General features: G+C 41.7%; 2 protein-coding genes across 6 annotated transcripts; both read right to left on the minus strand.

Annotated features, from left to right (window-relative positions):
* Nucleotides 1–29,454: 29,454 nt before the first annotated feature.
* LOC128834283 (uncharacterized) lies at nt 29,455–218,410 on the minus strand. The gene is made up of 3 exons (XM_054022892.1): nt 218,182–218,410; nt 216,886–217,186; nt 29,455–29,674 (listed from the first exon to the last, which is right to left on the minus strand). Exons 1-3 carry the CDS (start codon nt 218,351–218,353, stop codon nt 29,455–29,457), a joined length of 693 nt encoding a protein of 230 aa, XP_053878867.1. The 5' UTR covers nt 218,354–218,410.
* A 22,222-nt stretch (nt 218,411–240,632) lies between these two features.
* On the minus strand, nt 240,633–251,095 carry TMEM18 (transmembrane protein 18). Of its 5 annotated transcripts, none has more exons than XR_008444471.1 (7): nt 251,018–251,095; nt 249,884–250,004; nt 247,740–247,794; nt 245,985–246,078; nt 245,810–245,895; nt 245,097–245,220; nt 240,633–243,463 (listed from the first exon to the last, which is right to left on the minus strand). XR_008444471.1 is itself a non-coding variant. In XM_054023711.1 (6 exons), exons 1-6 carry the CDS (start codon nt 251,063–251,065, stop codon nt 245,217–245,219), a joined length of 408 nt encoding a protein of 135 aa, XP_053879686.1. In that variant the 5' UTR covers nt 251,066–251,095; the 3' UTR covers nt 240,633–245,216. The 5 variants fall into 5 exon arrangements, 3 of the variants coding, with proteins under 3 accessions (XP_053879686.1, XP_053879687.1, XP_053879685.1); XR_008444470.1 differs by having other exon boundaries at nt 240,633–240,706; nt 241,495–245,220; XM_054023711.1 differs by having other exon boundaries at nt 240,633–245,220.
* Nucleotides 251,096–288,358: the final 37,263 nt, after the last annotated feature.

Below are 288,358 nucleotides of genomic sequence, written 5' to 3' on the forward strand. Positions count from 1 at the left end.
AAAAGTAAGAAACCCCTCAGCTGTGGAATATACACTTCTTTCCATCCACTGTTTCAGAGAGGAAAAAAAATATTTTTCACTCTGGATTAAAGTGTAGGATTACTTTAAAGAGCAACCACACATATTCACTGGAACTAAATTATTTTCTCCTACCCCATGCATGAAGAGGCCATGGACAGTTGCAGTCCCTGAGGTTAGTATATTGCAGAGATTACTCCCTATGTGCACCCTTGGTGGTGCAGATCTTCTCAAAGGGAATAGGGAGGAAATGGGGCCATGCTTTTCCTTCCCTTGGCCTGCAGAACTGATCAGCTGCAGAGGTGGGAGCAGGTGGCACCATATGAAGGGCTAGTAGAGTATACATTACCCCTATGGTCCAGAGAGACAGTCCTTTCCCCAAATCCTCTGTGGGATGGCTCTGCACTGCCCCCAGTGTGTGCTAGAGGCTAATGACCACAACTTTCAGCTGCACTAGGGCTGGGAGGAAAACCATTTTTCCCAACCTGTGAAAATTATCAAACTTTCATAATGTTTTTCAATCATGATTCAGGTTGAAAAGACAAAATATTGAAAATTGCCATCTGACCATACATTTTTAAAATTCAATTCAATTCAGGTTCACTCAATTGACATGTTTTTTTTTTTTTGTATAATTTTACAATGTTTTGATAATTCCAAAACATTTCTTGAAAATTTGGACCTTTTCAGTAAAAAAATATTGTTTTTTCAATAATTAGCTTAAATTTAGAATTGAAAAGCCATTTCAAACTAAAAAAACAGATTTTTTTTTCAAATTAGGACATTTTAACAAATTCTAAACCTACTTGTTCAAAATGAGAAATTAGTTGAACCCAACCCTTTCCCATAAGCAGCTTTGGTTTTGATAAATCATCATTTTCTGATGAAAAAAGTTTTGTCAAAAAATTAGCTCTTGCCAGCATCCTTCCTACTTGGCCTCCTGCTGCAGTTTTAAAGATGCAGCACACCAATCCTCACATTTCTTTTTATCTCGAGGACAAATGAATCTCACCAGAGAAACAGAGAAATGAATTGGCATGGGAACTAAATTACTCTGTCACTCATAGGCCTGGTCTACACTACGGGTTTAGGTCGACTTTAGCAGCGTTAAATCGAATTAAGCCTGGACACGTTCACACGACGAAGCCATTTCTTTCGACTTAAAGGGCCCTTTAAGCCGGTTTCTTTACACCACCTTTGACGAGGGGATTAGCGATAAAATTGGCCTTTGCGGGTCGGAATTGGCGTAGTGTGGATGGAATTCGACGTTATTGGCCTCCGGGAGCTATCCCACAGTGCTTCATTGTGACCGCTCTGGACAGCACTCTCAACTCAGATGCACTGACCAGGTAGACAGGAAAAGACCCGCGAACGTTTGAATTTCATTTCCTTTTTGCCCAGCGTGGAGAGCACAGGTAACCACGCAGAGCTCATCAGCACAGGTAACCGTGATGGAGTCCCAGGATCGCAAAAGAGCTCCAGCATGGACCGAACGGGAGGTACGGGTTCTGCTCGCCATATGGGGAGATGAAGCAGTGATAGCTGAACTCCGTAGCAGTAAAAGAAATGGCAAAGTATTAGAAAAGGTCTCCAAAGCCATGAAGGACCGAGGCCATAACAGGGACACACAGCAGTGCCGCGTGAAAATTAAGGAGCTACGGCAAGCCTACCACAAAGCCAGAGAAGCAAATGGAAGGTCTGGGGCAGAGCCGCAAACTTGCCGCTTCTACGCGGAGCTGCATGCCATTCTAGGGGGTGCAGCCACCACTACCCCAACTGTGTGCTATGACTCCGTCAATGGAGAAACACACAGGGAAGAGGGTTCGGGGAACGAGGAAGATGAGGATGGAGGTAATGTAGGTAGCTCACAGCAGCAAGGAAGCGGAGAAACCGGTTTTCCCAACAGCCAGGATATGTTTGTCACCCTGGACCTGGAACCAGTAACCCCCGAACTCACCCAAGACCCTCAGGGCAACCCCCGAACTCACCCAAGACCCTCAGGGCACACAGGAGACCTCTGGTGAGTGTACCTTTGTAAATATTACACATGGTTTAAAAGCAAGCGTGTTTAATGATTAATGATTAATTTGCCCTGGCAATCGCGGCCAGTACAGCTACTGGAAAAGTCTGTTAACGTGTATGGGGATAGAGAGGAAATCCTTCAGGGACATCTCCAGAAAGCTCTCCTTCATGTACTTCCAAAGCCTTTGCAAAAGGTTTCTGGGGAAGGCTGCCTTATCCCGTCCGCCATGGTAGGACACTTTACCACGCCAGGCCAGTAGCACGTAATCTGGAATCATTGCATAACAAAGCATGGCAGCGTATGGTCCCGGTGTTTGCTGGCATGCAGACAACATCCATTCCTTATCTCTCTTTGTTATCCTCAGGAGAGTGATATCATTCACGGTCACCTGGTTGAAATGGGGTGATTTTATTAAGGGGACATTCAGAGGTGCCCGTTCCTGCTCTTCTGAACAGAAATGTTCCCCGCTGTTAACCATGCAGTGGGGGGGGGAGGGGTGAAGTGATCATCCCAGAGAATCGTGTGTGTGTGTGGGGGGGTGGTTTACTTGGGTTTGGGCCGCATGTTAACCCGGAAACCGCAGCCCCTCCTTTTACATTGAAAACCCATTTTAAATGGCCAACCCAATTCATCCTTGATATGGAAAATGAGGGCGCTGCTGTTTGAAACCATTCCCACATGTTAAGAAGGTTAAAAAAGCCAAAAGACTGTGGCTTACCATGGCTGCCTGCAAGCCAAAATCTGTTGCCTGGCACTGCGTGAGTGATCTCTCATACCAAACCAGCAGGCCCTCACTATAAGAGGAAAAATGCGACCTTGTAACGAAAGAGTGTACCCATTGTTCTCTAAAATGTGTCTTTTTTAACCACCTCTCCCTTCTCCTCCACCAGCTGCAAATGTTTCTCCTTCGCAGAGGCTAGTGAACATTAGAAAGAGAAAACAGAGGACGCGGGACGATATGTTCACGGAGCTCCAGATGTCCTCCCACGCTGATAGAGCACAGCAGAATGCATGGAGGCAGTCAATGTCAGACATGAGAAAAGCACAATATGAATGAGAGGAGAGGTGGCGGGCTGAATGGCGGGATGAAAAGAGCAAGTGGTGGGCTGAAGATGATAGGTGGCGTCAGCTTGCAGACAGAAGGCAAGAGTCAATGCTCCGTCTTCTGGAGCATCAAACTGATATGCTCCAGCGTATGGTTGAGCTGCAGGAAAGGCAGCAGGAGCAGAGACCGCCGCTACAGCCCCTATGTAACCAACAGCCCTCCTCCCCAAGTTCCATAGCCTCCTCACCCAGACGCCCAAGAACACGGTGGGGGGGCCTCCGGCCACCCAGTCACTCCACCCCAGACAATTGCCCAAGCATCAGAAGGCTGGCCTTCAATAAGAGTTAAAGTTTTTAAAATGCAGTGTGTCCTTTTCCATCCCTCCTCCCCCACCCATCCCGGGCTACCTTGGCAATTATCCCCCTACTTGTGTGAGGAATTAATAAAGAATGCATGAATGTGAAATAACAATGACTTTATTGCCTCTGCCATCGGTGCTCGAAGTGGGGAGGGGAAGGTGGGGTGGTTGGTTTACAGGGAAGTAGAGTGAACCGGGTGGGGGAGGTTGGAGGGTTCATCAAGGAGAAACAAACAGAAGTTTCACACCGTAGCCTGGCCAGTCACAAAACTCATTTTCAAAGCTTCTCTGATGCGCACCGCGCCCTTCTGTGTTCCTCTAACCGCCCTGGTGTCTGGCTGCGCGTAATCAGCGGCCAGGTGAGTTGCCTCAATCTCCCACCCCGCCATAAATGTCTCCCCCTTACTCTCACAGATATTGTGGAGCGCACAGCAAGCAGCAATAACAATGGGGATATTCTTTTCGCTGAGGTCTGAGTGAGTCAGTAAGCTGCACCGGCGCGCTTTTAAACGTCCAAATGCACATTCCACCACCATTCGGCACTTGCTCAGCCTGTAGTTGAACAGGTCCTGACTCCTGTCCAGGCTGCCTGTGTACGGCTTCATGAGCCATGGCATTAAGGGGTAGGCTGGGTCCCCAAGGATCACGATAGGCATTTCAACATCCCCAACGGTTACTTTCTGGTCCGGAAAGAAAGTCCCTTCCTCCAGCTTTCGAAACAGACCAGAGTGCCTGAAGACGCGAGCATCATGTACCTTTCCTGGCCATCCCACGTTGATGTTGGTGAAACATCCCTTGTGATCCACCAGGGCTTGCAGCAGCATTGAAAAGTACCCCTTGCGGTTTATGTACTCGGTGGCTTGGTGCTCCAGTGCCAAGATAGGGATATGGGTTCCGTCTATGGCCCCACCACAGTTTGGGAATCCCTTTTCAGCAAAACCATCCACTATTGCCTGCACGTTGCCCAGAGTCACTACCCTTGATATCACCAGGTCTTTCATTGCCCTGGCAACTTGGATCACAGCAGCCCCCACAGTAGATTTTGCCCACTCCAAATTGATTCCCGACTGACCGGTAGCTGTCTGGCATTGCAAACTTCCACAGGGCTATCGCCACTCACTTCTCAACTGTGAGGGCTGCTCTCATCCTGGTATTCTGGCGCTTCAGGGCAGGGGAAAGCAAGTCACAAAGTTCCATGAAAGTGCCCTTACGCATGCAAAAGTTTCGCAGCCACTGGGAATCGTCCCACACCTGCAGCACGATGCGGTCCCACCAGTCTGTGCTTGTTTCCCGGGCCCAGAATCGGCATTCCACAGCATGAACCTGCCCCAGTAACACCATGATTTCCACATTGCTGGGGCCTGTGCCTTGTGAGAGGTCTATGTCCATGTCAATTTCCTCATCACTCTCTTCGCCACGCTGCAATCGCCTCCTCAGCTGGTCCGGGTTTCGCCTTGGCATGTCCTGGCTCTGCATATACTCCAGGACAATGCGCGTGGTGTTCATAGTGCTCATAATTGCCGCGGTGATCTGAGCGGGCTCCATGATCCCTGTGCTAGCTATGGCGCCTGGTCTGAAAAAAGGCGTGAAACTAGTATCTGACGGACCAGGAGAAGGAGGGAGGGCGGGAGGGAGGGAGGGGCGAGTGACGACATGGCGTACAGGTACAGGGAATTAAAATCAAGAAAGGTGGCTGTGCATCAGGGAGAAACACAAACAACTGTCACACAGAATGGTCCCCCCAAAGATTAAACTGAAAACCCTGGGTTTAGCAGGCCGTTGATTTCACGGAGGGAGGGGAAGCAAATGAATACAGAACAAATCTATTTTTTACATCTTAAGACGACAGTGCAACATGACTGATAGCCCTTGGCATCTTCTGGGCGCTTGGCAGTTAGTGTACTACGATGGCCTTCAGGCCTATTGCACGATCTGCTGCTCGGGGAAGACTCTGCTAATGTGCAATGATCCAACTTGTAATAGGACGGTTACCAGTCGTAATACACCATCTACTGTCAAAAGGCAAAAGGCAAGGGGCTGGTGCAATGCAGCTCTACGGCTGCCAGCCCCACAGCTGCCAGCACTCAGATCGCGGATGAAGGCTACCAGTCATGCTGCACTGTCTACCGCCAAAAGGCAGTTAGCTGCTGCTGCTGTGTAGCAATGCAGTCCCACGTCTGCCGGCACCCAGATGACATATGGTGACAGTGAGCTGAGCGGGCTCCATGCTTGCCATGGTATGTTGTCTGCACAGGTAACCCAGGTAAAAAGGCGCGAATCTATTGTCTGCCGTTGCTCTGACGGAGGGGGAGGGGCCTGACGACGTGTACCCAGAACCTCCCGCGACACTGTTTTGCATCATCCGGGCATTGGGATCTCAACCCAGAATTCCAATGGGCGGTGGAGACTGCGGGAACTGTGGGATAGCTACCCATAGTGCAATGCTCCGGAAGTCGACGCTAGCCTCGGTACTGTGGACGCGGTCCGCCGACTAGAGCACTTAGAGCATTTTATGTGAGGACACACACAATCGGCTGTATACAAACGATTTCTATAAAACTGGCTTCTATTAATTAGACCTAATTTCGTAGTGTAGACATACCCATAGTTTTGGTTCTTTGGCTTCAACACAAAGTTGCCACAAGGCAACATGTTGATGGGCAGGGGGAAAGAAACTTTGTCCGCACTATAGCTGTTCTGCAGAAATTGAAAGATATCCAATGCTGCCAGTAAGAACGAGGAGTACTTGTGGCACCTTAGAGACTAACAAATTTATCTGAGCATAAGCTTTCGTGGTAAAAAGTATAAAGTGGTCTCCATTTTCCAAATTGACCAGTGAATTTGAGTGATTCAGTTTTTGTGTTTGGAACTTGAGGGCCTTTAAACAAGCTGATTTTCAGAAGGTAAAATAAGTGCTCAAAGGTTTCTGAAAAATAGGCTTCTTTCAGATGTCTCAGGTTGGGCAGACTTAGTTCTAATTATTTAAAATTTGGTACCAGTAAGGACAGCAAAAAGTTGAGAAGCTCTAATGGGCCACTTACAACATTAAATAATCATCCTTGATACTGTGCACAGAAGTAAGTTAAGGAAAGGACAATAGTGAGATACCCAAAGGGGCATGTTGCAAGCTTGTTAGATAAAACAGTTATCTCATAAGACATGTGGATCCCACCCCTTGACAACTATGTCCTTCAATTTCACAGTTGTAGCTGCTACATAATGGGAGTTTTATGCTGGGTACTGACACTAACTCTGCCAGCAGGGCTGTTTAATGCTGATTCCATAACTGTGCATATTTAATCTACTCATTATTGTTGCCTTTAGGACAACATCATGTGCTGCTATTTGTGTGACTGTGTTCAGGAAACATCTTTGAAGTGTTGTGTGGGAAGATATAGATTAAAATAGGTTTTGGAATCCCTGGAATGGAAATCAGGAGAAAAGAGATATCCTAAGGGTGGTGGGTGGCTATTCTTAATTGGTAATGTCAAGATAGGTTGATCACATTTTTGCTTTGAACTCCTAATTAAAGTGTCTGCTTCTTCCTTTTCATCTTTTTACCTTGGAGTTAATACAAGAAGCTATACCCAATTTGACATAAAATCAAATACCTGGAATTGGCACTTACCCAAAGTCAAATCCGCTGCAGATTTGTTGAAAAACTATAAATGATGCAGTTACATTTATTGTATTTGATAATTTTGTTAGTAGCAAGAACCCATACCAATAGTTAACCAACTCCATAACCATAGAACTGATAGTTATTTCATATTATATCTGCCTCATATATTAACTGCCTACTGTTGTAACACAATTATGAAAAAGCACTGCAGATAGATCTAATTTAAAGTCACCAATTTTCTTAAAAATGAAAATTATTTAGCGGCTTATAATGACTTTATGCCTCTTTATTCCCTTCCTTTCCTTCAATAATAAATAGTAATAGCAAATGTTCTTTTCCAATGGTTTCACTGTGGATGATGGTGTACAGTGGGACCCACTGGAGAAAGTCAACTTACTTTCTTATTTAGATTTACGGCAAGGTACAAAAAGTGCTTATCCCTGGCTCTAGGCACTTTCCCCTGAATTAGAAAAATACAATCAGATAAAAGTAAAGGCAGCAGCTACTTTATACTCGCATGCTGTCAATAGCATATACAGTAAAACTCAAGCTCAACAATACTTCTCCCACCGTCATACAAACATCAAGCCCCTACCCTAACCCTCCTCCAACCCCAGGGCCTAGGTAAATAGACTATGCCCCGAAGGTCAACATATTCAAGCTGTTTTGGACCAAGTAGAAAGTAAATTCAAAAGCTCGAGGCTCCCTCCAGAAGCCCTTTTATATCAAGGAGACTCTGGCTTAAGTTCCTGTGCTGAATGCACTGTGGGAGTATGAGGAAGGTGGTTTGTCAACTAAGCAGATCCCAAGCCATACATAATATATCAAGACCAATACCTTATATTCTAGTAGGCAGCTAGTTCTGATCCCAGAGACACTCCTACTGAGCTAAATTACTTAATAAGTGGGCTACTGTAGTCTGTGCCAGCTTCACTGTAAGGTGTAGCCCCCAGTAGAGCATATTGCAAAGTCTAAGCCTGAGGTGACAGAGGCATGGATAACATTGGCAACCTCTTCATTCCAAAGAAATATTTACAGTCTCTTAGAGAGATAAGGTGGGTGAGGTAATATCTTTTATTGGACCAACTTCTGATTACCTCACCCACCTTGGGTCTCTAATTTCCTGGGACTGACATAGCTACAACTAAACTTAGGGCAACCAGACAGCAAGTGTGAAAAATCAGGACAGAGGATGGGGGGTAATAGGAGCCTATATAAGAAAAAGCCCCAAATATCGGGACTGTTCCTATAAAATTGGGACATCTGGTCACCCTAACTAAATTGCATGCTGTCCCCTACACAGATAAACATGGAAATCAGGGTGGAGTGCTCTTAATTGGAGTGATGTAAATCAGGAAGCAGGAAATGTTGACTTAAATAACAATGATCTTTTTACCTTTGTACTTTTTAGTTATTTTCCTAAAGACAGAGTCATCCTCATTAATTGGTGTAGTCATTAAAGCATATTGATTTGCAACTAAAAATAGCCTTTGATATTATGGTTAGCAAAAGTAATATATTTGGTATTACTTTTGCTAACCATAAGGATACACTATATATAGACACATGTATATAAGCAATTATATACCTTAACATACATTTATTCAGATTATTTATTTTATTGTTAGAAAATGTGAATGATCAGGAAAAATAAAAAGTTTCCTGTTTCCTCAGCTCCCAATCAGTTTCTAAAGGTTGAATGAACTACTCCAAATGAAGAGAATACTCTTTGCACCTGCTAGCTAAACTGAAATCAAAAGTAATTAAGAGAAAAACTTTTCAGCACATCACAAACTGAGAGTCTTAAAATGTGGACAAGTGTAAATACCAGCATTCCTCCGGTGTAGAGACAGTAAATAATGTAGCTATTTAATGCAGTACATGACACTGACATATGGTTGCCCCATTTTGACCAGAGCAGCTAGTCAAAGTTCAGGACCCTGGGGATGTTCTAGTTAGAAGGAGAAATTGGTGATGGTCAGGTATTTCTTTGAGGCAATATAATTTATTTACAAGGAATGTATTCAGGAGGAATCAAGAACAAAAAGAGCAGTTTCTTAGCTGACAGCCAAAGTCTCTTTAGCTAACACCAGACCCAAAAGCTCTCTAGCTTTTTCTGAGGTTACACTGAACTCACCAGCTACTGCTTGGCTTTCTTGCTTTTGGCATCTACCTCTCTCTCTATTCTTGTCTGTCCTGAGTTTCTGTATGTTTGCCCTTCTCACACATGCACGTGCATAGACTGATACACAAATCAATACTTGGCAAAAAAACCCTCCACTCATACAACTCAAAACTCCTGGGTAGCCTCTATTAGGCCTTGTTTTAAGTGTGGTCCCTTACCTGTCTTAAGTAAGGGACAAGTTCACACACATCAATTTCAATGAGGTTTTAACTCAACGGTTTACAAGGGTTAGCCCAGCTCATAATCACATTTATGAATCTTGAACTGACCTCAAATGTCAAAAATGTTTTCTCCCTGATTCTGTATATAATTATGAAAGCTGCACACTTTAACTCATTAAATGTTTCAGGAGGGCTCATTAATGCAATATATTATTTTGAAATTTATTTAAATGATTTTAATAGATTATAGTAAGCTTAGGCCTTAAAATAGGGTGTCTTAATTTCAAATTAAACTGTTTATTTTTAAAAAGAAAAATGTGTTTAAATAAAAAAAAATTATATTTTTTAAAAATCGGATTTTTTTTTTAAATAGTGGATTTTTTCCACCTTGCAGAAAATGCATTCCAGGCCATTACTGCTACATGACCATGTGGGGATCCAGCATGATGTCTAGATTGCAAATTCTTGTAAGAAATGGAGAGCGTCCACCTACAATAATAGAGGCAAATATTAGAAAGGGTGACATCTTTTGGTTGATTCCCCCCAACCTACTATTACCACCTTGGTCTTGTACAGAAATTTATGAGCCAGATCCTCAACAGATACAAACTGGCATAGTTTTATTGACTTAAATGGCATTATGCCAATTTAAACTGGCTGAAGATCTGGCTTTATTTATTCCTGTACAGAAGACTTTATACTGGCATTTTCCGACATTATGCAATAAGCTAGGGGCAACAGCTTCCCTCTCCCCCCACCCACATAAATTCTAGATAGTACAGAAGTAAATGAAAAAGCAGACTTTTCAAATGTGCTGTGCACTTGTATTGTGGTATAACACAGAAATGTAACATCAAGCTGTGACTCTGCATGAGATGTGGTGCGCCTGTTGTGGTCTGACAGACTGACTCATAATAGTGGGGTATCACAGACTTAAAGAGACACAGTACTTCTTTTATCTGAAAGAGGATAGAAGCAAGTAATTGCACAGAGAGTACAGTCATTTTCTTGCAACCAAGAAGGGTAGTGCAAATTAGACGGCTAGTTTTGCTTTAATAAAGACAGGCAACTTCAGTTGCTGGACTTCATTTGTGACAGAAGCGATGGCTATTTTAGTTTTTAACAGAAGTAGTTGCCCTATCATATGCACTGCAGAGTGAAGGGTGGAAAAAAATGGAGAACAGCATCAGAAGTAGAGAAAGCAAACTAAAAAAAAGTTATTCAGGGGTAAGAGGGAGGAAATGGAAATAAATGTCATACTAGGAAAGCAAAAGATAATAACCCAAGCCCTGAAAACACATATGGAAGTAGTGGGATAGAGAAGGGGAGAGGATATAATAATAAACAGAATCCTTTTTTCTCTCTAAAAATTTGAGGAAACTAATTTTATAGCGCTACTCGATTGACAATAACTTTCAGTAGAATGACTTGAATTTATTTTCATTCGGACATGGAGAACGTTTCGGATTGGAAACTTTAGAAGTATTGTTGAGTGAGCCCTAAAACAATGGCCATGCTTCTTCCTTACACAAAAGGCTGCTTAAACCCACGTTAAGGCTCCTTTACACTGCCAGAGTGGTGTGATTATGGAGATCTACCTGTCTCATAGAGATGGAAGGGACCTTGAAAGGTCATCAAATCAAATCAAATCCAGTCCAGTCCCCTGCCTTCACTAGGCAGGACCAATTTTTTTTGCCCCAGATCCCTAAATGGCCCCCTTAAGGATTGAACTCACAGCCCTGGGTTTAGCAGGCCAATGCTCAAACCACTGAGCTATCCTTTCCGCCTACTAAAGGAGTGTAAGTGTACATGAGAATCAAGCCCAAGAAGAACACGCTCGTATAGAACATTGCTTCTGAAAATATAAAAGTGCCTATTAAACCAGCTGTAGTATTTACATTCTGATAAAATAATCTATGCTAAAAAACCACGAAGGTAAATTTAAACACTCAAAAGTCAGGAATACTATGGTAAGATTTCTTGTGTAACCTTATCTCCATCTTTTTGTGCATATACATCATAATACAGTCTTTAATTACACAATCACATACTGTTTCTCAAACATCATACTGTTTTTGTACAATCATACAAGTGTAGTAGCCTGTAAGTGTAGTTCTCTGTTTATGCCACACAGACACCATGAAAGTCATCTGTATGCAAGATGAGACCAGAATTCCTGCACAACTACATCCCTGATGGCCTCCACTCCCAATTCTTATCACATCCAATCTCGTCCCTATGCTCTGCCAATGGTACCAGCCTCACTAGTCCCTTTGTTTCCTTCTCCCATTCTCATCTTTGGAGGAAAGTACAATCTTCATCTTTTTCTTTTTTCATGTTTAATAGGATCCCCACATTCTTACTAGTTCTACTCCCTCCACAGATGCACACACCAGTTCTAGATACTTCATATACTCCTTCTTCTGGCTGGACTGAACCCCCTGCAGCTGATATGACACTTTAAGTTTGGCACGCTTGGAGTAGGACAGGGAGGATGGAACTGAACACTGAGCATTACAACCGGGGAGGTCCTTGGATGAATGGCTTCAAAGTGCCCCTCAAATTTGTTTGAACTGGCCCTGAGAATAGAATTTTCAGTTACATTATCTAGAATAAAAATAACAAGAATGGTCAATCCTTATGCAGGACATAATCTGATCATGATCAGGAAGACATCTCTCCTGGATGATATATTGTTACACAGTTGGTAAGGTACACTATGATTTATTCACCTTCTTTTGAAGAATTCACTATAGACACATGTCAAAGGCAGGATCCTGGACTATATGGACCACTGGTCTGTTATGGTATGGCAGTTCTACTCCTAGTGAATCTTTAAATGCTGGACATAACTAACCATCCACCATATCACCAGTAGGTACTATGGCACTACAGTACCCATTAAATAACTGCACACACATCATAGGAATGCATAGTCATCTCCATACTCTCATTGTCATACAGAAATCTTTGTTTGAAAGCTCTCAGCTGCAAATATGAATAATGCTGCACATATTTTACAGAGAGGGACTGAAACTTTTACATCTGAATCTACTTTATCTCATGCTCTGCTTTCTCATGCCTTGTAATATAAGACTTTAAGAGGAACAGCACAGGGGTAAATTTAGGTTATGGTAGTCCTATCTTTAGGAATGAAGTAACTGCCAAAGGCTGAGCTACCCATTGGAGGAACTAGGGAAGAGAGAAAATTTACTGACTCATAATCAAAAGTGTCTCACCATAGGTTGCTTGCAACTCTTAACATTCTTACAGCTCTCTCATTGTGAACTTTTCACAATTTTTTTGGCCTGGTGTGGCAGCCTGACCTCTCTCCTGGATAGGTCAATCCACCATAGAATTTATACCTTTCTGGAGGAGTTTTATGGCACAGAGTGTTGCGAATATTTTCAGTTGGATCAAGCTATATGTTGTTGACATCTGAGTTACAATAAATTTAGGCCCCAATCTGGCAAAGCATTTAAAGATGTGCTTAACTTTAGTTAGAAATTGTTTGTGATTATACATTTTTTATATTGCATTATTTTAAGTCATATGAGACAGGTACATCTAATTCAATAAAACTTAAAAATTGGAAACGTGGGAAGATAAATTGAAAAAAATGTTTAATATAAGCAATGGTATGTAATAACGCTCAGGACTAAAATTAATGCAACATAGTATAAGCATTTCTAGGCATTTCATACTTTTTTGTACATTAATTTCATTTTTCTGAAGGAAGAAAGACCAGGTTAATTCCTTCATCATCTTGCCAAATAGTTTGTTATTGAGTCAACCAAAATATTATGGATTGTCTAAATTTTTAGTCTTAATTTTGTGCTTCCATCTTTCACAGTGTTCCTATCTTGCTACACTATGATATAAACCATTTTTAAGATGCTTTCTAGACATTATTACTTCAAAACTGTTCTAGTTTGCTACTTAATTTGTCAGTCCAAAACTAAATAGCACATACCTGATGCTAACATTTTAGCTTATCATATAATTATTTTATTTATATATTTAAATTATAGGTTTAGTGGAAGTCCGGTGCACTCTATAGGGAAGTCTGGGATTGAACGGGGGTGCCCAATTGAACATGGAATGTTTACCTTTTCAGTAAGAGGAGACATCTTGCTGATCAAATGCTTTCTAGGGAAATCTTGGTGGGCAGATTTTTGATTGGATTGCTGTTCACTTTTTTAAGACTGAATCAACTGAATCTTAAGATTCATAAAGACTCATATAGTCTTACCACAAATGTACCAATTTACCAAATTATTTTAGCCTTCTGGCTGAAAATTCTTCAGCAGCCTGTAGAAAAAGCCCCAAATGCCTTTTAAAATGTTATAATTCATAAATACACATTAAAATATTTAATCAGAAATTACTGTTATCTGAATAGCCAGAGGTAAATCATCAGAACAGCCTACTCAATATCTACCCCTGAAATGGGAAATTCAAGGCAGGGAAAGTTTGCTACCAAACAATCAATACATGGTAATGACTTCCATCCACTACTTACCAGTGATCCAGAGGTGAAAGGTTCTGTATTCTATTACAAAAAGAAAAATGTACCCTGCTGCTCCTTATTATTACACAAAGGCCTGGTCTACACTATGAGTTTAGGTCAAATTTAGCAGTGTTAAATCAAATTAACCCTGCACCCGTCCACACAACGAAGCCATTTACTTTGAAATAAAGGGCTCTTAAAATCGATTTCTGTACTCCTCCCCGATGAGGGGAGTAGCGCCAAAATCGACATTGCCATTTCGAATTAGGGTTACTTTGGCCGCAATTCGAAGGTATTGGCCTCCTAGAGCAATCCTACAGTGCACCATTGTGACCGCTCTGGAGAGCAATCTGAACTCAGATGCACTGGCCAGGTAGATAGGAAAAGCCCAGTGAACTTTTTAATTTCATTTCCTGTTTGCCCAGCGTGGAGAGCACAGGTGACCATGCAGCGCTCATCAGCACTGGTAACCAGGCAATCCGAGAATTGAAAAAGAGCACCAGCATGGACCGTACGGAAGGTACTGGATCTGATTGCTATATGGGGAGAGGATTCCATGCTAGCAGAACTACATTCCAAAAGACGAAATGCCAAACATTTGAAAAAATCTCCAAGGGCATGATGGAGAGAGGCCACAATAGGAACTCACTACAGTGCCGTGTGAAAGTTAAGGAGCTCAGACAAGCGTACCAGAAAACCAAAGAAGCAAACGGAAGGTCCGGGTCAGAGCTGCAGACATGCTGCTTCTATGCTGAGCTGCATGCAATTCTAGGGGGGGCCGCCACCATTACCCCACCTCTGACCGTGGATTCCGAGGAGTGGGTAATCTCAGCCATGCCTGAGGATTCTGTGGACAGGGAAGATGATGATGAGGAGGAGGACGATGAGCTTGCAGAGAGCACACAGCACTTCGTTCTCCCCAACAGCCAGGATCTTTTTCTCAGCCTGACTGAAGTACCCTCCCAAGGCGTTATCCCAGAAAATGAGGCCATTGAAGGGACCTCTGGTGAGTGTACCTTTGTAAATATAAAACATGGTTTAAAAGCAAGCGTTTTTTAATGATTAATTTGCCCTGATGGGATGCATTCACGGCCAGTACAGCTACTGGAAAAGTCTGTTAATGTGTCTGGGGATGGAGTGGAAATCCTCCTACATCTCCATGAAGCTCTCCTGGAGGTAGTCCAAAAGCCTTTCCAGAAGGTTTCTGGGCAGTGCAGCCTTATTCTGTCCTCCATGGTAGGACACTTGACCACGCCATGCTAGTAGCAAGTAATCTAGTATCATTGCATGACAAAGCCTGGCAGCGTATGGTCCCGGTGTTTGCTGGCATTCAAGCAACATCCGTTCTTTATCTCGCTGTGTTATCCTCAGGAGAGTGATATCGTTCATGGTAACCTAGTTGAAATACAGGAATTTAATTAAGTGGACAGAGTGTAGGGATATTAAAGAAGGTACTAACAGTGATTCCCCCAAGTGACAGTGACCTCCCCCATAATTTGTCCCCCACACTTTAAAATCCAACAGTTTCACCAAGTACAAAAATCTCTTGGGTCTTCTGTTAAAACTTTCAGAGTAACAGCCGTGTTAGTCTGTATCCGCAAAAAGAAGAACAGGAGTACTTGTGGCACCTTAGAGACTAACAAATTTATTAGAGCATAAGCTTTCGTGGACTGAAGTGGGCTATAGTCCACGAAAGCTTATGCTCTAATAAATTTGTTAGTCTCTAAGGTGCCACAAGTACTCCTGTTCTTCTTTCTGTTAAAACTTGTAAGCTACTGTCTGTAGAAACCATTGATTGTATCTGTCCTGTGAAAGATACTTTATTACTATGTAAAACTTACAAACAAGTTAATTGACTTTGTTCTTGAAGTGAACACTATGTTACCACCCCTGATACAAGGTAAACAAACACTATAAGCCGTTAAGTGACTTTCACTTCATTGTAACAGCAACGGCTCCTAGGAACAGACCCCCACCCTCTGTGATTAAAGGGCCGGGAGTCTCAAATGAATTAGCACACACCCCGAAAGTGGTGGAGACAGTAAATTAAAACATGGTTAAGATCTGGAATGTATGTTGATGAATGCTTGATGTACATGAATGGTTAGGGAGGTGCCAGCCTAGAAAGGGAGTATCCATCGGCCGAAGAATGTGTCAAGTGGACCACCAGACAATCCCTGGAGGGTAAACTGGGATCCATCCCATCACGTGGAAGGATAAGAAACACAAACTGTGGACAGTGTGGAGCCACCAGGAATGTGCCACTTTGGACAGTGTGGAGCCACCAGGAATGTGTCATCTGCTGATTGAGTCAGCAACAGCAGGATGAAACAGTTCCCATAGACTAACATAGGAATTAATTCCTATAAGAATGGACTCTAAAGACTGAGGACTTTGAGTCTCTGGTTCTGCTGCCAACCTCCAGGAGCATCAGGTGCACCTGACACGAACTTGGCTCCATCCTCATGACCAAGATACCTGACCAGTAACTTGGCATGAGCAACTTCTAGGCTGGTAACTATAACACCTATACAGAACTTGAATGAATGATTGTGTGAATGAATATATATATATATATATGTGTGTGTGTGTGTGTGTATGTATAAGGAATAAGTAGTGATAGGAATAAGTAGTCAAACAACGTTGTTTACTTTTATCTTTTGCTTTATTATTATATTTACAATAAATGTGGCATCTTTGCCTTATCCCTCTTAATAAGATCCTGCTGGTTTTAATTCTATTGGTATAACAAGAGGTGGCCATTCCTACTGGGCTGTTTGCCTGTGGCTGAAAAGAAATCCTTCCCTGCAGTTAGCCAAGCGGGGGGTGGAGGGGGAGATCATTGGTGCTGAGCTTTTCGCGTTTGGCTAGCAGGGATCTTCCCTGATACCAGCCACGTGGTGGGGGGAGGGATAAAGTGATCATTCCAGAGAATTGGATGGGGGGGAGGGTTAGTTTGGTTTCTGCTGCTGCACATTAACAGGAAAACCACAGCACTCAACGGGCTCTGCTTGGTATGTGGGAAAGGAGGGCGCTGCTTTTAGGAAGGCTGCAGAAGCCGAAAGACAATGGCTTACCATGGCCGCATGCAAGCCGAATTCTGTTGCCCGGACCTGCGTCTGTGAGCTCTAACATCAAAGCTGCAGGCACTCAATATTAAGATGCAAAATGCGACCTTGTACCGAAATCACATGTGCTATGTAATGTGAATAGTGTTGTTCACCGTGAAAGAGTATAAGCATTGTTCTGTAAAATGTATCTTTTTAAATACTTCTCTCCCCTTTTTTCCTCCCTCCCACAGCTGCAAATTTTTCAAGCCTCCCTCCTTCATCCCGAAGGCTATCTCAGATAAGGTGGCGAAAAAAAGGACACAAGACGAAATGTTCTCTGAAATCGTGGAATTGACCCGCAATGAAAGAGCTCATCTGAATGAGTGGAGGGACACAGTATCAAAGTACAGGAAAGATGCCAGTGAACATGAGGCCATGAGGGACGCTCGAGATGAGAGGTGACAGGCTGCAATGCTGGGGCTGCTGCGTGATCAAACGGATATGCTCCAGCGTCTGGTGGAGTTTCAGGAACGGCAGCAGGATCACAGAATGCCGCTGCAGCCCCTGTATAACTGCCCTCCCCCCTCACCATGTTCCATAGCCTCCTCACCAAGACGTGTAAGAATGGGGGTGGGGAGGAGGTGAGGGAGGCTCTGTGCACCCGCCCACTCCAGCCCAGTGTACAGCCCAAGCGAAAGGCTGTCATTATTTTGAACTTTTTAGTGGCCTTTTCCTTCCCTCCTATCATACTCCCAAACCCCACCTGGGCTACCTTGTCAGTTCTCTCCCTATGTTTATAATCAATTAATAAAGAATACATGATTTTTAAACAATAGTGACTTTATTTCATTTGAAAGCAAGCTGTGATCGAAGGGGGGAGGGTGGTTTGCTTACAGGGAATGAGTCAATCAAGGGGGTAGGTTTTCAACAAACAGAACTTTCACACCATAGCCTGGTCAGTCATGAAATGGTTTTCAAAGCTTCTCCAATGTGCAGTGCTTCCTGGTGTGCTCTTCTAATCGCCCTGGTGTCTGGCTGCGCATAATCAGCGGCCAGGCGATTTGCCTCAGCCTCCCACCCTGCCATAAAGGTCTCCCCCTTACTCTCATAGAGATTGTGGAACACACAGCAAGCAGCAATAACAATGGGAATATTGGTTTGGGTGAGGTCTGAGCGAGTCAGTAACGTGCGCCAGTGACCCTTTAAACGTCCAAATGCACATTCTACCACCATTCTGCACTTGCTCAGCCTGTAGCTGAACAGCTTCTGACTACTGTCCAGGCTGCCTGTGTATGGCTTCATGAGCCATGGCATTAAGGGGTTGGCTGGGTCCCCAAGGATAACTATAGGCATTTCAACATCCCAACTGTTATTTTCTAGTCTGGGAAGTAAGTCCCTTGCTGCAGCCGTTTAAACAGAGTAGTGTTCCTGAAGACGCGAGCGTCATGAACCCTTCCTGGCCATCCCACGTTAATGTTGGTGAAACATCCCTTGTGATCCACCAGTGCTTGCAGCACCATTGAAAAGTACCCCTTGCAGTTTATGTACTGGCTGCCCTGGTGCTCCGGTGCCAAGCTAGGGATAGTTCTATCTATCGCCCCACCACAGTTAGGGAATCCCATTGCAACAAAGCCATCCACTATGACCTGCACATTTCCCAGGGTCACTAGCTTTGGTAGCAGCAGCTCAGTAATTGCTTTGGCTACTTGCATCACAGCAGCCCCCACAGTAGATTTTCCCACTCCAAATTGATTCCCGACTGACGGGTAGCTGTCTGGCTTTGCAAGCTTCCACAGGCTATCGCCACTCGCTTCTCAACTGTGAGGGCTGCTCTCATCTTGGTATTCTGGCGCTTTAGGGCAGGGGAAAGCAAGTCACAAAGTTCCATGAAAGTTCCCTTACGCATGTGAAAGTTTCGCAGCCACTGGGAATCGTCCAACACGTGCAACATTATGTGGTCCCACCAGTCTGTGCTTGTTTCCCAGGCCCAGAATCGGCATTCCACGGCTATAACCTGCCCCATTAACAGCATGATCCTCAAAGCGCCGGGGCCCGTGGTTTGATAGAATTCTGTGTCCATGTCCTCATCACTCTCGTCATCGCGCTGCCATAGCCGACTCCTCCTCGCCTGATTTTGCAGGTTCTGGTTCAGCATAACGTGCGAGGTGTTTACAATTCATAGATTCATAGACACTAGGACTGGAAGGGACCTCGAGAGGTCATCGAGTCCAGTCCCCTGCCCTCATGGTGGGACCAAATACTGTCTAGACCATTCCTGATAAACATTTATCTAACCTACTCTTAAATATCTCCACAGATGGAGATTCCACAACCTCCCTAGGCAGTTTATTCCAATGTTTAACCATCCTGACAGTTAGGAACTTTTTCCTAATGTCCAACCTAAACCTCACTTGCTGCAGTTTAAGCCCATTGTTTCTTGTTCTATCCTTACAGGCTAAGATGAACAAGTTTTCTCCGACCTCCTTATAGATACCTAAAAACTGCTATCATGTCCCCTCTCAGTCTTCTCTTTTCCAAACTAAATAAACCCAATTCTTTCAGCCTTCCTTCATAGGTCATGTTCTCTAGACCTTTAATCATTCTTGTTGCTCTTCTCTGGACCCTCTCCAGTTTCTCCACATCTTTCTTGAAATGCGGTGCCCAGAACTGGACACAATACTCCAGCTGAGGCCTAACCAGTGCAGAGTAGAGCGGAAGAATGACTTCTTGTGTCTTGCTTACAACACACCTGTTAATGCATCCCAGATCACGTTTGCTTTTTTTGCAACAGCATCACACTGTTGACTCATATTTAGGTTGTGGTCCATTATAACCCCTAGATCCCTTTCTGCCCTACTCCTTCCTAGACAGTCTTTTCCCATTCTGTATGTGTGAAACTGATTGTTCCTTCCTAAGTGTAGCACTTTGCATTTGTCTTTATTAAACTTCTTCCTGTTCACCTCAGACCATTTCTCCAATTTGTCCAGATCATTTTGAAGTTTGACCCTATCCTCCAAAGCAGTTGCAATCCCTCCCAGTTTGGTATCATCTGCAAACTTAATAAGTGTACTTTCTATGCCAATATCTAAGTCATTGATGAAGATATTGAACAGAGCTGGTCCCAAAACAGACCCCTGCGGAACCCCACTCGTTATATCTTTCCAGGAGGATTGGGAACCATTAATAACTACCCTCTGAGTACGGTTATCCAGCCAGTTATGCACCCACCATATAGTAGCCCCATCTAAGTTGTATTTGCCTAGTTTATCGATAAGAATATCATGCGAGACCGTATCAAATGCCTTACTGAAGTCTAGGTATACCACATCCACCGCTTCTCCCTTATCCACAAAACTCGTTATCCTATCAAAGAAAGCTATCAGATTAGTTTGACATGATTTGTTCTTTACAAATCCATGCTGGCTATTCCCTATCACCTTACCACCTTCCAAGTGTTTGCAGATGATTTCCTTAATTACTTGCTCCATTATCTTCCCTGGCAAAGAAGTTAAACTAACTGGTCTGTAGTTTCCTGGGTTGTTTTTATTTCCCTTTTTGTAGATGGGCACTATGTTTGCCCTTTTCCAGTCTTCTGAAATCTCTTCTGTCTCCCATGATTTTCCAAAGATAATAGCTAGAGGCTCAGATACCTCCTCTGTTAGCTCCTTGAGTATTCTAGGATGCATTTCATCAGGCCCTGGTGACTTGCAGGCATCTAACTTTTCTAAAAGATTTTTAACTTGTTCTTTTTTTATTTTCTCTTCTAAACCTATCCCCTTCCCATTAGCATTCACTATGTTAGGCATTCCTTCAGACTTCTCGGTGAAGACCGAAACAAAGAAGTCAATTAGCATCTCTGCCATTTCCAAGTTTCCTGTTACTGTTTCTCCCACCTCACTGAGCAGTGGGCCTACTCTGTCTTTGGTCTTCCTCTTGCTTCTAATATATTGATAAAAAGTCTTCTTGTTTCCCTTTATTCCCGTAGCTAGTTTGAGCTCATTTTGTGCCTTTGCCTTTCTAATCTTGCCCCTGTGCTATTTGCCTATATTCATCCTTTGTAATTTGTCCTAGTTTCCATTTTTTATATGACTCCTTTTTATTTTTTAGATCATACAATGTTCATGACTGCTGTCTTGAGCTGAGCGGGCTCCATGCTTGCAGTGGTATGGCATCTGCACTGTTCACCCAGGAAAAAAAGCGTGAAATGGTTGTCTGCCATTGCTTTCCCGGAGGGCGCGGGAGGATGTACCCAGAACCACCCATGACAATGTTTTTGGCCTCATCAAGCACTGGGATCTCAACCCAGAATTTCAATTGGAGGAGGAGACTGCGGGAACTATGGGATAGCTATGGGGTAGCTACCCACAGTGCAATGCTCCAGAAGTCGACGCTAGCCTTGGTACATGGATGTACACTGCTGAATTAATGTGCTTAGTGTGGCCGCATACACTCGACTTTATACAATCGGTTGCCAAAAATTGAATTCTGCAAATTTGGATTAATCCTGTAGTGTAGACATACCTAAAGACTTGCACACGTGCATAACTTTACACCCTGAAAGCAGTCTGATTGAAGTCTATGGGATTACACAATAAGTAAAGTTAAGCTCATATGGTGCAAGTCTTCACAAGAGTGGGGCAATACATATTTCCAGATAGCAGCATTCTCATGCCACCACTCACCAACATACATGGGTTCAGCAACTGCAATTTCAGTTTTGCAACACTCAAGTAGTCTTGATCCACGAAAACATCCTCTTTTATTGCAAAAGCTCCCAAACCTACACTGCAGAAAATAACCTTTCTTTCCAATTTTAAATAAAGAAACAGAAACCTAGAGTGTCCTGGTCCAAAGCTGGTGCAAAATATCTCATCTCTAATTCTTCATTTCTTCTAAGAGATACATAAGTCCCTTTTAACACTTATAACTTGATTATGACACAAGAGCAACCATTCCTTTAGAGAAGCAGATAAAGTAATAAAATCATCTAGCTCTACTATAATATTTTTAAAACTTTAGATTCACATTGTCTTGATAGTGTGTGTACTGTTTTTATTAATAGAAATCTACTAGAATTTTTAGGGTATTACATTCCTTCTCCTGACTCAGTTGCTTAGTCACTGGCTTTTATAATTAATTTATGTGTAGTATTTATTGATTACTTTTCCTTGGCTCCTTCCTTATTAACCCAATCTATGGGTTAATTGTGCTTCTGAATTTATCTAACCCAGGCTAAGTCACATGTCCTTAGGGTTATTTCTTCTAGATGCCCTGTTACCCAGCCCAATGCACAAGAGCCTGAAGTTAACTGAGAATATGGGTCTGCGGCCCTTCTGAGTGCTGCATATTACATTACAAGTGGCCAGCCACAAAACAGGACATTTCAAGGATTGCGCTATTTCCCATTAATTTCGTAAGCCTAGTGCTGAGTTATCTGTGAATGTACACATATCATTTTACAGTCACTCTTCTTAATAAATGATTCACTTTTAATGGGAATAAGTGATGCTGCAATTGTTTCTTCTCTGTAATATGATTTCTGCTCTGCAATTTCCTTCCAATATTTTTTTCAAAACACTTAATCTTTTGTGCCAATAATTAGCGAATTCTTGTTAGCTGAAGGGAAATGCATACCTTAGAGTATTTTCGGGATAAACCAGATCCATTATAATTCATTTCCAATATTACATATCACTGGTCATAGGAAAGAATGGGACTATGCATAACTTTTTATTGGACCCCCAAATATGTGCCTCTCCCAATCATTAACTGCAAACATTTGTATTTGTCTTTGGTACTAGCACCCAAACTTAAATGGTAAAGAGAAGATGAAATATAAAAGCCGGTAAACTCCATAATTAATAATGTACGTTACTTGGGACAATTTCTGCCCACACCTTTGCATGCCCAATTCCCCCAACTTCTGAACGAGTTACGAACATATACCTGAAAGATGAAGTTAGCCCTGAATGTTTTAAACTACAAATCCCAGTGAAGGACTGCTGAAAATAATGTCCACCTGCCTCTAAAAATAATCTGCTTCTGGTGTACTTAGTATCTAACTAAAGATGTGCCTGCGGAGATACCATAATGGCTTTGGTCTTGAACCCAGGCCTAGGAGTTCTCTGACAACTGCCACATCCTGGCCTCCGCCAAATGACTATTAAAACTAGCAGGGCTAAGAAGATACTAGGGCTATAGCCTCAGAAGCTCTGATTGGAGGATTGCCCAGCTCCACTGATTGGTTCAACTATGCTATCTAAGGCAGAAGAAGGAATGGGAAGTTTGTCTGAGCCACAAGGTGGTTTCTTATTGCGGCTGCATTGGACCCTGCTTTTGCCTGCATCCACCCCTGTTCTTGATTCGTGCTCTGCTCATGGCTGCTGCCTTACCCCCAGCTTAGCTCCCTGTTCCCACCATGCTCCTGCTCCATGCTTGATCCTTGCTTTTCCTCCAGCCATTACTCCTTGCCTCCAATGCTCAGTGACCACTCCTGGCTCTGACCCTGGCCTGTGACTTCTGACCCTAACTTCAGATTGACTCTGGCATTTGGCATCTGTCCTTAGCTTTGATTCCTGGTTCTGACTCTGGCTTGACCCCTGGCTCTGGTAACTGGCAGTTGACTCTGCTGCTGACTTTGGGCTTTATTCCCCAATCTGGACACATGTTCTGCACACTACATCCGACTCCTGTCCTGACTATTAGGCCAGACCGCCTACATCTCAGTCCATAACAGCTACCAGGTAGCCTTTCCAAAACATGGTAACAGTTTATTAGTTACCCTGCAATACCGATTGTGCAAGTCCTTTGGTTAGCAAAGAGAGGCAAAAGGTAAGCTAGAGTTCAGCCTGGCAAACACCAGGCCTGGACTCCCTTGAGCCATGCTGCTTCCATCAAAGTCATCATGGCTTTTGTGTCCTAATTGCACTACACTATATCCCTCCATTCCCCAAAAAACTTTAAATTCACAACAATTAATACATTCATCACTTTGAAATACTTCCAGCTTATAAATAAAATACAACAAGCACAGAATAAATAAAACAATGTCAAAAGTTTGATGATTGATAAACACATCCACAGAAACACAGTTGCTTACGTTATATAGTCCTCCAAATGCACTGGAGGTTGACAGCTACTTGTTTTTGGGTAACAGGGACTTTCCACCTCTGGCATACAGAGGGTTGACTCACTTGCCTTGGAGAGAGTACAAAGGATTCAGTTTCTGTAAGGTTGCCCTCCTCCTCATCTTGCAAAGTGGGAACTCAATGAGTGCCGCAAGTGGTTTGATGAGAGATGCATTTTGTGTCACTTTCTGGGATCCTCTTCATGCAGTGATCTCACCTTTGATCATTGTGATCTTATAAGGCTCAGGATAAAAGTGCATACACAGTTTGTTGCGGGGCTGAAAATTTCTGACAAGAACAATATCTCCCACATGGAAAGATGTGGTTTCAGCCTGTCTGTACTAATCAGTATATTTTTTCATGAGGAGCTTCGCTTCCTTGTCATGTGACAAAGAGATTAATCATCTGCTCTTATCTTAACAGGTGGAAGTTTGTCCTTAGTTGTCTACTGAACATAGCATTTGCTGGCGCAGTACCAGTTAAGCAGTAGGGAGTGGTTCAATAATTATGGAGGAAACAAAGTAACTCCTGTTTCATGTCCAAACCATCAGCTGCAGCAATTTGCAGTTGTTTTTATTTGTTGCAACGAGACAACTTTAGGATTGGTGTGTGATAGCAGAACATGCGCTCAGCTTTTTCCATAGCATTCTAATTGTTAGCGGTTTCAGCAGTAAGTGCCGGGAAAAGAAGTCAGCAGGGTTATCCTTTCCAGGCCAATAGATAGCTTTGTAGTCATAATCTTGTAGTTTGATCATCCAGCTCAACGAAAGCTGGTGGGTGAAAAGAGAGATTGTTAAACATAGGTTCAAGAGATTTGCAATCAGTCAGAATGATGAAATAACATCCATAAATGTATGAATGAAAATGGGAACAACTCCATGCTACAGCAAGAGCTTCTCTTTCTGTCTGAGAATCTTGTAGCTCAGGGGGTGAAAGAGCCTTGCTGGAATAAGTAATGGCGTAAATTTGACCACCCTGGTCAACCTGTGCGAGGATTGTTCCTAATCCAACAGGACTGGCATCTACATAAAGTTCAGACCGCTTACCAGAATTAAAATATGACATGATGGCATTGCTGGTAAGGGATTTTTTTAGTTCCTCAAATGCATTTTGATGTTCATCTGCCCACACCCATATTTTATCTTTCTTGGTAAGATCTTCCAGAGGTTGTGTGACATTGGTTAACCTCAGAATGAATCTGCCACAGTAATCTGCAATCCCTACCAAGCTACAAATGTCAGTGGGGTTTATGGCCATGGTGGCACTCTGAATGTCCTTCACTTTCTTAGGATCCACTGAGACACCATCTTTGGAGAATGTATATCTAAAAATTCTAATGTGGGTTTATTGTAATCACATTTGTCTGGGTTAACATGAGATTCTGCTTCTGCAGTAATTCAAAAATAGCTGCTAGTCGAGTGTTGTATTCTTCAGATGTGGTACCAAGTACTAATATGTCACCACTCACATTAAGAACCCCAGGGATTCCAGCTAGTACCTCATGTATGATGGTTTGAAATATTTCTGCAGCTGAAGAAATGGCAAAAATGTCATTCATAGTGATGTAGACCCACATGTATTATGAAGATTGTTATGTACCTTGACTCAGTGTGGAGCTGAAGTGGATGGTATCCTGCTGTGAGGTCAAGTTTTGAGCAGAACTTTGCTCCATTCAGCTCTGCAGTATTTTCATCTAAAGTGGGAGTGATGTGTCACTCATGCTTGATAACCCAATTCTGTAAACACATATCCACACAAATTCGGATTTTGCCTAGTTGCTTTGTTTTTTGCAGGCCATCCACTTGCTCGATGATGTCTAGTGCTTCTATGTGTGCTGGTTCTTCTTCCACCAGCTTTCTGACACAGAAAGGAATGTATCGGTGTGGTAGAGCTATAGGCTGAACCATGTCATCAATGTGCAATTTTATTTGCCCTCCTTTCAACTTTCCTATTCCTCTGAACGCATTCCCATGAGACTGGAGGAGTTGATTTAGCTTGTTAGGCTGTACCATTTGTATCATCTGATTCAGTCCTAGTACACTTGCTGTAGTATAACTAATCAGCCTATCTGTGCCATTAGTCACTATGTATGTCAGACTGGCAACAGACAAGTCATTAAATACAAAATTAGCTGAGAACACATCACACATTGTCAGTAGCTCTGGATTTCCATAGGGATATAGTTTTACTGCCAGTGGTTGTAAAAGCAGTTTCTGTGGTATGGCATACACACATTAATCAATCACATTCACTGGTGCATCAGTTTCAGTTCAAACTTCAGTCTAGTATCTTTGTATGATGATGTGGCGTTGTGGTTGAACACTATGCCTGAAAGGTTTTGTTCTCTCTGGAAATATTATGAAGACATAAGAGTTGTCATCTTCTGAGGTGTCAGTTTGGAGGATGTTCACTCAATCCTAATGTCTTTGTTGGAAATTTTTCTTGACCTGTGGGGGAGTAGTAATCTACAGACTTTTGTGTAGTGGTTTCATTTAACACAGCTATAACAGAAAACCCCTTTTGCTGGTAACCACTGTGGCATAGATAAAGCCTCCATATCTGTAGCATTTTACATTTGTCATTTTTGGGGTCAGACCTAGAGTATTTGGGGGTTGGTTACCTTCTTGAGAATATTACACTTAATTTTGGAATGAGTTCTTACTGTGGGGTGCATGTGCTGTCTTTGTACTTCTTCCCAGGTTTCCTTGATTTATTTGTTGAGCAAGTGTTTCCGACATCTTATTCACTCGAGCCTCATCCACTATTATGACAAGAGTCATTGGGAGGGGTGGGAGGTTCAGAGAATGTCTTCTCAGCTTAACTGAGAAACAGCTTTGTATTATGTGCCCTTTTATCTCAGTGATCCATATTTGTGAACACACATGAACTTGCAAAGTGACGTAGGCTGGCATAATACTCATACATGTTTTCCCCTTCTCACTGACATGTTTGCTGGAATGTATATTGTTCATCTCAATGTTTTTATGCAGTTTAAAATATCCTGTGAGTGCTATTTTTGCTTTTTTATAGTCCTCACTATCCTCAATGTTAGGGAATGTTCCAAAAATATGATGCACCTCACTGCCTGCAAGTGTCGGAGCATAGCACCTTCTGTGATGGAGTCATCTTCTTTCATCGCAAGAAATAGATTTTCTAACCTGTCAAGCCAGTGTTCCCCTCTGGGTCCCAGAATGGAATGACATTCATGGACAGGAAATGCAGGGAAGTTCAGGAATTTTTTTTTTTAAGTTAAGACAGCAGTATTGCAAAGTGTGCTATGTGGCTGTGGGAAATTAAGTAAACCCTTGATAGATTTGTTGTCACGAGGCTTTGGTTAGCAGTGTTCTGTGTACATTATTGTGTTATTTTTTGTGTTAACTTCAAATGGACAAGTTCAGGCTTTCTGATGAAGTCCAGAGGATATTCCCCACTCAGAATGGCTGCCACAACACTTCCAGGCTGACAGAGCAAGCCAAAATTGCTGCAAAGTGCTGATTATAGCATGGCAGAAAGTGGCTTCTGCAACTGCACATAGGCAGACTATTGTTTCTATGGGCAGTATTGCACAATCTAAAAATTCAACACTTAGAAAGAGCTCATACCTTTCTTTTTTCTTTTTTGCGGCGTCTCTCTATTTTTAATTCTTGTGGTTCTTGTTGATCCTCATTGCCAGTGTTGAATCAAATTGAGTAGGATCTTCTGGAAAGAGTCACACAGATGTTGTATATAGTTTCAGATTAAGATTCCACAGACCACTAGTTTAATCCTGCAGCTCGCAGAACACAACATGTACCTTCTTTACCCCATAGCTAATTGAACTCCCCAATAAAACTCCAAAACCTGGGATGGACTAATGTGACCTGGGTGTGATATTCAATATTCTAAAAGAAAAACCCAGCATGAATCACGGAATTAATTCTCCACAAACACTCCAGATCTCTCTCTGTCCCTTTTCCTTAGTCCCAGGTGAGAGTTTCAGAGCCAACTCTTAACCTCTCCCCCCGACATTGACCCTTGCTGATTTCACATGTTTCACTTGCCAGAGACTCCTGAGGATAAGTGTCAGTTGTTCAGTCAATGGGGCTCCCATTGTCTTGGCGCATCTTCCATTGAAATGGGTCAATTTCAGCCAGTCCTGTAACGATCCATTCATTCCACCCCAGACAGTTACATGACACATCTTATGTCTCCTACTGTGCCCAAAGTGCCATTCCAGCCCCATCTCTAACTTCCCCATCTCCCCTACTCATTACCTCCACCTTCTGCCCATGCCTACCCCAACTTCTGCACCCACTACCTCACCCCTTCTACTCACCACTACCCCTTACACACCTGTCTGCCTTTCCCCCTGCTCCCCCTACTGCTCCTGCCTCTAGCTTGCCTCCCTGACCCTACCCCTACCTCTTCCTGGCCTTCTGCACCCACCAGCTCCCATAGCATAGTTTCTTTCAACTTTGGGCACTGATTTCTTAGATGCTCAGTGGTGTTACACTGATAACACCTTTTTGGGCACTCCCCTTTCACAGGAGGTTTGTGATGGGATTTCCAGGAGAGAAATGATTCTGGGGGAGTGAGTGCCTAGGCTCCCAACCACCCTCTTTTTCCATAGGGGTAAAACAGGATTCCCCATTTACACTGGGTTTGTACCCCTCCTTCTGTGGCTTGCACCCAAGCGACATCTGGGCTTGCTCAAAGGCATCAGCCAGTGTAGCCATCTCTTCTACAGATTTTACAGATTTATCCCACAGGCAATTTTTTACATCATCAGTGCATATACTCAAGAAATCTTCTTGAGCAATGAGATCAAGCAATAAGTTGTAACTCTCGGCCCTCTTTCCTTTTACCCATTTTCTTATTAGGGCACATGTCTTATAAACATATTCACTATGCCAGCACTCCTTTTAAGATTTCTGTATTTCACCCTATACACTTCAGGAATGACTCGGAACCTTTGTAAAACAGTTTCCTTACATTTAGAATATATCAGACCTTCCTGAATTGGCATTTCATTAAATACATTCAAAGCTTTACCAGACAGTTTTGCAATCAGTGTGTGGACTTTCTTGTCCTCAGGAACCTTATGAACTTCACATAACTTTTCAAAGATGGTGAAGTACTCCTCAATGCAGTCTGTCTCTTTGTATGTAGGACACAGCTGGTCCCAGCTGTGGATTCCTTGTGTGGAGGGAGATGTTGGTGACTCTAGGATCCTTCTCTGTTTTTCTAACAGTTCCAGATTGTTATTTCCTCTCCTTCTCCTTCTCCTCAGCTTCTCATTGTCTCAGCATCATGGCTGGCTTATGGGCCTCCACCTCCCTTTCCTTCAGCACCATGGCTCTTTTATGGGCAGCTCCTTCAGCCTCCCTGGCTCTTTTGTGGGCGACTTATTCTCTTTTTTTCGTTTTGCTTTTCAGCTTCCAATGCAGCAGCTGTTTCTTTTAGTCCCATCTCTGCTTGCCATGTCTGATACTGGCGATCTTTCTCTTTTTCTGCAGCTTCCAGCCTGGCCAGCTCTAACTTCGTAGTTTTGTCATTGCTGCTCATTTTTTTGCTTATTGTTTCTATTCCCCTTACCCTAAATAAGCAAACAGAAAATAACAAACTGTAACATTTCTTTGACTGTTTCCAGCCACCACACTTGAGTCTCCACTTAAAATTATGACACTAGTGCTTAAAGTGTAAACTTCACTCAAAATAACAAGCTGTGTATATACCTTGCTCACTGCACCATTGTGACAATACCCAGGGTACAATCTGGACTGTTGAGCAGCTCTCCAACATGGGCTGCTCTTTACATTGCTTCGTTGTGAAAGCTACCGCTCCTGGTTAGCTCACACACAGGTTCCAGCATGTAAATTACTCCCAGCTACACTGTATAAGTGCTATGGCCAGTCACCCTTGACTTATGCTACAGAGCAACACTAGCAAATTCCCAGTCCCAGATTTTCCCCCAGAAATTTGTGTCTTGTACTGCCCAGACTTTTCCTGGACAACACAAAGTCCATCATTTTATTAATAGAAAAGGATATGCACAAATCCTGTTATCTCAAATGGAGTTTCCCAAACACTTCAATCCAAACACACTGGTTTAGATAAAACAATAAAATAAGTTTATTAACTACTGAAAGATAGATTTTAAGTGATTACAAGTAATGAGGCATTAAAGTCAGACTTGGTTACAAAGAAATAAAAGGTAAAACATAACTAACACCTAACTTAACAAGCTAAGTGAATTCAAAATAAAAGGTTTCAGAGTGGTAGCCGTGTTAGTCTGTATCCGCAAAAAGAACAGGAGTACTTGTGGCACCTTAGAGACTAACAAATTTATTAGAGCATAAGCTTTCGTGGACTACAGCCCACTTCTTCGGATGCATATAGAATGGAACATATATTGAGGAGATATATATACACACATACAGAGAGCATAAACAGGCCATACATTTATAAGCACCCCCTCCCCATAAAGCCTTATGGGGTACACTGTCACACCCTCCCCCTGAACTTACTGCCAGAGACTTGGACACTGTCCATGGCGGAGGCAGTACCTGTAAAATTTCTGTTTGTTTCTGGTCACACTTCCTTTCAGTACCTTGAAACCATATGATGTCACTCCTGGGGGTTCTAGCCCGTTTTGGGGTTCCTGTTAGCAGTACTACATCCCTACCTGTTTGCAAGCATCCTGTTCCCCAGATGCTTGCAAACAGGTAGGGATGTAGTACTGCTAACAGAATGCAGGCAGCAATACTCGTTAACGTGGAGGTATCTTGGCATTTAGCCACCAATGCCATGAGGCGGTGTGCCTCAGTTTCCCCTTCTACACAGCAGCATAGGCCTGTTATGCTTTTGCTGCTTTTTACAGGTATGGGCTGTAAAGTAACATGCTGGTGGGGCTGTCCTGTCACCATCCCCAGCATGTATAACAGCTTATTCCACAAATCAGATATGTTCCACATCTTTAAAGGGTTTACCACTAGTGTGAATTCTTTTGTTTTAACCCATAGGTGAATTAGCAAAAGACACAAGGTTAACAGCAAATCTACAGTGGACAGGCTTCGTTCACTCAATTTGACTTGTTTAGCATCTATTGCATTTTCCCAGTTCTCTGTGCCCTCTGGTAGACCCTCTGATGCAGATTCCTCTGCCTCTTTGGGGAAGACGTCTAGTTCAGGCATGTGCTTGGGTCTTTGGCCAGGAATGGGTGTACTACAACCATACTTGTCCTCGGCCCCTCCCTTTGGAGTTTCTCTGGGCTGGGCCCCCCCTTCCTTGTGAAGTTCCTCCCATGAAGAGATTCCCCCCCCCCCATCTTGGAGAGAGAGTTTCCTCTCTTGCAAGTGTAGCAAGAACAGCAGCTTTCCCTGGGGTGCTCTGGACCCCTTTGGGCACCCCACTTTCTGTTTCCAATGGGTCAGCTGGATAGACCCCCTCATCCTGGAGACCTGACCCCCAGGTTTCCCTTAAAACCTGATCCACAGGAGAGGGGGCTGGCATTTCGAATGCATACTTTTCACCCTCCTCCTTGGAAAGCCCCTCCCCACAAAAGGTGGGTGGACTCTCTGGCCCCCCCCTGACCTTCCATTTGGGCTTCCCTCTTTGGGCTCCCCTCTGGGTCCGACACTCTTGTGTATATATATCTCCTCAATATATGTTCCATTCTATATGCATCCGAAGAAGTGGGCTGTAGTCCACGAAAGCTTATGCGCTAATAAATTGTTAGTCTCTAAGGTGCCACAAGTACTCCTGTTCTTCTTTTTTCAAAATAAAAGGTTTCCCTCACCACCAGCTCTAGCAGTCTTCCTGGCTGGAACCCTTTCAGAAAGGACCTCTCCCCCCAGGTCAGTGTTAATTTCCTTGTCCTTCAGGTATTGCTGATGCCGTGAGTAGAGAGAAAGGGAGGAGATGATTTGGAGTGTCCGTTCCCCATTTTTATACTTTTCCTTTTCTTTGAAAATCATCTCCAGCTGAGGTTCAGGAGATAGCAAGTCTGTGGGGATGGGAACGTCCAGCTATTTCTTTGCCAAAATGTAGATTTCTCGTTCGCATCCTTTTGCTGCCAAAGAATGGCTGCTTACCCAGGTGATAGTCCATTTGATTTTGTTGACACCCGGCTGAGATGCCAATTTGCTGTTTGCCTCTGAGGCACTGGTTTGTGCTTGCTTTTCTAACCATGTCTCAGCAATGTTATACAGTAGAATTTTATAACTAGATACAATGTTGCCACACATTTTACTAGGACAATAATGATCAACAAAGTATGAGTTTTAAAATGATACCTCACAAGGCATATGTCAAGGCTGAATCCCAACTCTGTCACTCCGAGTGCAGAAGTGGGACCCACCAGGATTTTAAAAATTAATACTTGCCACTCCAGGCTTGTATTAAACTCCCAAGGTTACAGCTTTTCTCTGACCTTGGCATAGTAAATGCTACCACCACTCAAATGCAACAAAACCCCCTCTGAACCCAGGAAGGAGCACTTGAGAATTCCTCCCTGTGGGGTGCCCTCAAACCCTTTCACCCCCCCTTCTGGGGAAGAGCTGAAAAAGGAAACAAAGGAAATTAGCTGTGGCTACCAGCTAATCAAACAACATGCACAAACCTCTTAGGACACCAAAAATCCAATTCTGGTCTTAAGAAAGGTAAATTTTATTAAAAACAAAAAGAAAGAAAATATATCTGGAATTTAGGCTTTTGCTAGATTTTAAAAGAGCAATTCCAAAAATCAAGCACCCAAAATTGCTTTCTTGGGGGTTCAGCTTAAGGTTTACAAGCAAACAAAAACATCTGGATTTAGCACAGAGGAGACTGCAAGCCAATAAGAAATAAAAGAAATAACCCTAATCGCATCTAGTTAAACATTCTGATCTACTTACACATTGGAGTTCAGATAGGTAGTTCTAGGCATGATCTGATGACTTATAATCTTACCCAGCTTAGCTGTTTATAGCATGGCTGCTCTGACCCTTCAGCCCAGAGAGAACAGACAAAGGGAAAGTTTCTTTCCCAATTTTAAAAAGTTCTCCCTGCCCATTGGCTCTTTGGGCAGGTGCCCACTTTTTTTCTTTATCTGGGGGACTTTTTAACCCTTTACAGGTAAAGCAAGTAAAGAACAGCTACCAAGAGGGATTTTACAGCTAAGTGGCTGGCTGGGTGTCCATCAAAGGGAGCTATCCCCCCACTTTATTTATCACAGCATACTTTGTACAAAATGTATCATAGTCTTGTAAAAAAAGGTGAACATAGGGATGTAGACTGTCATACACCCCCTCACCTTGGCTCCCCTGCTTCCTGTCCCCCCCATCCCTAACCAACCACCTCAACCCTAGGCTCACCAGACCCCTCCTCTCAGCTCTCCCTCTGCCCTCCTCCAGTTCGCCTAACACCACACACCTACCTTTCTGCCCCCTTTCCCCCATCTCACCCAATCCGCACTCCCAATTTCCCCTCTGCCCTCAGCTTGCCAAACTTCCCTCTGGCTCCCCGTCTGCTCCCAGCTAACCCAATCCCATTCAGCTAGTCCAATCCCTGACCTGCAATTCACCTGGGTGCTGATCCACTTTTCCCCACAGCTTGCTTTCTGCCAGGATGAAGGGGTTTCTCCAGAGTGGGGTGTCAGAGCCTGGGATCTGCCAGTGAAATGCTGAGCCTGGGCAGTAGGAACAGCTATGGTTGGGGAAAACTCCTATGGAGTGGAGGTGCTGGGCCCCTGTGGGATGTGGCAGCCTCCCCTTCTTTCTGTGGACCTTTCCTTCACTGCATCCCAGCTCTCCCCACCGTGTGGTGTCACCTGCACCTGTTGTTCCCCCAGCAGATCCTGGCCATGCTGCTGGCTGTGTAGGGAGAAGTAAGGAGGCCAAAACATGCCCTTACCCTGGTTCCTTTGAATAACTCAGAAGTGGAGTAGCCCCTAAAAGTAATAGGTGGGCCTAGCTTCCTGATCACCATAATTCAAGCCCTGGTGCTGCTCTTTATTTCTATTAATTTAGTTTCCTTTCCTTTGTTACCTTCAGAACTGGGACTAGGGGCTTGACCCTGGAGCAGATCCCTGCAGAGAAGGCGAGCCCCCTAAGGAGATGAGGGACCAGTCTAGGAAGTAGGCAAGGGAAAAAGCAAGAGGGCTGACTAGATAGACCAGGGATCGGCAACCTTTGGCATGTGGCCCATTAAGAAAATCTGCTGGTGGGCCAAGACGGCTTGTTTACCTGCAGCGTCCGCAGGTTCGGCTGATCGCAGCTCCCACTGGCCGCGGTTCGCCATTCCAGGCCAATGGGGGCTGCGGGAAGCAGCGGCCAGCGCATCCCACGGCCCGCGTCGCTTCCCGCAGCCCCCATTGGCATGGAGCAGCGAACTGCAGCCAGTGGGAGCCGCGATCGGCCGAACCTGTGGACGTGGTAGGTAAACAAACCAGCCCGGCCCACCAGAGTGCTTACCCTGGCAGGCCACATGCCAAAGGTTGCTGATCCCTGCCTTAACCAGTTATATTAGCAGAGATTAATAAAAGATATATTTTTAAAAATATGACAGCTGTTAGGGCATTTATATAATTTTATCCTAACTGTATCATAGTCTTTTATTTTTAAACCTTGGATTCCTGGGAGATAGCAGCATTAAAGAGGAAGCAAAAGGGAAGAAGCCAATAAATTCATTAACATATAATTAGGGTGGAACATTAATGATGTTGCATTTGGCTGCTGACAGGCCCTTAATATTAAACTGAAGAATTTGAAGCGCCAGTCCAATGGCTTGAAAATCAAAGGATGGCGATACATTGGGGTCGCAATCGGATGGCATGTGACCAGGATTTATCATTGAATTTGACCTGCCAGTTGGATCAGTAGCTTCCCTGCCCTGGGCCGGGTACTGATGGGGAGCACAATGTGAACACTGATCCATTGCCAAGCAATGCATATTGTTTCCTGGGACTTTATGGGCAACTCCTTTGCCATGGCTATCGATACTTAATAGCATAGCACTGCCCCATATTCACCATGAAAAGGCCTTTGTCACGCTGCTGCCTAAGATCCAGGAGAATAGCAACCTGCTGTTGTACGCAGACCTCTTCGACCAACCACCAGCTCACCTGTCTTCTAGACACCCTTTATGGTCATTTATGGCACCACACAGACACATTCCTTTCCATGTCAGAAAGCTGTTGGAAGAAGAACCAGCACACCTAGAAGAGCTAGCCATCATCAAGCAAGTGGAGGGACTGCAAAAAACAAAGCAACTAGGCAAAATCTGAATTTGTGTGGAATCTGCTTGGCACAACGAGTCATCAACAACAATGGTAGTTAATCACTCTCTTGTCACTGACCCAACCATCTGTCCACAAGATTTTGATCTGCCAAGGCAGCTGTGGTCATCTCAGAACAGGTTTCGAACAGTACAAGGCAACTGTGCAGCCAATCTCTTTAAATGGGGTTTTCCTAATGACCCGCGATGCAGCTGCAGTCAACTTCAAAGTATGGCACATATCATTGTCGAGTGCCCACTGACTTATTTTGATGGTGGGTTACTGGCTCTCCACCTGGCTGATGATGCCATTAAATGACTGGGCACAAGGCGCATACGCTGATGATGAGGATGGAACAGAACTCAAATAACCCCAGAACAATAGGATTTCATCATAATTGTCTTTTTGGTGAAAACATTTTTAAAAACTTTTTTCTGGTAATAGTATGTGTCCTTTATTCTTTCCCACGGATTATGCCTGTTGTGGCAGGAAGGCTTATGTGCCCCCATTACTCTAAAAGCTATGCTACTGGGATCATAATTCCTGGGAAGGTCACCCATCCCAGATAGCTAGAAAGGTAGCAGCCAGACTAAAGGCAGTCCACCAGTCCTCTTGGTAGTGTGTTGGGAGTGGGCTAATGAGTGTAATAAGTAATTACAGAAACCTACACTACTGCTCAGTTCAACAAACTCAGTGCAAAACAGCTCAAATCAAATAGAGCAAGAAGAGAGATGATGACATTAAGTGGCCAAACACACAAGGAAGCTATTCTGCTGATGAATTTGCTCTCTCCTAAATCCATAACCAAAACTGGTACATGCAATGAGTGGGCACTATGTGAGCCTGGTAAGATGGCTCAAGAAATAAAAGAAATAGACGGATGTAAAGTATATATACTAGGCCTAAGTAAAATGAGATGGGTAACTTCAGGACAAATAACTTTTTAAACAGGTTTCATCCTCCTAGATTCTGGGCCACCAAATGCCAGTGATATACACAGAGATGATATGGATCTGATATTATCTAGGAGGGCAGCCAAAAGCTTGGTAGAACAGGTAACAGTTTTGGAAAGTATAACAGTACAATTTACATCAAAGTTCAGAAAATGTTCATTATTCAGTGTTATGCTCCAACGAATTAAGCTAGTCAAGAGGAAAAAGAGAACTTCTATGAGCAGCTACAGAATATAATATACACGGTCTTGAACAGAGTGTCCTAGTAATTGGAGATATGATTGCTAAAGTAGGGTCCAACAACACTGGCAGGAAGGCCATGGTGAAAGGAATGAAAATCCTGACATGTTTGTTGACTTTTGTGGAATGAAAGCTCTGATCTTTGGATAAACTCTCTTCCCTCATCGTAATATTCATAAAATAACTTGGAGGTCACTAGATCACAGAGCAGGGAACCAAATTTATCACATTACAGTTTGGCACAAATGGAGAAGAACTTTAAAAGATGTATGTAGCAGGAATGGGGAAGATGTAGGAATAGACCACGCAGTAGTGATATCTAAATAGAGAATAAAAATAAAAACAAAGAAAAGATCTGAACAACAGAGATGTCCCATGCTAAAACAGATGACAACACAATAAGAGTTTAGAACTGGGCTAGCAAATAGATACCAGGTACTTGAAGAGTAAGACAACGAAACAGTAAAAGGCAAATGGAAATCGGTAAAGGAAGCTGTAGTAGGGTGGTCACCCACTCCTGCCTTACAAGGCTTAAATCAGCCCTGGGAGAGGGCTGAGGCTGTGAGAGGGCTACTGCTAGGAAAAGCAGCAAGCCTCGGGTGATTGGGGAACGGCCACAGATGTGGCCACGCCCCAATCAGGGCCCAGCTGGCCCTTATAAGAGGGCAGTGGGCCAGGAGCACACAGAGTCTCTCTCTCTCTCTCTCTTGATGTGGAGAGAGATGGGCCTGCCTGCTAGGAGCTAAGCAGGGTACCGAGACTGGAACAGGGCTGGGAGAAGGCAGAGGAGCTGGAGAGCTCCGACCTAGAAACCCCTCAAGGCTGCAGGCCTTGTTAAAGGCCAAAGAAAGGTACTGGGGTTGCAGAGGGAAGCCCAAGGATAGGTAGAGGCAGCAGGTCAAAACCCCCCTTGCCGGTGATGAGTGACACTTACACTGCTGTCTGCCCCAGGAAGCGGAGGCTAGTTGACGACTGGCAGTGGCCATAGACTGAGGCAAGGTGGGGATAGAGGGTGGGGGTTCCCCGGGGAGGGGAGACCCAGATCTGTGGGGGTACTGCCAGGGGGCGCTCCTGAGTGGAAAGAGCTAATTCCTTGGAAGGAAGCGCCTCATGGGTGAGTCCCGCCCTGTGACAGAAGCTTTCACTAAAAGTTGTGAAGAAGTGCCGAGATTCAGTAAGAAACAACCATTCTTTATGATATCTTAGGATACATGGCAGAAAATAGAAGAAAGTTTCAAAATTAAACTAAAACTAAATCAAGCAAGAGTACAAACACAGACACAGGAACTCCAGGAGGAATATGCCATAAATAGGCAAAGAGACCAAACAGTGTGCTAGGAAAGACAAACAAGACTTTATAGACAAAATGGCAACAGATGCACAAACCGCTGCAGCACAAAATGTGACATGAAGACACTTTATAACATCATTAAACAGTTGTCAAGAAGAAAAATAAATACCTACTGATCAGTTCAAGACAACGAGGGCAATTTTACAACAAATACATCAAAGCAATTAAATATATGGAGGCAAAACTTTAGTCAACTACTGCATGGTAAGTCAGTGGCCAACCCCCAGATATAGAGGAAGGAGAAGATCTGGAGGTCAAACTAGGACTTTTCACCCAAATGAAAGGAGAAAGGGCAGTCAATCAGCTAAAAAGTGGAAAGGCACCAGGTCAGGAAAACATTCCAGCAGAGGTTCTCAATGCTAACTTGAACACAGGAGACATTTTGATAGTCCTCTTACAAAAGATATGGGAAGAAGAAAACATACCAAATGAGTGGTGTTAGTATATAGGCTTGTTTGCCAGCCTGAGATAGAATTTTGGATATGACATTTTGATAATCTTATATCTTATACTAATATGTGTGAAGAATAATGAACAAAGAGGCTGTGTGTTGCATTTCCCACAACCAGATGGGGCTTTTAGTACAACGGGAAAAGATAAGGGATACAGCTAAAGTGTTACTGGACATGGTGGGAATGTAATATATGAGCACACACTTGAAGACTGCCTTAACTCCTTATCTCATGGCCAGGTCAAGCAACCAGTTAGGAGGGGCAATGGGGGTTGGGGAGGGAAGCATAGGAAACACTAAAAGCTGAAGAAAGGCCTGGCCTTGGCCAGAATACAACCTCACTCCTTACCCCTCCCGTGGGGTACAAAAGAGGTGGGATGAAGACCCCAACTCACAACCCGCCCAAACGGAACATGACCATAAATTGTAAGGGGTACACTCTAGGTATATTTGGGCCTGCTAAGGAGGAGGAGGTGGGAATAGGGAATGGGGACACGGTTCTACAGGGTCAGAGCTGGGAAGGGGGATACGGGGTAAACACTCTGCGGCATCAGAGCAGATATGGGGTAAATGCTCTGTGGCGTCAGAGCTAGGAACAGAACACTGGGGAACAGTGTTTGCTGGCGTGTAGAGCTATGGATATGTTTGTTTGGAACTAACCTCAATAAACATTGCATTGCCAGTACTTCAGACTACTGGTCTTCTGCTTTCTGTCTACATGACAAGAATCAGGGGAGAGGGTGAAGGGAAAGCCCTCTAACAAGTGGGAAAAGGGTCATTTAGTGAATCTGCTAAAAAAAGAAGTCCTTAGTCAATGTAAAAACTGGAGGGGCATTGAATTACTGTCTATCCTAAATAAGGTATTTACATGTATTATTCTAGGTAGAATAAAGAAAGCGGTAGATTCAAGGTTATGAAAAGAACAGGCAGGGTTCTGCTGGGAGAAATCACGAATCAATCAAACAGCACCAGTACAAATAATCATAGAACTGTTTATGGAATGTCAGTCACTGCTTTGTATGGATTTTATAGATTTCCAAAAAGCCTTTGATATAGTGGATAGAACAATTTTATGGATGTTATTACACCACTATGAAATCCCTCTGAAATGTATCAACATCATTCAGAGCTTCTATGAAAATATGACATGCCAAGTAATACATAACAGTGAATTGATAAATTCATTTGAGGTTCTACAGGCAGAGAGAAGGATATTGACTGTCACCCAGGATCTTTACTGGTGGTGGACTGGGTAATCATTACACAATAATGGGATACCATGGAACAAACCAGGGCCACCCAGAAGATTCAGGGCGCCTGGGGCAAAGCGGGGGAGCTGTGGCGCTTGCACTAACCCGGCGGCGGTCCGGGTCTTCGGTGGCATTTTGGCGGTGGGGGGGCCCTTCAGTCACTCCGGGTCTTTGGCAGCACTGAAGGACCCGCCGCCACCGAAATGCCGCAGAAAACCCGTACCGCTGCCGGGCCAGGGCTCACGGGGCCCCTGTGGGTCCCGGGGCCTGGGGCAAATTGCCCCACTTGCCCCCCCCTCTGGGAAGCCCCGGAACAAACAAGAGACATACAATGAACTTTCACAGAGAAGTTGCAGTATCTTGACTTTGCAGGTGACATCAAATTGCTATCCTATAACCAGAAAGACATGCAAGCCAAAACAAATGATCTCCAGGTCTATTCACCATTAACAGAGTTGAAAATCAACACTGAGAAAACTAAAATCATGATAATCAGCACACCACATGAAATACCAATAATATTTTCTGGGACTGACAGAGAAGCGATCTGATATTTCACATATCTTGGCAGCATTGTACGTACAAGAGGTGGAACTGACTAGGACATTAAAGGCGGAATAGCAAAAGTCAGAAATGCTTCAGCAACTCTAAAGCTGATCTGGAGAAACTGAAATCTTGCCTTTCAAACTAAACTTTGAATATTTAACACCACTGTAAAGTTCATCTTACTATATGGTGCTGAAACTTTGAGACTTATTAAGACCTTATATCTAAGCACCAAGTTTTCATAAACAGCTGCCTTAGTCAAATCCTCAATATCAGATGGCCATGAAAATCACAAATGCAGAACTCTGGAGGAGAACAAAAAAACTTAATAGGACAGGAAATTACGAACAAAAATGGAGATGTCTAGGACATACATAGAGAAAGATACAAATAACATAACAAGACAAGTATTGGATTGGAACACCCAGTAGATGTAGAACTGAAGACTATCAAAATGACCTAGGAAGAAGCTATGACTGCAACAGGGGACCAGCAAAGATGGAAGGTATGTTTTGTATGGCATAGAGGCGCATGAGAAAGAGAGAGAGGTGTCTTTTATACTCATTAATGATTTTGCATATATGATATCAGAATCATTAAGCACCAACATTTAGAATTATCATGGTCATATGTATGTTTCACATGAAATGTTGTCTTGTAAATTTATTAATGCAAAATATTATCCCACTATTTATCACAGTTATACTTCTGTCTTGCAGTAAGTCAGGACCTAGCTGTGTTTTATTGTGTTGCCCCCCCCCCAAAAAAGAGAGTCCCTCTCTGTGCAAGCACAGTTTAGGGGCATGGTTAAAACATGTCTAAGTCCCAGCTATAGTACAAAACAGAATTATGTTTCAGCTATGTCAAGATAATAATATACTTGTAACTGACAAGTTGTATGTACTTGACATATACTTGTACACTCACAAAAGGCCTTGAAGAAACTAACATGTCATGAGTTCTCTTTGAAAACATTATAGTCTTCCATATTTCTTGAGGCCTTGGACCCTTGATTTGGAAAATTCCACTGGTCCTAATTTAATCTACAGCATCCTGATTAGAGTAGGCCATTTATATGCTAGAACCATAAAGGATGAAATACAAGCTAAAAAAAATAAATAAAAAATAACCACTGAAGCTTCTGCTGGAAATAATTTTTATGTAAAATACAGATACTCATTTTCAAATACAGCATTAGGCAAATTATCAAAAAATAATTTTAACAGTCTAATAAAACCAATCCTCTAAAATGAAAATTATCCCTTGAGGTTTTTGTTTCCACTAAAGAAATGCCTCACAACAGCACTGTCACATTTTGTAATGTGGTATCATTGTAACACATCTCTACAGTACATTACCCATTAGAATTACTGTAAGCTTTCAGACAATATCAGTGCCTGAAATCTTTGCTACTGGTAAGTAAAACCATAGAAAAGGGGACATGTTGGGAAGTGACATAGTAATGGAAACTGTATTAAGGAGTCTAATCATCACTGCATAACTTTACAAAGAAACTATCAGAAGGAATTGAACCAATTCTAATAAATCAGTGTTCAGGATTTCAAACCCATAAACTGATGAATACTTAAAGTTACCGTGTTATTATTCTGAACACCAACAAATAATTAACTTATATCTTCCTTCCTTAGGATTCTTGTCCTTTTAACTATGATCCAGAGGGTAGCTTTTATGTTACTATTATCTCTATTATTCTTTGAATAGAAACTGCATTTAGGTTTGATACATAGTTCACATGCAATAGCTTGCTAGCTGCTTCTAAGATGTGACGTGAAAGGTAGTATTCTGATAAAATGGCCAGGCAGTAGGGGAGCAGAAATAATTGTGTCATTTTAAATGCTCAACCTTTCAGTTTTTCAATATGATATTTATCATTGAGATTCACCATTTGGGCTTAGTATATAATAGTTTTATATAAAGTTACTGATTTTCTTAGTAGGTAACTTCTTTCTTGCTTTTGTCCAAAATGTCACTGATTCAAGTTATATGCTAGGATACATATTGTTATCACAGTGGAGTATAACTGGGTAGTACACAGTTAAAATACTATTATTCATATATGATGTGAAACAAAAATCTCTTTTTCTTTATCTCTCTAATTTGTATCCATTTGAAAGCTGCTATTTTGTGTGTGTGTGCGTGCGTAACCCACACACCTTCTGGGTGTGGTGTTGTGTCCCACTTAGGGTATGTCCAGACTACCTGCCGTATCGTACTGATACATACTGAGACGTAGCGATTGATTTATCGGGGATCGATAAATCGCGATATATCGATCCCCGAACGCGCTCCCCGTTGACTCCGGAACTCCACCGGAGTGAGTGATGGTAGCGGAGTTGACGGGGGAGCCGTGGCCATCGATCCCGCGCCGTGAGGACCCAAGGTAAATCGATCTAAGATACTTTGACTTCAGCTACGCTATTCACATAGCTGAAGTTGAGTATCTTAGATTGATCTCCCACCCCCAGTGTTGACCAGCCCTAAGTGGCACTGAGACCACTTAGAGAAAGAGATGAATGTGGCTGCTCTACAGCCATAGCTAACAGCCACTTGGCTTTGGCTCGTGCTTTAAGCTCCAGAGGTCCCCAGTTCAATCCTGCCTGCTGACAACTAGAGTCTGTCAGTGTTACAAGTGGGAGCTCGTCCGGGATTTCAACTGGGAAGACTCTAAGCTTGGGATGCACTTCCTCAGCTAGGGGAAGTATGTAACCCAAACATCTCCTGGGTGTGGTGTTCTGTCCCATCTAGTGGCACCGAGACCACTTAGAGAGAAAGAGATTAATGAGTCTGCTCTGCAGCCTTAGCTGACAGCCTGTTGGCTTTTAGCTCATGCTGTAGAGGCTCATGCACTAAGCTCCCTGGTTCAATCTCGCCTGCCGATGACTGGGATCTGTCAGCATTACACGTGTGTCTGTGCATGAGCCCTGGCCAGAAAGGACCACTGTTCTAAGGCTGCATGTAATCAGATATGGCCTGATTTTTAGAGGTGGTAGACATTTTTTTTATTGAAAAGTTTGATTTTTTTTTCCTTTTTGGTAGAAAGAAAAATTTCTATAGCCATTTTTACAAAAATACAATAAAAATGTCCCAAGCATTGTGCTGAAGGAATGTGTAGTAAGGGGGATGACTACAGAGTGGGGGATGAAAAGATAGCTTTAAGCCATCTTCAGACTCCTCATACCCTTCATTCTCACCTGAGGGCTAATTGATACTGCTTGTCAATGCCGGCTAGGAATTAGTAGGGTGCAAAGGAGCTCCAGGCATATGCCATTTTCCCAGGCCAGGATCCGTACACCAGCTGTCATTAGGAGGCACAGCATAAGTGTCATTGTGATAACACTGCTCTACAGCCAAAATGCTTCTGAAATAAATGTAGTCAAACTTTACTAATTCTGGGTCACTGAGAACGAAAATGATGCTTAAAATTGTTGATTGGCTCTAGTTTTCAAGATAAGCTATTGGGTCAGTATATACGACCCTTGACTGGGGAATGGCAGAGGATAAGTGAGTTATAAAGGGAAGGGATCTCAATTTAAACCAGAAATGACTAAAATACATCTTTGACTGGATCTATGAATAAATCTATGACTGCGTTTGGACAGTACTTGCTTTTTAGGCAAAACAATGAATGATGCAATCTGAAGCTGGTATTGTGTCATACATGATATGAATTGCATCATGTTATTCCTGGAAGTCATGGATGATGCAATCATAACGAAGCTTACATCACTCTGCTGAACAAATTGCCCTAGATCAGCTCTAGAAATCATACAGTGTCATGCTCTCTTATTTGTCAGTGTTTGATTTTGCAAAGGGACACATTTCTGTTTAGCCAAAGTGAGCAGAGAGGCCTCGTACTTGTGTGAACAGTGCAGATAACTTCTGCTATGTTTGTGGTGAAGTGACTTTTGCATCACAAAAGCGCAGTATAACCACTATGGTTAAGAAAGCCTATCACCTTTATTTTAGCTGCAAAATTGGAGATCAGGACAAGAGGTGGGCCCCACACATATGCTGCAACACTTGTGCAACAAATCTTCGCCAGTGGTTGAACAGGAAAAGGAAATCTATGCCTTTTGCAGTGCCAATGATTTGGAGAGAGCCAACAGATCATCCCAGCAATTGTTACTTCTGCATGGTGCCTCCAGATGGGAAAGGTGTGTCAAAGAAGAAAAAGTGGACTGTGCATTATCCAAACATTCCATCAGCTATATGCCCAGTACCCCACAGAGAAGGACTGCTGGTTCCTGATGCACCAGGATCATTCTCACTTGAGTCAGATGAGGAAGAGAAAGAGGATGAAACTTCTGGTCCTGAACCATCAATGTCACAGGACCCACATTTTCTCTCATCCTCCTCCTCTGAACCATACCTCATAACACAAGGTGAACTGAATGACCTTGTCAGGGATTTGGAACTACCCAAGAGTAAGGCAGAGCTGTTGGGCTCCAGACTACAGCAGTGGAATCTCCTGGCAGGTGATGTTAGGGTTTCCATGTTCCGTGACCGTCAAAAGGATCTTGTCCCATTCTTCTTCATGGAAGGTGATCTTGTAGCATGCAACAACATCGATGGTGTGATGGCAGCCCTCAACATCGTTCACGATCCAGATGAGTGGAGACTGTTCATTGATTCATCGAAGACGAGTCTTAAAGCTGTTTTACTGCATAATGGCAATGTTTTGCCATCAATTCCAGTTGGTCATGCAGTCCATATGAAGGACCCTATGACAACATGAAACAACTTTTGAGGTGCATAAACTATGACCAACATCAGTGGCAGCTTTGTGGCGATTTGAAGGTTGTTGCTCTCTTGCTTGGTCTACAGACTGGATACACAAAGTACTGTTGTTTTCTCTGCGAATGGGATAGTCGTGCAAGAGATTCCCACTACATCAAGAAAGATTGGCCACTCCGACAGTCATTGGAGCCTGGGAGGAAAAGTGTTCAGCATCCACCACTTGTTGAATCAAGGAAGATTTTGTTACCACCCTTACACATCAAGCTGGGTCTGATGAAGAACTTTGTCAAGACCATTGACAAAACACAAGCAGCTTTCAAGTACCTCCATGGAAAATTTCCAAGGTTAAGTGAAGCTAAGATAAAGGAAGGTGTCTTTGTTGGTCCTCAGATTCGTGAACTTCTTCGAGATGATGCATTTGACCATGCACCGCGTGGCAAGGAAAAGACGGCATGGAAAGCCTTCCAGTTAGTGGCAATAAATTTTCTTGGAAACAACAAGGCAGACAACTATAGGTTGTTGGTGGAAAACCTCCTCAAGGCATACAAAAGCCTTGGTTGCAACATGTCACTAAAGAAACATTTTTTGCACTCTCATTTAGATTTTTTTCCACCGAACTGCGGAGCAGTGAGCAACAAGCACGGTGAGCGATTTCACCAGGATATTGCAACAATGGAGAAACGCTATCAGGGCAATTAGAGCCCATCAATGATTGCAGACTATTGCTGGACAGTGACAAGAGATGCTCCATTTAATGAATACAAGAGACAAGCCAAGAAGCGCCAAGTAGACACTGACTAGGACTAAACTATGTACATAATAGTTTTTTGCCTTTTGTTTCATAATAAATTTTATTTAGATATTTTGCTGATTTTTAAAGTGTTACATAAACAGGAGAGGTGAAATATTATCATGTAAAGCTACCATAAACACATGAAAAGACCTAGGTTTACAATTTATGATTAAAACTCTACTATCTACACAATATACATAGACAGAAAATGTTGTTTTAATTGTCATATTTGAATTCAGCACATTAAAATACATAATAAATAGCACATTTTATCTCTGAAGCAGATGACTTCTCAAAAATTGTAGCCCATTGTAACCTGCACAAACCAAGAATCCGCATCCGCACAAACCAAGAACCCCCAATATTGTGGCACTTGTGGCATGTTTTGCTGGCATTGGGGCTGCTTTCATTGAGGAGTTGTGCAAAACTTCCCTAATGTAGGAAAGGGCCTGCACCCTATTCTCTTCTTAGTTTGCATTCTTGGAATTTGTAAGATCCTCGTTATGTCCATGTTATTGGATGCTGAAGTTAGAGAGAGAGAGCAAGCAGCTTTTATGTAGGAAACCTTATGCCATTTCTTTATATCTGTTGGGTAAGATGCTCAGATAAATATTTAAATAGTTCTAGCAAAGGAAGCAGATTGCCAGGATATAAGTAGCTGTGTTTAATAAGTCATATTTAATATTGTATGCTGGCAAAACATTTTAAATTAAAACAAATATAATCTTGAGGAGTGTTTGAACAGTAGCTCTTTTACTTATACTGCGTTTGCAGGTGGGTGGATTAAATAATTGCAGAAATTTATGACTGCATTAGACCTCTTAAAATCTCTGTTAGTTTAGGGTCAAGTTTACTAAATTATTTAGCTCACTTCATAGATTTTGGCATTGCAGCAATGGCTAGCAGAACAAAATCAACACACTGGTAAACTAACAAGAATCGCAAACTAGAAGATTAAGGAACGAGTAAGGAATGTGGAAATCTTTAGAGGAGTGGGACAAAGAGCTTTGGAACTTTTAATTTCCACAGATCTTCAACTTTGGTACCTAAATAACCATGCAGAGAAGCCCATAGACATATGCATATTTACTTAGATATTGTTTTGCACTGCCATTAGACTACTAGGCTAGAGCAAATGCATTGATTATAAGAGTATGTTATGGCATTTCCATAGCACTCATCCCCATACTATATGAGAATCCTTTAACATAATTGTACATCTACATGGAACATTTTGTTGAAGACTTCTATGATGAACATATGGAGCTGAATATACACTATTACATAAAAGCACATATCCCAGCAGTTCAGGTAGAACTGTCTGCACAAATACTGGCTGGAAATTCATAGCAGCATGCTGACCATAGTTTTAAAAAGAGTATGAGTTCGCTGTTTTTTTGGGACCGGGCTCATGTGGAGCAGAAACTGTTCTGTTCAGTTACTAACTGAAGAGGGGTTGATATTAATTTATAATTTGAGGGATTCTTGATGGGAATGAAATAAGACAATACCTGCTATTTTTGTCTAATGTTTGCAGTGTTATAGGTGAGTTGGCTCCAGGATATTAGAGAGACAAAGAGGGTGAGGTAATATCTCTTATTGGACCAACTGCTCTTGGTGAAAGAGACAAGCTTTCAAACTTACATGAGGCTCTTCTTTAGGTCTGGGAATGGTACAGAGAGTGTCACAGCTAAACTCAAGGTAGAACAGATTGTTTACCATAAGAAGACAATACATATTGTAATAGACTATTCAAGGTGAAGTTGCAGGTAACACCACTGCAATCATGGTCAATACCCCCCACAACACACCTTTCAAGATCCATAGGTCCTTCACATGCCTATCACAATCTGTGGTGCACCTCACCCACAGCACTAAATGCCCCAGTAACAACTATATGAGTGAGCCCACACAGAAAAATGATAAGACAAAAATATCCTGTAACTTGAGCCCCACCACCCAGGGCTGAAACTGTAGCCTGAGCCTTGCCGCCTGGAGCAGTGGGGCTTCGGCTTCGGCCCCAGGCCCTAGCAGGTCTATCGCCAGCTCTTGCAACCCACTTTGGGGTCCTGACCCAGTTTGAGAACCGCTGCACTACAGTACTTGTATGAGGTAAATTGAAAAATACTATTTCTTTTGTTTATCTTTCTTTACAGTGCAAGTGTTTGTAATAAAAAAAATAATATAAAGTGAGTACTGTACACTTTGTATTCTGTGTTGTAATTGAAATCAATATATTTGAAAATGTTGAAAAACATCTAAAATATTTATAATAAATTTAAATTGGTATCTTATTATTGTTTAAAAGTGCAATGAAAATGGCTATTAATCATGACTACTTTTAAAAAATCTAGTTAATTTGTTTTGTGTTAATCGCTTGAGTTAACTGTGATTAATGACAGCCTTATTAACTACCTAATCAGTGGAGCTCCTTTGCTTTGCCTAGAGATAGATTTCTATATACTTATTTATTTAGGGATTGATTTTTCCAAAATGAGTGCTCAGCATCCTAAAAGTCAGGCTTATTTACATGCCTAAATATGAATGTAGACACCTATATCTAGGTACCCAAGACAGGCTGGTCAAATTTTTTTCCATTGAAACTTCTGACTAAGTGATATTTTTCTTTGACAAGTGTCTATAGAAAATTTTGATTCTGTCTAAAAATTGAGCACCTGAAACTTCAACATTCAATTTGGAAATGATTAAATATTTTGCTTTGACATTTGAAATAATACAAAATGTTTCAACATTTCCAAATCAAAACTATTCACTTTGGTTTGGTTCAACATTAAACCATGTCCTCCAATTTATTACCCCCACTCTACACCTAGGTTTGAAAATGTTAATGTTTGACCCCTTTGAGTTAAGCATTTAGTCCAACTAGCGTCATTTAAAATATTTTCTTTAAAATATTTCTGGAAGAAGTACGCCATTATTTCAGCACTAATGCTGTGGAATCTGATTTGTTTGGTATAGTATAGGAAGTTTTTCTGAAATCAAGATTCATGTGGTGTGTTGTTTTATCTCTGCTGCATTATTTCAGTACCATCAAGAATATTCATCAGGTATGATCCTCACTTAATTTATCTAATCAGCTTCCAGTATATGTGAGATCTGCAGTTGTCATCTTCCAGTCCTTTGGTACTTGTTGTTTCCTGAGTTCTTTCACTGTTTACCTTGCTACTTTCATGAGAATTCTTGGATTCATTGCCTATGGTTCTAGCCCCTCATGAACTTTTTATGATTCTAGCACCTTATAGCCTTAAGGCCTTCACATGATGCCAGAACTCTCATTCATTAGGAAAATGCATGCAGTTTTAAGCTTAAGTTGTTCTTCAGCTTCTTTTACAAACGAAAAGACAAATACAGTGATTTATTTTGTACAGTCCCGTTTTTTCACTTACTGCCCAGAATACCAGCAGGTATAAATCAGTATAGCTCCCTTGAAACAGTTTTAAAGAAAACAGCATTGAAGCATTTCTTTTGAGTGTGTGAGGAATACAGTGCACAATATTTATAAACTTTTTAGGGGACAAAAATGGAGATTGCATTTTTGAGCCTATGAAGCATGAGAGTGCCTGTTCACTGTTACAAAAGATATCTCAGATACCACTGTGTGGGCTTGTATTCACTACTGGGGTAAGTCAACATAAGTTACGCTACTCCAGCGACATGAATAACGTAGCTGGAGTCGACGTAGCTTAGGTCAACTTACCCCAGTGTCTTCACAGCGCTGTGCTGACAGATGTTCTCCAGTTGACTTACCTTACTCTTCTCGGAGAGGTGGAGTACTGGGGTTGACCGGAGAGAGTCTTCACTAGACCCGCTAAATTGACACCTGCTGCATCGATTCCAGCAGCATCGATCTCCCCAGTAGTAAAGACAAGCCCTGTGATAACCCTCTGCAAATTCTTACTTTTTGGTGGTGACCATTGTACTGTGGCAGAATATATTTAATAAAACAGCAGTGTCAGACAAGTTAGAAGAATACAATTCTGTTTTCTATGTAAACAACTCTAGTGGTATAAAATTACCTGTTTAAAAGATTTCAACTAAATCTGAAAACACACACACACACACATACACAGTTTCCACATCAATACCTTTCTTCACATATCCTGGAAAAAGCACACTAATGCCACTTCTATTCCAAATCTAAAAGTCATGAATCTTATGTATGTTTCCCTGTCATCACAGTCTCTTGACCACCTAAAGCCTTTTATTTTGGCTGTAGCTATAGCAATTTGATTTGCAGGAACACAAGAAGAAATATTGAAAACCACACTTCCTGTTCTCTCAATTGGGCAGAACAGACTGAAAAAAATTGTGCTAAAATCTAAACAGCTGAGAAAACAAGACAGACTCATCCCTTGGTAAAATCATATTTGTGTCCTTAGAAGAAGAAAACCATGGCTTAGCAGCTGCTGCTGGCTAGATATAATGCAAAGCATATGAATGGATTTCCTTACTGAAATCCACACTTCTGCCACCTTTATTTTGAATAATAGAGTGAACACACTTAAAAGTTCTACAATTTAATAAGGTGTGGGTTTTTTCCCCATTTTCAGCAATATTCTCTATCTAGAGAATGGGAAGTTCCACTAGCAATGGTAAACTTTTTCAAAATGGCACATTTTTAAAGATAATCAAATTTCCATTATTGTGTGGATAGTTATGCTACTTGAATAAGAGTGACAATGCATGGGGGGAAAAACAATATGATTGGATATATTATCTGCCTTAGATTATGAGATTTTTTTTCTCCCTAATACCAAACAACTTTGATTGACTTTGAGTGAAATTCAGGAAATATATCTATATCTATATCTCTATATATCTCAGACACATATAAGTGATGGGGAAACCATTCAGACTGTTTGTTCCTTTTAAATCCTAAATACGGGGTTCTAATCTCATTGCATTAATTTAAATATGATGTCATTCCACTGGAGTCAATTACTTGTAGAGGTCTCAATCAGGGACTGATTGTGCAAAGTATTGTACAGATATCAAGTCTAAAGACAGTTCCTGTCCCAAATAAATTACAATAACTCCTCACTTAATGTTGTAGTTATGTTCCTGAAAAATGCGACTTTAAGACAAACAATGTTAAGTGAATCCAATTTCCCCATAAGAATTAATGTAAACGGGGGAGGGGCGGGGGTTAGGTTCCAGGGAATTTTTTTTTGCCAGACAAAAGGCATTATATACATTTTAAACAAATTTAAACAAGCAATGTAATACAGGTATTAAACAGGCTGGCAGCCCCCCATCAGCTCCCCCTACGCCCCACCCCCCAGAGCCACCCGCCGGCGGACCCCACGGATCAGCGCCTTTCCCCTGCTCCCCCTGCCTCCTGCCCGTGGCAATCAGCTGTCTTGCGGCATTCAGAAGGCTGGGGGGAGGAGCAAGGATGTGGTGCGCGCCCTCCCCCAGCCTCCTGGACGCCACAAACCAGCTGATTGCCGTGGGCAGGAAGCAGGAGAAGGAGTGGGGAGGCTGCACGCTTCGTCCTTGCTCCTCCCCCCAACCTCCTGAATGCCGCAAAACAGCTGATTGCTGCGGGCAGGAGGCGGGAGGAGCGGGGGAAGGTGGGGTCCCTTGGGGTCCACCGGTGGGTGGGAGGCTCTGGGAGGGGGGACATAGGGGAGATGATATGGGGGCTGCTAGGTATGGACAAAGTAGGCAGTAAAACGACATTATAGGGGAGCATTGCACAACTTTAAACCAGCATATTCTGTAATGGAGCAGAGATGTAACATCGAAACAACGTTAAGTGAGAGGACGTTAAGTTGGGAGTTACTGTACTGTTTTGGTATATGACAAGATGCAACAGGTGGATGAAACAAAAAAGATGGAGGAGAAAGAGGTAGCAGAGAAATGAGCAAATTTTGCACAGTAAGGACTAGTTGCAGTTCACCACCTGCCTGCTCAGGATCAACTGCCATAATTCTGTAGGCAGTACAACAAAGGTGAATCAGAGAGATATGAAAGAGGATAAGGTATAAGGGCATAGTTTGGGTGGGGCATGGGGGACATTGCCCCCCAAACTGCAAGCCTTGGGCAGGTGTGGAATTTACCCCGCACATGCAGCCCTGTTGGCCTGGCTGGAGCTGTCCCCGTAAATATCAAACTATGCCTATGCAGTCAAACTATGCCTATGATAGGGTAGGGGTTTTATGGATTTTTTCCAAGGAGTTTTCCCCATACTTGTAGGGGAAACAGCCTTCTAATGTTACCATGATTGATAGCATTCCAAAGTATGCCAAGAAAAAGTCTAAATGCAATGGCAGATACCACTATCTTCTTTTGTTACTTTTTCCCGCTTTCTCTTTTTCCCCACAGGGAAGAAGAAATGGGTGGGAGGGAGTTTAAAAATGAAAAAAAGTGTTTTTCCCCCACCAAAATAAAGATTCAATATTAATTCATTTAAAAAAAATAAAGAATGTAATGGCAAAATTTTAAATCAAAACCCCCCAAAAAATTAATGAAAAACTTCAAATGAATTCATTTATTTTTTCAAAATCCAACTCTGTTTAAAACTCTTTTTAAAGACGTGAGGCCCCGGGTGTTGTCAGCATGTCCCTGTGTCAGTGAAGACACATTGCACTTGTGGAGAGGATTCTGCCTAAAGAAGGCAGATCATCTTTCCATTACCACCCTAGTTGGAGGTTATGTGGGGAGAAAGACAAGGTCTTGTTTCTGCCAGGAGTTTCATAGTAGTTGCACCAGTGATGAATGCTAATGGCTGTCTTGAATCAGGTAGCCACTGGCCATTCAGGCTATGCCCTTTCCCCACTTTTCAGGCTGTGCTGGCCTTTTGTGGGCACACTATCAGAAGGGAAGTTGTACCAAGACAGCCTTCATTCTTCCAGACTTTCCTCCTTTCGAGGCCCAATGCCAGGGGTTAATTCACCTCCTTATCTTATGGATAGTTTGGGGAATTTTGCCTGAGTACTAACTGCAATTTTAGGCCGCTGTGTTCTAGGAATATTGTAGGCTGGTAAGTTTGCTAAGGTACTCCAAATAATAAATTGTACCTGAGCTAGATGTTGAAGCAGGGATAATTATAGACACTAAGCCTTTTGCTTTCAACAGTGGTTTGTTAAAGGGGGGTTTGAACTCAGTGAGTTAAATGGTTCTGTGATGCCATAATGTCTAGCATAGGTTGACCCATACAACTGGGGCTTGCTTGTTTGGGTTTCAAGTGTCTTGGGAAGTGGACTGGGTCTGAACAACTGTTTTCATCTTTGATTGTATCTGAAAAATATTAATGACCCAGACATTTATTTGATATATTTAAATATGTTTATAGTTACTTGGGTCACATCCAGGATTCAGTGAAGATATGGCAAGCTTAATTAATTTCATATTTCCAGGCTTTCTCCTCTGTAGATACTAGATTTTGAGTATAATGAATTGTATTATTCTTTTAACCCAGGAGTAGACAGATATATAATATCTATTTGGACATTTCTTTTGTCTTTTCTCTGTCCTCACAAGTAAAAGCGGAGGCAGGCTAAGTCATCCAGAGGCATAAAGTCAAATCCAATCACAGTGTAAGTCCATTGACTTCAATGAAGAGCTGCCCACTCACACTGGGGCTGGGTTTGGCCCATATTGTCCTTTGGAATATTAAGATGAGAAAAATAGAATGGAATAGAGCTCTGTTTAGAGGTAACATGATTTATATAGTTGTAATTGTATATATGTTACACCCAAATCTCCTGTAATACTCAACTGTGCAATAAATAAATACAAAACCATCTCCTTCCTTCAACATGCTGTTCTCTTGTTGAGCTAGTTGAACAATAATCACAACTAGTTTTTTCTCCATCAATTATCAGATAATGTTTTCACAAATAATTTGTTTCCACTACTTAGCCAAATCTATAGGTAGATAAACAACATTCATCAAATTAATTATTTCCATTTTTTCCCCCATAATTTATTCAGAAATCCAGATCCTCAGTGTTTTTAATCACCCTAGCTCTACTGAAGTCTATAAAGCTATGCCAATTAGAACGAGCTGAGGATATGGCCCAATTGTTGCTAGTGTTGTTCTAGTGTTTAATATAGGCTTTAATTTGGCTATTTTATTGTGCACAAAGTAGGATCGCTCTAGTTTTTAACTTTTGTTAATATTTTAAGTGAAGATGCTTACACAATCTTAACAACGTCTTCATGCTATGTTGTCTATTTTAGTTAAAGTAACTAGCTAAACCTCATCAGGTAAGAAATCAGTTGTTCAAGAAAGCCATTGTTTCTAGTTGTCCAAGCACCAAGCAAAGCATGATGGATAATGATGTACTAAATACACCTCTAAAACAAATGCTTTTAAACTGATCAGCAATATAGAGTGTGAGTAGTAACTATTTAACTCAATATCTTAATTCCTGTCACCCTTCCTTTGCAGCCACCAGGGCAATTGTCAGGTCCACATCCAAAAGAAATGTTTATAATCTTCTGGCCAAACTAAGGGAACAATACAAAGGGCTCAAGTGAGGGAAGATTGAGGTAGAGGGAAAGTATCTGAGATTGAGGGTAGAGGCAGAATGTCTCTGAGAGAAGGGAAAGTGATCCAGATTATTTAGATGGGAAATCAGGAATATTTTTTGGGGGGGATGGGGTGAGATATAATTTTTTCAGGTATCTAATTCCCAACCCTATCCCCAAAACTTATTTTTGGCACCAGCTGCTACTGCCATCTAGTTCCTTTTCCATCTGAAATGTTTATGCAAACACTGGGCCAGATACAGGATTAATTATTTTAATATTGTTGACAAATAAAAGCCCAGCTGGCAAAGAAATCAGAAAGGATGTCCATATGCAATTGGAAAACTTGTTTCTTCTGTACTTTAGCTACTTATATAGTTATGGGATTGACTGACTGTTTTTTGTCCCTTGACATCCAATACAGTGGAAATTGTATCATTCCACTACAGACATATATCAATTAATTTTTGTTGCTGCTTGTAAAATTGGTTAGATATTTTTGAGGAGCTATTATTTACTACAGTATATAAAGAACTCTACTTGGAGTTAGTGGGTAACAGGGTTTTCTCTTACAGAGTATTTAAATAATGTGATAAAATCTTTTTTCTTGTGCTCATTGTTGGAACCAACTGTATACAATGTCCTTGCAAATCCATGTTTCTCATTCTGCAGCAGGAAGAAGATTGCTAATGACTTCAATGGGCTTTGGAACAGGCCCAATATGAATATAATGTTCAGCTGTTCACTGTTGTGCTGGAACAACATTTTCAGAATTTGTTTAATTTCCTTTGATAAATGATAATTTAGTCAATCTGGATTGTTAGCTCTTTGAGGCAAGGTTTTGCCACTTTTGTTTGTCTGCAAACAAACAATGCAAACATATGGCTCCCCAGGTGTAAGTAATAAATAACTGCCCACCTCTTCACATATGGAATTTAGCATTTTTGCCACACATTTATTTGAGATCTTTTACTAGGAGTAGTAAACACTTCTCACAGATCAGCTATGAAAGCCCATGTTTTCCTATTTTTACATCACTCACATTTTCTAAGTGTGTAGATTTATTTTTTCATTTTTATGGGACTGTATAGCTCAAGGGCTTGGTAAGGAGCTATGGAACCTTTCAGCTGAAGGTTCAAATCCAGTTACCATTTAAAATGCTTGTATTTGATTATGAAATTACTTGGTGGCCTCAGTCTAGTTCATATTGGCAGTCTCTACAGAGAAGCCAGGAACTGAATAATTAGTTTGGCTGGGTACTAGCTCTATAAAAATCTTTCCTTTTTCTCTTTTCCAGGCAAATGGAGCTTAGCCTCCCTCTACTATGTACACAAGTAATCCCTGAGAAACAGAGTTGAAACCTGAGAAAAATGCCTGCATTAGCAAGTTGCTGCTGTCTATGGACAGTGTGGTATTAGAGTTGTATGCAGTTTTGCTGTCCTCTACTTCTGGCTTAAATTCTTGGCCACAGGAAAATCCTTTTTACCAACCATCCAAAAGGAAATCCACATTTCCCGGTACCTGGCAAATCAGAGAAGCTATCACTAGTGGATGAATGGCCAAGAAACAACTTATCAAAGGGTCAGATTTTCAAAAGTGCTTTAAAGATTTAGGCACCCAACTCCCATTGACTTTGAAAGGGAGCTGGAGACCAAACTTCCTTAGGTGCTTACAAAAATCTCACCCATGGTCCATAGAATAAGGTAGAGGATCTAGGAAATCAAGTTAGATGTAACATAGTTTGTCCTTCAACTCTTAAACATCACAAAAGAATAACTTTCTTTCTTCGGCAAAGTTGTCATTGTCAAGATCTGGCAAGCAGTCCTCTGGTGCCATTGAATAGTTGATTGTCCAGAGTGAATCAAAAAATAAAAAGGTGCTGATATCTGTGTCATTTTTTCAATATAAAGATTTCAAAGTGGGCTAGACAAAGGAAGAAGCAATTCTCATCAGCAGTAATGTTGTATTTTGTCAGAAGCAAGCAAGAAGTAGTAATATAATAAGCAAGGAGGGTAATATAATTAATGCCAATCAACATGTGTTTATAGATTTTGTCAAACTAATTTGCTATCTTTTTTATGAGATTACAAGTTTGGTTGATAAAGATAATTGTGGGATGTAATATACTTAGAATTCTGTAAAGCCTTTGACTTGGTACGACATGATATTTTGATTAAAAAACCCTAGAATGATATAAAATCAACATGGTGCATATTAAGTGGATTAAAAGCTGGCTAACTGAAAGGTCTCAGTGTTGTCATAAATGAGGAATCATCAAATTGTTTTTTTTTCTAGTGAGGTCACACAGGATTGGTACTTGGCTCTATGCTATTTAATATTTTTATTGATGACTTGAAAGAGAACATAAAATCACTACTGACAAAGTTTGCAATTGACACAAAACTTGGGGAGTGGTAAATAATGAAGAGCTCTCATCACTGATACAGAGTGATCTGGATATCGTGGAAAGCTGGGCCCAGCAAACAAAATGTATTTTAATATGGCTAAATGCAAATGTATAATCTAGGAACAAATAATGTAGGCCCTACTTATAGAATGGGGGACTCCATCCTGGGAAGTGGTAACTCTGAAAAAGATTTGGGGGTCATGGTGGTTAATCAACTGAACTTGAGCTGGCCAAAAGGGCTAATACAATCCTGGGATGACAGGGAGACCTTGAGTAGTAGTATTGAAGTTATTTTATCCCTGCATTTGACACTGGTGCAACTATTGATGGAATATCATATCTAGTTCTGGTGTCCACAATTCAAGAAGGATGTTTATAAAGTGGAAAGGGTTCAGAGAAGAGCCATGAGAATGATTAAAGGATCAGAAAACATGAAATAGTGATAGACTAAAGAAGCTCAATCTATTTAGGTTAACAAAGAGATGGTTAAGGGTTGACTTCAGTTCACCCTTTAAGTATCTACATGGAGAATATTTAATAATGAGATCTTCCGGCTAGCAGAGAAAGGTACTACAGAATCCAGTGCCTGCAAATTGAAGCTACACCAACTGAGACTGGAAATAAGGCATAACATTTTAACAGGGAGAGTAATTAACCATTGGAACAACTTGTCAATGGTTGTGGTGGATTTTCCATCACAGACAATTTTTAAATTGAGATTACATCTTTTTCTAAAGCTATGCGCTAGGAATTATTTTGGGGAAGTTCTATGGCCTATGTTATACAGGTGGTCAGATGAGATAATCACAGTGGTTCCTGATGGCTTTGGAATCTACAAAGTTAGTAGGATTAAACCGGATTCTTTATCCAAGGTAACTCAAAGAGTAACAGTTCCCCACCATACTGTCCGTTCCTCCTCTCTCCTCATTTAAGCTGCCTCTAGTGTTTGAAGTATGTATTGCATTGCTTGTAAGTTCTGACAGAGTCAAATTTCATATTTTTAATGATAATAACTCCAATTACATATTCATTTGGAAGCATGTTCCATTTAAACCCCAATAGCCCTTTGAGTAGCTTAGATACCATTTAGCGTCTGTCTTACTTAGGACATACTCTATTGGCCTAGGACAGAGGTCCCCTTGCAATTCTGACAGTGGGAATTATGTCCCATGCCACTAAGAAGTAAAAAGGGATTTTAAGAATGCCTCTTTCAACATCCCATTTTTAAAAACATTTTTTAAACTCCAGTAGATAAATTACTTGTGACATATTTCATTCCCCTCCTAACAAAATACTTGTTAGTTTATTAAATACCCTTTTTCTCCTTCTTCCCTGATCTCAAATATTTGCCACCTATCCATTACAAGCATTGTCTCTTGGGATTCAACACCAGCTTACCTTGTGTTTCAGAGAACCTACATATTACAGTGCTAGGAATGGTAGAAACACTCTTGGCAGGCACAAAGACTCATTAATGAGAGATTACCAGGTGTTCATAAAAGATATTTTCCTTATGGGACAAAGAGAAAATGAGAAAAATCACAGTTTTCTTTGAAATGGCAACAGGTTCATTGTTTCTTTAATATGAATTTGGAGTGTAGCAAAGCCCAGTTCCACAGTCCTTCCTGTGAACAACAGGAGGCCATTTTCTGGCAAGGAAGAGAATCCTCTTTTGGGAAACAGGGCCTAGTTATTTTGTGATGCCTGTTTAAAATAAATAAAGTCTCTCCATAAAGATCTGCACTTCTTCGGGCCACTTAGTAAAAACAAGGTTCACAACACAATATAGGAAACAAAATTCCATATTATTGCAGTACTCTTTCTGGGAGTTTTCTCCACATACCAACAATCGCCTTCTTAGGAGATTGCCCTCATTATATGTACTTTTGAATATTGGGTGCAGCTGTCCTGCCTTCTGTCTTTGTGCTTCTGAGGGAACTCTTCTGGGCCCGGCCTACCAATTCTCAGACAGATGTTACTGCATTTTGTTATGGAAACCGGAAATTGATGAACCATGAAACAAGGACACGTTTTTGTGTCTCAAAGGGTCTGTACCACAGGTCAAGGGAAGACTGTTCCATTCAACAATGTTGCAAAAGGAAAAAAACAATTTTCCCAAACTGATTCTAAATTAGAAAGGAGAAAGATCCCAAATAGCCAGAGATCTGAAGATGTACATGGAATCTTATGAAATGTCTCCATCATAACTCATTCTTTAGGTCCTGGTAGGTGTTCTGTAAACAGAAACCTTATCTATCGTGGGAAAGAAAGTTTTGTGGCAATTCATTTTAAACAATTCAGAGTAAAGCTAGAAAACCACATTTGATTTCTCACTAATATATGTTGCACATAAATCCAGCTGTGTAAATGGTAGTGGAATAAAGTCATGAACCTTAGTTGAATATAATTGTTTCTATATTTTAATAGTTTCCCATCTTTTTAAGTATCTTGCATTTTCTCCTCTTTTTATTACAAATAACTAGGCTTGGAAAGATTAGATTTTTGTCAGTAAATATTGGTAAATGTTGATTTCACCAGACAAAGACATATTTTTTCATCAGTATTTCCATCAATAATAGTCAAAACTTACAGATAGGCACTGAGAATAGATAAGAAAAAATTCTGCTTGAGAACTAAAGTTTGAATTTAAGGATATTTACTTTATATATTTTGACATGTGATGTTAACAATTTATGTTTTAAGAAGTATAAAGCTCTAATATGAATCTCAGCATCTACTGTCATTAAATAATTATTATCTGATCCCTCCATTGTTTGACTCCATCCACCATAATTTTGTGCAATGGTGAAAATTTAAATAGATACAAATAAAAAAATGCTTAAAATAAATAGAAATCCATCAAAATTATTTAAAAATCCAAAAATCCAAACCTGACTTTTGCTGAAATGTTTACAGTAAGTTAAAACTAAATAATAGTGCACCAAAACGTTACAAATGGGATTCAAAATTCCAGCAACTACTCTGATATTGTAGCCTTCCACCTTACTGTAATCCTGAAGATATTGGATTGTCAGTTGTACAGAATACTGGGGATTCCTATGTGCTAAGGAGAGTATTCGTATCTGATTTACACCCATTTTACTTCAGTGTAATTCTATTACTTCAGTGGACTTACACCTGACTTACAACAGTTTAGATAAGATCAGAATTGGATCTCATTGCATGATTTAGGACTCCCAAGCTGCGCAAAATGCATAGCAAAGCAGTGATGCACAAGAACCCAATGTGCTGACTAATTATAAGGGGATTTAATGTGTCATTTTTTGACTGTATTAGTGAGTTTCTGATGAAGATGTGAGTTCTAATGAAGATTACTTTAATTGGCTGGTGAGGATGGCTGCCTGATCCTCACCCTAACTGTTGGTGATGAGATACATTTACTATCTTCCTCACTCATAGACAAATAGGTACACTGTGTAGGGATTTTTGCAATTTTAAAATGTACAATAGTCATTGATGGGTGTTCTGTGTGCTACTGGGAAATTAAATCAATAAGGTGAGATCACAGCCTGTTTGAGCTATAAAATATAGCACACAATGAAATTTGGACTGTAGGATTAGCCTTCAGTGACAGCTGATCAATATTTTTCAAAACTTGGACAGAAAATTTAAAAGGGAAAATATGATAATGGACTATTTACCTAAATAACTCAACTGTTATTGGAAGGCAAACAGCTGTATTGTTTCTGGTTTCTCGGTGAACTGTGGTATTTATTGACTGTGTCAAAAGGCAATAACTATATAAATGATAATGATCAGAATCAACTAATTAGAGGAATTTATATTTCCTTGTGAGAATGAGCACACATTCAATACCAAAATATAGCTATTCCTTCTTTAGTCTTTTTAAGTAAAATTGATGTAGTTCTTTCCATAGATAGATTGGTAAGTGTGGGAAGAATATAGAAAAGGTCAAGAGATACTACATGTTTATCAATATTTTATATTGTTCATCAAAATAAGAGAACCATTAAATAATACACTCAGTAAAATACATTACTTATCTAAAAATGGAATCATCAGTGAATCTTCAGCTTGATAAAGTGTTCTCAGAACCTTGACTTTCTGCTACATTTGGATAGACCTGAAATCAGTCTACTTTCTTGCCTTATTAAATTCAGAACTTAGCCATTTTAAAGAATTAACCTGAACCATCATGCTAGTGATATTTATTCCCCAAACACTGCAGTGTAAGCTTCTAATGAAATCTTAATGGCAGTGGACTTTCAAAGAGCTAGAGATTGAGAATATAAAACATTGTCTTACTTTATTACCTAAAAGTAGTTGAAAAAAATAGTCCTGTTGTATCTGAAAGATCTAACTTGAAAAAAAAATGTAGATTACGTCAGAGAAGAGTCAAACCAGTAATCTGACAAGTAGTTCATTATAATTTAAACAATATAATTTGCTGAGTCAAGAGACCCAAATTGCTGAAATTACAGTATGAATTTTCAGGGCTAGCCTTTTAAGGGTAGGAATGCATAACTATGTGTATATTTTGCACACATCCAACTAATGCGTGCAAATACCTAAAGTGTGTGCACATCAGGTATTTGTACATGCAAATGATAGGCAGTTAACCTATCTTTTTTTTTTTAAGTCAGATTTTGCTCTTCACCTTGGCTGAAGAGGTTAGTTCCCCACTATCAGTTTCTTAACCGAGTAGATTTTCACATTACACCAGTCATTTCAGTGGAGAAACATATTGATACCCTATTCCTAGCCTGCGTGCTGGAAAAGGTGGAGTTGTAACTCTTTGGATATACTCACAAGGAGCAGGAGCTCCTGAGGATCTGAGTGACTGCTAGAAGAGGAACCAAAGCCACACAAATGGGCAGAGAGCCCTGGAGTGGGGGAGGTGTTTTGTTATGATCAATGTTTATTATGGTAGTGCCTAAGGGCCAACCAAGAATAGGGTCCCATTGTGCTAGGCACTGTGCAAAGAGTAGCAGACAGTCCCAGCCCCCAATGAGCTTTATGATCTCAAGAGACAAGACAGGCACAGGCTGGGGAAAGGGGTAGAACACACAAGAAGAGTGAACAATATGAGAGGGCAAACATCATGGTAAATCCATTTTTTTTTAAAATGGGTGCATTTAGTTTCCGCTAAGTGGGAAAGGAAGGGGGATAAGAGAGCAGGGCAGGGGAGGAGAGGGGAGAAGTGGCAGGTGTAGTGTGAAGCTGAGGAGAAGAGACTGAGACGGGGGAGTAGGAGCAACTGGACTGGAGCCAAGAGGCAGTCAGCACAGTCAGAGAAAGCCCAGTCAAAACTGTAAAAAACTCTCTGAATGTCCAAAGGACTAAAGGTCCCAGCCGTTGCTGGCTCCTAACCCAGTAGCTTTCTCCTAAGACCATGCAGGGAAGAGGGGAGTCTTCACCTCGGTCCTGGTGCTCTCAAAGTGGCAAGGGTCTCCTCTGCGCACACTGACAGGGTAAAGTCCCCTGGAGAGGGGGAAGTGTTTGATTTGAACTTTGATTACATTGGATGAGGTGGGGGTATTGGTTTGGCCTAAAGTAAGAGCTACCCTAACCAATATGAGGTATTGCTGCATAATCATGGTTCTCCCTCCTTGAAGCTCCCACTGCTAACACACATAATGATGGCTTAGCTCCTCATCGCTGCCACAGTTAACTACCACATGAGGTAAATTAAAAGATTTTTTTAAATGGTGTCCATTGTATTCTGTTAAGAAAATCTTTCATGCATATGATGAGTATGTGAGAGTTGGCATCTGAATCAACTTATATTAAAACAATTTCTTGAGAACTTATATATGTTGTACACATACAACTGAAAATGTATGTAAAATACACAGCCTATTTAAATAATTATGTATAAAAATGTGTATTTCACAGTCATTAAAATTTCACATGGTAGATAATAGGTATCCTAAAATACAAAGGAGTTATAATAGTAATGTAGACTCTCCAGCACTCATTAAAGATGTGAAGCAGTATTCTTCACACAGTACCAACTAATGATTTAAGATTACAATGCAGTTTAAGCTTTCCATCACATCTCCCGCTTTTAATTTTTCTTTTCCTGCATTTTAAATTAAAAAAAGTTTAATTGTTTTAAAATTAACTTTAAATTTCAATCTGTGTCCATCTGTTACTCATACCTAAATCATACTGTTTTTTTAAACTATCGGGCCAGAACGGGTAAAAACTTGGTGATGAGGCTGTCTTTTATTTGCAATGACTGTCTCTGGCAGGTTCAGAATAAGTGGATCTTCTTTCCTGTTTGTACATCTGCCCTTCGTAGAGTTTGCTCATTTGATTGTTCAGTCCCTGGAATGAACTAAAGAGGTTGATGGTTTCTGTTGAACTCCCCACCATCTGTCTCAATGCCGTAGGATCTAGGCAATGCATTCTTTTTCTTTTCAAGAGCAAGAGTTCTCTGTCTTTTCCTTCACCCAGTCTGACACAAACATGGTCACCAGGTTCCAGATCTGGCAATTCTCTGATATAAGCTCTGTTCATAAGCTCTGTTTGCCTTTTGATCCAGTTTGGCTATTCTTCTCAGTTCTGGCCACTTTGGGCCTAGATTCTTTTCCAGGGTTAGAACAACAGTCCTGACTTGCCTTCCCATCAGGAGTTGGGCTGAGCCAGGAGCTACTAATAGAATAGAGCTAGTGTAACCTTGGGTAGGCTAGCATTTACTTCACAATCCCTCTCCTAGGGCTTTAACACATCTCCTATAGAAAAACACACGGAGACCCAGAATCAATCACTGAGGATTTTCAGCACTGGGTCAAATTCCCCACAATGAAGTTCATAAAAGAATAAAGGAATAAAACCTTATAATTATAAAGAAACATAATAATTAATAGCTTAACTCAGAGGTTCTCAAACTGTGGGTTGGGATCCCAAAGTCGGTCACAATCCCATTAAAATTTTAATGGGGTTGCCAGGGCTGGTGTTAGACTTGCTAGAACCTAGAGTTGAAGTCAAAGCCCAAGCCCCACTGCACAGAAGCCCAGGGCTGAAACCAAAGCCCAAGCCCCACTGCCCAGGGCTGAAGCCCAAAGGCTTTGACCTGGGGTAGTCGGGCTCAAGCTTGACTTCGGCCCCCCGACTGGGGTGGCGGGGCTCAGGCAGATGTAGGCTTCGGTCCCCTTCCTGGGATCGTGTAGTAATTTTTGTTGTCAGCAGGGAGTCATGGTGCATTTAAGTTTGAGAACCCCTGGCTTAACTTCTACAAAACAAGGCTAGTTCATAATTCATATATATTATATGTATGTGTAACTGCAAAGATAAATAAAAAAAAATAAATCTGAACAGGTCAGTCCTCGTGGCAACACAATGACTCAGAGTTCCAAAAGCTTAGGTTGAGTTCACCTGAGTCTCAGAGTCATCGTTCATCAACTCTATACAATCTGCTGAATCAAAAGCACTGCAATATCATCTTCCTTCCTCTTGCTTGCAGAAATCTCCGATTGGAACCCACGCACACTCTTTCTCCTTCTCTGCTGAAAACACTCAATTAGCTAGTCAGTTAATTAACCAATCAATATCAATTATACAAATTAATAACCCAGTTACAAGAAAAATACAAAACTGAAAATAGCAAACATAGATGGCTCTTTCCCTATCATCATATTTAAATAAGAAAAGATCTGGTGAACCTGCTAAGACTACATCAGTTCATCTAAAGTCAAACAGCATTCAAGATAGACAATTAAAATGAAAGAAATTAGTTTTTAACCCCAATTTCCTCTTTCTATAACTAACACTATCAGTGTCTCCCTGTGTTGGAAAGTTATTAATATCACTAACCTGCTACAAAATGCTTCCGTTAGGGGAAAGCAGCCCGCTTTGTGCACCTGTGTCTGTGCTTCTCCAAACCCATGCAGGTCACAAGTCCTTTTGTAAAGCAGCTGCCCCCTATCAACTTGCCCTCAATGGAGTCTACTAGTCCAGTTACAGGGAGTCTATTGAGCACACCCAGAACTACCACACCCAATTCCAGAAACTTCTGGGCATGGAATGCTAATTGTGCATGACCCAGACAACTCAATTCATTCCTCCCACACTTCTCCACTCTATATCTTTTAAAGAGATATCTCCCTATTAAGCATTGGGTTACGAAAGGAATGGATCTTCCTGCTTCAATATTTTCTTGGCAGTTTGTACAGCCCTCTCAGCCTTTCCTGTTTGTTTATGGGTAATGCGGGCTGCTAGTGATCTATTCACATCTTATTTTGTTTGGAATTACTTAAACTCAGCTATGGTGAATTGTGGTCTGTTGTCTGTCATTAATTGTTCTGGAATACCAAAATGGGCTCTTTAATTTCTCGATAACACTGACATATTGTATCTTTCAAATATATTATTTTAATATATCTAGAAAAATAAACTACCACAACTAGGTAATGATATCTTCTGAATGTGCATAAATCTGCTGCTAGCTTTTTCCAGGACCTATATAGTACAGGTGCTGTTATTAGAGATGTTTTGTATTGTGTTGGTCTGTTAGTTTTGCCATGTTTGCACGAAGAAACTTTAGTCTGTATGTTATTACGGATTCCAGGCCACCACACTGACTGATTGGCTCATTCATGCCATTTAGCTAGTCCTTGATGTCCTTCATAGATTAGGTCTAAATTTTTTCCTTTCAAAGTGCTTGGGATGACAATACAATCACCTTTAATCATTAGTCCATTGGAGTTGTTTAATTGTCTGTGTACAGCAAAGTAGTCTCTTACCATGGCCATAGTATTCTTTAGATACTTGAGCCATCATGCCCAAACATAAACAACTTCAAGTAGTTTCTAGTATCTGCCAAATTTGCTTTTTGTAGTAGGTATAGTCTCCTACCTGACATTGTCCTGTAAACTTCCACAGCATCCATGCGAGCCTTTACATCATGGGTCGGCAATGTTCGGCACGTGGCTCGCCAGGGTAAGCACCCTGGTGGGCTGGGCCAGTTTATTTACCTGCTGACGCGGCAGGTTCGGCCGATTCCGGCCCCCACTCGCCACGGTTCGCTGTCCTGGGCTAATGGGGGCGGCGGGAAGCGGCGCGGGCCGAGGGATGTGCTGGCCGCGGCTTCCCTTGCCAACCCCTGCTTTACATCTTCCTTTAGCCATCAGATGTTTGAGTGTGGTGGTGGTCTCCAGGATAGGGTGTCTGCTATTACCAGATTTTTTTTACTAGAAATATATTCAGCAATTGAGTTAAATTGCATTAGCCTAATCAAAAGACATGGTCATTTCAGCAGTGCTTGATCCATGTCTTTTCTGTTGATGAGAGATACAAGAGGCTTATGGTCAGTTATCAGTTTAGAGGAACCCAACCATCACAGATATCTGAAGAAGTTTTCGCATACCATACTTGCCAGGCACTTCTTTTCAATCTATGCATATTGTTTCTACTTCTGTAAGTGTACGAGAGCAGAATGCAACTGGCTTCCGCTCAGATCCATGTAACTGTAAGAATACACCACCAAGACCACAGCTACTGGCATCAGCACTGACCATTGTGAGTTTGTTTACATCATAGAACTTTAAAATTGGAGTAGAGGAGATAATTTATTTTACCCTTTTGAAGGTGGTCTCCTGATTTGGCCCCCTATAGTCAGGATGTATTGGACCTTAATAGTTCACTCTTTGGTTTCGTCACTGTAGAGAGGTCTTGCTGGTATCGTCCAAGATAATTTACCATCCCCAGTATGCATTTCAGTTCTGGTACATTTGTTGGTGCATTCAATTCTCTAATTGTTTTTACTTTCTTAGGCCCAGGACTAATTCCATCTTTGTTTATTATCTGTCCCAAAAATTCAATTTGGTGTTGGCAGAAAACACACTTTTCTTTATTTAACTTGAGACCAGACTCACTGATTAAGCTTAGAACTTCACTGAAAGTTTGTCATGTTCTTCCACTGATGACCTGTATACTAAAATATCAATCTGTAAAAACAACAACCCCATTTAGGTTCTTTAGCAGTTCTGCCATCTTTCTTAGGAAAAAATCAGGAGCACTGGTAATCAAGAAAGGTAATCTTTGAAAGCAAAATCTCCCAAAAACTGTAATGAATAAAGTTAGTTTAGAACTCTCTTTGGCTAAAGGAATTTGCAAGAAATCACTTGATGCATCTAGCTTGAAGGCTATGGTAGCTCCTAACACTTTAGGGAGGAAGTCCTCTCATGTTGGGAAGATATATTTTTCTCTGACTATTGCTTCATTAAGTCTTTTAAAATCCACAGATCCTATTTTCAAATTTTTCTTTGTAACAGACACCATCAGTGTGCACCATGGAGTTGGAATTTTTTTCCATTTCTCTTAACTCAGTTTCTATTTTATGAAGTAACGGGATTGGAATTCTGTGGGGCGTATGATTCAGCATTGTCTCTTAAGATTATTTCTACTGGATCTCCTTTCAAAAGTTCACTAGCACCAAATATTCCTTCAACTTCTTCCACCTTTTTCACTAGGTCCATTATGGCAACCACACTACGACTGAGGAGATTGACAGCCTCTGCTCCTCTAATGACATACACATTACAATTAAAGCTTTTGTCTTTGTAGATTGTTTCCTTGGAAAGTTGTCCAATGAAGTTCAAAATATTGCCTGGACTATTTAGGACAGTATTTGCTGTTTCAGCTCCAAGAGGGGCTGAAGGTGAGTAAAAGTCCCTTCTGATATGACTGTTATATCTACAACTAAATCTATTTTAAAATTAACAGTTTTTCCACAGATACAGTTCCACTCTCCAGACTGGGCCATTATACATGATCGATCCCACAAAAATGGCTCTAGATGCTCAGTGGGCATTTCCCATTCTGCCTTTGTGTGACAGCCAGTGGCAAAATGTCCAATTTTTTGCTCTACTTTAACTGGCATTTGACTCCTTCAGCTGGGCAATCACTCCTTTGACTGTGATTTATCCCACATCTTATGCATCTAGTCTGAGAAGTGTTGTATTTTTCCTGGGACTTACCCCATATTGCCTTTGAGGATTTATTACAATTTTTTTTTGTTTTGCAGCTGTGCTATCTCTAACATGATTCTAAGTCACTTCCTCTAATTTTTTTTCTGGTGGCCACTGGTTTCTATTTTGATTTTGATCCTCTCCAGTTATTTTGCCATTTCTGTTGATTTGTGAAGGATTTAATCTCTCTTTACTTACAGTTTCTCTGACAGTCCACTGTCTAAAATAGTCACTACTCTGTCTCTAAAGTCCTCTTCCTTTTTGTCTTCAAAATCAGTTTTCTACCGTCTTATGAAAGATTCCACAGACACCTCAGGATGGGATTACCAGTTAGCAAGTGTGAAAAATCAGGACAGAAGTTGGGGGGGGATAATAGGAGCCTATATAAGACAAAGCCTTGAATATTGGGATTATCCCTATAAAAATCAAGACATCCGATCACCCGACCTCAAGATTTTGGACACATTGGTAGAAACACACTCGCTCATAAACCAAGTTATGCTGAGGTATAAAAGGTTCAACAAACATAGCCAGTACCACAGCATAAATGTTCTTGGGGCTTTCCTCTCTAAAGACAAAGGGTTTAAAGATATGTTCAGCTTTCCTGCCCATGGCATAGAGTAGGGAAGTAACCAGCACCTCCCCACTCTCCTCATGGAGTTTAATTGTGATGTGAAAATGTGTCAACAGCTCTTTCCAATCAGGCCAGTCTGATGGTCTGCCGAAGTTAAAGCTATCTGGGGCATGAAACGGTCACATTTTGATGATATTCTGCAGTTTTATTATTTTTCTGATGTCACCATGTCAGGTTAGTCAAACTGCAACAGAGGTAAGATAGACACTAGAAACAACAACTTTATTGTAAACAAAAGAATACAGACTATCTCCAGCACTCGATAAAGAAGAGCTCCAGTATTTTTCATACAGCACTACCTAGTGATTAAACATTATAATGCAGTTTAACCTTTCCATCACACTGTTCCTCACTAGAAAGGTATGCTACCACTATCACCCACCCAGCAAATATAATGCTAATAATGGAGGGAATGTACTCTTGTGTTTTCAGCCGGGGGACTCATGGGGTGTAATCCTGGCCTGGGTGAAGTCAGTGACAGTTTTCATCCCATGGCCACTAGTGACAACTCTGTCTCTCTCTCCTTGTGTAATGTTTAGTATGTCATCAATTTGTAAACTAGTTACTAAATTCTTACCTATGTCACATGAGGGATATGAAGCTTACTTACATTTTTAGTTCCTGTGGTAAAGATGCTAAATCCAAATTGTTATTGTTAATATTAATATTTTATTAAAAGAAGTTGGCATTTTATTATGAGTTACAAAGCAGGTCCTAATGCTGACAGAGAAGAGAACAGGGTGATGGATGAAGTAGTCTTGGTGGATCAGGAACAAAATGAATTGAGTTTTGATGCTGTCTCCAAACATTTCTTGGGTGCACCAGTAAAAAAATTAAGCTTTATGAAATATATCTAATATCCTGAATCCATTGTGCCAAACCAAATTAGATCTTAAAACATGACTTGCCGTACATCCAACATGTATTTCTGTAACATATTGGCTTGGAAAACATACAGTAATTGGTCATTTATTACACTGACAAAAGCCTTTTACTGATGCCAGGAATAACTATGTTTTCAGAAGGAAGAAACAGGAATGTTTTGTTTTATAAATAATAGATAAGGGGGGAGGGGAAAGAGAAGAACCATACATAATCCAGCAATATTCTCCCTAGGGAAACATAAAACCCTATAAGCCTAATTTGTGTACAAAGATCCATTAGGCAGGAAGTTAGTAAGCCAGACTCTGTCCTATGACTCTGAAGGGAATATGTTAATGCTGGGGGTTCGGTGCCTCCAATAAGGAACTGCGGAAGGAAGGAAGGAAGAAACTTCAGTGTTTCATTATTTCTCATTAGTAGTATACTCTAAAAAGGCTGTGTCTACGAACACACATTTTGCAATACTAGAGTATAAGGTAGAAGAATAGTTTGTGCGCTTTGGTAATACTGAAGCAATTCAAGAAGCTATATTATGATTCTCTTAGCACCTTCATTCTAGACTCTGGGCCTGATTCCCAATTGCCTTGCACAAGTGTAAATGAATACACCAGATGAAAGGAGGATGAGGCCTAGAACATCCTTAAGGCTAGACTGTCATTTGGACTACACGCCTGTATGAATTATCTGATCCTTAGGTCCAGGCATGCTGCAGTTAGAGGGCATTGTGCCCCCCTTGGAGCAGCTAGGTAGGGAATAGGTGGAGCCAGCATGGGAGTGTTATTTGCTCCTGGGAAATTATTATTCCCTGCAGAGCAAGGGGAAGGAATTGTGCATTGCTAAGGCAAAATACCTCTTCTGGTGGTGCTGCTTACACACTGAAGGCACATTCTAACCTTCATTTTGGACAACACACAGCAAGTGAGAGTAACAAAAGTAGTAGGATAAGGATCACAATGCAACAGTAACAAGAGTGTGTGGTTACACTGATTTACTATATATGCAGGTTTTTGTTGGAGAGATGTGTTTTGTTGTATGTGCATGACTTGAAGGGTCATTATTTGTGAGAATATAAATGCTTATACAGTTGCGCACAAGACAAACGTGCATACAAACATGGAAGCACACAAAGACCTGATCTGGTTCTAACTGGAGTCAGTGGGAGTCCTTTCATTTACGTTAATGGTAACTGGATCAGTCCCATACACACACTTATCAGCATGCCTAAGAGATGTCTGGTCAACTGGTTTCCTTTTCCCTTTCCCCGAGTGAGGAGTGGAACCGGGGTGATAGCAGTGTGCCGGGAGAGAAAAGTGGGAATGGTGTGGTGAGACATGATGAAGAGGAGGTAGAGGAAGATGGATGAAAGAATTAGGAGTTAACGCAACATTTTAAATTCTGTGGAAAAAACCTATAGGCCACAGTTTCCTTCACTTTAATGTTGGGATTTTCAAAAGCGCTTAAGGGAGATAAGAGCAAAAGTCCCATTAAAAACAAAAATCAATGGGACTTATGCTACTAGCTCCCTTAGGCACTTTTGAAAAATTCTACTCAACCTATGTGTAACAATACTGCTTGAGGCTTAATTAAATGTTTGTGAAGGGCTTTGGAATCCTCACAAGGAAGTTGCAGGCTGCGTATTTTCTTTTTAAAATTCCCAAGTGCAGTCCTTCTGAAAATGCAGTGACAATCACAATGGTACACAATAAGCCTGAATCAACTCTCACTCCAGCCAGGTCAGGATGGACCAGTCCTTAAATGGACAATTGGTATGTCTGTTGGGCAAACAGCACTGCGTGTATTATAAACACACATGCCAACAGCACAAACTGCACTACTTGGACTTTCCCAGCATAAAGGCCAAACAAGCACACAAATGTTTTTGATGTTAATTAAGACTGGCGAGGAGGACATAGGTTTGAATTGCTTCATGATCCCCTATGCCTCATGTCAAGTTTTCAAATCCCTTCCTGGGGATTAGCTCCATGAAGGCAAGGCTCCTTCCTGCAGTTGCATGCCATCTCTCTGTCAGCCTGTGGCCTCCCTCTTGCTACAGGACCCACAGCGTCCTCTTTGTAACTCAGTTTTCTACCCAGGTCACTCAGCAGCCCCACCTGCTAGGTACAGTCCTTTAAAGTCTCTGTCACTCCCACAGTGATCCAGGCAGTCTTCCAGTTCACCGCTCTGGCAGTGCCACTTCCCAGTCCACCCTCTCCTATGGGTTCCAACCCAGGGACCCTACAACACACACCTACGGTTTGTTTAGTCTCCAACCTTGTTGCTTACTCCCTGGGCTGTTTCCTACTCTGCATCTCACAAGCTCTCTTCTCCACCCTGGTCTCTTCAGGGTACACCCTGCTTCTGGGCCAGCCCCCAGGGTCCTACTCTTCCCCTGGGTTCCCTCTTTCTCTTTCAACTAAGCAGAGACTGACCACAACCTTCCTTCCAGCTATCCTTGCTGCTACCAAATTCCTGGGTTTATACTAGCCCAGCACACCTCTGCTCAGGTGAGCTTCCTTCTAATCAAGACTGTCTGCCCAGCCTATATCTCCCTCCTTTGCTGCTTAATAGGTTAACTGGCCCACCTGTCCTCCCTCAGCCCCTTCAGGGAAAGTGTGGAGTGGACACCCCATCATACACGGATAGCAATAATTCATCGTATTGATTTCAATAATATCTTTACATTCAAATAGGGTATATTTTTAATGAGTCCTAGACAATATAGATTGTGAATATTTGGAATCTTAGGAGCTATAATTGCAGTGTTGTACATTGATGCGCACACAATTCTGGTGTCATGCTTCATGTATAACTCCTGGTGTGGACCTGCAGTAGATATCCTTTGTTTTCTTTGTGTGTGTGTGTAGGGCTGTAGTATGCACTGGCTCTGTGCTCACCCTGTTACAATGACGTTCAATAACTCCTTTACAGTTATTAATGGAGTTCTGATCATTTTTAATATCTTTTTTTGCCACAGGCTCCTATGTAGTTAAAATATATATTAAAAAGCAATATGGAGGATACGCTTAGAAAGTTAATGTTCTCATAGCAAGCATATATTGCTTGTTACGATTATTTATTGGAAAAATTGCTGCTAGAAAATAGCCCTCCCTTTTGTCTAAAGTGTCTAAAAATAAAGTAACACCTTTATTTTTGATGGGCTGAGAAAAGTGTGCTATAACGATGCTCATACTTTTGCATTTATATAGTATCTATCATCCAAGGGCTCTAAGCACTTTATAAACATCAACAATTTAAGTTCTGTTCTAGCTCTGTGAAGTAGGTAAAAGATATTTAGAGATCAAGTCACTCACCACTGGAATGCAGCTATCTATCTCTGGAGTGGAACATAGCATATGTTAACAGCTCACAACAATATTACACAACATTTTAGTATAGGAAACTGAAAGGAAAATTAAAGCAAGAAAATGTAAGCAACTGAGTGGCAGTTTGGCCAGAACACAACGGCTGATATCCTGGCACCATTGAAAGGTATTTCATCCAACACTCCTACTCTTAGGAAAAGTGCAATGGGCTCGCTAATGACCTTTGCTTTAACCTCTCCTGTATTCAGCTGCACAATATGGAGAGAAATAAAAATACTTTAATCACACATTGGTGCAATAGGTGGTTAAGTAGAATTCCCCTCTCAGATTAGCTGCCCCCAGCCCCACCACATAATTCCCACATGAAGGTAGCAACAATCTGGCTGCTGAGTCCAGTTTTTTTCATTAATACCCCACCCAACAGGGAACAGTTAATGGCAGTTAACCTCACCCATGGTGCAACTGCAAATACTGCCCTGAATCACACTGAAGCTTAAAATTATTGTATCTTGTGCCTGTATATTATGACTGATGCACTAAAATACATAGATCAGTAGACAGGGAAATGGCAGGTGGGGGTAGAGTGGATACAGCAGAAAGGAATCAGGACTACAGTGAGAGGAAAAACTAGCAAAGCAATAAGGCTGAGCCAGTGGTTAAGGTCTGAGTCTGGGAAGTAAGAGACCTGTGTTCAATTCCTTTCTCCACCACAGCTTTTTCTCTATGAACTTGGGCTCTCTGTGTTGCTATTCTTCATCTGTAAAATAGGAATAGCACTGCTCTACCTAAACAAGTCTGCAATATTCCATTGATTTAAAGCCCTGCAGTGCTCAGATCTCAGTCATTCCAGAAAGCTGTTTCCTGCATGTGGTGCAATGTGTTACTGGTGATGTTGAGAAAAAAAAATTGCCACATGAGAAGTAGCTCCTCTGGCAGGCTGCTTGGGTTTTTTAAATGATCACAGAGCCCCCCAGACTAGGTTAGGGGATTATCTCTATCTGCATTGCCCAGCATCAGTTGCTGATGAAGAGGTAACTGAAGCTGATGATATTCTAAATCAGTGGTGGACAACCTGCGGCCTGCATGCGGCCAACCAGGATAAGCCGCTGGTGGACCACCAGACTGTTTGTTTACATTTGCACGGCTGCCTGCAGCTCCCAGTGGCTGCAGTTCGCCATTCCCAGCCAATGGGAGCTGCGCGAAGCGGAGTGCGCCTGGCCGCCACTTCCTGCAACTCCCATTGGCCGGGAACAGCGAACTCTGGCCATTGGGAACTGTGGGCGACTGTGCAAATGTAAACAAACGGTCTGGCAGCCTGCCAGCAGCTTACCCTCATGGGCTGCAGGTTGCCTACCACTGTTCTAAATAGCTCAGATAATGCAAGGGACAGGAAGTCTGTTCTCCCTGTGGAAGCATGCAAGGGGAATGGCAGGGCACCTCACCTCTGGGCTTGGCAGGTCATCCTCCTATGGGGGCTGTGTGGAGGAACAAGGAACAATGACAGCAGGCACTTCGCTCCGTGACTTCAGGTCAGTTTCTCCACCAGGACCGTGGGTGGTGGGGAGGGGGTGTAGAGGTGAGGAGTCCAGGGGGGAGTGAAAGTGCTTTCCAGCCAGCTGCCCAGCTAGTGCTCAATTTTGCTGGGGCTGAGCTGTGGCACCTCTTGGCTTGACAGGTTTCCACCACTCCAACCGTTGCATGTCTTCATTCTTTGTCAGATTCAGGGTGATATACTTTGATACTTCATCATCATCACTTACACAACTCACCATCTGAATCTTCAGACTCTGTATCTGATTAGTTTGTGTCCTTGTGTCTGTGTAGCTGACGAAAGAAGCATAAGATTCATTGCAGGAATACTTTTCTCCGGCAATGAGAGAAGCTTCTTGGTCTCTTGATAAATTTCCTATCTCTCCTCTTCAGTGAAAACTTTCATCCCCTTCATTCGTGGTGCAGGAAAACCACTAGTCTATGCATAGACTTTATTTCAAACTTGAGATATTGCAAGGCTTTGGATTTGAGTTGACTTAGATTATCCACGTCAGTGGTAGAAGGATGGAGATGCAAGCCCTCATGCCCCAATCCATCTCCTGGGCAGGATCGCCGAGCAGGTGGGTGGAGTGGGACAATCGCCTGCACCCCGATCTTATTCCCTGGCAGAGGTGCTCGGTGGGTGAGGCACCCATTTTTCCAGGGCCCCCCAACACAGCTAATTGGCCACTATAGGGGTCCAGGGCTGGTCCCATCACTATTTACCAGCCTAAAGGGCTAGCAATGGGCAGGGGCATGGGGGTGGAGATGAGCGAGCGGGGAGGCTGAATCTTGCGGGGAAGAGGCGGTACAAGGGAGGAGACTGGGGGTAAGGGGTGGCACGGGGGCAGGGTCTCGAGCAGAAGGGGTGTCACAGGGGTGGGGGGGATGGGGCATCACATCACATGATGCTCTGGGGGCTTGTACCTCATTATTTTTTTGGTCTTCACAACATCCTCTGGCTACAAATTCCAGAGATTGACTGTGCGTTGTGTGAAGAAGTGCTTCCTTTTGTTTGTTTTAAACCTGCTACCTATTCATTTCATTGGATGACACCTAGTTCTTGTGTTATATGAAGGAGTAAATAAAACTTCCTTATTCACTTTCTCCACACCAGTCACGATTTTATAGACCTCCATCATATCTCCTCTTAGTCATCTCTTTTGCAAGCTGAAAAGTCCCAATCTTTTTAATCTCTCTTCATATGAAGCTGTTCCATACCTTTAATCATTTTTGTTGCCCTTCCCTGAACCTTTTCCAGTTCTAATATATCTTTCCGAGATGGGTGACCGGAACTGCACACAGTAGTCAAGGTGTAGGTGTACTATGGATTTACATAGTGGCATTATGATATTTTCAGTCTTATTATCTAACCCTTTCCTATTGCTTCCTAACATTCTGTTAGTTTTTTTTGACTGCCGCTGCACATTGAGTGGATGTTTTCAGAGAACTATTCACAACAACTCTAACATATCTTTCTTGAGTGGTAACAGCTAATTTAGTCACCATCATTTTGTATGTGTAAGTGGGGATATGTTTTCCAATGTGCATTACTTTTCATTTACTAATGCTGAATTTAATCTGCCATTTTACTGCCCAGTCACCCAGTTTGTGATATCACTTGGTAACTCTTTTCAGTCTGCTTTGGACTTAGCTATCTTGAGTAATTTTGTATCATCTTCAAATTTTGCCACCTCACTGTTTACATCTTTTCCCAGATCATTTATGAATATATTGAACAGCCCTGGTCTCAGAAGAGACCCCTGGGGACACCACTATTTACCTCTCTCTGTTTTGAAAACTGATAATTTATTCCTATCCTTTGTTTCCAGTTTTTAACCAGCTACTGATCCATCCCTCTTATCAAAAGAATCAAGAACAGACCAAATCTGGGATCAGCAAGGCGAAGACTGAGGAGAGAATCCTAGGTGTCTCCAACAGAGAGTGGAAGGGAGGGCATGAGGGGCACCAAAGGATTTGGTGAAGGAGTGATCAGTGAGAGAGGCGGAGAACTAGGACATCATGGAATCCAAAAGGGGGGGAAATCAGGGAAAATGGGAGTGATCAAAAATGTAAAAGACAGTCGTGAATGTGAAAGAGAAGAATAGAGAAGTGACCCTTAGATTATAGCAGGAAGTTAGTGACCTTACTATAGTTTTGGTGGATGAAGGAGAGGAAGCCAAACTAGAGAGTCGCAGTGGAGAGCGCAAGGATTTTGGACACAAAATGAAGGTGAGAAGAGAAATGGGAAACATTTTACTGCACAGCATACTAAGAGTTGATCTGTATCATATCTTTGGAGAACAGCAGAAGTGCAAATAGAAGCAGTATACACACAGGAATAACAATACAGTAGTGTCAAGAGGTAATGCCCAGTGGAATCCAGAACTATGTCAGATGCCTTTTAATCACATTTATATTATTTGTCTGAAAATAATAAATGACCTTGGAGGGTATTAGAAGAGATTAGAAATATCTAAGGTAACTTTTTTCCTCTGTGACTGTCCATGGATCTTGTCTTTCTATATCTGTTTCCTAGGCTGTAAACTCCCTATGGCAGGCCTAGTTTTTAGTATCTATATTCTGTATGGTCCTGAGCACATTGTTGACACTAGACAAATCAGCATCAGACACATCCCGATGTACTGCTCCGATGGGTGAAAAGGGGCTAGGAAATCAAACAACTTTCTTTGCTTAGCAAATTACTTCTGGATTCCTCTCTCAAATTTTAGGCATGAGAAACATTTTAAAAATCTCTTCTCATTTTTGTGGATTTGTCCAACATTGTTGGTAAGGGCATAACACGGGATACTGCCGATGGTTAATATATGTTTTTGTGTGCCCACACTTGGACCTTTTGCAGCAGCAACAATACTGTTCAAATGACTCAGCCACTGTGTACAATTTAAAAAGTTGGAATGCCTTCATAAGTGATAAATCAGCTCTCCACTAGTCCTGATCTGTCAGTAATTTGACAGTAAACATATTAATTTTCCTCTGTTGTGAAGGACGAGCATATGGTTTGAAGACAGTTTTGTTAGATAACAAGCACACTGTAATTCACATACTGAATGTACGTCTTTATGCTGCTCTTCTTTTCTCAACTGCATGTTTCAAAATATCCCACTTCCACTTTCACCAGAAGAGCAAAACATTTTGGGTGAAATCCTAACCCCATTGCAATCACTGGGATTTTGCACTGTCTTCAGTAAAGCCAAGATTTCACATTTATTTGTTAAAGGTACTCTCTACAACAGCAATATAACACAATACATGCATAATATAATATGAGATTAGTTACATGTTCCAAGCATAGCTTCAGATTGACACCCATATAAGGTATTGTTCCCTAAAAGCATTAATAGATGACAAGAGTTATAGGCCACTAGAAAAACAAATAAGTGAATGATGGCTGTGAGTGACAGTGAAGCAATCCAAGTAGACATTACTTTGAGGAGAGACTTGCTAAATGTTCCACTCAGACTGATCATCCATGAAAACTGGCAGGCCAGAGAGCTTTGCTTTTAACTTGAATAAGTCACACACATTTCATATTCTAATTTCTATTAAATCTCTTATATTAAGCTAAGAAGTCAGGGGCAAGGTATTGGGCAACATTTTCAAATGCACTCGTGTTGATTTATGAACCTAGTCCCATTGATTTTCAGTAAGAGTCACATACAAGTCTCATATAAGTAAATTTTGAAAATGGGATTTAGGTTCCTAAATCATATATATGATTTAAACATTTTACACACTAGTTTGGGAATATTAATAAAACATATACTTATAATTTGCTTTGTTTGCAATAATAATTGAAGTGTTAACTTTAAGTTATGGGAAACATTAGAATATATCACAATGAAGAGACAATTTTTCAAAATGTCAGTGTGTCTTGTGTTGAGTATGTTTCCAGTACTTGTAGTCTATCAACTTGGTTATAGATTTTTTTAACTATGTCTGAAATATTATGTATTTTAATTGTTGTAAAGGCCCAGAGTTTGGGATGGGTGCTGTAAAACCCCCATCAATCAATCTGCTTAACTGTGTGCTTAAGTGTAATACATGAGTAGTCTCAATGGGTCTATGCATGGGCTTAAAATTAAGCCCAAGCAAGTACTTTGCTGGATTGGGCCTAAATACCTGAATAAATAGAATAGATATTCTTTATTACATGTTGTATAATATTTCTACAAACAAAGCATATAAGAAAATGAAGAGTGCATCCATCACAAAAAATCTATAGATTTCATTAGTCAATTTTCATTTTCTTTTGGAATATATTGTATATACTGTAGGAATATGCCTCAGCTGTAGCTGAATGTGCCACCGTTTGGGAACTTCACATCCTTTGTTGTCATAGAATAGGTGTCACAGTTCTTAGTATAGCAGGAGTTGGGATGGTGTAAAATTGGTGTGGCTAAACTGAATGAATGGTGTGAGCATAATTTGACATGACTTAAACATGGCTGAATGGCTGCAGAGGATCCTGGGAGCAGGTTCCCCTTAAACAGAAGCAAATTTGATAAAGGACTGGCAAAATCTGTGTGTACGATCAATGTTGAACCTATTGATCGGAAAATATGGGCCCATGCAAAAGCAAATATACACATGAATAAAGTTCCAGCATGGAGCACAGGTTGACCTGGCTATAGTGACCTTACAGCAGGGAATGTTACGCAGAGAGACAGAGTGAATGATTGAGTGAGTAAACGTGAGGTGATCTTCATTTGGTACCACCCCCCAAAACCCTTCTAAAATACTAATTAGGTAAAAATTAGTAACCACACGCCCAGTGGACATGCTTTTAAGACATGACTCCTTTGAGTAAAAAAAATCAAGCAAAGTAAATGACTATACTTGGGATTCCTTAATTATGATGCTTGAAGAAGGGAGGAGGGATAGCTCACTAGTTTGAGCATTGGCCTGCTAAACCCCAGGTTGTGAGTTCAGTCCTTAAGGAGGCCACTTAGGGATCTGGGGCAAAATCAGAACTTGGTCCTACTAGTGAAGGCAGGGGGCTGGACTCCATGACCTTTCAGGGTCCCTTCCAGTTCTAGGAGATCTCCATTAATTTTTTTTTATGCACTCCACCAGTTGGCACCAAAGTGTCCCTGAGTAACAGGAATTTTCTTTCAACCCCCATTAATCTATGGGTAAATTATTCCCTGAAGCATGGTAAATTATTTTATCCTACCTAAGGTAACCACAGCTCTTTGAATTCAGATTTATACTTTTTAATATAATTTTTTGAATCCTACTACATTCTTGGCCTCAGTATCTTTTGGCAATTATTTTGCCTCTGTGTTGTTATGCTCCTTAGTCACTAGGTTTACTACCTGATATTCCAGCAGACCTTTGATTCTTCTGCACCCTTCCTCCTCCCGATATACTTAAAGAATTTCTTTGTCCTTGTTTTTATGTCTTTTGTTATTTGCTCTTCAAATTCCCTCAGCTCTCATAATTTCTGTCTTACTTTGCATCTACCACATTTTATGTTACTTTCTATTGATTTCATTTGGGCCCTTTAACCAATCTAGTAAAACTTTTTATATCATTAACCAGAGAAGTTGGGGCAAGCTATGGGTACTGGTAACATTTTGAACTATACCCATGTATAGGCTCCTAAGTCTCAATTTCAGAAGTAACTTAGGCATGTAGGAACCTTTCAACTTTCAGTGAAACATGAGAGTCCTATGTAGCTAAGTCCAGGGCATGGCTCATGTATTAATGTGCCCCAGTAATTTTTTGCCAGGGCCATATATCTTTGGGGGCTTTCACTGGCATAGATTAGAGCAGCCCAGAAGTAGACTGAAATTGAAACCCCAAACAAGTACACCTCTACCCCGATCTAACACTGTCCTTGGGAGCCAAAAAATCTTACTGTGTTATAGGTGAAACCATGTTATATCAAACTTGCTTTGATCCACCGGAGTGCGCAGCCCCGCCTCCCCCCCCCGGAGCTCTGCTTTACCACGTTATATCCGAATTCATGTTATATCGGGTCGCATTATATTGGGGTAGAGGTGTACATACAGGCGATAGTTGTCATTGACAATGTGCTTTACCATTTGCTCACAGATATCCTGCCATCAGAGACCAAAGAAGCTAATTATCTTTTTTCCAGCGATAGAGAACTTGAAAACAATCATCTGGATAAAACTTGGAAGAAAAAGATGAAGATCAATAAAGTGGGAGAAAACATTTATTAACAAACTGGAGAAATACAAAGAAGAATCTAATTTATAAAACACACACAGCTTTTCACAAGCAGAACTGTTTCTTTCTTCAAAGGAGACTGACAAGCTGCCAGCAGAAAATGCCAAAAGCTGACCTGACTTTCATATTGGAAGGAAAATTACTTCCAGCTTTTGAAAAAAGCCAATATGAGACATTTAATTTGTATTTATTTATGTTCAGATGTGTTTCTATTTATGGACACATAATATACACAACTGTTCTTTAAAATAACCAAATTGGGTTCACCAGACAGCTCAGTGGTTTGGTAATGCATACAAGAACATTTAGTCTCTGGGTCACTGAAATCAGGGCAAGTTGGTAGTGGATGAATCTCACTGGTTTCTGATTACTGTCTGGGGGCCTATGAGGAATGACCTGGAGGCCTCATTCCAGTTCTTAGCAGGGAGGTATCTGCATTACAAATCCACAGTTGGCACTTGGCATTTTAACTGGCCATCTTCACTTAGACACCAAAGGCTGCATGAACTATGGAGACTAAACCCTTCTCTCAGCTTTATTGATCCCTCCAGGTCAGGTTAAGGCACAACGGTGCTGTAGATTGAATAGACTTCCACTATAATTACGTATGCCACACCTGTGCAGTGGGTGAATTGAGGACTTCATTCTTCAAGGATATCAGCCAAGAACCTTTTAAAAGCACTAAATTTAAGTATTTATATTTTTAAAAAAACATTTCACATAGCTTTTTAAAACTGAAAACTTCCTCAGAAAAAAGTCAAGATAAAAAGCAAAATTATGCCCTAAGTTGTTCAAGTATAGGAGGCCAGAGTGTGTAATTGAGAGCAGAAGTTGCCAGAAGTGTTTCCAAAGCCTTATGTACACTAGGAAAATTACCCCTTGTCAGCTGAATCCGTGCAGAACACATTTAACTGCAGGTGTAGCCAAGTGTGCTCAGTTCATTTAAGGAACCTGGGTGAAGAAGCAATTCAGCACTGGTTCAGCTGCATCGTTTGCTGATATTTGTTATCAACAAGGAATAATTTTACTAGTGTACAAAAAGCTTACAAGAATATGCAAAATTGATCTTCTCCAGGATTAAGGATTTGTCCTATTCTTCAGGCTTTTTTTGCATATCTAAGAAAATCAGCCCCTGTAACTTAAATACAAATATCACAGTTTCAGTTTCAAAATACATATGCATTCACATTTTGGGTTGGAAAAGAGGCTAAGATTGTTGATTAAGCAGTTTTCTGGATAACAGAACAACATGAAAACACTCAGAAGACTTCCTCTTCTGTCTATTTTTCCTTCAGTTCTTAGGAATCAGTTTAAGTCAATGGCAAGAATTCCATTCAGTGGACTCTGGACCAGGCCTTTAGAAAGAGAGCTGAATAATAGCTCAGACCTTTTCAGGTGAGTATTGGAAGTGTTTGTTTCATTCTTGAACCAACAAACATTCCAAATTTCCCACTGGATGAAGTTTGCAAAAACAAGTGAAAAGTCATTAAGCTAAGTCAGATGTCAATAGAACAAACCATGGGACAAATTCCATCCCTGGGGTATCTCCATCAATGATTTTGTCCATTTATCTGTAAATACATCACTCTTAAAAATCTCTCATGTATATAGCTCAATAAAGTTCTTACTCAAACCTAAACAAGAAGGTTGAGATTACTTATGAGTTAATATTAGATCTGCTGCTAAGTGAGGATGAGATCACTTAAGAAACACGTTTCAGAGTAGCAGCCGTGTTAGTCTGTATCCGCAAAAAGAAGAACAGGAGTACTTGTGGCACCTTAGAGACCAACAAATTTATTAGAGCATAAGCTTTTGTGGACTACAGCCCAGTGGGCTGTAGTCCACGAAAGCTTATGCTCTAATAAATTTGTTGGTCTCTAAGGTGCCACAAGTACTCCTGTTCTTCTTTTTAAGAAACACAGAAGATGACTGCAGTTTCATGTAGAAAAACAAATCTTCCACTTGAATTGAGAAAGATGTTGTAATTCTCTCTGTATTGCGTGATTCTTTGCTTTGCTGTCCCCGAGGAAGGTGTGTACTGAAATGGACGTCATTGGTACAGGTGCTGAGCAGCTGCTTCCGGATATAGTAAGAATAGCTTGTGCTGCATTACTTTGTTTTATTGAATTACATGGTGGAATTTGGAGACCGAGGCAGTGTTTTTACACAAGATTCTATTTTGTCTTGAAAAACTGTTTCAAATTTATTCTATTTTTCTTTTGTTTTTCTCATTTTTTTCATAACTTTTGACACCTGCTGATCCAACTACAACTGTGAATTTACAGTGCCTTGCTTTGTAAAGTGTTCTCCTGATTCAGAAATAGGAATTTTTACCTCCTAGACATGATGGACAGCTTTACTTCAATTTAAATATTTAATCGGTTTGAGAATATTTGTCACCATACACACACAATATATATTGTTGATGACTTAATCAGTGATTGGCATTAATTTTTCTTCCCTATTAATACATCATTTCCATTAGTCTTTCCATTCAGAAATCTCTTTTCCTCACTATTAATTTAATGTATTTTCCCCCTTTTTTTCCTCTCACTATATTTTTTTCTGTTATGAAAGGAACCTCTTAATTAACTGGTTTTAAGACTAGCATTAAATATTGATTAGTTTCAACCTTTGTATATGATTAAGAATTATATATATATATTTTTAAAAGTGCCCAGGTAAGCAGGGAACTAAAATAAATAAAAGAAGACTTTCATAAGCAGTAACATTCCATTGGTGGAAGCATAGAAAAGAATAAGTAGTTCCCATACTGCCAGTTAAATAATGAGGCTTTAAGGAAAAGCCATTTTACTAGCAGCATGGGAGCCATTCATTGTGTATATACTCCAGCCAACAGTTTTACTATACAAGAATTTTTTTTAAACGTGAAAATATTTGATGGAGAATCATTATTGTTTGGCCATCTATCTGGTACATCAATATATAGAAATCTCTCACAGTATAAAAAGTACTTGGAATTTTATGACTGGAAGAATCTAATGAGCGGAAAACTAGTTAATGAATATGAGCTCACGGTGGACCCAATTCGGCTTCCATCAAGGTCAATGGGAGTTTTGCAATAATAGGCCCAATGTAATGTATCAGAATCTGATTGGCTGACTTTATGGATTAGCACATTCCTGCAGTGAAATAAAAAATATCACTGAGATCAATATTCAGGATTATAGAGCAGAGAAACAAATGTCTACCATATAGACACTCTATTATTTCAGTATCATTACAGTGACTTTGCATATCAGCTTATCAAACACAGAACAATTAATCAAAAGTTTGGTTTGATCAAATGTTTGGTTTGATTTCACTGTTGCTGAATCCATCAAGTCTCTTTAATCCATCCATTGCTTGGTGGAGGGCAAAAACAATCAACTATTGAATTGCATTTTAAGTGCAAATCCCAATATCTTGTTTAATTAACAAGCTGGCAATATTACCTTTATCATGGTACAATCAATTCCTGAAAAACAATGAATATCGAAAACTTCTGAAGTCTCAACAAACATAAAGTAGCAATTTACTTTGTAAACAAGTAACTAAGAGTCAGAACAGTATAACAAAATAAACATCAAGCCAGATTTGTAACTATGGGTTAAATAATTTTTTAAAGAAACGTTTGGATGCCTCAGATATATCATAGCTACAGATAGCTACATATTTAAATATGCAGTCAAGTACATGGATGGGAATATACTAAACAAGAAGTAACACAGCATTATTACTTGGCACACAAACAGCAGGCAGTCAGGACTTACCCAAATAAGGATGACATGAGTACGTACCTGAATGGTTTAGTGAACAGAGTAAGCTTTCTATATATTGAAAATATTTTGTGTGGGGGTTTAGTTTAGTTCAGGAGCAAAGATTATTACAGGAGTAGGTTCAGAACTGGTGTAGGGTTTGATTCTCATTTACACTACAGGCTCTTTACATTACTCTGGCAGTGTAAAGGGACCTTAAAGTCAGGGCTGGCCTTACCGTGAGGTGAACTGAGGCGGACATCTCAGTTGCCAGACTGTGGGGGGTGGGGGGCGCCACTAGGACCCAGAGTGTAGAAAATTGTGTCTGCTGCTGGTGCATATGTATTCTCTCTGCTCTAGATGCACAGAGATGGTGGAGTGCTGTGCTGTAGGAAGGAGGGCACAAGAGACATAACAGGCAGGCAGGAGAAAAGGTGAGAGGGAATAACAGAAAGCAGCAGGAGCTGCAGGGAGAGAGAGGAGGAGGAGCCTCTGATGAACCTCTCTAGCACCCCCAGGAGACTGGACTGATTAACACCAGCTTCTCAGGGAGCTTCCTGTTTCCTGCTGCTTCCCTGAACCCACTTGAGGAAAAAAGGCAGGGGGAAGGGAGAGCTCAGTGGTTTGAGCATTGGCCTGATAAATCTAGAGTTATGAGTTCAATCCTTGATGGGGCCACTTAGGGATCTGGGGCAAAATCAGTACTTGGTCCTGCTAGTAAAGGCAGGGGGCTGGACTTGATGACCTTTCAAGGTCCCTTCCAGTTCATGGAGATAGGATAGCTCCATTCATTATTATAACTGAAGTAGTAAGAGCCAGGTAGGCCCTTAAGATGCTGATATCTTCCCTCACTCAGGCCCTGCTACCCGCCTGCTTATTTGTCCCCTTCAATTGACCGTTGAGAGCCACTATGGCTGGCACAGAACAGCAGTCATGAGTGAAAGAAGAAAACGCCCCTCTGGGGCAGCATTCAGAAAAAGAAAGAAAGCAAAGGAAGCTTTTCTATCTAAGCAGGAAGGAGCTCTCCTGGGATACACAGACACAAATGTTCACAGTGAGCCTTCCAGCCCCAGTGAGGATGTGAGTGATGGGGAGATGCCTGATCTTCCAGTTAGTCAGAGTGCAGGTGACCTGGCAGCTACTGCAGCATCCATATCTCCATCTCAAATGGATGTAACCATGCACATTCCTGAAGAAAAGTGTAGATCAGAGAAGAGTGTAGTGGAGGCACAAGAAACAGCTGCTGCTGTGTTTAGTTCCTTAAGTCTAGAAGATCCTGGACTGTGGACCCACTTGAGCAGTAGCCTGAGGGACTTCCTTGTACTGCATGGGCCACAGCAAGTGAAAAACTTCATGTTCCCCAAAGACAATGAAAAGAGAAGTTTCCATCCAACACATTACTGGCTAGAAATCCCCAATGGTGACAAAGTGGAGAGGTCATGGCTTATGTACTCAAAAACCCAGAATATTGCATACTGTTTTTGTTGCATACTCTTCCAGTCTAATGTTCCAGCCACATTGGGTTCTATAGGAACAAAGGACTGGAAAAATCTGGCTAGAAATCTGGCATGCCATGAGAAGGCAGCAAATCACCAGAGGGCATTCCATAGGTGGAAAGAACTTGAGATTACACTAAGGTTAAAGGCCACCACAGATGATCAGCATCAAGAGAAGATTGCATCAGAGTCTTTACTGGCAAAATGTTCTGAAAAGGCTCATTGCCATTGGGAGAATGCTTGCTACCCAAAACCTAGCACTGTGTGGCACTTCAGATCAGCTGAATGTGCCAAACAATGGCACATAAAATCGTGGAGCTGATGGCTGAGTTTGATGCTGTACTCCAGGAGCATCTAAGAAGAGTCACCACCCAAGAAATGTACACATGCCACCTTGGAAAAAGAATTCAAAATGAGATCATACAGTTATTGGCACCAGAAGTCAAACAGAAGATTGTGGCAGATCTGAAGTCAGCAAGATATTACTCTATTTTTCTGGACTGCACACCTGACATCAGCCATACGGAACAAATTACTTTAATGGTACGTTTTGTAACAACAACAGAACTTAGTGAAAATGTCCCTGCAATGGTGACTGTCAGAGAGCATTTTCTAGAATGTATTGACATTGATGATACTACAGGAGCTGGTATGAAAAATGTGCTTCTTAAAAAGCTGGAAGATACTGGAATTGCAGTAGCTGGCATGAGAAGTCAGGGCTACGATAATGGTGCCAACATGAGAGGAAAGAACAGAAGAGTGCAGACACGGATCCGAGAGTTAAACGTTCGAGCTTTTTTTTGTCCCATGCAGTTCTCATTCATTGAACTTGGTGGTCAGTGATGCGGCCTCAGCTTCTAGTGAGGCTGCTGAATTTTTTAATGTAATTCAAAGCATCTATGTAGTTTTCTCTGCATCAACTCATCGATGGCAAATTTTGAAGCAATATCTGGGAACATCGTCTCTGACAATGAAACTACTGAGTGTCACACGATGGGAAAGTCGAGTGGAGACGATAAAGCTTATCAAACACCTAATTGGGAAGATTCATAGATTCATAGATTCTAGGACTGGAAGGGACCTCGAGAGGTCATCGAGTCCAGTCCCCTGCCCGCATGGCAGGACCAAATACTGTCTAGACCATCCCTGATAGACATTTATCTAACCTACTCTTAAATATCTCCAGAAATGGAGATTCCACAACCTCCGTAGGCAATTTATTCCAGTGTTTAACCACCCTGACAGTTAGGAACTTTTTCCTAATGTCCAACCTAGACCTCCCTTGCTGCAGTTTAAACCCATTGCTTCTGGTTCTATCCTTAGAGGCTAAGGTGAACAAGTTTTCTCCCTCCTCCTTATGACACCCTTTTAAATACCTGAAAACTGCTATCATGTTCCCTCTCAGTCTTCTCTTTTCCAAACTAAACAAACCCAATTCTTTTAGCCTTCCTTCATAGGTCATGTTCTCAAGACCTTTAATCATTCTTGTTGCTCTTCTCTGGACCCGCTCCAATTTCTCCACATCTTTTTTAAAATGCGGTGCCCAGAACTGGACACAATACTCCAGCTGAGGCCTAACCAGAGCAGAGTAGAGCGGAAGAATGACTTCTCATGTCTTGCTCACAACACACCTGTTAATACATCCCAGAATCATGTTTGCTTTTTTTGCAATAGCATCACACTGTTGACTCATATTTAGCTTGTGGTCCACTATAACCCCTAGATCCCTTTCTGCCGTACTCCTTCCTAGACAGTCTCTTCCCATTCTGTATGTGTGAAACTGATTTTTCCTTCCTAGGTGGAGCACTTTGCATTTGTCTTTGTTAAACTTCATCCTGTTTACCTCAGCCCATTTCTCCAATTTGTCCAGAACATTTTGAATTATGACCCTGTCCTCCAAAGCAGTTGCAATCCCTCCCAGTTTGGTATCATCCGCAAACTTAATAAGCGTACTTTTTATGCCAATATCTAAGTCGTTGATGAAGATATTGAACAGCGCCGGTCCCAAAAACAGACCCCTGCGGTACCCCACTTGTTATGCCTTTCCAGCAGGATTGGGAACCATTAATAACAACTCTCTGAGTACGGTTATCCAGCCAGTTATGCACCCACCTTATAGTAGCCCCATCTAAATTGTATTTGCCTAGTTTATCAATAAGAATGTCATGCGAGACTGTATCAAATGCCTTACTAAAGTCTAGGTATACCACATCCACAGCTTCACCCTTATCCACAAGGCTCGTTATCCTATCAAAGAAAGCTATCAGATTGGTTTGACATGATTTGTTCTTCACAAATCCATGCTGGCTGTTCTCTATCACCTTACCACCTTCCAAGTGTTTGCAGATGATTTCCTTAATTACTTGCTCCATTATCTTCCCTGGCACAGAAGTTAAACTAACTGGTCTGTAGTTTCCTGGGTTGTTTTTATTTCCCTTTTTATAGATGGGCACTATATTTGCCATTTTCCAGTCTTCTGGAATCTCTCCCGTCTCCCATGATTTTCCAAAGATAATAGCTAGAGGCTCAGATACCTCCTCTATTAGCTCCTTGAGTATTCTAGGATGCATTTCATCAGGCCCTGGTGACTTGCAGGCATCTAACTTTTCTAAGTGATTTTTAACTTGTTCTTTTTTTATTTTATCTGCTAAACCTACCCCCTTCCCATTAGCATTCACTATGTTAGGCATTCCTTCAGACTTCTCGGTGAAGACCGAAACAAAGAAGTCATTAAGCATCTGCCATTTCCAAGTTTCCTGTTACTGTTTCTCCCTCTTCACTAAGCAGTGGGCCTACCCTGTCTTTGGTCTTCCTCTTGCTTCTAATGTATTGATAAAAAGTCTTCTTGTTTCCCTTTAGTCCCGTAGCTAGTTTGAGCTCATTTTGTGCCTTTGCCTTTCTAATCTTGCCCCTGTATTCCTGTGTTGTTTGCCTATATTCATCCTTTGTAATCTGTCCTAGTTTCCATTTTTTATATGGCTCCTTTTTATTTTTTAGATCATGCAAGATCTCGTGGTTAAGCCAAGGTGGTCTTTTGCCACATTTTCTATCTTTCCTAACCAGCGGAATAGCTTGCTTTTGGGCCCTTAATAGTGTCCCTTTGAAAAACTGCCAACTCTCCTCAGTTGTTTTTCCCCTCAGTCTTGATTCCCATGGGACCTTACCTATCAGCTCTCTGAGCTTACCAAAATCTGCCTTCCTGAAATCCATTGTCTCTATTTTGCTGTTCTCCCTTCTACCCTTCCTTAGAATTGCAAACTCTATGATTTCATGATCACTTTCACCCAGGCTGCCTTCTACTTTCAAATTCTCAACGAGTTCCTCCCTATTTGTTAAAATCAAGTTTAGAACAGCTTCCCCCCTAGTAGCTTTTTCAACCTTCTGAAATAAAAAGTTGTCTCCAATGCAGTCCAAGAATTTGTTGGATAGTCTGTGCCCCGCTGTGTTAAATGATAAATGATGCCATAGTTGCCATTATGGAGGATAATGCTATGACAGGAATTGTTCATGGGAGAACAGTGGCAGAGGCAAATGGAATCAATGGAAACATACATAACTTCAAATTTCTGTGTGGCTTAGTGTTGTGGCATGACATACTGTTTGAAATAAATGTTGTAAGCAAGAGGCTTGTCATAACTATAAAGGGAAGGGTAACAGCTGTCCTGTGTACAGTACTATAAAATCCCTCCTGGCCAGATACTCCAAAATCCTTTTCCCTGTAAAGGGTTAAGAAGCTCAATGTATATAAATATAGTATATCTTACTGGTTAGCAAAATAATAATGATAAAAAGTGCACCAAATGTAATGTAATAGCTATATTTAGTTGCAAATCAACATGTTTTAATGGTTCCCAATCAATACAAATCAACCTTTTTTTAGGAAAATAACTACAAAGTACAAATACAAAACAAGATTAAAATTGATCAGTTAAATAAAATATTTCCGCTTGCTGATTTCAATTATGCTTGGTGATTTTAAAATTGGTGTTTTCCCTTGAATGATCCCTTAGAATATGTGCTATTTTATGCTAAATTATCTATTCAATCTTATATTTATCCATGATACTCTAAGTACCTTTCCCAGACCTGAGGAAGAGCTCTGTGTAGCTCAAAAGCTTGTCTCTTTCACCAACAGAAATTGGTCCAATAAAAGATATTACCTCACCCACTATGTCTCTGTAATGTCCCAGGATGTACATGGCTACTAGAACCCTTCATAGTATTGTTATGTTAGGTGTCACTAGATGGTGCTGTTCCATATTGTTTTTCTTAACAAGCAAGCAAATTTTAAGTCTTTGAAGAAGGTCTGTATTGTTCTTAGTTTGTGTAGAGGGCTGAGGCAGTTGAGGTTGGGAAAATGTTGGGTTGTGGTTTTGGGCTGGGTGATTAGATGAAGTGTGGTGTTGTTTGGTGGAGGTAGGGGAGTGTGGCTGCTTTGGACAATTTTTCCTTTGTGTCTCTTTAGATGGTGTTTGTTTCAATAATACAGTCAAAGATGTCCTGAGCTTTTGATGGGTGTCTTTTAATGTGAATTTTCTTTCAGTCCAAATAAGAGGGTCTGTGTTCACAGTGCAGGTATTCCCTGGGGTCTCTTCCTGGGTATTCCATATGAGGTACTTCCACACTCAAGGATATTTCTGGGAGCCACATATCAGGGGGTAGCCGTATTAGTCTATATCCACAAAAACAACAAGGAGTCCGGGGGCACCTTAAAGACTAACATAAGTAACTCCCTTCTCTTCATGTGTCATTATATAATGCCTGCATCTGTAATTTTCACTCCATGTATCTGAAGAAGTGAGGTTTTTTACCCAAGAAAGCTTATGCCCAAATAAATGTTAGTCTTTAAGGTGCCACCAGACTCCTTGTTGTATTTCTGGGAGCGTTTTCCCAAGGAATTCCACTATTAAATAAGAACATAAGAACGGCCATACTGGGTCAGACCAAAGGTCCATCTAGCCCAGTATCCTGTCTTCTGACAGTGGCCAAGGCCAGGTGCCCGAGCAGGAATGAGCAGAACAGGTAATTATCAAGTGAGCCATCCCCTGTGACCCATTCCCAGCTTCTGGTAAACAGAGGCTAGGACACCAACTCTGCCCATCCTGACTAATAGCCATTGATGGACCTATCCTCCATAAATGTACCTAGTTCTTTTTTGACCCCTGTTATAGGTCTTGGCCTTCACAACATCCTCTGACAAGAAGTTCCACAGGTTGACTATGCATTGTGTGAAAAAATACTTCCTTTAGTTTGTTTTAAACCTGCTGCCTATTAATTTCATTTGGTGATCCCTAGTTCATGTGTTATGAGAAGGAGTAAATAATGCTTCCATATTTACTTTCTCAAAACCAGTCATGCTTTTATAGACCTCTGTCATATCCAGCCTTAGTAGTCTCTTTTCCAAGCTGAAAAGTCCCACTCTTATTAATCTCTCCTCATATGGAAGCCATTCCATACCCCTAATAATTTTTGTTGCCCTTTTCTGAATCTTTTCCAATTTCAATATATTCTTTTTGAGATGGAGCGACCACATCTGCATGCAGTATACAAGATGTGGGCGTACCATGGATTTATATGGAGGCAATATGATATTTTCTGTCTTATTATCTATCCCTTTCTTAAATATTCTCAACATTCTGTTTGCTTTTTTTGACTGCTGCTGCACATTGAGTGGATGTTTTTAGAGAACTATCCACAGTAACTACAAGATCTCTTTCTTGAGCGGTAACAGCTAGTTTAGACCCCATCATTTTATATGTGTAGTTGGGATTATGTTTTCAATGTGCATTACTTTGCATTTATCAGCACTGAATTTCATCTGCCATTTTGTGGCCCAGTCACCCAGTTTTGTGAGATCCCTTTGTAGCTCTATGCAGTCTGCTTGGGATTTAACTATCTTGAGTAGTTTTGTATCATCTGCAAATTTTGCCACCTCACTGTTTATCCCTTTTTCCAGATCATTTATGAATATGTTGAATAGGACTGGTCCCAGGACAGGCCCCTGAGGGACACCTAGGGTTGCCAACTCTGACTGAAGCTATTCTGGGGGAATTTTTTTCCCAACATGACATAATGTCATTTTCTTAAAATGTCCTATTAAAATCTCCTGGATTATTTTCAATAGTCACTGGGAGATCAATGCCGATTCCAGGAGACTCCAGGCCAATTCTGGAGGATTGGCAACCGTAGGGACACCACTATTTACAAATAATTGCCATGTTTTTCAATTTGTTATGCTATAAACCATCCAGCCATTAAATGATTTCCTACTAACTCAGTGATGGCACAGTCTGATCTTTTTTTTTTTAGAGGACACAAAATCTGAGACCTTTATTGTGTCAGGCTCTTTCTGTGTGTTTTTAGAGTTTCTCCTCTCTTCATGGACATTGTGGGGATCCTTAAGGTTTGTCTACACATGGAGTTGTTACTGATTATCTGTTCCTGATTAACTCCATGTGTGGACAGTCTTATTCCAGTATGAGAGTTTCCACAAATGGAGTTAATCACAAACAATTAATCAAGAACAACTCCATTTGTCAACAAGCCCTTAATAAAGTCACATGTCAGGGAAGAGGTATATTCTGGTGGTAGCACATTATGCCACCTGCCATCCAGAAGCCGTGGCCCTGACCTCTTTAAAGGCAGACAAGATGGTAGATGTCTTGCTGGAAATATTCAGCATTTGCGTTTTCCCCACAAGGTTTGGACTGATCAGGGAACAAAGTCTGAGTCTATCCTATACAAAGGTTTGTGGAGAAATGGGGGGGTCCAACACTTCCAGTCATCCCCCTATCATTCTCAAACTAAGCAGCTGGTTGAGGTCAGACTTGAGGTCATAGTTCTCCTTTCTGGCCTTAGAATCTATGAATCTATGAGGGGGCAGAAAGAGCAAATAGAGGAAACAAGACTCAGACACAGGAGACCACTAGGGGTGCCTGGAGAAACAAGGCTATGGATAGCAGGACCTAGGTAAAATAGAATGCATGTAGACTGTTGTTTTAGTCCCTTTTTCTCTAATGTTTTTTTCCCCCCTACTGCTAAATAAACCACATTCTCTTGTTTTAAGAAGGCTGTTTTGTCACCATATACAACTGCTCTCCAGCTCCCAAAGGGAAGAACATAGGTGTCTGAATTCAGTTGGACCTGCGGGGTGGGCATTGTTGATTTGCATGGTACTGTACTGGGTGCTGTAGCCCAGGTCCTGGGCTATGAAGAAAAGAATTGCAGAATTCCACTTCTGGAGAGGTGAAGGATCAGGGCCTGGCATCTGAAGAGTGTGAATTCAGAAACACTAGGAAGGGATAGAGGTGCAGCTAGTCTTGTAACTATGACAGAGCCATTAAATTACTTTCTAGTGACTCTGTCATGGCACAGCTTGATCTTATTTTTTTTACAGACACTGCCTGCCAGACACCCATGCTGTGTTGGGCTCTTTTCACGTGTTTTTGGAGCTTTTGCTGTCTTTGGAAATGTATTTCCCACTTTCCTGAGTCTGTCTTCCATGCCATCCAATAACAGGAGTAGCCAATCAGACTTACAGTTCAGGTTTGAAATATTTCTATTTATTTTATTCAGCAAGATGGAAACAGAGTTCTTTCTGTCTGGACATTTAGATCAAGGAAACATTCTGGCATTTGATTTTCTGTGTATGATCTTGTGGATGAGTTTCACAATGGAAATAATAATTCGATGGTATTTTCACTGCTTTCATTTAGCTTTTTGACCTCTTCCTTCCCAATTTGTTTTCAACAGCCTGGGAGAAAGGAAGGCAAAGGAAATAAATATATTAACCTTCTTTAATTTGGAAACGAAACATAGACTTTCTCATAGCTCATCAAGGACTCTGATTTTCAATGGGGCTTGACTGTTTCCTGTTGTGGTTATTTAAATGTAACTCGTTGAAGATGCCCAGGATCAGATTGTGTTTAATATAAACCAAATACTGAGATTTGTAAGGCAAAGCAGAACTTTTTCTCTGTCAAACTAAAATCTAAACAGAAAATACCTGACTTTTCTTTTATGTGCATTGTTTATTTGGAAGGTTCTGTACTTCACAGCTGTTACTGACCAGTTTACTGTAGTTGTACAATGGTCTAATCTCAGTGGCAGAATATAATATAAAATGAAATGTTTGGACTTTTCATGCCTCATCCCATGTTACAGAAAACTAAAAACTACAGTCGAAAGAACAGTAATGATCATAGAATCATAGAAGAATCATAGAATATCAGGGTTGGAAGCGACCTCAGGAAGTCATCTAGTCCAACCCCCTGTTCAAAGCAGGACCAATCCCCAACTAAATCATCCCAGCCAGGGCTTTGTCAAGCCTGACCTTAAAAACCTCTAAGGAAGAAGATTCCACCACCTTCCTAGGTAACCCATTCCAGTGCTTTGCCACCCTCCTGGTGAAATAGTGTTCCTAATATCCAACCTAGACCTCCCCCACTGCAACTTGAGACCATTGCTCCTTGTTCTGTCATCTGGTAGCACTGAGAACAGTCTAGATCCATCCTCTTTGGAACCCCCTTTCAGGTAGTTGAAAGCAGCTATCAAATCCCCCCTCACTCTTCTCTTCTGCAGACTAAATAATCCCAGTTCCCTCAGCCTCTCCTCATAAATCATGTGCTCCAGCCCCCTATCAATGATAGAAGTTACTGATTTATTTTGGGCAGATTAAAATGGTAGACCCATGGTAAGCAACAATGGTCCACATTCTGCAGTTTTTGAACAAGCCAAAATGGGACTGTAGAATTTGGCCCAATCTGAAATGATTGGGTCACATTTTGGACCTTCAGTTTTGCTTCAGAAATTCAGATCATTTTAAATTTGGATGCGAAATTGAGCAGGAAATTAAAGCAGTAACTGCCAGACCATCCAAAAGTTCATACTGTGAATGAGAACAGCATGAATCACATAAGGGAATTCCAACAAATCACCTGTTTAATTGCATAACTGGGAGCCATTTGGCAACTAGTCCCAACCACTACCCTACTTCTGCAGTCACTCCAAACTGCTCAGTGGAGAGTTGTCTAGAGAATAATTCCTCTAACACACATTCAGCAGGACATCCTATTTTAAGGGCCCCCTATCCTGATATCCATATTGCAAAAAAATCCCATGGTGTGAGAATGCTACCCAACACAGCCCCCATGCTGCTGGGTTTTGTGAGTTTCCTCTGATAAACAGAGACAGTATGATAATGAAAAGCATTTTTTCTGTGTTTTGTACAAACGATCCCCTGATTTTAGTTCCCTTCTCACCACACAGGATTTTTTCCTTTGCAATCTCTTAAAAAACCATCAAGGAAAGGGGACGTACTTCCTGCACTGCCCACCCATCACAGACACAGGGTCCTTTCCTACGCCTCTAGAAATCAATAGCAAAAAACACTCATAGACTTCAATGAAGCAGGAGCAAGCCAAAGAAGGAGCAGAAAGCCAGTTAAAAGGATCATCAGGAATCTGACAGCATGGGAGATTCTAGAACAGCACTCCAACAGCAGGAGGAAAGGAAAGGGAAACAAAGAAAGCAAAGCGAGTGAAGAGGATAGAAGATGGTGAAAAGGAGAAGAAAACAAAAGGAAGGAAGTTTGTAGGGACAAGGGATTAAAACTGTAAGGATGGGGGCAGCACAAATGGGAAAGATAGAGAGCTGGCAGAAAAGAAAGGGTCAGAGAGAAGGAAGAAGGGGGCAAAGGGAGGAGAATAATAAAGAATGGGGGGAAATGAGGTGCCACATTTCAGTGTTGCATGTTGTACCTGTAGCTCTGGGAGGCTGAGATATAAGTGCAAATCAGGAATGAGTGAAGCAATTCGGTGGAAAAAAATAAGGACCAACACACAAGTATGCTCCAAATGTGAACCAAACCTGGTAGAAGCAGGAAGTTCTGGAAAATGTTCAACATCTCTTTTTAAGAGATTTCCACTCAATGTTTGCAATTTAGACGGTGGAATAAGGGACAAATAATCATTTTCACGTTGGGATATTTATCTGAAATAAAGTGAACTTCTAAACTACAGCAGGGTCAAATTGTACTTCTGATTGATATTTATTATAAACTTGCCCCTTCTTCTGTTAAAGGAATCCTTAGCGAACCAATGCCAATCTATTCCTTATTCAGAAGTATTTGCTGACTGTTTTCAACAAACAATTCTCAGGCTCTGGGTTGACTGTTCAGAGTCAGTTATTTGTGTTGCGTGGTTGGTCACTAAGGGCTTGTCTACACAGTCCTTTAGTCCTCACCAGAGAAGTGTAAATTCTAAAGCCCACTAGCGTGTCGTGCACTAACTGGCTCATGTGTACATGTCTTGTTCACACTAAAAGTTCCCTAGTGTGCGTTAATGTAGCACTGTTTGAAACATGACTATATTCATGCATATTACGGAACTTTTAATGCACATCAGCAGGTTCCACATTTCACATGGGCCAGTTAGTGCCTGGCATGCTAGTGTGCACTAGATTTTATACCTCTCTGGTGCAGACTAATGCACCATGTAAACAAGCTGTAAAAGTGCCTTTGTGAGCATTACCTTAATGCACCTTAGAAGTGCATTAAACTAAATTGCCTGAAGGCCCTGTTAGTGGACAGTAACAGTGTCCACACAGGGAGTGAGTGCAGAGTGCCCTTTAAATCCACACTCTAGCTTACTGCACACTAGCACCCCCCGTAGACAAACCTTAGGATAAAATTTTCACAAGTGCCCAAGGACCAGATTTTCTAAGGTTTTTAGTTGTAAAGAGGTGCCTAGTGGGATTTTCAAAAGTACCCAAGCAGGGTAGGTGCCTAAATCCCATTTATCTGGTACTTTTATTCATGTAAATATTTATGAATATCTAGCCCATCACTGAAGCAGATGACGTTGTTTCCTGAGTCAAAGAACTTGTCTACACAAATATTTAATTCTCAGCATGTTGGGATGTCAATCTATCCTGCACTAGCCTGCTGCAGACTAACTTTCCACATGGATATGACTTAACAATTCACTAATGCTCTTTGATTTAGTCCTCTTTGAATTAGGACTAGATCAAAGTGCTCTAATGAATGGACGTCAACAGGGTCCACACGAACAGTTAGTGCATGGCAGGCTTGTGCCAGGTGTGGTTACACGCCTGCTTGTTGCGAACTAAGTGTTTATATAGACAAGCTTAATTCCCAGGCTATTTTTGTTGTTTACTTTTGAAAATTGCAATTGTTATTTTACTGAAAAGTGGAACATATCTGTTTTTTATATTGATAATGTTTATGAAAGAATGTATTTAGCAACTGATCAATTTAGTGGCTTTCTAAACCTTATTGGAATTTTTTTTATAAAAGCTATAAAAATCAGCATTTTGCAGTGCTTTCCTGACAACACTGTGGAATATTATGATAACTGAGCTTTTCTTGATTATTTTTACTCTCAGTGTAAATCTCTATGGAGTATATCTCCTTTTTGTGTGGGAGCTTAGTCATAAATATAGAGAAGGAGGTGTCCTGGTAGAAGGGAACAGGGTGAAACCAGAACCAAAAGATAATTTTTATAAAACTGAAATGTATATTTCATATTCTATCTCAGTAAGATACCCTAAAAGAAAAAACAAACTTTTTAAATCAAAGTGTTACACATGCATATTCCATTTTTTGCTATTCTGAATTACTGTAAAATGAAATATGTATAAAACAAATGAACGCTAACATATATTTACCTCCAGAATCCTGACCAAGATCATGTGACTGGGCCCAGGCAATCAAATTTCAGTTTCTCACCAGTACTCCTTTGTTCTAGACCGGGAGGGCCAAATTTATTGATCCTCCAAGCCACATATGACAATCTTCAGAAGTTCGAGAGCCAGAGTGCACCTCCCGGGGCTCAGGGCTTCAACCCCACAGCAGGGTGGTGGGACTAGGGGCTTCTACCCTGTGGGGAGTGTGGTCTCAGGGCTTCAACTCCACTTCTGCTGAAGCCTCTAGTCCCAGCAGGTGTGCCTGGCAAGCCTGAAGTCTGAGATCCCCCTGCCCACTGGGCAGAAGAAGCCCATAGCCCTACCACCCCACCTCAGGGCAGAAGCCTTGAGCTCTTCCCCGCAGTCTGGTATGCAGAAATGAAATGGGTACGGGGGGCTCTGCAAGCTGCACTTTAACTGGAAAAAAGTTGCATGCAGCTTGTGAGCCTTGGTTTAGCCACCCCTGATCTAGACCACTAACACAGTGACCATCAGCTGTTGTGGCAGAACTGTCTGGCCCAGCCACAGTTATATATTGGCAGCATTATACCTCACAGACCTGCTGTGAAAAAGACTATAATTTTTATAATATGTGTTTTTAATATATGTTTTCAAGTTAAATTTCACTAGCCTTCTCATATAGCACAATTGTGAACTTTAACTGAGGCGTGAGTGGGTTTAGACTTCAGGAATAATGCAATACAGCAGCTTTCCAGGACAATCAGGTAGGAGGCTAGAGGAAAAGAAGTGTGCGGTCAAGATACTTCTAGAACAGGGGTTGGCAACATTCGGCACGCGGCTCGCCAGGGTAAGCACCCTAGCGGGCCGGGCCAGTTTATTTACCTGCTGACGCAGCAGGTTCGGCCGATTGCGGCCCCCACTGGCCGTGGTTCGCCATCCCGGGCCAATGGGGGTGGCGGGAAACGGTGCGGGCCAAGGGATGTGCTGGCCATGGCTTCCCGCCGCCCCCATTGGCCCGGGATGGCGAACTGCGGCGAGTGGGGGCCGCGATCAGCTGAGCCTGTTGCGTCAGCAGGTAAATAAACTGGCCCGGCCCGCTAGGGTGCTTACCCTGGCGAGCCGCGTGCCGAACGTTGCCAACCCCTGTTCTAGAGGAACAGGGTGTTCTCTGAAAAATCTGTATAAGTAGCCCTGAATTTTGACTTTGCTAAATAACCTCAGACTAACATGCAGATCACCTCTTCTACATGTGCTCTTCAACTTTATCATTATTAGGTACTATGGGACCAGGTACTTCTTCTATGAAATATATCACATCTTTCTTGCTGCACTGATTCTGCTACTAATTCAAAATTCGATACCTGGCAGCCACCAATCTTAGAAAAACAGAAAGCAGAAACACAATCCCTATGCATCCAAACCCCACTGGTTCATACACATTGGAATTGTGATGGGGTAGTCAGGTCCCACATTGGCAAGGAGGGGGCTAATGAGAGTCTGTGACCCCCGATTAACCCCTCCCTGCTACACCTGCAGCAGAAGTCAGGTATGGAAAGTGAAGACCTAGCCCTGTTCAGAGTTGAGTAGGCAGGAAATCAGAGCTCTGTTTCTCCTGATGTGAGAAAAACATGATTGCAGCCCAGAGACTGAGGTAGTTTGCTAGTTGGATGAGCTTCCCAATGGAAAGGATGACCAGAACCAGGGAGATTGACCAACATACTGGTTATTTGAAGACAGGTCCTAAACAGAAGGGCAGGGTCCTGCTGAAGGTTTGTTGGATGACCCTGTTTTCAGTTGTAGTTTTTCCTGACCTTTGGGACTTTAACACCTGGAAGTTGTGCCTTGGCCAGAGGGCCAAAGCATTGGAACATTGAACTGTGTGAGAGACAGTGGCCAATCAGTGGAGACCCTGTGACTGGGTGTGTTACCCCAATGTGCCATGATGGGGTGCTGCAGAGGCAAACCTGGTCACAGGAATACATGTACACACACTCTGATGAGTATAATTGACTAGACATAGATCTGTTTAGATTAGACAGTTGTGCAACTGACACCTGTAGTTTTGACAAGGGCATGTTTCATGGTTTGGGAATATTAGTGATGTAATAAACATACAGTAGGCACTGCTAATCTGAATGAAGGTCAAATGTACCATGGAAGGCCTCCTCCATAGAGGGGCACTTCTAACAGTATAACTTCAAAATAACACAAACAAGAGCCAATGAATTATTGCCTATTATAAATTTCATTAAATGAGAGAACCTAGCACTAATAAAGCATGAGCATTAATCCCCAGTTTTTAAACACTGGAAAGCTGTGCTTCCAAAAGTTACTGTACAGAGATTTAACTATTCCATTTAAAAATGCTCCATTATAAGACTTAAAGTGATGCTTCAAGCTATTAAAATCTGATGGTATTTTTCTTTCTCTCAGTTTTACAGGACTAGATTATACCTGAGCCGTGTAGAAGGGTTGACATACCAGGAATCTTTCTCAGAAGGGGGACAACAAGCAGGCTGTCCCTCATCATCAATAAGTTGCAGGAAACATAGTGATGAATCTCATGGAGAGATATGGCTCTGCATCACTTCCAATGTGAACCAGTTCCCATTCTGACGAGTGAGCCTACAATGGCCACTGATGGAAAAATGAGTACAGAATTATAGAAATGTATGGCAGGAAGAGACCTCGGGAGGTCTTAAAATCCAGCTCCCTGTAGTGAGGCAGGACCAAGTAAACCCAAATGATTCCTTACAGATGTTTGTCCAACCTGTTCTTAAAAGTCTCCAGTGATGGAGATTTCATAACTCCCTTGGAAGCTTATTCCAGAGCTTAGGTACCCTTATAGTAAAAATGTTTTTCCTAATATCTAACCTAAGTCTCCCTTGCTAGAGGTTAAACCACTACTTCTTATTCTTTCTTCAGTGGACATGAAGAAAAATTGATCAGTGTCCTCTCTATAACAATCCTTAATATATCTGAGGACTGTCATCAGATCTCCCCTCAGTCTTCTTTTCTCAAGACTGAACATGCCTGTTTTTTTTTATTTTTCCTCAAAGGTCAGGTTTTCTAAACCCTTTATCAGTTTTGTTGCTTTCCCCTGGACTCTCTCCAATTTGTCCACATCTTTCTGAAAGTGGGAAGTCCAGCATGGGACACAGAACTCCAGCTGAGGCCTCATCAGTGCTGAGTAGGGTGGGACAATTACCTCATGTATCTTATATATGACACACCTGTTAATACACCCCAGAATATTAGCCTTTCTCACAACTGCATCAAATTGTTGACTCACACTCAATTTGTGATCTGCTATAACCCCTAGATCCTTTTCAACAGTACTATCACCAAGCCAGTTATTCCCCATTTTTTAGTTGTGTATTTGATTTTTAACTCCTAAGGGTAGTACTTTGCATTTGCCTTTATTAAGTTATATAGTATTGATTTCAGACAAATTCTCTAATTTAACCATGTCATTTTAAATTCTAATCCTGTCCTCCAAAGTGTTTGTAATCCTTCTCCAGCTTGGTGTCCTGTGCAAATTTTATCAGCATATCAGCATTTTATTGCCACTCCATTATCCAATCATTAAAAAAAATACTGAATAGTACCGGACCTAGGACTGACCCCTGTGGGACCCCACTAGTGTGACAGCAGACCATTGATAACTACTCTTATAGTACAGTCTTTCAACCAGTTGTGCTCCCACCTTGTAGTAATTTAATCTAGAACACATTTCCCTAGTTTGCTTGTGAGAATGGTGTCATGTGGGACTGTGTCAAAAGCCTTCCTAAAATCAAAATATATCACATCTACTGCTTCCCGCATCTGCTAGGCCAGTAACCCAGTTAAAGAATGAAATTAGTTGCTTAGTGGAAATGTTGTTAAATTCAGATGTCTCTGTGAGAAGACTTCTTTTTTCACGGTCACTCAGGAGATATGCATCTGTGAAAATGCTGATTACATGAGAACACTTCCATTGCGTATTGCAAAGGGTCTGTAATAAATGTATTATTTGTTTATATTATTTATTATATATTATTATTTAATAAATTTAATAATTTTTAAGAATGTTTACTTATAGGTTTTGTGTGATGACTTTGTTCCATCCCTCTCCATTGTGACATGCTACTTTGATTTTCATCAGCCTGACTAGCTTCTCTTTTTTGCCATAAACAAGATTCCACATTTCATATTTCCAAGAGCAAAATGTCAATTGTTTGGTTTCTGACTGTAGTTCAGAATAAACGTACAGTAGTGACATGAGAAAACTTCTCTACTGACATGATCTGGGCCCCAATTCTGTGTAGGGCTGAACACCTTCAACTCCATGGGCTGCAATAGGAGTTGAGGATAGGCAACACCTCACCGGATCGGGCCCACAGCATTCAACAAATCATGGGACATCACAGATTCAGGATTTCAGACACCAATTATTGCAACTCAAAATAAATGCAAGTGAAGCTGACAGTCTGGAATGATTATAATGACATATTCAGTAGGTGTTAGTTCACTTTAACGGAAAAGTTGTCACGTGTGACAGCAGATATCAAATTGAAATAAAGCCAGATTACAACAACAATGAAAAATGGAGCAATATGAACTCTCACCTGCCTTCCTGTCTTTAACTGTATGCTAGGTAACATTTTTAGAGATCATTATCTATGTAAGAGGGTTTGAAGAAACCGTGCTGGAACTAGTGGAAGCAGAGGTGATACTATCCAGCTGTATGCACTTTCGGAATGGAAAAAATGGAGTCAGGCCCAGTAAGAAAAAGTTTTGTGCTAAATGACAGATATGTGAGTCACTGACAATGATTTAAAGCTTGATATGCAATGTTCCTCTTCAATCTCCTGCTTGAGATTTTAGTAACAAGAATCATCCATTCATTTAAAGAAATGGATCCACCTACCCAGGAACTGCCTATACACATCACAATGAAAGTAGGCAATGAAGGGGGAAGGAAGGGTCAGGGAGAGAATAGAAGGGTGAGATGGGACACAGGACTATAAAGGAAAGAAAGAGAAGAGTGGGAGGATGAGGGGAAGAACTGGATGAGAAAGAAGGATACCTGCAGCCTCTCTTGTCTCTCCATGTCCTCCTCCATCTTCTGTCCCTCCAATTCTACCTACTCACATCTTTCCTCCATTTCGTCATCTCTCTCCTACCAATCTAAAGGAATGTTTAAATCCAAACTTCTTAATGTTTAGGTTACTATTGAAGCATTTCCAAGGAGTGAGGCATGAAATTCTATAAAGTTCTAATCTTACACAGATTTATGGACAACTCATTTCTCAACTATCTTAGATACACGGGTGAAGGGACCTCTAAGAGAGGAGACAGAAGACTGGTGGCAAACAATGCAGAACAAGTACATGCAGTGTACACAGACGGGGCATCTATGCAATAGCTTAAATAAACTGTTATTACTGTCTATAAAATGTTAGCTGTTTTAATGCCTTGCATATGAATTCTGGAAAAGACTTTTTCCTTCTACTCTGTTGTATTCGTTCTTACACTGTGCTCTTCACTGTAGTATTTGAGTATTATCAAACACTTGGCATCTGCATCACACTTTGAATGTGTACTGTAATTAAAAGGGCCTGATTTTCATTCCACCCCCAGTCTGGCCTCATTTCCAATTATTTATGGACACGGTTGACCCTATTTAGATGTATAACCACCTGGCTCAACCTACAGTTAAAACCTGTCCAAAATTAAATAGATGTTGAAGGTTATTGAGATGGGATTAAAACACATACATTTATTTAAATAACACAAATTTTAGTGTGTGGGAAAGGAAGCAATATTCACTGCATTTAACTTTCTTTAATCCTCATTTTTTTAAGAATCCAGGAGAGACAGATGTGAAAAACCCAAACCAGTTGCATACAGCTTCCCATAAAGGTAAAAATGTCTTGCAACTAAAGCAACATATGAATGTCTCTCGAACTCTGTTGACTATTTTCCAGTGTATTTTAAAATAAAACCTCTCCTCTGCTATGTTGGGTGCCACTAAATAATTAAGTGCTTAACCAAGGAAATTGCAATACAGCAGAAACAATAAGCTCTTTCTTTCTTGACTTTTTTCATTTTTTTCTGTTCTACAATTTCATCATATAAACGTGTATGTGATGAGTCATCTCAGTCTGTTACCTCTGAGTCTGAGCCTGTTTAAGCCTGATGAGTCACCCCTGAGCCAGAGAGTGTGTCAATCATTAGAGGCAATTACCTGCAGGTCTTGTGATAGGCCCCATGCCATTCAATCAGGGTTCAGCCATCCATAGGTAAGGACCCACCCAGGTGAGTCCAAGGCAGGCATATAGGCTTCTAAGGGAAACATTCTTTCTAAGCTGCTCAGAGTTGCTATGTGGCTGGGAATGGTTCCATTGCCTAGTATTCTGGCAGACTGCCTCTGCTCATGCTCTAGCCAGAGGCGATGCATGAGGTGGCATGCAGGGTCAAGTGCCCCCCAAGTTTGGCCTGCCGGGGGTGGAAAAAGAGGGGCTCTGTCCTTCTCTCCCTGCGACTCTCCCCTGGCACGTTTGGCCACTCCCTGGCAGCTGGGCGGGGAGTGGGACAGAGCCGCTTCTGCCTGAGAAAGCTTGGCTGGCATGCAGCGGTGGCCTGCCTGGGCTCAGGAGTGCTGGAACAATTTGTATAGTGGGGATGCTAAGAGCCATTGAACCAAACTGTAAACCCTGTATATCATGGAAACCACTTCAATCCAGGGGGTGCTGCAGCCGCTCCCAGCACCCTTAGTTCCAGCACCTATGGGCTCAGCTGTTGGTGACAGGGGCTGAGTGAGCCGGAAACATGACTGGGGTGGGGGAGAGCGGCTGCTGCTGCCTCCCAGCCAGGCTATCTCAGGCAGAAGCAGCTCCATCCCACTCCCCACCCGGCTGCCAGAGAGAGCAGCTGAACGTGTCGGGGAGGAGAGGGGGAGAGAAGGACAGACCCTGCAGCCCGCAAGTAACATGGGGTGGGGACAGCATGATGGCCCTGGGCTGGGCACAGGGCGGGGTGGGGGGGGTCACTGGGCTGGGGAGACGTGGGGTGGTCACGTATCCTCCTCTTCAGATTGTGGCCTCCAAGTATAGCTCATGCCTGTTTCCACACTAGCCAGCCCTGTTCCAGTCTGCATCTGCTCCTACCTCAGATGGCCCCCAGTGATTCTGACAGCGTGTGTCTGTAGTTAGTTCACTATCTGTTAACTATTTTGCCACTGCTTAATATTCCAGGCATGTCATGCAAAACTTATTGCAATGTCACTCCATGTGCTAGGTACTAGTAGATTATGAATTTCAAAATAACACTTGTTCAAATATGGAACAATGTTGCGGCACACAAGTTCTGATGGAGAAGTTCTAAATGAAATATAAAATATAGTTTTCTATAAAAACGTGCCTCCTGTGTTTATACAATATTATTGTTGAAATTTTTAAAAGAAACAAAAATTAGGGAAGTCCAAGCTACATTTTCAACCTTAAATTGTCTCCTAGTGAAGCTGCAGTATTTTAATATAGATGTATGTTATGCTATCATCCTGCATACTTAAATATAAGCTTGATTTTCCATAGCTTTACAATTTATGTAGTCACATCGCTAGAAAGTAGGATGTAAAACGCTACCAAAGCAGAATGGTAGCATCTGAAACTCACTTTGCACAGGTTTAAATGAGTATAAAAGGTGCTGGGCAATATAGAAGAAAGGCCATATAATCATAATACCTAGCTCTTATGTACAGTAGAACCTCAGAATTGCAAACACCTCGGGAATGGAGGTTGTTCATAACTCTAAACAAAACGTTATGATTGTTCTTTTAAAAGTTTACAGCTGAACATTGACTTAATACAGCTTTGAAACTTTACTATGCAGAAGAAAAATGCTGCTTTTAACCATCGTAATTTAAATGAAACAAATTTGTTAGTCTCTAAGGTGCCACAAGTACTCCTGTTCTTTAAGCACAGAAACAGTTTCCTTACCATGTCAAATCTTTTTTTTAAAAAACCTTCCCTTTATTTTGTGAGTAGTTTACGTTTAACACAGTACTGTACTGTAGTTGCTTTTTTTTTGTCTCGCTGCCTGATTCGGTACTTCCTGTTCCAAATATGGTGGGTGGTTAACCAGTCAGTTCATAACTTTGGTGTTCGTAACTCTGAGGTTCTACTGTAAGTAAAACAGGACTGAATTTTACATTTATACTTTAAATTTCCTCACATTTGATCATTAGTATTCTCAACCATAACATCACATTGACTCCGTTTTTTGCATTGATTTCTCATTTGTTGGTGGTATTTGGGGTTTTGGGTTAATATTTCTTTATTTGAGGTATTATAAATTGGTAAGTGGCTTGATCAATGCTCCTTATTGGCTTGAATGGGCGTTTTGTCTGAGCAATGACTGCAGGACTAGATGCTAACAATGCAACCACAAATACAAATCTGTACATAGTGACGTCATGTCATCATCATACTTTCAGGAAGGTAAATGACAGTCATTTAAATAAAGTGGAAATAATATTTTTGTTAAAAGCTTGAATCCCTTTCAAGAACATTTTTGTAAATATAGTTTGATAGAGATGAATTCTTATGAAATGTAATTGCAACTACTTTGTTATTGTGAACAAGAACTCAGTAAGAAGAAATCTCGTCATGTTTTTAAAAACTATATCTGTTGCACTGAAGTAGATATGGCTTTCCTTCTGCTTTATTGAGTAAATCATCAATCTCCAATCAGAATCAGAAAATGTTTTTGTCCCTATTCTTCCAAAGTTCAGAATCCAGAGGCATTATCTTTCACTTCATAATAACCTTCAATCACCCTCCTTTATGCTGGACTTTAAAGTGTTATAAGTCTAAACGCTAATCCTACATAGGCAGATATTTATATAGGGTGGGGAGGAAGAATTTTATTGACTATTTTGCAATTGTTGTTTAGTTTTACTGTTAAGCAGAGCAGCTAATGCAGAATGTATGGTCCAGATTCAGTGGCTCATTACTTTGGCACTAGCCTTATTTTGAGCAGAGGCCAGTTACACATTTGCATCTAAATCACTGAAGGTGCCTTTTGACCTTAATAGTGGGGAAGTGCTGCTGTTTGCCTGTGCTAAATAGCTGCAGTGTGAGCAAGGCCGGCTCTAGCTTTTTTGCTGCCCCAAGAAGCAAAAAAAGCGCCGCCCCCCGAGACCCCCGCCAAGTGCTGCCGGACACCCCCCCCCAGAGCGCCGCCCTCCCGCACCGCCCCCCCGCCGAGCGCCGGAACCCCCCCCCGAGCGCCGAGCCCCGTGCTCCCCCCCCCACCTGCCGAGCTCTGTGCCGCCGGAACCCCCCCGAGCGCCGAGCCCCGTGCTGCCCCCCCCCGCCGAGCTCCGCGCCGCCGGAACCCGCCCCCACCCCCCGCCGAGCACCGCCGGAACCCCCCCCCAGAGCGCCGCCCCCCCGCCGAGCGCCGGGCCGCGCCGCGCTGCCGGAGCGCAGAATGCCGCGCCGCGCTCCCCCCGCCGCCCCTTACCAGGTGCCGCACCAAGCATGTGCTTGGGTGCCTAGTGCCTGGAGCCGGCCCTGAGTGTGAGCTGTTAGCTGTTAATTTCATGTTTCTCATGCCCTGCATGTGCAGGTGAAATATGGGGGAAATTGTAATTTAATTTTTTTAATGCCAAGCCCTCAGTGTGGATCGGAAGATCATGGTGAACCTGTCTTGCAACATTTAGTACATGGTGCAAGACTTGTCTGTTGCAAAACACTTATTCCTAACTAAATTGTAGCATTGTCATGGCTGTGTAACCTGAGAAACAGATTGTTTGGATTATTTCCTCTCGAGTAAGCAGCTTTATTATTCTGAAGGAAGAGCTGAGAGCAGGGTTCCTATTATATGAAGGACTGGATATACTTTTAAATAGAGGCAATGATAGCTAGAAATTTGCATAATGATCTTCTTTAATATTTTACTTTCGGTTTATTGCAAGTAGACCTGGACCCCCCAAACTGAAAAAAAATCAATTATTGTCTCGGCTTTAATTGTAAATTCCTTTGTATCGTTAATTTACTCAGTAAGACATGAAGTGACACTGGGTGTTCATCTGGAAATACGGTAGGAGATTCTGCTAACGTCACTCTGATTCCGATTTTGTAAAGTCACCTCCTCACAACAGGAAAGACTAGCTTTCTATGGGAGGTGACACAATGGTGTCTTCCTATATAAATCACTTTTGGAGGCATGAAAAAGCAGAGACTGGATCTTCTCCCCCAGGAGTAAACTACTAAAAGAGGCTTCAAGGCAATTGTCTTTATTGCATTACATGGTAACGAGAACTAAACGTGTTCTGGAAAAAGCACTTTTGGATTGATTGTGGCTAGGTCTAATGCTTCCATGCATATAAGTAAGGTGGAATAAACTCTGTCCCCCCATTCCCACCACAGTCACATTAGTCCTCCTCTGACTAGATCCAGGATAGGAAGGACATCAGAGGCTGCTAGCCCCATAAAAAACCATGGCTCTCCCCTACATGTTCTAGCAATTGTAGCTGGCTGGGCACACTGCCGGTAGCATGCTGTGCCTTGAAAATGGCTATAACAAAGTATTCTCCCCATGGAGCATGGAAGAAATAGTTGTACATCTCTGAGAACAGTTCCTTCTGGTGAATTCTCCACGCTACCTACTGCTGTGTACATAGGGCCCAGTCACAAGGCTCCATGTATTATTATTCATTTATTTGTATTATTATAGCACCTAGGATCCCAAGCCATGGACCAGGACCCCCTTGCACTAGGTGCTCTACAAACAACCCAAAGCACTTACTATCTAATATAAGACAAGAGACAACAGGTGGAGACAGACAGGGAATACAAGGAAACAGTGAGGACAGCACTGATCATATCCTCGTCTCTCCACACCAGCAGCCTAACCATTGTCAAATTTTTGTCAGCATCACGGCACTGGAGCGTTTGGAAGATGAATAATGAGATAGCTTTGCAGATGTTTATGGGGAGCTCCTCAAAGTGTGAGGGGAGGGGTAGGTTGGGAAAAAGCATAAAGGTGCTTGTTTGAAAATTTGACAAGTAAGCAATGGAGACTGGCATCATGTGCCAATCAGAAGTGGGAGTTAACATCTTGATAGTGAATGAGAGATGATAGGTAGGGTGGGGATAGGCTGTAAAGAGTCTTGAAAGTGAAGCCAAGCAGCTTATTCTTGATGTGATAGAGAAGGGGGAGTCATTGGATGGATGCAAAGAGAGGGGGACATGATCAAAGTGATGGGCTAGGAATATGATCTTTGCAGCAGCATTCTGAATGGACATGAGCAGGGCAAGATTGTGTTTGTCGAGACCAGAGATACGGATGTTGCACTCGTTGAAATGCAGGATGATGAGAGTTTTAGCTATGCATGGCTAGAGATCTTTTCTTAGAGATGTTATGCAGGAAGAATTGGCAAGATTTAGCCTGGATCTGAGGACCTAGAGAGAGGTCCTAGTTGAAAATCATGCCCAAGGTATAGGCTTGAGTGACAGGCAGGATGGTGGTGTTGTCCACAGAACGGAAGTAATGGGAAGAGTTTAGGGGTAGGGGAAGACTAAGAGCTCTGTTTTAGCCATGATGAGTATGAGCTGATGGCTAGACATCTAGGAAGAGTGTCAGAGACATGTAGCCTTCCGTGAATTTATATGCTGGGACATAACCTTAGCTGATGTAACTTAGCCGAGTTCCATTGATTTCAGTGGAACTGAATGTGTTTATACCAGCTCAGGATCTGGCCTATTCTGAATAATGGACAGAATCAAACCAGTATCAAATACTGAGTTGAAAACAGAATAGTAACCTGTGGGAGATGGGCTAGATATAATATAAGTTTTCTTTTTCATGGTCAGTCAAGCAATACACACTGTATAGTGTTCTGATGAGTTATTTCTGCTGTGATCTCTGGAGTCTTATAGTAAAAAAAAAAAGACTCCTTTTGGCAGGCGATTCAGTAAAATCATACTTTATCACAGCCTCTCTACATTTAATTCCCCAGGTTGTTTTATAATTACGCTTTTCTGCAATTCACTGTCTTACTTTTTGGCATATGGTAATGATAAGGTTTTTGATGGATGAGTAAATGGACTACAGTATTGGAAAATCACATTCATTGTCTCTCAGAAGAAAAGAAGTCTATAAACATATCAGTCACAATCAGGGATTCAGCATAAGATGGCCAATGTTAACAATTATCAAATGCTATAAAGCTAGTTTCACGCTTGAATACTTTTTATAACATGAAATCTATTCAGGATAAAAAACTGCATCAAACACTGAGCCCTTTGGTATGGTAATGTATTATACTTAAAACAGAGTTTGTGAATCAGGTTCCTTAGATGATACATTATTTTCCTCTATTAATATATATGTCAAAGTGTCTTGCAAATCTTACAGCAATATGTGCATAATACCTCTATTGGCTAGTCTAACAATAAACTTGAAAACTTTTTGACACCAGCCATGCCCCATTCCAGTCCAACCAAAAGAGTGTTGCCAAAATAATCTCTGTTCTCCGATTTAGCCCATGTCACTAAATTCCCATTTATGCTGCACATCCCATTTTCTTGTCCTTTCTTTAATCATACAGTCTCCTCCTATCTTTCAGTTCCTCTCCTGATCTACCACTGATACAAGTCTCAACAACATTTCATCTCCTTTTACCACAATAGCTTTATGCATTCTTAAATGTTTAGAATATCCTATGTAAAATTATATGACAGGATTACAGGGTATTAGAAGATTACAATACCCCCTCCCCCACCTTCTTACTTGCAGAAAGACAGGATTTGCCCCTATATTGCACCTTTTAATAAACTTTTTTAAAAAAAACCCATGCAAAATCATGCAATACAATCTAATAGGGACTTAGCCTGTTGAAAGTCTGTCTTTATCAGCAGACATTGAATTAAAGAACAAGGCATATTCTTATCTGAATATTTCATTTAGCTGTTGCTTTATTTTGTAGAGTCCAAAAACTTTCTGTATATCTATTCATTATTCAATCTCTGAACATCAGACATATACAGTGTCTCTGCTTGTAAAGTTAAGAACATTGAATTCTCAGAGCAATTGCTTCTGCATTCAAGTTTCAAATAAAATATAATCATCTTGTCCTCACTTTTTATTGGCTTTTTAGTTATGGTATTTCCTTATTCTGCAATGTCCCAGTGTAATAAAGTGGTGTATCGTGATCTAAGGCATTCCTTGTCATATCAAGTGAATTATTGCATTTCTGTCTGGTAATGGTCCTATCCTATTGCTTTTTTTGTTTCTAATATACTTAAAAAGCTCATTTTTAATATCCTAAGCTTTGCCAGGCATGGATTTTTCCCTGATGTTTTTAGCTTCCTCTATCAATTTTCTGCACTTCATAACTTCTAATTTATATATATTACTACCTATTCCCTCCTTTTCCCACTTATTATATGTTGCTTTTGTATTTCTTATTGCAGCCTTCACTTTGCCACTGAAACAGGATGGGATTTTAGCCAAAGTTGTCCTATTTCATGATTGTGGAATGGTGGCTTTTTGGTCATCTAATAAACTCTTCTTAAAGAACTGTCCAACCATGAGCGTACTACTTATGGGCAAGATTTTAATAAGTGACTAGTGATTTGGGGTGCCTCCATTTTTAGATCTTCAATTTAAGACTCCTTAATGGGGCATGATTTCCAGAGGCTCAGAGCCCAATACTTTCTGAAAATCAGGCCCTTCTGAAGTTGTCTCATGTTTGGCACCCAAAATCACTAGTCCCCTTTGAAAACACTGGTCAAGTTTTGCCACCTTTAACTCAAGTTGCATATTACCTTAACCAGAGGTAGTCCCATTTTCTTCACTAGACCTACTTGTGGAGTAAAGTACTACTAAACACTAGTCAGGGTGGCAGAATCTGACCCCAATATAGACTCTAAGGCAAAAAATCCACTGACTTAGTGGAGCTACTCCTAATTTACAACATTGTACATCAAAGTCAGGCCCAAAAAATAATAATAAACTTTCACTGAAACAAAATAGGACTGGTTAGCATAGCAACATACTTCCTCTTCTGTAATCCCTGTTCCCTCTGATAACCGCTTCGTGCCTCATATTGCAAAAAGGAATCAAATTATTTGATCTCATTGTAAATATCAGCTACTGGTCATTTCACAGTGGGCATCTTGTAGGTAGTTGGAATGGATTTTGTATTAAAAATAAAAAGCCTGATAATTGGAAATTGGGAGTGCGACCTGGATGGGAAACATTTTTCTCATCCTGCAACAATTTAAGATTTTGAAAAATTTTCTCATTCCAAATCAAGAAAAAAAATCAAAATCTTACAAATTTTTGCAAACTGAAAAACCAAATCAATTCAGACCAAGTCAAATAAAAATGTTTCATAACTTCCCAAAAAAAATTGAAATGAAAAATTTGTCAAAACTGACCCTATCCCACAGACAACTTTGGTTTCAATTAATCAACGTTTTCTATCAAAAATAGCTTCATCAAATTTCCTGACCAGCTCTAGAGTTAGCTCTTTAGGAAAGTAGGAAAATTTAGGTCTGAGCAGAAAAAAATTAAGTTCATTCATAATATGTTATTTGATGTCACTGTTAAAGGGAGTTCTGGACTTTCTCACTGTAATTAACTTGTTTACAGAAAAAATGAAAAGTCCACACATTGTCAGAAAAAGTCATTATTCTGCTTTCTGTTCATAGCAAAGATAATAATGGATTTCTGATTTTTGCACTTCCTATTTTCAAGGCGCGTACACACACTCTACATAGAGCTTGCTGCAGTAGGGAAAACATCAGACAGTAGACATTGAAATGTATTTCAGTAATCTCTATACTTAGCAATGCAATTATGTGTGCATTCACACAGTGACAATTTAAGGGAGAAAGCATCATTAAAAGACTTAAAGGATATGATACCAGAGCTGGGAGGGATTCTCCTAGTTTTATTCTTAGGAACTTCAACTACAACAGTTTGAGCTATATGAAAAGTACAAACATATTAAAAATAATTAACATTTGTGCTTCATCTTCATAGCTCTTTACAAATGAACATGCAGCAATTTCATTTCAACAGTAGTGTTAGATCACCCATGTGAAAAACCTGAAGACTTGAGAACAGTGTCTCGTAGCAGAATTTCATGATTCAGACTCTAAGCTACTGGATCCATCACATGATTAGCTCATAGTATTGCCACTATCCATCTAAAAGTAATTGGAAGAGACTACAGAAACAGAGTGTGGAAATCAATGTAGTCTTTAGCAGACTCAACTTATCAGAGGATCTTTGCAGTCAGACAAATTTTAAGTACAAACTACTGCTAATAATCTTAAAATCCATCATGCAAAATCATATAAATAAAAAACTTGTGTGCATTGCTTGTGTTTATAAACACATACAAGCAATACACACATTTTATATAAATATATGATTTTTGTGAGTATGTTTCTATGTGAGAGAGAGAGAGCATGAATCACTTAGTCACAATGGTGAGTAGTTACTCCCGAGAGTAGTTCCACTGAAGTAAATCAGGCGACTCTTGTGAGTAATTGCTCCCCAATTATTTATTCTAATTGTTCTGAGAGGCAAATAAGAAAAAATCCTCTCAAAATAGAATGAAGCTTTATATTGTCTAGTAACTTCTAATACAAGCTATTTCCAAATGTTGAATGCAATTAAATAATACAATTACAAGATTAGACAGTAGTTGAACTCCTCTTGCAACTGGTTGGCTATCTACATTTACAGCCATACATTTCCACAGTAGTGTTGCTATGTTCTAGAAACCTTAAAGGATAAATATACAAGCAATTATAAGAGAGCACCTTTTCTAATCACACAGTTGAGATGTAATAGGGGCAGCCTCTGGGATCTCAATGAAATATTAGGTTGCCCATCCAATTCTATTTATATAACCAACCCTGTAATGTATAAGAATGCTATCAGAAAAAAACAGGCTACTTTAATTGTACTCGCATGAGCAGCACAGTCTGATCTCAGAACAGTTTAGTGTCATAGACTTTGGATAATGAAAAACCCTAAAGGTTCTTTAGTTCCATTATGTAATAAAACTGAGGCATGTCACTCTTTAAGTCTTTAATACTCTTCAGAGCAATCCCATTTAGTAAAGTGGTTACACAAAGCACCCCATAAACTGAAGATAGGTTATGCGCCCCAGTTTTCACTGAGACGTTCCAGTGCTAGCTGGCTTGTCCAAGGCTGGTCAGTATTTCTGTTCACTGTGTTCTGGGTTCCTCAGCCCTGAAGCACATCCTTTCCAGTGCCTTCTGACTTTGCTAGTTGGGTGTATTTTGAAGGTCCAATAAAGAAGCCAGTCTTTAAAACCAGCTGGTACTTGCAAGACTGCCCTCTGGTCTTGGGGAATACTGAGTGTAGCAAAGTGTTCAAGCCATCTAGCAATCTCAGGAGAGTGACAGTAAGGTTACAACCAGTGTTGCATCACAAAGTCTATTTTAATTCCTTGTGGAGTATAGGTATGCAGCAAACAGGGTGCAGTACAAATACAAATATGACAAAGAAAATGTTCTATGCATTTAGATAGCATCTATTATTCTTTGTATTAGAAGCAAGGCAGAGTTCACATGCAACAGCAATTTAAATATATTTGGCAATAAAAATAGGGCCCAAGGCCCTTCTATTATGTGGCCTAATCCTGCTCACCTTATTCACATAAGCAGTTCCAATGAGCACAGCTGGAGCAGAATGGCTGCAATCCAATCCTTAGATCCTCTTAAATTGTGATTAAAACTTGAAAGCTTTTTTTTTTTTTTTTTTTTTTTTTTAAGAAACACTTTGAAATATGTTTGGTCATACACATAGGTTAGGTCTGGCTGCCTTTAATATCATTCTGTTCTAAGATCATTTCTATCCAAATGCTTAAAATAAAGCCAGAAATCTTCTTCTTAAAACGATCACATAAAAAAACATACACACTACAATTTCACCTCTCCCATACATCCAATGATTTTTTTTTCAATTCAATTTACTAGGGATCATAGCAGCTTTTGGAACCTTCCCTTTACTTCTGCTATGTAGGAAGATTTATAGTATCAGAGCAATGTTAAATTAATGATTTCTTGTTAAATCACACAACAAGTTTCAAGCCCTTTCTAGAGCTTAACTGTGCCATTAAAGGCAATGGTCCACACTGCCAGCACTCATAGAGCTGCACGCACCATCCCTAGGAGGAATTTGTGGAGGGACTGGCCCCACCGTCTCAGGTTGGGTCCGTGTATGACCCCAGGAACACCCGGAGGGAACATCTTTCATCAGGAAAGATTAATTCAAACTGGAATAGGTGCAGAGAAAGGCTACTGGGATAATCAGTGGCATGGAGATCCTAAGGGTATGTCTACACAGCAGCAGGGAGAGCGCTTCCCAGAGTGGGCAGACAGACACAGGCTAGCTCTGCTTGAGCTAGAGTGCTAAAAATAGCAGTGTGGTGGTGGCAGCTTTGGCGAGTGGCCCAAGTACACCCTTCTGGGTATCTACTTGAGCAGAGAGCAAGCTGCTGCCCATGTCACCATGGCCACACTGCTCTTTTTAGCACACTCAGTGAGCAGAACTAGCTCAGCTATGGCTGTGCACACTAGGAAGCACCCTCCTAGCTGCCATGTAGACATACCCTAAATGAGCTTGGGTTGTATAGCCAAGCAAAATGAAGGCTGAGAAGAGATATTGTTTTGTATAAATACACCAGGACAGAGGAAACACCAAAGGGAGAAGAGCTATTCAAGCTAAAGGAAATGTTGGCCCAAGAACAAATGAGTATAAACCTGCCAGGAGTAAATTTAGTCTGGAAATTAGAAGGCTTCTAATCATCAGAGGAGGTAGGTTCTGGAGCAGCCTTCCAATAAGAGTGCTGGAAGCAAACAACCTAACTAGTTTTAAGATGGAGGGAATGTTGTTTGTTTTTCTTGTTTTTGTTTCATGCATTAATTTTAATTTTCTTATGTGCTGTTTTGGGTAATTTTTCATATTCTGTAAAAGAAAAACTGTATTTTGCAATCTCTGTACCACAAAAGCTCACAAGAAAGAAGGAAATTACTAGAAAAATCAATTAATAAATAAAAATCCCTAATAAAATAGACATGAAAAGGGCAAAATAAAATTGTGCCATGGTTGTCTCTCTGTTTTTCAGGGACTTGATGCCAGTGCAATCTTTGTGGAAAGGACTCCAAGTCGATCCTCAGTTCTGCTGATTGTCATGACATTTTCCTGCCTGTTAATCACTGAGCCCCAGGGAATCTGGGTATTGTAATTCCTGGTCTCTACATCAGAGAAGAAACACAGAAAGAAAATATTGTTTTGGAGGTGTTCAGAAATCTGGGCCTGAAGCTAAACCACATTCTCTGAAAAGAAAAGAATTCCCGAGTGAGAAACCCCCCACATTCTCACAGGACTGCAAGTAAAGAATGCACAACCATCTTTTCACTCCTCCTTTAGGACCAAATCCAAAGGTCTATACTAAGTTCCTAATGAAGCCCAAGGAATTGAACTTTACCTGAGTAAGACCTGAATAGAGACAGAAGAGGAACCTCAGGGTTTGGCCCAGATAATTAAACCAGAAGTGTTTTAGAGAGAGGACCTACAGCATGACTAGCTCAATAAAAATAACACTTATGAGTGTTCTAAAATGCACTGGCAAGAGGAAGGCAAGCTGAACCAAACCTGTGCTGGGAGATTAGCTATAGTGTCCAGGAAGGCAAACTGGCTCGATCTAATCTTGCTCTATTGCTTTCTATTGGTCTGATCTGGGACCTGTTGAAGTCAATTGAAAGACTCTCATTGACTTGAAAGATACTGGATCAGGCCCATTATTTCTATGAAATGGAAAGTATAAATGGATGGGGGAAGGGCATAGGAGTACATATTAACAACTGGTGGAACCTTTTAAAACATGGCCCTCCTGCATGAGAGCTGCACTCTTGTAGCTCCTGTATACCCACATGTACTGGTGGTGATCATGAAGGAAATTTAGGCAACTGAAACCAAAATTAAAGGGCAAGGACAGTGGGAAATTTGGGTCCTTCTCAGGCTCTTGTATATAACTTTAATACAGTTAGATGTTCAGATGTCACTTGTGCTGTATTCACAAGCTATACCCTATTTTATTTATGTTTTTAACAGCAGCAACCTAACGTCATTGTGTAACTTCAGCCACAAAAACAATAGCTGAGAAGACCGAAGGGCAATTGGCAATGTCCATTATTTATGCCCCCCTTTCCCCTCCCGCAGAGACATGTTAAATCGTTTGCATGTGTTCCCTCTGGATATGAGTCATTGTCCTTGTGTGCTACTGTTGACAGATACTATTGGAGTCCCTTTCAGTATCATATATCAATGTCACTAAGTAAATTCTATTATTACATTGGTTACAATATTGTTAGATTTGCCTACAAAGGCTGATGCCTCATCATTTGACAAGCTACAAGCTAACGATAACTGTCTTGCACTATGTTCCCTGAAGCTTACCCGTCAGCTGCCAAAATCCCAGGAATGGATCTGGCCCCATGATCTAAATTAGTCTCTCCTTCCTATTATACACTACCAAGTAAAGTCCTGCAATAAGGCAGAATGCTATCATCCTGGGAGAAATATTTCTTTACTATGCTATGTAGGAAGGTGGACTAGATGATCATAATGGTCTCCTCTGGCCCTAAAATTTATGAAATCTTGCTACGTCTGCCATTGTTGTAGTAACAGCTTTATGTTCACTTCTGGCCTCATCAACTTCTCTTATTACAAAGAAATCTGGTTTAGTTTTCAAGATCTGGAGTCAGACCTAAGTGTGAGTCTAATTATATTGCAATAAGGAGTGGCACAGTTCCTCCAATTCAGTAGAGTCAGAAATAAATAATGCTGCTGCATTTTTTTATTGATTTTGGTTTTAATAGAGTTTGCCTAAACTGTTCCTTCCTTTCTCTCCCCCCTGCCCCAACTTTTTTTTCTTTTAGGGGAATAACTATCTTTGTTTTTTGAGGTGTTTTTTTTTTACCAGTTTCAGAGCTCTTTGTCTCCTGTATTACTCAACAAACTTAAAATTTTGAATACAAATTACCTACTGCACCACTGCTGCTCTTTATCTCGGTTAGCCTTCAGTATGATCCCCACAGCTCTGTCCTCCTGAGTGAAACTAACTAAATCTTGTAGTAACTTTTCATTCTGTGAGTCAGTTTTCCCATACACATTTTTAATGCTTAAGAAGGATCCCCCCACTTTTTTTTTTTTGCTTTGGTGACACAAGAGTCTAGGCACTGTACTATGAAAAATAAATCCATTTAAACAAGGAAAAAATTCTGCTTTATGAATATAAAATACTGAGGTTAATTAAATAACACAAACATTCCATCTGTGTGATCTGAGCTGATCTAATAGGCAAGGCACTAAGTGAATTATAACAACACCTACTGGAAAGGACTTTGACATTTTGTCATTGATTTATTACCTGTAGCCTTTATAAACTTCCCAGTATTGTAAATTCTCAGTATCAAGTATAATTATACAGATAGTCAGGTAACTCAGCTACCATACACACCCACTCTTCAGATATTATCTATCCTTCCTTTCCTAATCTAATCTTTCTTCTTGTTTTCATTTCAACAGAAAATTGGTACGTATAAAATGAATGAGGGAAGGGGAGGAGTAAGAGAATATTATTTAAAATGTATGGCCCAGGTCATCCCCTCCCTGTTGAAAAAGGGGTAAGGAGCTGGGAACTCTGTCAGATTCCAGTCATGGTGTTTCTATCAAATTTGTTTCTGTGGGGTGATACATGAGCTGGGTCTTCCACAGGACTGAGGAGGAAACAGGAAATTGGACTTACCAGGACCTGCGGGGCCTGAGTCCAGTCCCTTGCTATCGCAGGCAACCCTGTTATATGGTCCCATTCATAAACTTATCAAGCTCCATCTTAAAACTAGTTAGTGGCCCTGGGACTCTGGCTTGAGTGCATTATGTTTTTTGAGTTTTGCTTTCACCTCAGGTGTGAAAAGTTATCCATTTCTATACAGCGGGTGGTGGGGAGGAGAGGATGAGTATCTAACACTGAATGAGACTACTTGTGGAACAAAGTAATATTCACTGCCAGGGTAACAGAATCTGGCATTTAGGTAGGGAATCCCTGATGATTTGTTTCACAATCCAGTAAGCAAAAAGCACCTACCTGACCTCCCACAGCAAAGATTCCTAACCAAATGAAAGAGTTACTATGGGGTCTTGGGGAAGCAGAAATGGTGATACCTCCTGCTTCTGCACTACCTGGCAGAGATCCACTCATGATTGCAGAAGGAACAGTTTGGGCCTATGTCATTGTCTGAAAAATTCACTTAGTATTGTCAGATATTTGTCTAAGAACCCCCTGAATAGATTACAAAACCTGAAAAATCATAGAAATCATAGAAATGTAGGGCTGGAAGGGACCTCAACAGGTCATCTAGTCCATCCTCCTGTCCTGAGGAATGAACAAGTATACCTAGATCATTCTGGACAGGTTTTTGTCTAACCTGCTCTTAAAAACCACCAATAAGGGGGATTCCACAACCTCTCTAGGTAACCTATTCCAGTGCTTAACTACTCAGACATTTTTTCTGATATCTAAGCTAAGTCTCCCTTGCTGCAATTACTTCTTATCTACATATGCCTTTGTAAGTCACTAATGCAAGATGGGTTCTACAGAACTAAAGATTTCTGTGAAGTGCTAACTGTTTTAAAAGTGACATGCTCTGAATTATGCTGATGTCTGTATGTTTACATTTTATTAATTGTAAATGAAATCCAAGTTTTTGAGTCTCAATGCACATTTCCATATTGCTTGGTGATAATCTAGGAGGGATGATTCTCTGTGTTATTATTATGGCTAACACATAATTCATGTGTGGGGTAACATACAGAAAGACAGAAAAAATGGCTGCTTTAAAATAAAAGAGAAGGACACTTTTCTTCTTTTAATAAGTTTGTTCAGGAGAAACAGTCAAAATGTATCTTTGAACTATACTATAGTTTCAAGTAATGGCGACCCCTCCAACCTCTCCATGAAAGTTTTGGGAATTAAAGGAAATCACTCAGCTCTTTGGTCTCGTAAACTACATCATACATTCTTTGCACTATAACAATATTATAAGGTAATACAATATAGTCTAAACTATACTCATGCAAAATTAACAACTTCAGTCTCCAACCAAAAGGTAGAGGAATGCATATCTTTTACCCTCACCTAATTCCTGGGGAGATTCTCCTCTCCAGGTCAGCCAACCTCAAAGGTCTTAGACTCCAACCAGATTTAAGTTTACATTGTCTTGAAGAGAATTATTTAATCATGTGATGAATCTTCAGTTCAATGCCAAGAATGTCTAGACAGTCTAAACTACCCATACAAACCTTATAACATTAAAGTTGCCAGAAGTGCATTCAGAATTCCAGATCAGAAAAGGGAAAATCCACTCTAATGTCTAAAAACCTCCAAGAAATAATATTCACACAGTGTTCCTAGCTGGAAGGCAGGAGCAGATTCTTAACTTCAAATTAGTTGAAAGGGGTATAGCTAATAAAATCAAGGTTTGTTTATTTTATAATGAATGAAAATGAATTGTGAGGGCATGCGCAGAATGCTCTGGGCAGCCTGACAACATTTAAAATCCATAACATTTGACAATCAGCAACAATAAAGCCATCTCGATTTTCTCATGCCAACAGCATTTACCAAGAAATGAAAATAAATTACAGGGAATATTCCTGACTATGGGTATTACAGTAACACTTAAGGGCTCTAGCTGAGCACTGGGGCTCATTGTGCTAGCTGCTGTTACAAACATAATATGAGAAGGCAGACAAAGAACAGGAAGGGGAAGTGAGGTGCAGAGAGGGTATGTGATTTGCCCAAGGTCACATAGCAGGTCAGTGACAGAGCCAAGAACATAACCCCACTCTCTGGACTTTTAATCCAGTGCTTTATTCACTTGACCACACTGCCTTTTAAAGTGTTCTGAAGTTACCTTTTCATTCAGCTGAAAAATCCTGGCAGAACAAAGTTAAAAGCACTTTGTCATATTGAGAAGTTCTTATCTTTTCCAGTAAGAAGGTACAACAGAACTATTACTGTATCAAAAGAAAACTACATTTCAATTTTGCTTACTTTTAACCATGAGACAACATTTGATTTTGTCTGGCTATTGATTTTTATTATAGTATTTGATTAGTTACTATTTTTCTTTCCTGTAGATTCTCTTATTGCTTCATTCTAATAAAGCTTTGCATTTGCACAATGGCCCTAAATGGAAAAGGATCTAGCCCCTGTGCTCACAAAGCTGTAATATGGAAGAATCAAGAGGTTCAACCCAGCTGATCTCAAATGCCTTGGTGGGAATTAAGATACTAAACAGTCTGTTGCACAGGACCTGATTCAAAGCCTACTGAATAGAAAGATTCCCACTAACTTCGATGGCCTTTGGATCACACTATTAGACTGGTCCAGATTTTTTTCATATTGTGTATGTTGCTGAATAAAGATTTCTGTGCAATAAGTAGAGTAGTTGTGGTTCATCTACATCTATCTCATAATAAATACATTACAACCTTAGCTCTAGTCTAAATTCCTTACTCGTGATGAATATTGCTTTCTCACATGAATAAAGTCCCTCTGACAGACAGCTCTAGCTCATGCAAACTGTTTGAAACTGATGAAATATGCTGTGAAAATCAGCCTACAAAGGTTTCAAGTAACTGTTTTTTTGTTCTTTTTTTAAACACATATTAGATTGGGGATGGGGGAGTTACTTTTTAAAAATAGCCATTGTAAGTTCTGCTCTGGTTGCTATCTTTAAGGTCCTTATTATGCAAAAATAGGCTCCACAGCTGCATGTCTACAATTTAGAAGATAAGGTTTTAAAAATAGACCGTCTTTGGCAACCATAGAATTTATTAAGAGTTGTGTGATCTACCTCCTCCACAGCATGGAGTCCATGTTCTGCTTTTCCTGATTACCACAATCTGCAATGAGATGATTTTGGATTCTGTCTGGCAGGCTCTTCTGAGCATGCTCACAGAGTGCCCCTGAGTGTCTGCGCAAGTGGTTGAATTTCTTGGGTTGATTGGCATAAGTAATTTTTGCACTTAGAGAAAAAGAATTAACTCATTCCACCAACTCCCATTGTCTTATTTCCCCCCCCCCATTTCCCTCCCAGCCTTTCCATTTTGTTTTATGTCCTAATCTACCCCACAGTTTCATGTTCTCCAAGTAATCTTCAGTCATTCTGTACCCCAGATTTCATGCAGCTGCTCCTCAAAAAAAAAAAAAAATCTTCCTAACTGTAGATGTGTTGACTGAACTGGCGTGGTGTAGATTAGAGTTGTTCAAATTGTTCCACTGAATTCAAATTTGAACTAATCTGTGAACTAACAGTGGTTCATTCCAGTTTGATTTGTGTTCATGGATAACTACAATCTCTAACAGGCTTATGTTCATGGTATAATTTTTGCTGGGTTTCTTGGGATAGGTTACTTTCTGGAGTCACATGGTATTTCTCCTGTGTCCTTCATTGGTTGAATCTATCAGAAGAATTAACCTGGATTATCAGAAGCCATTTTCACCTGGTATCTCAGAGAGGAAGGTTGCCTTTCAGCTGATCCATCTGGAAAAGTCAGGAAAAAAGTTCCTACCAAATCCTGAGTCTGCCTATCTGACTTAGGACAGGTTAAGTAGCTTAGTCTATGTGGCACATGTTGTTACCTTTTGTGCATCTCACACTTACTAGGAATCGTCTCTGATTTTGTAGTTTTATTCACCTAATATAACCCAATATTCCCAGTATTGAACTATACACTCCTGTAGATCTCCCAAATTATTTGTGTCCATCTTGTTCTTTTACATTTGATTAGATAGCTATTATCTATCTCATTCTCCTCTCTCTAATCATTTTTATTTTATCATTCTCATCACTGTGTTATCAGAGTACCTAACAAAATGATATAAAATCTATTTCATAATAGCCAATGTAGTCTAGGTGCTTCCCTCTTTCCCCCAATGCAGTTATTTTCTTCTCCTCTTTTTTCATCACTTTGGTGTCATTACTCTGGGAAAGCAAGGTTAAAGTGAGCTTTGTTATTCAGAAATTGTTCAGATTTGTGGCCATTCACCTATCTACTTTGGATGTGAGTTCACAAGTCACTGGCCAGCTGCTGATAAAGCTCTAGGTGAAGAGTGTCCAGGCTTAGAATGGGACAAAAATTTGGGGCTGCAACTTCTTTTCAGTGAAAGATGGATATTTGATTACTTCAATGTGTTTCTAAATTTACATTAGTTTCACTGAATTGTTCATTTTGGGAAAAACAAACAAACAAAAAACCAGAAAGCCAGAAAAAATCAAAACATTTCATTTTGACATTTTCTAAATGCAACATGTAAACTTTTTTGTTTGATGTTACTTTTTGTTTCAATATTTCATTTCATTATATGTTAAAAATGCAAAAATGTTTTTAAATGGTCAAAATTGAAACAAAATTTTGATTTTGTCAAAATGAAATGTTTCATTCTACCTGAAATAATAATATTTATTATTTTATTTTAACTTTTCAATTTTCAGAAACATTTGAAAATTGTAATTTTAGATCAGACCCAAAATGATATCCCCCCCCCAATGTTTTGAATTTGTCAACAAACAAAGAGATCTATTATTCACACAGCTCTATCCAAGAGGACAAGTGTCACTGGAGGCAATAGCTGGCAAACTCTTTTATTACCATACTAAGAAATGGGGAGTTACTGACTTGGTTGTAGTTGTCTAGGTTCATTACATCAAGTGATGGCTTCTTGCAGTACCAGTCATATAGCAGTGTGTTTTATGGGGAGTGCCAGATTGCCTTCCTCAAGATAATATTAGCAATCTCTGGGGTAGATTGCTACTTTAGGCTCAGCCCTGAGTATTGGGTGGTGCAGCAAGTCACAAATACACCCACCCTTCTTGCCCTGGGGAGGAATTAAGTTGGAATGTTTCTTTCCAGGCTGCAGCTTATGCTTGGAGGGGTATGTGAGTTGAGCCAAAATTCCATCCCCCTCTCCACCTACTGATTCATGGAGAGCATTTTTATTGTGCAGGATCCAGACCCAAACTCTGGGAAGACTTTTATATAGCCATGCAAGAGGTTAGGGGAGTGGAGCTCACTTTTTCTTGCTCTTCTCAATAGTGGTAGAAGACAATGATACAATTTCTGCTGCTGCTAGTAGTGGTCCCAGGTACTCCTTATTGTCTTTTTACCACCCTGAAAGGGCACACATCTGAGTTGCATGTGGTGGTTTGGATTTACTTCAGTGCTTTTAGTATTTCTTGCTGCATGAATGAACCAAATTCCCAGGAAAAGCATTGCTCTTGGTGCAGGTATATAACAGGGCAGCATGGCTGTTTTAATGCTCCACCCTGCTAGCAGATGTTAGAACTCTGTAGGAAAATGTGTACATCTAAGACCTGCATCTGCAGATTCCCTGGGTGGCAACTTCCTCCATACTGCCACCTAACAGCTTTGGCAGTAGAAACAGCAAGTCATGAGCCTTCGTGGCCCACACATCCCATAGACTGTGCCAGCCATGGAGGGCCCAATTGACGGCCCATTTCCCATTCCTGCTTGGTCCTGACATCCTTCTTAAACCATTGGAGGATACAGGAAGTTAGTCTTTGCAACTAGGTAGAATCCTAGCTAGCTGCTGCTACAGACCCCGCTTCCTTGTGCTGCTCATGGTTCCTGGCCCTGACTTTTCCTCATGGTTCTGATACCCAGTTTCTCAGTTGGCCTTGTTTTCTATTTTTGGTTCCTGACCCTGAATTGACAAATGACTCCAATTCCTGATGTCTGGCTTTGGCTCTAGCCACCAGGCTAGCCACCTATGCTCTGGCCTTGAGAAAATGCCAATTAATTCCTACCATCTCATTGCTGCAGATGGCTTATTAACTCCATGCTGAATATAAAGGAAGCAGGGAGTGGCTCTTTGGTCAGATAGAACGGCCAAGCTTGGGAGAAAAGCTTTTACACTTTTATTGCTGTTTCCATTACCATTAAATCCAACCCAAGGAAGGGGATACATTTTGGACTAAAGACAGCATGTAGACTCTGTGGGAGCAGGGCAAGAACTCCACCTGCTTACATTAATTAATCCAGTATACACTATAGCATTGTGTGCAAATAATGAGCAGTGATGAATCATAAGAATGACTCATCCAGTCCAGCTTTGTCTACAGGAAAACGTGGGTAGTGTGCATTTTAGCATCCACAACAATTTGGATAACAATACATTAGATAAAAAAATAGTATAAAAATTTGGGAAGAAAATGCTGCTTCAATGGCAACAAATTAATAACCCTTTAAAAAAATACCATAATGGTACTAGTCAATGGCTGATGAGACTTGCTTATTTTTATAACAATATCAGGACTATTGTTTTATGTATAAAAGTGGTATCTCTGTCTCTTTAGAGGATGCATTCTTATAAGTTTTCAATATATAACAAAGATGGATAATTTTATTTAGCCAGTAAAAGAGGAGATAATATACTCCTTTCCTTAATGAAACATTCATCTGAGTGTGCGGATTTGGAAGGCGAGCAGGATTTTGAAGGTAGCAGTTTAAGTTGTTTGGAATAAGTTGTTCTCAACCCCTCACCACTCCCCAACAACTACAGGTCTGCAAGAGAAAAAACACACTGAATGGTTCTATTTAGAGCTTGTCTACACTGGCAAGTTTCTGCACAGTAAAGCAGCTTTTTGCGCTCAAACTGCAGACATGTGCACACTGCCAAGCCACTTTGTGTGCAGAAACTCCTCAGTTGAAGCGCTGCAAAAAAATCACCTTGATGAGAGTCTTAAGGCTATTTGGGCAGAGGATCCAGTGCTCTGTTGCCAGTGTAGACACCTGATTGCTTTCTGCGCTGTAATTGGCCTCCGGAGCTGTCCCATAATGCCTCAAGTGACTGCTCTGCTCATTGTTTTGAACTTGGCTGCCCTGGAGATATGCGCCCCTCCCCTTTCAAAGCACCATTTCTGACAGCCGTTGCGCGGAATGCTTGTGCTGTTGAACACAGAGGCAGGTGTGTGTGTGTGTGTGTGTGTGTGTGAGAGAGAGAGAGACAGAAAGAGAGAGAGACTGCTGTGCAGAGAGCCCAGGGAGGGAGGCGGGGGCTGATGTTGGGGTTTCCCCCTCCCCCTGCCTCAGGACTGGTTGCTTCCTGCCACTGTCTGAACTTACAAGACAGCATGCTGACACACTCTCTGTCCCCCAAAACACACTGTCTCGCTTCCCCTCCATACACACACACTCCCTGTCACACACTCCCCCTTCCCCAGTTGAAAAGCAGCTGGCAATATAGTATGCCCATGGAACAATGGGATTGGGAAACCTGCATCATGTGATGCTATGCCTTCCCCATGAGGCATTGCACCCTGTGGCCAGTTGCACAGTGGATAGCTACCACAATGCACAACTGTCTTTGCCGTTGCAAGAGCTGCTAATGTGGATGCGCTCCAGGGTCACAAGGAGCACAGTGTGGACACGCAACAGTGGTTAATTCCAGCGTTTTGATAAAAGTGGTATAACTTGTGGTGCAGAAACTTGCCAGTGGAGACAAACCCTTAGAACCCAAGATGCAGTATCCAAGCAGTGAAGTCCCTGTCAGATCATTGCCTCCTCATGTGATCCCAAAATGGGACAAAATAGTGTGGATTATCCAGTCCAGATTGATTAGCAGCTTCTATTGCGATTTTTGTTGCTACTATGGCAGAAGAAAAGAAGTTTCCCTTCTTCTTTCACTGTAGTGGTGTAATCCTGCAAGAACTTTTTGTCCTGATGGACTCTGAGTTGATTTTTCACTATTGGCAATTTAATACATAGCCTACATGCTGAATTTGCCGTATTTTGAACAATGATCTTGGTCAGTTCAGAGAGAGGCAGTGGCTTTGTGTCAACATATGTTGACTTGGCATTGTCTATGTCAAAGGTGAGATTGACAAGGAAGATGAGGTAATATCTTTTGAGATCAACTTCTGTCAGTGCAAGATACAAGTTTCTGAGGTACACAGAGCTCTCCTTTGGATCTGGGGAAGGAAGCAGAGTGTGTGCAAGCAAGTTGTGACAGATGGTTATGCAGTAGAGATAACACATGTTGAAGGCAGTCACTTGAAATAAAGTAGGCAATATGGGATTAGATTGTTATGCATAAAGGGTTTGAAGTGGGCAATTAAGGGTAGACGGCAGTGTGGTGTGTTACAAATTGTTGTAATGAGCTGTAAACCCAGTGTCCCAGTTAAGTCTGTGGCTTTTGATGTCTAGCAGAGATATGAATCTCACCCTCACCTTTTGAAGGTGTTATGCAATTTTCCTTTGGGAACAAGTATTGAAAGATCAGATATGGAGTGATACCTTCCACGAACAGAAGCTGTTCCAATAAAAGATGTTACCTCACCTATCTTGTCTCTCTCATATCCTGGGACCAACACGGCTACAACAACACTGCAAACAAAGTTGAGGTTGTGAAGAACAATGAGTTTGGGGGATTATAACACTAGGTTAGGCAGCTGGTGCATTATTTGCTCTAAGAAGCTGGTAGGCCCATACTTGTGTAAGCAGGGTCTGAATGAGCTCTCCCCTGACATCTAGTGATGAACTGGGGGAAAAGACTTCAGGAGCAGACTGTAATTGCATAGACATACCTGCTCTGCCTAGGTATTCAGCAGAAGGAGGGGCTTTGCCAAAGTGATCAATTTTAGCTGGTTTTGGGATATAAATCACTTTAGTAATGGAATGTTGTTCTTACTGTATAAGTAAAGGGCAGCAGAACAGTATGTAGCCTGCTCAGATTGAGGGAGTCAACCTAAACTAAACCCCACTTGCTAAGCAAGGGATAGGGATGCCAAATCCCAATGAAAATGAGAGGAGAAGGGGGTAGGCATTTCTATATGGTGGTGTGGACTTCGCTGAAATAGTCTGAGGCACCATTTGATTCTTTTCTCTCAAGTGATAAAGCTGTTTAGACTCAATTGAGAGTCCTATTTCTGTTCAGTGATTATTAGAACTGACGTCTGATGAGCAGGTCTAGGGGTTGCCTTAGACCTGATGTGGGGATAGAGTTGCTGTGAAAGACACTACAGAGACTGTAGTGAGTTTCCCCACTACCTACTGAAATCTCCAAGAGCTGTGTTACGTGGTGAAACCTCAGAATGTGGCATCACAGTGAGCAGAAAGCAGTGGCAGCGAGTGGCAGGTGGCGGTCAGCATCAGCAGAGTTAACAGCAGCAGTTGTGAGCCAGTTGCAGAGGCAGTGGCAGCAGTAGTGGCATTGCTTGATTGTCCCTCCCCCCGCACTTCACAGGTGGGAATGAACCCACAGGCACTTCTGAACTCTGGGTCTTTGCTAACCAAGGACAGCCAACTGTGAGTAGAGTGAAGCAGAGGGAGAGGGAAGTGGTGTGATAAAGGAACATTCATTCATTGGACTTTTGCACCACAAAATGGGTAACTGAGGCAAAGTCTGCTGTCCAACATACTGTGGGGTGGGTGTTTGCTTATGGTATGCTTTTGAATCATGGCTGTGGTATTTTCTGAAATTAATGCTGGGTTCTCTTTTCCCTTTGAATTAAAGTTTTATTTTGTTATAAACAGATTCAGTGCTCACAAGAGGGGAAGTATTTCCTCTTAGAAGCACCCAGATGTGGTTTTTTGTTTTCCCAGATTACTGGGTGGTGGCTAGTTCTGTTTTGCATTGAACCCAGCCCTTGTTGTTGTTGACTGCACCTGGCAGAAGAGTTACACTTGCAGTCATCAGTTGGAGTTTGATGCCTGTGTCTCTGTTTGTTGGTGTTTTGGGTGAAGAGCATGCTGATAGGAATAGTTCATGTTCTAGTTATATGGCTATTCTATGGCATTGGCTTAATCATCCCTGTGATAACTGGGATTTGGGAGCATAAGGAATGTTTGGGTGCCAACAGCAGCTGAAGTTCAAATTCTCCAAATACCAAGGGCCTGGCAGTGTTGTCTCATCCTTTTGTTAAGGGAATTTGCATGGTGGCCATTGTAGGTCAACAAAGGATCAAATATACATATAAATATTCATATTTATGAATATGAATATAATTGTTTGGCTTTAGTCATCCGAGAGTTGTGAAAATCCTCTTATTTTAGTTGAGGCCTTCTGCAGTATTGGATATGTGAAATATCTTAAGTAACACACCCACCTTCAAGCTTTATAGATTTAGAACTTCAATGTTACATAAATTAGTTGTTGCAAACCTCCTGATGTTACAGACAAATAATCTTTATTGCAGAAGTTATAGGGGAAAATGATATTACTTTGGTAGTGATCTGTCTGGATAGTTAATTCCTTGTCTTCCCACACAAAATCAATGGTAGATTTGAACTGTAGTTCTTAAATTATTTTTTAGTGCAAACTTTGGGATGATCTGCTAAGGTCATTGTTCTATAGGCTGGTAGAAAAGTGGGGAACCAACCACGCTGAATTTTTGCATGTCAGAACAAATGTCCCTCCAGCCAATTAGTAGCAGTTCGGGTAGGATAATGACGGGTCAATTTTGTGAGCAGGGAGAAAATGGAGGCCAATTGGGCAAAGAGATATTATGTTGTTACACTGTAAAGTTTAAGAAAGCTAGTGAGCATTTGTGATAGCAACACTTATTAGCAGACTTCACTTGTAAGATCATTGTCTTGAATTAAATAGTTGTGGATGTGAAGGGGGAGGCAGGAACAAGATATGGATGTAAGTACAAATTAATTGGCCTCCGGTCAATCCATTTCCTTCCCACTTGCAAAATCTTAATATATCCAGGGTCTTTCCCAATCCTTTCTTCTCCCACCGAAGAGCTCTACTTTTATCTGTAACTTTCCCTTGGGGTCTTTTACCATATTGGCCATTTAATCTTAATTTTTTCTGCATGCTAATTAATGCTGAACAGATATTGTATCCCTGATTTTTTTTCCATTGTATTGGTTTACTTGTCAGGACTACAGCAGTATTCATAGGACCTGAGACAAGATATAAAAGTCATCTACTCCATGTGAAGGCTCATGTACAGTAACTCCTCGCTTAACATTGTAGTTATGTTCCTGAAAAATGCGACTTTAAGTGAAATGATGTTAAGCAAATCCGATTTCCTCATAAGAATGAATGTAAATGGGGGAGGTTAGGTTCCAGGGAAATTTTTTTTCACCAGAAAAAAGACTATATATATATATATATAAAGACTCTATCTATCTATCTATCTATCTATCTATCTATCTATCTATCTATCTATCTATCTATCTATATACACACAGTATAAGTTTTAAACAAACAATTTAATACTGTACACAGTGATGATGACTGTGAAGCTTGGTTGAGGTGGTGGAATCAGATGGTGGAAGAGGGTGGGATATTTCCCAGGGAATGCCTTACTGCTAAATGATGAAACAGCTGAGCCTTCAAGGGTTAACACATTGTTGTTAATGTAGCCTCACACTTTACAAGGCAGCACGAATGGAGGGAGACAGAGACAGAAACACACACACTATGTGTGTGAGAGAGAGAGATGTGCATTGCCCATTTAAGTGCGCTGACCCCACTCTAAGTACACTGCCTTTTTAGATCAGGAAGTTGAGACACCAGCTGCTGCCTGCAAGCTCCTTCCCTCCTGAGCCCCGTCATGTACCTTCCCCCCTCCTCCTGCTCTATGGAAGATGGGGTAAGTGGTTGGCAGGCTCAGGGGGGAGGGAGACACTCTGATATAGCCCCCCTCTTCCCCGCCCCTCTCCCTGCACAGCAAGCAGGAGACTCTTGGGAGCAGCTCCAAGACATAGGGCAGGAGCAGCACATGACAGTGCCGGGAGGGACAGCTGAACTGCTGGCAATTGATAGCCTGCTGGGCAGCTGCCGCATAGGAATCTTAGGGGAGCAGGGAGCTGATAGGGGGGCTGCCGGTCCACCCTAGTTCAAAGCCCCCACCAGCTAGCTCCAAAGGCTGCTCTTTCTGCAAGCAGTGGACAAAGCAGATGGCTGCCAAACAACATTATAAAGGAGCATTGCGCAACTTTAAATGAGCATGTTCCCTAATTGATCAGCAACGAAACAACGTTAACCGGGACGACTCTAAGTGAGGAGTTACTGTATATATATGCTAGAAAGAGCTAATGTGAGTTTGGTCAGTATGTAAAAGTCTGAATAAAGAAATACAACCACAGAGTACATTACTACCAAGTATTTTTATTGATTTCTAACTGCTCTGGCAGCACTATATCTGGAATATTGCATTCAGCTAGGTACCTCAGTAAAAGATATATCGTGTTTTGGAGCAGAAACGGATAGCATCCCTGGAAAAAAGTCATCCCCCCCAGCAAATATTATGATGACAATAACCCTTTTTTAACAATATTGCTCAATTCAGCAGACCTCTCACCCACCTCAGGCTGTAGATTTGGCCTTTCTGTGGTTTTGTGTGGTGTCGGTGACTCATTCATCGTTCTTTTAGAGGCTGTACTTTCTCCACATCCATCCTCTGCTTTATGTTTGAACATTTTATTAATGTTTGTTGCATTGACACTGCGATCGACCCTTATTGACCACTTAAAAAACCCCTAACTTTATATATAGGCTCTGATAGATTTGCATTTTTAATACTCCAGGGAAAGGCACTCTTGCAATTCAAAAACAATACGGGCAGCAAAGGATTATTGTCAACTGATGATATCGTCATCCCTTCCAAGGGTAGTAGACAAGTTAGATTTATTGCCATAACTTAGCCAAGATTATGGCAACGCTTTGTATAGCCTATAAGGCGGTTCATGAAAAACAAAATAATCACCAGGCCATATCAAAATGTTGCTTGCCATAGACAGCTAAATAAACTAAAGAAAATTAAAAAAAAATGCAAATCAGATAAATAGAAAAAAGGTATGGCTTAAAAGAAATCAACATTTATAGGGGCATTCCCTCTCAAGAGCGCTATTTTGCATCATTTTTGTTTTCATCAGACAATGTTTGAAATAATAAAAGGATATTTAAAAAAAAAACAATTGAAGCAAAAATGAAAGAAAATGTAAAGAAAGGGGTTTTCTGGCTGGGGCAAAGACATAGGAGCATGGAAACAGCGGTGCAGAGAATAAGTTTTTATTGTACAACACACAAATTATATAGCCTTACAGTGAGGGGAAGGACTGCAGCACCAACATGTTCTGCTGTCTGCTCTCTCTCTCACCCTCAGTCCCAACTCCAAATATAAACTTAAAATGTGGCTGCAGCCTCCACTCCACACCTAAATATTCTAACCCCACATGGTAACTGCTGACCCAACCCCCTAGTCAGTTACTACCTATCCCCATAGCAACTCGCCCTAACTGACATCAGCACAACCCAATACACAACATGTACCAGGGACTTATTTTAGCAAGGGACACTCCCACAATTAGATAAATGTGCCAGCACACTCTTCCGATATCCTTATGAGGATAACAAGGGGAACTAGTCTGCGGGACTTGTCTCGCACAGCTGCCCTAAAACACTGCACGAAGTGCATACTGGGACATCTATGACACCTGGCACATTACACAAAACTAGTCCATGACAACAGTTAATTTACAAAAACAGTATTTATTATTCGTTCTTGAAAATGTGTCTTTCCGGTACAGCGTACCAGCAATAAATGTCTTAATGGTACAGCGCACCTGACCGTACTGGCTTACTTGCACCACTGGTGAGGCTAAATTAGTGAATATTTGTAATGTGGATTTTTTGGGATGGATGGCAATATTCAAGTGCAAAATACTCAAATACTACATCTGTCGCTTATGAAATAGCTTCACATGTTCCATTCCTAGGTTGCAACAGTATCCTCCAGGACATAATGAAATGTCTGTTGTCAGGGAGGCATCTGCTTTCCCCAATAAGTAGTGAATCTGATGCATGCATGGCAGAAGCTGGATGATCTATGGTGTAGTACTACGACCACATAAGAGCACTTAATAAAGACTATGGAACAAGTCTTCAGCCATTCACCAAACTCATGAACTGTGGAAAGATATTCCTCCAATCCACACGGCAGCCTATAAACAGCATGCAATAAATTTAATGCTGATCTTGCCCAAAAGTAGACTCTTCTTCGTCTTCTTCTTCTTCCGTTATTCATTTATTTATTTATTTTAGTAGCACCCAAAATGTGCTAGAGACTTTCCAAACACAGAGGAAAAGACAGTCTTTGCCTTAAAGAGTACATGGTACAGTGTGAGCCTTGACCCGAAATCCAATTTTATCTCTCTGGTTAAGAAAGAAGCTGCTCTAAAACAAGTTGGATTGAGTTAGCCTGAATTCCCTGTCCTAAATGATTAAGAATGACAGACTGATTGAAGAGACAAGGTGAGTGAAATAATATCTTTTAAATTTGTTAGTCTCTAAGGTGCTACAAGTACTCCTGTTCTTCTTTTTGATAATATCTTTTATTGGATCAATTTCTGTTGTTGAAAGAGACAAACTTTTGAGTTACACAGAGCTCTTCCTCTGAACAAGCGTTCTGGGTAGCTCGAAAGCTTGTCTTTTTCATCATAGAAGTCAATCCAATAAAAGATATTATCTCATCCTCCTTGCCTCTCTAATATTTTGAGGCCAACACAGCTACAACAACACTGCAAAGAACGATTGAACTAAGATTGATGTCTATGTGGTGGAAATTAACGGTAAAATAGAATAAACAGGGGACAGGATGAGGGGCAGTTCCCCTAGACTGGAATAAGAGGCACAGGTCTGTGCAACCCCTATCAGTCCAGCGGCCACAACCAAATCCCTCCCCGAGTGTTGCCAACTCTCTTTGCACTGGTCTGCACAGAATGGTACAGAGTCCAGTTCCAGCATACACAGATGAAATGGAGTGTCACTGTGTACTTTCTCCATGGCCACCCACGTATCATGCAGCAGAATAGCAGTGTCTCTGTTGTATTAGGCACCATCTGCAGCTGCTGTTACCATGGGTTAATTTTGCCCGTTATGAATCTATAAGCTGTTTGACCACCAGGTGGCATAAAAACTATGTTAAATACTACAAATGCATTGTAAATATTATGATGACAATAACCCTCTTTTAACAATATTGGTATTAAAATGTTTAGTGGTCATAAATATGAATTTGGATTATTATTATTGCATTTAAAAACAGGCACTAGGCTTGTAAAACTCTTGTCATTTGCAATATTATCCCCAGGGTAATCCATCTATTATATCAGAGTAATCCATATATTGTATGAAATTAATCTGTTGATTCATATAAAAGTGTTATATTTAATGCTTCTAATCACAAAGTGAATGACTCTTCAGCTACAAAGGATAACATACCTTAGACTTTTGCATATATTAGTTGCAAACACTGTAGAGCATTTTAAAAATAAATTCAAGCCAAAATAAAGTATTTTAATTATTAATCATAGATTTGTAAAACATTTTAGCTAAGATTCAAATTTTGAGCATATACTGCTAGACCATTGCCTTTTAATAATGGAAAGGGCATGAACAGCAACTTCTATCCCAAAATTTAACCTTAATCAAATCACAAACACAGTAGCATCTAGTCCAACACTGTGAAATCCATCTTGATTTATACTACAGACAAGATCACAGAATAATTTTTAGTACCAAAAGAAAACCTGGATAAGTGATGAACACTGGTATCAAAAGGACAAATTGGTGTTAGAAATGGCAGAGAGAAATTCTAAATTAGTATATAGAATGAAAGCTGTCTAGAAGAAATCTTACATAGATTTCCCTCACTTCATTCCCCTTGTCTCTCTCCCTTAGCTTGCAAATGCACATTCCATGACTTTACTTATCTCACCAACTACTGTCTCATTCTTCTTTTTTTTTGCTGCAAATTTCTTGAATCTGCCATTTCTGTTGCCTGCTTTTCCTCTCCTTTAACTCTCTTTTGTCCTCTCCTTTCTGGCTTCCTCCCTCTCCACCCCACAGCTCTCATTGGTCAATCTGTCTATATTTTTAAACCACGCTCATCAGAAATCAAAGGTTCTTTTCTGTGTAATTATCTTCAGCATTTCTGCTTCCTTTGACCTCATTGCTCACATCCTCCTTCACTCACTATAACTTCTGCAATTCCAGGACTCTGTGTTTTATTGGTCTTGTCCTGCCATATTAACCACAAGTTCAGCATCTCATTTGATATCTGCTTTTTTTCCCTTCCTCCTCCTCTTTGTTGTCATCCCTCAATTTCTGTCATGAGTTTCCTCCTCTTTTTCCTCAATATTCATTTTTATATATTTCTGGTCCCACAATTTCTGTTATCACCTCTGTGATGATGATTGTCAAATCTACCATCCAACTTTTGTCTTAATCTCACAATTCTGTATCACCAACAACGGAACTTCCCACCTTCCCTCCAAAACCCTCTCCTCTCCTTCCCTTTTCTATCATCATTAAGAACTTGTGACAGATTAGTCTAATCCATCCATGATTCGTATTTGATAGTCAAATTAATGTTAAGAATGTATTATGAGAATTCCATAATACTTGCAACTTTAAACACAGATTTCAGAGTAGTAGCCGTGTTAGTCTGGATCCGCAAAAAGAACAGGAGTACTTGTGGCACCTTAGAGACTAACAAATTTATTAGAGCTCTAATAAATTTGTTAGTCTATAAGGTGCCACAAGTACTCCTGTTCTTTTAAACACAGAGTGAACTGGTTTGAGGTTGACACATTTATCCAAGACCAATAGCAAAGAAAAGCAAGATATCTAGAGATAACCAAGGGCACACATCCCTTAGAGAGTGAAGTTTATCTGGGTGATGAGATGTGAAGAAGGATTGAGACACATAATGTGTATCCACCTTCAAAAGTACACTTTTAAATTGTGCTGGAAGAACAGGAATCAAAATGATTATTCAAAGCAATAAAGGGATTTGGAACATAGACAAGGTATATGGTACAAGAATCCCTGAGGAGAGCATTGTCATAGTAAGACAAGAACATTCAAAGATCCTGAAAAGTATAATGGGGAATACTGGGAATCAGGGAAAGAAAAAAAGACACCTGAAACCAGAGGGGGCCAGGGTTGTCTGTCGTGCCCTCTGCCAACAGGATGGAGAGAAAAAACAGGACAGGCTGGGGGAAGAGACTGGACTCTCTAGAAATGTAAGACTACATTTCTTTAATGTAACAGAATCCAGATGTACCTGTCTAGCTTAGTTTTGGCCAACTATAAGACTAGACTTGTTATGCAGACCATTTAATTTGTTTAAATCTTATTTTATTTCTCTTAATAAAACTTCTAAGAAGAGGCACGGAAGTAGATGTGTCTGGAGCCCACCCACACTGGGATTCTTGGTCAAAAGGACAAGGGATTCCTGTTCCATAAGTTCTGTCACCTGCAGAGCTATGATCCAATGGATTCATGGGAAATGTCTAGTGACTACTGGTGAGAACAGAGTTTAAGTAACTTATGGTAACACAACTCCACCATTCTCCATGTCTCTCAAAATCACAAATTTGAGGTTGTCTTCAACTCCTCTCTGTCTTTCTCACCTCAAATTGAGGCTCTTACTAAATCCTGTTGCATCTTCCTCTATAACTTCACTTGCTCCATCAAATATACCCCTTCATTTCCTTTTTCCAAGTTACTCCTGTAGTATTCTTGAGGAAACAGGGTATCTCAGTGAGATGCTTATATTTAATTATTACATTATCAACATAATGTGTGGATTAATGATGGAATGAATTCACTGAATGAATGGATTCAGTATCTGGACTCAGAGAACTCCTGAAATTTGTCTATCTCCGTGTCTCTTTCTAGCCTACCTCCAATGAGATACCTGCAGGGTCCATAAGATGGCACTGTGCTAGAACCCCTATGCATGGAATGTCCTCCCAATCTCCGTTTGCCAAGCCACTACACTCTTCTTATTCAAATCTCTTCTAAAGCTCCACCTGCATTGTCATTCTAAAAAGTAACTTTATTTACCAGCCCAACAAATAAACACAAAGCTTCTTTGGAATCTTTATAATGTTCATATGCCATGGTTGAATAACTGTCAGCTTATTTCTGCAACTCTTTCTTCCTTCTCCCTTCCCCGAATTGCTTTGTTTGTTGCTACCTTTCCTTGCATCTGGTATAAAATAAGATTATACATTTTTTGGAGCAGGGACTGCAATTATTTCATCAAGCTTTCAAGGCTTGATCTTCTCACTAATCATGCCTACACTCCTTAGTGTTTGCATTGTTACCTGATGCCGTCTGCTTAGATTGTAAACTCCTCATATTCAGTTGTGTTGTATAGGTTATAAATGAGGCAAGATTCTGACAACTTGTCATTTATGTTTGTAAAATACTGTGTACATTTCTGTCACTCTACAAATAATAATGTTGGTTTATCTAGTCCCTAGAAACACACTTCCAAATGACCCTTCTTTTTATTTGTTGGGAAATTTCCTTCTGTTGGATGGTTAGGATCAGTAAAAGAAAATACTCACTCAGAGCTAAGCACATGCAAAAAATGGCATCCGTTTGTTTCGCATTACAGATTATTAGAACTCAGCAATGAGTAACTATGGGAATTGTCATGTGAGTAAACTAGAACATGGAAACATTCAATGAGACACAGGGCCACCTTCCACTCACAGATTCATTTTCAATAATTCACCTCTCTCTATTGGCATGACAACTTATACATGTATTAGCAAAGCATTAGCAATCCATCCTGTAAATCCTACAAATGCTAGTTAACTCGTTCTTTTGTAATCACAATAATTAAAAATATAAACTAGTCAGGAATAGCAAGAAATATACAGAATTGTAATGTCTGTTTCAGTTATACAATATTATCTCAGTGTTCAAGTTAAATTTCCCAAGCTTATATATTCTTTTAAGCGAGTGTAGAGGATGTGGAAGCTGCCTGCGATATTTTATGAATGTTATATCTGTTTAATTGTTGTTGTGTTATTTGCTATATGATCACCAAGGGTTAATTCAGCAGGCGCTGACAGGCAGGTAAGCAGACAACCAGACAAATACTTCTGATAGCCAGCCATTCACTAATACTTAACAGGACAATGCAAGCATCATTCTCTTCAAAGTTTACCTCTGGGCTGTTTGGAAGTTAACTGTCTGGCTAGTCCCACCAGGAAAAAGTCACAGCTTGCAACATTAGAGGGTCTTCAGGTGGGAAACTGAAAGAAAGGTCTTTGCAGTGGATAAAAACCTGAGCCTCTGAAATTCAGGAAAGACAGAGGCTGCAGACTGTATCCCTAGCCCCAGAGGTGGGGATATCTGGGTTAAGATAGTTCTACCTAAGCCTTAGGTAAAACAAATGTGTGTAGACTGTTGTGCTGGAAATCCTCTTCCTGTTACGCTAGTTTCTGCTGTTGGGATTAAACAATACTTTGTTTTGAAAAGGTTGTTTTAGCCCACTATATTCAAGCCCTGGTCACAGCTTCCAAAGAAAAGTTGTACAGGGCAGCTGAACCCAGACAGGCCTCCTGAGTAATTAGGGTTTGTAAACAGGGTGCTGCATCCGGGGGGGGGGGGGGGGGGGGCTGATCTAAAAAGAGAGGGGAATCATGGGACTCCACCCCACAATTGGTGAAGGCAAGAGGCTTAACACCTCAGAGGATGATCTCAGAGAGACTAAGGGGTTTAAACTGAAGCTAGCTGTGAACTGTGACACTTAGTATTTGCTTTTATCATCCCATCTGGGAGCAACAAAGACTCGTTCTTCCCCATAACATTTTGTGAAGCAGTCATTCATTTTCATGAGACTCCATGCATCCTCTCTAATCGTGTTCTACAGAAAATGACTGTCTACTAGTCAGATAAATCAATAATGCTCTATTTAAAAGATAAGAAGGATCTGAGCAGGTATATTTTCTTTCCTCCACAATTTTCTGTGAAGTCTTCTTTTTGTCCCTCTCATTACATAGCCTACATGTTTCATCTTGTTAATGAAAGACTAATCCCTTTGCACAAAATGTTAATCTCAGATTTTTGCATTGGAGAAAAAATGTTCAAAAATATTTTGTAACACTTCTTTGCTTTTCATTATTTCCCCCCCTCATAAGCTGTAGCTTACTATAATATAACCTTTATTGGTAACACTTTGTCATGGGTTTTCAGTGAATGAGTTAACAAGCAAGCAGTGTTGTAAAATATGTAGGGTACAGTAATGTTTTAAGTTGTAATCAGATACATGACATTAGGACAAGCGTATTGACATCATGTGAGCTTTGAGTTACTTATATCATTAGAAATTGTAATGAAGCAACAGTTCATTTCTGTGAGGGGAGAACCATACAGAGATAAGGGTCTGCCAGGTGGATACATTTGCACTATTGGGTCCCCAAAAGCTAAAGCAACTATAACAGTAGTTAATGATGATAAAGAAGACTCCAAGGAATGGTAATGAGAGATACAGCCTTTATTAGCCTCCCACTATACACGCTCAGGTGGCCCATGTAGGCTGGGCAAAATTACAGTCACTGTACTCAGTGGGGTTTTCCCATATGAAGGGCATACAGGATCAGGCCCTTTGATTTGTAACCTTGGGCTAGATTCAGAAAGGGAAGGCAGTGGAATCCAGCTCATGGAGACAACAAACCCTGAGTTAGGTGCTCAGGCTCCCTCTACAGTGCACGGGGAGAGATGGGCACCTAAGAATGTGGTTCACAAAAGCCAGAATGCTGAGCAGGGAGCCACCTAAAACTGACTAATAGCTGATGCAGAGAAGAGTGTGTCCTAAGCCCTACTCCTCAAAGGCATCTGTCTCTGTATGGGGTTCACAACAGGAAACCCTCTCCTGGAATTAGGAACCTTAGCTTCTTGTAAGAATGGCAGTGGCACACACCTAATTCCACACAAAATGGAGTGGGAGGCTGTCCTTATAACCGCTGGGCACTCACCCAGGATGTAGGAGACCCCAGCTCTGTGGATGTCCTAACCACTGGACTAAGAGAGAGTCTTATGTGGGAATCTCTCCTGTTGAAGCCAGTCTTCTGTGTTAAATGATTAAATATGCATTGGGCCAGAAAAAATGTGACTTTATGGCTCCGTGGTTAGAGCAGGGATCGGCAACGTTTGGCAAGCGCCCACCAGAGTAAGCCCGTGGTGGGCCAGGCCAGTTTGTTTACCTGCCGCGTCCACAGGTTTAGTCCATTAATGATGATAAAGAAGACTCTCACTGGCCGCAGTTCGCTGCTGCAGGCCAACGGGGGCTGTGGAAAGCCACGGCCAGCACATCCTTCGGCCCACACCACTTCCCGCAGCCCCCATTGGCCTGCAGCAGCGAACCACGGCCAGTGGGAGCCATGATCGGCTGAACCTGTGGACGTAGCAGGTAAACAGCCCAGCCCGCTGGGGGGCTTACCTTGGCGGGCCGCGGACCAAACGTTGCCGATACCTGGGTTAGAGCATTCACTTGATAGGTAGGAGACTATGTTCAACTCTCCTTATGAGGCAGAGGAGGTGATTGAACTGGGGTTTTCAACATCCTGGCTGAGTGCCCTAAAGATTATAAGGGAAGCCACCCCTCTGTTTTGTTGTGGAGTCGGGGTGCTCAGCGTAAACCTAACAGATCCAACCCCAGAGGCAAGATGGACAGGGCACTTCCTATTCTCTTCTGGTTTTAGGATCCCCCCAGGGCTTACCTGAGAGGTAGGGATCTGGATGCATGCCTGAGGGAGCAGGGTGCAGGCCCAGCAGCCAAAACTTAGGTGCCTAGGGGATTTTCACAGCAAAAAGTTAGGTGCTTGGGGAATTTGGGTGCCTCCAAAGTTAGGCGGCAGCTGAGTGGGGATTTTCTGGACATAGGTGCCTAAAGTGGGAGTTAGGTATCTAAGTCCCTCTTTTAATCTGGCCTCTTATGCCTTTGTCAGTATTTCCTGATCTATTTTACCTCTATAGCTACCTTTTTTTCTCAATATACCATAGGAATGATTACCATATTGCAATGAAATCATCCATTTTTAATTCCATGTTAGTAAGAATCACTAATAATGACAGTCTCACACTCAGGGTTGTGTCTGTTTCAGTCAGTCTCTGAAGGCAGATTGACTTTGTGTAGCATGAGGAGACCAGGCTTTGAATTGGTAGTTAGCACATTAGAATTCCTCCTGTGTGTTAAGATTTGGCTAAGACAAAATGCTTCAATTATTCCACTTCATTGGATGCTGTTAGGGTCTACAGATAAGAACTACTGAACCCATAATCCAATCACCACAGAAAGGTTCTAAACTTCGATAAGGCTGACTCTGAAAAACTGGTAATATTTTTAATGAATTACAGCAACATTTCTAAATAATTCTATTAAAAATATAGTATTGATTAAAATTGAATACGTCATTGCAATGTTTATTTCTAATACATTATTACAACATTGTGGAGACATTATAAATAAACTAATTGATTTTTAAGGCCAGAATTGACCATTGATGATGATCTAGTTGACCTCCTGTGTAACACAGACCATATAACCTCACCCAATAATATGCGCATGAAGCCTATAACATCCTCTAGGAACATACTGAGGCTTGTCTTAAAGATGCCCAGTGATGGAGAATCCACCACATCTCTAGGTAAATTGTTCCAATAATTAAGTAACCTCATTGTTAAAAATTGTGCCTTATTTCTAGTCTGAATTTATTTAGCTTCAGCTTCCAACCATGGCATCTCATTATGCCTGTTTCTGTTAGGGTATGTCTACACTACCCGCCGGATCAGCGGGTAGTGATCGATCAATTGGGGATCGATTTATCGCATCTAGTGTAGACGCGATAAAATCGATCCCCGATCGCTTTGCCGTCGACTCTGGAACTCCATCGCAGTGAGAGGTGGAAGCGGAGTTGATGGGGAAGCAGCAGCGGTCGACTTGCCGCTGTTCTCACAGCCAGGTAAATCGACCTAAGATACGCCGACTTCAGCTACGCTATTCACGTAGCTGAGGTTGCGTATCTTAAGTCGACCTCCCTCTCTCCCCCCCCCCGAGTGTAGACCTAGCCTTAGATTAATGAGCTATTATAAAAAATCTCCTACCCATGTAGGTATTTGTAGATGAAGATTAAATCATCTCTTAACCTTCTCTTGGATTAACAAAATGGATTGAGCTTCTTATGTCTCTCACTATAAAAAATGTTTTGCAGACCTCAGATCATTCTTATAGCTCTATTGTGACTCCTTTCCAAGAAACCAGAGCTGGACATAGTATTCCAGGAATAATCACTCGATATTCCCTTGCTTATCCATCCCAGGACTGCATTAGCCCTCTTAGCTACAGTATCATACTAGGAGCTAATGTTCAATTGTTTATCTACCACGACTCAGTCAATTATTTTTACATGCTGGGGTGCAAGTTATCCCGCCTTGCCAATTTAAAAATGTTTAACCTTAATAATTCATGCTCCCTACTTCCTGATGGTATGGGAAGTATTTCCTTCCTAAAATATATCATCCTGCTTCTTTCCAAGTGCCAAACAGAAATACTTATTGAATACTTCTGCCTTTTTTGCATCACGATTGACAATTTTATCATTGTTATTTAGTATTGGACTCTATCATTGCTAGGATTTCATTTGTTCCTGATATATTTAAAGAACTTCTTGGTATTCTTAGCCCTACTGGACATAGATTTTTCATTGATACCTTTAGCTTCTCTTAACAACAGCAGTTAACTGCCAATTTGTACTAATTGCTGCCATCAACTACCCCATTTTTCCATTTGTTTTATCTTGTTTTTATTATTACTGCATTATTTTAATTGCCCAATTAAACCAGATCCTGCTTTTATTTGCTGAAATTTCTTTGAGTAATGTTTCCCACAAATAGATTTGATTTCTTTAATTATCTGAAGTATTCCTTACATTTTGTAATTTTCATTCTATCTAATCTGCATGTCTAAAGCACTTTTGCTTTTCAATTTCAGTTGCATTCTGAAATTCATCAGGGAAAAACCTGTACATGAAAAAAATATTAAGTAACATACCTCACTAACACAACAGTGCCCCCCAGAAAGAAGACAGGTGTTAGAGAATGAGCCGGGGGACCCAGAGGCAGATTGAGTAGACAGGCTTCTTTATTACGGTGCTTGTTCCCCTCGACCCAATTGTCGAGTAAGCACTGAGTTAATCACCTCACACTCTTTTATCTAAGTTAGTATGTAAATACCCACATTTACTACAACACCCCCAAAACTCTTATTGAGTAATATGAATGCCCATATAATGACTATTAATAGCTATAAGCTGAATATGATTATACCCACCCCTGTTTACTATTTACAGCATTAAGCATATCATACAGACATTTTTACCTTGAAGATACATTTCTTTGCAGTAATTGTAGTCACAAGTTCCCCTAATCAGCAGTTCGCGGGGAAGGGAAGAAGGGGCCATAACCCTGAGCTCGTTTATGTAGCTGGGAAAGGAAGGGAGGGGGAGATAACACTTCTTTACACAAAGAGTATCCCTTAGATCCCCACATTCCTTATGCAGCTGCAACGCTTATCAATCCTTAACAAGCAGAAGGAACTTTGTGGCAGGATGACACTTTATCTATCAAGTGAAGGAATAGTGTGTGCCTGTGCCGACTCCCTAACACCATGCCAGCACACCAGCAGTTTCCCAGGTCTCTTCTTAACCCTTACATACCCCAACAACAGGCTACAGAATTTTCTCTGATCAGTACATATGAAGTGCAAAACATCCATTTACCTTACTAGAAAATGTATATTAAAAGTATCAGGAATAAAATGGCTGCCTCACAGATTACAAACCCATTTTACTCCCCCACACACACACTTTTACATAGGAAGCTTTGAAAGATGGCAATTTTGAGGTCTTCTGGAGTGTCTCAGCTGTAACTCCATTATGTCTGAAGAACTCCCAACTACTATTAACAGGTCTAGCATAATTCAATTGCCTCATTGTTGGCATTTTCCAAAGGTTATACGTAAATTATAAAGTGCAATAAAAGTGTGTTTTTTTTAACAGTTATAAAGGCAGGGAGCTTACAGAAACTCTTTTGACCAGCCCAATCATCACATAAATAAAAAGGATAAATATTTAGCTGGTATAATCAGGAGGAGTGAAATATCCTGACTTCTGACTCCAGTAACTGATGAAGTGGGCCAGTGACATTTCACAGAGATGTGATCGGATTGGCCACTTGAGTATAAGTAGCATATAAACCTTTCCTGTCAGCTCTTTGGTAGCATAATATTGGCAATTCCAATTTAATATTTATGAATGAATGTGTTCCGGGCTGTGTAAAAACACAGCCCTTGCTGTTGTCTTTGTTTGGTGTTCTTTCCTGCAAGCATTATTTAATCCAACGAAAATCAGAGACCCCATCTGTCAAAATAATACATTTAAAGGTCTGAAGGAGCTTTCTCTTAACTTTATTTTTTGTTTTATGACATGCCAGTAAAAATATTGACTTTTAACAAAAATGCCTGTGCTAAGCACATCACAGAAATACTAGTATTTTGTCAGTTACTTGGCTAGATGGTTTCAGATGCATGTTAAGTGTTTGCAAATTCCATTAATTATTTACAGTGAAATGAAGTAATTTATTAATGCCATCTGAAATTGATGCACAGAATTAAAATGAAGTATTCCCAATTGTTTAAGTAAGCTATGGGGCATGGTTGGAGAAGGCAGGTATTTAAGGATAAGTTCTTCATTTATTTTTAAACATCTCATTTAGGCGTAAATGACAGGATGAAAGAATGTCACTATGAATATTTAATTTCTTGTACCAACTCCAAAATACTGTATGTAACTTTTATATACCACATATAATTATCTTTTAACTTGTACTGAAAGATCTAGGAGGTTACTTTGAAATGTTCATAAGTGTGTACAGATACAAATAAGCAGTTTCAACAGTTTCAGCAGTCTTTATTTGTACCTGCGTTAAACAACATTAGGGCCTTCTTGACACATGTACACTCATGCTATTTTAAGAGTTAAAGCTCAGATCTTCAAAGGTTCTGTACAAGTGCAACCCCACTGAAGTTAAAGGTTGTAAGTCAGTTCATTTTTGACCTTTGAATCTAACAAATCATCTTATTTAATGTGCTGCTTTTATGTCATCTTTTTAGCAGCTAGTTTACTGAGACCAACATACCAATTTTCATTATTGCCTGATTTTATCTGACTTCTAGCATGATAGATTATCTTTGCAATAAGTTATTGCATTTTAGTTGGTTTGTCAAAGCCAAGCAGCTCCACTTGTCTCTTGCAACAGCATTACAAAACAAGAAAGCAGGTGCACTGAGCTGTTTGGAAAATTGTGTGAGATTTTTGATTTGGGGCTTTTTGTTTGTTTGTTTTTTGGTTTGTTTTTTCCCCTGTGGAAAATTGCAATAAGAGTGAAAAGATTTTCAGACAAAATAAAATTCAACTTTGTGTTGAAAATCCAAACATTGGGAGGGGGGGTAAGTTTTCAGTAATAACCCCTCCAAAAGTTTCTACTGAAAATGACTAAAAATGAGTGTTTTTATCAAAAACATTTATTTTGATTTTTGCATTTTTAGTTTTCTGACAAGAATAAATATCTTTTTTGAAAATAGACACTTTCTACAAACATTTTAATTTTGTTTAAAACCTATTTTCTGTCAAAAAAAAGTACAGATGGAAATTTTTAAACAGCCCAGAGATAGTTGTAAAGTGCTTATTCAATTATCTGTGGCTTGCTCAATACTCAGTACAAGAAAACTCATCTTTATATATAACCTGTATGCTTGGAAAGAGGAATAAAAATACTAATTTTATAGTAGGGAAAATAGGTGACAAGATTATATTAACAAATAAATGTATTGGAGTTAACAGACATGCATTAGTGTATAAAATAGATGTAAAAACACAAAAGCAAAAATATACCAGTGAATCACTGAAAAACAGGTTTGCAGTGTTGTGGTAGCCATGCTGGTCCAAGAATATATGAGAGACAAGGTGGGTGAGGTAATATCTTGCATTGAACTAACTTCTGTTGAGGGGGGGGGACGAGCTTTTTCAGCTCTGTGAAACTTGAAAAAACTATCTGATACATTTACTCTTCAAGAGTTTTGTGCTCTGGCATCAGTAAACTCTGTTGGGGTTTGAATGACTGTGTCACAGGGTCTCTCATCACATTGGTGCCTCCTGCTGGCCATTTCAGGAATTAGTTCTGGTCAGCAGGTGTGCCCTCTTGTGGTGATGGCTCTCCTGTCCTTATCTCTGCCTGCAGACCCACTGCAGTTCCAGACTCACTGCCTCTGCTTCATGGCACAATCCATTGTGGCACAATCCACAATCCCCTTCCAGGGGACTCCTTCTGCAACAGTCTAGCCGCTCCTCGCAGCGGCTTGGTAGTCCACAGCCTGGCCGCCTCTTCAGTGGTGAGTGGGGTTGGGGACCCTGTAAACAACAGCTTCCCGCTGCCCCTCCTTTCTTTCTCAATTCCCTGGGCCACTTCTCTGCAACCCCAGCACCTTCAGCTCCTGCCTCTGGTTCCTTCACCCTCTTCCCAGGGCCTCGGGCCTGCAAGCCCTAGCAGCCCTGTTCATGGTGCTAGTCTCTGCAGCCCTCTAGGAAGCTGGTCCCCTCCCTTGGGCTTCCTGCAGCAGACTCCCTTGCTCTGACCTGCAGCTTCCTTTTATATGGGCTGTCTGGGTCCTGATTACCTGTCTAGCCGCTATCCTAATTGGCTGTAGCCACTGCCCTAATTGGCTGTTTCCTTACAGCCCTCCAGGCTGGGTTTTAACACTATCAGGGCCAGTGCGGGACAGACGCCCCGTCACAGACTGGAGTTAGTATTTATATAGCATTTTTCATCCAATAAGGAGCTTAAATCAATTTACAAACACTTCAGAGAAAAATCACTCTTCAATTACTGAAGTACAGCAACCACCTCTTGGGCAAAACTTGGCAGCTATTTTGTGTCAGTATGCTACAGAGCAGTTTCTGTAGGCTGTAGAGCCATCACACGATTAAAAAATTAATTGTGATTAATTGTGCTGTTAAACAATAATAGAATACCATTTATTTAAATATTTTTGGATGTTTTCTACATTTTCAAATATATTCATTTCAATTACAACACAGAAAACAAAGTGTATAGTGCTCACTTTATATTTATTTTAGATTACAAATATTTGCACTGTAAAAAAAAGAAATAATATTTTTCAATTCACCTAATACAAGTGCTGTAGTGCAATCTCTTTATCATGAAAGTTGAACTTACAAATATAGAACTATGTACAAAAAATAGCTGCTATCAAAAACAAAACAATGTAAAACTTTAGAGCCTACAAGTCCACTCAGTCCTATTTCTTGTTCAGCCAATTGCTCAGACAAACAAGTTTGTTTACATTTGCAGGAGACAATGCTGCATGCTTCTTGTTTACAATGTCACCTGAAAGTGAGAACAGGTGTTTGCATGACACTGTTGTAGCCAGTGTCGCAAGATATTTATGTGCCAGATGTACTAAAGATTCATACGTCCCTTCATGCTTCAACCACCATTCCAGAGGACATACGTCTATTCTGATGATGGGTTGTTCTCGATAACTATTCAAAACAGTGTGGACCAATGCATGTTCATTTTCACCATCTGAGTCAGATGCCACCAACAGAAGATTCATTTTGTTTTTTGGTGGTTTGGGTTCTGTAGTTTCTGCTTCGGTATGTTGCTCTTTTTAGACTTCTGAAAACATGCTCCAAACCTTGTCCCTCTCAGATTTTGGAAGTCACTTCAGATTCTTAAACTTTGGGTCGAGTACTGTACCTATCCTGAGAAATCTCACATTGGTACCTTCTTTGCGTTTTGTCAAATCTTCAATGAAAGTGTTCTTAAAATGAGCAACATGCACTGGGTCATCATCCGAGACTGCTATAACATGAAATATATGGCAGAATGCAGGTAAAACAGAGCAGGAGGCATACAAATCTTCCCAAGGATTTCAGTCACAAATTTAAGTAATGCATTATTTATTTAACAATCATCATCCACATGGAAGCATGTCCTCTGGTATGGTGGTGGCCAAAGCATGAAGGAGCATATCAATGTTTAGCATATCTGGCAAGTAAATACCTTGCAATGACGGCTACAAAAGTGCTATGGGAACTCCTGTTTTCACTTTTAGGTACCATTGTAAATAAGTAATGGGCAGCATTATCTCCCATAAATATAAACAAATGTGTTTGTCTTAGCTATTGTCTGAACAAAAAGTAGGACTGAGAGGACATGTAGGTGCTAAAGTTTTACATTGTTTTGTTTTTCAGTGCAGTTATGTAACAAAAAAAAATCTACATTTGTAAGTTGCACTTTCACAATAAAGAGATTGCACTACAGTACATGTCTGAGGTGAATTGAAAAATACAGTTTCTTTTGTTTGTCATTTTCACAGTGCAAATATTTGTAATAAAAATAATATAAAGTGAGCACTGTACACTTTGTATTCTGTATTGTAATTGAAATCAGTATATTTGAAAATGTAGAAAAATATCCAAAAATATTTAATATATTTCAATTGGTATTCTATTGTTTAACAGTGTGATTAAAAATTTGATTAATCGTGATTAATTTTTTAATCACGATTATTTTTTTTAATTAATTGCATGAGTTAACTGCGATTAATCGACAGCCCTACTAGGTTGGGAAATTTTCAGGCATTGCCATCCATAATTAGATGTACATAACAAAATAAGGCATGTGTTAGGAATGTACAAACAGATTGGAACATGGTCTACAGTTAGATAAATGGCTACTAACTTTGATATACTGGTTATCAGTCTGGTTGGACTAAACATTATATATACATACATACATCTAGTTTTGAACAAGCAAAACTTAGAGTTTTCTGATGTTTTTCAATTATCTTTTGCCATTCACTACAACACAATTTGCTTTAAAAATAACATTTTTACAGAAAAGTCATCCATAAAGTTTTATATATCGGGTGCAAAGTAGGTAAAGCTGAGCCGGCACAAGGAAGACGTATGCTACACCTAGTAAAGGACAGAAGTAGATTATTTCCTTCCTACAGCACAAAGTGAACAAGGGATGAATTGTCACAATCCTTCCCACACTTCTTCTGATGGCAGTGGAGCCCTGTACAACCTCTTACACAGAGGTACACCTAAAGGCATAGTCTAGCCCTTTGAGAAGTTCCAGTCGATCATGACAGAAAGAACTAGCATGGGGCAACTTTGTGAAAGTGATACCGTTGCAACAGCTGACTACAGAGAATGGTTTGGAGACTTATTCTTTCAGAAAGACTGACTTCAAGATCATGTCTGTTGTGATGACTGTCCTGATTTGAGATGGAAAACAACTTTAAAGTAGGCTCCGTTTGCTTAAAAGCTGGGGCCAGGTTTTTAAAACGAGAATCCCAAAATTAGGCTCCTAAATCCATATTTTGGTAGCTAAATAATAGCCTGATTTTCAAAAGTGGTGAGCAGTGAGAAGCTCTGATTGTCCAAGAGAGGAATATATCCAGTTTATAAATTGTAAACTGAATGTCTCTCAGAAACTTCGCCGTTAAACCTTAGAGAGTGAAATTAACCAAAACTACATTAGCGGAGATTTTGATTTTCTCTTCTCCAGACAGTTTTCCCCTAGGAAAGTAGCCAAGCTTACTCAGATCTGGTTTATTTTGTCTGCAAATTAGGCAGAAAAGATCCTGACAGCATGAGAAATGTGGCTCCATTTTCAGGCAGAAACAATCTGGATTCATCGATTAGGATTTACCATTTAGGAGAATGAAATAGAATTTTATATGTAAACTACTGTCTGCCTGCATGGATTTACAGTTTATGTAACACCAACAGACCCTGGTCGTCGGCAGGCGGGATCAAACCTGGGACCTCTGGAGCTAAATCACGAACCTTTATTGCATGAGCTAAAAGGTAGATGCTTCTTAGCTAAGGCAGTAGCAGCCTCATTAATCTCTAGGTGGTCTCCGTACCATTACTGGGGACAGAACACCACACTCAGCCAGTGTGTGGGTTACACTTACATATAATAATAATCTTACAAACTACACATTAAACCAGGAAAAATAACAAAACAACAAAAATCATAATATATATATTTTCATGTAAGATTATCAATAGTTGAGCATATTTTATTAAATACATATAAGAAAATGCATGGCTCATAGTTATTAGTAATGAGTTGTGGAGCCTTCAGATCATAAATATGAATAAAGATAAGGTTGATAATGGCTGAAAATTGTTGCCATCTGATGGCTCTTTGATGATCTATATGAAATTAGTTAGTGGCCTCTGTCATCTTCCTAATAGACACATGTTCAGATCTCAAAAAACAGCCATCAAAGTTAATACTAATGATTATGCTTTCTCGCTGTCTATCTCAGCAAAGAGGTCAAGGATTGAGGGGTCATGAGAACTGAACTGTCCTCTCACTTTTCAAGGTGTTTTCTCTAAAACAGGGTTGAGGGAGATGGGCAGAGTTGTATAGAAAGGAATGCTATTCTGTAGTTAAATTGAGGACTTTATTCTGGAAAGATGTCAAATTTCACCCATACTAAAATCAGTTCTTAAAAGAAGAAAAAAGAAGTATCAAAGTAAATATATAAACAGACTGAGTGTCTGTATAAGTGTCTATATAGTGGGTCCCAAGACATTCATTGGGATCAGATAATATATTTAACATATTTAAAGATCATTCCAACAGACAGAAAGAAGAAACGACTATGTCTACTTGATCAATACACATTTTAATCAATATATAGGAGTAAAATTTAGTTTTTTATTTCCAAAATTCTAAGCAAGAACTCAGGTTGCCATTTAAGAGTCCATATGTTTGTGAAGTTTACCAAGAACTGTTTCAACTGATTCCTATCGTATCTGCAACACATACCATGCGCTACAGAGCCCTTTAAGAGTCCTTTGAATGATGAATGTGTGTTTCTTTCACTATGTGATGAGCACAGTGATTTATTTGCTTTGTGCATCTCAGCTGTATTAGAAAGTTTAATTTATTTAAAATATAACAGTCAAACAACGAAGTACTATAAATGTTTAAGAGACCAAAGCCAGATTTGCTAACAAGATAATTTAGCAGAGAAAATTCTGAATGGTATTATTAGTTAAAAGGTTTGCATGGAATGCAAACAGAAATCATGTTTCTTTGACTAAACATGTAGCCCATACATTTCATTTCTTTTTCACACGAGAATGAATCATATACCACAATAGCATTTGTTAACTATTAATGCAATCACCTAATTGCTACTATAAAAAACAGAAATAGTTCTTCTGACGTATCAGAAAATTTGTCTCTAATCTTAATTAATTTTGAACAATGTTTCATGATCTGATCAGTTTATTTTAACTGGAAATTGGTTTTGTTTTCATGGAAGTTTCCACAGCATGTCATCTGAGTCTAGTGTATTGGACTTCAGCTGGAGAAAGTGGAAATAGGGGAGTTGTATCTCATTAGTTCCCAAGGCAAGAGGCAACAAAGTTTGATTTATTAACTGCCAATCCTGTGAATCACTCACACACCCACAGCAGCATAGATTAGATGTTTGCTACTCCAGGACCTATTTTAGAATGCAGTGAAACAGGATTTTGGAAGATGTGACCTCTTTAAAAATATTTTTTTCTTTTAAAATTAAAACTGATGGCTGCATTTATGAAAACAAAGGGGTTTCTTTCCAGCTCTGACCCTTGCTATTTTTCTTTCTAATGTTTTAGATGTTAAAAAGTAGGAAGAGACTAAAAGTAAAGAAATAAAAAGATATGGCAATGCTGATGTGTGAAAAATAAATTTATAAAGATTCCAGAAACAGATGTGACCAATTTGTATAGAAACTAAACATAAACTTTGTCTGTTTCCATTTGTTCAGTTTTGATGGAGCCATTGCTATCCACACTGAAAATTGAAGTTTTATATATTTTTACCTTTTTATATGTTCAGTAGTGCTTCATAATATGCTATTTTTTCACATTCAACAGCATGTCCCATAATGATATGATAACATTTGCCACATTATTTGTGGTATTTCAGTATTTCTATATTTGTAACATAATAACCCTTTGAAAATTGCTGTGATAGACCTTTATCCAAAGCCCTTTGAAGTCAATGGAAAGACTGCATTACTACATACACTTCCTAAGCTTTCATTTGACTGGCAATCTGGAGTGACAGTGTTCTCAGTGTTAAAACTAAAGAAAGAGGAAGACATTCAAAATACCTCTGTTACTGGCTGTATATTTCCACTCTCTGGCTCCTAAATTTTGAATATATCTATCTGGATTTCATGTAGTTTGCTGCAACTTTAGTATTAGATGCTGTACCATGAGGTGGGTGAAATCTTGTTATGGATTAAGTTAAAACTTCATTCAAAGTGATGTGTTAACAACTCTTCCATTTAAGATAGTTGTAAGAGACAGGTAAGGGGCCACACCTAAAACAAAGCCTAATAGAGTCTGCACAGAAACTAACACCATTTAAGCAGAGGGTGCGACCGCATATTATGACCTCTGTCTGCATGCCTCTGTGTGTGTCTTGGTATGAGAGAGAACACACAGAAACTGAGGACAGACAAAAATATAAAGAGAGATGTAAATGGAAAAGGCAAGAAAAGCTAGCAGAAATCTGTGAGCAGAATGTGACCCTGAAAAAAAAGTAGACAGTTTTTTGGTCTGTTGGCTAAAGAAGCTAAGAAATGGTTTGTTTTGTTCTTGGTTCCTTCTGCATTCAGGGACACAGGGCTTAGTACACTTTTTGTAAATAAACAAAGTTGCATTAAAGACATACCTGATGATCATCACCAATTTCTACTCCTAAGTGGAACAACCTACCAGGCTCCAAATTTATAGCTAGCCACTCAGGCAAAAAAAGTAAAACTAATGTCAGGGGTGCATCACAATTTCCAAGGAAAGAGGCTATGAGCTGGTATTTATGTTGAACCAAGATGACACAGATCATGAAGGTGATTGCAGAAATAAAAAATGGCCACCAGGATTTAAAACAGACCTTGAAGATAAAGATCAGTGAAAGGAGACCAAAAGACACTCCAAGAAGCTGTAGAATTTGCTACAGAACAGGAATCTTTTCTTGCAGCTGTGAACCAGATAGTGAAGAAGATAGAAGCTGACCACTGTTGACGTCACTAGGCATAGCTACCAGGTAACTCGGGAGAGTGGAAGACCATAAGTGTTGATGAAGCTCTCTTGCTCTGGGTCTAAGTGAGCCACAGTAACTTCATCTTGTGAACTTTAACCAGCCTAAAAAGCAAAAGCATAGCATGTAACGCAGACAGCTGCAGTTTTGCTCACATTAACAAACGCTGTAGTGATAAGAACGGGGGAAAGAGGAGGGGGAGTTCACATGCGTCTAAGCTTACAAGGCCACAGATAAACAGATGAACAAGAACTTTTCTCACATACCAATGTAGTGCCTATTGTAACTGTTGTCTGGAAGGCAGGGGTAGGGATGAAACCAAACAAAGGCTTGCACACAAACAGCTTGGAGTATAAAATGGGAAACTTGTTCGTATTTGTTGCGCTCCTGATTTCAGACATGCTGGTCTCCTGAGTGCCTTTTCGAGATCTCGAATAAACTTGGATTGCTTCTCCACCTCGGTGTGTTCATTGGTGCGAAGCACACCGGGCAACGAACCCCACTGTTGCCCCCCTCGGGCCTTTTGGGCCGGCAACACCACCATGGGCCCTGTAAGTACAGCTCTCTGTGTAATAAGTATGAAGACAGAAGGATTCTAATCTGGTTAATGATCATAGAATCATAGAATCATAGAATATCAGAGTTGGAAGGGACCTCAAGAGGTCATCTAGTCCAACCCCCTGCTCAAAGCAGGACCAATTCCCAGCTAAATCATCCCAGCCAGGGCTTTGTCAAGCTGGGCCTTAAAAACCTCCAAGGAAGGAGACTCCACCACCTCCCTAGGTAACGCATTCCAGTGTTTCACCACCCTCCTAGTGAAATAGTTTTTCCTGATATCCAACCTGGACCTCCCCCACTGCAACTTGAGACCATTGCTCCTTGTTCTGTCGTCTGCCACCACTGAGAACAGCCGAGCTCCATCCTCTTTGGAACCCCCCTTCAGGTAGTTGAAGGCTGCTATCAAATCCCCCCTCATTCTTCTCTTCTGGAGACTAAACAATCCCAGTTCCCTCAGCCTCTCCTCATAAGTCATGTGCTCCAGACCCCTAATCATTTTTGTTGCCCTCCGCTGAACTCTTTCCAATTTTTCCACATCCTTCTTGTAGTGTGGGGCCCAAAACTGGACACAGTATTCCAGATGAGGCCTCACCAATGTCGAATAAAGGGGAACGATCACGTCCCTCGATCTGCTGGCAATGCCCCTACTTATACAGCCCAAAATGCCGTTAGCCTTCTTGGCAACAAGAGCACACTGTTGACTCATATCCAGCTTCTCGTCCACTGTGACCCCTAGGTCCTTTTCTGCAGAACTGCTACCTAGCCATTCGGTCCCTAGTCTGTAGCAGTGCATGGGATTCTTCCGTCCTAAGTGCAGGACTCTGCACTTGTCCTTGTTGAACCTCATCAGGTTTTTTTCGGCCCAATCTTCTAATTTGTCTAGGTCCCTCTGTATCCGATCCCTACCCTCTAGTGTATCTACCACGCCTCCTAGTTTAGTGTCATCTGCAAACTTGCTGAGAGTGCAGTCCACACCATCCTTCAGATCATTAATAAAGATATTAAACAAAACCGGCCCCAGGACCGACCCTTGGGGCACTCCGCTTGAAACCGGCTGCCAACTAGACATGGAGCCATTGATCACTACCCGTTGAGCCCGATGATCTAGCCAGCTTTCTATCCACCTTACAGTCCATTCATCCAGCCCATACTTCTTTAACTTGGCGGCAAGAATACTGTGGAAGACCGTATCAAAAGCTTTGCTAAAGTCAAGGAATAACACATCCACTGCTTTCCCCTCATCCACAGAGCCAGTTATCTCATCATAGAAGGCAATTAGGTTAGTCAGGCACGACTTCCCCTTCGTGAATCCATGCTGACTGTTCCTGATCACTTTCCTCTCCTCTAAATGTTTCATAATTGATTCCTTGAGGACCTGCTCCATGGGGGGGAGGGATAGCTCAGTGGTTTGAGCATTGGCCTGCTAAACCCAGGGTTGTGAGTTCAATCCTTGAGGGGGCCACCTAGGGATCTGGGGCAAAATCAGTACTTGGTCCTCCTAGTGAAGGCAGGGGGCTGGACTTGATGACCTTTCAAGGTCCCTTCCAGTTCTAGGAGATAGGATATCTCCATTATTTATTTATTTATTTTATTTATTTATTTTATTTTTCCAGGGACTGAGGTGAGGCTGACTGGCCTGTAGTTCCCCAGATCCTCCTTCTTCCCTTTTTTAAAGATGGGCACTACATTAGCCTTTTTCCAGTCATCCGGGACCTCCCCTGATCACCATGAGTTTTCAAAAATAATGGCTAATGGCTCTGCAATCTCACCCGCCAACTCCTTTAGCACCCTCGGATGCAGCGCATCCGGCCCCATGGACTTGTGCACGTCCAGTTTTTCTAAATAGTCCCGAACCACTTCTTTCTCCACAGAGGGTTGGTCACCTTCTCCCCATGCTGTACTGCCCAGTGCAGCAGTCTGGGAGCTGACCTTGTTCGTGAAGACAGAGGCAAAAAAATCATTGAGTACATTAGCTTTTTCCACATCCTCGGTCACTAGGTTGCCTCCCTCATTCAGTAAGGGGCCCACACTTTCCTTGATTTTCTTCTTGTTGCTAACATACCTGAAGAAACCCTTCTTGTTACTCTTAACATCTCTTGCTAACTGCAACTCCAAGTGTGATTTGGCCTTCCTGATTTCACTCCTGCACGCCTGAGCAATATTTTTATACTCCTCCCTGGTCATTTGTCCAATCTTCCACTTCTTGTAAGCTTCTTTTTTGCGTTTAAGATCAGCAAGGATTTCGCTGTTTAGCCAAGCTGGTCGCCTGCCATATTTACTATTCTTTCTACACATTGGGATGGTTTGTTCCTGCAACCTCAATAAGGATTCTTTAAAATACAGCCAGCTCTCCTGGACCCCTTTGCCCTTCATGTTATTCTCCCAGGGGATCCTGCCCATCTGTTCCCTGAGGGAGTCAAAGTCTGCTTTTCTGAAGTCCAGGGTCCGTATTCTGCTGCTCTCCTTTCTTCCTTGTGTCAGGATCCTGAACTCGACCATCTCATGGTCACTGCCTCCCAGATTCCCATCCACTTTTGCTTCCCCTACTAGTTCTTCTCTGTTTGTGAGTAGCAGGTCAAGAAAAGCTTTGCCCCTAGTTGGTTCCTCCAGCACTTGCACCAGGAAATTGTCCCCTACACTATCCAAAAATTTCCTGGATTGCCTGTGCACCGCTGTATTGCTCTCCCAGCAGATATCAGGGTGATTAAAGTCTCCCATGAGAACCAGGGCCTGCGATCTAGCAACTTCTGCTAGTTGCCAGAAGAAAGCCTCGTCCACCTCACATTGAACAATTGGGACAAATGATCAATTTGGTTTGCAAAATAAGGGAAACTGACAATAATGCAAAAATTGACAGAAATAATTCAGTTAAATGCTGATACCGTGACAAAATTGGCCACAAAAAAAAAGGATTGCTATAAATTGAAGGCGGGCCAAGATAGACTGTCACAAGTGTCTAGTGAAAGCCTCTCTCCCTGCCCCAGAAAGGGGAACATGAAGTTGAAAGGGCAAACCTAGGAGGTATAAGGATCAGCCCCACAGTTTTTATTTCAGTCTGGGCAGTAAAACAACTGTAATGAGAGTTTGGCAATTGCATGTGTAATAGGATTGATGATCAGTATAGGGATAGTTGACAGAGGCTCCAACATATGCTATTATCTGACAGGATAAAAAGGCTGTGGAAGGGGGGATCCAAAACTAAGCCACCTAATTGGAGTCAAATGGAGACAGTGACTGGGGCAAGAGCACCTATCCAAAAATTGGGGTTGAAGATTGTACTGCTGTAATTCAAGCAAGAAGTCTGGGTGGCTGACATAGTGGATGCTATATGATGCAATAGCTTTCCAGGAAGGTAAGGATGGGGAGTGGTGGAAACCAGTTTTCCTCTTGTGGATCTGAAACAAGAACTGATCCCTATTCATTTGCTAAATGTTTCTGAGAAGCAGCAGCTACTGAAAAAGTGAACAGATGGATAGTAAATACTAGTATAAAGCAAAACTACAAGAGGGAAGGGGGTAAAGGTGAGTTCCCAGGATTTGTATTGGACCTGTTCAGGGACAGTGCTTGTACCTTTAAATGGCTCAGGCCAAAAGAGGTAACAGTATCAATATTCTAGAATTTTAACACTTTATGTAGTAGCCAATCTCGTTCTTGTTCTTCTCAGTGGGTGCAATCCATGTTCACCTCTTCTTGGTCTTCTTCTTAAACCAGGTGTTACCAATGATAATTTCTTTCATCTCCGCCAGAGTTGCCAATCACTCTCTTCATGGATTCCGTTTGCCAATGCCATACCTTCCAATGAACTTTTCACCTTCTTTCCCTCTTCCAATTTTAACGTTGAAATCTCCCATCGCAACTGTATATGTGGATTTTTGAGCGAGGGTTTCCTTGAGCCCCTGATAGAATTCTTCCACATCATCATCTTCATTTGTGCTTGTGGGAGCATAGATCTGAATAATCTTGAGAGTGCTGTTCTTGTTCAGTTGGAGGTGTAGCACTCCGATGAGAGATGACTTGAACTTGAACTTGAAATGATTTTTGAAGACAATTCCTTGTTTATGATGAAGCCAATTCCTCCAACGGTTCTCACACCTTCTCCTTTCCCCAACATGATGGTACTTTTGTCTCTCCACTTCACTTCCATCTCCTTTCGTCACGTTTCACAGAGACCAAGGATGTTGCAGGCTGTCCTTGCCTTTTCCTCCATTAGAGAGTTGAATCATCTCTCATCAGTGTCCTGCAGTTATAGGTGCACAATGAAAGGGAAATCCTTTTTCTGGCCCCTGAGATTCTTAACAGCCTCTCGTCAACTGAACCCTCCACTGCTGTCGTAGAATGGATCAAGGAGCGCACAAGGAGTTGGGGCCTCTTTATTCATGTTGTTTTAGCCATTTCTTCATCCACCCACTGGCTATGCTGTGAGTGGTGCATTTACCTGCTCAACTTAGCTAGCACCCAACCTCAAGAAGGAGAATAGCTGTTCTCTCCCTGGGTTGTTAGTCTGACACCTTAATAGCATGGTTGAACCTACTGAAGAATAACTCTGCTATCCTCGTTGTCAGACAAGCCAGGGTCACTGCTGCACCACTTTGAGGTGTTGAAGTAGGATTTTGCAGCAGAAGAACAAGAACGAGATTGACTATATTCTGATCGATAAGTGGCGCATTGTACAAGACATCTCAGTAGTACCATCATTTAACACCGGTAGTGACCATCACTTGCTGAGAGCATGGCTCAACTTCAACGAAAAGGTGGAGAAGAAAGTGCTACAGATGGCAAATCAGAGACAGTGGCCAAAAATATTCGATGAGGCAATCTTGAAAGCGAACATTTCCAAGTAAGACTGGAGTCTTATAGATAACTGTGATGAGGATTATAAAATCTTCACTAATAAATTGAGGCAACGTGTGAAATTAGCTGAGAAAGAAAGACTGAAAAGAGTGAAGAGAAGAATCTTGAAGGAAATGTGGAACTTGATAGAGAAGTGGAGGAATATGAAGCGAAATGATGGTGACAAACTTGAGTACTCCCTCCTCTGCAATTTGATTAGAAGAAGACTAAAGGAGGACTTCAAGAAGTACCAAAATGATCAGCTCTGAAAGATGGCTGAAGATCGCAGAAGCCTCAAAAAATGCAAAAGGAAATTGACACTGGACAGGTCAACAATAATGGTGCTGAACAACAGGGACGGAAAAACAATAATTGATAGAACAGGGATGGAAGCGGTCTGCAAAGACGTCTACACCAAACTGTTCATGTCTCAGATAAATGTCCCAATACCAACACTTCAACAGACCAATGAGCATGTACTCCCAGTCCTCGTCAGCAAAGTTTGACATGCAGTTCACCAAATGAAGGAAGGAAAAGCCCTAGGTAAAGATAGACTAACAATCGAAATGATAAGAGCTGGAGGCCAAGACCTCTGGGAAACCCTTGCTCAGAGGTTTAGCCGTTACTTGGAAATGCAGAAGATACCATCTGTCTGGGAGGAGTTCAACACCATTCTGCATACAAGAAGGGTGATCGTAAAGATCTTTAAAGAAATATCACCCAATATGCCTGCTCTCACATGTCTACAAGCTGTTAACCAAAATAATAACAAATTGACTCTCACAGAGTCTGGATGAGCAGGAGCCGAAAGAGCAGGCAGGCTTTCGAAGGAATTTCAGCACAATGGACCATATTTTCACTATAAACCAGCTATTGGAACACTCAAAGGCATACAAATTCCCTTTATGTATTGCCTTTGTCGACTATGAAAAAGCGTTTGACAGCATAGAGATCAATGAGGTGTTAAAAGCTCTTGCAGAACATGACATCGACACAAGCTATTAAAGGAAGCAAATTTTGACTGCACTACAGATATAACTTTAGTTGATACTCCCCTTCGGCTCCCAGTTAAGGTGTGAAACAAGGAGACACTGTTTCACTGAAACTCTTCACAACCTGCCTCGAAATGGTAATGAGGTGGAGTAATTGGAAGGGTGGAATCAACATCAATGGAAAGCAGTTAAACCATCTCAGATTCACGGATAATATTGTGTTGATTGCCGAAAATACTATCAAACTACAGAAAATTCCACGAGAACACAAGACAAAAAGCAGCCAAGTAGGATTGAAAATTAACCGCTCCAAAACTAAATTTATGCAGTCTGATACCTTGCCAAAAGCCCAAATAACAATCAAGGGAGAACAAATAGAAGAAATTGAGCAATATGTCTATTTGGGCCAAGAAATTAACATGCGCCATGATCAGGAAGGTGAATTCTCACCAGGAAAGAAAGCAGGTTGGTGTGCATTCAATTCTATCAAGGATGTCCTCTAAGGAAAAATCAACAAGGCCACATGCGCCAGCCTCTTCAACTCAACAGTACTGCTAGCAATGTTGTATGGCAGTGAAACATGGGCACTGATGAAGACAGAGGAGCCGCAGCCGTTTCTCATGGAGAAGGTGATGGAAAGAAGAATTCTGGGAATTTCAGTCCACGACCAAGTCACCAGTGAAGTGATCAGGCAGCAGAGTGGAGTGCAGGACATTGTTGTTGAGAGCAGGCATAGCATAATATGATGGCCAGGCATATAGCGAGGCTCACTGACAATCAATGCACTGCAGCTGTCATTGAGTGGTACCCACAGGAACTGAAATAACCACTCAGCCAACCTCCGAAGAGATGGGAAGATTTTATTGTGAAAAGATATGGCCACACATGGAGAAGGAAGGCCAGGATACGAAAAAAATGGAAGATGTGTTGTAATTGGTGCAATCTACACGAGGCTGAAGGACCAATTGATCAAGGTGATGTAGTAGCCAATAACACCTAGAAAGATTATTTAACAGAATGCCTTAATATACGCTGTAGTAATTCTTCAGGGCTTTGAGGGTGAAGTCAGAGACATGCCAAAGATAGGATCAGATCTGCAACTGAAAAGTATTGAAAACAAGAGGAATCTGGGCTCAGACAAAGCTGAGCATGTAAACTGGTTCAGGCTAAATTAAAAATTGATATTTTACCCAATATAAACTGCAAGTAACCTGAACCTTTTATAAGGTTCAAATATAAATTAAACTATTTTAAAATGTTCATATGTCTCTGCATTTCATGGTTTTTGCCAGGATCAGTAGAAGAATTATAACTGAAAATAATATTCTCACAGTAATTCCTCTAAAGCCACATCGAGGTCTGGGAAATTTGGCATGAAAACCAGTTCTCAATAACTTTCAAGAGTAAAGAGATTCGGGTTAATTTGCATACAATTGGGATGTTTACTCAAAATAAACTCTGCAAAAATTCTTCCTTTGCTTTGAGTATGGTGAGGAACAAAGAAGGACAGAAATCAGATAAGATACTTGGGTGTATAGAATAAAGTTGATGGGTTGAGAAGGGCAGCAATTGAAAGTCATGGATCATATCAGATCTTTTGATCCAACCTTATGATGATTAGATGTATCACACATCCATATTGTCGGTTTAACATGTATGAACAATGAGCTCTAATTTGCTTTACTGTTGCAACTTGGGCTGAGGTCCCCCTGGCAGAAAATTTGTCTAGAAGGGTGTCAACAGGATGCAAGATATCTCCAATCTCTGCTCTGCCCCAGAGCATGGAGCTGGGCGGTACGTCCCAGAAAGTAGTTATGACCAGACAGGGAGACGTGTGCCCAGGGCACCTGGGAGATTTACTGATTCCCATAGTCGTCTCTGCTGACATGGATCCTATGGAGTCCCCATCCTAACATAAATTTTCCTTCCATTAGTGGAACCCATTTGTACAAGCACTACCTGCCTCCCCATCCCAGGGTGAATCCCCCTGGGACGCAGAGGCCCTCACAGTTATACAGTCATGGAGTTTAAGGCCAGAAGGGCTCATAAGATCATCTATTCTAATCTACTGCATACCACAACCTACCAACATCACCCAGTACACACTAAACCTACAATCAAAATTAGGCCAGAGTATTACAGCTCACAGGAGACTAAACTATTATGTGCCACAGTCAGAGAATAGGAGGGACTGAGGTGCACCAATGCCTGAGGCCCCAGCAATGGCAGGAAATTGCTTAAGTGAGCTATACCCAGATGACCTCAGTAAGTGACCCACACTCCATGCTTCAGAGAAAGTTGAACCTCCCCCACCCCTAAGGTCACTGCCAATCTGACATGGAGGAAAATTCCTTCACGACTCCACCTATAGTGACCAGTTACATCCAGAGCCCATGAGCAAGAGCCAACCAGCTAATCACATGACAGAGAGAATGCTCTGTGCCAACACCGAGCACTGACCCACCCTCTCCAGTGTCCCATCTCCAGCCGTGGCCATCTCTCATGTTTCAGAGAAAAGAGACCAAAAAAAAACCCCCAAAAACTAAACCAGAATATATGGGGCTGGGAGGAGAAGGAGGAAGCAAATCCCTTCCTGACCCCAGCACGTGACCAGTTGAAGCTCTGAAGGATGAGCTTTAGGAACATAAGTGAACCACAAGGGACCCGCAGGGCTACTGAGCCCTGCCCCCCACCATCACAAGCAACCCAGCCATACAATCCCACTCATAAATTTGTCCAGCTCTCTCTTAAAACTAATTAAATTGTTTACATCCAAAAGTCCTATTTGCTCCCCCAAACTGCAAGCTTTGGGCAAGCACTGAGTGGCACCGGCAGGAGCTGTGCTTTAAGGCAGGGGAGCTTATAACGGTGATCAGCTCCCCCACTGCGAAGCACAGCCCCCACCGGTGCCGCTCCACTCCTGCCCGAGGCTTCCAGTTTGGGGGGGAAATGCAGTTTGGGGGGTAGTTTGCCTCCCAAACTACACCCATTTTAAAAGTGGGGGGCATGGTGCCCTGGATCCCCCAGCTCTGGCACTGTAGATTGGGAGGCTTCTCCAGAACCTCACTCCTCCTATAGTTAGAAACTTTCTTTTAATTTCCAGCCTGAATTTGTTCAATGCCAGTATATCTCCATTTGTTCTTGTGCCAGCATTCTCTCTTAGCTTACATAGCTCTTCAACTTCTCTGGTGTTTATCCTCTTGATGTATTTATAAAAAGCAATCATATCCCCTCTCAACCTTCTTTTTGCTAGACTAAACAAACCAAGCTCTTCCAGTCTGCCCTCATAAAATAGTCCCTCCATTTTCCTGATCATCTTGGTAGCTCTTCTCTGCACCTGTTCCAGTTTGAATTTATCTTGTTTGAACATGAGTCACTAGAATTGTACACAGTATTCCAAATGAGGTCTTACCAGTGCCCTGTACAATAGCATTAACACTAGGGCTGTCAAGCGATTAAAAAAATTAATCACACTGTTAAACAATAGTAGAATACCATTTATTTAAATATTTTTGGATGTTTTCTACATTTTCTAATATATTGATTTCAATTACAACACAGAATACAAAGTGTACAGTGCTCACTTTATATGTTTATTACAAATATTTGCACTGTAAAAAACAAAAGAAATAATATTTTTCATTTCACCTAATACAAGTGCTGTAGTGCAATCTCTTTATCATGAAAGTTGAACTTACAAATGTAGAATTATGTACAAAAAATAACTGCTATCAAAAATCAAACAATATAAAACTTTAGAACCTACAAGTCCACTCAGTCCTACTTCAGCCAATCACTCAGACAAACAAGTTTGGTTACAATTTGCAGGAAATAATGCTGCCCGTGTCTTGTTTACAATGTCACCTGATAGTGAGAACAGGCATTTACATGGTACGGTTGTAGCTGGTATCGCAAGATATTTATGTGCCAGATGTGCTAAAGATTCATATGTCCCTTTATGCTTCAACCACCATTCCAGAAGACATGCGTCCATGCTGTCTCGATAAAGATCCAAAGCAGAGCGGACTGAGATATGTTCATTTTCATCATCTGAGTCAGATGCCACCAGCAGAAGCTTGATTTTCTTTTTTGGAGGTTCGGGTTCTGTAGTTTCTACATCAGAGTGTTGCTCTTTTAAGACATCTGAAAGCATTCTCCACACCTTGTCGCTCTCAGATTTTGGAAGGCACTTCAGATTCTTAAACCTTGGGTCGAGTGCTGTATCTATTCTTAGAAATCTCACATTGGTACCTTCTTTGCATTTTGTCAAATCTGCTGTGAAAATGTTCTTAAAACAAACATGTGCTGGGTCATCATCTGAGACTGCTATAACATGAAATACATGGCAAAATGCAGGTGAAACAGAACAGGAGATATGCATTTCTCCCCCAAGGAGTTAAATCACAATTTTAATTAACACTTTTCTTTTAACAAGCATCATCAACATGGAAGCATGTCCTCTGGAATGGTGGTCGAAGCATGAAGGGGCATATGAATGTTTAGCATATCTGGCATGTAAATACCTTGCAACGCTGGCTACAAAACTGACATGTGAATGCCTGTTCTCATTTTCAGGTAACAATGTAAATAAAAAGCAGGCAGCAGAATCTCTCATAAATGTAAACAAACTTGTTGTCTTAGCAATTGGCTGAACAAGAAGTAGGACTGAGTGGACTTGTAGTCTCTAAAGTTTTACATTGTTTTGTTTTTGAGTGCAGTTATGTAACAAAAAAATGTACATTTGTAAGTTACACTTTCACGATAAAGAGGTTGCACTACAGTACTTGTAGGAGGTGAATTGAAAAATACTATTTCTTTTGTTTATCATTTTTACAGTATAAATATTTGTAATAAAAATAATAATATAAAGTGAGCACTGTATACTATATATTCTGTGTTGTAATAGAAATCAATATATTTGAAAATGTAGTAAAACATCCAAAAATATTTAATACATTTCAATTGGTATTCTATTATTTAACAATGAGATTAATCACAATTAATTTTTTTAATTGTAGTTAATTTTTTTGAGTTAATCGCGTGAGTTAACTGCAATTAATCAGCAGCCCTAATTAACACTTCTCTATCTCTACTGGAAATGCCTCACCTGATATGTCACATGATCACATGTGCCTTTTTTTCCAGCTGCATAACATTTGTGGCTCATTGTCATCCTGTGATCAACCCTCGCACCAGGGTCTCCCTCTTCCTCTGTCCCTTCCAACTGATTAGACCCCAGCTTTCAGCAGAAATTCTTATTATTAGACCCTAAATGCACGATCTTATAGATTCATAGATTCCAAGGCCAGAAGGAACCACTGTGATCATCTTAATCTGACCTCCTGTATAGTACAGGCCATAGAACTTCCTCAAAATAATTCCTAAAACAGACCTTTTTTGAAAAGCATCCAATCTTGGTTTAAAAATTTCCAGTGATGGAGAATCCACCATGGCCCTTGGTAAATTGTTCCAATGGTTGATTACTCTCCCTGTTAAAAATGTACACCTTATTTCAAGTCTGAAAAGGCAATCTTACACTTTGTCTACTGAATGTCATCCCATTTCTGTTACGCCAGTCTTCAAGGTCATTTAGATTTTCTTGTATAATATTCCAGTCCTTCTCTGTTTTGATGATGCCTCCCAACTTTGTATCACCAGCAAATGTCACACTCCATACAACTTTGTTATCTGGCCAAATCTATAATCTGGGAGGTGCTAACCAGCTATGTCGGCAGGCAGAGATCGCTGTATGTAGACATTAAACCTACCATGTGGATTTAATATTAAGAGCCAGACTTATTCATCCCCTCCTCTGTTTAAGGTTGAGTTTAGTCCAATACCTACAATGTGAGCCAGACTCTCAAATGGTGTAAATTACTATAGCCCCATTGACATCAATTGAGTCATGCTGATTGAAACCTGCTAAGGATCTGGCCCTATGAATATGATTGTGTGATATTCATGACAAAGTGTCTTGTTTTCTTCTAATTAAAATATAAATCTAGTAAGTACAATTAACATATATTTAAGCGGGAAGATGTTTATAATAGATATAGAAACCTTTAAAATTGTACAGCATTGTACAATTATAAGAGTTAAGTGGAAAATCCTGAAAACTAGTTTGTCTTAATTTAACTGGACCACATTAAAGGCTCAAGTGCAGGGGTTCTCAAACTGGGGGTCAGGACCCCTCAGGGGGTCATGAGGTTATTACATAGGGGGTCGTGAGCTGTCAGCCACCACCACAAACCCCACTTTTCCTCCAGCATTTATAATGGTGTTAAATATATAAAAATGTGTTTTTAATTTATAAGGGGGGCTTATACACTCAGAGGCTTGCTATGTGAAAGGGGTCACCAGTACAAAAGTTTGAGAACCACTGCTCAAGAGGAATATAAATTTCAGTGACTAGTTATATTGAATCTGTGTTTACTCTGATGATTTGTATGAGATACATAACTATTTAGCCAATGGACATTAAAAAATGGAACATATGAGGAGACTGCATGTGAGCAACACTGCCTTAAGGCAAGGTTTGAATGGTAGATATTTAAAAGGAGGAATTCCCTGCCCCTTTCTACTCTATTCTATTAGACGTCATGTGTCAACTTTATCACATAGTATCTGACCACTTTCTAGTCTTATCCTCTATTATACTATATTATTTTATCAATTTACCCAGGGATAAAGGATTTTATACCCTGCTTTCAGGCCATCCTGGCTAGAACTAGTGTAAGTTACACATATATACACATGTAATCACTGAATGACCTTCTGCTGACGTTGGTGGAGTTACGTCTGATGTCAGTGCAAGATCAGTTTGTCTTTGTCTTTCATAATAATAATTAATAAGAAGCACTCTACATCCTCCAAGTACTTGACAGATTTTACTATATCCTTGTGAGGTTGGTAAATAAATTATTATTGGTAGTAGTAGGTTCAGTATTATGTATACTCATTGAATAACTGGGAAAACTAATAATTAGGGAGCTTAAGAGAGTTGTCAGAGGTCACACCCCAAATCCATTTCATAGCTGTCTTTATAACTATGGCCTTACCAAATTTATGGCCATGAAAAACGCATCACAGACCATGAAATCTGGTCTCTCTCCCGTGAAATCTGGTCTTTTGTGTACCTTTACCTTATATTACACAGATTTCATGGGGGAGACCAGCGTTTCTCAAATTGAGGGTCCTGACCCAAAGGGGAATTGCTGGGGGAGCACAAGGTTATTTTTTGGGGGGGTTGTGGTATTGCCACCCTTAATTCTGTGCTGTCTTCAGAGCTAGGCAGCCTGAGATCGGTGGCTGTTGGCCAGGCGCCCAGCTCTGAAGGCAGCGTCCTGCCAGCAGCAGTGCAGAAGTAAGGATGGCAATACCATACCATGCCACCCTTACTTCTGCGCTGCTGCCTTCAGCGCTGGGCAGCTGGAGAGTGGTGGCTGCTGACTAACTGCCCAGTTCTTCAGGCAGCAGTGCAGAAGTAGGAGTGGTAATACCATACCATGCCATGCTTACTCTTACTCCTGCTCTGCTGTTGGCGGTGGCTCTGCCTTCAGAGCTGGGATCCCGTGCAGCAGCGGACACTTTCCAGCTGCCCAGCACTGAAGGCAGTGCCACCGCCAACAGCAGCGCAGAAGTAAAGGTAGCAGTACCGCATCCCCCCCTACAGTAACCTTACAACCCCTCCCTCTCCCCCCCCCCCCACACAACTTCTATTTAGATTGGGACCTCTACAATTACAAAACCGTGAAATTTCAGATTTAAATAGCTGAAATCATGAAATTTATTATTTTTTAAATCCTATATCCGTGAAATTGACCAAAATGGACCGTGAATTTGGTAGGGCCCTATTTATAACTCAGGTCACTGATTCCTAGTTCCTTACTCAGATCAAGAGAGTATGTTTTTTTTTATTCAAATAAGTGAGTGCAAACATATTTTCCAACCTAAAGTATCCAAAAAATAGTTACCAGGAGGCTTATTTGGTAATTATGGAATATCATATTGCAAAAATGTTAGCAGTCATGACAGGCCATTGGGTATTTTCTAACTATTTGGATAAAAAAAAGCAGGCATTTTCATGCACATCCATCTCTAATCATTTTCCTTTGTAATACAGTTGACTAAATTAGATATATTTCAATATTGATAAAAAGTTAAATATTCTCAGTACATTAATTCATTAAAAGAAAATAAATTTGCAACCATATACCAGTAATGGTCACAAAAGAAAGAAAATGGAAGATATTATGAAAGTATATGAAATCATTGCTTAATTAACTCACAAAGTCAGAGGACTTCACTTTTATTAAAATATTCTCAGTGATCACCTTTATAGTAGTTTTCATCCTTCTAAATATGCACTTAGCTTACTGCTATTTATTCATATTGAACCAGCAGATCTAGAGGCTTTGTCAAAACACTTGAGCATCTATATATATGTGTGTGTGTGTGTGTGTGTGTGTGCTCAAGTGTTTTGACAAAGCTTCTAGATCTGCTGGTTCAATATGAATAAATAGCAGTAAGCTAAATGTGTATATATATATATAGAGAGAGAGCTGACATTTCTAGATTTTGATTAAAAAAATAATAATAATGGAGATATCCTCTCTCCTAGAACTGGAAGGGACCTTGAAAGGTCATAGAGTCCAGCGCCCTGCCTTCACTAGCAGGACCAAGTACTGATTTTTGCCTCAGATCCCTAAGTGGCCCCCTCAAGGATTGAGCTTACAACCCTGGGTTTAGCTGGCCAATGCTCAAACCACTGAGCTATCCCTCCCCACATTGATGGTTTAGCTGCACACTGTATTTCATTGTCTTATGATTCCTATCTTTCCCACACACAGCAGGATATTCCACTGTACTAACTGTTAAACTGCCGCAGCAAATTATTTTTATGTTTACTGACTGAACCTCTGATATGTGCTAAAATTGTACCATTGCTTTGATTTTGAATGAAAGTATCCTGAACTACCCTGTGATTTGTTTTTATTCCTACTAGAAAAAATTCTGTTACATTAGACATCATTTTCCTTAAGGGTTTTAGCAAAGCCTTACAAAGAAAGGAAAAATATTTTTTGCAGCTATAAAATAGTATTCGCTTGACAGCGGATAGCTGGCACTACGAAATCCCACCATGAGACACTCCATTTACATGTACAGATTAGTTTCAGCCCATTAAAATTACTGTCATGACTTGAACAGTCTCACTCCATTTAATTTCAATCATGATCTGTTATTTTGCAGAAAAACTGAGAAAGAAAATAGTTACAGAATTCAACCCTCAGTGCCTCTGATCAGAAATTTAAAATATTAAACCTGATATAGCTCACAAGAAATGTGTGATGATAACACCTAATTGCTCATGTATATAAGGCCACATCCTTAACTGTTGCAAATAGACATAGCTCCATTGAAGCATATGACTCATAGTTTTTAAAACATGACATGAGGAAATACTGGAGCAGGCTATAATATTCAAGGTTAGATATTGATTAATTTCACTATTTGTGGCATTTTCTGCAAAACAGCATTAGAGGTTTTTGGTCTAAGAAGATGACCCCCCCCCCCCCCCCCCATACACAGTAATTTATTCAGTTGTATGGAATCTGTGCCCAGTATGCCTATACCTCCCAATAGCATGGAAGGATTTTCAGGAACACTTTGAAATACTGCAATATGTTTAATTTATTTATACACTTTCTCCACTTGGACAGAAAGTCTTCCATGGCAATGTTTTGAAATTACCTCAGGAATCACCATCTTCCTTTTTCACACTCTTTTGCTCCTGTTCATTCTCTCCCTTCTCTCTCAATAATTAAACATGAATGAAGTAAATTTTAGAAAAAGGGAACTAGCAAGATGTATGCCCATCATCACCTCAATCACATTGCTTGTATGCGCCACAAACCTCTCCTTCCATATTTGTCTTTCTCTTTTTCTCCTTAGGGCAAGTCTACTCTGCAATAAAAGACCTACAGTGCTGAGTCTCAGAGCCGTAGCTCAGTTGCTGCAAGCTCGTAGGGCTCAGGCTGAAGGGTTAAAAATAATAGTGTCAGTGTTCAGGCTGAGGCTGGAGCCTGGGCTCCAAAACCCGGCCTCAGAGTCCAGGCTCCAGCCCAAGAGGAATGTCTACACTGCTATTTTTAGCCTTGTAACCCAAGCCCTGTAAGCCTGAGTCAATAGACCCAGACTCTGAGGCTCGGTGCCACAGGTTTTTCTTTGCAGTGTAGACATAACATTAGAGTGTAAACACTTTGGGTTATATCCTGTGTCCTACTATACACTGATACAACACCTAGAAAAGTAGGGCCTCAGTTCTGAACATATTTTACAAGTATAGGTGCTTTGGTGTGCTACCACAATATAAATCATAATGGAAACAAGAATAACTGGAACCCTATTTTCCTGCTATAGGAAGAAGTAACTCCTCTTGACTTCAGGGATTTACTTGCGTCCTGTGGTAGGAGAAAAAGGCACAGTAAATTTTTCTTGTTAATTATCAGTATTAGTTTTGCAATGAAATATTATTTAGCCTAGTGCACAAAATATATAAAACATATTAGAAATGGAATTTTAAAAATGTGGAATTGGTTTTATGCTATACATCATTTTTTAATACTTAGTCTTGTCTTGGCTTATGATGTTAGCTTTCAGAAGACACAGAATAAAATAAACCCCACAATTCCCCTTCCCCAATTTATCTTGCTATAAGTGTTTTGAACTATGCAGTGCTCCATTTTAACAAGGTAGTGATATTCAGTATGGACTTGATCCTGCATTCACTAAAGTATCAAGTATCAAGGCAAAACTCCTAATGACCTCAGTAGTGCTAGAAAAGGCCTTACTAAGGTCTGGTCTATACTACCCGCCTGAATCGGCGGGTAGAAATCGACCTCTCGGGGATCGATTTATCGCGTCCCATCGGGACGCGACAATCGATCCCCGAATCGGCGCTCTAACTCCACCAGCGGAGGTGGTAGTAAGCGCCGCCGACAAAAAGCGGCAGAAGTCGATTTTGCCGCTGTCCTCACAACGGGGTAAGTCGGCTGCAATACGTCGAATTCAGCTACGCTATTCACGTAGCTGAATTTGCGTATCTTAAATCGACTCCCCGCTGTAGTGTAGATGTACCCTAAATAATATTATAGAAAGACAAAATTCCCTTCTCAGATCTGCATAGCAGATAACACCTCCAAATAGCTGCTTCACCTACATATGTGACATTTACATTGGTTGCAAGAGAATATTTATGCATTTAAGGCTTGACCAAGATCCCATTGAAATCAACTGGAGTTGTTCCATTGTGGATAAGATCTTAGGGACAGCCAAATACATTGGTCTGCAATTTTTGAGAAGTCGTCTGCTTCAGAGATAAAATGTGCTATTTATTATGTATTTTGATGTGCTGAATTCAAATATGACAATTAAAACAACTGATTGGCTACTGTTTCTAAGATATTTAAGTTTTTACATTTTATGTCTATGTATATTGTGTAGATAGTCGAGTTTTAATCATAAATTGTAAATCTAGGTCTTTTCATGTGTTTATGGTTGCTTTACATGATAATATTTCACCTGACCTGTTTATGTAACACTTTAAAAATCAGCAAAAGGGATATATAAATAAAATTTATTATGAAACAAAAGGCAAAAAAATATTCTGTACATAGTTTAGTCCTATTCAGTGTTTACTCGGCGCTTCTTGGCTTATCTCTTGTATTCATTAAATGGAGTATCTCTTGTCACTGTCCAGCAATAGTCTTCAAGCATTGATGGGCTCCAATTGCCCTGATAGCGTTTCTCCATTGTTGCAATGTCCTGGTGAAATCGCTCACCGTGCTCGTCGCTCACTGCTCCGCAGTTTGGTGGAAAAAAATCTAGATGAGAGTGCCAAAAATGTATCTTTAGTGACATGTTGCAACCTTTGTATGCCTTGAGGAGGTTTTCCACCAACAACCTGTAGTTGTCTGCCTTGTTGTTTCCGAGAAAATTTATTGCCACTAACTGGACGGCTTTCCATGCCGTCTTTTCCTTGCCACGCAGTGCATGTCAAATGCATCATCCGGAAGAAGTTCACGAATCTGAGGACCAACAAAGACACCTTCCTTTATCTTAGCTTCACTTAACCTTGGAAATTTTCCACGGAGGTACTTGAAAGCTGCTTGTGTTTTGTCAATGGCCTTGACAAAGTTCTTCATCAGACCCAGCTTGATGTGTAAGGGTGATAACAAAATCTTCCTTGATTCAACAAGTGGTGGATGCTGAACACTTTTCCTCCCAGGTTCCAATGACTGTCAGAGTGGCCAATCTTTCTTGATGTAGTGGGAATCTCTTGCACAACTATCCCATTCGCGAGAAAACAGCAGTACTTTGTGTATCCAGTCTGCAGACCAAGCAAGAGAGCAACAACCTTCAAATCGCCACAAAGCTGCCACTGATGTTGGTCATAGTTTATGCACCTCAAAAGTTGTTTCATGTTGTCATAGGTTTCCTTCATATGGACTGCATGACCAACTGGAATTGATGGCAAAACATTGCTATTATGCAGTAAAACAGCTTTAAGACTCGTCTTCGATGAATCAATGAACAGTCTCCACTCATCTGGATCGTGAACGATGTTGAGGGCTGCCATCACACCATCGATGTTGTTGCAGGCTACAAGATCACCTTCCATGAAGAAGAATGGGACAAGATCCTTTTGACGGTCACGGAACATGGAAACCCTAACATCACCTGCCAGGAGATTGCACTGCTGTAGTCTGGAGCCCAACAGCTCTGCCTTACTCTTGGGTAGTTCCAAATCCCTGACAAGGTCATTCAGTTCACCTTGAGTTATGAGGTGTGGTTCAGAGGAGGAGGATGGGAGAAAATGTGGGTCCTGTGATATTGATGGTTCAGGACCAGAAGTTTCATCCTCTTCCTCTTCCTCGTCTTACTCAAGTGAGAATGATTCTGGTGCATCAGGAACTGGCAGTCCTTCTCCGTGGGGTACTAGGCGTATAGCTGATGGAATATTTGGATAATGCACAGTCCACTTTTTCTTCTTTGACACACCTTTCCCAACTGGAGGCACCATGCAGAAGTAACAATTGCTGGTATGATCTGTTGGCTCTCTCCAAATCATTGGCACTGCAAAAGGCATAGATTTCCTTTTCCTGTTCAACCACTGGCGAAGACTTGTTGCACAAGTGTTGCAGCATATGTGTGGGGCCCACCTCTTGTCCTGATCTCCAATTTTGCAGCTAAAATAAAGGTGATAGGCTTTCTTAACCATAGTGGTTATACTGCGCTTTTGTGATGCAAAAGTCACTTCACCACAAACATAGCAGAAGTTATCTGCACTGTTCACACAAGTACGAGGCCTCTCTGCTCACTTTGGCTAAACAGAAATGTGTCCCTTTGCAAAATCAAACACTGACAAATAAGAGAGCATGACACTGTATGATTTCTAGAGCTGATATAGGGCAATTTGTTCAGCAGAGTGATGTAAGCTTCGTTATGATTGCATCATCCATGACTTCTAGGAATAACATGATGCAATTCATATCATGTATGATGCAATACCAGCTTCAGATTGCATCATTCATTGTTTTGCCTAAAAAGCAAGTACTGTCCAAACCCAGTCATAGATTTATTCATAGATCCAGTCAAAGATGTATTTTAGTCATTTCTGGTTTAAATTGAGATCCCTTCCCTTTATAACTCACTTATCCTCCGCCATTCCCAAGTCAAGGGTCGTATATACTGACCCAATAGCATATCTTGAAAACTAGAGCCAATCAACAATTTTAAGCATCATTTTTGTTCTCAGTGACCCAGAATTAGTAAAGTTTGACTACATTTATTTCAGAAGCATTTTGGCTGTAGAACAGTGATATCAAAGACAAGATTCTCTCTGTAGTTCTGAAAGGATATGAATAAATGCTATGAATAAACATAGCTAGATTGTTTTATTTCTAGCTAAACTCTATTGGGGATTTACAAATAATATATTTCCATAAATGGATGGATGGATGCATGGATGGATGAATGTTTGGATAAAAAGAAAGAATGCAACAAAAAGACCTCTGGGAGTATCTTTTAAATTATATACTTTTAGTATAGTATCAGAGGGGTAGTCGTGTTAGTCTGGATCTGTAAAAAGCAACAGAGAGTCCTGTGGCACCTTTAAGACTAACAGATGTATTGGAGCATAAGCTTATGCTCCAATACATCTGTTAGTCTTAAAGGTGCCACAGGACTCTGTGTTGCTTTATACTTTTAGTATGGGTTTATATTATTTTTATGAGAGAGCAAGTGATAAAGAGGCTTTAATCAGAACCATCAAGACAAAATTCAGATGTTAGGTCAGATTCTGATCTAATTTACGTCTGTGTAAATCTGGAACAACTATAGTGAATACCATGGAGTTACTCCAGATAGACACATAATAAATGAGAGCAGAATCAGGTAGTGTACAATAATACAAGAGTATATACATACTTATCTAATAGGTTAAAAGCACTGGTATTATTCACTTATAGTATCACTAATGGACAAATATTACAACACTCCCCTCTCCCCCCTTTTATCTTCAATACAGGGCAAAAAATCTAGATCTGTGAATTATCTGACCAAAGGTGGTTGCAAATAGAATGTGTATAACAGTAAAAGATTCCCAGGTCTAGACAATACATATTGCCATATTAGTCCTCTTTGTATGCTTGAATTTATCCATGTCTATACCCCCAGAACAGTTGTGGCTGAGATAAAATGGCTAAGGCTACTGTGATCCAGCTTAAGATACATTAGAGTAGGAATGTTTTCCTCAGGGTTCGCCCATTCATCTCCAGCAGGGCTGTTAACTTATTTAATGTTCCAAAATATTTTCTAATTAGTTTTAAGTGTGTTTCTACTATGTTCTAAAAGACTTTAACTTTCATAGATTCCTGTCACACAGTTGGAAAGACACAATAAGAGTTATTTACAATTTATCTGTGTCAATGAAAGATCTATCAAACTCCATTCTTTCTTTCTTTTTTTCGCACGATCCAGCGTAACGTGAACCTACTAGCATGTCACCAAACCAGCTTCTCTTATATTTTATGGGCAGTTCATAGGAAGTCATGATGGGTAACTCCTTGTTCTCAAAAGGTTTCAGAGGTGGACTTCTTCACAGATCCAGCCTCTCCTTTCTCTTTTTAAACACAGAGTGCCTGATTGTGCAGTCCTTGGACTACTCCTGAAGTGCACACCCATTGTTGGTTGCGGTATAACACACTCAGGCCAAGACATTCAGGTTGATTAATTTAAACTTTTATTTGAAGCAAAAACATACCTTTTGGTTACAATTACTATAGAAACAATGGACAGATAGGTAGAAAAAAGGCAACAGCCTGTTACCTTCTCCTGGGGCATAGGTGGGTCATGACGAATTTCTCCTACAATGCACCAAATATTCCCTTATATTCTAGCATATTTATACCTATCCAAATTACAACCAATATTTTCCTCCAATCAACATTAAGCATGTACTTTATATAACTCATACAATACTCATGTGCGAGCTTCAATTTACATAACTTTTGCTGTCTATGGTATTTTCATGTTATCATACCACTTTTCTAATTGGTTTATTTCCATTGATCATGCATTGATCATATATGCTGACAAGGCCATCTAGCCCTTACAGAATTTAGGGACTTTTCAGCTATTCCTTAAATGCCTTTGGGCAGTATATTCTGTATATCCATTGTACTGATAACTTCTTCTTGTTTATGAATATTTAGATACATTCTGTGGTCAAAACATCACCTTTGTCTACACAACAGCTATAAACATCATAGAGAAAACTTACATAATGACAAGTTGTTAGGCGAGATTTTGACAGCTCAGCAAAATGCCTAGGCCACGGCCAGTAACTGTATTATCAATTGTTACACTTATTGCCCAATGCAGCTAAGCTAGTAGGCCTTTGCAGCAACCTTAGCATAACGAGGCAGGCCAGGAGGGGGGGGAGGTAACCACGAGAAGTGAGCATGACCCTGTTCCATCCTGTTTTGCTTCTTTTAAACTGCTGAAGTATGCAGCTTTGAAACACAGGAAGTCTGTTTATTTTTGACTTATGGTGTGTGTTTGTCCATGAGACTGTGGACTCTGCAAAACACATCTGTTCAACTAATGGCTGGAAGCTTCTTGTTTAACTCTCACCTACTTTTTTTTCTTGATTGACAAGCTATGTAACACTAACATGCATAAAAGGGGACAAAAGGTCTGAGTTAGATAGACTCTTTGTGGACTCATTTTAAGATCCCCAGCAGCAGACAGAAGGCTGACCACCAGAAATCTGTCACTGAACACTCGAAGATCATTCCAGACATTTGGGGTAACTATTGATTTGGGGTGCTCTAAACCTGTTGCTTGTGTGTTTATGTGCTGGAGACTAAATAAAGTAAAAACTTTAAGTGAAAGCACAAGGTATGCTTCAACATTTAAACTAGTTATTTGTCATATGGTTTTACAAGTGACAAAACTCTCCGAATATCACTAAAATCCAACCCACCAGTTAATAACAGTTCCTTAACTTGTTGTTTTATTCTGTACTTTTTCTTGTCTCTGTTTTGGATACTACATTCCAAACCAGTTACCTGTGAAGGCACCTGCACTTGATTTTGACTGATTTTGTATTTACTCGTGCCAAAGCTTACATCAGTTTTGCAAAGTGTTATGGGATACTTAGCAACAGAGGTACTGGAACAATTTTTATAGTGGGGGTGCTGAAAGCAGAAGCCAAGTATTTGGTTGTTATTACTACTTCAAACCAGGGGGTGCTGCCACACCCCTAGTTCCAGCACCTCTGCTTAATATTAATAAACAAGAGTAAGCATAAAACCATTTGAATATAAAGCTTTTTTCTAACACATATAAAATGTGTAATACATTTTAATATGGTGTGCAATATGTGTAACATGCATATATTGACTAACAGCCAACTAGCCACCATCAGCCCATATCACATTATCTGAAAGATAGGGATATGGAGGAAAAGCAGTTGGTTCGAAAGGCAAAATTTAGATGATGCTGGTAGGAAGAAGAAGACACTTTGAAGTTCTTGCCAGAATATTAAGTTATTCAGATATTCCAAATCAATATGCATGTCAAATATGAATCAATCATTGCTTTTCTATTACATGCATCAAATAAAAAACACTTTCAGACAGGAATGGGGGAAACTTAAGAACATAAAAAGATAGAGCAGTGTTTTCTTAAAGGAAAACTTTCTTTGTGTTGTGCAAGAACTTCCTTTTATGGTTATATTCATATAATTATATTCATGAAATTACTTAGAATTAAATACAACACACAAAATGGAACAACAAGTATTAGCTGTTTTGGGAAGTGATTCAACCTTGCTTCACTTTGATCATTTGGCAAGTAGATGCCCCTATGCTGTTATGTACATTTTATTGTGTATGTCCATCAATGGAACATGGATATGATCATGTTTGGTACAGCAGGTTTATTTCTTTTAGAACTATAACATTACTTCATTTGAACATTTATTAGGGCTACAGAGCTGTAACTGCTATTGCTAAATGGCATAATATAAAATGAATGAAGTGAAAGAACCCTGGAGGCTTCTTGATGTTTATTCTATCAAGCTAGTCACAAAAGATAATAATACAGGGAACTGTGTGAACAATATTGCTTTGCACCTCTTGCAGCCACCCAGAATATAAAGCGTGTATTATACAATCCAAGTAATTACAGAAAACGGAAAAAGCTATGTTAAACTGTTCCCATTACAATGGCTTATAATGTTACAGTATTACAAATTGGAAACCGAGGTATTAAAGCAGTAGCATACTCTTGGATACTTGTACTGTATGCAAAATGTTTGTAATGTAGTAAAACAAAATTATCCAAGTAGGCTGATTATCAGTTAGCTATTTCAATTTTCTTCTGAAAATAAACATTTGCAATGACACGTCTCTTAATAATTTAAAGCTACCATTGACAATTGTGCTTGATGTTTTAACTCATAACTAATTCATAGTATTGTATGGTGCACATTATAAACCAGATACTTATGTGAGTAATACTTACTCATATAAGCAATCCCATTGAAGCTAATGAGACTATCTGCAAAAATATGGTAAATCCAGTCTGGAAACAAGGTATAAATTTTTAACAGTGAGGAAAATCATTCACTAGAACAATTTACTCAGGGTTGTGTGGTTCACCATCACTGGTAACTTTAAAATGAAGATTGGTTATTTTTTCTGAAAGATACGCTCTATTTTAAACAGGAATTATTTCAGGGAAGGTCTGTGGCCTGTGTTATGCAGAAGATTAGACTAAATGATCACAGTGGTCCCTTGTAGCTTTATAATCTATGAATCTAAGGATTATCTAATTAAGGCTTGTTCCTTTGAGCAAGAGTTATTGTTTTGTTGTGGAGCTTTTATCTTTTAAAATAATATCTGTATATTCTTATTTATAAATACAACACAGCAAAAATAAATGGAAATAAAATATAAAATACATTATTAAGTAGCAATTGGCCAAATCTTTCTTGACTTACATAGTCCAGTGGTCATACTGAAGTCAATGAAGCACTAACTACATTTACAAGAAATATTTTTCAAAATATTTTCTACACTGTAATGATCAAGCTTACAAAGCAGTTATAAGAGTCTGCCCATGTTGATCCATTTTCCGAAATGGGGTCCACATAAGAACTCCAAACTTCTTGAAAAATAAGTGGATACCCCAAAAGCCAATTTGTAATGTGCACTTAAGAAAATGACGTTAATAAATTCATTCCAATTTCCCATTCACCTAGAAATGATTCTGAAACTTTTATTCAGAGCCAAGTCTAGTGCAACCCAGGAACCTCAAGGCTATTCTAACTTTCTTCCAGCTGCCCATGGTCTGAAGGGGATGGTCGAGGAGCTGGGAGTCACTAGTGCATAGGGATGATCCTGCTGCTCCCTCTCCCATGTCCCTTATACTGGGAGTCAGGCAGGAGGGTAATATGCAGGGGCTGATACAGCATCTATGCTATTTTGGGATTCCCTCTCACCGGGGGAATCTTCAAGGTGCTAGTTCTCCTGGCATGAGGATGCCTTTCTGCGACTGGAGCAATGTAAAGCAGGATCTCATCCAGAGACTGTAAATCATGACTTAAATGGAATTATTCCAGACTTACATCATTGCAACTGAGATTCAAATCTGATTTAGAGTTTTCAAAGTATTTCCTAGTTTACTGGTTTATTCAGGACTGTAATAGCCTCCCTTTTCTCATAAACATAGGAGTAGAAGGGAAGTAATATGCTCTATATTTACATATACATACATATTATCTAGGGATGGTCTAGATCAGTGGTTCTTAACCTGGGGTGCATGCACCCCCTGGGGTGAGAGATGTCCTTTCTGAGGGTGCGAGACATGCCAGATTTTTTTAGAAGGTAAATCATCGAAAACACAAATTAAGCACAGTCACGTAAATACAACTACTTTGTTTAATCAAACCTATGTATTTATTAACATTATACATTTGTTAACGATTATACTATAATATACAAACAAAAATATATCTAGGTTTAAGGGGTGCAAGAACATATTTTTTAGGTTTAAGGGGTGCAAGAACATATTTTGATTTTTGATAAGGGGTGCGAGAACATATTTTGAGAACCAAAGGGGTGCAGGCTGCAGTAAAGGTTAAGAACTACTGGTCTAGATAATACTTAGTCCCTCCTCAGTGCAGGGGACCTGACTAGTTGAGGTCCTTTCCAGTTCTACATTTCTATGATTCTAACTAATTTTTTTTCCAGTTCCCTGAAGAGTTCACATTATTCATTTGGTGATAATTGCATTCAGATGTTACCCCAAGAACAGACCCAAGGGTTCCAGAGTAGCCCTTCTGTTGCTTACTTCCAGATTCCCTTAATGTTAACCCATTAAGCTGTTCTTGCAAAATGAAAGGAGGGGAACCTCCCTAGAGAAATTGCCAGGGTTTACCAAGGATATCCCTGTGCCCTTCCAGAAACTCCCCAGAACAGTCAAGAACTCTTCACTCCTGGGAGGACATGGATACAACCTTCCATTCAAGAGACTGCTTGCTCTGTCTTTTATACAATTTTTGGCCTGTTATGATTGACTTGTTTCCCAATCCTAGCATTAGCATACCCATCCTCCATTCATCTTTAAACCCTCTCTGATTGGTTTATAAGTATGGACCAATCACAACTGCTAAATCTAACTGTCAATCAAAGTTGTAACATAACAAGTTTTAGTATTATGGAATGTTATGTGCACCATTATGGAGGTGATGTGTGGACACATCACCTTCATATTGGTGTACATAAGAAAATTCATGTGGTGGTGGTGGGGCCAAGGGGTTCGGAGTGTGGGAGACGGCTCAGGGCTGGGGCAGAGGGTTAGGTGCAAGGGGTGAGGGTTCTGGAGTGGGGCCAGGGATGAGGGGGTTGGGGTGCAGACTGCTCTGGGGCTGCGGTGGGGAGAGAGGACTCCCCCCAGCCCTCTCTCACCGTAGCAGCTCAGGGCTGGGGGAGAGGCACCTCTCCCCAGCCATAGCAGCTTCAGCAGGGCTGGGCTGGCCCAAGGGGCCAGGCTCCTCTCCCCAGAAGCTCCGGCAGGCCTGGGCAAGGCCGGGATGGGGGAGGGGCTCCTCTCCCCCGGCCACGGCAAGTCCAGGGGTGGTCTGCACTGGGGCCAGCGGGGAGGGGCGCCTCTCCCCTCCATGGCACTGAGCCCCTGCACGGGGCTTAATAGGCAGCTGTGAGGCCACACAGCTTAGAGGAACTTAGATGGTGACCCTCACCTAATTTTGGACTGAGCATGAATGACTGACCCCTCCCTACAGGGTTGGAATGACTCTTACCTGACCTCAGTCCATATCTGCCTACCACCGCGCTAGCCATAGGCCAAACTGCTTTAAACTGCCAACTCACTGTCCTTTAAACTGCCAACTCACTGTGTGCCAACATTGTACGCACACTTAAATTACCAAACTTTTAAACCATAAACAATTACCTTATTTCTTTAATATATACTTATTTGTTAATTTATGCATCTTAATGTTAAGGTCTACTGTTGCCACCCCATATCTCTACAATTTAGTTAATTTTATTTCAGCTCTTTCCCTTGTGACACCAGGACAGAAAGGGTTACAAAACTAGCAGACTAATTGACCCAGATTCAACCTTTAGAGACATATTATGTGTATTTACATATATATTTTTAGAGGTTAACAATGTAAGTAAACGCTTCCTGTCTGTCGCTGTATTCTGTTAATTCAGAGATCAAAAGATGTTAACATTTAGATGAACTGTGAATGTAGTAATATCATTGTCTTTATTTCTTTTCGAAATATGTAGCAAACTACCTGTAAATGACAGGAGATAGGTAGTTACCTTATGCTAATCCATGCAGCTAATTACCCGTGGTGCTTAGGAAATAGGTGGTTTTACTTCAAAGCCACAATGCTTTACTCAAGGAATGCCTTTTGTCAGGAGGCTGCCAAAGAACTATAAAAAAAACCTCTAGGGCCCTGATCTTGTATCTCAAATCTGCTTAAGCTTTGTCAGGGGAAGTTTGAGTCCCAAGACTGAGGTCTCCAGTTCCAGTCTGGATCACCCTGATATTGAACATTGGACTATAATCACGGAACTAATTCTGAAAGAACTCTTTGCAATTCTAAATCTCACTGTCTCTCAATGAAACTGACCTAAGAACTTTATTCATGTCCACATGTATAATGATCCTTTAACCAATACTCTCTCTCTTTTAATAAATTTTATACAATGAACAAGATTTTCAGTAATCCTCATCATATTTGACTTGGCTGTCTGCGGGGAGCCCATGGGAGCTGTATTTTTGGCTTCTGGGCAACCAGTAAGGTATTGTGGAAACTGTTTTGTTGCTGGCTTGGTGAATCTAAGCATTAGAAATAACCACCCGTTCTGGGAATCATCTGCCCCATTCTTTGCAGTTTGCCCCCTATTTTCAGTTAATGGTGACAAGGCAGTGTTTTCAGTGCTGTGCTTGAGAAACAAAATAGAGCAGCTCAAAATCCTTTTGTATCACAGAGGCTGTGATTTTAATTGCACTGCAGCTCACCATGTGGATAACTGTTTCTTTAGTCTTGCTCAGGTGCTGCTGTAATTCTTTCATTTCACTTAGACCTTGATCCACTGATCTGTCTTAAAATACGCTGGTAATATACTTACATGCAGTAGAGCAGGGATTCCCAAACTTGGTTTGAGGCTTGTTCAGGGTAAGCCCCTGGCAGGCCGCGAGACGCTTTGTTTAGTTGAGCGTCCACAGGTATGGCCGTTCGCAGCTCCCAGTGGCTGCAGTTCGCTGTTCCCGGCCAATGGGAGCTGCGGGAAGTGGCACAGGCTGGACTACTGCTTCCCACACTCCCATTGGCTGGGAATGGCGAACTGCGGCCACTGGGAGCTGTGAGCGGCCGTACCTGCGGACTCTCAGGTAAACAAAGCGTCTCACGGCCCGCCAGGGACTTACCCTGAACAAGCTGCAAACCAAGTTTGGGAACCCCTGCTATAGATGAACAGACAACAAAGCTCCATTGTGGAACACTCAGCTTGCTAGATTATGTGACGCAATGGTGTGATTATTTATTATTTATAGCCATCTCATCACCATATTACAGGCAACAAGTGGATACGAGTATGAAGAATGTGTTCCACACCCATCCCCACAGAAAACCCAGTTGAATGGATATCCTGTCAGGTCTAGTCAAAGGTTAAAATATTAAACAAATATGCAACAAACATGAACAGTAAATGCTACCCCCAATCTTCTTTCCTTGAACTCATAGAAAGAATATATCGATACAAAACTTCCAAAGAAGTGGGTATTCACCCACAAAAGCTCATGCTCCTATAGGTCTGTTAGTCTATAAGGGGCCACAGGACTCTTTGCTTCTTTTACAGATCCAGACTAACATGGCTACCCCTTTGATACTTGACACAATGATTGAGTTTTTTCTTTGAAATGTTAGGCTGGAAAGAAGATAATCCAGCCACTTTACTTTTCCCATTATCTCAAAAGTGAAAATTTAAAAAGCATTTATTAATACTTAGCATATTGAGCCTGTTTTCTCAGAAACAGGAAGTTAAATATGTTTCCTTCATCTCTTTCTGATCCTTTCTTTGGCTCTATTTTCTCTGATGAGAGGACTCTTCTTTCCTTCCCCTCTCTTTCTGTACTTCACCATTCCCAATTCTCTGATGTTCCGCCTCACCTCTTGGCTCCATTAAATTGATGTATTTTTAGGACACCTGTGGCGGGGCAGCCCCGCCCCGCACTAGCCCGAGTGGCGTCAGACCAGTAGCTCTGACGGAGGAAGTCCTGCCCCATTTGTACTGAGCATGCTCCAAATGCTCAGGGAGTATAAAAGGAGAGAACTCAGCTCAGTCTAGGCTGGTGGCTGCAGGGGAAGGACCTAACTGGGAAGCTCCTGCAGACGACCAGCCAACACTCTTGAAGCTGCTGGGAACAGAGGCTTCTACGGATCGGTGTGAACTCCTACTGCGGGAGGAATCAGGGGAGGTGATGGACCTGGAGGCCTGCGGAGAGCCCTGGGACTTGTGGGAGACCCCAACTCCCAACCCAGTAGGAAGCAACCTGTGGGGGGGTGACAGACTAGTACCTTGCCCCGGTAAGCCTCAGCATGTTTTGGTAGGACACTGAGACAGTATTAAGGTCCTACGGCCTGTAACAAGGGCTTATCCTATGGACTCTGGCCACTAGGCCGTACTACCCTGCGACCAGGGCAATTCTGTGGACTCTGACCACTAGGCTGTGCTGCCCTATAACCAGGGGCAAGTCTATGGACTCTGGCCATTAGGCTGTGCTGCCCTATAGCCAGGGGCAATTCTGTGGACTCTGGCCACTAGGCCATGCTGCCCTGTAACAAGGGGTGTAAACCCTCACAACACCCCTTACTTAAGTATCTGATCACCTCACAATCTTTAATGTATTTATCCTTGCAACACCCCTGTGAGATAGGAAAGTATGATTAGCCCCATTTTATAGATGGGGAATTGAGGCACAAAGAAACTATGTGAGTTGTCCAACTGTGTGGGAGAGCAGGGAGTTGGACTGAGGTCTCTCAGTTAACAGACTGGCATCTTAATCACTGAACCATCCTTCTACTCTAAAAAACTACTACTCTAAAGGTATGGCATTACTACCAGCCTTTGCTAGGGCTTCTATGTACCTCTCCTCCCCCCTGGCTTTTCTCTTCCCTTCTTACTTCCTTGGTCCAGCCATCAATTTGCTTTTTCTCCTCCCTCTCCAAGCATTCAGTCATTGTCTCAGGGACCTCTATTCATCTTTCTGTCCTCAAAGGATTCCATTTCCTGTGCTGAGCCTTTCTTCTCCCCACACAAGAGACCCCATCTCTTTCCCCCACTTTTCTCCTGTTTGTTTTCCCATCCCCCAGTTTTCTAGCCTCACCTCAACTACTCAGGACTCTGAGCCCTGCTGCTTCTGCTTCGACCGAGTATTGAAATAACTTCTACCTCACCTTGTACGGGGAGATGTCAGCAAACCAGTAAAGTGCCTGAAACCACTATGACTTATTGCTAAAAACAGCCAAGTCAGCAGGCCATAAAATGGCCAGGCAGCAGCCCCATCTTGACCAAGGCAGGAAGGGAGGGGGTTTTGGGTGCAGAAAGGGCAGCTTGACCCCGTGTCCTTCCTGATAAGAATGCTGATACATGCATTTTTGAAGAGCAGGATGTGCCCCCAGGAATGTCTATTAGTGCCTCAAGGCTGAAAACTCTGGAAAAACCCACACCTGGTTAATCAATAATCAGGAGGAACCTCTTGCTTGACCATTGAAACTGCTTGCTTAACAAGTTTTCTGTAAGGGACATATCATTCTATTACTAATGTATAAATAAGAGGGGAAAGTTTGAGGTAGTTGGACTCTTCTGGACTCTCCCTCTGGATACATCTTGCGGTCCCCACTGGCAGACGGAAGATTTGGCCACCAAAAGCCTGCTGCTGTGCCACTTGAGAGCCACACTCGGCTTTGGTAATTATCAAGGGTTGGGGGTGTTTTACTAACCTGTTGCGGACATGTGTAAGTGCTTGAGACTAAGTAAAGTTAACTTTAAGTGAAAGCACTCCTGTGTTGTCCTGTTTGTGCCAGTCCTCTATCAGTCAGACAGCCGTGTCTCCCCTGATTTATTTCCTAACACCACCTCACACAGAGTAAAAGTTACTAAGAGCTTTGGGTTGAAAGAACCCCAGGTAACAACCTCCTGCTGCTATGTGTCTCTCTATTGTTATCTCATTGTTTCTCGGTGTTCCACATGTCTGTTTGTTGTGCCCACATGTTTTATCATCTTTTTTCTTTAGATGGTAATCTCTTTGGAGCAGAGACTGTCTCTTTGTTAGGTGATTGTATAATATCTAGCACAATGGGGTCTGGTCCATGATTGGGGCCCCTATGCATTTCCATAATATAAATTTATAATAAAATTAATTTGTCAGCTGTTTCTGTGCTGGTCCCGACCACCTTTACTCCATCTTCTGATTATGGAGTGTAGATATCCCCACTAGGTAGCGTAATTTCAAGAGGAGTAGGCCAGCCCTCAAATATGAGATTCCTATTCAAATCAAGAGGCACAGATTCCAAGAATCATGGTGATCATTTAGCCTAACCTCCTGTATAACACAGACCAGAGAACTTCCCAAAATAATTCTTAGATCATATCTTTTAGAAAAACATCCCATCTTGATTTTAAAAATTGCCAGTGATGAAGAATCCACCATAATCTTCGATAAATTGTTCTAAGAGTTAATTACCCCCACTATTAAGGTGTATGTTTTTATTTCCTATCTGAATTTGTCTAGTTTTAGTTTTCAGCCATTGGATCAATTTATACCTTTCTCTGCTAGACAGAAGAGCCCATTTTCAAATATCTGTTCCCCATGTAGGAACTGAGGGTATGTCTACAGTACGGGATTAATCCAAATTTATATAATTCAAATTTGGGAAACAGATTGTATAAAGTTGAATGTATGCAGCCACACTAAGCACATTAATTCGGCGGTCCTCACGTTCACTGGCTTCTTTCCTATACTTTGAAACCGTGTCCTTCCACTCATTCAGATGAGCTCTGTCACTGCGGGTGGATCCATGATTTCTGCAAACATCTCGTCTCGCCTCTTCTTTTTCCTACGCCTTATCTGTGATAGCCTTCGGGATGGAGGAGGGAGGCTTGAAGAATTTGCAGCTGCAGTAGGGAGGGAAAAAAAGAGAGAATTTTTTAAAAAGATACATTTTGCAGAACAATGCTTATACTCTTTCACGGTGACCAACACTATTCACATTACATAGCACATGTGATTTCTGTGCAAGGTCGCATTTTGCCTCTTAATATTGAGTGCCTGTGGCTTTGCTGCTAGAGATCACAGGTCCGGGCAACAGAATTCGGCTTGCATGCGGCCATGGTAAGCCATTGTCTTTCGGCTTCTGCGCCCTCCTTTCCCACATACCAAGCAAAGCCCGTTGAGTGCTGTGGTTTTCCTGTTAACATTCAGCAGCAGCAGAAAACAAACTAACCACCCCCCCATCCAATTCTCTGGATGATCGCTTTATCCCTCCCCCCACCGCGTGGCTGGTATCAGGGAAGATCCCTGCAGGAACCAAACTAACCCCCCCGCCTCTCCTGCCATGAATTCTCTGGGATGATCGCTGTACCCCTCCCCCCACCGCGTGGCTGGTAACAGGGAAGATCCCTGCTAGCCAAACGCGAAAAGCTCAGGGCCAATTCCCCCCCTGCGCTTGGCTAACTGCAGGGAAGGATTTCTTTTCAGCCACAGGCAAACAGCCCAGTAGGAACGGCCACCTCTGTCTCCTTAATTAAGTTCCCGTATTTCAACCAGGTTACCATGAGCGATATCACTCTCCTGAGGATTACACAGCAAGATAAAGAACGGATGTTGCTTGAATGCCAGCAAACACCGGGACCATACGCTGCCAGGCTTTGTCAGGCAATGATACCAGATTACTTGCTGCAAGCATGGCATGGTCAAGTGTCCTACCATGGAGGACGGAATAAGGCTGCACTGCCCAGAAACCTTGTGACAAGGCTTTTGGGGTACCTCCAGGAGAGCTTCATGGAGATGTCCCTGGAGGATTTCCGCTCCATCCCCAGACACGTTAACAGACTTTTCCAGTCGCTGTACTGGCCGCAAATGCATCCCAAGTCCTCAGGGCAAAGCAATCATTAAAAAATGCTTGCTTTTAAAACAGTTTTTATATTTTGAAAGGTAAACTCACCTGAAGTCCCTTCCATGGGGTCATGGTCTTGGATACTGGCTTGGGAGGGTTGGGAGGGTACTTCAGTCAGGCTGAGAAAAAGATCCTGGCTGTTGGGGAGAACAGAGTGCTGGGTGCTCTCTGCAAGCTCGTCCTCCTCCTCCTCCTCTTCCCCATCCGCAGAATCCTCAGGTGTAGCTGATGAGACTATCCCCGACCCGGAATCCACGGTCACAGGTGGGGTAGTGGTGGCGGCCTCCCCTATGCAGCTTGGCGTAGAAGCGGCATGTCCGCAGCTCTGACCCGGAGCGACCGTTTGCCTCCTTTGTTTTTTGATAGGCTAGTCTGAGCTCCTTGACTTTCACGCGGCACTGATCTGAGTCCCTATTGTGACCTCTCTCCATCATGCCCTTGGAGATTTTTTCAAAAGTTTTGGCATTTCGTCTTTTAGAACGAAGTTCTGCTAGCACTGAATCCTCTCCCCATATAGCGATCAGATCCAGTACCTCCCATACGGTCCACGCTGGTGCTCTTTTTTGATTATCGGCCTGCATGGTTACCCGTGCTGATGAGCTATCTGTGGTCATCTGTGCTGTCCACGCTGGGCAAACAGGAAATTAAATTCAAATGTTCGCGGGGCTTTTCCTGTCTACCTGGCCAGTGCATCCGAGTTCAGATTGCTGTCCAGAGCAGTCACAATGGTGCACTGTGGGATAGCTCCCGGAGGCCAATACCATTGAATTGCAGCCACACTAACCCTAATTCTAAATGCTAAAATTGATTTTGGCCCTACTCCGCTCGTCGCGGTGGAGTACAGAAATCGATTTAAAGAGCCCTTTATTTCGAATTAAATGATGTCGTTGTGTGGACGGGTGCAGGGTTAATTCAAATTAACGCTGCTAAATCCGAATTAAAGTCGTAGTGTAGACCAGGCCTTAGACTGTAATCAAGCCCTGCCCCCTTAACCTTCTTTTTCTTAATCTAAATAGACTCAAGGAGCTCAATTGCTACATCAGCATTTTTTCTAATATTTTTTATGAATCTTCAATGAACACTGTCCAGTTTATCAATAGCCTTCTTGAATTGCAGATTCCAGAACTTGACACAGTAGTCACATCAAATACAGAGGTAAAATAATCTCTCTGTTCCTATTGGAGATTCCCCTGTTTATGCATCCAAAGTCACATTAGCCCTTTTGGCCACAGCATTGTCTTAGGAGTTCCTATCCAACTGATTATCCACCATGACACCCAAATCTTTTTCAGAGACCCCGCTTCCCAAGATAGGCCATACTTACAGGATGGGGACTCTATGTTCTTTGGTCCTAGATGTATACAAATTGTTTGTGTGTGCCCAACTTATCAAACAATCTGGATTCCTCTAGATCAGTGATCTATCCTTTTCATTATTTACCACGCCACTAATTTTGTGTCATCTGCAAACTTTATCAGTGATGATTTAATGTTTATTACTGGCTATTGATAAAAATGTTAAATAATGCAGAATCAAGAACTGATCCCTGCACACTGTGTTTCCATGGGAAACAAACTAACTCAATAATTCCCTGTTTACTATTACACTTTGAGAACCTCTAACAAAAAATAATTGTTTTCTTTAGTAACCAAACTATAAGTAAAATGTGGTCTTAAGGAAAGTCTTGTCTTTTTTTCATTAATTTAATAGGTCAAATGCCAATGGTCTGTTTTCATAAATGACATTGAGATAATCATAATGGAAGCCCTTACACAGCTCTTACTCAAAAGACATTTGTTTCAGTGGCCAAGATAGCAAAAGTTTGGATTAAAGGACCATCTGTACTTTTTTCACTACTTTAAATAACTGTGGAACATTCCACCTTTCCATTTGAAAATAGGCTATGTTACCTACACCACCAGCTTAACAAATGGAAAATGGCACTATTCTGTTGTGCAGACTGGATTTGTGATCTATTGCAAAATCATATTTAATAAAAAGAAAATATAAATTTGAAAATATAAATGTATGAAAACAAGTGAAGCATGCTTTTATGTAGTTAAAACCACACCTATTCATAAGCAAGCAAATGCATGAAAATATCTCTAGCACCACCTACAGAAGTAATTCAGTATTGGGTTTTATGGCTTTGCTTTTTTTTTAAGCAAAAAGAAAAGAAATCAATAATACTCAAAGTTATTTGTTTGTAGGAACTTTGTGGGAATTCAATCATTTTCTCCTAAAGTTTTTTCGGCTTACATATTTTGGAGGTGGCTTGCTAGAAATGAAAAGTAACAAGATACAGAACAAGGTATGTGAAAATTGCGTTTAACCCAGGAGAATTGTACTTTCTGGTACTGATACTGTGTGGGGATGCATCACATTTTCACAGCTGGATTTTGAATAGGGCCTCATTAAACTGATATAAATATATACTATGTTGTTGTTTTCCAACATCAGCAGCAAGATTGCAGCCTCATTGTACACACTCCAGCTGTGTTCTGCATCCACAGTCCTATCATTTGCCAAATGTAAAACTTAACACTTGTCTCTTGACAGTGATAAAGCTGGTAAAGTTATTTGTATAAAGAAAAGAAAAAACTTGACTAGAATGGGGGAAATAAAGAAAAGTGGTTAAAAAGAATTTAATAGGAAAAATTATGGTTACAAATATTCCTTGTGCCTAATAATACTTACTCACCATTGTAACGCGCTATGAGATATTTAGACTAAAGAGGTTATTATTATTCTTTGTTAAAAACATCAGAGACAACAGGATACAACATAGAGCCCATCCTACTTCCACTGAAATTAATGGTAAAAATGCCTTTGACTTGAATGGCAGCAGTATCTGACCTTGTAACATGGCTTCACATATATTTATAAGAGTACAGAGATAACAATATAGGAATGATAGGAATATTGCTATAGTTCAGTAGATAAACTCGTATAAAAAAATGTAAGTCATGTTAACAATCACTTGAAATCCTCAGTAAGTCCTTGATTCAGGAAAGCACCTAAGCACATTTTTAAATGTCAGTGGGTGAAATCCAGGCTATACTGAAGTCAAAGACACAAATCCCATTGACTTCAGTAGGTCCAGGATTTCATTCATTGACTCAGAGGGACTTAAGCATGTGTTTAATTGCTTTCCTGAGTCAGAGCCTACCTAAATGAGTGTAATAGGAAGTGGATGTTTACTTTTCACAATACCTGATCCAAAATGCTCTGTTTTTCCATGATTTCCAATAACTTACCTCTTAGAGCTTGGAGTTCTGCCCCACCTGTCTCTGTCTTCTCTCTAGTTAGCTGTAACAAGCAACAGAATTACTGTACATACTTGTATTTGTGCACTTCATACTATTTTATGAATATATACATGCTTTATTGATGCTCTGTTGAAAATAGCTCCTTGATTAAACAATTTCTGTTGATTGCATTGATGTAGCCATCAGAGAAATTAGAGAGATTGATTCTACATCATTGCATTTCTTTAAATGTTTTTATTTTATACAAGACAATTATATACCCAATTGTTACATTTTGCATCTGATGAAGTGGATTTTAGCCCACAACAGCTTATGCCCAAATAAATTTGTTAGTCTCTAAGGTGCCACACGGACTCCTCATTGTTTTTGTTGATACAGACTAACACGGCTACCACTCTGAAACCTGAAGCACATGTGTAATTACTAAAATAGAGATTACTGTGCTATCACTGAAATAATCCTATTCCTCTAGTAATGGCAATGACTCACTGTTTACAGATGGGTTTTGCCTCACAATGGGCACTGATGTCAGGTACTAATCCTTCAACCAGATGAAAGCTAGCATTCAATTTTCTTGATTCCTAGTATAGAACTCCAGCAAACAATACACTAACTGGCAGAGGAGTCTGACAAGTACCAGTATGGCTTAATTATGGTGTGCCAGTTTGTTGTGCAGGCCCCCATAGCCACAGAAGGGCATAAGGGTATGTCTACACCTGAGTTGGAAGGTATAATTTCCAGCTTGAGTAGACATACCTGTGCTAGCTCTGATTGAGCAAATGCACTAAAAATAGCCATGTAGCTGCTGCAGCACAAGTGTCAGGAAAGGCTAGCTGCCTCAAGTATGAACTCATCTTAAACTCTAGATATGTACTTAATCAGAGTTCACATAGGTCTGTCTATCTGAACTGGAAATTATACCCCCAGCTCCAGTGTAGACTTTCCCTGGCCATGGGGAGTGCATAAACCACAGTGATGGCTTTGTCCCTGTCCACAGCAGGTCAAACCCCTTTAAGGGCCACACATTCTCCTCTGCAGGCATGGCGTAGGTAGAGCAGTGGCTGTCCACCCAGTACTTACTTCCCTGTCTACATGGGTGGAGAGGGCAACAAGGATCTATGAATGGAAAGAGCTTTGGCTCTAACCCTACAATGTACCAGGCAGCACAGCTAGGGCCAGTAGCAGATCACCTTCTCCCATAGCAAAGGGGGAGCAGGAAAGGAATTGAGTTCCTTCACTGAGCTCCTTCTGGGGAAATACGTATTTATCCAGGGTGAGATGCAAAGGGACAATATCTACCCATGTGTATGCATATTTAAAATGCCAGCATGACAGGATGTGAATAGCTTAAAGCTGATCCACCATTTTGTGCACTTGGTAAGCATACCCACATGAGCCAAAGTGACAAGGCAATTGATTAAGTACCAGGTGATTAACCAATCAACAAGGAGATTCAGCTCATCTGCTGAGGACAATTAAAAGAGAGACAGGAAGAAATAGGAGGATGCGGGGGGAAGGCTGGAAGGAAGGTCCTGAAAATGTGCAAGATCTCAGAGTGGTGAGAGATCTCTCTCCCCACCCCACCCCACATTTCTGTCCTTTGCCTTGGTAGTAGGTAAAGGCTTCAGGGAAAGCCTTATGATGTGGGAATAAATATTTATAAAGCACTTAATGCTGAAATTATCACTAGTGTGTGTGAGAGAACTGTTCGCAGTAGGAATCGAGGCTGAGAGAACCCTGCCCTGTGACAACCAACAACTTAAAAATTACACTTCTGTCTGAAGTTACTTTGTCTAATGTTCTTACAAGAAATCTACAAAATTACTATAACCGAAAAAGACTGGAGGAAAAAATGTTCTATTTTTAGTTTGTGCACTGTGTACATTTGATAGCACTTTCTATATTTTCAGTTTCACAATTTTCCCTGTATAATAAATCAGTTAATATGTTTCCCCAGTCTCAGGTGCAGAAACTACTTTTAAATAAATTTTATACAGCCTAGATTTCAAGTTGATTGCGTTCTTAAAACAACAACAACTACTACAACAAAAACAGTGCTAACACATTACAAACAAGAGTAGGGAAGAATGATGACATTTTATGACTGTGATATACTGAGGCCTAGATCCTGATCTCATTTCAGTGTATTATAATTTAGTATTTCCATGTCAGCTCTCACTGTATTTTACAAGTGCTGAAGTCAGTGGAGTTACTCCAGATTTACATCAGTTTCCTCTAGTGCAGCAGTCGGGATTTTGAAATGTGCTAGGTGAGTTCTGTTCAATTTCCTGTGAGATGGACCCATGTTTTTTATTGCTAGTGAATTCAGGGTTCATGGCAGGGTCCATTACTGAAGGGGTATATTAAAGCTTTCTTTTGGGGGTAAGTAGCCTTTAAACTTGAATACATCTTTGTTCAACAATCCATCACCTAGCATTAACTGCCTTGTGAATTACAATCCTGCCTCAAACCTTCCATCGTTTGGGAAAGTTATTGAGAAGGCCATGGTGAGACATCTCCATCTGAAATGGGTTTCCTCCAATTTCCTGAATATGCTTTTAAATCTTAGTACAGTAATTAACGTCACTTATCTTGTTGCTGGACTATCTGCTCTGGGCAAAGAGTAGAGGTTAGGTGTTCATGTTGTTTTCATTAGCTTTCTCAGCAAACTTAGATACCATCAATCACAAGGTGTTGTCTGTTAGCCCTGAACCTGGATGAGGCAGAAGTGGATAGAATACTCATAGACTCATAGACTCATAGACTTTGAGGTCAGAAGGGACCATTATGATCATCTGGTCTGACCCCCTGCATGCTGCAGGCCATAAAACCGTCCCTACCCCTTCCCTGGACTCTGCTGTTGAAGTCCCCAATCCTGTTTTTAGTGACTTCAATCAGCAGAGACCCTCCTGCTAGAGATCCCTGCCCCATGCTGCGGAGGAAGGCGAAAAACCTCCAGAGGCTCAGCCAATCTGCCCTGGAGGAAAATTCCTTCCCGACCCCAAATATGGCGATCAGTAAGACCCCGAGCATATAGACAAGAGTCTCCAGCCTGACCCCTGTTAGCCATTATACTATTTACCTACCATTTCTTGGTTTTCCTTGACTACTATGTTTTACCATTAAACCATTCCCTCCATAAACTTATCTAACTTAATCTTAAAACCAGACAGGTCCGTCGCCCCCACCGTTTCCCTCGGAAGGCCGTTCCAATATTTCACCCCTCTGACGGTCAGAAACCTACGTCTAATTTCAAGCCTGAACTTCCCCACGGCCAGTTTATATCCATTCGTTCTCGTGTCCACATTAGTACTAAGCTGGAATAATTCTTCTCCCTCCCTTGTATTAATCCCTCTAATATATTTAAAGATAGCAATCATATCCCCCCTCAGCCTTCGCTTTGTCAGACTAAACAACCCAAGCTCCTCTAGTCTCCTTTCATACGACAGGTTTTCCATTCCTCTGATCATCCTAGTGGCCCTTCTCTGCACCCGTTCCAGTTTGAGTTCATCTTTTTTAAACATGGGAGACCAGAACTGCACACAGTACTCCAAATGAGGTCTCACCAGCGCCTTGTACAACGGAAGCAGGACCTCCTTATCCCTACTAGATATACCTCGCCTAATGCATCCCAAGACAGCATTGGCTTTTTTCACCGCCACGTCACATTGTCAACTCATAGTCATCTTGCGGTCTACAAGGACCCCTAGGTCCTTCTCCTCTTCCGTTACTTCTAACCAATGCGTCCCCATCTTGTATTTAAAATTGTTATTAGTCATCCCCAAATGCATCACCTTGCACTTTTCACTATTAAATTTCATCCTATTTCTGATACTCCAATTCACAAGCTCATTCAAGTCTCCCTGCAGGATATCCCTGTCCTCCTCCGAATTTACAACACCTCCCACCTTCGTATCATCCGCAAACTTTATCAGCCCACTCCTGCAATCGGTTCCGAGGTCAGTTATAAATAGATTAAATAAAATGGGTCCCAAAACCGAACCTTGAGGCACTCCACTAGTAACCTCCCTCCAACCTGACAGTTCACCCTTTAATACGACCCGCTGCATTCTCCCCATTAACCAATTCCTTATCCACCTCTGGATTTTCATATCGATCCCCATGTTTTTCAGTTTAACCAATAATTCCTCATGGGGTACAGTATCAAACGCTTTACTGAAATCCAGGTATATTAGGTCCACCGCATTTCCCTTATCTAATAAATCCGTTACTCTCTCAAAGAAGGAGATCAGATTCGTTTGGCACGATCTGCCCTTCGTAAAACCATGTTGTAATTTATCGCAATTGCCACTAACCTCCAGGTCCTCAACTAGTTTCTCTTTCAGAATTTTCTCCAACACCTTGCACACTACAGATGTTAAACTAACAGGCCTGTAGTTACCCAGATCACTTTTTTTCCCTTTCTTGAAAATAGGAACCACATTAGCTATTCTCCAGTCTAACGGGACCACCCCCGAGTTTACAGATTCATTAAATATTATCGCTAATGGGCCTGCTATTTCCCGCGCCAATTCCTTCAATATTCTCGGATGAAGAATCTCCTCTCCGGCAATAGTCTTCAGTGGTCCCACTTCTTCTTTCTTTGCTTTTTTCCTATTTATGTGGCTGTAAAACCTCTTACTATTGCTTTTAATTCCCCTCGCTAGGTCCAACTCTACACGGCCTTTGGCCTTTCTCACTCTATCTCTACATTCTCTGACTTCACTTAGGTACATTTCCTTACTGATCCCTCCCCTCTTCCACTCTTTGTAGGCTTTCTGTTTTTTTCTGATCGCCCCTTTGAGTCGGTCGCTCATCCAGCTCGGTCTAAATCTCTTGCTTAGTAATCTTTTTCCCTTTTTTGGAATACAGGCCTCGGACAGCTCATGCATCTTTAACTTGAAGTAATCCCAGGCTTCTTCTGCCTTTAGATCCATTAATACGTTTGCCGAATCCACTTCCCTTACCAGTCCCCTTAATTTGTTAAAATTGGCCTTTTTAAAATTATAAACCCTAGTCTTTGACTTAATTCTGTTACTCCTTCCATGTATTTTAAACCGAATTAGCTCATGATCACTGGAGCCCAAATTGTCCCCTACTACCACTTCGTCAACGAGGTCCTCACTACTTACCAGAATCAAATCTAAAATGGCCTCCCCCCTCGTCGGTTCAGCTACCACTTGATGGAGGAATTGATCAGCAAGCACATCTAGGAACATCTGAGCCCTATTATTGCTACTAGCGTTTGTTCCCCAATCTATATCCGGGAAGTTAAAGTCCCCCATAATTACACAGTTTCTATTAGTAATTACTTCTCTAAACACATTAAATAGTTCCTTATCCATATCCTGGGTCGATCCCGGCGGTCTATAGCACACCCCAAGCACTATCCCTGGAGAGGCTCTAGTAGTCCTATTACCCAGTGTGAGTATTGCCCAGACGGACTCTGTGTTATCTAATCCATCAACTATTATTTCTTTACAGCTTATTTCACTATTGACATACAATGCCACCCCCCCACCTTTACCTTTGTTCCGGTCTTTCCTAAACAGTGCGTACCCCTCCATACCTGTGTTCCAGTCGTGACTGCCATTCCACCACGTTTCTGTTATTCCTACGATATCTGGTTTCAGCTCTTGGACCAAGAGCTCCAATTCCTCCATTTTATTACCTAGGCTTCTGGCATTGGTGTATAAACACCCTAATGTATGTCGTTTAGCCTGTCTCCCATTAGTAGCACTATATGTTGCGGGCCTCCTTGCGTCCGTCCCCCCTGTCCTTCCTATGTCCAATCTCATTTCCCCGGCTATGTCTCCTCTCATTTTACTCACCTTTTCCAGACTGGAATCTGGCGTGGAGATTAACTGTGCATCTCCCAACCATCTCCCCAAATTTCCTAGTTTAAAGCTATTTTGATAAGATGAGCCAGCCTCCCTCCCAGAAGTCTATTTCCTTCCCTACTCAGGTGAAGCCCATCCCGCGAGAACAGGTGTCTGTCCCCGAAAGCCTCCCAGTGGCCATACATCCCGAAGCCCTCCTTATAGCACCACTCCCTTAGCCAACTATTTATTCTCACAATCCTATCAGCCCTTTGCTGCCCTTCCCTTGGAACGGGCAGAATCCCACTAAAGATAATCTGAGCCTCTATCTCCTTGAGCGTCTTCCCCAGCCTGGCATAATCTCCCTTGATTCTCTCTAACGAGAACCTAGCCGTGTCATTCGTTCCTACATGAAGGATTATCAAGGGGTTCTTACCTGCTCCTTTTAGGATCCTTTTCAACCGCAGGTCCACATCGCGTATCTTTGCGCCCGGTAGACAGCACACCCTTCTGTTCTCCGGGTATGCCCTGGTTACAGGCCTGTCCAATCTCCTCAGTAAAGAGTCTCCAATTACATACACCTGCCGTCGCCTGGCAACAGTGCGATCTAGTAATCTAGTCTCTGATCCCTCTAGTCCTGACCTGTGCCTGTTCCTATCTTCCCTTATGCTCCCCCTTATGCATCCCTGAATCCTCCCGGGGCCCAGAATTGGTGCTGTCTCCATCAACTCCTCCCCTCTCTCTCTTGACTAGCTGCTCTTCTCTTCTTCCTCACCCTCCCACCTTCAGTCGCCACCTGCTGCCCCTCCACCTCGCTATCCAAACACTCGAACTATTCCTGAGTTCTATTTCCCCCTCACTAGCCCTCCTTTTCCTTGGCCTGCTTCTCACAGTCACATGCTTCCACCTCCCATGTTCTCCCCCTTCCATTCCCCTCTCACCATCCTCTACCTCTGCCTCTACCTGCACCACAGGGCAATCTCCTTCAGCCCCCCCTTGCCTGTCCTCCATCAGCTGCTCAAACCCCCGCCTAAACTCCACCAGGGTATCTACCTGCATCTCCAGCCCCTTAATACACCGAGATGGCTGCATTTGTTTCTTTCAAAGACACCCCCCAACAATCATGTTGGCAACTGCTCTGTTGTTCCAAGACCTCTAATGTGTAGAGTCCACTGCATTTCATGCTGCCACCTTTCCTGTTCAGACATACTGGGGCTTCAACATGTCTTCATGGCATTTTTAGACTTGGAAGCCAAAGCTTATGGTATGATCTACCAACAAAAATTATAAGTCTGACAAGTTTAACTGACATGTTTGAAAAACAAATAAATCAGAAGATTACAAGTCACCACATTCAGTGGAAATCATGAGTCATGTTCTGACTGAGAAATGGAATTTTAGTCATAATTTCAAGGCACTGACTCATTGCTTGCTTATACATGTCACATAACAGTGACAACTAATAGGACAAGGCAGTCTTCCAGGATAGATGGTAAGGCTGTCATTATCAAAGCTCTTTAATAAATCTCTGTAAGGTATTTTGCTTCTATCTGGCAACTCTCACGATCAATTCTACCTGACTTCCATTGGATGACGCATTGGTTATTACTGCAGCTTCCAAAAAATGTGTAGAAACTGCAGATGCATTAACAACACAAACTTAAACCAAGTCCTGATTGTGTTTAGGTTTGCAGGATTGCAATTTTTAGAAAAGATGAATGTATCAGACATGTCACTGAACCTCAAATTTATTCATGTGAATGTAAATCACCAAATATAAGGAGATGAGACGTAATTCAAGGTATTTCTGACCAATAGCAGAACACAAGTATCAGAAATCTAAATCTCAATAATATATTGGAATTTCAAAGTCAGATGGAGAAGTTTTTATTATCTTGATTTCTGAAATTCTAATAAGTTGTAATTCAGATTCTCAGGGGAGGCCTGGGCCCCTCCCAACTCCACCAGGCCCTGACCCAGGGCCCTAACGGTGGTGGAGTAGTCCACCACTGGGTCAGTGGGGAATCCAGCCACAACACGCTGACCATGCTTCAGGCAATGCTATCGCCAGACTGAAGTTGGCTGTTCCTGGACCACTTCTTCCCCTCCCCTCAGGATGTACCTGGACCAATGGGGCATCCTGTGTCTCTTTGGGCTAGGTCACTCACAGCAGTCCTAGTAGGTCAGCTGCAGACACAGGTTCCTCAGCGAGCAGGTCGTCTCTGGGCTTGGCAGCAGAGTCAGCAGCTTGAGTGAGCAGGATATGTCTGTCTCCCTCAGTGTCTCAGCACCAACTGAGCTTGAGGCTCCACCCTTTATACTTCCTGTTCTGCTTATCCACTTCCAGTGGGAACGGTGAGGCAGATCTGGCTCCACCCACCTGGGCACAGAGGATGGTTCCTCCCCCTCTGGGTCAGAGGGAGGCCACACCTCCTCACTACAAGCAAATAGTCTCATGGGACACAAGGAAGTTTAATGAAACAATGTTCAAAAACTCCTCAGGAGTGACATGACATGTCTATCTAATTTAGTTGACCTGATAAGCGCAAAGTACTCAGGACATTTTATCTCAGGAACTAAAATGCTGATGCATCTGAACCAAGGTCTGTAAGTAGCAATTGGAAGACCAAACTACTGCTTCTGGTATCCAAGAGGTCTCACCCAATGGCATCACTTCCAACAAAGGGAGAAGAATATCAAATATTACACAGTAAAATATGAGATAGAAAATATAAGGTAAAAGGGTAAGGGAATGAACCTATTGGATCTATTGGATCTATTGGATCTAACAAATCTTCTTGAAATACATATTGAAGTTCATGGACTAGCTGTTTCTCGTTATTTTAGCTGTAATTTTTCTGAAGTGTCTGACATACTAAGTATATTTCTGGCTACTTCAAAATGATTAAGACAAGCTTATCCTGCTGTCCTGGTCCTTGGACAGTTCAGTAAATGAGGATACTTGTGGGTGGAGAAGGAGAACTAGATGTTCTTAATCTTATAAAAATTGGATATAACAATTTTAATTTTTCAAGTGATATGCTATTATCAATAAAAGTTTATCAGAAGAGATCAAAGGTTTGAATCAACTATTCCTGGAAGTGTATGCAATCATTTGGTGATTATCCCTACTGTAAAGAGAGCTTAATAAAGTAGAGTGCTAATAAGAGAAGTCTTTATTTCCTAGTCCTAATTTTAGGAGGTAAATTAGGATTACAAAATGTTAATACGTTGGTCACATAGCCGGGTTTAATATCTGACTCCAATTCCTATAGCTAAGTGATCTTTTAGTGTTTCTGGTTGTTTTGGAAAATTATATGCAAACATAATGCCAACTAAAAATAATAATCACATACTGATGCAGCCAATAAGAAAGCACACAAAATAGAAACATATTAGTTGAGGGGAGGTCAGAATACCTGACTTGAACTGCCTGAAAGTTGAGAGGATTATTTTGCTTCTTGCTGGAAAACTCTGAATAACTACTATCTCTGAACTCAGCGTGTGATAGATTTTCGTTACCAATCTGCCTGGAGCGTCAGGTGATCAGGCTGATACTGATCACCTTGGATACCTGGATCATTTGGGGAGGAGATGACGAAACACATCAAGTGTCTAGATTTTAAAACTTTATTGATAAAATAATACAATAAGAGCAGAGAGTGCTGGGACTGTTCCCACGTCATTCAGGGGAAGAAAGAAAGCATTAATGCCCCCAGGCCCTAACCCACTTTCATACTCACACCCACACTACCCAGACTGGCCAAGTCTGGGTGTAACATCAGAAGAAGAAGAAAAGGGGAAAGGTGGACGGGAGTGCTGTCCTGGGCTCAGAGCGTCCAAGAATCTGTTGTGCTCTCCAAGTTGCCCCAGCTCTCAAGTGGGTTTTAAGTACTGGGCTTCTTTGGGGGTGGTTTCGTTCAGGTGTTCTTTGTACTAGTCCAAACAGGCTTGCTATGGTCTCTTTTCCTTTTCCAAAACTTCCCAGCTCCGGAGACTGTTTTCTTTTCTGTCTTGGCCTTCACTGGTCTTGCTGTTATCTTTGCAGTTCTGTGTCTCACTTAGTTCTTCTTTTCTCACAGCTGGTCGGGGGAGGGAGGGGGTTGGACTTCCCCCCTTCTGTCTTGGTGGGTAGCAGCTGGCCTTGGGCTGGAGTTCTCTTATCTTCAGACTGAGCTTGTTAATTGCAGTGTTGAGTTAACCCGTTCTCTGCTCTTTTCTTTTTCTTTCCCCCTCTCTTCCCCCGCCCCCTTTGGCCTCTCGTACTCCTATAAAGGAATCTTCCATTCCCCACTCACACACCTTTGACCCTCCCCAAAATGCTTTGCAATGCTTGCAACAGCGTTAGCCACATACAATGCTGATCTGCCTTCCCCGGGGACTCCCTGAGGGAGGGGGTCATTGGGGTGTGACAAGTGGCTCTTTGACATGAAATGGCCACTTCTTGATTTCTAAACAATACATTGCCACTGAGTTGGAATCACCACCTGCAGTTTTTATTGTCAGCAACTTGGGTGTGTGTGAGAGTTCTGATGAGCAGAATGTTTTTTGTTGTTGTTGTTTTTTAAACATAATTGTAGTGTTCTTGATTTTGTTTAGATGTCTTGAGTTCCTCTTGTAGTACTGACCCTCATTGATTCACAGCCAAAATAAGTGGCCCATTTCAACCAGTCCTCCCATTTGCAAGTTGTTCCTCAGCATGTTGTACAATGGTTCAATTTTTTTAATACAGTGAATAGAAGTTTATTAATGAGAAATAACCCTTCTCATTTAAACCAATGAGAACTTCACTAAGCTTGGACCAAAGCCAATCTCATGTGGTTCAGTCGTTCTTTTGGTTCCATTTCCTGTTTTAATTGCAAATTTCACACTTGGATACCTTATCTTCAGTCTTTGTTATTCATGTGCCTGTCAGCACACTTTACACAGGTATATTTAACTACATAGACCCAGGCAATAGAAAATCAGGCCCAGTAAGTTTTCAGCTACATACCTATTAAACTTTAAATCATATGTATTGGAAGAATTTCTCTGTGTTGGCTTTCACATCAAAAATGGCACAAACAATAACTTCTGTCTATTATTTTAATGTGTTGACAGCAAGAAAAGGAAACATTCTTATTTTCCAGTCTTGCCGATATAATACAGAATTGCAAGACTATAGTGTGTTTTCTGGGAATGGATCATTCTAAGAATCTCTTGTAATTAATTTAGATCAACTTTAGGAGAAATGGCTATTCCAGAAAACGAAACTATGGAACATTGGGTCTCTATCATAAACATTTCTGAGCTTCCTCCTATTTCAGCACAGAGGCAATTGCCACTGAGACACAAGGCAAAGATTGAAAAGCCTTATAAACAATAATCACCCTGAGTATTTTTTTTATCTGGAGTTTCCTTCCAGTAGGTGGGAAGGAAAATCTCCGAATAAACACTGTGAATACAAGTTATATTTCAGTATGGCAAGTATAGTTTGCACATAATTTATATTAAGTAGTTATCTTCCTCCAGGTGCTGCAAATGCTAGCTGTATTCTCAAATCCTGCTTGCTACCTGGCCTTGTTAACAGCAATGTATGCTCATCAGCATAGCTCCTCTTCAGACCTCTGAGGACAGCCACTCTCTTATTCCAAGCCACTGGATCCACTGAGCTTTGCTGTAGTATCTAATATGATTTACAAGCATTCAGGAAGTTGTCCCCCTATGATCATATTTATTTAAAGCACCCTGGACATTTTGGGTCTCTAGATAAATATGTAAGCAGAGTCTGAATGAGCTCCCCCCTGACATCTAGTGGTGAGCTGTGAAAAGACTTCAGAAGCTGATCTCGTTGGCATGGACACATGTTGGATCCCCAGTTTCCTTGTTATTGGGGCAGAAGTAATAAAGATTGTTATCCTTGTTGTGTGAACCGAGGGCAGCAGAACTGTACCTGGCATACCCCAATGGAGGAACTCACCCTCAACTAAACGGCACTCGCTAGGCAGGGGATATGGGTTCCAAAGCCCAATGAGTTGAGAGAGGGTGGGGACAGGTACTTGTACCTGGTGGTGTGGGCCCTGTTTAAGAGTCCTAGACACTAGTTGACTCTTCCTCTTCCCATGATATAATAAAAGAGCTAATTTAGATTCAATTGTTAAATGCTGCAGAGCTAAAATCACTGATACCTATGTCCAAGGGCATGTCTACACTATGAAATTAGGTTGATTTAATAGAAGTTGATTTTTTAGAAATGTATTTGATACAGTGAATTGTGTGTCCCCCCACTAAGCGCATCAAGTCAACGATGTGCGTCCACAGTACTGGGGCTAGCATCGACTTTTGGAGCGTTGCACTGTGGTAGCTATCCCACAGTTCCTGCAGTTTCCACCGCCCATTGGAGTTCTGGGTTGAGCTCCCAATGCCTGATGGGGCAAAAATATTGTTGCGGGTGGTTCTGGGTACATGTTGTTAGGCCCCCCTCTCACACTCCCTCCGTGAAAGCAACGGCAAAACATCGTTTCTCGCCTTTTTTCCTGGGTTACCCATGCAGACAACATGAAGCCCACTCAGCTCACTGTCACTGTATGTCTCCTGGATGCTTCTGGCAGATGTGGTACTGCAGTGCTACACAGCAGCATACCCTTGCCTTGCCTTGCCTTGCGGATGGTAGATGGTACAATACAACTGCTAGCCATCGTCGTTGTCCCACGGGTGCTCCTTGCTGACCTCAGTTAGGTTGGTTGGGGGCGCCTGGGCAGACATGAGTGCTCCTGACCGGCCTCGGTGAGGTTGGTCGGGGGCGCCTGGACAAAAATGGGAATGACTCCAGGTCATTCTCTTCCTTAAGTTTCGTCTAATGGAGATTCAGTCCTGCCTGGAATATCATGCCAGTTGGAGACTTCTGCCTCAGGCTGCTCTCCCAGTCGGCAGCACCATGTGGTCGCACCTACCCCAGCTTACCCCTTGCTCCCATGGCTCATGAAGCCTGGACAGTACTAAGGAGCAGTTCAACTATAGGCTGAGCAAGTGCAGAATGGTGGTAGAATGTCCATTTGGAAGTTTAAAAGCACGCTGGCGCAGTTTACTGACTCAGTTAGACCTCGGTGAAACCAATATTTCCATAGTTATTACTGCTTGTTGTGTGCTCCACAATATCTGTGAGAGTAAGGGGGATACGTTTATGGCGGGGTGGGAGGTTGAGGCAAATTGCCTGGCTGCTGATTATGCACAGCCAGACACCAGGGCGCTTAGAAGAGCACAGCAGGGCGTGCTGTGCATCAGAGAATCTTTGAAAACCAGTTTCATGACTGGCCAGGCTACGGTGTGAAAGTTCTGTTTGTTTCTCCTTGATGAAAACCTGCCCCCTTGGTTCACTCTACTTCCCTGTAAGCCAACAGCCCTCCCCTCCCCTCTTTGATCTCCACTTGCAGAGGCAATAAAGTCATTGTTGTTTCAAATTCATGCATTCTTTATTAATTTGTCACACAAATGGGGGGATAACTGCCATGGTAGCCCGGGAGGGGTGGGGGAGTAGGGAAGCAGGGGGTGGGGTAATTGTAGGGGCACCTCCTAGAATGGCATGCAGCTTATCATAGAAGCGGGATGTCTGAGGCTCTGACCCGGAATGGCTGTTTGCCTCTCTGGTTCTTTGGTAGGCTTCACGCGGCACTGCTGCGGGTCCCTGTTATAACCTCTGTCCTTCATGCCCTTGGAGATGTTTTCAAATATTCCGGCATTTCATTGTTTGGAATGGAGTTTGGATTACACAGATTCCTCTCCCCATTCAGCGATCAGATGCAGTACCTCCTGTTCGGTCCATGCTGGAGCTCTTTTGCGATTCTGGGACTCCATGGTCACCTGTGCTGATGAGCTCTGCATGGTCACCTGTGCTAATCAGGTTGCTACGCTGGCCAAATAGAAAATGAAATTCAAAATTTGGCGGGGCTTTTCCTGGGTACCTGGCCAGTGCATCTGTGTTGAGAGTGCTGTCCAGAGTGGTCACTATGGAGCACTCTGGGATAGCTTTAGGAGGCCAATACCATCGAATCACGTCCACACTACCCCAAATTCAGGAGTATAGAAATCGATTTTAAGAGCCCTTTAAGTCGACAAAAATGGCTTCGTCGTGTGGATGGGTGCAGGGTTAAATCAATCTAATGCTGCTAAATTCAATCTAAACTCGTAGTGTAGACCAGGGCCAAGTATTAGCCCTACTTTGGGACAATGTCTCTATTGCAAGAGACTGCACAGTGTGCATCAGCAGTGAGGCTCCTCCACTAACAACTGAAATCACTGACAGCTGTGTTAAGTGTGGGGGGGCCCTGAAGACATCTTGGTGAGTGGCCAGCCGGGCAGCTGGTGGAAAGGTGTGGCAAGCGGCTATCTGGGTGGCTGCCGGAGAGGTGTGGCAAGCAGCTGGCAGAGAGGTGTGGCCAGCAGGGTGGCTGGCGGAGAGCTGTGGCAAGCAATCAGCAGAGAAGCGGGTGGAGAGGGCCAGAACAGAGCCCCATAGAGGTGCAGCAATCGGCCGCTGGGCGATGAGCGAATGCCCGAGCACTGAAGCATGTAAGGTGCCTCCTTTACCCCCCCCCCCACGCCTTCCACACAGGGTGGGAGGAGAACTCTGCGGATGAACCTCTCAACTCTGGGGCTGCACTGGCCAAGGACAGCAACTGTGAGTGGGGTACAGAGAAGGGACGGGCACGTTAAAGGGACTTTTGGATTGCTGAACTTAAGACCCTGAGGGAAAAAGGAAGCTGCCCAACTTACTTGGGAGTGGGTCTTTTGCTCATAGTTTGTGTTTATGAACTCTAGTTGTGGTGTTTTCCCAAATTAATGCTGAGTTAAGTCCCTTCTTTTATTAAAAGATTTTTGCTACACTCAGACTCTGCTTGCGAGCAGGGAAGTATTTCCCCTTAGAGGCACCCAGGGGGTGGTGTGTAATTGTCCCAGATCACTGGGTGGGGGCTCGAGTCGATTTTGTGTTGTATTGTTGAAAAGGAACCCCTAGATACTGAACCCGGCCCTTATTGCTGTTGGCTCCACCTGGCAGAAGGGTTACAAATAGAATAGGAGAAATCCTAGCCCTATTTAAATCAATGGGAGTTTTGCCATTCCCTTCAATGAGGCCAAGATCTCACCCAATAATATGACAAATTAATAATTTTGTCCCACAATGCATAGAGAGATTACCAAAAAAAGAGTCACAGAATTCAAAAAATGTCCCCCTTCTTTCATGTGACTTCTGATAATCTTATAAAAGCAGCTGTCCCTTGAAGATCAGCAAACCGTTGTGCCATTCAATAAAGAGGAGACCAGCTGTCCAAGGAAGGGAATAGCCTCTTTGTTTACTGTCCATAAGTGAGACCTGGTAGATGTAGGATGGGAACTAAATACTTTTGCCAAGGGCAGCAAATGAGTAGGGGAAATTATGGCAAGATCTTGTGGCCCTCTGTGATTGTTTGGGCTATACATACAAACTTCACGTGTTGATCCAAAACTATACTCCAGAGGTGTGAAGGTTGGCTTAATACCAAGTAAATACAAATATGTCATTGTAATGGAGAAATAAATAAGCATGTGGTCATAAGAAAACAAGAAACTGATTTTGGAATAAGCAGAATTTCATTACATTTATTTATAGTCATGATAATGTCGCCTGTTTTGTTCAACGGATGAGCTACAGTCACTTATGAGGGTCCTGAAATAAGACCAAAGACCAGTTTGGACATGCAGCCCTGTCTGGAAGTGCCATAGACAGTGTCAGACAAATGTGTGCTGCTTTTAGCTTTATGCCTCACACATCTCTCCTTGATAGCAGTAATCTGCAGGCTCCTGAAGTCTTTCGTTCTGAGGTGGCAGAATGCCATCATATCTTATCCTGGGCTAAACTGTGCCCAGATGTTGAGGTCAACATTGTAAGATTGGAGGTTGGTCTTGAGTGTGTCTTTGTAACATTTTCTTGGTCTGCCCCTAGAGTGAGTTTCAGTCAGCAATTCTCCATAAAAGACGGCCTTCGGTATTCTACTGTCAGACATACTGTGTCATCTCAGCTGCGTTCTCACTATAAAAGCTTCAATGCCTGTGATGTTGCAGCAGACAGGGACCTGGGTGTTTGGAATAAAATCTTGCCATTTAATTCCTGTTATCTGCTGTAGACAACAGAGGTGGAATTGGTCCAAGAATTTTATTTGGATTTGATAAGTAGTCGGTGTATCACAGCCCTAGAGGAGTGTGGTGATGACAACAGCACAGTTAAATTTTAATTTTTGTCTGCAGTTTGACACAGTATTTGTTCCAGAGATGACGCTGAAGTTGTCCAAAGGTATCGTAGGCTGTATTAATGTGCTTTGTAATGTTGTCAATCATTGTATCTTGTGAAATGACACTGTCTCGGTAGCAAAGTTTTTCAATAGCTTTGAGTGGTACATCGTCAATGGACACAAACAAAGTAGGACTGTACTTACTGGTTGAGGCTGGACCATAACTTCTGTCTTCTTTAGGTTGATCGTTAAGCCAAAATGTTTTGCTACACATGCAAAACAATCAGTGAGCAACTGAATGTCCCTGAGTTTATGGGCCAATAAACCACAATCAGTGAATAGTAATTCACAAATAGTTGTCTTCATAAATTTGTCTTTCCAAGCAGGTGAGATAGATGTCTGAATAGCTAAGCTCACCCCTATAGACGCCTCTCTTCTGTGGACTTGCCTATCCAGAAGAACATGTATCCAGCACTGACCTCATCAAGACGGGACTTGCCTGGGAGACATGTTTCATTCAGTGCAGCTATATTGATGTTGTATTTGACAAGTTTGATTCTGATGAGTGCAGTGCACCTTTTGAGCCCACCAGCATCATCAGAAAGTGTCAAGTATCAGAGCGGTAGACGTGTTAGTCTGAATCTGTAAAAAGCAACAGAGGGTCCTGTGGCACCTTTAAGACTAACAGAAGTATTGAGAGCATAAGCTTTCGTGGGTAAGAACCTCACTTCTTCAGATGCAAGCCTTGCATCTGAAGAAGTGAGGTTCTTACCCATGAAAGCTTATGCTCCCAATATTTCTGTTAGTCTTAAAGGTGCCACAGGACCCTCTATCAGAAAATGTGACATTCCAGGATGCAGAGTTCAGTGTTCTTTGTGGGTGATGTTGATTTTTAACCACACAATTGGATTACCAGCTGGTTGTGGGACACTAGCAAATCAATAATGGAGTGAACAATGTTTAGGAATCCTTTTCTCGCCCTTTCCTGGATTGGGGAGAGCAGTGCTGTCCCCGAAAAGCATTGCTCTGTTGCACAAGAAGAATATGGATTCTTATATCACTCCAAGTCAATGCTGAATGACCATCACTCCCACACCACTTGTGTGCAAATTTGTGATTAGGAACCCCCAGCATCATCCTCTGCCTGTCCCCATCACCACTTGCCCATCACCGTAGGAATTTCCAAAAAAAGAAGTGAAGAAATAGCAAGGAATAAGGACTACACACCAGAATGGTCAAAAGTACAGGTATATAGAAGACAGAGTCGTGAGACTAAATCACAATATTTTTGTTTTCACTTTCCTCTGAGGTTAGTGAGTAATTTTTGTTTTCTTACAAGATCACTGTCAGCTGCAGCTCTATCAGCTTCCCAATTAGAGTACTATATATGAGAAGTAGTAATATGCTGGTTACAATTATGGTACAGTAATAGCTTCTTTAAAAGGTCAGGAAAGGAAGATTACTGGAATAGCAGGCAATGCTTGACAGGGAAATAGAAACAGAATCATAACCTTTTAGTAGACACAATCAGGAGTTGACTGATCAAATTACATGGATAGGAAACATTACAAAAGGAGTGAACATCTTTAACTGAATGCATAGAATGCTTTATAATTAGCAAGTGGCATTACCAGTACAATGTAACAATAAGGTTTCATTAAAAGAAGAAGTAAATAGGTAAAATCTAGTTTTGGTTTTACAACATTTATCTTCTAAATGTTTATTCTACTCCTCATCCATATTGGCTGTAGCAAAGCTGCTGCCAATTTACTCCTTTGAATGATTCTGTAGAGATATTCAGCACAGATCAGTGACTCAGTGTAGGAAGAAAAGGAGGTGGATTGACCCCATAAGCTATGAGATGTGTGCTTAATGGGAGAAGGATCTGCCCACTGCATCTGTTCTGGCTCTAGAAAGGAAATATTAGATTATTTGTTAGTAGAGATATTTATTTTCTCTTCCCTTTGTGAGTAGTTTATGCTTTTTGATTCAATTCTTTATTAGAAGGAGTAATTATGGCTAAGGCTATGATTTTTGTCAATGATATTTTTAGTAAAAGTAAAAAATAAAAATTCATGGAAGCTGTGACCTATCCTTGACTTTTACTAAAAACACCCCTGACAAAATGGGGAGGGAGGAGGGTCTATCACCCTGCCCCCTGCCTGCAGCAGCACAGGGACCCCATTGCCCAGTGCCTGGGAGCTGGGGGGGAGGAGGGGCACCGCCTTTGTGGTGCTGGGAGCTGGGGGGGCCCCTGCTAGCATCGGCAGCTGGGCAGCTCTGCAGTCCCTCCGCTGGCCTCCAGGAGCTGCGGGCTGGGCATCAGCTGCTCGCCTTGGCTGAGTAGCTGTGGGGGGCAGGAGGTGTTGCCTGCCAGCGGTGGTGGCTGAGCATCTCAGGGGTTCCTGCTGGCAGCAGGGGCTGGTCAGTTGCAGGGGGTCCCCACCGCCCGGGGAGGCTGGGCAACTGCAGGAGGGTCCACTGCTGCTGGCAGCAGCTGGTCAGCTGTGGGGGCCACCAAGGTCACAGAGGTCTCTGGAAGTCATGGATTCCATGATTTCCGCTATCTCTGTGACATAATCGTAGCCTTAATTATGGTCTGTTATGTAATCTCTCCTGCACTTCTATTAGAGATCATAGATTTAAATACTACTCTTACTGCTAATGCAGAGTTTGCTTTAGAATTCCAAGAGTCAGAATATTCAGAGATAAGGCTGCAAAATCTCTATCAAATAGATACACATTTGATGCTGAATATGTTTTTAGCTAAATAATCCAAACAGCCTCGAAACTTGTGTGCATCTAACAATACTAATAGGCTCTACAGTGGTCATATCAATTTGAAACTTTTGTATTTATGAATTGTACACAAACATGTAATTTTGTTTTTTGACCAGCTCTACTTTTCAATCAATTTTTAATTTACTCAACTTTTCATTTCCCATTAATTGTATGCCCCACAGGTGTATGCAATTCCAAGTTCCAGAAACTTAGAATAAGTCTCATGTGCCAGAACTTTACCCTCCTAACTACATAAACACAATGCAGTCAAAAATCATTTCCATTACTAAAAGAAACAAAACCATATATTGATAGAATTATAATAGAGATCTGGTACTGTGTAATCAAAACAAAACATTTTAAAAAATCAAATGATTCCTAAATCTGGTACAGAGTAGTCTGAATAATCTCCAGTAATAAAAAGGTTAAGCATAGAGCAATTATAATATAATTAATGCCATATGACACTAATCTATTGCCACTTTACCTAGCTCTGTTTTTAAAAGGATTTGACATAGTGAAGTTACCAAGACTGGCATGTTTTTCAAAGTTTAACGGTGGTATGTAGCATGAATGATAGCTTTTTAAAGAACACAACAATGGAACAAGACAATACCTTTTATGGAGGCTAGTAGAGGACTTAGATGAAAGATGGAGTGCGCTCATAACTTTCGTACTCTTAACTTTTAGCTAGTTGTTAATTTTTCAGTATACCTAGAAAACCCTGGGACCCTATGTCCAAAAACTTGCATAAAATGGAAAGAGTAAGCCGTAAATGATTTAAAGGTGTTAGCTAGGACAACAGTGTTTACATTACAGTGTAACTGTTACATGCAGTCTTTTACAATTAAGGTTGATTTTGGCAGAAAAATGATACTGGAAACTTTGAACATAAGATATTTCTCACAGCATTGTAATCAGGGTGTCTCCATGCAATGAAAATAAGTATGGTAAAGTCATTCTTTAATAATTACATGAATGAAATTAAATCAAATGAAAAACTGTTACATTATAATGCTAATCAATTTTTACAGAATAAGTAGCTGGAAATTCTAGACTAAATTGCATCTTTGAATTGCTTTGTATAGTTTTATATTCAAAGTTATAAATTAAATATGAAAGTAAGGAATGTGATGTATATTTTAAACATGCACATTTATGATTACAGTTTTAAGTAAAAGCATAACTAGCTAAGGAGAAAAAAATCCAGACTCATTTTCCCTGCAGCCATGGTTGAAATCATTCATATCTGTGTAATGACCTACATTTTGAGTCTTCTCTTGCTCCAAGAAAGGTTAATGCCAGCTAATACTGTCATTCAGGTTTAACTGCCTCTTTTCTCCCTGGCACTGATTAGCCCCATCATAGGTAGCAACACAGGGATGGGAAGCAGCCTCTGTAGAACCACTCCTCCTCCTCTAATATGGATAGATGGCAAGTGGGGAGGCAGGAAGTGGGCAGAGAATTGGCTCTACCCCATCAACATGGAGGGCCCAGGCATAGTTGTATCAGCATGCCAAAGGAAATAATTTAAGCCACTTATCCCAAGGAGGAAACTGGGAAGCAGATAGGGACTCTTTGGGCATTCTGAAAGTGAGGTTCTGTTCCTGACTCTGCCAATGACCCTCTGCAAAACTGGGCATGTCACTTAACCACTTTGTACTTCAATCTCCCAGTCTGTAAAATGGGGCTAATTCTTACCCATCTTTGTAAAGCATTTTAAGATCTCTGGATGAAAAGTGGCATATAAAAGAAAAGTATTATTACAGGTTTATAACATCAAGAAAGTTAATTGATCTAGCTATATTTTCCATGAAATCCGCTCTGAAGCATTATCAGTTGACTATCTTTGGCAGCCTGTTTTCCTGATCCTTTAAATCAGCTTCTGTACCAGATGACAGGAGGATAGCTAATGTGATGCTAATTTTTAAAAAGGGCTCCAGAGGTGATCCTGGCAATTACAGGCCTGTAAGCCTGACTTCAGTACTGGGAAAACTGGTTGAAACGATAATAAAGAACAATATTGTCAGACATATAGCTGAACATAATTTGTTGAGGAAGAGTCAACATGGTTTTAGTAAAGGGAAATCATGCCTCACCAATCTATTTTTTTTGAGAGGGTCAACAAACGGAGGGGATCCAGTGGATATAATGTATTTAGATTTTCAGAAAGCCTTTGACAAGGTCCCTCACCAAAGGCTCTTACGCAAAGTAAGCTGCCACGGGATAAGAGGGAAGGTGCTCTCATGGATTGGTAACTGGTTAAAAGATAGGAAACAAAGGGTAGGTATAAATTGTCAGTTTTCAGAATGGAGAGAGGTAAATAGTGGTGTCTCCCGGGGGTCTGTTCTGGAACCAGTCCAATTCAACATATTCATAAATGATCTGGAAAAAGGGGTAAACAGTGAGATGGCAAAATTTTCAGATCATAAAAAATTACTAAAGATAGTTAAGAGCCAGGCAGACTGCGAAGAGCTACAAAAAAAAATAATCTCAAAACGGTGTGACTGGGCAACAAAATGACAGATGAAATGTAATGTTGATAAATGCAAAGTAATGTACATTGGAAAGCATAATCCCTACTATACATATAAAATGATGGGGTCTAAATTAGCTGTTACCACTCAAGAAAGATCTTTGAGTCATTCTGGACAGTTCTCTGAAAACATCCACTCAATGTTCAGCAGCAGTCAAAAAAGCAAACAGAATGCTGGGAATAATTAAGAAAGGGATAGATACTAGGACAGAAAATATCATGTTGCCGCTATATAAATCCATGGTACGCCCACATCTTGAATACTGTGTGCAAATGTGATCACCCCATCTCAGAAAAGACATATTGGAATTGGAAAAGGTTCAGAAAAGGGCAACAAAAATTATTAAGGGTATGGAACAGCTTCCATATGAGGAAAGATTAATAAGATTGGGACTTTTCAGCTTGGAAAAGAGACGGCTAAGGAGAGAGATGATTGATCTATAAAATCATGACTGGTGTAAAGAAAGTAGATAAGGAAGTGTTGTTTACTACTTCTCATAACACAAGAACTAGGGGTCACCAAATGAAATTAATAGGCAGCAGGTTTAAAACAAATAAAAGGAAGTATTTCTTCATACAACACACAGTCAACCTGTGGAACTCCATGCCAGAGGATGTTGTGAAGGCCAAGACCATAACAGGGTTCAAAAAAGAACTAGATAAATTCATGGAGGATAAGTCCATCAATGTCTATTAGCCAGGATGGGCAGGAATGGTGTCCGTAGCCTCTGTTTGCCAGAAGTTGGGAATGAGCGACAGGGGATGGATCACTTGATGATTACTTGTTCTGTTCATTCCCTCTGGGGCACCTGGCACTGTCCACTGTCGGAAGACAGGATACTGGGCTAGATAGACCTTTAGTCTGACCCAGTAGGGCCATTCTTATGTTATTATATTGTTTTTTATAGTGTAAACGTTTGTAATCAAAGATATAAAGTGAGCACTGTACACTTTATATTCTGTTGTAATTAAAATCAATGTCTGAAAATGTAGAAAACCTCCAAAAATATTTAAGTAAATAGTATTCTATTAATACACATGATTAATTACTATTCATGTATTTAATTGTGCAATTAATCGTAATTAATTATTTTAATCACTGGACAACCCTATAGAAATAAATTATTGATCTATCTATCATAATGTTGCTCTTCTGTGTCTTTGGCAACTATACCAGTGTATTTTGTTTCTTTGAGGCAAAAATGCTAGGTGGAGTTCATGCAGGAAACAATCTTCTTTCCAGAGAAGTAATCTGGCTAGCTTCAGAACATGTGATGAAATATTTTGCCATAGGAAATGGTTCAGAAGGTTAGGACTCAAACTGTTAGGTGCTTATCCAAACCAAACTTCAAAAACTTTTCAAGTTCACCCATTTTTAACCCAGAAATGTTATAATAATCATTAGAGATTATTAGTGGTTTGTTAAAGTCTAAATAATGGAACGGACATTGAGATGGAAAGAGAGAAAGAATTACCTGTAAGCAAATAGCACAAAATCTTCATACAACATTGCTGGACATAAAGAATGTCTTATAATTACAATGATATTCTGTTTTCATAATACAAGTTTGATATCTCCAGATTTTCAAAATTGTCCAGCAATTAAACATGTTTTAACATGCAAAGTAAAGAATGCACCGGAGTATGGTGGCATTAATATTTCATACTCTGTATATTTCAAGCAGGTAGTTTCCCTGGTGTGTGAAACTAATCAATCCCAATTGCAATATAAATGTGAAATATCATACATAAAGGTGATTCTTTTCCTTATTACAAGTTGAGGACAATTGGAGGGAGGGTGCAGAAAAGCCATTATATACCACTGAAATATGCTCCGTGGTTAAACAGGAAAAAGCTGTCAACAACAGTAAGACTAATAGTCATTTAAACTGTAACAAACTGATTAGCAATGGCACAGCTGTGACATGTGTATGTGATTAAAAGTTAATGTCATTCTACATGATCCTGCAAACTCTTATGCATAAATAACTTTATGTATGGGAATAGAAAATTACTCAGATGCATAAGATTTGCATCACTGGAGACCTATTTACTAAGATTTTTATCAATCTAATAACATTCTTTACTAGATACATAGAGTTCTGGAACGCCAACCGTCAGTTTATAGTTAATGTGGCTTTAACAATAATTAGTTAGCATAGATGGTATATTGAATAAACTGAAATTACTACCACTGTGTCTCTTTATCTTACTTTTAAAAATATTTGTTATTAACCCACCTATTCTGAATATTTGCAATAAAGGATACTTTTTAAAATTTTGTAATATGATTTCTTTTAGATATTAGAGAACACATAGTATACTGCATTTTCTGGTATAAGACATAAAAATTTAAGTTATGATCTATTTACAAGTGTCAAAAAATTTCCAAAATATGCATACTTCTTTTTATTTTTAATTGTATCAGAAATATCAGTTAACCAAACTATTTCAAACCACATCCTCTCTCAACTTTTTTCTTTCCTCTTCTTTTAGATTTTCATTTTTAATATTTTATTTTAGTTTCCAAAGAAGTTGGATTCCAGTATTTTTGCAAGATTTGCATTAAGCAACAATGAAAAAGACATAGGTGTGATGGAATTCTCCACAGTGCAGTAGGAGGAAACACAGAGCTACTACTGATGGCTGTCATCAACTGCCAGGGTTCTGGAGTAGAGATATAACCCCATGTCAACAGTTTTCAAGCAATTACTAAGGAAGCTGCAAGGCTCTGGACTGTGAAAGCAGATATGCTATTTTTTCTGATTGGATTAGTGAAAGTACACAATAAGAAAATAAGTCAGAATGGCCTCTGCTGACCCTTCTGAACACATGGGTAGGGTCACCCAATCTGGTTACCAGAATATCATATCAGATACCATTGTGCTGAGTATCTGTCATTTGGCCTCCACCATGTGACTAATCACAATTTAAAAAAAATTGAAATGTACTGCAAAAAGCTGCTTCAAAATCAGTGCCCCAACTTTAACTACATTTTTGCTGACAAAAATCTTTGCACTAAATTCTTTATTTTCATGGAACCTTCACAAACTTGGAAATAGTCAAATTTTGAGTGTGTAATCTTTCACTCAGTTCTAGGTATGACACACTCACTGACGTAACACTGTATACTATATTTGATAAGACATTCATTATTCTTATGTCAAATTTTAAAATGGTAGGAAATGTAATTCATGTTATAAAGGAATTTCAGTAAAACCAGCAGTGTTCTAACACAGTTATATTATCTGCGTCTCATAGGGACTACCCACATTGATGTAAATCTCAAAAGGCACACATTATACTATGAATTACAGCTTTGGAACCAAGCTTTACGGGGGGAAATAGTCATAAAACCGTGACAATAGGAAAGGTAATTTTACCTAAAGATTCACAGGGGCAGGGCCCAAGACATTGGAGCTGATCCTAAGAAGTGCAGAGCATTGATTACAATAGTGACTTGGTAAATTGACACAGAGCCACTGATGTAAATGCTGGTATAGACCAGCTCAGACTCTGGCTGTAGGAGTTGCAGGTGTTCAGCATGTAGTTTACAGGAACTGATCAGCACCCCTTTGGATAACTTGTGAGCCCTCTAGTGGTGCTTTGTTTTAGAAATCACAGGCCTTACCTGGGTGGTGGCATTGGAGCTCAGTGCAAAGGGCTTGCATTTCCTTTCTTTGGCTAATAAGATCCACAGATCTATTACAATGAGTACTTTGGCCTGATTGTGTAACCCACACACCTCCTGGATATGGTGTTCTGTCCCATCTAATGGCACGGAGAGCACTTAGGCCTTGTCTACACTACGAGAGTAGTTCGATTTTACTTAAATCGAATTTTTGGAATCGATATTGCAAAGTCGAACGTGTGTGTCCACACTAAGGACAGTAATTCGACTTTGTGAGTCCACACTAACGGGGAAAGCGTCGACATTGGAAGCTGTGCACTGTGGGCAGCTATCCCACAGTTCCCGGAGTCCCCGCTGCCCATTGGAATTCTGGGTGGAGCTGCAAATGCCTTCTGGGTAAAAAAAATGTGTCCAGGGTGCTTTTGGGTAACTGTCGTCATCCGTCCATCACTCCCGCCCTCCCTCCCTGAAAGCGCCGGCGGGAAATCAGTTCGCGCACTTTTCTAGTCAGTGACAGCGCGGACGCCACAGCACTGCGAGCATGGAGCACACTGCGACCATCGCTGCAGTTGTGGCCGCTCTCAACGCCTCGCAGCTTATCATACACCTTTCCCTGAGGCAGATGCAGATAAGTCAGGCGAGGAGGCTACGTCACCGCGGTGATGGCCTGAAGTCTGAGAGTAGCACAGACCTCTCAGAAAGCAGGGGACCCAGCGCCGAGGACATCACGGTCGCAATGGGTCATGTTGATGCCGTGGAACGGCGATTCTGGGCACGGGAAACAAGCACTGAGTGGTGGGACCGCATAGTGCTGCAGGTCTGGGATGAATCCCAGTGGCTGCGAAACTTTCGCATGCGGAAGGGAACTTTCCTGGAACTTTGTGAGTTGCTGTCCCCTGCCCTGAAGCGCAATGACACCCGGATGCGAGTAGCCCTGACTGTCCAGAAGCGAGTGGCCATAGCCCTCTGGAAGCTTGCAACGCCAGACAGCTACCGGTCAGTCGCGAACCAGTTTGGGGTGGGCAAATCTACTGTGGGGGTTGTTGTGATGCAAGTAGCCAAGGCAATCGTTGATGTACTGCTGCCAAAGGTAGTGACCCTGGGAAACGTGGAGGTGATCATAGATGGCTTCGCAGCGATGGGATTCCCAAACTGCGGTGGGGCCATAGATGGAACTCACATCCCTATCCTGGCACCGGACCACCAGGCCAGCCAGTACATTAACAGAAAGGGCTACTTTTCCATGGTGCTGCAAGCACTGGTGGACCACAGGGGACGTTTTACCAACATCTACGTTGGATGGCCGGGCAAGGTTCATGACGCTCGTGTTTTCAGGAACTCTGGTCTGTTTAGACGGCTGCAGCAAGGTATTTACTTCCCGGACCACAAAATAACTGTTGGGGATGTGGAGATGCCTATAGTCATCCTCGGGGACCCAGCCTACCCGCTAATGCCCTGGCTCATGAAGCCCTATACTGGCGCCCTGGACAGTGAAAAAGAACTCTTCAACTACCGGCTGAGCAAGTGCAGAATGGTGGTGGAGTGTGCTTTTGGCCGTCTCAAGGGGAGATGGAGAAGCTTGCTGACTTGCTGTGATCTCAGCGAAACCAATATCCCCATTGTTATAGCAGCTTGCTGTGTGCTCCACAATCTCTGTGAGAGCAAGGGGGAGACCTTTATGGCGGGGTGGGAGGTTGAGGAAAATAGCCTGGCTTCTGATTACGCACAGCCAGATAGCCGGGCGATTAGAAGAGACCAGCGGGACGCGCTGTGCATCCGGGAGGCTTTGAAAGCTAGGTTCCTGAGTGAGCAGGGTAACCTGTGACTGTAAAGTTTGTGTACAGAGAAGCCGAACCTGCCCCCGTTTCTTTACCCAGTTAATGTTGACTATCCTCTCCAGTTACATACCCCCTTCTCCCCCCCTTCCAACACACGTTTCGAAATAAAATCAGTTCTACTTTGTTAATGAACACCGTTTTCTTTACTACTGTTTTCGCGGGAATTTTTTAAAACTGGGACGCGGATTGTGGTGCGGAGCGGGTGTAGTGTAGTGACGCAAAGAAAGCTTCTAAACTCAAGGATTGACAGGCTCCGCTGTGGTGGGCTGGTTCTTTCAACGGAGCCTGTCACCCCTCCTGATCGGGACTGTGTGTATGGGGGGGCTATGTGACTTTGTGGCAGGGGGAGGACGGTTACAGATCTCCTGCTGTGTGGCTCTGTGATCCTGCATAAGGACCGCCGCTTAAGATCTGTAACTGCCCTCCCCCGCCACAAAGTCACAGAGCAACCCACCCCCCACTACAGAACATGAAAACCACCTCCCAGACTGACCAGGGCAACTAGTCACTGCACTGTGTATGTGCCCTGCTGCTGTACCTGCCCCCGCCTATGTACCCTGCCAAAGGTGACTGTCCTGTCCAATTACCATCCCCCTTTCCCCCCCTCCTCCAAAAGAACATGATGGAAACATTAATTAACAGAAACATATTTTTTATTATCAACTACACATGGAACTGGGAGGTGAAACTTGGACGGGGGCTTGTGTCAGGCGGGAAGGAAAGAACTTTTCAAATTTTGGGGAATGAGAGCCTTCTGCTACTAGAGCTCTCTGCAGGGGTGGAGTGAGAGTTTGCGTGGACTCTGCCGCCTCTCCTTCTGTGCACTTTGGGTGAGGGGGGTATGGGACTTGGTGGCGGGGGAGGGCGGTTAGAGATGGACTGCAGTGGGGCTCTGTCCTCCTGCCTCCGTTCCTGCAGAACATCCACAAGGCGCCGGAGCGTGTCCGTTTGCTCCCTCAGTAGTCCAAGCAGGGTTTGAGTCGCCTGCTGGTCTTCCTGCCGCCACCTCTCCTCCCGATCCATGTTTGCTTGCTGCATTTGGGACAAGTTCTCCCGCCACTGGGTCTGCTGTGCTGCCTGGGCTCGGGAGCAGGCCATAAGCTCTGAGAACATGTCCTCCCGTGTCCTCTTCTTCCTATGCCTAATCCTCGCTAGCCTCTGGGAGTGTGATGCCAGGCTAGGTTGTGAGACAGTCGCAGATGGGGCTGTGGGAATGGGAAAAAGGGAGTGAATTCCTCAGAAAGATAAATGTAGTTGTGAACAAAGAACATAGTCTTTCTCTGTGAACAAGACCATGCACAGCACCTATCACATGCGCACTCAGCACAAGGTCGAATTCTCGGCCTTCGCATTCAGTGCCTGGGGTCTTGCACAGCACATTTGAGAAGCGTGTCAGGACAACGGAATTTCTGTTGCAGGCAGACATGGTAAGCCGTAGACTCGTGGCAGCTTAAAACTTTAATATTAGCAATGGCCTCATTTCACATTGAAATCAATGTCGGTCCCTGCTGCCAGCAATCCGGCAAGCAGGAACTCTGCTCCTGTCCCACACCCTCGCGGCTGTCCCCGGGAACGATCCCTTTCGGCTGCCCCTCTCCCGCCTCCACCGCGTGGCTGCAAACCAGCGGTTACAGTTCTGTAAAGGAACGGTAAAGCAGTCCCAACACTAACATTCCCCTACCTCATTCAAAGCAGGTCACCATGAGCGACATCACCCTCATGAGGATCTCTGACAGCGAGAAAGAGAGAATGCTCCGGGAAAGCCTCCAAAGACCAGGGCCGTATGCCGCCCTGCTGTGCAGAGCAATGATTCCCGAGTACTTGCTTGTCTCGTGGCGCGGCAACGTGTCATACTACGGAGGACCCAATAAGGCCGCTCTCCCCAGGAACCTAATGCAACGGATTTCCAATTACCTCCAGGAGAGCTTCCTCGAGATGTCACAGGAGGATTTCTGCTCCATCCCCGGACATATAGACCGCATTTTACTCTAGCTGCTGTAGCAGTGACTAAACAGTAGAGCGGCTTGGGCAGGACAATCATGCAAAACTGGACATTGCTAGATTTTTTTTTCAATAGTTGCACTGCCCATGACTGAACCGTTAAGCGCCTAGGGCAAACTAATCATGAGAAACCCATTTTTTTAATTGTTAATATTCCTGTTCTGTTAAAAATAAATGTTTAGATGTTTACAACACTTACTGGCTGATCCTTCCCCAGATTCTGTGTCCGGGGTAACGGCTGGGGACGGTTGGTAGGGGATCTCTGTAAGGGTGATGAAGAGATCCTGGCTGTCGGGGAAATCAGCGTTGTGAGTGCTGTCGACTGCCTCGTCCACCTCTTCTCCTTCCTCATCTTCCCCGTCCGCTAACATGTCCGAGGATCCGGCCGTGGACAATATCCCATCCTCAGAGTCCACGGTCACTGGTGGAGTAGTGGTGGCGGCCGCACCTAGGATGGAATGCAGTGCCTCGTAGAAACGGGATGTCTGGGGATGGGATCCGGAGCGTCCGTTTGCCTCTTTGGTCTTCTGGTAGCCTTGTCTCAGCTCCTTGATTTTCACGCGGCACTGCGTTGCATCCCGGCTGTATCCTCTCTCTGACATGTCTTTAGAGATCTTCTCGTAGATCTTTGCATTCCGTTTCTTGGAGCGCAGCTCGGAAAGCACGGACTCATCGCCCCACACAGCGATGAGATCCAAGACTTCCCGATCAGTCCATGCTGGGGCCCTCTTTCTATTCTGAGATTGCACGGCCATCACTGCTGGAGAGCTCTGCATCATTGCCAGTGCTGCTGAGCTCGCCACGATGTCCAGACAGGAAATGAGATTCAAACTGGCCAGACAGGAAAAGGAATTCAAATTCAAATTTTCCCGGGGCTTTTCCTGTGTGGCTGTTCAGAGCATCCGAGCTCGTACTGCTGTCCAGAGCGTCAACAGAGTGGTGCACTGTGGGATAGCTCCCGGAGCTATTAGCGTCGATTTCCATCCACACCTAGCCTAATTCGACATGGCCATGTCGAATTTAGCGCTACTCCCCTCGTCGGGGAGGAGTACAGAAGTCGAATTAAAGAGACCTCTATATCGAACTAAATACCTTCGCGGAGTGGACGGGTGCAGGGTTAATTTGATGTAACGGCGCTAACTTCGACATAAACGCCTAGTGTAGACCAGGCCTTAGAGAGAAATAAAATGAGTATGCTCTATAGCCTTAGCTAACAACCAGGTGGCTTTTAGCTCATGCCCACCAGCAACTGGGGTCTATCAGCATTACACTTGTAGCTTGTGGAGAGAACCAGACCTGTCACTCACTGGAAGCAAGGAAATGCCTCACCTCCTGAATTTCCCTCCAGTTGAGATAACTTTCATATCCAGGATAATTCAAATCTATTTTCTTAAATTACAGACTGTTAAATACAGTTTGAAAACTGAAATCCTTGTATGTCAACTTCCATCTCCATTCTGTATGATCTGCTTGTCTCCAGGGTGGGCAGCATCTGTGGAACTTATTACTTGAAGAAGGGAAATGTTCAGGTAAGCACAGTTACATTTTCCTATTCTTCTTTGTGCTAAGATCTGCAGACTTGTTACAATGGGATTTCCATAGCAGCGTGCCTTAAGGGTGGAAAGCAGAATCATCCTTAAAAGTAGACATCCTAAATAAGGTAGACTATATATAAATATCACCTCCATCTCCCTCTGTGCACTAAAGTATGGAAAAGACTTATGCCAAAAAAAGGGGAAATGGTATTGCTAAGATTGGATAACCAATATGCAGAAATTGGTGAACTAACAGCTTTCTAGCAGATCTCAGTACAGGAGACATGACTACCCACTCTAAGATTGTCAGTGCTCCTAAAGACTGGATTTTGATGCTTAACTGAAAGAGGAATATTTCTTGAATTTGCTTAGGGAATGAATGTTATGAGAATTGTGAGGACTGCCGGTCTCAATTAAAAGTAAAACATTGGCTTTCCTTAGAGATAACTCCCAACTTAAAATAAAAACTCATCTGACCATCTGACTGAAGATAGTAGCCATTGGGAGACTTACTGCCTATCGATTAGTGAATAAAAACACCTTCTGCAGGGGTTCAATCTGAGTAGTATTTTAAGGAGCGAAGTGAGGTTCTAAGGTTGCACTCTAACTTTTGTGGGGATGGAATAAATTCAATGTTCTAAGCAGGGCCAGCTCCAGGGTTTTGGCCGCCCCAAGCAGACAAACAAACAAACAAACAAACAAAAAAACAAAACAAAAAAGCCGCGATCGCGATCTGAGGCGGCAATTCGGCGGGAGGTCCTTCGCGCCGAGCAGGAGTGAGGGACCATCTGCTGAATTGCCGCCGAACAGCTGGACGTGCTGCCCCTCTCCGAAGTGGCCGCCCCAAGCACCTGCTTGATAAGCTGGTGCCTGTAACCGGCCCTGGTTCTAAGGAAGCATTTAATGTAGGGATTTGTACAAAACTTGCTTTTCTTGAACATGCTGAGAACATTATACTACAGAGGCTTGATCATTTTTGCTAGGACACATACACAATAAAGCCCTCCTGGGCTACAGCCACTCAAGGCTATGTTGCACTGGTTTAACATGGTAGTTAAACTATGGATTTTGAACCAGCCAGTAGAATAAGATTTTTAAGGTTAGGCTTGACAACGTTCCGGCTGGGATCATTTAGTTGGGGATTGGTCCTGCTTTGAGCAGGGGGTTGGACTAGATGACCTCCTTCCAAGGTCCCTTGTAGCGTGTTTGAACCCATTTCCAATTGGTATTAAGAGGTTCTTGGGTCACAATCACACTCTAATATCCAGGTTGTTGTTCCCAGCTTCTTTTGCAGGTTGCCATGCCTCACTGCCACCTCCTCTTCCTCTGCTCAGCAGTTGTCTCTGCTGAGCAGAGGGAGTGATGAGCGGGACAAGTGTCCCAGATGTGGAAGAGCTGGCAGGCAGTAAGGAGTTGCTTGGCTCACCATTAATTTATTTCTACCCTGGCCTCAATTTTATAAGGCCAAATGTTTCCTTACTGTGAACCAGTGAAAATTCAACCTGCTGTCCCTATTGAATATGTGTGTGGCTATTTTACGCAACATTGTAGGGGGCCAAACTGTAGGCAGGCTGAAGTACCATTGTATCAGATTCGTTGACCTTAGCACAAAGAAGCAAATGGAGTCTCTAGTACTCTCTGGCAGACAACAAGATAGGAGCTGTTTCATCTCTGGCTGCTCCAACCTGCACAATGGTAGCCAGCCCACCTTCTGGTCACGGAGTCTTTCTCACACTCAGCTCACATATTCCAGCAATGTGCAGACTCTCCAGTTATTTGATCTGTTTGTCAGCTTGGGCTCTTGGTCCAGTCCCCACAGTCTCTGTATTTCCCTCCAGCTCTGGTTAGGCAGGCAGACTCACTTTTGAGTCTAGTCTCTGTGTTGCTCTCTGTGGGAGCTGCTGAGTGTGAGGGATCATGAGTCTCAAAACCAGATCTGCAGGCCCCAGACTGCAGCCACCAGCCAGTAGCTCTCTGGTACCAGCAGGGAGTGTGGACTGGTGGACCCTAGCTCACCAGATGCACCACCCACTAAAGCTCCTGATGGGCGGGGATGTCTGGCCTCTCTGATTGGCTCAGGATCACTTTTTAAACCAGAAGGAGACACAGGAATTGTCTGAACAACTAGGTGGGTCACTGGCTGGCTGCTAGATTGGACACTGCCTTGTTCCAGATCCCTATTTCTACACCTCATGCTGGCTACTGACTCTGGCTCCAACCTTTCACCTGACTCCTGACTTTGACTCTGACCCTTGGCTTGACTCCTGACTCTGTCTCCAGCTCTGATCCCTGGCTCTGGTTCCTGGCTCCTGACTCCTGTTCTGACCCCCACTGTTCTGACCACTAGGTCTCACTGCCTATGTCCCAGTCCAAGACACTGAGCTGCTCCCTGAAGCCCCAAACCTGGCAAGGGGACTACGATGGAAATTCTACACAGTCACCTATCCCCAAAACCACTGGAGATTACAGAGCATTTTGTTTTTATAAACAATATCAAAAGACAATGAAACAATTTCTGAACATATGGCTGAATTAAGGAAATTAACAGAGCATTGCCAGTTGGACGAGAGTTTAAATGATGCATTAAGGAACCAGTTAGTGTAGTATGTAAAATGAAGTAGTGCAAAAATGGTTATTGACTGAAGCTGATTTGACTCTCAAATGTGCTCTAGAAATCACTGTATCAATGGAGACAGCTAATTAAAGATGCCAGGGAGCTGCAACAAGTAATAAAGCATGATGTGGACTAAACTCAAAGACCGAAATTTTGGACACCCCAGTATTATTTTGGAATTTTTATTTGTTTTAGAATTGTAATAATTTTCAATGACTTGTGACGCCACTGACTGCCTTATTGACATTTCTCCCTCCGCCCTCCCCCCCCCTCCCCCGCTTCCTCAGGGGTTGCAACCCACCAGTTGGGAAACACTCTTCTAGTGCTATGTATTGCTGTGCGGTAGATCCAAGTTCAAATTTCATTTTTGGCCCTTCACTTTCTGAATGGCAGAGCTGAAACTACTCAGCCCTGAAGGTAAGAGTATGTTTCATAGCTTTGCAGTGGTTCTTCTTAAATGTTCTACAGAGTTCAAGGTCAATCTTACCTCTGTACTTCCCTGTCTACTTCTGGAGTGCTTTCTATTTCTCAGTCACAAAGCCAGTGAAAGACCTCTTCTGTTCCAATCTCATTTTAAAAACCTTCCTTTTCACTTTATTATCCAGAGTCTCATTAAATCCCACCCTGCTCCATCCTATACGTGAATGGGGGACAATGATATTTATGTACAATAGTACCTCTTATAAGTTACAGCTTTTCTTTTCCTTTGGTCTATCTCTCCACTGTTTTGCATAGTTATTTGTATAAAATTTGCTGTACCTGATTTAATAAAGCCTAGTATTTCATCTTATACTGTAAAGCGTTGTAAGATATTTTGCATAAAAGACAATACATAAAAATAAAGATAATTGAATGGAAACAGTAATGGCATTGTCATTCTTGCTTATGAAATTCCCATGGCTAAAATAGCAGTGATAATGCAGCTCAGGACTGAGGTACGTCAACAAAGCTGTTAGGCAATGCTTACACAGAACCTGTGCATAAAATCTAACTGAGATGGGTCATCAGTCTCTTACTTGTATGATCAGTTAAATTTATTTGATAAATTAAGCATTTTGAGTCAGGGTCCTCGTGATATATAGAACAATATATTTAAGTGAAGAAAATAATCATAGAAAAATCACCCTGCCAGAAAAGTTATTATATTCCTGAGTAATGTCAGAGCAAACAAGAAACTGGTGATTTGTCTTGCTCCTCCATTTTACAATAGTAAGTAGTGTGCTGAAAGTCATGTTGTAGGACAGTTGTCCTTAACATTTCTGAGTAATTTACCAATCAGAACAAAACCTTAGCTGTACCAGCCTCCACCTGAGTTGTGCGTATTCTAGAAATAGAAGCAGCAGGGCCCAGCACATAGGCTTGTCACAGCAATCTGATCCTGCAACTAGTCACATTGTGTAAAAGAGTGTGATGAGATGTAACAGCCCTGTACAGGTAAGGGTTAAGGAGCTACTCTGGACGCAGGAAGCCAGGCCCTCTGACCTCTGGTAGACATGCTCCCAGAGACGGGCAGATTAAAAAGGGAGCAGCTCAGCTCAGTCTGGGCTGACTGAGGAGGAGAGCAGTTGGGTGCAGCAGCCTCTTGCCAGGAAGCTGCCGGGGCTCCATGCGGCCAGGACCAAACCTTGTAGCCAAGATATGGGAGGCTCTTTGACCACGGGAGTCGTGGGTGATGACTTGCTGTTGCCAGCAGAAGAGACTCCAGAGATGACCAGAGAGGAATACAGGAAGGACCCCCAGTACAACCCATGACGACACTGGAAAGAGCAGAATAAAGGTAGGAAGCAACCCAAGGAATGTGCTTCGGGTAGCAAACAGTAGGACCCACACACGGTGCTACTGTTTTGAAGGGCCCTGGGTTAGAACCTGGTAAAGTAGAGTGGGCCCAGGTTCCCCAGCTCCTCCCTGCCACTGACACATCCTGAAATGTAACTGCTAGGCCTTGGGACTCTTGCCATCAGGCGGTTCTGCTGACCCAGAGCATACAGCCAACCCCAGAAGTCACTGCTTACAAAATCATGAACGGTATGGAAAAATTGACTAGGGAAGTGTTATTTACTCCTTCATATAACACAAGAACTAGGGGTCACCTGATGAACTTAATAGGCAGCAAGTTTAAAACAAACAAAAGGAAGTACTTTGTCACACAATGCACAGTCAACCTGTGGAACTCATTGCCATGGGATGTCATAAAGGCCTAAAGTATAATAGGGTTCAAAAGTAGATAAGTTAATGGAGGACAGGTCCATTAATGAATGGGTATTAGCAAAGTCTCTAAACCTCCAACTGCCAGAAGCTGGGACCGGATGACAGGGGATGGATCACTCAATAATTGCTCTGTTCTGTTCATTCCCCCTGAAGCACTTGGCATTGGCTACTATTGGAAGACAGGATACTAGGCTAAAAGGACCATTGGTCTGACCGAGTATGACCATTCTTATGCAATTGCATGAGTAAGTGTTCCTCAAGATAAGGTTTAAAGAACTGGGGCCTAAGGTTTGAAGAGGGACCCTTGAGTACCAGACACAAGATTATAATGTTACCAGATGTGTCCATTACTTTGGGGTATGCTCATTTATTCGGGTTACTCCTCTGGGGAAGGGGGTTCTGTAATCCTGTCAATGTACTGCTTGTGTCACTTGTGTTTACATATGGAGCTCTACTTCTCCCTTCTGCAAGTCCCCTCCCAATGGAACTATCCTGCAGGACCTAGGGCTGGGTTACTCCCACCCCAGAACCAGATAAACACCCACACACCCACACGTACATTAACAGAGCAAGTCTGAGCAGACCGGGTCAATCAGCACTGTCAAGCTGACCCCTTATATGTCTCTGGACTCACTGGGCTGGAGGAAGCAGCACTTTCAAACTGACTCTCCTTATATGCCCCTGGGCTTCATGGACTGGGTCAAGCAGCACTTTCAAGCTGTTACCCTTATGCGTCCCAGTTTCAGCACGTCACTATCCCCATTCCCCCAACACAATTGTACTGGCAGTAACCTACTTGATGAGCAAACCCCACAGTATTTTGGGCACTGCAGGGATCTTTAGCTTAGGTAAAAGAAGCGTTGCTGTAGAGCGAATGGGGGAAGCTAAAAACACAAAAGAGTAAAGTTCAGTAAGAGAGAGAGAAGCAACCAACTTAACCATAAAATTTATTTATTGAATACTAATGATAACTACACAAGGAGAGGAGTACTTGTGGCACCTTAGAGACTAACTAACGTGCCACAAGTACTCCTGTTCTTTTTGAGGATACAGACTAACACGGCTGCTACTCTGAAACCTACACAAGTAGAGCTAAACCAACATAACATACATTATTAAAGGTTAATACTTTAGGTAGAAAGGAAAACAGAGAGAAAGGGGGGGGGATCTCACCCACCCCATGAGGCTTGAACTGGTCGGGGTTCCCAGGTGATGGTGGTAGCGAAGGGTCCTGAATGCTGAAGACAGGCAGAGCCCCCAGCACGATCAGTCAGAAGAAGATGGAGTTCCAGTGGAACTGATGCATAGTTTGGATCTAAGCATCAGAACCCTGACTAGAGGGTGAGTAGGGATTTTTTTAGAGAAAATACAATTGTTCAAGGGAGAACACTAGATTTGTTTAAAGGTAAACTGATGACTCAAGTATTTTCTTTAGGCTAGACAATAGGAGCTGATCACTCTTGGCTATGGGTGGTGTTTTTTTCCAGGGAGCTCACAATGCAACTAGGCTGCTTCAGTATTTGGATATCAATTAAGGATTCGTTACTAGAATTGGTCTGATAACTGCTGAGTTGGGTGTGTGCAGGCGTAGGTTCATTAGCATCTGGAGCAGAGTTTCCCATGATGCAATGCTTCCCTCCTTTTTCTGGTCCCAGAATTCAGTGTGGTTCTCTGTTCTCCATTCTGTATGTAAACTGAGATGTCTTCCTGTCCCATCTTTCATGCAGATGAGGCTAGGGGAATTGTCTCTGTTCTCCATTCTGTATGTTAATGGAGATGTCTTAATCTTGTCACCCTTGTCTAGGTGTGTCTCCCAACGCCCGTCACTGCTCTCTGCAAGTTTTTTTCCTCTGATGGGTTTTGATTTAAGCAGAGGCTGGGGGTGGGAGGTGTCTTTCAGGAGTCAGGCTGGATACTGCACCCTGGTTCCCCAAGAACACAGAGGTGTCTGGTATCAAGTCCCCCCATTGATGGGGTGCTTGCGCTGAGCGAATATCCCCATCACCACCTTCCTCCGTGGTACCGGGTCTGATCTTCCATCCATTGCAGCCGCTGCATCAGTCGTTGTATCCAACAAACCAGCAAAACCAGACCATTTGCTAGTATAATTTGGAAACCAATGATCACCACAATGGGGTGAAGCATGATATTCAAAAAACCTGTTGCACTGGGGCTCCACCCAAGGAAAATCACCCACCAAGAGTGATGGCCTGTGTTTTTACCTTAATGGCAATGAGACCCATTCCCAGTGAAATGGGAAACCTCCTTGTAGAGCTCAGGATAGACATTTAAATGTTGTACAGTCCATTTAGGCACAGTAAACTTAATATCACAAGTAATAATGGTGGTTACATTATAGAAACAGCGATTAACATAAGGCACCATGGGTTGGACCCAGTGTCCATTAATTAATACAATATCACATCTTGTTTTTACACACACACATGCTTTACCAACATAGAAAATAACAGACCCCTCTTCCTGGACAACATCGAAGGAACAGTGAGACTTATTCCCAGGTTACCCATTCATCCCAACCCTTATGGCTAGTTCCAATCAAGGGAGCAGGTGCAATGTGAATTTAAACCAAATTGCTGGTATGAGCTTGTCACCATGTGTGCCCTTTAATGGAATTACCCAGTCTGGGGGACCTTGCTGAATCAAGTCATGTCCAGCTAAAGTCCATCTCAGCGGTTCCCAGTTTACGAGGAACTGTGTGATATTGTTGCCTGCTGGTGTGATCAGAGACAGCTGCAGTTTATCTGAGTAATGGAAGTGTCTAAGTTCCAATGACAATGATGACACATAGGGGCATGGTTGTTCCCCAAACAGCGGAGGAAACCCGGGCTACCCTGCACCTTCCGCCACCCAGGAGGCTGTCACTGGGTGTGTTTGAGGGTGTACGTCCTGTTCGAGACCACAATATTTGTGTTTGGGGGCCACTACTCTAGTGTACCACCTGATTTATTTCATTGCAACTCTCAACTTTCAGGAGGATGTTAATGATTACCTCATATCTTTACCCATTAAAAAATAATCTGAGCTCTTTGCTAGTTTTCTGTTCAGAAATCAAAGTTCTCATCAGTTACTCATCAATTCGCTCATCTGTTTGTCCTATGCAAGACAATTTCTTTGAAGAATGAAGGATGATTCCAAGTCTGCTGATACTGTCACTCTGGGGAGTATGATTCATGCAATAATCTTCCTTCCTTTTCTTTTTTCTTTTATTTGCTGGAACAGTGAAATAGCCTTTACATATTTTTCATCTTAAAACATTCTTCCTACCACACTGCAATAATTCATTACACACCTAAATCCTTCTTTTCTTACCTTTAGAAAACAAATTTACCAATGAAAAAAAAATCCTCTAAGTGAAGATATATAATATTCCATTCTATTATTGTAAACATCTAATCTTGCCAAGGTCCCCATCCTTTTTTCACTGTCTCTACCTTTTGTGAATGAGCTCTTCCTACAACAAAATAAGGCTAATAATTAATAATAGTTCTTAATAATTCCTTTTATCTAAGGCTCTCAAAGCTCCTTAAAAACATTGTATTTTCCCTTTTTCAGTAGGGAAGATTACTTAACATGCTCAAAGACCTACAGTGAATCAATGACATTCAGGACAAGTTATCCTGATTCCCAGTCCCCAGCTAGAACATGATTCCTTTTTAGTAGAACCCACCAGAGATATCTATGGGGACAATACAGGATTGAGTTAGTGGAGTATCTATGGCCTGGTCCACACTAACCCCCCACTTCGAACTAAGGTACGCAAATTCAGCTATGTTAATAACGTAGCTGAATTCGAAGTACCTTAGTTTGAACTTACCGTGGGTCCAGACGCGGCAGGCAGGCTCCCCCGTCGATGCCACGTACTCCTCTCGCCGAGCTGGAGTACCGGCGTCGACGGCGAGCACTTCCGGGATCGATCCCAGAAGATCGATTGCTTACCGCCGGACCCGGAGGTAAGTGTAGACGTACCCTATTACTACTCCAAAAGGAAAGAAGCAGGGGAAAGAGCTGCTACTGATGGTGGTTCTACTTCAGAGCAATTCCTCAAATCATGAAAGGTTGTTTCTCCTTACTCTCAAAGTTGTGAGCTCGAGTAGCAACCTGTATCCTTTCACAGACCCTTCTGTGTGCTTGCCTCACTTGCTGCACCTTTTACTGCATATAATTTATAAAAATTAAAATATAATATTGTACTGAACCTGCTGGCTCATTACCAGCCAGGTTCCCCTCCACCCAGGCTGGGCTGAGCTGGAGGGAAAGAATCTAGCCAGTGCAGGACACTATGTTAACCAATTCAATGTCTATCCAGTAAAGTGCTCCATAATCCCTAGGGTACAGGAAAAGGAAGTAACATCCTGAGGTCAGAGGGGACCAGGCTCAAGAGAGATCCAGAGGTGTGTGTAAGGCTGAATGGACTTTAATACTTTGACTTGACACATTTAGTAAAAAAAATTTCTTGAAGAAAAAATCAATTCACAACATATTTTGGTGTGCTTTGCAGTGTTGCCACCGCACATGTGCAACATGGTTTTGGCCTCTACTGTAGGAGCTCTTGCGAAAACTTGATAAATTCCTGCCTTAGTGTGATTTTTGGGGGGGGAGGCAGAAGAAGGGGGGGACTCCCTCCTTCACATAATGTCCAATAGTCTAGGTGAAAATTCACCAAGTTGTAATTTAGGAGATTGAATTCTAGTCCCAGCTCTTCCAATGATCGTTGTTCATAATTCTGTCCTTCATAACCTCATACGTCTACTGTGGGGGAGGTAATGATCGTTCTCCCATTCTACAGATGAGATAACTGAAAGCGTGTTTAAGGTTACTTCCAATGGAGCTGGGAATAGAAGCCAAGTCTATAAAATAGCAGACCCAAGTCGGGTATGTCTACACTTCAAAGTGGGATGTGTGTGTGCAGTTTACCTGTGCTAGCTGTGATTGAGCTGCTGTACTAAAAAAAAGAGTATAGACACAGCAGCAGACACAAGGCATGTATCTGAAGTGACAAGCCTTTTCTGCCTATGGGGTTGCCAACCCTCCAGGATTGTCCTGGAGTCTCCAGGAATGAAAGATAGCAATGTTTGTTAAAGTATAGGTGTCCTGGCATTTAGCCACCAATGCCATGAGGCAGTGTGCCTCGGTTTTCCCTTCCACACAGCAGTGTAGGCCTGTTATGCTTTTGCTGCTGTGTGAAGCTTCCAGCCAGTTTGCAGGTATAAGCTGAATAGCAACATGCTTGTGGCACTGTCTTGTCACCATCCCTAGCACGTACAAAAGTTTTTTCCACAAATCAGGTATGTCCCACATCTTTAAAGTGTTTACCATTAGTATTAACTCTTTTGTCTTGACCCCTAGATGAAGTAGGAAAAGACACAAGATTAATAGCAAATCTACGGCGGACAGACTCTGCTCACACAATTTAGCTTGTTCAGTGTCTATTGCATTTCCCAATTCCTTTGTGTACCATTGTAGGTGCTCTGATATAGATTCTTCTGCCTCTTTGGAGAAGGCTCTCAGTTCAGGCATGTGTTTGAGGCTTTGGCAAGGAAAGGGTGCACTGCAACCATGCCTGCCCTCGGCTCCTCCCTCTGGAATTTCTTTGGGTTGGACCCCACCCCCTTGTGAAGCTTCCCAAATGCAAAGTTCTTCTTCCCCCAGCCTTGAAGAGAACGTGTTATCTCTCCCAAGGGTATCAGGAACAACATTCTTTAATGGAGTGCTTTGAATTGGTAAGATCCCCTCGGTCACCCCACTCTTTGTTCCCCACAGGTCAGCTGGGTGGACTCTCCCCTCCAGGAGATCTGTCCCCCAGTCTTCCCTCAAAACCTGATTCATAGGTGAGGAGGTCTGGCATTTTAGATGCAGATTCTTCACCCTCCCCCTGGAGAAAAGCCTCCCTACAAAAGGTGGGCAGTGCCTCCTGTCCCCCTTTCCAGTGGGGTAGCCAGGTGGAGGGAAGAGGGGAAGTGGGGGAAAAAAAGGTGCCACCCGCTGCGGCACTTTTACTGATGGGGCAGCGCTCCGGGTCTTCAGCGGCAGCTCAGCGGCGGGACCTTCACTCACTCTGCAGGTCTTTGGTGACATTTTGGCGATGAAGTTTCAGGGCCGCCGAAGACACCCGAAGCGAGTGAAGGTCCCGCCGCCGAAGTGCCACTGAAGACCTGGAGCGCCGCCCCGTCAGTAAAAGCACCGCAGTGGGTGACGCCATTTTTTCCCCGCTCCTTGGTGAGTAAAATTAAAAAGGCGCCACTTGTGCTCCCCCCCACCAGCTACGCTACTGCCCCTGTCACCTTCTGTCTGGACTTCCCTCTCTGGGCTCCCCTCAGAGGCAGACACTCCTGTGTCTCCCAAAAGGGAAGGTTACCCTGGTCCAGCTGTGGGCTCACAGCTACCAGCTATGACAGACCTTTCACGGGAAAAGCAAAATCCTTCCCCTCCCTCCCGCTTTCACTCAGGTTGGGCTTGCTTCCAGTTACACACGTGTCTTAGCCGCTTTGCCACACTGCCTCTCAAAAAAGAACATCCAAAATTACGTATGTAACACACACTGGAGTCACATGTTACTATCTAGTGACTAAACCACATATAGGAGTTTATGACTCTGCTGTTGTCTCCATACTAGCAGACCTGGTTCTTTAGCACAGGTGACATAGATTCATGCTGTTGCATCTAGAGAGCCTGGATTCAGTCCCCAAAGACAACCCCCAAAAAGGTGTCTGTGGGTACTCTCTGTAGCCATTAGAACACACTCTCCCAGAAATCCTGATACCAATTGTCCCACCACTGTTTCACTATTAGTTGTATAACCATTGGCAAAGTGCATTTTGAGTTTCCCCCTAGAGGTTGAAGATATCGATACGTTTTTACCCTACCACATACTGCTGAAGCAGAGGAGGTTTGTACTGTGGATTTGAAGATAGTGAGTCCAAAACCTGCTGATGACTCTAAGTAGAGGAAACAATTTCAAACAATTACTCCACAATCCTTACACTTTTAATATATTATTTGTTTTGTTGTATTACCTAGAAGCCCGTTATGGACCAGGACCAGGAAGGAATTTCTCCCCCGGGGTCAGATTGGTAGAGACCCTGGGTTTTTTTCGCTTTCATCTGCAGCATGGGGCATATATCACTTGCAGGTTTAAACTAGTGTAAATAGTGAATTCTCTGTAACTTGAAGTCTTTAAACCATGATTTGAGGACTTCAGTAACTCAGACAGAGGTTATGGGTCTATTACAGGAGAGGGTGGATGAGGTTCTGTGGCCTGCAATGTGCAGGAGGTCAGACTAGATGCCTGATCACGATGGTCTCTTCTGACCTTAAAGTTTATGAGTCTAATGAGTTCCAGAGTTTTTCCCCAGTTTGAATTCAGCCTAGCTCAGTAGATTAAAAGTCGTTCCCATGAGATGGATGTTTAGTGGCCCTACATGAGAGAAGTTTGGTGGGATGCAGTTGCAGCTCCCGTGTTAGAAACTCTATGCTTTGCATAAGATTGCAAACTTTTCAGAGCACACAATTACCATATGCTTTTACAAGGCCTAGCACAAGGAGGTGTATCTCAGTTGAGTACCCTAGGGAGAGCTGTAGCTGGAGGGGTCAAAACTATGTTATTTGTGATACATTGCAACACTGTAATTGTCACACATAAATTGGGGTGGGCAAGTTTAAAATTCTGAAGATGGACAAAAACATGATGTCACCTTTTTGTAAATCTTATGATTCTTTTGGGTCTGACTCATGATTTTTGAACTTTTGCATTAGCAATACTGTCAATTATAAAACAATAATAGTTATATTAATGCAGCCAAACTATAAATGCAGATAGTTTTTGTGGGTATTGTACTTTATTCCACTACCTTAAATCTGTCTTTTCAATACTTTTTCCCCATTTCAGTAGGTTTTCAATGTTCTGCACTTTGCTAAAACCATGTAAAATTAGTTAATATCAAATCTAGATTAAATACAGTAGATGCCAGAATATATTAAGTAGTTCCAATACAACATACCAATGGAGCCCTCTACAGGTTATTAGTTCAAACTGATTGTTTCATAGCAAGATATAATATTTCCAAATACATATTTAATTGTCACAATCATGCACGTCTCCTAGTTTATCTTGCTTTTAATGAGTTAATACAGATATAGAGTACATTTAATTGGGTTAAACTTAAATGAGATGGCCACTCTATAACAACATCTCTCAAGAGACCAGTTTAGCCTAATCATAGTATATGGTAATGACTATTGCTTAATTGGGATATAATTAACATAAATCTGCTTAAAAGGGATACATTCAGTGAGTATTAAGGGGTTCAGTGTTGCTTACTTCCATGTAAAATTCTGATCTCTAGTTTACCCAGAAGTTGACAAATAAAGATTAAAAGATGAAAAAATAAGGATAGAATATAAAAGAAATGCAAGTAATATAATTTTTGTTCTGGTATTTTGATTCGGCACAGTATTTTATTTTAAGACCTTATTGGGATTTTTTAAATGGTGATGTCTTTTAATTGGGAAGACAAACTATCTTTCAGGGTTCCAATTTAAAGGATCCATCCAGCTAAAATATTTTAAACAAATTTTTATAATCTAGAGAGAAGAAGATGACTCTAGCAATCCTGCTGTGTATTAATCAGTGAACTAGGAGACATGCTATCCAGTCAAGAATTGAGTAAAGGCATTGGCATTACTCAGAGGGAGATCAAATTGTAAAAATTCAATAAAAACATTTATGATATTTTGCTATTTTAATGTTTCATGCATAATTTTTCTTATTGGTCAGTCACCAGTAGTCAAGTTAAAATTTTTATGTAACAACATTAAATTATCTTTCAATTAATTAATTCTACTATTCACTTTTTAAAGATATTTTTATTTCAGTTATGCAGTTAAGACCCAGTCCAACATTCAGCTGAAAGTCTCCTATTTATTTCAGTGGGATTTGGCTTGAACTCTATAGGCTCAAATGCATAGATCACAACCTTAAGCTGTTCTCTGACATGATTTCTCTGCAGCTCTGTTCATGGAGATTTTGCAAATAGTGAACTCCATGGCTTTTTGGTGAGTCTGGGGAGTAATGCAACACTTGTGTTCTGACACCTATGTCCTCTTTTCTGACATATACATATGCTGACACGATAGCCTGAATGTCACAATTGTCTGTGTCACATTATATGCTACTTCAGAATTATGCATAAATTTGTGGTTGTTCTTAATGCCTTTTTCCAGCAGATTGCATCCTTTCCTCTGAAATACATTTCATGGCATTTATTTATGCCACTGTTACCTGTGGGCTGATTAATGCCTTCTATTAGAGCAGCCCTTGATATGTCTCTACACTGCAATGTGGGGTGAGTAGCTTTGAGTGCATGACACTGTGTAATTCACCTATCTATAAGAATCTGTAAAACACCCATTGTGTTAGTGGTGGGTAGTTTGATTCTGGAAGCAATTTGAGTTATTAATATCTTTAAAACCCTACACAGTTTGCAAGCTATTTATATAAAAGAACACTTTCTTCCCTATATATCCCGTTATAACAAATGAAGTCTGCTGGGCCTTTTGGCTGTTAGTTCCCAGGTCAGCAGTAGGGCATTCTCAGTTACAGGACCCCACTTTTGGAATATGTTCCCTGTGACTGAATTTGTTTTGTTTAGTCATGCTTTGGATTGAGCATTCTTTGTTTTAGATGGCTGGATGTTTTAGCTCAGATGAGTTTTTATGAATAGTGGGAGCTTTGAGATGTTGTCAGTACTGCATTTCTGTAATAATTATTGTACAGTGATTAGATTCTTTTCTTTTTTGATGCCAAGCAAGAGAATAAACAAAATAAGAAAAAGAATCGTTGATTTTAAAAGATAAAATGAAGAACTGCAAGATTATTTACTAATGGCCTTACTAACAACTAACCTTCAGCATCTTCCAACCAAGAGAGCCATTAAATCTTTCACTGATCCCATTTTACAACATAGAAGAAGGTGGAATGTGTTTAAGAAATCAAAAGGGTTATGAGGAGAGGCTGAGGGAACTGGGATTGTTTAGTCTCCAGAAGAGAAGAATGAGGGGGGATTTGATAGCAGCCTTCAACTACCTGAAGGGGGGTTCCAAAGAGGATGGAGCTCGGCTGTTCTCAGTGGTGGCAGATGACAGAACAAGGAGCAATGGTCTCAAGTTGCAGTGGGGGAGGTCCAGGTTGGATATCAGGAAAAACTATTTCACTAGGAGGGTGGTGAAACACTGGAATGCGTTACCTAGGGAGGTGGTGGAGTCTCCTTCCTTGGAGGTTTTTAAGGCCCGGCTTGACAAAGCCCTGGCTGGGATGATTTAGCTGGGAATTGGTCCTGCTTTGAGCAGGGGGTTGGACTAGATGACCTCTTGAGGTCCCTTCCAACTCTGATATTCTATGATTCTATGATCCCCAGTATTCTATAGCAAAATACTTGGCTGTACAGGACTGAAAGCTTTGGCATTAGTTTTATTATATACTTACTTGGTTGTTCAGCTGCCTGTTTTTTATTGTCTTTTTCTCAGGTACACATCACACAAATCACCTTCTCTCAGAGCCAGCTGCAATGTTAGGAACCTGACTACTCTCAGTAATCCCCAAATCACAGTGCAGAATAAGATTTCAGATATATGACCCTATAACAAAGGTTCTAAAATGGATCACTCTGGGGTGTGAAGTTCCTACCACACACAATTTTAGGGAAAACTCTTGACTGGTGACAAATAATTATTGAAGATTGAAAGTAGAGAGAAACAAGTAATGTAAAGACAAGTTTCATATATTGTTCAAAAATATATACAGATATTTATTATTTGCATTAGTAGTGTATAAAAGCCCCAGTCATGGACCAAGGTGCTAAATGCTATACAAAGACACAACCAAAAGATAGTCCCTGCCCCAAAGAGCTTACAATCTAAGTACGAGACAAGAGACAACAGATGGATACAAAAAGACCAATGGGGAAACAAGGAAACAATGAGACATCATTGATCAGCGTGATAGGCAGCCTAGCTTTTGTCAAGTTCTTTGAAGGTATCATGGCAAAGGAAATTTTTAAGAGAGGCAGGTTTGAAGCAGGAGATGAGTTAGTTTTTTGGATGTTTATGGGGAGCTCCTCCCAAGGTGGGGGGGCTAGAAAAAAGCACAAAGGGACTTGTTTGGAAATTTAACAAGTAGGTGATGGAGTTTGACATCATGGACTGATTGGAGGGAGTCAACATTGCGATGCTGAATGAGAGATGAAAGATAGGGTGGGGATAGATTGGGAAGGGCCTTGAAAGTGAAGACAAGCAGTTTATGTTTGGTACCATAGAGAAGGGGAACCCAGTGGAGGATGGAAAGAAAGGGTAACAAGTTTAAAGCAACACCTCTGGAAAATTATATTTGCAGCAGCATTCTGAATGGATATGAGTGGCAAAAGATTACATTTGTTAAGGCCAGAGAGAAGGATGTTGGAGTAATTGAGACACAAGATGATGACAGCCTTGATGAAAGTTTTAGCTGTGTGGATGGACAGGAAAGGACATATCTTAGAGCTTGTCTACACTTAAAAGGCTGCAGCTGTAGCACTTCAGCAAAGACTGTACCTATGCCAACAGGAGGGCTTCTCCTGATGGCTTAAGTACTCTACCTCCCTGAGAGGCAGTAGCTATGCTGATGAGAAAAGCCCTCCCATCAACATATCATTGTCTACACCGGGAGTTGGTATAACTGCATCACTCAGGGGTGTGGATTTTCCACATTACTGAGTGATGGTAGTTATACCAACATAAGTTGCTGGGTCAGACCAAGTGCTAGAGATGATATGGAGAAAGAATGAGTAAGGCTTAAGTTTTGTCTACACTGCACCGTAGTGTGGACTATGGGAGCATGAACTGCAAAGAGCACCAAAGAATTGCACTCTACCTGCCCCGTGTGGACACTGCTGGAGAGAACTTAAAGGTAGTTTGCATAAAAGTAGTCCTCTTTCAAACAGCACACTTTGATGCACTCTGCAATTCATACCCTTGTAGTCTGCACCACCATACAGTATAGATATAGTCTTAGACATACCTTGGATGTGAGTGTGACACTGTATGGCATCTGGGGAACACTTTAGGGTATTATGAATACCAATATTGTAAAATGGCAATGAGTTGTGTCAGATATGCTATGTGAGGTATCTGCAAAAATATTATAATTTGCCAAGTATGATAATCTTGTTTATATGTTTGTATCACCTTTGTATTATGAGCTATAGATATGTAGGGTATATCTGTATTTCAAACTTGTGATGTGCATCTCAGTGACACTCCCAGATTGTCTAGCCTGCTTGATGGGCAACAAAAATGATTAGGGGTCTGGAGCACATGACTTATGAGGAGAGGCTGAGGGAACTGGGATTGTTTAGTTTCCAGAAGAGAAGAATGAGGGGGGATTTGATAGCAGCCTTCAACTACCTAAAGGAGGGGGTTCCAAAGAGGATGGAGCTCGGCTGTTCTCAGTGGTGGCAGATGACAGAACAAGGAGCAATGGTTTTAAGTTGCAGTGGGGGAGGTCCAGGTTGGATATTAGGAAACACTATTTCACTAGGAGGGTGGTGAAGCACTGGAATGCGTTACCTAGAGACGTGGTGGAGTCGCCTTCCTTGGAGGTTTTTAAGGCCCGGTTTGACAAAGCCCTGGCTGGGATGATTTAGTTCGGAATTGGTTCTGCTTTGAGCAGGACTAGATGACCTCTTGAGGTCCCTTCCAACCCTGATATTCTATGATTCTATGGCCGATCAAGGGACATAAACTGTACGATGAACCCACTGAAAGGGTCAGGGATACACCTTATGACTCAGCTAGGCATGAAGGGGCATGCTTTTGGACAGAACTCCAGGTCATGTGCTGGGCAGCTTGTGTTTGGACCAAAGGAAATTCAAGCTGCATGGCAAAAGACTATAAAAGGCAGTTGCATCTTCTCCATTCTGTCTTCATTCCTGATTCTTACCTCTGGAGTAACTTTTCTATAAATGAAGCTCTGAACAAAGGACTGAATGACCCATCCAAGTTGTGGATGTGTTCCAGAGGGACTTTCAAGCCAGCAAACTCACCAATACTGCTAGGAACCTGATATATGGACTTTGAAGTCTTTGTATGTATCTGACTGTCTACCATTTAACAGCTCTCTTCTTGTTCTTTTTTCTTTATAATAAACCTTTAGTTTTAGACACTAAAGGATTGGCTGGCAGCATGGTATTTTGGGTAAGATCCAAACCTATACTGACCTGGTAATGTGACTGACCCTTTGGGGTCAGAAGAACATTTTGTATATGTGAGCAGAGTTTTTTAAATACCGTATATACTCATTCATTAGCCTGTTCATTCATAAGCCAACCCCCCAAAATGGATAGGTGAAAATAGCAAAAACTGTATGACCCTTTCATAAGCCGACCCTATATTTCAGGGATTGGAAAACTTTGGCTCCCAGCCCGTCAGGTTAAGCTGCCGGTGGGTTGGGATGTTTTATTTACCTGGAGCATTCACAGGCATGGAGCCCCTCAGCTCCCAGTGGCCGTGGTTTGCTATTCCCAGCCAATGGGAGCTACGGGAAGTGGCGCCACTTCCTGCAGCTCCCATTGGCTGGGAATGGCAAATCGCGGCCACAGGGAGCTGAGGGCCTCCATAGCTGCAGACACTCCAGGTAAACAAAACGACAATGTATTAGATATTCAATTAAATGATTCCATAGAATTTTGGTGTAGACCCGTTTATAAGCCGACCCCCGCTCTTTGATACATCACTTTTTTACCAAAAATATTCAGCTTATGAATGAGTATATATGGTAACTTCTCACTGTGCTGAACCTATGTGCTGACTGGGAGCCAGAGAACAGGAATGCTGGAATGCATAAAGGGGCTGTGTGGTTTCTTTTTTGCTTCTTGCTAACCAGTGTGGGGGATCTGAAGCAGAGTTTGTGACTGACTGGTGAGTTTAACTTCAGTGTTACCCACCAGCCTCGGCATTTCCAGGGAGGGCTGCCCTAGGCATCATGGGTCACAGTGAAGACTATGAGATAGGTCTGAGTCAAGGAGGGCACCCAGAGTACAGGCTTGAGTGACAGTAAGGATAGTGCTGTTATCAACAGTGATCGAGAAAGAGGGTAGTGGGAATGATGTGTGTGGGGTGGGGAAATTAATTACCCATATTGAGCTTGTTCTGATGGCTGGACATCCACAAATATATTCAGATACCATGGATTCTTAGACCAGTATCATTATTTCTACTGTATGATCAAAGATCTGTATCCCTGTCTCAGAATGTTCTTATTCACATTCTCTTCTAAGACTCATAAAGCCCTAGGTCCTAATTTATGAGAGACTGCCTTTCTGCACATTTCCTCCCATGATAGCTGAGGTTTCTCATGTGCTTACAGTCCTAAGATCTGAATGACTAGTTTGGGAGGATGCCTCGCACGAAGGGCTCTCGACTTTGGAATTTGTGTCCTTTATTCATCTAACCCAGTGTTTCTCAAAATGGGGTCTGCAGACCCCTGCGGGTACATGGGCCCAGTTGATCAACTCTTCCCACTCCCTCCCAGTGCCTCCTACATGCCGGGGAACAGCTGTTGAGCAGCGTGCAGGAGGCGGTGTGAGGGAGGGGAAGGAGCAGGAAAAAGGAGAGGCTAGGGCAGGAAGAGGTGGGGCAGGAGTGGGGTCTTGGGGGAAGGGGTGGAGTGGGGGTAGGGCTTGGGTCTGAGTGGAGAGCTTGGGGGGTCCATGAAAAATTTTAAATCAAAATGGGGGTCCTCACGTTGCTACAGTTTGAGAACCGCTGATCTAACTGAACCTATTGGCCTTCAGGGCACTGTGCAAAGCCTCTTTTCTCAGGCCTTTGAATGAGGAGTTGGGAAGAAAGGGTAGTTTATTCTGTTTATTTGATTCTGGGCTGAATTTGTGTGTACGTCATAACTGGCACTTGGAGTTCATCCATTTTAAGAAATTTGTTTTGTTTTAACCAGTTCCACTACTATTTAATTAAAAGCTATTTACAGTACTAGGCCCTGACCCTGCAAGCACTTACCAACATGCTTAACTTTACTACCATGAGTAATTCCACCAGAATCAACATTAAGCATATATATACTTGTCTGCTGGATTTGGACCTTACATTGCAGTGTGATGCATAAATTATCCTTTTAAAGTGATTTTCCTGTAGAGGTTTTTATTTAAATCATGAGTGCATGGGGCACTTTACAATAGTAAAAATATACATAACACAAAGTATCTGCTCTGAAGTGTTTACAGTCTCAGAATTCTTGCTCATTCCTATATGTTGCAATTAGTTGCTTAGCTACTATGGAGATGGGCAGTATGGAAAATATCGCAAGAGAAATAAGAAGTCAGTTTTTGTGTGTGAAACATTCAATCAGGGCCGTCCTTAGGCATATACAGCTGCGTAGGGCATGAGAAAATTTGGGGCACCACCAGGACCAGGGACAGCCCTTTTGGGTGCTCAGGGGAGCCTGCCAAAGAGGGCAGTGTGTGCTGGCCTGATGCTCCATGCGCGCCACAGCCAAGCAGGCAAGGTGCTGGTTCCTCTCTGGCCCAGCCCCTCCCCCCCAGCTGCTCTTGGCCAGCAGGCCCAGGGCTGCCTTCTCCCTGCCCCCTCACTCCTCTTGGCCAGCTGGCTGCCAGCTGAGGGCTCCTGCCAGTGACGGGGGCAGAGAGGAGTTCTCAGCCTCTGCAGCTCTGTTCTGGCCCCATCTCCTCACCCCAGAGGCTCGTACCACTTGGTGGTACAAGGGGGAGGCTCGATGGCAGGCCCAGGGGTTTCTGGTTGCTGAACCATTGTGGACAGCTGGGCTCTTCTGTCGCACAGCCCCCCCCGCCCATCTCCTTTCTCCACACTTGGGCCCCTGCCAGGCATGGGACAGCGCTGGTGGGAGGGCGCTGTGCACGCGCCCCAGCTATTATTTGAATGCAGAGGCCAGGGAGCCAGGGGTTCCTCAACCATGCTGGGCAGGAGGTAGCACTGGCACCCACTGGATGGACACCTTGACCAGTGGGTGCTCCTTGTTCTAGGTAAGCCCTCTCAGCCCAGGCCCCATGGAGCAACTGGAGCCCCACTTCCCTCTGTCCCATCCCCCCCACCAGCACGGCAGCTCTGTATCCTTTGCTGCCTCATCCCTCCCCCTCCAGGCTGCAAGCCCAGGCTGCCGCAGTGTCTGCTCCATACGAAACTCGGTGTGTGTCAGCAATGATGGTGGTGGTAGGGGAAACGGACAAATAGTCCATCAACATTATAGAGTGCTTAACTTGTTTAAGCTGGTTTTAATAAAGTGCATGTGGCAAGTTTTTCAATACTGTAAGCTTACATTTGTGTTGCTAAGGGCAAATCGGGAACAGGGGCACCAGTTTAATAAAACTGCATAGGGCCCCATAAATCCTAATTAACCATCGTATTCCCTACTCATATTACAGCTGTACTGGATGTAAACTGACCCTTATTTTTTGAACATATACAAGATTTTTGGGGTGTTTTCCATTTAAAAATATTTAACTTGGATACAAATATAGACATACAGTATCTGCGTTTTCTGTGCCGAGATACAGACTTTGGTTAACAAACTGCTTTTAGACACACTGTAAAGTTACAGTGTTTGCAAGTATTTTTCCCCAATTATGTTAAAAAGCATAAGACTAATATATATGTTAAAAACAGTTCAAAATAATGAGAGAGGAATAAAAAGTCACTAAATTAGAAACTTGGTTCTTTATCATCTGAATCCCTAACATAGAACCTCTTTCATTAAAAACAAACAAACAACAAAAACAGTTGCTATAGCTCAAGCAATTGGAAAAGGTTGAGTCCAAAATTTCCGTGTAATTTTGATCACCAAAATTCATGTTATTTTTGACTTCAAACTTTTCCCCAATGCTTTTATACTATTAAAACCTATGTAAAAAAGGGAACCCAAACCCTTCCTCCTCTATATGACAATCCTTTAAAACTTGGCTTTTTTTTTTTTTTTTTTTTTTTTTTGTAAAGTTAATATAGTACCCTAGCAGAAGCTATGTTGAACATTTTCTGAAATGCATATGTGATAAATTTATCAAAATGAGTATGCTACTTGAGGCCCTGATCCAGCAAAGCACTTAAATCTATGCATAACTTATGCATGTGAGTAGTCCCATCAATTACTCATGTTTTAAAATTATGTATGTTCTTAATGGTCAATCCCATTGAAATCAATGGGAGTTAGGTGCCTAACTTGCTTAAACACTTTTGAAAATCCCATTAGGCACCAATCTGCATCTTCAGGCATCTGAATACCTTTCAAAATCTAGCCCTAAGTGATCGCTGTATTGGGGTCTATGTCAGTACTAGTAGATGTCCTTATTCTTAACAGATTTAGTTCAACTTTAAAATAAAAAGGGGGCAAAATAATCTTGACTTTTTGTCTTATTTAACTTAAAGAAACATTACTTTCAGTAAACCTGTTCCAAGCCAGAGAGTGTGTCCTCTTATATAGAATGGCACTGATAAAAACTGACTCCTCCGTTTTGTGTTTTCTTCTCCTCTTTTCAAGTTTCCAGACAGAGCCACATCAAGTGTCTGTGGGGAAATTCACCTCACCTCATTAACCAGTTTTGCATTTGGAATGATGTTAACTTCAAATTCTATTACATTTAGGGTTCTTTAGCAAATTTAGGGCACAGTCCTAATTGCCCCCCTTTCAGAAGCACCTAATGCACTACAAGTGCCATGATTCAAATACACAGAAAGCTGGGCTACAGGAAGGATGACAGGTGGACATCATACTCCTCATGCACCTTTTAGCATTATTCCACAGTGACTCTCCCCATCGCACTGAGAAGAGATCAGGGCATGTTGGAGGTGTAGCTTGTCTCTGCGGGTTACATGAATCCAATGACTAAATTCCCTTTTGTAGCCCAAAGTCTGCAGTAGTTAGTAGAGCAGCTATTCCTTGGCTGTGTCTTTGCTGCTCCAGGTTCACTGAGAAGGCGAAATCTTCCAGGCAAAGCATGTGGACTCAGGCTTGCCACCACAAATAAAGTCAGTCCCAAGTTACTTATACATATAGAAAGCTGAAGCCAGCAAAAACTGTCTGAATTCAGGATGTAATTATTTTAGGTTTGTCAGCACGTAGGCTTTTAGGTTACATTTATTGTTCTATCACTTCATAAATCCATTCCTATTATAACCAACACAATCGTCACTTTCCATTTAATTCTCTAGGGGATGCTCTTATGGTTAAAAACACTTTTTCAAATGATAAAAAAAATGAAATACATACAAAAAACAATAAAAAATGTTATTTCCCTCACTCTAAAACTTAAAATTTCCTTCATAATGTTACACAAAAAGGTTATCTAAAGGAAAAGTAATCAACATAAGTAAGGCTTGATAATCCCATGGGGAAAAAAATGCAGGAATACTTTTGTTATTTACATTTTACTTCATTTGGAAATCACATTTGGCTCAGTTTGCAGTCATTAATTTATACAACTAAATTATTTTTCTTAAATGTATCGCTACTTATCTTTAAGAGACCTTTTAACAGAGAAGGCTTAAAACCATGTGCTGCTTCAATTATACTTAGCATTATAAAGTGTCTTTTTAATGTTTCCTGGAGCTGAACAAAGCGAAGACTCCAATTTTAAAAAAAAAATACCTACTTTATTGATTTGGCACCTATTCTCTCTGAATGTGCACATATCATCCACACTTTGGAAAAAAAAGCCACTGTGCTTTTGTATTAATTGATTTTTAACGAAGAAAACATCCAGCTTCTATCCACTTAAAAGTATGCAAATTATTGTAGCATTATGGTGATGTCCAACTTCCTTAATGCTAAAACTGTCATTTTTACTTAAAGATTGCGTATTGGCATATATGTTATTCTGTTAAGTATTGCAGTATGTTATTTATTCTGCTCCAACATTGTTGTCTTGCTGTACAAGACAAAGCCAGACATGTCCCTGATGCTGAAGGGTCCAGCCCTTATAAGGTGATCTGTGTGGGTGGACTCTTGGGCGTGCACGAGTTTCACTGATTTTGGTTCAGCTCCACAAAGGTGCAGAGAACTGTCCCCATTGATCAGCTTGCAAGATCAGAATCTAAAAAGAGAAATAGAGTACAGGATGCTTGGAAACAGGAAGGGGTCCTTATTTTTTCCCCCGTTACATTTATTTATAACTTAGAGAACTGCTCTATGAATTCTCTTATATGTCTAAGTTCAGACATAGCAGTTTTGTTTATAATAGCCGATCCCATGAGAATTTTATACAGTTCTAGAAAAACTATTTTTCATTTTCCTTATCTCACATTAAAAGGACAGATTGTGAAAACTTATTAATTTGATTAAGGGTGAATTATAGCCATTTACAACACTAACAACACTAAAACAATATTTGTTGCAAATGGCAGATTGCCATACTATGACTTCATAAGTAAAAACAACCAGTACCTCTTTTCACAAAATCCTATTTTTTCCACTGGTGGGGCAAGCGTTTTTACACAGCTATAGTCAGTCTTATTGTAGAGAGGATCAAGGAAATTATCTGCAGCCAAATCACTGTACATGTTTACCACAACCTAAATACACTTGTGATACAAACATGGGCCCACATCCCTCAAAAGCTTATGCACATGCTTAACTTTACTCATATGAGTAGTCTCATTGGCGTTAACTTTAATCACTTGAGTAGTCCCCTTAAGTTTATATATGTGTGTAAACTTGGGATCTTAGTATTATTCTGCTTATGCAGATTAATATTCAGCCTTTAATGTTAATATGTTCTTTGGAAGTCTGTATCAGATCATCTTTTCAGTCATACTGCATTCATCTTTGGCCCAATGACTAGGTTTTTAGCCACAGTGGAACAGTCATTGGGTGACAGAGAATATGACAGTAGCACTGTGATTAGAGCACCCACCTAGGAAGTGGAAAATCCTGCACCCAGTCACCCTGCTCCAATCAATCATCATGGATCCTCGTGGAACATCTTATGAGATTGAGAGAGACCCACATCACAATATCCCATAGCTAATGGATTATAGCACCTTCTTGAGGTGTAGGAAACTACCTATTCAAATCTTTTCCCTCTCTGGCAGAGACGGGAATTGAACCTGGCTCTCCCCCATCCAAGGTGAGTGCTTTCTCCACTGTGCTAAAAATTGTCAAGTGGGCAGCGCCCCACTTTGTATGGAGCAACAGAGGCCTCTAACTCATTTCTGCAAGAAGTGCCTTAGGCTCCTAAGCCACGATTCCAGAGGGGTTTCCAGTCACAGCTTGCTAAGGAAAGATAGGCACCATCTCCGACAGACAGACGGGTCTTAGGACATACCACTCTGGTCAGCATTTGCCATTGCTAGCTTAGGCGACTCCCTGCCTAGTGTGCTGGCTTTGAAGATCGCATTCTTAGGTGCCTCGCTCTTCCCATGCATCATATAGGAAGCTTAAGTGACCATCTTAGCTTTGTGGGTCCCGCTGCTCCTGTTGCCTAGCAGTTAGGCATTGTGATGCTATGTTGCAAATGTCTAAGTCCCTTTTGGGTATCCCACCTAAAGAGCTCAGTCATTATAAAGCATGTTTTCTAATCCTTTAAATCATTCTTGTGGCTTTCCTGTGAACCCTTTCCAATATATCAATAGTCTTCTTGAACTGTGGACACCGGAACTGGATACAGTATGCCAGCATTGGTTGCACCAGTGCCAGATACAGAGGTAAAGCAGCCTTCCTACTCTTACTTGAGATTCTCCAGGATTGCAATAGTCCTTTTGGTCAGTGTTGCAGTGGGCACTCATGTTCGGCTGATTATCCACCATGACTGCCACATATTTTTCAGAACCCATCTTGACCATCACGTCTCAGCTGAAATTTACAGGACCGGGAGTTAGAAAAAAAAAAACACTTTTTATTTGTAAACTGATTCTGTAAGCGTTGCTTATTAACATACACCTGGTGGGATGCACGAGATCCACAATACCTTTTTTACAGTTTTTTTCCCCCCCAATGTATCAACATTTGAATTTCATAATAAAACACTGTAAGCAAAGATGGGGTATGATCCACCACCCACTGAAATCTGTACCAAAGCTCCAATTAACTTTAGGTGGATTTCAAATCAGACCCTTAATGAGCACCCTATGAAATAAATATGTAATTTATGGACAAGTAATTATTGAGCAGAAGATATGAAAGTCTAAACTAGCTGAGGCTACAACATTGATGCAGCACAAAACAAACTACTGTATGGTAAAGAGCATGAAGGTTTTTTTAAAATCAGCTTTTTTCTATTTGCATGGCCATATTCATATCACATGTAAACAAGGACCATTTGTAGCTGACGAGGGTACCCAAAAAAAAAAAAAAACAATAAAAAACCAAACCAAACAAAAAAAACACGATGGAAGGAATGGTTACATAAAGTGTTATTAAAAATAAATCAATTAATATTCACTTTTTCTTTTCTTTTTCTGCTCTTCTTTTTTGCTGTAGCGTCTTCAATTCAGTCATTACATTCAGTGTTTTATAAACCCAGGTAATCTGAAAAGTAAGCATATTTACATATGATGTGGACACATTAAATTTATAATCTGCTTTATTATAAATATAAACTTAAATTAAACACATACCACTATTATTATAGCATTCAACAGCAATGGAGCTGAAAATACTAGGGAAATAAACATCCCTCTTGAATCGAAATATTGGTATTTCGAAAATAACCTGAAAAAACAAACAAACAAGTGTTACTCAGCATACTTCATACATTACATTTCAATAAAAAATAATTCCTGTGCATGTATGTTCTGCTGTGTATGCATACTGTAACCAATTCTACCTTTTCATTTCTGCACAATATTTTTGTGAATGTGGTAGAATTGTACACTGCAATTAAAAACCTGCAGCTGGCCTGTGCTAGCTGACAGGCTCAGGGGCTGTTTAATTGCTGTATAGATGTTTGGGCTCAGCTGCAACCTGGGCTCAAGGACCCTCCCGCCTTGGATCCTAACGACTAGGCTGCAGCCTGAGCCCCAACATCTACACCGCAACTGAGGGTATGTCTCTGCAATTAAAAACCTGTGACAGCTGACTCAGGCTACCACATTAACTCCTTAGCCCAAACCTCGCAAGCCCAAATCAGCTTGCATGGGCCAGTTCCGGGTATGCAACTGCAGTGTAGACATACCCAAAGTGACTAACAGATACAAAAGCCTCTTTGAAAATTGTGTGTGCACATTCACATTAGGAAGCTACGCTTATGCATCAGAAAGAAAACATACTCTTACATTTATGAAATAGCTCTTCTTTTGTAGACACCAATTTCAATTATTCCTGATATCTGAATACATAAAGTATGTATGCATCCGGGCCTGAATTTTCAAGCATTCATGTCTCAAGTTTGGCACACAAATAAATAGTTAGATGTCTAAATAAAAACACCACCTTTTCAGGGTGATGCACACCTATAGGTCTCATTTAAGTCATGGGAAGATACGGATGCTCAGTACCTCTGAAAAATCAGGCCAATTTTTTTTAGGTGTCTAAGTACAGATTAAGAGCCAGATTTTTAAAGGCATTTAGGCACCTAAAGATGCAGATAAGCATCTAATGGGATTTTAAAAAGCAATTAGGTGTCTAACTCCATTGAGGTACTTGTGCACTTTTGAAAATCCCACTAGCTGCCCATGTGCAACTTTGCGCCTAAATGCCCTTAAAAATCTGGCTCTAAGTGCTTAATTTTAGGTACCCAAGTTTGACCTCAGTAAGTCATACCTCCCACTTCATACAATTATTAGCCCAGGCTTGACCCAGACATATAAACAGACAAGAATTATTACACCTTGCTGTTTCAGCATTATGTCTCTTGAGTAGAGACCAATCATGCAAAAATGTCGATGCTCTTGCACAAATAAAAATATGGATGAATTTCATGACCAAAAGCAAAAAATACCTTCCACCTCCTCAAAAAAAAAACACCTAACCCAGTTTTCACTTGTGTCTTAAAAGGGTTTTCACAAGTTTTCTGGGGTTAATTTGAACTAAAACAAAAACAAATAACCTGGATCTGTAATGTTTTTTAAAAAGGTTAAACAAGAAAAGCATAAACAGGATCCATATGAAAAAGAATGTAAATGATTTCCCCCATTAAGGATAAGAGTTAGGTATACAGTACTAAATAAAATATAATACTTAGCACATATTGTATTACAATTTTAATGTTAAATTGTTTTTGTTTGTTAACTATTGAAACCATCCATTACACTACTTTCCACTGCTGAGGGACATACTTCATTTAGAAATTGCTTTTGAGGACTATACAAATAAACCCAGCATTACCAATAAAAGCAAAATTTAAATATGAAAATAGAAGTTAATATAATTACCTCCAATTCATAGCAGCCAGTTCATTGATATATTCAGCACAATACACCAAGGCCACTGGATCACAGAAGGAAACTAATATTAGGTTGAATATTTCTTGACAAAATGGACAGCTGGTGATCAGTTCTGAGCCTGTACACATTATATATATCAGGGGTCGGCAACCTTTCAGAAGTGGGGTGCTGAGTCTTCATTTATTCACTCTAATTTAAGGTTTCGCGTGCCAGTAATACATTTTAACGTTTTTAGAAGGTCTCTTTGTATAAGTCTATAATATATAATTAGACTATAGTTATATGTAAAGTAAATAAGGTTTTTAAAATGTTTAAGAAGCTTCATTTAAAATTAAATTAAAATGCAGAGCCCCCTGGACTGGTAGCCAGGATACGGGCAGTGTGAGTGCCACTGAAAATCAGCTCGCGTGCCGCCTTTGGCACGCGTGCCATAGGTTGCCTACCCCCGATATATACTATTACTCCCCACCCAAAAAGGTTAGTTATTATACATTTGAGACTTTAATTGCACAAACATAATTCTGAATGTTTGTGTCCCACATGAGATCTCATTATGTGAGCACACAAAACAAATGTAGTATTACAAAATGATAAATACACAGATATAAGTTCGTAGAAAAAGGTCAATATAATCAAATCTACAGTATAAAATACAACTTTTTAGTCAATCTTACTGATGGTTCAGTTGTAAAACTTAATGTAAAAGCAAAAACCTCACCAAAAAAATAAGTAATTATCTTAGAACTAAGGTTGTAAATATCTACCAAATTACTTAGAAGCAAAAAAACACTAAGAGAACCTTTTAGTTCTCAGAAAACACAATGGCCTAAAAGCCTGGATAGGTTAAAATAAAAACAATATACCAGACATTAGGAAATATCTAATTAGGAGTCACCAAAATAATTCTCTCCTGTCCTTTGCCAACCCTCCTCCCTGTGTACGTGCCACATGAGACATCTTGATGTATGTTTGATAGTGTTGTTGTTTTCTTAAATGAGAAATTTAAAGCAACATCTTAAATCCACTTTACTCGCAAAATTTATCTAAGAAATCAAACTTTTATACCTGGCTTTAGTTTTATATGTAAGTATCTTGCACCCCTGGCTGTACCTGATTGAGATACTGCCCCTACGAAGTTCACAGCCTCCCCATATTATTATAGTTGCACGTCTATACAAAGAAATTTGAAACTTTGTATGCTTTCAGATAATTGTCCTGAACTCACTTCTTGTTAAGAGAGATAATTTCCATTGACCATTTATGGCTCTGAAAAAAGCAACAGTGACTTGCAGTGAGGTGAAGCCTGGCACACTTTGGACTAATACTAATATATACCCATACTATTAACAGTTCTTATTCAACAAATGAGCACAAACAGAATTATAATCACTAGTGTGCCATAGAGGAGATGTATAATAATATGTATAACTTTAAATCACTTATTTTCAGAGACACTGGTGCAATGAGGAAGTGTATTGTCTACATACATGCTCACCTCATGCTTCACTGTTTTGTGAAAAATGACGCAGGCACAAAGTTAAAGCAGCTTGGGTGACCTTAAAGGTGACCTACACAAGGTTCCAGATGTACACTCTTTTCGGTTGTATATGGAATATAAAGAAGGCCTAAAAATTCTTCTTACCTCCTAAACAGATTAAAAAAACCACAAAGTCCCTATTCTTCCCAAGGCTACCTCCTTGCTATTCAATTTTGTCATCTTCAATGAGGCCAATATAGACACAAAGTACATGGAAACCACTTAACTGCTAAATAATTCTCAACCACAAAACCACCCTAAATTAAGCAAAGCACAAGTCTTCAACAAGACCAAAAGATTTAAACTATTTTTGAGTTGCTGGTTCAAGCTGTTTGGGAGACAGAGCACAAAAAAATAAATAAATCAGGCTTATTATAGTAAAAAGGGGGATGTTATTGTATATATATTCTGTTGAACAGTATATTACATTACTAAGTGGTGTGTGATTGTATAGAATAACAAATGAGCACAAACAGAATTATAATCACTAGTGTGCCATAGAGGAGATGTATAATAATATGTATAACTTTAAAGATATGGATGCCTATTTCAAACTGAAACACAAACTCAGGCAAGCTATTAATTCTCTACTCACCCATGCAGAGAAAATGCCCTATCTGCAGGTGGTAGCGCTGGAATGAAAAGCACGTGATCAGGAAGCAGAGGATGTGGAAAACGGCAAGACCCAATAGCCATGGTTCAGACCAGTCTGTCTGCTGCAGACAAAACATGAAATCAATTAGGAAACTTTTAGGAAATAGAACATAAACTTTCATGTTACCTGTACCAAAGCTAACCTTGTTACTCTAGGCTTACATATTAACAGTTATCAATTGCAAAACTGGAATTTTACTTTACTCTTCTAAATTACTGACATCAGAAAAGCACAGACTTGGAATGCAAATTAAGAAAATGATTTAACATTAAAGCAGACAGCCCCAATTTAAAGCTTCCTTTAAACAAGGAAACAAACAAAATGAAGTAAACCAGATTGGCCTGGACTTTACAGACACTTACACAAGTGAGTAACTTCACTTAGGCTGGGTCTACACTACCCGCCTGAATCGGCGGGTAGAAATCGACCTCTCGGGGATTGATTTATCGCGTCCGAATCGACGCTCTTACTCCACCAGCGGAGGTGGGAGTAAGCGCCGTCGACGGGAAGCCACAGAGGTTGATTTTGCCGCCGTCCCTACAGCGGGGTAAGTCGGCTGCCATACGTCGAATTCAGCTACGCTATTCGCGTGGCTGAATTTGTGTATCTTAAATCGACCCCCCCCTCGTAGTGTAGATGTAGCCTTACACTCAGTGGGACGCCTCCCACCACCAGTGTTTGCAAAGAAGGGCCCTGGATACATTCGGAGGCCAGTGACACACATAACTGGGCCGGTATAAGGAGGGGTTTGACAGCTTCACTCGCTCATGTCCAGAGAGCCCTTTGCCACCAGAATAACGGAGAAAGCCCAAGAACTCCCGGTACGTCACGTACCAAAGCTACCTCATGACTTCCCCCAAGGCAGCCGAATTCCCACTATTCCACATAGTGAGATACCAGAGACCAACACCCCCCCGATCCCCTTCACCAGCCCCCACCCACCGGCGCCCCAGAGATCTCCCCTCCCCGGGGCCGTACCCATCGCCCCGCCATGGAGCCCCCACGGCCCCTCCCTCCCGTGCTAGATGAAGGTCCCCCCGCGCGCTGCTCGCCAGGGTGGACGGGGGAAGTTACCGCCAGTATCGCGATGAGCCCGGTAGGCACGCGCTGCGGCGGCTCCATCTCCGTGGTGGCCGCCTCCCTTCATTCTCGCGAGAAGCTAGTGGGGAAGTCTCGCGAGATACGACGTGGAAGCTACGTTAGCGCTCGCGGCATTTCACAACATATATAGGGCAAGACAGCGTGCGCGAGTGCGTGACGCGCGGACAGCGGGTGTCGGTGTGTTTTGTGCAGCCTTGTTCCCGGGTCGGCAGGTGTACACGGCGCAGCCGAGCTGCTCTGGGACGGGTGGCTGGCTGGCTGGCTGGTGCTGGGAGGTGTGCGCCGTTACATTTGGCTCCTAGCCTGCTGGGAGCAGGTTAGACAAACACTTGTCAGGAATGGTGTAGATAACACTCAGTCTTGCCATGCGGGCAGGGGGCTGGACTAGATGACCTCTCGAGCTCCCTTCCAGTTCTATGATCTTGGAGTGTGGGGCAGATGTAGATGTGGTTTTTTCATGACTTGCTAATCTTCGAAGCATTTCTTTAGTGGGCAACCCATTAATCTGATCCCTAGACTCATATTGCGACAGTTTTTTCCAAAGTCAATTTCTACCTAATTTTTTTTTCTCATAAGCAACAGACTTTTTACTTTTCTTTTACTCTTTTCTTTGTTCTCCTCTGCTTAAGTTATGCTGTCCCATTCTTTTATCTCCTTTTCCCTGTGGGCCATTATTGGAGAAGGTTACTACAGCTGCTCTGTTTTTTTTCTTTGGAGATGGGAAACTTTCCCCTGTATTACCTTCTTTGCCTCTTCAATTTCATGTAATGTGCCAAATTCAGGGTGGTCAGAGACCATAGCCATTCTCAAAATCGGATTGAATCCGAGCAACAAGGCTCTTTTGAATTGTATGGCATCATAATGGCGTTAGCCCAGAATGTTTGTATACCAATTGCTTCCTAATTATATATGGTTCTGGCCTTTCCCCTGTTTGTTGTCTTTCCTTATGGAACCACACAATTGGGTCTTCCTTAGGGAGAAGAATTTCAGTACTTCTTCCTCTATCACATTTCTCTTTGTTCTCCATCCTGGATTTTGCAAGGAAGTCCAGCAAAGTCTTCTGAGCTAATACATTCTTTTATCAAAGCGCAAATGTTTCTTCCTGTTAACCCAGGCATCCCTAATGCTTTGGCTAACCACCCAACTATGGTATTCTTACTTAGAAAACCCATGGATTTCCCCAAGGCCTTAATTTGTTCCAGGGTATAGGGTCTTTCCTCTGTTTGCTCTTCTCATCCTCCCTCATTTCCATGTGCAGTAGTTTTAGTGACAATAGGTGTAACTATTGGGGCCATAAAAGGCAGCTTTCGTAATTCTTCCAGTTCTTTGCTTAGTGGACCATAAGGTCCTGAGGGAAACCTTTTAAATAATTGTAAGAGGGAGAATCAAAACCCTCTTCATCTGATTCTGTTTCTTTGCCAATCCACTGGTTAGTACCAGAGTTTATTGCTGCTATTACCCTTCTATTCACTCTTAATATTTGCTTATGTGCCTCACGAGTCACTTCCCCTTTTTCTCCTGCATCTGAGAGAACAACTCTCACTGCAGCCTGCATATCTATTGCCTTTTGTTTCCATTCCTTCATTTCTTGAATCATTTTTTCCTGTTCCTTCTTTCCTTTGTTTAATTCATTTTGTAAACTAATGATCTGGGCAGTTTGTGTCAACATAGTTGCTCTTAAGATTTCAGCTTATGTTCTTAGACTAACTAATTCTTTATCTTTTATTTCTCTTTTCCTTGCTGTAACAGGTTGGACCCCTCCATCCAGGATACCACCTGATATACTGGGGTCCCACTGAGCCCGCCCATTCCACCAGCCTGGGCTTCCTCAACCTGTCCTTCGGTTCCAGGGCAGCTTTCTGCCTGGTTGCTTCTGCCTCCATTTATCTGGCTTGCAGTTCCAGAGCAGCTTTTTGTCTGGCCTGTTCTGCGTGCAATTCTTTGTCAGCCTCTAGCTGTGTCAGGTCCATGGCCTTCTGGTGGGCTGCTTTTTACTCATCAATTTCCATGTTTTAATTCCGTCTGTCTCTTATGCATCTTTTTGTTTTCTTCTACTTGCAACCTGTGGAGCTCCAACTTTTTGGTAGCTTCACTTATTTTCCTACTTTTTCTGTCCCTACTCCCCTTGCCCAAAATAAGCAAACAGACAATAAACCAGTAACCACTTTGTTCTCTAGCCAACACATTTAAAACTCACTTAAAATTACCACCAGTGTCTCAGAGCATCAAGCTGTGCACATTACCCTGCTTGCTGTGCCACTGTGACAGGTTTGGACCCCCCCATCCAGGATGCCACTTGTTATAGTGGGGTCCCACTGAGCCTGCCCGTTCCATCAGCATGGGCTTCCTCACTCTGTCCTTGCTGTGCCAGACCCTCAAGCCTTCTGTAACACACACACTCGGTTACTCTCTCAGCTCTGTGTGGGATGATTCAGCTCAGGGATTTACCCAGCACTCATGTGAACACCTCCTTTTGGGTGTTAATCCAAAATTATATGGCCTTGCACTGTATAGAGAGATCTGTACAGCACAAGCTCATTAAAATTGCCCCCTCCCTCAATGAGGAGGGACATATGCAGAGCTTTTTACCCCTCCCCCTGATATGAATTGTACAAACTGGTTTAGAAAACAAAGACAAGTTTATTAACTACAAAAGACTGATTTAAGGGATCGCAAACAGATTGAAGCAGATTACTGAACAAATAAAACACACAAGCTAGGCTTAATACATTAAGGAAATTGGCTACAAATAGTAATTTCTCACCCTAAATGTTGTTTTATGCAGGTTGCAGAGTCTCTTGAAGGTAAACTGCACTGCTTGCAGCTTAAATCTCTAGGTATACCCTTCACAGGCTGACCTTTCTCAGCCTGGGTACCAGTCCTTTTCCCCAGATCAGTCTTGGGTGTTTCCAGCAGTCATCCTGGGTGGGGATTCAGTGAAGAACCGGCGACCTGGATTAACTCACTCTCCAGCCTTAGATAGAATTTACATATGGCGGGAATCTTGTTTCCCAGTTGGACCCCCCCTTAATGGAAAAAACACTGAAAGCCCAAGATGCGGGTCTAGTACCAGCTGACATGATCACCAGACCCTGTCATGTCAAAGCAGGAACCCAGGAAGCTTCTCAGGAAGGTGGGAGATTAGAAAGAACAATAAGACCATTCAGGCTGATTGTCTACTGTCTGGTGAGTATTTCCCAGATGCAAACACTTTTGCAATTGATACAGAGCTTATATTCCTAAATTTAGGTTCTTCTTCAAGTGCTGTCCCTGTGGGTGCTCCACTCCAGGCGATGGTGCGTCCTGGCACCTTTGATTGGAGATCTTCGGTAGCAGTGCCCGGTCAGGATGCATGCACTCAGCTGCTGTCCTGCGGCGTCATTAGAGTCTACCTGAGCGCGTGCGTCCTGCACCCCTCCCCTCTCAGTTCCTTCTCAACCGTCCTCAGCTGAAGACTGAACTTGGGGCAGTGCTAACCTTCTCTCTGGTCACTGAAAGAAATAAGTAGAAAAAAATAGAAATAGTTAGCTAGATATATCCCAGTTCTCTCCCTTTCTTTAGAATAGTTCATTAGTTTAAAAAAAAAAAAAAAAAGTCTCACGTTCGTCTCCCATTGAGACTTTCCTCCAGACAATCCTACTTCCATTATGCTGGAGTCCCGGGGCTTTGAGAAATGCGGGTGCTGCAAGGAGCCTATGCTGTGGTCCAATGAGCACTCACTGCACGAAATGCCTCGGTGAGACACATGTCCCTGCCAAGTGTCTCCACTGCACCAACTTGAAAACTAGGGCTCGTTATGACAGAGACTTGTGGCTAAAAATGCTCCTAATGGAGAAAGCTCTGCAGTCGCCTATGGCGATGGGCAGTAAACCCTCTCCCTCACCTTCCTTGCTAAGTCGGAACCGACAGGGAGTTTGGCTTCACCCTCTCAGGCAAAGAGGTAGGAAGCCCCAATATCTCTGCGCAGAGACCTTCAAAAGGGTAAAGGGTCTCCTGCAAGATCTTTACTCTCAGTGCTGACAGCGCCAACAGCAGGCGCCTCTGATCGCCCCAGCACCTCAGCTGCAGCTGCTCACACGGGGCATGAAAGCAGGGACCCGGCTTCCCACAGCAGTAAGCTCTCCTCGGCACCAGTCCTGCTGGCACCGAAGATGGACCTGGTGCCAGCAGCGCATTCCACCCCGGTGCCGACATCCCCCTCAGCAGATGCAGAACCTCTGCAGGGCTTCTACAAATGTCCCGCGGCTCCCGCTAACGCTAAACAAAAGTCGCTGCGGGCTGCCGTTCATGCTCCATGCTCCGCAACACCACAGCCCAGGGACCAGCAACAATTTCTGCATCAGGATGATATCTATGTGGCCCTTGAGCCTGACTCTCCACTCCTCAACATGGAGCGCTCACTGCCAGATTTGTTACCCCCTCCCAAATCAGACTCCAGGCAGCCCTACAATGGCCTGCCTATATCCGTAACTTAATTCTCAATTTGTCTGGCTTTGGTAGGTGAAAATTGTTGGCCCACCCTAGAGGAATTACCAGAGTTTTACCGGGGGTTTCCCTTCGGCCTGTGGAGAATTCCCAGAACAGACTAATTCTGTTAACCCCGGGGAGGTCATGGATACAGCCTTCCACTCAAAGGACTGACACTCAGGCAGTAATTCTTCAAAAAGAAAAATAACCTTTATTTAACACAACCCTAATACAATAAATCTAAAATGCATATTTAGAGAAACAATACATTAGTTCTTACAGTTTATAAGACATATTGCAAGATAAACTGTATTGGCACAGATGTATATTAAGGTATAATACAGTTAGAAAGGGCTTTTCAGTGGTTACATTCTATATGGAATGGTAGGTCACATGTAGGATGCTGGCAACAAACTATTTAAACATTAAAATTATATAATAACAAACATAATATATATACACAGACATCCCGCTTTCTCATTTCAGACACACCCACTCACACAGTTAATTATTGAAATCACCAAACTTACTTTTCCTGTAGTCTTCCTTCCCTCTGAGTAGTCCTTCTGCTCTGTCTATATTTTTCTGCTTTGCTGCTCACTGTTCTGCTTTCCTTTTTCCTGTGATGTCACTCTTTTAGATGTTTTCTTCTTTTCTGCTTCCTTTCTCTCAGGTTTTCCACACATGCACTCACTGACTCAGACCTGTCAGTTCTCTGTCTTATATACAGATTTTGGCCTATTCTGATTGGTCATTTTTACAATCCTAAGCATTCCAACCAATCAGGTTTAAGCCCTCAGTCAGTCAGAGCTGGACTTGATTGGAGACCTGTGTTATGCTTAATTGACCCCTCCCTTCAGGTTTGAAGTGACCTTTGTTTCACCTGAGCCTGCTTGCTTAATATTGGTCGATTCTCCCCCAGATCTCCATTTTGGATTTCTCTGACTGTGTCTCTTGCAAACGCCATCTTGTTATTGCTAGCTGTAACCACATAAAATTATCTTTTTTAATTATTAAACCTCTATATTTATAAACAACTATCCATATCTAAGTATACTGTAACACTGTGATTCATTGTCACCACTCCATTTTTATTGTTTTAAACAAGTTTAATTTTGATCTCTCCCAGCTTCAGCTAGTGGTGGCAGCACAGCGCTCTTAGTGCTGTATTCTTTCCACAGAACAGAGCAGTTGGAAAATCTCTTGTATCAGTTTCCAGTTCCTTCATCTACTTCTGCTTGAATCTCTCTCTCTTCCTCTGACTCAGACTCCAACTCCCAAAAGAGTCTGCTGGTAGCTGGCCTTTTACGCTGCATTGTGGCTCTCTTCTAATGTACCTTTGTATTCTTAGAAATAATTACCTCACTCGCACATGGCCAGTATCAACCATTATTTCAGAGTTCTGATTGACAGCTCTGACCTTTAGAACAAGTTGTGACTAGTATGAGTGGGCTATGACTAGCTAGCTGTTCAGCTAACTGACCTGTCGATCAGCCCTTACAGGGCATGCTCAGTAGCCAACAATCTTGCACATGCTCACAGTTGTTATTTACCTGAGAGCTGTGATTCTGCCAATCAATACACACACATTCCTGGCTCTTTGCCAGGGCACCATTTTAGAAATTCTGGGCTTTCAACTCCGCATACTCTGGGTTTGCAGCATTCATCTCAGTGTGGAGTGACTTTTGTTTATCCAGAATAAAGATCAAGCAAACAATGTGTGACTGGAGAATTTCTCTAGAAACAAGCAGAAAAGGTTTTGAACACATTTATAAATTAAAGAGTAAGAAATCGCCAGACCTAGATGGTATTCATGCAAGAGTTCTGAAGGAACTCAAATATGAAATTGCATAGCTACTAACTCTGGTATGTAACCTATCACTTAACTCAGCCTCTGCACCAGACGAATGAAGGATAGCTAATGTAACACTGATTTTTAAAAAAGGCCCTAGAGGTGTAATCCTGAGAGTTACAGGCAAGTAGGCCTAATTTCAGTGCCAAGTGAATTGGTTGAAACTATAATAAAGAACAGAATTTTCAGACACGTAGATTAACACAGTTTGTTGGGGAATAGTCAACACGCCTTTTGTAAAGGGAAATCATGTCTTGCTAATCCATTACAATTCTTTGAGGGTGTTGACAAACACATGCACAGGGGTGATCCAGTTGATATAATGTACTTGGACTTTCAGAAAGCCTTTGACAAGGTCCCACAGCAAGAGCTCTTAAACAAAGTAAGCAATCATGGGATAAGATGGAAGGTCCTCTCATGGATCACTAACTGTTTAAAATATAGGAAACAAAGGGTACGAATAAATGGTCAGTTTTCATATTGGAGAGCGGTGGATAGCAGCTTCCCAAAGGATCTGTACTGGGACCTGTTCTGTTGCATATATTCATAAATTATCTTGATAAGGAGGTGAACACTGAGTTGGCAAAATTTGCAGATGATATACATATGTATGCAGGGTCTCTGCGTGCCTTATTTCAGAGTGGTAGTCGTATTAGTCTGTATCAGCAAAAAGAACGAGGAGTACTTGTGGCACCTTAGAGACTAACAAATTTATTTGAGCATAAGCTTTCATGGGCTAAAACCCACTTCATCGGATGCATGCAGTGGAAAATACAGTAGGAAGATATATATACACAGCCCTACAATGCTGATATACTGCACTTATTACAATGTAGCAGATGGAGTGTTTCTCTCTCTCTTTCTCTCTCTCTCTCTGTCTCTCTGAAAACTGATATTACTTCAGTCTGGCGGCTATGTCTAGGGTATATGATTTGTGGGGTTTATTTTGCTCAGATTTGGTTGATAAAAATATGGTAATGGTTTTTGATGCTGTATTGAGGCTTAATCAGATATTTCACTTGCATGTCCATTAAAGTTGGCTGCAGTAGTCCAAAAGTTGAAGGTTCCTTATTAATACTTGAGCACATAACTTGATGTCGCTTTTTTATCCAATAGTTTCTTTGTAAGATTTTTTCACAGCACAATATCTACAACAAGTACCTTTCCCACAATCTCCAAATCATGTAGAAACACTCTGAAATACAAATATTCTCTAGCGAGATAAGGTGGGTGAGGTAATATCTTTTATTGGAACAACTTCTGTTGGTGAAATGAAAGATATTTATTACCTAACTCACCTTGTCTCTAACATCCTGAGACCAGCATGGCTACAACACTACAAACAAATATTCTTTAGTTCAGTCACCAGGACACTTTTACCTATGTTTTCAACTAAATCTAATTAAATCAGTAGGGAAATTGAATGGCTTCCAGAAAACTTATGGCTGTAACTTTCAACATCAGTACAGGAAGCTGTAAAATGACACTCTTAGGCTTTGGCAGCTTGTGTTGATGAATTCTGCACCTCCAGTTAACAGAAACCATTCACAAACTCCACCAGTCTCACTGAAAGAACATTTTAGCCCTTTCTCGCTGACCTGATGTGTTATGGCAAGGCAACTGTTTTATACCTCTCCTGGGCTGCTTGTCAAAGTTGGAAGAGGTCAGACTAGACAGCAGGTGGAAAAGCAGCTTTGGCTCTCTCACAATCCTAGGTACTGCCCCATAATTATTCATTTGAAATAGCTGGCTAACCTATAACCAACCAGTTTTATTTCCTGAGAATTGTTACGATTGTCAGCTCTGCAGTGCCATCAGGTGTCATTTTGCAGAATGGCAGACAAATTGAATACATTTTTTTAACATGTACAGTTGCCTTATTTTCAGTCCACAGTTCACAGCACTTTTTTTAGTTTGAATCACTAGCAATTGTAATAAAAAGGCAAAAGGGGTTTTAGTGTTCTGATTAACTTTTGTAGTATCCCTTCTCCACCTGGTTACCTCCTTTAATACCAATCTGCTTACAGGTTTCAATGGAAAGGCCTGCTTGTTCTGGATCTCGCCACCCATTCAGTAGGGTGTAACTGCTTTATTTTCTTCCCATATAAATTTATTTGGCAATGCCTCTAACCCACTCACTCCTTCCTGGCAGAGTCACTGGGGCAGCTTGGGAGAAAAATTCTAACCACAGGGTAATCCCCACTTACTTGCCAAATAATGGGAGACTCCCAAGAAATAACACAAAAACATACAATGTATTCAACACAGTAATTATATTAAACAGGAGATAAATATAATAGGGTAAAACATTATTCTCAAGGTCACTGGTGCCCATGTTGATAATACTTGTGAAGTTCCCTAGTCATGTGACCTGATATAGCAAATATAAAGTTAATGTTCCATTGCTACACATACTTTGTTGTGGCCCTTGATGACCACGATATCTTCTGTGCAGCAGTTAGCAATGTGGTTGATTGGATTCAATGCAGTCCAAAGGACTCACAAGTGGGATAAGGTGGTAACTCCTTCCTCAGGTCTAATAGGCAGCAGGTAATAAAATCCCCAAACCCTTATCCCTTGGCTTGAAGACATAGTTCAGGGAGTAAGGGGTATGAAGCAAAGAGATTCTTTTCCCCAAGAATCAGGCAGGCACAGACAATACTGAAGGGGTTTATTTATGGTACTGGGAAGACTGACAAGCAGCTTCAAAGGTGTGGGGATACAGTGACCAATTATATACCATTCTCTTATCACTTCATTTGCATTTATCTTGTTCTTACAGAGACAAACATTGTTACAGACACAGAGAATGCACTTCACATGAGTGACAGGAATAGAACATGTGCATCAAACTTTTGATTACATCAATTATTCATGATTACCGTAAGGTAAAGGGGTGGGTGTGAGTGTTTACAAATATCCAGAGGGCTGTGAAGGGAGGGTTTGTTCTGTTCTAAGAACCAAGCTACTGGGCGGACATTTGACCATATAAGTTTATCAAGTGTTTACAGTTGTCAGTGTCCTGGGGCTTCCGGTGTTTCTGCTTGTTAGTTACATGGGTTTTTGTTTCAGCTGCTAACTGAATTTTTAACTCTTGCCTAACAGGGGTCTACCAAAGAATTTCCTTGACTAGCTAACTAAAAGATGGTGCTCTCACAAACTCTGTGAATGATCCTCACGTTCAGAGATGATTCTGGACTCCTCAGTCACTGTAGAGGGGCTGATGATCACTGCTGGCAGGCGTACTTTATGCAGGAGTTAGGCTACTTCTAGTCCCAGGATTTCCCCTCACCACCAAGGGGTGCAGGGCTAAAGGTGCACATTACAAAACTATACTAAAATCCAAACTTTAGTCTCCCACTCCAGCTCTCAGACATACTCAGAGTAGGCAGCAATCCAGGACTAGCAGCCAGAGTAGTGGTGCCACGTGGTGACTGATCTCACCTAGAGAGCTGGAGGGTTAACTCCGCCTGCCTGGGAGAAATTTTCCCAGAAAACTCTACAGACTGGGAGTCACGTTGGAAAGGGAAAGTCTCAAGCTGAGGGATCTTGCTTTTAGGTCCGCAGGGGCCAGTTCTCACAGGGAACCCTGCATGCAGGCCTGGGATTCACCAGCTCCCTACACAGCCAGTCCTGCCCTTTCCCTGGCTAGCTTCAGACTGCCCCAAAATGGCTTTTCCCTGGTCCTCAGCTCCCTGGGATGGACATCTCTCACCCTATTGTTTGCCAAGCAGACTCTGTCTCTGCCCTTGGCTCTCCCTCCCTACCAGGGACAGCGGGCCTCTCCCTGAGCTACCAGCACACAGAGCCCCGGGAACCTAGGTGAACTCCTTTGGGGTTACACTTTGATTCACAAACCATGAGTTTGCCTGAATAAAGAGTGAATAAAACTAAGGACTTCAGAATTTTGTCCTTAGGTCTTTCAGGCTATGGTCTTTGCTATCTTCCAAAATCTGACTTGATGAATTAAGGTCTAGTTTAGAATAACTGGTATCTGTATAAATATTTGCAAGATTTTTCCTCCTATGAAACAGCCTTAGCTCCTTTTTAGTTGGCTTTGTGTGGAAATAAATAAACATTGACTCCGTAAGCCTCTTGAATGCCTGGCCTTATGCATCAAGAACTTGTACATTTGGGTACCTGTTTATCTCAAAAGCTGCTGAATTCCTCAAAATTTCTATGAGAATAAATCTTTAGTCTTCTTTGAGCATCTAATTTATGCCACTCATTTTGTTGGTTGTCTTTAGTAATGGACAAACCAATGGAAATACTGTGTCCTGAGATCTGTCAAATGGTGATTGATATATGCTTAGGGATAATATTTGTGGTAATTCTGAGAACTTATCTTGTCTTCTGTTTACCTCTCTCTAGTGATGGTGAGAGAAGAAGACTGGGGGGGGGGGGGGAGAGAATGTTGCTTTTGCAAATAATGATGTTGCTTTGGGATGATTTGCTTCTCTCCCATCCCTAAAACTCTTCTAACCATGACTCAGAAACATAACAGTGATAGAGTACTGAATGAATTAAGTTGATAAAGTCAAATTTCAATACAGAACATTGCTCTGTGTATGTGTATATAAGTAGCCATTTTTGTTCTGTTTCCAAAAGGTGCAATATATAATGTCCTTCACTGAAAAAGTATTTTTTTTTGTTTTAGCTAGAACTGTAAGAAAATTATTACAAGCAAGATTTTGAGAGTTTTTTTTAAAGAGTTTTTTCATTGTTTTGTTGCATAAGAGAGATTGTGCCCTACCTGCTAGATCATCCTTATGTCCAAAGTCTACCTGATGTTTGTTTTAATGTTTCATTTTGAGTTGACATTAATCGTGCTCAGGGCCAGCTCCAGCATTTCTGCCGCCCCAAGCAAAAAAAAAAAGCCGCGATCGGTGGCAGCAGGTCCCTCACTCCTAGAGGGAGTGAGGGACCTGCCGCCCCTGAATTGCCGCAGGTGCCGCCCCTCTCCCTTGGCCGCCCCAAGCACCTGCTTGTTAAGCTGGTGCCTGGAGCCAGCCCTGACTGTGCTACAGTACTTTATTAATGGCATACCATGCCATTCTAGTCTTTGTTAATGCTAATGTCAATATGTGTACATAACTAGAAAGAAAATAACTGCAAGGATTAACACTTTTTTTTTTTACAACAGAAAGCAAAGTAAAATGAAGTAACATCCTGACATCTTTTTATTACACAAAATAAGAACAGCAGATGGCACTATTACTTTGTATTTGTCGAGTACATTATTTTTTCAGGAACATAATCTTTTAGTGAGCACTGTTGACAACATAATACATTTTCAGGGATATAGTGAGTTCAGAGAAGCTTTGTGATCATAGAATCTAGTATGAATAAAAAAATGATCTTTAGGGTTTATGGAATGGTATCTACACTTCTTCTTTACCTTACTCACTAGTAGCCACTTAGGTCCCAGTGCTGATTGGTTTGGGCATAGCCCCACTAACTTCAGTTTGACTATGCATTATGAAATAAAGATTCAAGGTCTTACCAATAAAACCAATAGCTGGGAGAATTCCATCATGCCTGCTCACTCTAACAATGGATAGAGAGGGGTTTTTTTTAGTTTTAGGTTTTTTTCTTTAGTCTATGTTCTATTTGGTATATTTATCTGAAGTCTGACACCAAGTAACCAACTGTTTATATCTGCAAACAAAACTGTAAACTTACCAACAATTTGTCTGACACAAACATTAAAAAGATAGGAAAGACACAGTTAAGGTAAATATTGCAAAATATAATAGTGATCTCTTTTAAACTACAGTTGCAAAGTTGGTATTCAAATAGATGTGTAATCTAGATTTCTGTTCACTTATGCTTTCTTTTAGGGTATAATTTTTTTTTTTTTACAAAGCTTTTTGTCTTTGGGTTTCTTGGTGTTTTAGACAGTAGTATAAAATAAAAAAGACAATGTATACACAAGGGCACAGTGTGGGAGTGGGAGTCCAAATAAGGTAGGTGAGGTTGTTTGCTTGACATACTGAAAACTCAAATAAGGAATACAGCAAGCACTAGCTTGTGGTGAATGGGAGTGTGAAATGCAGAAGTTGTATGGACTTGGGGTGAATCATTTTATCATCTTCCAGGAATGTGCTGGTTGGCCAAAAGTAGTGATTTCATTGGCCAATATAATCATTCTGATGGGAGGCTGAAGTGGGAAAACCTTCCAGGCAGTGAGCTCTCTTTTTGTGGGTCTAATGTCTCGTGTAAATGCAAGTCTGAAATCTCTATCTAATGAAATAAACGTTTGTTGGTTTTCTCCTATGGTAGGACGGGAGGGTGAAAGGTAGGCACAAAATATTGATAAGATACACTTCAAGCAGTGTGGCTCATTAGATATATAGTGACAGCTATACCACAGACTAGCATATGCCTGCACCCCTAAAAAGACAGAACTTGTCACTGACATTTAACACACTGGAGATACTCCCCATTACCTATGCCAGGGTAGGAAATAAAGCCAGGGACAGAGTGCTTAGGCAGCTTACACCTCAAGGGCAGGGGTTACATTTTAAAAATTCCAGTGACATCTACTCTCAGCTTTGAAAATTGTTGTAAGTTCCAGAAAAGAGTGTTCAGATTCCCTGTTGTATATTCACATCATCTCCTTTGAAAATCCCCTTGTTAATGATTCCATATTCAAAAATTTCTCTCACATAAACATTACAGATGTTATATTAGTTTACAGAAAACAAATACTGAGGAAATAGAGAGAAAGGGAAAATACTACTGTGAAGAAATTGTACAGACAGAAAACATAATGGAAGACACCTGAATATTGTGTGGTGACTAAGGAGATAATGGAAAAAACTAATGGGATTACATCTAATAAAATCTAGTTTGTAAACTGCAAAAAACCCACTGAGAGGTATAAATCATTTAGAAAGTAGTATGCAAAAATTAAGCAGTAAGATAGACTGCGGTTTCTCCACATTAATGTCAGCTGTAAGCAATCTTAATGATAATTGTGTATCCTAATTGGATTGATTCTTTTAAAAAAAAATCATATGTGCCTGAAAATCTGTGTATTCTCTGTGCTGTAACCACAAAAGATGGAGAGAAATATTAAGTGTTAATTGTAGGAAATTCAAGTTTCTTATAGAGGTTGTTGAAAATACATAATTTCTTTTCTGTTTAGGATTTACCGTATTTCTGTGGTGCAGCCAATCATATCAAGTTTGAATACTTTTGGGTGGAATAAAGCCCATATCGTCTTAACAAACAGGCATAAGCCTGACTATCCTCAATTTGCCAACATCTCTCCAGTGCTGTTAGGTTTTTCTTCATATCACCAGTGTTGACATTCTAATTCTCAGAGGATAGGACATGACCATCTAGAAACATTAACTGGTAGCATATTGTCATGGGCAGTGGTGGGCAACCTGTGGCCCACGGGCCGCACGCAGCCCATCAGGATAATCCACTGGCGGGCTGCAAGACAGTTTCTTTACATTGACTGTCCACAGGCATGGCCACCCGCAGCTTCCAGTGGCCTTGTTTTCCAGGACATTGTTCTGTACATAAACTGCAAATTTGGCAATTCTTGTGTTTTCTGCTAACTTTTTATTAATTTTTAAAAATATATATATACAGGATTTGAGACATTAACATGGAAGCAAAGACTTTTTCTGGGACCAACAATGGCATAGTGGAAGCAAAGACTTTTTTGGGGACCAACAATGGCATAATATCTCTATAGTTACTACATTTGACCTTGTTGTCCTTTTTGAACAGAGGCAGAACAACACTTTCTTCTAGTCATCTGGGATATTAGTGTGATGGATGGTCTGGAAGAGCCTATGCACCTGTCTTCAATTCAGGGGTGATGTTACAAACTCCTGGTGCTTTCCCAGACTTCAATGTATGGACTGTGATCTGTATCTGTATCTGTATCTGTATCTGTTTTGGGGGGGAGGGATAGCTCAGTGGTTTGAGCATTGGCCTGCTAAACCCAGGGCTGTGAGTTCAATCCTTGAGGAGGCCACTTAGGGATCTGGGGCAAAATCAGTACTTGGTCCTGCTAGTGAAGGCAGGGGGCTGGACTCAACTCAATGACCTTTCAAGGTCCCTTCCAGTTCTAGGAGATGGGATATCTCCATTAAATTGTTGAACAAAAGTGAGTCTATCAAAACTTACCATTCCATTTCAAAAGGAAGAGTGACAATAGATGGTTGACCATGTCTTGAAATGATCTTTCAGATTGCTGCTTCTGATCTTGCAGTCTTTGGTTAATGCAGCCATCCCAATTCTTTACTGGACATGCTGGTGCCACCTTCTTTGCATACCAGGTGGTGAAAACCATGCTTGGTGGCAGTCTGTTCTAAATTGTCTGCCTAAGTTGATGCCCAGGATTCCTTATTTTGCTTACACAATGACTTGACAACATTCGGAAGCCAAACTCATTTAGCCTTTGCTTTTCCTCTCAATGCTTGTCTTTAAAGACTTGAATTATAGCCTCACTTTTTTCTTAGCTCTGACTGCAGTAAGCATCTTCTCACTGATCCATGGATGATGTTTGAAGGGCTGAGGCTCCATCACTGAGCTGACAGTAGTAAGCACTAATGACTTGAAACAATGCCATTCGTCCTCATATGACAGAATGAGTTAGATTTCAGGCCTTAATGCTCCAATGGCATAAGCGGTTAAGATTAGAAAGCCATCTGATAGCTTGGTTGTAATAAGAACGTTTGCTTGAATCGGGCTAATTTTGGCCCATTAACAGGTGCATTTTTGGCAGCAGAAGTCTGGTCAGTGTGAAGTTCAGCGCCTCTGAACTTGTACATCCATGACTGTTAACTGCAAATGATTGTTAATGAGGACATAGTGAAACCATCTGGGCTGTACAAGGTCAGCTTGTGAATGTTCAGGTGATGAAAGAACAAAATAAACATGTAATTGGCTGCTGTAAATTCAAGCAGTCCCTTCCCCTTTCTGTTCTGCTTCCAGATACCAAAAAACCCAAGCATACTTCCCCAGGTGTTATTATCCTTTCCTTCCTGCACATTAAAGTCACTCAGGATAATGATGACAGGGCCATACCAAATTCACAGTCCATTTTGCTCAATTTCATGGTCCGTGCAGCAGTAAGGGGAGCAGTACCATAACTCCCCCCCGCACTCACAATAACCTCGTGGCCTCCCTACAACTGCAGTGCAGAAGGATAGCAGCAATAAGGGTGACAATACTATACCATGCCATCCTTCCTACAACTCCTTTTTGGGTCAGGAACCCTACAATTACAGTGCCACACCATGAAGTTTCAGGTTTAAATAGCTGAAATCATGAAATGACTATTACGGACTATCTGCAGTTGCTGGTAAGAAATTACCTTTAGCAGCATTCTTGACCGTGGTGTTGATGGGGTCATACACTATGATGATGGGGTAATACCCACAACTGTTATGGAACTGGATGCTGATAAGTCTCTCATTAATTACTTGCCAACCCTGTAATGGCTGTTGGGCATTGAGTAAAAGTACAGCATCTATCCCTTGCTGGAGCAGCCTGTTGGGGTGGCCTAAGAACAAAAATATATGGTTCTCAATTTTCTTTTCACTGCTTCCTGGCCAGCACACATGAAGCTCAGGGAGTGCTGAAGTTGTTTCTTACCTCTTAAGTTCCTTGAGCTATGACCACAGCAGGGATCCTGGATAAGTTCTGCCTACATTTTTCTCCCTAGGCCGGTGTGGGGGTTCCTCCCCTCCTGTGCTTTGCTCATTGCTGTTTTTCTGAAGCTTCTTTGCTGTATCTGTGTACCATCACACTCTGCACCCAGTGGGAAAGATCCCAATCCCCTTACCTTGGCTGTGGCTACTGAAAGCCTGTCTCTCTGTGTGGTGGTGGTGTTTAAAGCTGTGATTCCTTCACTGAGTTCGGGATAGAATTCACTGCCCTCCTACATTGCTATGACTCTCAAGCCTCCAGGAGGGCTCAGCTGGAACCCTCCACCGTTCAGAGGGACTAAACTCGGCCCTGGGTGCTTCTGTAGTTCCCTTTTCTCTGACCTGCCCCTAGAGTTCACCCGTATTGCTGCCACCCAGGTTCCATTTCTCCCACAAAGTAGGGCATGGGCCAGTCCCAGACCTGACTACTGCAGCATTGGTTGTAGCTTCTGCATTCAATTTGTGAATACCTGAAGAATGAAGGGGTAATCACTAGCAGCCACCATGGATTTACCAAGAACAAATAATGTCAAACTATCTTGATTTCCTTCTTTGACAAGGAAACTGATTTAATGGATGGGGGAATGTGGTGGACATAATAAAGGCTTTTGACGTAGTCCCATATAACATTCTGATAAGTGAACTGGAGAAATGTGGGCTTGGCAGAACTACCATTAAGTGGCTACATAATTGGTTAAGCACCCACAAACAAAGAGTAATTATTAATGGAATGATGTTGGATTGGAGGAAAATTTCAAGTGGGGTTCCACAGGAACCTGTTCTGGGTCCGGTGTTGTTTTACATCTTTATTAATGACCTGGATAGGCAGCATACTGATCAAGATTGCAGATGACACGAAGCTTGAGGTGGAGGTTTGCCAATACTTTGGAGGAATGAGCTAAAATTCAGAGGGATCTTGATAAATTAGAGGACTGGGCTATAAACAACAAAATGAAGTTCAACAAAGACAAATGCACAAATACAGAATGGGGGGAACTGGCTTGGCAGCAGCACTGCTGAGAAGGATCTGGAAGTTGTGGATCACAACCTCAACATGTATCAGCAATGTGATGCTGCTGCAAAAAAGGAAATGCAATTTTAGGTTGCATTTACTGAGGCATAGCATGAATGTCACGGGAGGTGATTGATAGTACCACTCTACTCGGTGCTGGTTAGACCGCAGCTGGATTACTGTGTCCAGCTTTGGTCACCAGTGCATAGAAGGGATGTGGAGAAACTGGAAAGGATTTAGAAGCAAGCGACAAAGATGATCAAAGGGATGGAACACAAGCCATATAAGCAAAGGCTGAAGGAACTAGGTATGTTTAGTTTGGAAAGGAGGAGATAGAGGGGAGACATAATAGTGCTCTTCAAATACTTAAAAGGCTGTCATAAAAAAATGGATAAAAATTGTTCTCTCTTGCCACAAAGGGCAAGACAGGAGGCAATGGGTTCAAAGTACAGCATAGTAGATTTAGATTAAATCTCAGCAAAAACTTCCTAACTGTAAGAACAGTAGGACAATGGAACAGACTGCCTTGGGAGATTGTGGAAGCTTCTTCACTTGAGGTTTTCAAAAGAAGGCTGAATAGCGACCTGTCTTGGATCGTTTAGTCACAACAAATCCTACATCTTGACAGAGGGTTAGACTAGATGACCCTTGTGGTTCTGTGACCTCTGCCCCTTGGCACTGCTGGCTGACAGTTCTCCCACAAGTGGATGGGATTGGCTAAGCTCCAGCCCGGCTGTTTCAGTGAGGCTCGGAGCAACCACCTCTCTTCCCACTCTGAGCTTTGTTGGCAACTAAAGGGACAAGAGACTCAATCTGCAGCTAACCAGAGCAAGAGGCCTTGAAAGCCCAGTAAGGGTGTTAATTTGATAGGGGTAGGGACAGAGAATGAAGGCCAGTCAGCTCACCGCCTTCCTCCCAAGCCGGCCAGTGGAAGGGGGAGAACCTGAGGAGGTAGAGGAACCCAGCCAATCTATATGTTCTCTCCCTCCAGGGTGGTCTGCCAACCTGCCAATCCAACCAACATCCCCCTTACTCCTACCTCAATGAGACTGGTGTGAAGGAAAATTTAGGGGGGCCTTAGGACTCTGGTCAAGCTTACTGGCCTAAAGAGTTGACCGAGCCTGTTTTTGTATGGAAAGTCCCCAAAACAGAACAATGGCTTTGTGTGTATAAAGGGCATGAGGGGGCAGAGTAAACAAGTCCCCAAGTAGCATAATTTGTAATAGCCCAAGCTTAGGAAATATATAACCGCAAAAGCACTGTTAGAAAAGTTAAACCGCAAATGAACAAGACTGTGAATAATAAGAAGGGTGATTGTTCTTTTTGCTTTTGACCTGTATTAATTTTGCAATGTATTCCAAATAAGGTAATTAATACGGAAGTATGTATAATTTGTCTGTGGTTTTAAGCTTTAAAAAGCTTGTGTGTTCCTTGAATCAGGGGCAGCTACTGAGAGGTGTTACCACCCTGAGCTTGTAATCAATAAAGGAGCCTCAGGCTGATCTGATCCAAACTCAACGTGTGGTCGATTTTCCACAACAATTTGGGGGCTCGTCTGGGATCCACAGCAGGCCCCCCCAAGACCGGAGAACCATGGACCATTCCCCACCATACCCGGGCCCATCTGAAAGGTAAGAGATCCTTTAAAAATCTCTATATTGGGTTCCGGTGAAGGACTGCCCATAGGCTCTGGGTTTGGGTGAGTTGCACACCGGATCTGAACCTTTTGCTGCCAGATAAGCCTGACGCCCTTCTGTTCTGTTCTGTTCTGTTCTGTTCCCTGGGAAGAGCCACTGGGTGGGCTAAATATGCCTCTGTACGGTTTCTGTGTGCCAGTGTGACTGTCCGTGTGAGAAAGGATCTGTGAGAAGTCACAGGAAGATGCCGAGAGCTCTCTGCGAAGCCTGTTGGCTCGTGACCAGAGGTGTCTCTAAAGCAAGCCCCGTGACTCCATCTAGTGGGCATCACGATGAGTGCCCTGACCTAGACAGCTTCCCCTTTGCATGGCATGACCGGCGAGGGGTCTGTCTGGGTCTAGGATTGTGTGACCCTATCCCCTAACGTCTGTGAATGGTCTGGTTTCCTCACCCTCTTTCCCTCTGTTTCCCCTCCTCTGCCAGTAAAAGGCGGTCTGACAAGCCACATTAGGGACCAATAAGTTCACGCTGTCCTTATCCAGTTTTCAAATATCCAAATTGCTCTAAAGGAGCTGCCATTCGGCTAGCACAGCAAAAGAGCTGGGTTTCCCCCAGAAAGAAAAAGGGACTTGGCTGGACGCCTATGGGATGGTGCAAATAGCATAGCTGCAATCTGGAATATCCATAAAAGCCAAGAACATGAGGAAAAACTGGGACACCTAGAAAAGGCCACAGGCCTTATTACTGGAACACAGTTGACCCAAGTCCAGGCTGGTGTTGGTGAATTACATATTATCTCTGCCCTTAGTGCAATAACCCAGAAACTTCTAACAAAAATGGTGTTTAGTATCGCTGAGGCTGGAAAGGCATCACAGTGGGATCCGGCCTGCTAAAAGGTTCAGGACTTTCTGAATGACCGGCTCGTGGCCATTTGGAGTGACCTTGACCATCAGACCTGGCCCACTGCCCTGACAGCCAACTCAGGAGTACCATCTACTCTGTTGCCGTGGAGACATACTTGGAGATTTTCTGGGTGGGAATGCAAATGTTCGCAGTGTTCATTCCAAGCATACGGGCCGGTCAGAGGGGTCTGGACTCCCACATACCAAATCCTGCCAGGTCCGTGGGGAGAATGCATGTGGGATTAGGTAATTCACCAAGACATTTGGGAAAATAAACCACCTGGTATGCCTAACCGATTTATAGTCAGTGCTCCTAAAATAACAACTGATATCTGGATAGGAATAGAAAATCAATGAACACTCTGGCCATTAAAGCCCCCACAGCTTCAATGTGTACATAAACTTAAGCCAGGAAAAGTTGTCACAGTTTATGACAGCATTTGTTGGGAGGGTATAGGACAAAAAAAACCTACCCTAACAGGACCTCTACTTTTCCCATCAAATGACAGCTGTGTGCTTGTCGAGGAGACCGTTTTGCAGGATATGCATTCTAATCTCACCACTGCTGCAGGCAGTCATATCTTGTATTGGCCTACAGAAAGAATTTTGCAATCAGCCCTTCAGCCTCAGATACCCTTTAGTTGGACTACCCTAGTGCCTGACCGGTTCCAAAATTTGCTTGCAGTCTTACCAGAAGTACAGGAAATTGCTGAACTTCAAGGGCAAATTCACATACTCCAAAATATATATCAAATTGAAAAAATGCTTTTCACACAGCCTATAGGGTGTCTACTTTATGTACTAAATATGATGCTTTGTGTTTTGTGACTAAAACCATTCAGCAATCTCAACCCCATTGTTTGATTGCCATAGGAATGTTATTGCTTTTATAGTTATTTGGTATAGGGTTATGTTATTGCTGTTGTAATAAATGTATGTATCATTGCCTGCCCAGTTTTAGATCTGTTAAGCTTAATGTAAAAGAAAAAGTAGCGCTAATGATTGTCAATGAACTTTATAATAACAGAAGGCCAGGGACAGTGATGAACGTTTATGAGGGAATGCAGGTAGAAGGTGAAGAAGAAAGTGAGGAAATTAATAAACTGTTGACTATAGAGGTGTAAGCCAAGGTGATGCCGAAGAAGCATCAAAGGAGGGATTGTGAAGGAAAATTTAGGGGGGCCTTAGGACTCTGGTCAAGCTTACAGGCCTAAAGATTTGACCGAGCCTGTTTTTGTATGGAAAGTCCCCAAAACAGAACAATGGCTTTGTGTGTATAAAGGGCATGAGGGGGCAGAGTAAAAAAGTCCCCAAGTAGCATAATTTGTAATAGCCCAAGCTTAGGAAATATATAACCGCAATAGCACTGTTAGAAAAGTCAAACCACAAACGAACCAGACTGTGAATAATAAAAATGGTGATTGTTCTTTTTGCTTGTGACCTGTATTAATTTTGCAATGTATTCCAAATAAGATAATTAATACGGAAGTATGCGTAATTTGTCTGTGGTTTTAAGCTTTAAAAAGCTTGTGTGTTCCTTGAATCAGGGAGCAGCTACTGAGAGCTGTTACCCAAACTCAACATGTGGTCCATTTTCCACAACACTGGGAACATTATTCCCCTTGTCTTTCAGAACAAGCAATACTTCTGAATCAAAACTGACAGTTCCTTGAGTTAGTTACTGCTCTTCTGTAATATATTTGTAAATAGCATGTAAATGTTGATTAGATATATGATAGTCATTCGTCAGTTGTGCAAAAGATGTCACTGTTTCCCCACATTTAAGATACCCACTCAAATTTGTAGGTGAATGCTATGAATTCTTGAATGGTAACGACAACTTTGACTATTGCAATATTTAAATATTTTTTTTAAAGAAAGAAAGACAAACCAATGTTATCTTGAGACAAGAAAAATATTAGCACAAAGAATCTGTAACAGACATTCCTTTTCCAGAACATAAAGAACTATCACCACAAATTTGCTTCTTAAAAGTACTTCAGAGTTTGAAGTGGAATGTAAATATAAAGGGGTGTGTGTGTCAGAGAGAAAAATTACTTGATTCAACTCTCTCTCTTAGGCCATAAAGTGAGCCTTTAACCACTTCAGTGTGGCTAAAGGGGATTCATATGAGTGCACAATTCCTTAGGAAAGTCTCTACATGTATGGTTGGTGGAAAGGGATACTTTGACACCATCAGAATTAGGGGAAAATGGGCAGAAGAAAATAAATAAAGCTGACTTAGTGCCTGTGCCTGTGGCCCTGTGGAAGAGTGCTCCTGTTGCTCCTCTCTGGCCAACCTGGGTGTGTCATTCTCTGTGTCGGGGTTGCCTCTGACTAGTGGGCGGATCAGATCCAAGAACTCCCAGCCTCTGGCTGAGCTGGGTACTCCATTCTCAATTTGTGGGACTGCCTCTGATTAGTGGGTGGATTGGATCCAGGAATCCCCAGCCTCACTCTCTGGAGGATGACTATTGAGCCTCTCCCCTACCTTTGAGTGCTGACTCTTAAGCCTCCCCACCATCTGCTGTAGCTTGACTATGATTAGCTAGCTGATCAGCTAACTGACCTTTCTGTCATCCCTTACTGCATACTTAGTAGCCACCAATGCACATGTTCACTGCTGTTGTTAACCTTGGAGCTAAGATTCTGCTGACACACCCACATATTTGGCTTTCTTCCAAATCACCATTTTAGAAATTCTGGGTTTTCTGCCAATTAACTGAACTTTTCACCCTATCTCAGTACTGAGCATGCTTAAGATTGGCAGCTTAGAGTGGAGTAACTGTTGTCTGTTCAGAACAGAGATCAGGCACTGAAAATGGAGGCTGGAGAACTTGTTTTATAACAGTAGGTAGGGACAGTGAGAATCTCATTCATCTATTCATATGCATTACCAATTAGATGATGAGGTAGCAAACCACGTCAGGGGGCAGTAACTAACTATGTTAGGGAGGAAATGCATAACTTGCTTGTATTGGTGTATAAATAGGTATTTCTGAGGGAGTGTCTTTGACCAGCCTAAGGGCAAATGGAAAGTCCCACCGGTCACTGATCTGCATCCATTGTCAGGGGCATCGATGTATTAAGTGTACTTGTAGCAAGTATAAGGCAGTAATACCATGCTTCGTCGACAATAAACATGGCTGGGTGCAGGACCGGCTCCAGCTTTTTTGCCGCCTCAAGCGGCGAAGCGGAAAAAAAAAAGAAAAAAAAGGAAAGCCGTGATCAGCAGCAATTCGGTGGCAGCTTTACCACGCCACTTCATCTTTGGCGGCAATTCAGCGGCGGGTCCTTCGCTCCGAGAGGGACTGAGGGACACGTTGCCAAATTGCTGCCAAAGACCCTGAAGTGCCACCACTTTCCATTGGCCGCCCAAAACACTTGCTTCCTTTGCTGGTGCCTGGAGCTGGCCCTGGCTGGGTGCCTTCGCTACTGAACCAAATCTTGTGGTTATATTGGGCAGTTCAGTTGGAGGCTGCTGTACAGGCTATCGGGCCAGAGCCAGTGCAGCAGGCAGAGAGAACTCACATGCAGCCAACATATGACAACAGTCCCTACTACAATATGATCTAAAGATCCTAAACAAGGCACAAAAATCCCCGAGAAACAAATCTCTTATTGCAAGTTAAAGATCACTTAAACTAAAATAGCATATAGTTTAAATGAGTCTAAGCAAAGCAATTTCTTGCACATGGCCAGTTTGCAACAAATTGCTGACAGCAGCTCTTAAATTGCTTTACAGGTTACATAGATACATTGCAATTAATAACAGAATTTATGCGTTCTTATCAATACACGCACACACATACTAATCCTATATCCTATTCTATAGTTATACTAAATTATAATTAAAAGAATATTAAGCTTACTCTATAAATCTGTTGATGTTTCATTTTAAAAATCACTTTTGCTGCTGTACAATGCCTGATCATTCAGCTCTGCTCCACTCAAGTTTTCTTTTCTCTCTCTACGGCAGTTTTTCTTTCTCTTCCCTGCTTGCTTCCTGGCTTTTTCCAAATGTCTCTCTCTCTCTCTCTCTCTCAGACTCAGTCTCTGGACTCCAAAATTATTGCTGGGCTTTTATGCTACATTTTATCTCTCTCTTTTATATCTTTTTATTCTTAGAAGCAGTGATCTCACTCTCAAATGCCCAGTCTTAACCATTACCTCAGCATTCTGATTGACAGCTCTGACCTTTAAAACAAGTTGTGAGCAGTATGAGTGGGCTCTGACCAGCTAGCTGCTCAGCTAACTGGCCTCTCTGTCACCCCTTACTGCACATATTCAGTAGCCACCAATATTGCATATGCTCACTGTTGTCATTCACTTCAGAATTGTGATTCTGCCGATCCCCATCCCCCCCCCCACACACACTTGGCTCTTTGCCAAGGCACCATTTTAGAAATCTTAAGTTCTTACTGAGCACACTCAGGGTCTGCAGCATTCATGTCAGGGTGCTTATTCAGAATACAAATTTAGGAAAGCAAAGTGGAGACTGGAGAATTTCTCTGATAATAGTAGCTGATCTGCGACTGCTAGGAGCAAATATCTCCAATGGCCAGTGATGGGACACTAGATGGGGAGGGCTCTGAATTACTAAAGAAAATTCTTTCCCATGTGTCTTGCTGCTGGGTCTTGCCCACATGCTCAGTGTCTAACTGATTGCCATATTTGGGGTCAGGAAGAAATTTTCCCTTGGATCAGATTGGCAGACACTGGCGGTTTTCACCTTCCTCTGCAGTAAGGAAGCATGGGGCAAGGGTCACTTGGAGGTTTAAACTAGTATTAATGGTGGATTCTCTTTAACTTGAAGTCTTTAAATTATGATTTGAGGACTTCAGTAACTCAGCCAGAGATTTTACAGGGGTCTATTACAGGTGTAGGTGGGTGAGGTTCTGTGGCCTGCAATGTGCAGGAAGTCAGACTAGATGATCAAGATGGTCCCTTCTGACCTTACAATCTATGGTGTAGTAAGAGGAGGCCCTGAGATATAAACCTTGGTATCAGAGGCCTGGTATGAGGCCTAAGGCCTGAACTAAAGTAATGGTCAAGACTTTGCTAACATAAAGCAAAGTTAAGCTGTGAGCCAGAGGCAGGCCCTGAGTGGATGACTTTGTCTGGCCTAGGGGGCAGTGGAAAGTCCCGCCACTGACTGAGCTGGTCCATTGTCAAGGAGCAATAAGTACTAGCTAGCAGCAACTTAGCAGCACCTTGGATCTCTGATTTGGGGAACTGGAGACTGTGTTTCTCTTCGATAATAAATCTGGCCCGGGTGCCTTCGTACCTTATCAGAGTCTGTGGTCATTGGGGGTTCTCTCGGGGTCTGCTGTGTCAGCTATCTGCGCAGAGCTGGGGCAGCACACAGAGGGAACAGGTGCACGCAGCTGAATGATATCAACATTGAATAGAGCAGAGCACCACACCGGTAGAGACTGACAACATATGGGTCTATGAGAGCTGGAGCAAGTGTAGAGTCCCCTTCAATTCCCTCCTTAGGGGACCCTGACCCTCCAAACTGCGTGGGAGAACTTGTCTGGGATCTTTGGGATCCCCTCTTCCCTGTGTGGGGCATCCTCTTAACTGAACAGTGTACAACCAACTCAGCTAGAGAGGAGGAGGAGGAGGAGGAGGAAGAGGGGATGGTGGATGGATTCCCTAGATACGCCATTGTCCCCTATAAGCACTACAGAGTCAGGATGTATGTGAGAAATGAGAAGGGCTTATTTACAAGGAATATTCAATGGAAGTACGGTAACATTCAAAGCAGGCACCCAACCAAAGGCCTGGTTTTCCTGGGCATTTTGAGCAATGAAAAAGTGTGTTTTGCCTTTGGTCCTGCCTGCTGCAGACTCTGCATCTCTTCTGTGGTCTCGGGTCAGCAGTAATTTTCAGATGAAGTGGCCTTTGCTGAGTTGGTCAGAGAGAACAACACTTCAATCTATGTTGCCTCAAACTCCTAGCAGGCTTGATATGAGTGATATCTGGAAACTCACTCAGAATTTCCTGATGTCTGGTGGAAGATAACACAGGAATTGTGCACAGCAAGCTGCATTATATAGAGGCCCTAGTTTCTTGTACCATGCTACCATTTTCCTGATTGCATGATATAGCTGTAACAGTTGGTCTAATTTATTGACCTCTCCCATTCATTGGTTAAAGTGCAACAGGCTTCTTCTGGGGCTCCTTTCTTCCCAGGACTGGGACTTTGATGGTTCTTTCAATGTGCATGGTTCTTTCATTGTACATGGTGGTCAAGAAATAGACAGGCTTTTTGGCAGCATGTTTAACAGCCAGAAGGGCATAGTGTCATAGGGCACTCATCTTGCCAGTACTTACGGGTTGCCTGACCATGCTCTGGGGGCATCCTCTACTGTTTTTCCTGATTGTACCTCAGGCTCCTGTTCCTGCTTGGGAAAGGGCTTTGAATAGAGATATGCCAGTGAAATACTAGTCAACATAGCTGTGGTAGCCAGACATGTGCAGGGGCCTAATAAGCTCCCAAACAATGTTACCAGATCCCCCTAAGCTGCTGGGGAAGGAACCTCTGAATGTTTCTTGTCCCTTCCCAGTATATATTGTGAAGTTATAGAGATAACCCATATGACTTTCATAGAGTTTGTATAGTTTCATACTATATCATGCCCATCTATTGGAGATATACTGGAGAAGTCCTTTTCAGTGACCTGTGAACCTCATCATGGACTCATCTATGCTTACACTCCACCCAGAACTGTACACTTGCATCTCTCCTGGAGATGTCTGGCCCAGTAAAGTTTGTCTGAGTACCTGCCTGTGTCTTTAGGATTTCATTGTAGTGGAGAAAGCATGCAGGAGAGAAACCTATCCCAAGATATTACTCTTTGAAAAACTGGAGTTGAGAGGGTGGGTTTGTGGACCAGTAACTGGAAATACTGGACTTGTTATCCTCATCAAAATTGGAGACCCCAGAACCTCTGCATTTCAAGCACACTTGTTGGGGTCCACTGCTGCACCTGGGAATGGGCTGATAAATTGTGGGCATACTGATTTAGGTGTGAATCAGCATATGAATTGGTCTGTGCAATCAAAAAAAAAGACCAGAAGTTCTCAGTAACAAACAGACTGAAATAACCCAGTGGGTGAAATTAGTCATATCAACCCGGCACCCAGGCACAACAGTGAAGGGTAGTGAGGGAGGGCTGGAGTTGTGGGATTCAGTCTACTGAGGAGCTAGTAAATCACCAACCTGCTCACTTTGGTGGGGGGATTTCATCCATGGGAGAATTTTCTCAAAGGTCCATGTAATGATTTTGTGGGTCGTTAAATAACAAATCAGTGAATAAGAAAAGAACAAAACTTTAATAAAACAAACTGGGGAGCATCTCTGATGAACTGCTGCACATACCATTTTGGTGTTCCCAACCCCCGTCTTCAGGGCACATCTCCAAATTCCTGTGTTCTTAATACTGTCCCTTATGAAGGAGTGTCTCTAAATTATAATCTTCTACAAATGTATCTGTACATCTTCCTTCTTAAAGAAAAACAAATTAACTCATATACATATATATACACAGCTAACAACTATATAATACAGAGATCCTCAAAGTGTGGACATGTCCCCCTAGGGGTGCATTGAAGACCGTCCGGGGGTGTTCGGCAGGGCCCAGGCCAGCCCATCCCCAGCTCTGCCCCGGTCCCACCTCCAGCCACATACCTGGCTCCTCCCAGCCCAACACCGGGCCTGTGCCCAGCTAGGGCGTGGCTCCGCACCCAACTGGGAGACCAGCTGCCAGCCCCCACCATGGAACCACACCTGGCTGCTGGCCCCCGCTGCAGCCTGGCTACGTCTCTACTCATGGCAGTGGCCCCGCTCCTGGCTCCAGACCCACCCCCAGTTGTTGCCCTCTTGTCTCTTTCCATGTTCCCCTCCCTGCCTTGTCCCCACTCCCAGCAATGCCTACTTTTTCATAAGGCCTTTGTGGAACTGGATGAGGTCTCAGTGGCTCTGCCTGTTGGCATGGATTGTGTATTTTAAGCATGAAAAGCAATTTCCTACCACATTAGTAATGTCATGACTGATGTGCGGCTAATACAACACCTCTCATGCTCGTTGTTTGCACTTTTCAATTCCTAAATGCCCCTCGTTGATCTTTTGTAGCATTTCTTTTTGGAGGCTCATTGGAATTACAACCTTATTGCCCTTGAAAATCACCCCATCTATCATAATAAGTTAATGTCTGCTGTTTCAATAGTCTCTTATATTTGGACAGCAATTAGTTATTTCTGCAGGCCACCTTTTAATTATCACTTCTTTAGGGATTCCCAACAATTCATCTGTGATGGGATCCCCGGGGTGCAGCCTAGGACTCTGGACCCTGTGCCCGGGGCCAGGCACTTCCCCTCCTGGGCTCCGGGGGCGCAGGGTCCAGAGGCATGGGGGCTGCCCGAAGCCAGTAGCGCTCGGGCAGCTCAGCACTTACAGAGCCCAGGAGTTCAGGGAGCACAGCAGCCGCCGGAGCCTGGGAGAGGAAGTGTCCGGCCGGGGGCGCAGGGTCCGGAGGCATGGGGGCTGCCCGAAGCCCGAGCGCTACTGGCTTCACAGTTTGCCGGACAGCCCCCAGACCCTGCGCCCCCTGCTGGGCGCTTCCCCTCCCGGGCTCCAGCTGCACTGGGGAAGTGCCAGCCAGGGGCGGAGGGTCTGGGGGCTGCCCGGCAAACCGTGAAGCTGGTAGCGCTCGGGCAGCCCTTTTTGCGTGGCTGGGAGGGAGGAGGGGGAATGCGGGGCGCTCAGGGGAGGGGGCGGAGTTAGGGTGGGGACTTTGGGGAAGGGGCGGAGTTGGGGCAGGGAAGGGGTGGAGTTGGGGCGGGGGCGGGGCTGGGAAAGGGGCGGGGCCAGGGCCCCGTGGAGTGTCCTCTTTTTTTATTTTTAAAATATGGTAACCCTAGACAAAGGCACCAGCCAAATCCCCCCAGCTCCCTGCCTTATACCTCAGGAATATACAGTCTTGCACTGCTCAAGACGAGCAGTGCAAGTTTATTAATTGGTTCACCACTTTATCAATGGAAAGTGAATATACACCAGCCTTTGTAAAGCTGAGCAGATTTACCAAACACTTCAGGCAAACTCATTGGTAAAGATAAACAGTAAAATAAGTTTATCGACTACAAAAGATAGGCAAAAAGTCAGAGTCATTACCAAAATAAAATAAAATATAAGCATGCAGTCTAAACTCTCAACCTTCTTAGACTGGGAAACATCTAGATTAAGCAGTTTTTCTCACCCCACTGGATATTGCAGTTCATAGAACACTGGTTTCAAGGATGAAATCCAGTCTCCTGTGTTGGAGTCTTCAGTCTTCTCACTGTCCTTGTTGCTTGCAGCATAGCGGGTGGAGGAGAAAAGGCCAAGCATGGGGCTACTGTGTTCTGTTTTATACCCTTAGTCCATGTGCTTGGAGAACATAAGTCCAGGCAAGTCTGGTGGGCATTGCTGAGTCACCAGACAAGGTTGAACAATTCCCCTGGTGTGTCCTTGTGCAAGTGAGTCATTGCATTGTAGCTCTCTTGCTGGACAATGGCTGTTTGGTACTCGTCCGGGCGTTGGTTATCCCCCTGGTTATTGTCTTTGGGGAGCTTGTATCTGGGCGCTTCCCAAACTCACAGAATATTTTAGTGACAGCATATTACACAATTCTCATAACTTCATCAGCATTAGATAGATAGATAGATAGATAGATATGGAACTGGGTTTCAGCAAATCATAATCTTTCCCATGATACCTTACAAGTCATGCTTTGTATACAATATCACAATTATATACAAATGATGAATATGGAGGTCACAGGGTGCTCCCCTGGGGTGTAGCGTGTCGCATCATCTTTCTCCATTTCCTCTTATTTGTTGCAGTTTCTTGTTTGTTATGGGAATTGACTTTACAATCAAATCTATGTAGGCTTGTATCTCTGTCTCTAAAAAAAGAAGAACAGGAGTACTTGTGGCACCTTAGAGACTAACAAATTTATTAGAGCATAAGCTTTCGTGGACTACAGCCCACTTCTTCGGATGCATATAGAATGGAACATATAATGAGGAGATATATATACACACATACAGAGAGCATAAACAGGTGGGAGTTGTCTTACCAACTCTGAGAGGCCAATTAATTAAGAGAAACAATTAATTAAGCAACATCACTTGCCACATAACCTCAGCCATGCTGAACACAACGCCATCTACAGCCTCAGAAACAATCCTGACATCATAATCAAAAAGGCTGACAAAGGAGGTGCTGTCGTCATCATGAATAAATTGGAATATGACCAGGAGGCTGCTAGACAGCTCTCTAACACCACATTCTACAGGCCATTATCCTCTGATCCCACTGAGGATTACCTAAAGAAACTACACCATCTGCTAAAAAAACTCCCTGACAAAGCACAGGAACAAATCCGTACAGACACATGCCTAGAACCCCGACCAGGGGTATTCTATTTGCTACCCAAGATCCATAAACCTGGATATCCTGGACGCCCCATCATCTCAGGCATTGGCACCCTAACATCAGGCTTGTCTGGTTATGTAGACTCTGTCCTAAGACCCTACGCTACCAGCACTCCCAGCTATCTTCGAGACACCACTGACTTCCTGAGGAAACTACAATCCATCGGTGATCTTCCAGAAAACACCATCCTGGCCACTATGGACGTAGAAGCCCTCTACACCAATATTCCACACAAAGATGGACTACAAGCTATCAGGAACAGTATCCCTGATAATGTCACAGCTAACCTGGTGGCTGAACTTTGTGATTTTGTCCTCACCCACAACTATTTCACATTTGGGGACAATATATACCTTCAAGTCAGCGGCACTGCTATGGGTACCCGCATGGCCCCACAATATGCCAACATTTTTATGGCTGACTTAGAACAACGCTTCCTTAGCTCTCGTCCCCTAACGCCCCTACTCTACTTGCGCTACATTGATGACATCTTCATCATCTGGACCCATGGAAAAGAAGCCCTTGAGGAATTTCACCATGATTTCAATAATTTCCATCCCACCATCAACCTCAGCCTAGATCAATCCACACAAGCGGTCCATTTCCTGGACACTACTGTGCTAATAAGCGATGGTCACATCAATACCACCCTATACCAGAAACCTACTGACCGCTACACTTACCTACATGCCTCCAGCTTCCATCCAGGACACACCACACGATCCATTGTCTACAGCCAAGCTCTAAGATATAACCGCATTTGCTCCAATCCCTCGGATAGAGACAAGCACCTACAAGATCTCTATCAAGCATTCTTAAAACTACAATACCCACCTGCTGAAGTGAAAAAACAGATTGACAGAGCCAGACGAGTACCCAGAAGTCACCTCCTACAAGACAGGCCCAACAAAGAAAATAACAGAACACCACTAGCTGTCACCTTCAGCCCCCAACTAAAACCTCTCCAGCGCATCATCAGAGATCTACAACCTATCCTGAAAGATGATCCTTTACTCTCACAGATCTTGGGAGACAGACCTGTCCTCGCTTACAGACAACCCCCCAACCTAAAGCAAATACTCACCAGCAACCACACATCACTGAACAAAACCACTAACCCAGGAACCTATCCTTGTAACAAAGCCCGATGCCAACTCTGTCCACATATCTATTCAAGTGACATCATCATAGGACCTAATCACATCAGCCATACCATCAGGGGCTCGTTCACCTGCACATCTACCAATGTGATATATGCCATCATGTGCCAGCAATGCCCCTCTGCCATGTACATTGGCCAAACCGGACAGTCTCTACGCAAAAGAATTAATGGACACAAATCTGACATCAGGAATCAAAATACTCAAAAACCAGTGGGAGAACACTTTAACCTGTCTGGTCATTCAGTGACAGACCTGCGGGTGGCTATATTACAACAGAAAAACTTCAAAAACAGACTCCAAAGAGAGACTGCAGAGCTAGAATTGATATGCAAACTAGACACAATCAACTCCGGTTTGAATAAGGACTGGGAATGGCTGAGCCATTACAAACGTTGACTCTATCTCCCCTTGTAAATACTCTCACACTTCTTATCACACTGTCTGTACTCGGCTAGCTTGATTATCACTTCAAAAGTTTTTTTTTTTTTTTTTTCTCTTAATTAATTGGCCTCTCAGAGTTGGTAAGACAACTCCCACCTGTTTATGCTCTCTGTATGTGTGTATATATATCTCCTCATTATATGTTCCATTCTATATGCATCCAAAGAAGTGGGCTGTAGTCCACGAAAGCTTATGTTCTAATAAATTTGTTAGTCTCTAAGGTGCCACAAGTACTCCTGTTCTTCTTTTTGCGGATACAGACTAACACGGCTGTTACTCTGAAATCTGTCTCTAAAGTCTTCTCTGGTTTTGTGGGAGCCACTGCTCTGGAAAGTGGATCTGCAGGGAACATGAATTGAGTGTGTGTCTAGGTCACAAACAAATCATACTTTTTCAGCTTTATCATCATTCTTTCAAAACTTAAGATACAGTCAGTTAGCGGTTTGCTAAATAACGCTATCAGGGGTTTGTGGTCTGTTTCAACTTCCACTGTCTGTCCATAAATATCCTGATTGAATCTCTCACAGGCAAACAATATTCCTAAAAGCTCCTTCTCAATTGGTGCATATCTGGTTTCTGCCTCAGTCAGTGATTTGAATGCTTATGCCAGTGGTTGCCAACAATCCTCATGCTTCTGTAAAATCATTGCACCTAACGCAGACTGTGAGCATGTAGTGAGATTTTAATAGGCCTTCCTGGTGCTGTGACAGACCCAGACCAGTGGGGTACAGGAGTCTGGTCCTATTGGATCATTATATTTAGGCTGCAGTTTTCCTCCTTGCAGTTCACTGTGCTTATGCAAGCAGGTCTGACTTTAGGTCAATGCCTGCATCTTTACTCCCTCTTAGGGACAATGACAGAGAGAACCAGCGACCAACCAGTTTTCAAAAAGTACAGTACAGATCGGAATGCCTGGTCGAAAAGGGACCCTGGAGGCTCCAGTCGATGGCACAGAATTGGCCTGGGGATAAGGCAGGCTTCCTGCCTGCTCTGGCTCTGCATAGCTCCCGGAAGTGACCACCAGGTTCCTGAAGCCCCTAGGTATGTGGGTGCCAGGGAGGCTCTGCGCACTGCCCCCGCCCTGAGTGCTGACTCCGTAGCTCCCATTGGTCATAGTTCCCAGACAATGGGAGCTGCGGAGAAAGTACTCAGAGTGGGGGCAGTGCACGGAGCCTCCCTGGCCGCCCATGCCCCTAGAGCCTCGGGGACCTGGTGACCACTTACTGGAAGCTGCGGTAAATGCCACCGGGACCTGAAACTCCCTTCCGCACCCCAACCACCTGCCCAAGCGTGGAGTCCCCTCCCACACCCAAACTCCCTCCTAGAGCTTGCATCCCCAGCCAGAGCCCCCACCCTCCAACCCCCTGCTCCAGCCCTGAGCCCCAGCCCTGAGCCCCCTCCTGTACCCCAAACTCCTCATCCCCGGCCCCACCCCAGAGCCCACACACACAGCCAGAGCTCTCACCTCCCCTGCCACACCACAACCCCCTACCCCAGCCAGGTGAAAGTGAGTTAAGGTGGGGGAGAGTGAGTGATGCTACAGTGTTACGTTGTTGACTCATATTCTTTCCTAATTGTAGTACTTTTTATTGTCTTTACTGAATTTCATCCTATTTATTTCAGACCATTTCTCCAGTTTGTCAAGATCATTTTGAATTCTAATCCTGCCCTCCAAAGCACTTGCAATCCCTCCCAGATTGGTATCATCTGCAAACTTTATAAGTGTACTCTATATGACATTATTTAAATCATTTATGAAGATATTGAATGGAACTGGACCCATGACAGATCCCTGTGGGGCCACACTCAATATGCCCTGTCAACTTGACTGTGAACCATTGATAACTACTCTGTCAGTACAGTGTTACAGCCAGTTGTGCACCACCTTATAGTATGTTACTCTAGTACAAGTTGTTTAAGTTCATTTATAATGAATGTCTGTCTTACTAGGTGTGATGCTGTATGGAATATGGGTGACCATATATAATATTGTTGATATCAATATTACAAAATTGCAACGAATTTTACAGAATATGCCATGTGAGGTATCAGTGGAAAAGTTTTATTTGATAAGTATGATAATCATGTTTATATGTATATCATCCTTGTATTGTGAGTTATAAATATATGTGGTATATTTGTATATCAAATTTGTGCTGTTTCTTGGTGATACCCCCAGAAAGATTTTCTTTTTCTTTTCTTTTTTTTTTTCCCAATAAAACCATTAGTTTTGGATACTAAAGGATTGGCTGGCAGCATGATAAGTTGGGTAAGATCCAAACTCATACTGATCTTGTACTGTGGCTGGCCCGTTGGGTAGCAGAAGAACATTTTGTATAATGCATAGAATTTTAAATATCTCCTCACATTACTGGACCTATTTGCTGATTGACAGCCAGAGAACTGGAATGCAATAAAGGCAGCTGTGTAATTTCTTTTTTTATCACTTCTTGATAACTTGTGGGGGGACCAGGAGCACAGTTTGTGACTGGTTGGTGAATCTAACTATAGTGTTAATCACCAATTTTGGGAGAATCTACTCTCCTTTTGCAGCCTGCTCTGACCTTGGCATTTTCAGTGTGGGCTACCCTAGGCACCTCAGGTCACACTCGGTGTCACCCATCTTCCACATGGAGATCCTGGCAGGTCTCAAAATCCTTCAGACCCCTTCAACGCTGTCTGTCCCTCTTGGTCACAGTGTCATGTCAATTCTTGGATTCAGTGAGAGTGACCTGTCCTCTGTACCAGTCTGATCACTTTATAGAATTGTCAATGTTTTGTTTCCTGGGGCTTCTAAATCTGGTCAAAACTGGTATATACAATTCTTCCCAGAGGGTGGTAATTCTACAGATTTGTTTACCGATCTAGAGATTTGCAGTAATTACTCTCCAGTGGCGTTAGTTCCTGATAGCTCATTCATGCTAGGTACCTTCCTTTCAGTTACACATTATTTGTTTTGTTTCAAGAAAGAAGTTAACTTTGTTGCTCCTGGCAGATAACAATACAAGGAGGAGGGGAAATTGAGTTACAAATTCCTTCATAAAAATAAATCAGAAATTTCCCAGTTCTCTACAGTTAGCTTTTATAATTATGTCCTTTTTGAAGTGATGTAAGCTTTCAAATTCCAGAAGAGTAAATCAACTGCAAGGGGCTATCCACAAATCACTGAGCCTGTGTGGCAGTGTCTTTGCAGATTCAGAGTGACTTTGTGGCATAGGCCACAGTGCCCACTGTAATCCATGCTTTTCTCATGTCAGTTTCTGTTGGGGTTACAACTGACAGCAACCTACTGCTGGAAACAGGGCAAATCTACCTCCACAATGTTATTTCTCTTCCCCACACTTTTCTGTTGCCAACCACTGCTGCCCATTACCCCAGGGAATAGCTGGGCAGTCTCTCTCTACTCCCCTATGTTTCCCAGTCATAGCCCCACTGCAGCTGCCCAGTAAACTCTGACAACAGTGCATTGACTTCCCCTATCAGCATCATATCAGGTGTCCAAAGGAAACGATCATTCATTCAGTGGATTACTAGACCACACATTGAAAATATCATTCACTGCAAAACCACCAGATAGGGGACTTCCACCCTTTCTTGCATGAATGACAGGTGCTGGTGCTTCTCTTCCTCAAGAAAGTTGTGGGGGAGAGGGCATCAAGCAAGCAGTGTATGAATATTACACAGTCTCATTCTCCACTTTATTATTTCTCTGCAGCCTACACCTGTCTGCTGCTAAATGTGAGTGTCAGAGGCCCAGAGACACAAATGCAGTCTCAGGGCATATTGCACCTACCTCATGGGTAGTCATACCAGTGGCCAGGCAGAGAGAGATGCCTAAAATGGGGAAGCATCAAAAATAAAGGTGTCATAGCACAAGCCAGGATACTTTCTAAAACAGTGTTTCTCAAATGTGGTCACTGTGGCCACATGCAGCAACCAGGGTCTTTTTGTGAGGCCACAGCCACCTCTTGGGGGGGTGATAGGAGCTGATGTTTTGCTCCCACCACTGCCCCTTGCTCCTGATATGCCACCCTTTGCCACCTCTGGAGACAAATGGGGCAAAATGCTGCAGGAGCCAGGTGAGTTCTCAACCCACCTTGCAGGGGGGCAGGGGGGGGGTTGGGATTCAGCGCTGGGTGATTGGGCAGTGGGTTCCACCATCGCCCTTGACCCTCGCTGCCTTCCCCTCTCATCCCTCCATCCAGGGCTTAATTTGTCCTGAGGCTTGCTTAGAAAAGTGATATTAATAAACATTCAAATATCACTTTTCACAGCAGACTTACTAGCTAGCTGGGAGGTTGTGAAAAGTGGTACTTGTATATTTGGTAACACCACTGTTCACTGCATTATTTTTATTATTGAATCCAGAAAGAAGACCCTACATAAATAAATTACAATGATGGATGTGTATATGTGCATATTTGTTTGTTTTTTTCCTAAAGCTAATTAAGTATTTTAGGGAAAAGTGTCAGTGCGGCCACCAGCAAGAATTGTTGTGAGAACACCTGCTCCAAAAAAAAAAAAAAAAAAGAATGGGCATCACATGCTACTTACATAGCACACATTGCTGTTGATTAGACTGAGAAGCTGGAATATCTTTTGCCAGGCATGATCTGTGGGGTTTCCTCATTGTTTTGTGAGTGTGTTGTTTGCTTCCTGACCCACACACCTATCCCACAAGCCAGTTTCAGCCTCAATTTTTTTCATGCCCCTGCTCTCCTTTCCTATGCTATATTGGCCCTATTCCCTGCAGGCCCTCCAGTGGGCAGTATCTGTGACCCATAGGAGAGTCCCTACTCTAGTAATCAGCTCTAGTGCTGTATGGTAACTCTGAGCCATACACTGAGTGAGGCCTTTGGAAGATATGTGCAGGGGATATGGAGCAGGACTGAGCAGCAGGATTTAGGATTCCCGGTGCCGCCGTTCTGGCCTCAGGGATGTGCAATTCCCTTATGTCACTCCACTGGGTCTCAGCTCTTTTATCCTCCATTATGTGTAGTGGCCATGAATCCCCACTTCTATGGGCTTTCTACCCTTTTCTTGGGCAGGTGATAATATACAGCACCTGGGCACAAGTATTAGCCCTGTGCCAACTGTGGAAGAAAACACAGTTTTCACTGTTAGGTTGTTTGTAGCAAGTCAGAGGCAGTGTTTATTCTCAAGCAATTGCAAGGGTGAGAGAGAGCACGGACAGGGATTCCCCCTTCCTAGGCAGGTCTCCGCCAGATAAACAATTAGGGCAAGCATTGATACCTTTCGTTGCATACAATAATGATCAACAGCCGCATCTTGTTTATACATATTCCTTCCTGATATCTTACTTTTCTCAATAGTTCCTGCTACAGTCTGCATTCCATTCTTATCTAACACAAGGTCAAACAGCATCTCTTACAGTTTTCCCACTCGCTTCCCACTCGCCCAAGACCTGCCTTAAAGTCTCGCGTTATTAGAGTTAGAGTTAGCTTGACTCTTGCTCTATTCTGTTGAAAACTAAGATGTCTGCGTCCAAATTCCCTTTATCCCTTTTTCCACTTCCACACTACCCAGCCTGTTGGGGCTTCCTGGAAGTGTCCTTGGGCCTGGTAGCATGAGAAGGGGACCAGGAACTAGTGGTGCTTCCTGAATCCTGAGTGAACAGTGGCAAATTGCATGGATTCTGCCCTATTTGGCTTATTGTTTGAAC

This window comes from Malaclemys terrapin, chromosome 3, assembly GCF_027887155.1.
Source record: "Malaclemys terrapin pileata isolate rMalTer1 chromosome 3, rMalTer1.hap1, whole genome shotgun sequence".
Classification (NCBI taxonomy): domain Eukaryota; kingdom Metazoa; phylum Chordata; order Testudines; family Emydidae; genus Malaclemys; species Malaclemys terrapin.

Excerpts from the sequence above, each read along its gene's own strand:
- TMEM18 (XM_054023711.1), bottom strand. The coding sequence starts at position 251,065 with ATGGAGCCGCCGCAGCGCGTGCCTACCGGGCTCATCGCGATACTGGCG. Across the intron at positions 250,005-251,017 it reads GGCTCATCGCGATACTGGCG|CAGACAGACTGGTCTGAACC; the intron begins GTAACTTCCCCC and ends TTTTGTCTGCAG. Across the intron at positions 247,795-249,883 it reads AGGGCATTTTCTCTGCATGG|TGGCCTTGGTGTATTGTGCT; the intron begins GTGAGTAGAGAA and ends TCTGTGATCCAG.
- LOC128834283 (XM_054022892.1), bottom strand. The coding sequence starts at position 218,353 with ATGTTAGCGGACGGGGAAGATGAGGAAGGAGAAGAGGTGGACGAGGCA. Across the intron at positions 217,187-218,181 it reads ATCTGGGGAAGGATCAGCCA|CCCCATCTGCGACTGTCTCA; the intron begins GTAAGTGTTGTA and ends CCATTCCCACAG. Across the intron at positions 29,675-216,885 it reads GATGTTCTGCAGGAACGGAG|GGTAAGGGGAATAGAAACAA; the intron begins GCAGGAGGACAG and ends TTGCTTATTTAG.